The sequence below is a fragment of the Chiroxiphia lanceolata genome, chromosome 8 (genome assembly GCF_009829145.1).
Source record: "Chiroxiphia lanceolata isolate bChiLan1 chromosome 8, bChiLan1.pri, whole genome shotgun sequence".
NCBI classification, from domain to species: Eukaryota; Metazoa; Chordata; class Aves; order Passeriformes; family Pipridae; genus Chiroxiphia; species Chiroxiphia lanceolata.
Genome location: NC_045644.1, coordinates 17,647,213 through 17,935,570, shown reverse-complemented (window position 1 = coordinate 17,935,570; position 288,358 = coordinate 17,647,213). Strand labels below are relative to the sequence as shown.

Genomic DNA, 288,358 nt, shown 5'->3' with positions numbered 1-288,358 from the left:
GGAGAGGGAGCAGGTAGAAAACTCTCTTCGTTGCCTGGGCAATGCAAATGGAAAGAAACTAGAAAATTTGGGCTCATGTGATAATTTTTATGGATTCTGTTAAGGTTAGGTGTCCCTGACTGATTGATCTTCTTCCCATTGACTGCGTAGTTCAATCTAAGTCTTCAGTTTAGATATGAAAACTACTTTTATTTTTTTTTAGGTTAAGATGAGAAAGTTAAAAGAGAGCCTCTGTGAGTCATTTTAGGCTGAGAACATACAGCTGCTGCTTGAGCATACAGATCACAAAAAAGCACCTATCATCCCTGCCTGTATAAAAGCCCCTAAGTGCTTCCTTTCTGATATTGGTGTTACTGCTCAGTGACAACAAAAAAAGCAGCTAAGGTGTGTGTGTACAGGAAGCAAAATAACAATTGACTCTTTTTTTTTTTCCTATAAGAAACACGAAAATTTTTATATAGAAAGTGGATTGCCATTAAGCGGGTGAGAAAAGGAGAAGAAATGTTTGAAAAAAATTAGGGTGTTGCTTTGAAAAATATCTCCACAGTTTTATTATTATTCCTTCTACAGAACGGCGTTGTAAGATGTCTCTGCGAGCAGAACCAATGTAGGTGTTTGGTGCTGCTTAAGTGTCAGATTCTGAGAAGTGACCCCCACTTCTTGTAAGTGTACCAGGAAGTTCATCTCCGTGAGCAAGAGCGGAGGGCTTCTATCTAAAAATTTATGACACTGTAGCCCTTCACTGTACCAACATAGCTCACTTGTATAAGAGCATAAACAAGAGGCAGAGGGGTTTGTTCACGTGAGGGAAGATGTGTCTCTGCACACACCATATTTGCAGGCATTCGGTAAACACACCAAAAAGATCGCTAAGTTTTGCTGATATTAGTAATTTAGAAAGATGTTTCTTTCTTTCATTATATCCCCTTTTCTGCATGACTCTCTGGACATTTTCTTCATACTGCTTTAGGGAAAGCTAAACTAGAAAGGTTGTATATCCCTGACTACATTTTAGTAATTATTTTTTAATTGGACTTTCTTACCCAGTATTTAGTAAGACAGTTCTCCCAGGCAAAAGGAAAACAAATCACACTAATTTGACACATCCATTTGAAAGCTTCTGTTTAGGAATTACATTGACTTTAAACTTTTAAAAGCATTACACTGGGATTCAGAAAAGAGCTCTGTGAAAGCTTTGACAGCAAAGGAAGAGAGTGCATTGATCAGAGGAAGTGATGGGCTGAGCATCTATACCCACAGATACCCAAGCTTCTCCTCCAGGTGCAAAGAAAGGTCTTAATTTCAGCCTAGTAACTAATATTATATACATTTTTAAACAGATGGCTGCCAAGGAAATAAAATGCTTTCCACCTTCCCATCTCTGAATAGACTAGAGGATCAAAAGAAATGGATACTTTTAGAAGTCAGAAGACAGTGATCATATTGATTAAATCAGTTATGCAACAGATAACACTTCCTTCACTTGAGAGCCCAGTTTGATATCCAAATCCATTTTTCAGCAAGTTAACATAAAGAGTTTTCTGCATCTAACTAAAGTAATGGTCAGCATGCAAGCAGTACGTAGCTCCATTATATAGATATCTCGTATTTAGTGCATGCAGAGTATATACAGAATTCCCCAGAAACTATTGCTGAGACAAAGGCAAACTATAGCAGATTTATCCTTTTCATTTTCCCACCTCGCTCCAAAATAGACCAAAAAAGAAAAAGAAAAGAAAAAAAGGAATGGTTTGACCTCTCGTTCACAGTGCTTTATTATTATCATGGAAAATGATATGGACTATTAATAAAGCTATTAATGGACTACTAATAAAGCTCCTACTGACTAGTAACAGAAAAAAACCACAAACAAACAAAAAAGCCCAAGCACTGTGCAATTGAACTTGACGTTACATTCAAAGAAATTCAGAGAAATTGATCAGTTGTAAATTATTTTGAGAGGAGAGTGCCTGTAGAGGTAGGGTTCAGGCTTTCAGTCTAGTATGTGTTCTCATTGTCCATTAAATCTTCTAAAGTAATGAACAGTTTTAACAAGCAGGTGCATGTCAATATATTTAGCTATAGAGTAACACTTCTGATGTGACTGCTAGTATTAAAACACACCTACAGTCCTTGATAGCTTTTTGTCTAATTTGCTGTTCTTCTCTTCTAGGTGGCTGTCTTAATTATTGAAGCACAGTGCAAAAATGATACTGAAGCTCTAACGCACGTAGACTACAACAGGAGGATCATTGCCAGGAGGGAAATTAATTGTAACCAGGATGAATACGATTTAGATGGTCAGTGTTGTAAGAAATGTAAAAGTGGTGAGTATCATTGTAAGACTGTGTTTCAGAAGTCATTAACAGCAGAAACCATAGCATGGACAATTGCTTAGTGCTGGGATAAGTGGCACGAGGTGGTTTCCTAGATGCAGTACTTCATTCTAGCTGTATCTTTCTTTGTTACAGGACATCAGCCACTTCAAAAGTATTTCTTGAGCTCAGTGCACCAATAACTTCTCACTACAGATAGTAGTTGTCACATACCATGCTTGTTACAAAAGAGCCAAGAATTACGCATACTTGAAAGAGGTTAAAAAAGTGAAAACACATGCTTTTGCCTACAAGATTCCATATATTCATGGTTGTTCCAGTTTTGCTTGGTGTCTTCTCCTTCAGTCTTAAATTGAAGAAAAAGGGGGGTAATCAGATCTTACATATTCTGCATTCCTGAAGTGCATATTCATATGCATAAAGAATATAGACTCCATATTTGGAATCAAAAAGTATTAGGGAATAAAAATAAAATTCTGATGAAAGTCTTATAGCTGGTGGCTTCTGTCCATATTCTTGTTTTTCTTTCTCTACAGGTTTTGTTAAAAATATCACCTGCCCAACAGATATTAGCAAACACTGTGCTCAGTGTGAAAGTGGAAAGGAGTACACAGATCACCTCAATGATTTGAATGAGTGTAGGAGATGCTCTTCGTGCGACAGCGTGTTTGGTATGTCTGTAGAAATGGCAACTCGTAATGACTCTTCTTTGATACAGGATTTCACTGAAAAGTCTCCACAATCCCTGAATAGTGGGTAGCATGCAGATTCAAAACTTTTAGTGGTAGAACATAAATGATTTCATAAGAAAGTAATGTTTATCCTCCGGTTCCTGTTCATCAAGCACAAAGTAGGAAGAAGAATAGTTGGTCCATTATTTATCCTTATATCTGCCTTTGCTCAGCCAAAGCCAAAGTCCTTGCAAAGCAGAAGCTATACAAACTGGTTAGAGGCCAGGAAGAGAAGCTCTTCCTCTTCTTCACTCTCTATTTAAAAAAGGGGTGTAAGAAGGAATGATGGGAGAATTCCCAATGGTTTGTTTTGTAGTCTTCCATGTAATTACTTATTTAAAATTGCTAGAGCTGATAGATTGTTGTCATTTATACATTCAAGATGCTGTCTGGGACATAGGGTCAAACTATGAGACTAACAGGCATGCCCTACTGGGTCAGACCAATGGCCCACCCACTCCAGTATTCTGCATTCAGCAGTGGAGGCAAGAGGTGCTATTTAGAAATAACACAAACACTTTCCACTCTCTGTGGTCTGTTCCCTGCAAAGTCTATCAGCATCCACAACTGTGGGAAAGGACATTAGAAGATCCATTCCTACCTAGTCATTTTAGTGTCTATTTATGAGCCCTTTGTGCATGAAACTGCTGGGCAACCCCAGGTTCCAGAAATTCACGTCCTGTTGCATAAATACTCATCACCGATTATTTTTTTTTTTCAAATCCATTAAACTTATCTCCTACCAATTCTACCAGGTGTCCTGTAGATCTAGTATATTGGGATTTAGGAAATTATAATTCTTCATTCCTCATACCCAAAATCAAGTTTTAGCGAGTGGAGAGACAGCTCTTAACTCCAGTATGGTTGTACTCAGATCACCTGCTAGAATATCAACCTCCAGTGCTCTCCTCTTCTTGTAAGACCTCAATATGGACAGAAAATTTTCCTCTCATTTGCTACTATAAATTAGCATTTTTGCATGGGTGATGAAGCTGACTAGAGCTAAACAATTCGGTATTTTGTACAGTGCCACAAAGGACTGAAGGGATTTAAACTGAAGGGAGGAAAAGGGTAATGGGATAGCCAGTCACATTATTCCATGGACAATAATGTAGTTGAAGAAAAGTCAGTAGAAAACCTTAGGCAAGATGAAAATTACCACATGAAGTTCTATTCTTAGGATCATTCATGTTTGCTATTTTCATGAGTTGCTTCAGCACTGGTTTCACAATAGAGCTTCATCAAATTTTGAAACATAACGTGGTTTCCCATTATCGCAGGGCACTGAATGTAGTAATTAATTTTTTTATGTTTTTATATGCCTAAGAAAATAGCTTTCATAGAAGGTAGATACTTACATTAATTTTTAATGCAGAAATATTTTTTCATAGATGGAGATGGCATTATCATATACACTGAGGATAGGAGAAAATTAATTCATTTGTTTTGATACTTCCGCAGAATATTTCTCAAGAATATGTTAGCTAAAAAGAGAGAGAGTGGAATTCCTCATCACTGGAGGTTCTCAAGAAAAGATAAAATTTGTTGTCTGTAAGGGAGAGTAAAGAACCCATCTTCAACATTAAGTGAGGAGATGGGCTATGTGTTTTTCTGAGTTTCCTTTTGTCTTCCTTCCCATTCCTTCTGAATGGGAAAAAGAAGTTGGGATTTAGCAGTGCCGAATGAGTTCTCTTCTGGCAGGAACTTTATCGTGTGATCAGTTTTCTGAGCTCTCGGCCAGCAGAGGTCTCTCTGACAGCTCCGAATTCCCAAGGCTCCGGCAGCCCGGCTCCTCATAAAAGCTGTGTATGCGTGTTCTAAAGTTAAGGCTCGCCAGTGCCAGCAGTGGTAGAGCTAACAGCACGTAAGTCTGAGGACAAGATCTTGTGAGCAGAAGCCTGCTTTTTCAAACTAATACACTTTGAGAAATTTATTTTAGGTTTGGAGGTTGTAAAGAACTGTACCCCAGAAGAGAACACGGAATGTGCCTGTGTAAAGAACCATTTTTGCAATTCTGTAGCATGTACGGAGTGCACTGCATGTACCGTGTAAGTTTATGCCTTCATCACTACATATGAAATTGTTAATATCATATGTTATCACAGTTTTTTCCAGCTAGTTTCAAGACAGGGGCTAAGGTAATCTATAACCTAAGGGAAAGCATACTAGTTTTCCTTCTCATGTGAGATGATGTAGTTCAGTCAGCTCAATTTGCATCCATGGAGGTTTTCCAAAGGCATGCAGAAAAACTTATATGTCCACCAAGACTGTATATACTTTTCAAAACACATAATAAAATATCTGAGCTTTCCTGTTGTCCTTGTGTGCCCTACTGTTACATTCAGAAAATAATTGCACACCTTTTCTCACTCCCCCACTTTTCCGTGCTATTTTCATACCTTTCATTTTAATTTCTAAAGTCCAAGACCTTGATATATGAAATATTTAGCTGATAAAAGCTAAACACAACAGAAGATAGTGATTTGTTCTTTTGACAGTTTATAAAGAGAGAAAAAAAAAAACATAGTAATTTTTGTTCATGCTTTCTGCAGATGTGAAAGTGGCGTGATTGAAAAACAATGTACTTCAACTTCAGACACTGTGTGTGGAATAAAAGGTACCATTTTAAAACCAAGCAAGGTCTAGCATCTGCTGTATTTTGAGAGGCTATTGCAATTGTAGTTTCTACCCACTGGTCTGTAGTGAATCGTGACAGCTAAGGGCATGATACCTCCTGGGCCCTGTACTGACCTCTGGAGTATGATTTTCCCTTGCTCATGGTGCAGATGTAGGAGTTATTAATCCTTTTCAGGGGCAACTCATGATTAACTTAGTCTTTAACTAAGAGGTAGCTTTTGCCATTAGGAAACAACAGGAAGGCTTCTCAAATCTGACACAGTCTTGTTTAAAACTGTGTTGCTGTATTGCATTTCTTGAATTAACTTTCATGTAAATTTTCCAATGTTCCAACAGAAAGAGGAATGCCATTGTGGCCCATTGCTTTCCTAGCTGTGCTAGGACTACTAACAATAGCTGGAGCAATATTCTGGTGTAAGTGATTCCCTATTCCTTATTCCTATCATACTCTCAATAAGATATTAATCTGCTTACTCAGATGTAATTTTATATTCTTGGAGTCTAATGGGTAGATATATTGTCCTTGATTTTAAAAATGCCCTTTTTTTGTTTCAGGGAAGAAAAAACAGAAGAGTTTTACAACTAAAGAGAACCTAAACGAAGTAGTGTCCAAAGCAGAGCCTTCTTATGTAAGTATTGTTGTGTAGATCACAAAAAACTCAGCTTTATGCAAGGAACTCTGTTCCATTTCAGTTACATTGGGACTCCCCATGTGTGTGTGTGCCTCCCTTCTATGACATTAATGAAGTAAATTTCACCACGAGGACTCTTTTGGGAGAAGTAAGAGAAAACCTTTATAATTCCTTCAGGATTTGTTGGCATGCTTCCTAAGTTACATGACCAAGATCAAAACTTCATAAATCATCAGGCCTCCACTGACCCAGGGTATCTGTCCTCATACATAATTTTAGGCAATAGTAATTGTGAGGTGATTCCCCAGGCTTACTCAAGTCAAAAGAGGCCTGTCTGTCTGATCTGATTCCCTCACAAATAAAATAGAGGAATCATGGAGAAAACTAAAAGAAAATTAAAGTGTCATGAATTGTATTTATCCTCTTATACAAGGTTGGTGTTTTACAAAACGTGTTTCTGCTCATTTCTCTCTTCCTTCTCTTTTTAGGAGAATGTACCTCTCATAGACACAGGTAAGAGACAAGTAATTTCTCAAAATTCAGTAGGAAAAAAAGAGATACAGATATGTAAATCCTATGCTAAAAAAAAAGAGTATTTTTGTCTAGACTGCTGCTGTCCAGACCTGTCATTCTAGCACAGCAGTGAACACTTACTAGAGAAATACCAGCTCATATTGTGCTCATGAAGACATTTAGTGGTATCATAAAAGTTTTGCCTCAGGAGGAATGTCTGTTGTATAGGAAGCAATTACTCATTGTCAACAGGTGAGTTTCAGTTCTGCATGGGGACATGGACAGAAACAGTAGGAGAAAGCAAGCTGCATTTCTAGAATCATGGATAATTATGGTAAGGGAGTAGTCCCACACACAGCAGTGGGATTGCAGAATCACAAACCTACATTATCCACAGTAGTAATACACAATAGGAAAAGAACATAAGCTCCAAAACTGTATCACAGCGAGAGACCTGTCCTGTTCCAGGACCTCTCCCAACACTGTTTTGAGAAAAACAGGTACATGAGGGGTGACTAGACTTCAGTGATAAAGACAGAATAGGTTACAGAGGGAACTGATATTCTAAGTGGTATAAAGCAATGTGGATGCAACCCTAAATCTCTGCAATACATAGCGTTTGGTAGGAACATGGAAAGGCAGACCTGCTATGTATTGTAAAAAATTACATATAGAACATACTGAATCATGAATACCTGAAACTTAATCTGGTTTGGATAGGAGAAGTATCAACTCTGAGTGCAGGTGATAAAACCCAGTAAGATACAAGCGGCAAGTGCATTAATTTTGTTTTATGCTCCTAGATGCTGACCTGAGCAGCCATATTGCTGGTATTGTGGAGGAGATGACATTCCCACAAGTGCTGACATTTATTCGTCATCACCATGTACCAGAACCTGCCATAGATCAAGTCATTCGGGATTGTCCTGGTGATACATCTGAACAGAAGATTAAGCTCTTTCGAACCTGGTATCAACGTCATGGGATAAAAGGAGCCTATGGAACCCTAGTAAGCAGTCTGAGACAGTTAAAAATGTGTGCTGCAGCTGATAAAATCGAGGAAAAACTGAAGGCAGCTGTTTCCAGCTGTCAGGAAGGGAGACAGTCTTATAATGGCGACACTGAACAAAGCAAAACCTGCAGTCAGGAAGGTAGAAATTCTTACAATGATAGTGCTGAGCAATGTAAAACATATACTGGTAGTTTGGAAGAGACAGCACAGAGTATTATTTCTAATTAAATTAGTATTTTTCTAATAATATAAGTAACAAAGCTTTAAAATGGCATTTTCCTTGGCTGTTCTAATTGACTCAAGGAAGTTACTATAGGAACAAGGAAGAATTACGATTTTTGTAACAATATCTTTCCTTTAAAAAGCTTTTAGCTTTTTTTGGTTGGTAAGAACTGGAAGAAGTTTTATGACTTGTTCACTAAAAGGTACAATATAAGACTATAGCTATAGGATTCTCTACAAGAAGAAAAAAGTAGTCATTATTTGAAGAACAGTTGTTGTTTAAATGTATGGTTCTGCATTACTTAATCAATGTAATGCTTTGCTTACATTAAAACTGTGGGATGTTGTATTTCTCGAAGTGAAAACTTGGGTGTTATGAGTCTACAAAGTGTACCAGGAAGAATACTTGAAAAAAAAAAATTACCTGTTATATCCTAAATTATTTGGAATAGGTGTTGCTGTGTAGATTCTATGCTGTTGCAAATGGGATGTCTACCTTGTATAAAAGCACCTCTGTTTGTGTGTTGTATATGTGTATGTATATATGTGCAAGTTTTCTATTCAAAAGCTCCCAATTCTAAGTAAAAATTATTACTTATGTTGTTCTCTGCAATGTTTGTAAGCCTCTTCTAATGTTAAAACCCTTCAAAGAAATAGGAGCTGAAGCAGCACAACAGAACTATGACTTTTGGAAAGCAGCCTGCAGAAGGTATGAAGCTTTTCTAATGCAGAAACTAGTACAATGAAAACATCTTTGTCATGAAAAAAAAATCTGCATAATGCATGACTTCGGTCTTTCTTATAGAAAAGATAAATAGAAAATGTGACATAGAGATGTCACATTTAGGTTTTCTTTTACTCGGGTTAGTGAATCACAAAAAAGGAGATCACTCTCGTAAGAAATCCACCTCAACTTTCTTTCATCCCAAAGTGCAGAGGACTCGGCTCCTAAATTCAAAGAACCAGTATAGTGCTGGCAGCTTTGCCCTGAGGCCTTTCCCTCTCACACACCTATTTGTGCAAAGTCTCCCAAAATCTTTCAACAGAAGAGGAGACCTTGCTGGAAAGGTTTGATTTTTCCAGGTCACACAGTAGGAAAGATGACTTTCTTTGGCTCTGCCATCAGTTACCTGGAGAAAATCTCCAGCAAGTATAAAGACTCAGCCAAAGCAGGAGGACACCTGCCTGGGCTTGCTCCCACCTACCAACCAGTGCACGGGTGTGTGGGATAGGGTCCCGTGGCTGCCACCTGGTCCTAGAGCCTGGAAAGGGCAAGGCAGGACTGGCTGCAGGGTGCCAGGGGCTGAAAATCAACCCCTGGCAATGCTGGGTGCCCACAGCCACGTGGCATTCCTCCAAAAGGCCACTTTGCTGGAAGTGAGATTCCTGGGAAGGCAGTACATAGCCCTTGAGAACTCCAGGCTGCTGCAGTCAGACGGTTTAATAGCCCTGCACCAGGCCTGTGCACCCATGGACTGATGAAAACTTAGCATTGTATAAATGACTTGGGTCTGTGCACAGGTCTGGCACGCTGTGACAATGTGGTGCTCCTTGCCATGTTTTGTCCAGGCTCCACATGTAGAGGAGAATAAAATACCTGCCTTTCAAAAAAGCAGCACAGCAGTGATGTAGCCTGTGCCATCTTTCCTAGGATGCAATTGTGTAGAAGCACAGGGAGGGAGGGAAGAAGGGAGGTAAAAGAGAAAGGAAAGGAATAAAGAAGGCTCCATGCTCTCAAGCCTGGTAGACACGCTGCTCCCTGTACCATGTCCCACCCAGGAAGGCATGAATGCAGCTTAAAGGTATGTTGGCAGGTGCCTGACTTGAACTTTGGCTTCTGGCTTTACGTCTCAAGCGTGAGGCACCTGGTGAGCAGAAATGAAGGTAGTCCACCTCTCAAGGTTTCAGTGAATCAGTTAGTATAACCAATCTTAACTATGTAGATCTTAAAGTGGAGGCACTAAACCTCATAAATTTGTGACTGAAATAAAATGAGAATTTTTTCTTTCATCACACCGGAATTCCCCAACCTCAGTATAACAAGGATGGTTAAAAAAAAGTCCCTGAGCAATGAGTCACATTGTTTTTAGGAGAATGTCTGCTGAACTCAGACTGCCATTAACTCTAGTGGTTAGCATACATCATAATTTTTTTCCCTACCTGGAACACTGTGCATCTAATAAGAGGATTGATTATATTGTGCAGTTGGTTTTACAAAGGAGGGCATATGTGTCTACATTGCAGTCAGCAGTGAAGGGTAGATTTTGATCAAACTTAAAGTATCTGGACCAGGGACCGAAAGTGATTTAGTTCTGCTGACCTGCAGTAAAACACACAGCTTTCCACTGCCTCCGGTTTCTGACATAATTTTCAAACTAGGGCTGCACAGGCAAAAAACCAAAACCAAATCTCTCCTGTTTTATGGAAAGCCAGTATCAGAAAAGCAAGTGAAAACTGAAACAGAAACTTGCCCAGGGAATGACTTGTCACGTTTTGAAAAGCAGATTACAAAGGAGAAGCTCCCTCTTCAGGAAGCCAAGACTTTGTAAAACAATTGCATTTGTTATTTAAATAGGAAAACCAAAACAATTGCTATTTAAAAATAACTACAATAGAAGAACAGGAACATAGAAACAAAAGGCCAGAGAAATGATCTTACTTCAGTTCCCTGCAAATTGAAAGTGACCACACGTGGGAGGGGTCTGTTCAGAAATTCCATGGGCTGTTTTGCTGCGCACACCCACTCCAGCTGCTCCCCCATGCTGTAAACTGTAGAATAGTTCAGGCCGCCCTGCAAGCAAACCAAAACCAGCCAGATGACAGAAACAAGATCAATATTACAGTGTGGTACCAGAAGAACACAGGAATGCTTAAAAACAGCTCAAGTATAGAGGACTGCCACAACATGAAATAAATTATTTTCAAAGTTATTCTGCAGGCTGCCAGTTCTTGAAAAGATGTGTCTGAAAAATGAAGTGCTGAGACTCTATGCAAAGACTGAGGCGTTTCTGCACAGATAGCATGACAAGCATATTGAAGTGTGGGAGAGCTATAAGGCTTATTTCCTGCATGGAGGAGAGGAAAGGAAAACAATACCAACAAATTCATGAGAAGAATAAAACTGTATTGGGAAAAGTTTTCTTGTTTTGAGGGAAGATACAACCTCAAAACTCACATCCCTGTCTTACTGTTTGTCCAATACTTTGATTCTGCACTTGAAAGGGAAGCTTGCATTCCTGCTATCCCACTGCTAGGAAGAGCAAAAATACCCACCATGTGTATCTAGCCTCTAGTGCAGAGCTGTGGTTGAGAATTATGAGGGATGTGGGAACAATCACAAAACAATGTACAAGTCAGTGTTTTCTGAATAGCTTTTTGGTGGTTTTCGTTCAAGTTCCTTTCCAAACTGAAAGGAAGACTTTTAAGGCTTTTAGAGTTCTAGAGAGCCCTTTCTCATCACTTTACACAGAGGTATTTTGCTCCCCCAATAAATCAGCAACTATGACAAAGCAACTATTTTCAAACTAGTGGGGAATCAGCAAAAAATGTCTGTGATCAAAGGAATGCTGGAAGGAAGGTCCTGAACAAATACAGGAAAGGAGTTAATGATGGAAAGCAATGGCAGGAGGAAGCCAAAGGTGCAGTCCCTGGAGGGACAGTTCCACACCCCAGAGACATGCAGGACATAGAGGTCACTGACCCTGCCTCCCATACACCTTCCCACAGTGGTGTCCATACGACTGGCTGTCTACAGGAGAGGATAAAGCTACCTGTGTGTGTGGCATTGGGATATGAACAAGAACCGATGAGACAGAAGTACCCACTTTCATTTCCTGCGTATTTATCCTACAGTCAGTAACGGGATTAATACATTCTCTAGATTATGAGTATCTGAAGATTTATGTTCTCTTTCTTCAACTTTTCCTGGTCCTTCCTTCATACTACATGAAGATCTCTCCAGACATACCTCTGGGATAGCTGAAGCTGCAGGGAACACTGTGAAACTCCTCGAATTGCTGTGATGCACAGTGAGGCCCCTGGCATGCCAGTCTCCATCCCTGCTGGGGCTGGCTGTGCCCTGGTACCTCTGCTTTGCTGGGTGGGGACCACAGCTGTCACTGCAGCTCATGGGAAGGATGGCCATGATCTGGGCTATATCAAGGGGTCTTGAGGTTCAAGGTCTGTCTCTAAGATGTGAGGACAACACCTACTCCTGTACTTTGGGGGGCAGGGGGCCAACTAAATTTGTACCAGACAGTGTCCCTTCGTTTATCCAAGAAGGGATAGTGGTCACTAAATAGTTCCTTATTTTTAAACCTCTCAGTCAAATCTCTTCAGTTCTTAATTCCTTTAAACTTGTTTAAACTTTAAACAACCGCGCTGGGTGGTGGTGGTTTTGGTTTTGGGGCGCAGAGCCCGCCTCGCCGTTGGCGGAGCTCACCAAGCGCTGCAGGCTGCCTTTGCCTGTCCCCGCTGGCAGGTGGCACCCTGTCCCCGCGCAGTCCCATGTGTGTCCCCTCCTGCAGTTCCCAGGCTCCCCCCGGGCTAGCTTAGCAGGGACGGACCGCCCGCAAGAGCTCCCTCCCCATCGCTGCCTCCCCCGGCTCCTTCCCAGGCCCTCGGGCTGGCTGGCTCTCGGGGGATGAGTTATCCTCACGGGGAAACGAGCTCACACACGAAGCGAGCCGCAGACTGGCTTGACAAGGGCACAAAGGCTTGCTCTAGCAGAGCTCAGCCTGCAGTCCGGCTGAGCCAGTGCCAGCTCTAGTTTTACATGCGATCCCTCAAGCCGTATTCCAGAAGACTTAAAATGACACCTACAATGTCATAAAATGCTGTATGACAGCTTTTGTAACACAGCTCAGATTTGAGGATGAGCACAGCCTGACTCCCTTCAACCAGTCCTAGGATTAGGCAGCCCAAGAAAGTCCCAAGCTGCAATGCCAAACTCCACTGCAGCATCACTAGTTTTAAATTTAATACCGCATGGAAAAACTGTGTCATAAAAACACATCCAGGCTGCAAACTGAACTCTCTGAAATCTTGAACTGGCACTGTGACTGAAGGACGTGCAACAGTACCTGTGCCAACATGAACATGCATTGCAGTAAAGTCTTAGTAAATATTCACAAAAAAACCCAAATCAGTTGACATTCATTTTGATTATTACTTCTGCAGCTGCCAAAATACCAATCAAAGGCAGGCGTCAGCAGTGGCTATGAAAGTCTAGAAAAGACAGTATGGCTGTCCTGAAATTTGGCTCTCTGAAGGGTAGTCTTTGTGTCACCATAATCAAGTGAAAAAGCAACTGGTAAAGCTGGGGGAGGAGAAGGGGTGGGTGGTAACAGCTTAGAGACTTCCTGGAGGAACTGGCTTATGAATAATACCCTTAATTGCTACAACATGCTATTGTCTTCTTTCTCTTCCAGGCTCATAAGTTAGCCTATCATTTTAAATAACTATACATTAAATGCAGTTTTGACTTCTGTTTTAGCTACAGAAATGTTGGGAATAGCCACCTCAGGAAGTTTGTTGCCAAGATTTTTTTTAATCTTACAAAATCTATGGCTGTTGCTCCCATCAGAAAATTGGAATGAGTGCTTGAATATATATAATCCTGTACCATGAGACATCAGAGGTTGCAAAAGTACTCCATATATTGTGGGCTTTTTTGTTAGCTGTATCTTTAGCAAACAGCAAGTTGGCAACTGGCAGTGCAAGGTACACAGCTCCTTTACTGAGATGTCTCCCCTGAGAAAGTACCTTATGGTAGGAGCTTTATTCAGATCTCCCTACAGCACTCAAAAGCCTTTCTCTGGTATCAGACACATTGGTGTAAGGAACTTCCAAAGAGCAACCCATAAAGATACTATAAGAAAGCAATGAGCAATGTTACTCAGTGCAACCTAAGTAGTAATAAAGGGTTACATGGACAGGTACTCACAGGCACCCTTTAGGGATGCCGGGGTAAGCGGTTTGATAAACAGTTACACTAACATGTACTTCCAAGGATTCCTGAGCTGTGGCACCACTGCAAGGTACTTGGGGCCCAACACCTATGCACCACAGGACAGAGTTACATTTACCTGGTGACCTAGGAAATAAACACTGTAGGGAACAGCAACAAGATGCATAGAAAATTTGTGGGGTTTTATGTCCTCTTATCACTGCTTGCCTTTACAGCTGTAAAACTCTATTAACCTGCTGTCAGTGCAACCTTTTAAGTTCTTTTTATTTGTAAATGAAAACAGATGAGTAAATCCATGAGCTGGAATTTGGGGGCTAGGCACAGATAAAAGATCTGCTCTGTCCAAGGGCTGGATGAAAAGTCAAGTCTTTCAGAGACCAGCTTCCTTCTCCCTCATCCAAATGCATTCATACATACATCACAATAAAAATGCACAGATCTTCCAGGAATTGCAGTTTTTAACATCCTCTAACTCATCCAAGTATAAACCAACCACTAATAGAACATGCAAAAGCATTTCTCAAAGAGAAATACTGTTTTCCTACTTTCTTCTGTGGACCCATTTCAAAGATAGATAGTCATGTATTGACTTTTTTTCTTAAACAGAGGAAATGGTTCTTCCAAATGTAACTGAAAATATTGCTGTTCAGATTAAATCAATACATTATGTTTGGACAGTATCCAAATTCAGAAAATTTTAGCAAAGCAAGTGTTAGAAGATGTAAGTAGTTCAAAATAGGACTTCAAGTGAAATCCTGCTCTACTTGGATTCAAGTTAGCTATTAGGATTGAAGAGGCAAACTATTATCACTAGAAAGCAAGGAGAATTTTTCTTTTCTAGGTAGCATTCCACCTGAGGATCTAATCGGTCATCAGCCTATACTCTCTATTTAACAAATCTGAGCAGACTTACAGACAACCTTAGTATGCCCCATGACTTAAAATGCAGTGATGCCTGTCTTTTTGGTGTCTTGCCACACTATCAAACACAGAAATGCAAGTTCCCCTTTCTTCCACTCCAAACTCATACTCATGTGGTAGATGTTAACACTGACATGAAGCTGTGGCAGAACTTGGCTGGAATAACCCTCTCTGGTCTGGAGCAGAAAATTGCATGCAAGTCTCCCATTTACCAGAAGCACAAGTCTGGGCTATTTGAGGACATCTCTTTCCTCATCACTCTTGTTGAACCTGTTCCACTATGTGTACTTAAATATTCATTGCTCTGTTTGAGCTTGATTCTCTCTGTTCCAGGGTACTCCTAAATGATTAGGTTAGTCCCAGTAGTTATCTAGCGGACCAATGTCACTGAAAAGGCAGACAAGGAATTGTAATTTGTGAACCCAGCAAATGCACAGGGGCCCAGCACTGAGAACTCACTTGTAGGCACTGGCATCTACTGAGATATTAGGTACATAAATTCTTCTGTGGGACTAATTTGGGTTAGATTGCAGGAGTTCGCAAGAATAAAAAACATGTTGTAAAGGCAGTATTACACTATAAAGTTATTTACTTAGTCACACCACACTGTCCTTTAGGAATTTTTTTTTGTATTGTTCTTTTCTCCTAATAACATATCTGGGACTTTCTTTTTTGAAAATACAGTACTGTTTATAGTATCAAACAGGAAATTAAGTCTTCCAGCTAAGGTGAAACCCAGGAATTTTTCCAGTTGAACAATGGACTCCAGAGAGAGTTCCTATTTAGATAAGAAAGGGCTGGAAATTCCAGCCACCTTAAAATAGATGAACAAAAGTCTTTCTGCTTTAAAAGCCACTGGTTACTTTCTGAGACTCGTAGACTAGAAAGGTCATTTATGCCAGTCCTTTGTCCTGCCAGTCCTTTGCCCTAAGGCAGGATTGACTATATGTTTTTGTCCTATCTCAGAGATGGAGACTCCAAAATTCCCTAGATAATATATATTGATATTTCACAACCTCTACTCTGTAGAAGTTTGTCTTAATATCAAAATGATCTCTTGGTGTATTTCCAGACTTCTACATCTTGCCATACACACTATGACACGGAGAAGAGATTGCTCCCTTCCTTTTTAAAACAGGAGCCTTTTTCATACTTGAACATCATTATTGTGCTTTTTGCCTCTCCTTTTTTTTTTTTTTTTACTCCTTTAGGCTACACAGCACCAGTTTGTCCAGCCTTTCTTTGAGGGCCACATCTTGTGCACAATGACAAGCACACAAAAATGAAAAGAACATTTTTTTCCCTTTTTTTGCATGATCACATTAGCATGATTAAGCATGCTGATTCAGTTACCCTTGAATTTGCCTATGGTTATCTACCTCTGAAACTTATTAATTAGTCTCCAAAGTAAAAATATACTTTTAGATGTATACAGTTCTGTGTACATTGCAATCCACAGCTAAAAAAGACTCTCCCTCATGTGGCAGTATATAGGCTTAAGGGTATATAATGTCTAATCCAGGATTCTTTTTGAAAATCTTATACTAAATTATTTTAATCTAATTCTGCTAATTCTCCTGTGTTCATTACCACTTCATACAAGGAAGCCAAATTTATGCAGATAGTGCTTTAATTCCACAAATACTTGGCAAAAATGGAACACCTTAAATTAATTTCCTTGGCCCCTAACCAGGCACGTTTTGCTAGTGTGAAGGTATTTTACACATGACTGAGTTTGCTGTCACAACCAGACCTTGGCCTATTCTGGCTCTTTTTTCACATATCCTCTGAATGGTGCTCTGTAAGAAGCTCCATGGAGTTGGGCTCTGTACAAAATCGTTGGGTATTACAGTGCTTTGGATTTCATTTCCAGAGAAAATGTTGTTTTCATCAGGATGAAGTTTGTAGTCACCTAGTTTAGCTATATGATGTAAAAGAGCTCTGTGCATCTGTTTCCTTTATTCTACTTTCGTGCTAAGGGTCTGTGAAGGAATTATCTCTTTCCTGCCTCATCCTTATTGTAACAAGGCCACAAATATGCAGTTTATTTCTTTAAATGGATGCCATTTTCTGTTACTGTGTCAGGTCCTAAGTAAATTTCTTAACTTTTTATGGGATCATTAAATTACTGGAAATGTTAGGATTTATCTCTTCAAAACTACAAGAACAAGACTTTAACATTTTGTGCTAACCGGAGTCCTTTAACCCCTGCCCCTTGCTGTCAGAGTTTAGCTGCTTTACCCATTTTCTCAATATTTAGTTACAAGATACAGCCAGACCATTACCAGGAAAATTATTGTAATTGTGTCCCATCAAAAATTAGTTCTTTCCCAGAATTAGTCTTTAAAACTTAATTTCAACATAACTCTTATCCTCTTTGTGACTGTAGCGCTTTCTGAATCATTGTAGTGGCTTTCTGAATCATTATAATTGATCAACTCTTTCTCCACTGATGGGACATTGCAGGCAGTCAGAGAAGGTACTGATTCATTCTTTTAAGACATAACTCCTGGTGTGCCCTACCTTGGCTGCTGTCCCTACAGGGCAGCCAACACTCCATGCTCCACTACACATCATTACTGTGTGGGCAACAGCACAGCAATGGTAGCTGTGGACAATAACAGTATATGAGACAGAAGAACAGATGAAATCTTTAGATTCAAAATTAAATTTTCTTCTTGAACATCAATAAAACCTCCTGGAAAAGAACCCTAAGCACACAAATTCAGACATTCATTCAGAGCAGATTTTAGCATGTATGTAGATAGGAACTCCATCAGGAACACTGCTCAGTGCCAGAGGAAATTCTTTTTTAAATACCTTATTGCTAAAATAAAATCTTAAAATAAATTAGATAATTGGATATCAATAATACTAAATGCATTAAACCAAGTGAGGAAATAATTATTTCTATCCCTAATTCAAAGGCATAACTTTACGTATAAACATATAAATATATAATGGGTTATGAGAAGACGTGCAATAATTTAGTTGAACAAAATAATAAAGAATAGTGAGAAACAGGCATCATGTGCCCTAAATCTTGCATATCCATGTGTCCTGCATGCCATCCATTACTGCTGTGATTCCTTTCACATCAGGGGTTGTCAGCATCATTGGTGTATAGATTACGCAACCAAGATCCTACAGATGTGATTATTTTATAGTCCATCACTGCCCTGAAGAAGACCAGTTTTCAGATGACAGCAGTGAACCAGTTTATTACCAATATAAGTTAGGATTTCAAATAATTTTTGGACCTCGAACCTAGGCAGGGATCTAATTAGCCATTTGGATCTACATCCTTAGGGATGCCATGTGACTTACCAGCTCAGAGGGAAGCTCTATGATCCAGCCTGGGCACTGGCTCCTTTGACACCCTTCCCTACACAAGCAGTCAGACTTGCTGCATTCTAATGAAGTGAGAAGGAAAAGAAAAAGAAATACAGAAAATGTTTAGCAGAAAGCCCATTTGAATATAAATAAAGTAAATAGCATGTGCCACAGCAACAGATTAAATGTTTGGAAGAACACACTGCTAGAGGGCTGCCAGCGGTCACATAGCTAAAACACTTCCAGGGTCTGGGACATCAGTCACAGTGTTTATCATAAGCCAAAACACAGGCAGATTCAGCAAATCAGTCAAGCACTGAACATGACCAACATCTAAAAATTCATTCTGAGGCCTCACAGGTGTATTGCAGTCTGAGATATGATAGTGTCTGACAGAGGGTCATCTCAGCAGCCTCTCTGCACACCCACTAACCTGCCAAAGCTGGTTAGTGGCATCTGAACATCCATGTTAAAATACACAGAGCACTACTTGTAAATGCACTGTAATTGCAGACATATAGATATGTCATATTTTGTCCTTTACATGCAATCATTTTAGTGGCCACAGTGGTACAGATGTTCAGAATATAAGCAACAGATGTCAAAATTCACTTAATCTTCAAAAAATCTGCTTTTCTTTTTCCATCTCCGCATCTGTTAGTTTTAGTTATGCCAGATAACAAAGAACTAGGGGCACCTTCAGAATGAAAGCAACAAAGACAATGGTACAAACACCTCCACTGGTAGCACAACAGCAACCTAATTCCTTCCTTCCTCTCCCTGGGATTAGCAGCACTCATGCCAGCCATGCAGACAAACAGCATGGCTATTCAGCATGAGTATTCAAAATTGCATTAACATAGAGCAGATATAGGATAAACTGTAGGGAGACATTCCAAATAATTAGGAAGAACTGTAAATACATGATAGGAACCCAAGTAGTAATCACAACTGATTGCATATTGTTCATCAGTGTACTGGGCAAGTACCCAGAGCCTGCAGCTGCAGGTACCATCAGGCTTATTCTGCAGTAAGGTGGACTTTCCAGTATCCTAATCGTGGCAGCACTACATGCACCAGTCTCATTACACTTTAGTGTATGTAGGGAGGCTCCATGTTGCCAAGAGGGTGAAGAGGAGTAGTTACCCTGCCAGGAGAAATTAGGGACAAACAGGTCATCTGTAGAGCGAAGCAGGTCCAGGGTGACTACCTGGCAGACTTGAGATGTGGCAGAAAATTGTAGATATTTTTGAAGGCTTCATGTGCTGGTATCTGATCCATGGTAATATGAAGACTGTATGAGAAGAAAACCATAGGTGAATAGGTCACTTACTTATAATAAAAAAAATGTAACTGTAAATTAAAGGAAGATAAGGGATGCTACCAAAGCAGAAAAAAACCCCAGGTCTTATGGTTGCCTGTATATTAATTTGACACTTTTTCTGCCTTGGCCTGACCGATGTCAGTATAAAGTGTAACCCATGCCATTGCTGTAGGTAACACAGCTAAACACAGCGAATTTTGGATATGTAGCTACAATCAAAGAAAGTGCCTCCTTGTTTTTGATTGTCACTAAATCAAGTCTAAGCCTATTAGAAGAGTCCCTTTGAAATTAATAGATTGAATTTTCCTCACATTTAGATGGCTGACAAAACTCATTCATTTTCACAGAATTACTTCTAATTTCTACCAGTGTAAGTCAGAGTGGAATTGCAACAGGATGATGTGTCCTTACCGCAGGATTCAGAGTAGATCTTCCAGACAGCTGGCCTGTCACATTGTGCAATGGCTGTAGAAACTTTCAGTTCCATCCATGTGTGGAAAGAATAAAAATAGAGAACTGAAGAAGAGTCTGGTTTTGAGATGTGTAGGAAAAAGCCCAAAGCAAGGGCTGTGATGTGTTGCATGATGGTAAATCACAGTAAGAGGACTTACTATTATCTAACATAGAGGAAGAAAGGAAAAGGAACATACATAGAAGTTCAATACTTAATGAGATGTTGATTCAAAATAATTCCAGGACCTAAATTTAAATAGATAGGTATATTTGGGTTTTGCTTTTATTAACTAGATAAATGTCAATATTCAGTTTTGGCATTTTCAAGTTTAAAAAAATGAAACAACATGAAGGTTTTACTGTCTTTCAGAAAGCTAGACTGTTGCAGCAGCTGCAGCCATACCACTTCAAGTGGAATATAAAACTTTCATGTGACAAGCAATGTGACAATGGCTCCACGTAGGCTACATCTGCAAAAATTTGCTTTTCCTCCTTCACTGTTAAATCAAGGCATCAAGAATAATAGCCAAACTGCATAAATGGCCACATATCTTTCTTCCTATCCATCACCTACCTATTCTTAAACCTCAGGCCATCTCCTTTCTTGAATTGTACTAAAATTCCTGTCACGGCCTCTAGCATCACCAGTGATGAGGACAGAAATACACCAAAATATCTAAACATTTTTGGTCAGTGCCACGAAGGGGTCATCAATTCGGTTGTACCTTAAAGCCCACAAAGTTCTATGCTAGCCTTGTGCCTTTTCCCTAAGGTGCAGTTGTCTAGTCCTCAGTTTCCTTGCCATACCTTTCTTGGGGTAGTGGGATCAATGGCCCTGTACCTCACTATGTAGCACAGCAGTGCCCGGGTGGTTCCCTTGGCCCGCTACAGTAAGTCACATGTGCAGCTTTTCTTTGTCACACAACTGCACATGGAACAGCACAGCCTGTTTCTGCAAGAACAGTGGGTCTGCTGCTGTTGCAAAAAGATGGATTTGTTGTACACATACAGACTGAGTGTGCAATGCACACACTGTCAGTGTGATGGTCCTTGAAAGCACTGGAGCTACTGGGTGGTGCACCCAGCCAGTGAAGCATGTGCATGCCTGGGGAGGACACCAGCAAGGAACAGGTTGCCACTGCTGGAATATTTCCTGCAAGCTACTGCCAGCCACCTTCTTCCTCAGGAGTAACCAGAGAGCACACAGGGACTGAGCCAAACAATTGTTCTGGCAACAGAAACAACTTGAACCTGGCCACCTGGAGCTCCTAGCCCCTCCTATCTGATATATGCCCATCTTTTTCTAGCTTGGAAACCACCATGTGCAGTTCAAGATGACAGGCAAAGAGACAGTTCCCAGTTTTGTTCCCACAGCCTGCTAATATACATCTGGGGCAAACAGGAAGAAGAATGCTGGATGCTTTGCCTGGTCTTGAGGGCATCTGCTTCTCGCCTGGCAGTGTTGCATCCTTGCCAAGGATCATGTTCTGCACAGAAACTTTCCACTGATCATGTAAGACTGCCCCTGGAAGAAGAGGAATTTTATTAGTCTTTCCTTGAGGTTCTTAATTTTCTCTCCTCTGTCACAGGTATGTTCCAGGACAGTGACGGAGACGGAAAAGCTGTGAGCTTAGTAGAAGTGTATTTTCTGCTAATCCTCCAGCTTTTCTGTCCTAGTTAGCAGAAGAGATCAGAAGCCCTGCCTTTCAGGACTTGATCCTGCTTCCAGTGCTTGATTCTTCTCATAGCGTTCACCCTTACCAAGGGAAATGCACCTTTGTGGAGCATTTCAAGGTATTTGCTGTTCCACTGTGACAGCCTAGTGTGCCTCTTTGCTCTCTTCCCCCAGGGAAAGGCAGTGACTCTCTGTGCATGGTAAATTTACCATGACATATGCCACCATGCATCTCCTAAAAAACACTTCACAAAAAGAGCTTATTCTCAGTACTGTTATCAAGAGTGAAAGAAGAGTGGAGAAAAAACTATAGGCTATTTCCATAGTGTCATAACTACCTTGTTTCCTGCCTTCTCAGTGCAGACCTCCTAAGACTTCTTTACTGAGTGGGAGCAATAAGGCTAACACCAGTGAAATGAAAAAAGACATATCCAGGATATGTCTGTGAAGAAGCTGAAGTTTATGGCATCAGCTAAAATAAGAAAGCATGCTGAAAACAGGAGATGGGGAGAAAATTAGTTGAGTGAACAGCAAAAGAAGATGACTGATTGTGTCGTGTTTCTGTGTCAGTAGCTAATAGAGATGCTGTAGAAATGGATATGCCACTGCAAGAAGGAGGATCAGCTATACCCCTTAACTGGGGCAATTCTAGAGCATATAGACCTCTCTGCCATCCTGACCAAAAGCTCTGGAATGGTGTGTGTTCTCATTTTGCCAACAAGATGCAGAGTGTCCACCCATTAAGCAGCAGTACCAGATATGTTTATTCTGCTTCCATCATTATTTCATGATAGGGGAAGATATGGATCTCAGCCCAAGCTCCTCCATTGCTCATCTGACCCACCAGTTCAACTTCCTCTTCCTTAAAAAGATGCAAGAATGATCTTCCACCTCTGTCCCTTAAAAAAACAAACATCTGGTCTGTCTAACCAGAGCTAGCTCAGTGCCTCTATCTTCCCACTCCACCACTTCTCACTTCCTCTCCGGAATAGCGTTTTATCCTTGTCTCTTTGTTCCACAGAGCGGTGGTACAGGCTCCTCCACCCCCAGATATTCCACTTTATACGACCAAAAAGGAAAGAGAAGATATCTCACATGGAATCAGTGTATGAACATCTCATGTGATGTTTCTTCCTCTAAACTTGGCATGGCATACTGGCTAGAGTTTCCAGGATTGTTTACATGGAAGTGGTTTGGTTTTGTCTGCCTGCTTACTTGTCATTTGCTTGCATTGTTTATCTGTTTTTGCCACTCTAGATACTCATACTAAGCAAAATTTTTATTGCAGTGGTGTACAGATCCTTTTCTGACCACTATAAAATCATGCACATGCTACATCCCTTTCCTCTCTAGTCTGGGCTCTCCTAAGTCAGGTGCAAATCTGAACATGGCACAGTGTCATCTCAGTGTTACAGGAAGTTTGGTTTTTTTCTTTGCTTTTGGGGTTTTTGGATTTCTTTCGTGTTTTGTTTGGTTTGGTTTTTTTAAACTGGCCTTACATAAGGACATTCAAAATCAGGGAACAGTTGTTTTATTTCCTCCTACCACATGTTAAGCAAGGCTTCTTTCATTTGTTGCAGGGTGTGCCAGCTCCCTGCCCTAGATGCTGCCAGAGCCCCTGGCATGGCAAACCCTACCCAGGCTGCTCGTCATGAAGGCGCTGGCACTGCTGCACCCCCAGCTCTGGCTCAGAGACTCAGCAAGCAGCTGCCAACAGAACAGATGTCATTTCCCTCAAGGCCCTCTAGCTTTTCTTGCCCTTGGGCCTGGTGTTGTCCTCCCACCAGAAACTGGGGTACCAACACCTCCCCAAGATCACAGGCAGAAGCTGCATGTCTGAAAGCACAGCTTTTCACCACACAGACCCAGAGGGACTGTGGCTGCCAACTGGGCAGTGGATCTACATCTCTACATAGAACATAGAAGAACAAAACTATGTAGACAGCAGTGAAGAGAATAAAATTTGGCAATTACAGAAGTAATTACTGATATGCAAGTTTTAATCCCATATGCAGTTTGAGTTCATGGCAAAATCACTAAGATTTTCCCAGCAATCAAGAGCAGAAATAAGCCCCAAACCAACTGGAAGTTTTCAAGATTCAGAAAAATCTAAATTCCCGGTTGGTTAAATGGGAGAAGTTGTGCTGAATTCAATACATCCACACTGATGCATGAGAAAACTTGCTGCTCACATTGCTTAAATCTGTGGGGTGAGACCTATCTAAATCATCAGGATCTAAATGTAAATTTGTTCTCTGGCCACTGATGAGAACATTCTATTCTCAATGCCAACTCTCAACAGATTTCAACAGATCAAATCCAGTAATCCCTACAAAAGCTGCAACAAACATTCATAGGAGGTTAGACTTACACAATGTAAAGATGTTTTCTGACCTCAGAGACTCAAACCCAACTTTTGATAACACATTAAAGTCAAAAATTTTCTTTGATAATTAATTTGATAATTCATTGTATAACAGAGAACTTTCATAAGAATTAAGAACAGTCCCTGAGGGGGGTAAAATTAAGCCAGCCAAACAACAAAAAGACCAGACATAGTCCTTGTTAAAAAATTAATCCCATCTGAAATTCTGTGTCTGTTTACTGCTAATAAGAAAACTAGTAGAACATTTGTTGAAAAGTCAGGAAACAGCAGAGGCTACTCAGAAAGTTTGCCATAGCAAATTAATAGATTCAAATGGAAACATGACTCAAAAGCAAGTTTTTCATCTCAAATAAAATCACCTGACCAGGAAGTCTCATCAGAAACAAAAATCTTCTACAGCCTAAAACAGCCAGCCAGGCGAGTCTGATCCTGCACACACAGAGCTCAATGAGAGCAATTCTAGTAGGTTCCCTGGAAGTATATCAAATCTACCTTGACTAATTATAAGTAAAAATAAAACCTTTTTAGTGAAGAACCATTGTTTGAATAGGATGCATTAAATTTTAAAATTTTCACAAAACATTCAAAAGCCTGTAGAAAGGAAATTTTTATCTCCCCTCACCAAAGTGAAAGTAATTCCCAGTTTTGCACCCTTGGCACTCACTGCTTGGAGCATACCCAAAGGGTAGGGAAGTCCATTTGCACAGCAGACAATACAGTGAAATGCCCAAGTTTTCTTCTGAACCATAAATCACTCACCATTTACATAAGCACTCAATTTTACAAGTCTCCACCAGCTCCCAGAACGTGAATAGGGCTTACACAGCCCACAGTTCACTGAGCCTTAAGTTTCATACTGCACACCTGAGAGGCACAGCCCAGAACTTCACCTTTAGACCTTCCTGAAGCTATTGTGCAGCCAAGATCATTTAAGTGTCTGCGAATGCTCATGCAGGTTACAGGGTGCTCAAACTTGCCAAGGTCCTTAACTTGCATACTTTTTGTTTTAGAATTTTGTCTCAGAAAGTTACTCCGGAAATAACATTCAAATTAGAAAAAGACCCACAAATATTTTTCTTCTAAGACGCCCTTAATGCCATCTAACTTAACTGGCCACAGCATCAATGATGTTACATAAGGGTGATAAAGCCACCTATTTGCCAGCAGAAAATTCATTAGGCATAAGTTATTTTCCTGACCACCAAGTTATGAAACTTCTCAATTTCTATTCAGCCTCTTTGAAGTGATGTGCCTGTAGTGTTGGCAGGTTGTTGCTCTGTGTGCTATTCCTGGTCCATGGAGCTCTCTATTGATCTGTTGTGCATATAAATGCACATTTACAAGGAACTATAGAGAAGCAATCAGATAATACAAAGTCACTCAAAAAATTAGTGGAATGGGAAACAATTTCTACATACCACATTGCCTTTTCAATTACTGTCATCAGAAAAGTTCTAACTGGTGTTTCACTTTTACTAATCTCATGCAAATTAAGCAACACAGAGGATAGGAATGAGTTATGAAGAGAAACCAGCAGAGTCCTATGAATTCAGAGTTGTCCCAAGGCCTAGGCTAGAGTTATATAACAGGATGAACTCTGGATTTTTCCACTTTACCCAAATTAAATCCAGTCAAATACTAGAAATGTACTCTTTAATCTCAAAGAAAAACATCAAGAGCTAAGAAAGAGCAGACATTGAGAATGGTTGCCCTTATGCTGCTCATGAAGGACCCTATCCTGTGGCTGCATTCCCAAGGCAAGGGCTTCTGGGGATGAAGAAATTCCATGAAGTGACCTTTAGTTTCTTGATTTCTGGAAAGAGATAGAGGCAAAAGTCAGCAGACTCTTCCGACTCTAACTTTCCTCCTCTTTATAGCAACAAAGGTTTAAGTGTTCCTTCCCTCCTGCAGATGAGAGCTCCACAGTACTTGGAGGCCTCTCCAGAAGCAGAAAGACAGAATACCCTGTGCCATTTGGATAGCTGGGGCACCTGCTCCTGCAGCCCATAGCAGTGACTTACTCAAGAGGTTTACGACAAAGACTACTTGCCATTGTCACAGCCATTGTCACAGTCAAGTGCCACTGTCTGCTTTGGTGGAGAAAACTATGCAAAGCAGGTTTTGTACAGACTAGAGAACACTGGACCATCATTTCCTCTACTCCACTCTACCTCCCTTTCCTGCCATCACAGGGCAGTAAAACTGCCACTTTCAACCTCAATTTTTATGTGATCACTCCCACAGCATATGAAAGTCTGTCTGTCTTTCATGTTGTTGCTTCCTTTTCCCAATATTTTAACATGCTCTGGCCAGTCTCAAGCAAATCTGACAATAGGATACCAGCCACAGCAAAAGCTCTCTCCAGGTTGCAGAAAAACAGATGATGAGGAGGCAGATTTTGTATCGAAGAAAGGGCTACAGTAGGGATGCCACTGTAATTAAACACTGGGGAATCCAGGCACAAGCCATGACTCCACAATACTGGCATGCCATTAACTCTGCTGCTTGTGCAACACGTTGTCAGTCATGCCCACAGGAGCATTCAGTCCTTCGGATATTTATCTGGGGAAAATGGGTATGTCGTCAGTACAGGAAGTCAAAATCAGTTCTTTACTGCACAGTGTTTGCACACCTGGAGAAACTTGCTGTCCCTAAGACTATTAGGCCACAATCAGATTTGCTTGAAGGCAGTCAAAGGCTGGGTGGGAAGTTACTGGGAAAAGGAAGTGAGTAGATAGCTGACAACTATACTAGTCACTAAAATAATTCTGTTTAGACAAAGATTACCAAAATATAACAAAAGTAATTGGTAAAAAATATAGCTGCTTCTGGATGTGTTTACTTATGAAGCAGCTATATAAACACAGAACTTTCTCACACACGAATATAATGGAGATCATACAATTTTCAGGGTAGTACAAGTTTCTTATGCAAGCAGAAGATTATTCAAGACTTCTCTGTTTTAAACATGACAGTATTAGGGAAAGACTTAGAGAAAGGCTAATACAAGATCACAGAAATCTTGGATTGCACTCTGTAGAAAATTTCTATTTGTCAGGCTCCCATTGCATGCTACTGGAGCTTCCACTGCCAGTTGGATTATGATTACTGTTTTTGCTAAGAGGTGCAGACACGAGAGGCACAGCCCCAGCAACACCTTACTGAGCAGCAGTTTAGGACATGGTTGCAGTGTATACCAGGAGAGACAGCTTCCTCATTAGCCCTCTGGGGACACTTTTCTCTGTCCACATTTCCTGGACCCATCTGCTCTTGTCCTTGGCAAGCCCTGTCATGAATGGGTGCTGTATTAAGCAAGTCTGCAAAAAGATCGTTGTGGAAACTCCTTTCTCCATTGCATCTGACTCCCCTAGTACTTGGATCCCATCTTATCAGTCCATCCTGCTCACACAAGAGGTCCAGGCTGAGGATTGCAGTACATAGCTACAGTGAAACCAATAATGTTCCAGAAAAGCAGCATTCACTTTTGCCCAGATATATTCCTTTACTGGGCCAGCACTATTCTGGACTGTTCAGTAAGTGCCAACAACCTCAAAAAACAGCCCAGGCAGAGAACCGCAGAACTTTAAACAAATTAGTAGAATGAAGAGCCAATGGGGAGAAAATTACAGGTTTTATTTTCTCATTTCAAGAGTACTGACAACCTCAGACAAAGCTGGATGACCACTAGTGGCTAATCTCTAGCCACAGAGCCCAGGGACAGAGACTTGACTGGAAACAACTTCTCTTGGACCATGATGTGAATTGAGTATTCTGTGCCTGCTTGAATCAGAAGCACATGGCAAATGCTCTGAGGTCTTGCACATAAGCATCACACAAAAGCAGTACCAGGCAAGACAATGCTGAAGGTTGATGCAGTGCAGTGATGAGATCACCCCTAGAGCAGTGACCTCTTCACCTCTCCAAGACTTCTGCTTATCTCTGTCCCATGCACCCAGCCCCTCCAGCACACACATAACAGGACCCATGATCTGGTGGACCAAGAGTGGACTGCAAAACATACCTTGTGTCTGATCATCCATGTGTGATTTAATCCAGTATTGTCACTCTGCAATCTCTCTGTATTGCATTCTGCCTAACACTGAAGGAAGCCAAAAGATGATATTTCTCTCTGCACAGAGGCTGCAGAAGCTTAGTCAAGCCAAGATCCATGCTGCAAGGGTTGCTGCAGCATTCCTTGGTAATTCTTGGTAGGAGGCTAAAGGAGAATGCTACTTTCATAACGACAAGTTACAAATGATGACTAGCCCTGACATTGCTTAGAAAAGCTACTTCCCAAGAAAGTAAATGATCTGAGAAACAGAAGGCTAAAACACCAAGAAAACGGCTCCAAAATCCCTATAAGGGAACAGACCTTGTGTCAGAAAATCAGTGATACAACACATCCCTAACTCATGCCAGTACAAAATAATAATTTTCAAATTATCTTCATATGATCCAGCTACAACCACACCTTAAACTGTCTCAAAACTTTTCAACAGACAGATCTGCCATGCAGACATTTGAAGTGCTCCTAAGAGCACATCTCACCAATGTCTGGACTTGCACATGGTATGCAGATCCTATCACATCTTCCAGCTACCCTTTCTCAACTTTGTCAAGACAGTCAACCATTCAGTGAGTGTTCTCTCTATTCCTCCAGGAACTGAGTTGCAGATCAGATCATGGTATTTTATGATGGTTCAATTTGCATTAACAGGCAGGAATACAAAAAAAGAATGCTTGGGTTTGCCAGGAATACTACCACAGTCATCAGAACAGTCACTGTCCTGCTGTGACACTTCTGTCCTTCAAGCATAGCTTTCAAAGCCATGGAGCCTCTCTCACAGGATGTTCCTACTTGATGACCTCTCTTGGACAAGAAGGGCTTGTTCCTCTATGTCAGCCAGTTTTGGAAGGGTATTTGTATTGTCTCAGTTCTCTGAGACACAGAGAACTGAGACAACACAACACAGCAGATGGATGACCAAACCCAGGGTATTTAAGTAATGAATGGGTTAGTATTATCTCCTAAGGTTGTTACTGGAGCACTATCATAGCATATTTACCCAACTTATGCCATAGTCACATTTTATAATGCAGAGATTGGTGACTTGTGATAGTTGCACCAAATTAATCTTTTACTGTTTTTTTTCATAATTCTGGGGCAATGAGAGGATCTAGGCAGGAAGAAGAGTTAGTGAAAATGTATTTCACCTTTTATGTTTCCCTTGGCATTCAAGTGCCAAGTCCACAGACTGTTTAGCTACTAAACATGTAAGTGATTTCAGTGTAAGTGTAAGGGCTTAAGTTCCTTTGTGTGACTCAGTTGAGCTTTTTAAGACAGACCAACCTCATTATTTTACCAAACACTACAAGAATAAGGGTACAAGATTAGGTGGCAGTGGAGAACAAGAAGGAAAGGCAATGACAGAAGAGAGGGTAAAATTTATAACTAACTAGAGTCTTATCAAAGCAAAGAAAGATGGCATAGAATGTGACACATGGATTGAAAACAAATGATTGTTAAAGTAAGAACCTAAAAGTTTAGAAATTATCGATCTGGCTCATCTGCATGTTGGCAGCAGGAAGGGCTTTGCAATCCTTGCTGTCCAAGCATGCACACCAGCACTGAGCTGCACATTGATGAGTTCCCAGTATATCCCAAGCCACCCCTAATCCACAAAGGTTACAAGAGTTCACTGCTTACAGGCTGGTGAATGCATCAGAGAAAGCTGGCAGTTGTTGAGATAAGGCCATGTCTCGGCTCATCAGTTCCCTAAACAGATGGATGAGGAAAGCCTTCCTGTTGGTTAAAACCTTAAATTCTGAGTCACTTTAAACCTATACTAAAGACTAAAGATAAAATGCAGGAAAAGAGCATTTGTTCATCACAACTAAGAAAGTCAGAAATTTGTAGATTTTACAGAAATTACTTTGGAAATCAGAGAATTCTTGCCCTGATATTCAGATGATTTGGTTTTCAAACAGGTTTAAAATATATTGGACTTGACTGAGACCAGATGCAACCAGCCAGTTGAGGATGATAATTAGTTTGGGATGACTGTCCCCCACAATCTTTAAAACATGCTATACCACACTCATGGCATAAGCTCCATACCATACTTCTTACAGGTTGGTGGAAAACACCCAGGCTTTCAGAATGCAGAAAGATGTTTCAGAGACAGAGAAAGTTAAAGAATTGGGGGGAAAAAAAGAAAAGGTATGTTTTTTCTTCTTCCAACTGCAGCCTTATACTCTTCATCTCACTCCTGTGTCTTTCCCCCCCCCCACCGTCTGGTCTGGCTCTTGACTTCCAAGCACTCAAATCAAGCATAGGGAACCACCTCACAATCACTTGCTCTTATGAGTCAGAAAGGACTGAACATGCTCAGCCACAAGAGACCTGCAGAAAATTTTGATTTTCTACTTTAAGAAGCTAGTGCTTGTCATGTTTTTCATTAGAAAAGCAACATACTTGTTACAAAGGTCACCATCCTCTGTTGATATTTGAGGCTGACGCACAAAGGCAAGAGACCATCTGAAGGAAGGAATCATCAGAATAGTTTTAGCATTGCAAAAAAACTTATTATCAATCCCTAATGTAAACTTGTCCCCTTTGTTTGTCTATTATTGGACTTAATCCACTGTCATTAACTATTCTGTTTTATACTCCTAATCTTGAGGAATGATTGACACTGAAGTATTTGAAGCAGATTTTGTGCAGTGACTTTCATGGGGGACTGGCTCAGATTTTTTATTTCTGTAAGGTTTATACCAAAAACAAAGCTGTCCTTTGCAGTGTTGCACAGTTTGGCAAAAAGATCATGTAACCAATGTAAAGCTGTGTGGAAAGTTACAGGATTTTGGATGTAATTTCTGGCCAGTCTCTTACTCTCCTTTGTTAATAGTATGTCATGCTTCTTTGCACAGATATGTATGCATTTGATGGATATAATCTTGTTAAAGTACAATTTCTTTTTGTGTGTGGCCTGCAGAGACCAACTGTTGAAGTTTGGCCTCAATGCAAACTGTAAAAGCTTCCTGTCAGATAGTTGCTATCATAGTAAATGGTCAACTACACAGTCCCTTTTGGCATCAAAGGGTAGTGCCCTAATAATTTTCTTAAAAGAAATCTGAAGACATTTCCAGCTTTCAGCAGAGACTGTTTACGGTATTTGAATACGAGGAAGGTCAAACAGATTATGCCTGGCACTGCTGAGAACTGAAAAGTTTTTGAGGAAAACCAAGAAAGGTCACTTTAAAAAAGCAGCTGAAAGATTCCAATTTCTTTACTACACTGGTAATAAAATGAGGTTTCAGAAACAGTCATGAGAGAGAACAGGGAATTTCCCAAGATTTCAGGACTTTTTGTCTATGTATAACCCTGTTCATATGTAAAAGCAAATACAAATTATGTAACAGAAGGGAGACAGCTATGTTATATATCATTAGCCAGCAGTGCATTTTGAGCTGAGTAAGAGATTATAAATGCAGAGACATGGAAGAAGAAACCTGCAAAATCTAGCCAGTAGAGAAAGTAGCTTAAATTCATCAGAGACCATTGCTTCAATCTTTTCAAGTTACATAAAATCTGTTTGCTGAGATCATATTAGGACTCATGTAACACAGTTGGGCTGTTGTTCAATCCACTTGGGCTTTCCTTATCTGAAATGGAACTGCTAAGTTTCCTGGTTTACTAGTAGTTCTATTTATAGTCTATACATGCTTTCCTTTTACACAGAGACACAGAAGGAGCCGTTCACCAGGAATTGAATAGAGTGAGTGCCCAGAGGATGAAAGGAGAGACGTAAACGCATGGACAAAGTAGGGAGTGGGGGATTCTAGCACTGCTCAGGTTAACAGTGAGCTGCTGACAGGGCAGAAAGATGCTCCACACATCATTTGACAGATCTATGCCACTGGCCTTAACCAGCAATGCGCTTCTGGGTTTTCCCAGGACTGTACAGAATTGAGCAACAGGAGAACTCTGTTAATATATATCTCTTAACACTCCCTGTGTTAGGTCAGAATTCGCAATCCATATGGATCCTAAAGGGTTTCTGCTCTTTCTGATGATGATGATTGAAAACCCACCAGAGAATCATATTCCAGTCTTACACGATCCTTAATGCTAGTACATTACTCTAATATCTAAGCAAATCTTCCTTTATTGCAGTTGAAACTCATTATTTCTATCCTAGTTATGGTAGGTACAGAGAAAAAAGAAAGCTACTTCTACCTTTGAAGCAGCACTTTATCCGTTTGAGGACCAGTATGTCTCCCCTTAGTCTTCCTTTTTGATTAAGCAATTTAAGTGCCAGGTTTTTTTCCATCTTTCCTTGTAGACCATGTATCCTACAAGACTCCTTATTGCTATTCCTCTTCTCTGAACTATCTCCAATCTGTCTGCATCATTCTAAAGCCATACTGCTACAACAGTGCTGCAGCTAACATTTTGCTAATGTCAAGTGGAAAACCTTGATGTTCCCTGCAAGCTAAGCTTTGTTTATATGACCCAGCACTGTTAATGCATTTTCACCCACTCAATCCTTTTTTCTGCCACTTAACCACTGGTTCCCCACAAAAACCTGTGACAGATGAGTTGACCTGTTTTAAAAACACATCCTATTTTTATCAGAACATTTTTTCAGTTTATCAAGATCATTTTGAACTGTAGTGACCTTCAATTTACTGAAGATATTATCAGACACAAGACATGCTTATGAGGCATCTGATTCCTCCACTTCATTCATCCTGTACTAGATTTATCTACATCATGTTTCCCTGATTTGCTTATCTGAACAACATCAAAAGCTTCAGTAAAATCACAAACATCTGAAACTTACTCTTTCCTCCATGAACATAAGGCCAGTTACAGTGAGCCTTAGAAGGGAAATAGACTCATCTGCTTCGAAATCCTTTCCTAGTTCATTTTGACGTGAATTTAAACTAAGCTGATGAGTCTTAGCCTTCAGTTCTTCTTTCCCACTTCTCACTGATACTGAGAAAATACAAAGTGTCTGAACAGAAGACACAAGTGTGTATTCAGCTCAGCTCAGCAGAATTTTGCAGAAGTTGCTGAAGTCAGCAGTGTACTAGGAGATACCAGAAAAAAATTATTACAGGATTAAAAGTAACACTATGATCAGTCTACTGCAGTAACATGGGATCTTCCGGAAGGTCAGAGTCTTCTTCCCAGGCAAGCAGCAAATAGCTGGCTTTCAAAGGGAAATAGTAGAAAGCACGAAAAGTGCATGAAAATTTTTAGAAGAATATGAAAAATGGTTTTAAACTGCAGTCTAGAAGCGAGCTTTACATCCTGTCATTTCCAGGAAAAGAGAAAAACCTACTTTAACTTGTTCACATATATCTGGCAAAAAAATAAAATCAATTTTCCAAATTCGTTTTTAATTAAAATAGCCTGAAAATTCTGAGTGAATACTCAAAAAAACCCCAAAACCCCAAACTAAAACAAACAAAAAGCCCAAACCAAAAATATAAAAAAATAAAAAAAATAAAAAAAAAAAAAAGAGGAGCTAGTACCTTCCTTCCTTAAACAAGAAAATTATTGACTAATTGGGCCTGTCCAGAAAAGTGATTATAATTGGCTGAGTATGATCTCTTTCAACTATCTAAAAATGTGCTTCAGACATCACAGCTAGTATGACGATGACAGGTCTTTTTCCATACGGTAAATCCTTCTGTAGTTTCCTAGTGTTATGACATGGAACATTTTTATCCACTAGATCTCATGAAATCATTGAAGATAATCAATTGAAAGATCAGTTAACTTATTGATAGAATCAGTAAAGCTGGAGAAGACCTATGAAGATCATCTGCTCCAGCCCCCTGCTCAGGACAGGGACAGCTTCAAAGTCAGACCAAGTTGCTAAAGGCCTTGTCCAGTCAAATTCTGAAAATCTCTAGTTCATAATATATTCCAGAAGTTATCCACTATGAAAGCCTTTCTTGAGGAGTGCTGCTTCAATTTGCCATGTAGGTTGGCTTTACCACACACTTTACCACACATACTGCCTCTGGTACAGCCTTGGTCCTCTCACACTAGACACGGCCAAAGTCAATGATGCAGCATCACCACTCTGTACCACATACATGTTATATTTTATTCAAATAGGCACTCTTAAAGAAAGTGCTGCCAGCATGTATTACATGGAATGGTTAAGTAGCAACCAATTAATCTGAGGCACTTTTTTCTCCCATAATGTCTTTGTGCTTACAGAATCACCTATAAAAATCTTCCAAAACTTTTTAGAACTATAGTTCCACACATATTTATGGTATTATTTAGTGCAGAAAGAAACCTTTTGGGGCCTAATATAGAATAAGGAAGGAGGATTCGGCATCAGCAAGGTATTTGAAAAGATTCGCAATTTTTTGCAATCAGAAGGAAGAATTTGCCTGTCAAATAACTATGCTGCATGGAGCTATGCAAATTGCCCTCCAGTGCATGGATAAGTTGTGGAACACCTCACTGGTGGAATGGAAAGTATGAATGCCTCCAAATGCTGACAGACAGAACACGTAGGAGTGCAAAACAATTATAATTCACTTAATGAAAGCCCAGAGGCCTACTTTAGTTTCAACCAACTGACATCACCTAGCATAAAACAAGTCTAATACAAGTAGGTCTGCTGGCAGTGGCACAGCTGGAGGAGTGTGGGCACATAACTATTCTCATTACCAAAATTTCCATTCATCTATTCAGCTTCCATGGGAATCCCTTATAAATCAAGAGGAATGCTCCCATATTCCTTCCCATGTGTTAGGGCATGCAGGTTGGCATAATGCTCAGAGCTCTTGGATTTAATTTATTGAAACATTCTCTTCTTAGTTAATCACTTTTAAAGAGGGAGAACCTGATGCATAAGGAAAACTTACAGCTTTTCTGCATGTTTCTTGAAAAAAAAATTATGAATTGAAACATACTTTTCTAATCTCACCACTATTGTCAGCCAACTTGTTTTATGTACTAGATTCATAGCAAAAAAAGAAATACTTCAAATAAAGTTAAAATTAAAAAAGGAAGAAAATTACAAAAGAAATATCAACATTTCAAAACTATGATTTTAATTCAGACTCCTTTGAGAAACAATCCTATTCTTAATATATTTCATCCCTGCTTGATTCTGTCAGCATTTTACATGTTGAAAGACAAACTCTCTGGAAATAAAACGTGATCTATCACAAAGTAAATAATCTGGTGGATGTATTTCCTGGGAGAAAAAGGAGAGTTGCAGCTTGCTTCAGCTAGTCCAATTCCAACATGCACTCATGCTAATTTTTCTTCTTATATAAAAAAATCAAGTCATTCTCACCACTGAACATCCCTGCTATTACTGAAACCAAAAATACATCTGTGAGATGCAATGAAGCATCAGTTAAGCTTACCAAGGCCCAGCTTCCCCTAAAGAGTAAAATGAACCAGCTGATCCTGCTTCCATCATCCATGTCTACTTTTTTGCTCTCGCTGTTCCCATGAGCCTGGCTAGATGAATGCACACTGAAACCCTTGGACAGAGTTTTCTTACCTCTTTGCCAGTGCTTTCTGGCTGACAAAATATCCCCTACTTCCCCATCCATAGCATTATCCTTACCAGTGTTGCAATCAACTTACTTCTCGGTTCATATTTGCCATTTCAGTGCCATTATGTACCAAAGTAAGATTCCCTTCCTGAAAAAGCAGCACTGGCTTTTCCTGTAATATCAAAGTGCCATTTCAAGATGGTAGGTGGATGCTCCACCCCCAAAATTATCCCAAAATTCACTCTAATTTTTTTGCCAAGCACTAATTCACAGCTGCAGACAATCTCACGCAGATACAAGAACTACTAAAGCCTAGGTCAAGTGACAGTTATGGTCTCGTTATACAACTTGAGGCCAGTTCTAGGGCAATTCAATTTTCCCCAAAAGATATTTTATTATGCCAGGTGATCTTGTTTGGTCCCCATTTATCTCATCTACCATTAAAGTGATGTTACATGACTGACATAAAAGAAGAGACTTCAGGATCATTGCTTCAAATTTCCTTGCAATGCCTCTGCTTTCCCTGCCATACAAATAAATGCTTTGCAACATAAATAAGGGACTTAGAGCAAACAATCTCTACCTGGAGGGGCAGTATGGAAATGAACAATCAGTCTCAAGATCACCCAAAGCGTTTGGCTGCTCTGGGCCTGGCCAGCTTAGGTAGAATACAGACATGGGCAGAAAGTCTTTGACCTTTTGAACTTACCCATTTGAATGAAGATGCCCATAGGAACCACGTAAGGAACGAAGAAATTCTGTTTCACTGTGAAACTGCTCTGAAGAGAAAGGTCTAAGAGGAATTAAAGCAGATTCAGGGCAAAAAACCCAACCAACCAAATGAAAAAGAAAAAACCAATATGATATGATATTAGTTCCTTGGATAAAACCTGTAAGGATTGTATGTGGTTTAGCTGTAAAAATTGAGAGAAGAGGAATAAAGATCTAAGGGTTTAATGTTAGACATAAAATCTGGCACCTGAGAAGTTGTTTGAGCTCTTGAATGTGGGTATCAGATGCACTGCTGGTGAACACTCCACTAAGGAGTGCTAACACTTAACATGAGGAAACATCTCATTAATAACATGAGAATAAACACTTACCCTGACTCCAAAAGATAACTCTCTCCTGTGTACATTGCACTTACTCAGCTGTCACCAAAAAGGCAACTTTTAGTAGTTTAACAAAGGCTTGAGCACTGAAAGAGACAACTTAATGACTCACCAAACACACTGAGATCCCAAAGAAAAGAGCATGTCCCCAGAGGAAACATCTGGACAGATAAGGGGCTTTTTACCTTGTTTGGTTCTGGGAAACATAATCTTTTAAGCCTAGCTTCTTCCTTTAAGTACACAAAAGTCTTAGTGGAAGACTAGTTTTCACAAGAAGTACTGATTTAGTTATATTTGTTGAAGAAAATAAATATACATATTACAATAAGTGAGTGACATGGAGAATCTGTTAGAGATAAACATATTCAAGGGAAATTTTTCTTTATTATCAGAATTAGTTAATCTTAAAAATAAATGGTGTTGGGGTTTATACAGTGAAAATTGAAACCAAATTAATATCATTTTCTAAATCTCAATACTTGCCAAATTGCAGTGTTTCAGCTCAGACTTGGTAACATTCAATAAAAGATAGAAAAAACAGCTGGGAGCAGGCTGAATTTTTGAAGACTACAAATTAAGCAAATACACACAACTTTCTCTGACATCATAGTGTTAGTTTCTCAAATGAAACTGAATTTGGCCTTTACTTACAGCTGTCCCCAATGCTGTTTATATTAGGCTGATCACTCTGCAACTATTTTCTGGGATTAGATCCCACTTATTTTGCTATTTCTCACAAAGCAATAATTTACCATTCAGGAGGATTTTCTAATAAGTTATTCCCTGCAAAGTTGATTATTTTGAAGTAAATTGTTACTCCAGAAACAAGAGGGGGGAAAGCTTGCTGCTCTCACTACATCATGCCTTTTCTTGCAAAGGAATACATTAACAAAAACATTGTTCACCCTTTATTATTTCATAAAGTCACACAAATTGAATGGCCTTTTGAATAGCTCCCAAAATAGAAAACTTTTATGGTATTAGGGTGTTGAGAACATCTGTTATACTTCTCTCAGAGCCAAAAATAAAAACATTTAAAATGCAGGAACCGATCTGTATGATGAAGTGCCAAATGCAGTCATAGTATAAATCAATAGTACTGTCCTGTCTTTTATCCTCTGCCTAATATACCTCTAAATCAAGCTCACAGGGGTTACTTTAACATGTTCATGAAAAGCAGAAAGGCCTACTGTGACATTTAGCTCGTACTTTTTTTTCTCCCCAGAAGCAGAAGTAACTCTCATCTTCCAACCCACTCAGTTTCCACTGTGTATTTGTCAGAAGTCAAAGACCAGCATGAGGTCCCAAAGCTTTTTGTCCATTACTGTTATGTCCAAATAAGGAAAGAGACAGCCTGCAAGTCCCAGCTGAAAGGCAACAGGCACCACATCCACCCAGGTAAAACTGACACCTAGCTGCATAAGTACTTCTCCATTATTTTAGGGATAAATGATGCTGGGAAACGTAATCAATGTCTGTCTTGAACTAATGTGCTTGTTCCTGTGTGTGAACAGAGAAGAGCATATAAATACTCAGATTGCTGTACTGGAGATAATTGTTGCAGTTTCCATTGTCCATGTTGGAATGGGCTTAAAATAGTCCAAACCACTGCCTGTCCTCTCTCATGTTCCTCTCAGCTGGCTTTCAGAATGGAAAGGCCAGAGGAGGTGACAAGGAGATGGACCAGAAAGATTAACTGCTTGAATAATCCACAAAGCAGCTTAGAAGCTCTGGCCTGATAGCTCTACTTAATGTTTAAAAAACCCCAAACCCAAAACCAACCAAAACCAAGACTCAACACTTTATCTACAAAATTATTTTCTCTAGAATAGTTGCTGTGTTGAGGTGAAGCTGAAAAACAAGCTCCTATTAAAGTCAATGAGAATTTTAACACACGAGTCCTGTTGGAAAAGAGTGTTGTCCAAAGAATTTTTTGGAAGTAGCCTTCTCAACACTGTTTTAAGGGCTGTTTGTGTGGCATATCTAATGATGAACTAAATTTCAGAAGTCTCAAGAAAGGCATGAAATTACTTTTTCAGGCTAGCCATGGTCTTTCCACAAGAGCAGGCAACGTAATTCACTGATTTCACCATAAGAAGAAGCTTGGAGGCTGAGTGCTTGTGTATCTTCTGAAGAAAGACCTGAGCCCTTCTTGTAGGTGACTGAAACATTTCCAAGATATACACATTCCTCACTGTTCATGGATTCCTTGGAAATAGAGCTTTACACAAAAATCTGTTTAGTTCAAGAAATACTGTCTTCTGTGAAGGAAGTGTTTGCCTATTACTAGTGGCAAAAGTTTTGACATAGGAAATGAAATGATTTCCAGCTCCTTCTGGAAAACAAGTCAGACAGATCCATAATCAGATGGACAAATTCCTATGAAGGATATGCTCAGGCATAAGTTATACAGACCTCTGCTGAAGGCATGAAGAGGTCAGGTTTCATGCAACACACAGCAAAGTTCACATTCTTTTCTTCCAAAAGACACACTTTCAGTATCTAACAGATTGAAAGAAACTTCTTTCTCCTCATTTTTTTTTAGCTTCTAAACAGTCAGAGAATGACTTATATAGATGTAGAGATTCAGATATTTAACAAGAGAGAAAAGAAATACTTTACATAGACCAGGTGTCAAGTACAGCTGACACGCACAGGTAACTGTGTGCTCGTCATTTGGGTGAACATGGCTCTGACAATATATTCTCAAAATACACCTTCACCTTTTGTTGTGTTTCTTCTAGCTCTGCTGCCTGCACTCGACTGAATAAACTCCTGTGACAACTCTGTCTCTTCTTACGGAAGAGGCCCATGTTATTCAAAGACACAATGTTAAATAAGGGATTGAAACTATCTGTATCGAAAGAGAATTAAAGTCTGGGTTTCTTTCAATTAGAGTTGGTTGCAATAAGACCAGCAATGTGCAAGGCCAGCTTTATCAGAAACTTGTTAGCCGTCCCTATCTGGAGTCTGAAACCAACTTGGAGCTGACTATCCCATCCTCCAAAGCTAAAACCTTTCTTTCCTCTGCTTGTTTTCTTTTGACCTCAGACAAACAAAAGGTCACAACTTTTTTACTTATGAATCTCCTAGAAAGAAGATGATTCATATTCATGTCATCATGTGCTTTTCTCTATAAGGGAAGTGATCCAGGACTTGAATCCAACATTCAACCATTTTGATCCCTGACCACTTGAGATGTTTGTTCTCATTAGGGCCATTGAAATCATTAGGCCAATCCGACCTCCTATATATCACAATCCGTATATTTCCTATAGGTTGGTGCTGACCAAGACTGTCAGTCCTCTAAAACAACCCTTAAAGTAGGTGCAGAGAACAGGAGAACTCAAGTGTGGTCAGTGCTGCTTGAACTGGTGGTGGCACCAGGCAGCTGCAGGGGCCAGACAGGCTCGTGTGCGCTAATAGCAACAAGGGGATCTCAAGGAACAGGGGAGATTGCATGAAAGGAGACAAAAATAAAACAGAAAATAATAAAAGATAACACTGTCTTGATCCAAAATTAACTGCTTTTACCTCATTCTCAGAACCCTCTTACTTCCTTTTATTTCATCTCAAACTGCACTTCACCGCTCCCAGCCTTCCTTTCCTTTTCCTCTTCTGCTGAATCTCCTTTTGCTACTGCTAAAAAAATGAATTTGAAAACCTCCAACTTTCTCTGCATAGGAACACTGAAATTGGCCTACCCCACTAAAAAGAGTGTGGCTGCCTCTGTCAACCAGGAGTTTCCCAGCATATAAAGATTTGATTAATGTGAGATTTGAATGTCAAGTAACACTCATAATTACATTTTCAAAACAGAACTAAAAATAATAACAGAAGTTATTATTATGTTTCCACAGCAGAAAAATTCCCTAATTTCCCATAATTATAGCTAAGTCCCATGCAGAGAGGGTATAATCAGAATAATAAAACTGTTTGTTGAAGCATTCTCTTGGTAGAACTAAAATTGCAGTTTTAAGCAAGATACTTGTGCTTTCTGAAAATTGAAAGTATCAAATCTTTTAATAGGAATATGGCACGAAAATAAATTTGACGCAGTAACATTAAGTAAGTCTTATATTGGAAATTAACATCTTCTGGAATGCAGAAAGAAGAGACATTGTTGCTCAGCCTATTCCCTGTTAATGCCAGTAAAGACCGAACCTGACTTCAGGCAAAGCTGGTACAAGCTTTCCAATAGAGAGAAATCCAGTAATAGAAGGTGGCTGCCCTCTTGCCTGTGCAGAAATGAATTTGTGCTTTGTTGTATGAACTGGAAAAAAATGTATTTTGCAAATATGCCCTCTCATATATAATGAATTCCCCACCCATACCTTCCAAAAGAACAAATCACATATGCCAAGAATGGGTTTGAAATTAGAGATTGACCCTGACTAGATATAATGCAGTAGAATCTTTCTCACCTTCATTCAACTTACTTCAAATTATTCCTGAAAATCCTCAAAATGATTGAAAAATCCCTTGGAGCCCCACTTCAACACTGGAAATGCTATTGTCTTCCAAATGTCTTGGCTATAGAGATTACAATCATAAATCTTATCATCCCTGATGAGTTGCACAAGTTGGGAAACTTCCTTGTTATTAAGGAGTTATGTCAGCTTCCATACACTGACAACCCCTTCCTTCCCTCCCACACAGGCATATACTCACTGGATTAGTCTGCCACTTGCATAGATCCTTCTACAAGTGAAAATATATTCCTACTACCCATATTCTGCAAATATTCGGAAGGTGAATATTTGCTGGTGAAATTGTGAAGTCCGAGAAACGTCAAGGCTAACAGGAAACAAACATCATAATAAGAAAAAACTAGAGCTTAAAGTGTTCTTCTGGGAAAAAAAAAAACACCTTGCATTTTGAAAATCCATGGAAGGAGAAGTGAGTTATGGACATCAAGAAAACTCAGTCCAGCTGTACAAGCTGAGGCAACTCAGTATTCTGGAGTTAACTAAGGCCGTAGGGTCGATGTTCATGTGTGAAGCAGATTGGTTTGATCTGCATTTAGATGTTAGTCATAGTTCTCTTATACATTACCTGGACCCTTCAAAAAATCCTGGAGACCTAAGGACTTTGAAAGCTTAAATGAAACCAGAGTCAAATTAGGTGCACATTGTTAAAAAGGAATGATCAGATATCATCCCAACAAAATCCACCAGGGTGGATTCCCTTATGCCTGGTACAGCCATCTCCAAGTACCTGAAGTATGACAGGCAACACAGGCTCTCATTTGTCTCTCTGCAGACACTAAAGTTTGGGACAGGTAATATAATTTTCTGGGGTCTGCTTGCTTGAAGGCTGTTTCTAAGCCAAAATCCCACCTTAAGTCTTCCTCAGCAGACCCTGAACTCAGCAGAATCTTTACTGGCCACAGAAGCTCTCTCTTGCTGCATTACCATAAACATTTCATGATGAAACAACATGGCCCTTTCTAGGCTTTGTTCTGCAGTTGACTGAAGTACCACATGATAGCAAAGCTACCTTGAGTGTGGGAACTGGATTTAACATTTGAGAAAGCAATGAAAGCCGTTTACTTTCAGAGATCCCAGTTTTCCTTTTTTTTCCTTCACAAGCATTACAATAACAATCAATAACAAACTTCATTCTCCCAGCCCTACTTTCTCAAATGCTGTCCCTGAACTCAGTTTTATGTACAAATGGCGGATATTTCAACGTCTCCAAGAAACAAGCATAAGGTATTTGTTTCCAGGTGCTTAGGATCACACTCTATCTGACAATATCCAGCAGAAAAACATCTTTTCTGGGCCTGGATTTCTTCAGCCACTTTTCTAACCAAAACTCTAATTTACCCATCTCCATAACCAGAGATTAAGCACTTCAGTCACTACCAGATCTACAGAAAATACTTTCTGAAGCTTTTCAGTCACCTCTGTTTCTATAGTTCCCATGAGTAAATCTTCCTCACCATCTCCAGCCACCTCGAACACTAAGCCTAATCCCAAACAACAGACTATCCCTAGCTCTAACACAGGTGTCCCAGACAGCCATTGAATTTAATGTAAGCCATTCCTTCCCACTGGTACAAGTCCAAAGCCTGCCTTTCCAGGAAGTACAGGGTTTCTCCCATGTGGGCAAGACAGGTTTGAGGGGGTAAGCTATACCTGTACAAAGTGGGCAAAGCCCTCTAGGGTCACATAAGTAACAGCAGCAGATCCAACTTCCAAGAGTGCATTTTGAGAGACAAGGCATGGGACAGGAAAAGGGTTACCTCACACCCTCATACCTAATACAATGATGTCAACGTTAACTTTAGTCGAATGACATATGAATGGTGTCTTGTTCGTGGAAAACAGGAGAAAGAAATGCTATTCATAATGTTTATGACAATAATTTCACTTCCTCATTAAGGTTCACTTTGCTGATTACATTTTCCCCATTATATTTGCTGAGCCAAGCTTTTGTACTGCACATGAAAGAAAATGGTTGAATGAAGGAACATGCGTGCTAGGAAACTTCCTGTCAAGTCATTAATGAACAAAACCTAAAAAAACCTCATAATTTCTGAGAATATATTTTTTAAAGGTAATTTTTACTACTTTTGTTTCTTTGCCTCTCAAAAATGGGTCAGTATAAGAGTTTTTAAAAACTCTCCTGATGTTTTTCAGGAGTTAAACTGTAAAACATACCCTTGATACTTTCTGCTCTCACAAAGTCTAGCTGCTAGTAAATTAATCCTCAGTAAGTGAATAATTCCATCAAAGTAAATTTAAATATTAATATTATAAAGTAGAATATTAATAAATATTACTACAATGTAATATTTGTATTTATATAATTACTATTATAATTAATCTTATTGTATAGTAATACATTATTTAAGATGATACAGTAAAATTATAAGTTTAATTTTAAAAATAAAATTAACTATGAAATCCATACTATACCTCATCTAGAAATGTTGAATGTTTCTTAAGTTTTGCAATACTAACACTTTGAGCTATCTGTAGTTCCAGTTCTAAAAATAAAGTCCTAAAATACCATTTTTGCTACAACTGAAACTAATAACCAGTAAACCAAGAACAGTGTCAAGCAAAGAAGACAATCAGCCAGAATGCTTTTTAGAGGTCAAAGAAAGCTGTTAGAGTCTCAAAGCTATGAAAAAGTTAGTGAAATCTTGGGTTCTAGGTTTTCATATAATTTTAATATCAAACTGTTACTCTGAAGCAACGTTTCTTTCTGTATTTGAAGGACAAAACCTTCATTTAATATCAACTCACATTACATATTTGGGTTTTGAACGTACTATAAGAAAAAAAACATTTCAGGTAATACATTCTATTAGGCAATCCAATATTGCTGAAAAAAAGCACGGACTTATTTTCCAACAACTTTGGCTGGTTTTAGCAAAAGGTAGTACAACTTCCTACAAATGCTGTTACTCATTTTTATAATGGTTAAATTACTGTGTAGTCTTCCTAGCTTCCTTCCTTTCTTCCTTGCTAAAATTAGTTGTTCATACAACAGTCCATCACCTCCATCCTTCCTGACCCCAATAGGGAGAGAAAGTTTGGACTTCAGTTCTCCTCTAAACCAGTATTTAATGTTTATCCCTTTTGAGTACCAGCTGTTTTCCAAGCTCATAAATATACAATTCTTTCCACTTCTCCATTTATACCTTAGCTCTAGTAAATCATAAAATTTACAAACTCAGCCCCCATCTCTAATCTGACAGTTTACAGATCCACCCCTGAACACCAGGAACTTTTGTCCCAACAAAACTTACTTTCATACATCAAGTATCTTCTCAGGGATGTTAGGATTACGTCTCAAACCTAGCAAAGTCTGAAAAGAACTCATAATTCTCTTCCAAATATCTTCCTGTGTTTTTTCACAGGCACAATGGATAAGATGCACTGATGGCACTAGAACGTTCATTACACTATTTCTGACACTGACTTGTCCTTAAGTCCTCATATTGAGGCTATGCCTAAGTCTTGCCAATTCTTTTTATACAACACTACCAACACATCCTTCCTTAGCCTTTTACATATCTAAGACTTGCTCTTCAGGTACAGTCATCTCATCACTGTAATGTCTTTCTCCTGAAGAAAACATTCTTGATCTTTTCATACATAGCCAATAGGCTATTTCAAAGTTAGTTTCTTCCCTCTGTTAGAATTTCTCAGTTCTCTTTTCATCTTTCCTTTGCTGTAGTACATCAAATATAGACTATTGGTCTTCTTCTTTAAGATTTTTCATAACAAAATCTGTTTATATACATCATTTCTCATACAATATCAAAGTCAGATTACAGCTCCCACTGTCAGTGATGGTTGTTGCCTAACATTACATTCTACATTTGAAACTTCTGCCTTTGTGTTTATATCCACTTCACACTCGAAACTTGGAAGTTCTTTCCATTAATATTTGCAAAGTGAAAATTACTGTTCTTCTTCAAGTACCTGCTTAAAAATTTTCCCTTGTTGTAATACTTACAGAATACTGTAAAACAATTTGGAATACAATGACCATAATTTCTCTTCATGATCATTGCTGCCCTATTGTCTCTGCACACAAGTCCTCTGGACATTCGTGTTGTTTTACACTTAAACTGCAACCTTTGTGAAGCAGGAACCTTTTTCTGTGCTATGGTCAAAACACAATCCTCCTCTGAAAATACATTTTTCTGGCATTGCAATAATACTGGCAGGATGTTAACAAATAAAATGCAAATCAGAAGGGTTTTGAGCTGGAAAAGAATGAAGCCAGCTGAAGAATAATTCACAAGATATAGCTCTGTTTATTGAGCTTGAACTAAGTAATAGTTAGTCCCTTTGCATTGAGACAAATTGGGTTTTTTTTCCTGCCTAAATTCCTCAGAATTCCATGGCCAAGAAGTTGGATGCAAGGCAAAAGGAAGACTGAGGATGCAACCACATTTCTTTAGAAGCTATTCTGTGAGAGCATGGTAAACCCCTGTTCCAAAATTGTTCATATAAGCAATTATTGATAACAAAGCTGAAGGAACAATAGATCTGTATGGAACAGAAACAATTTTGGTACTGGAACGGGTGACAGTCTCTAAAATAAGGGGCATTCAGGAGAATTACTTCAGTTGCAAAGTTCAATACCCTTTATTGTATACACATCTGAAATCTGATATAAGAGTGCGGAGAATTTTCTCTTAAATGAAAACAGCCTTTGGGGAACAGGGCTCGTTTGGTTTACATTTTTTAGCTGTGACCTTACTTGTGAGACATTGTGGTTTTGACAACTACATTATTGCTAATCTGTTCTGGAAATTTTAAAATTTTCAGTCTGAAAGGGTTGTTTCTGCATTATTTTTATTTTTTCCAAAATCCCAAAAAAACCCAAAGATAGGGGTGATAACGAAGATCTTACTTCACAAACCAGGGGCAAATTTTCTCAAACAATAATTTCAAGATAGGAAATGAGTGCATATGACAGACACACTTGTAAAACTTCTAGTATTAAGAAGTGTTACAGTATGTCTTCAATACTAGCATGACACTTAAGGAACACAACACAAAGTGGAAAAGGCATATCTGACAAAAAACTAGAATTATTGATTGCATCATTGCAGCAAATAGCAAATGAATCTTGCTTTTCACCCCATGTAGATTTTAGAAATGAATGCTTAATGTAGGAAAAAAAAAAAGGGATTACTAAACAGAACTGTTTGTATTCATGGAGGAAAAATGTGCATTTCTTTTCTTAAAAACCCATGTTTCCAAAAGTCAGAATAATCTGATATACATCAGACCGAAATAGGAAAAACAGAATGGAAAGTGAAAAGGCAGTTTTGGCTACATTTTTTCATGCTATATATATAGCATAGACTGAAAAACAAGAGAAGACTCTGGAATTGCTAAGACCCCTTTAAGACTGGGAACTGGTACAATTACACTAGTCACGTTTGCTCTGGCATGCAACACTTGGCCTACAAGATATGAGATTTTAAACCCCAGGAGATAGATTAGGGTTGCAATTATGAGATCCATAAGCACTGTTTCCTGCAGGAATTCCTTCAGATTTCCACCCCTCAAGCTTCGCTTCCATTTCTCCAGGTGCTCTTCCCATACTTAATTACACAGTGGTAATTAATTGGTGGATGCGAGGCTGGACATGAGCTGGCACTGCACACACACAGCCCAGAAGTCTAACTGTGTCCTGGGCTGCTTCAAAAGCAGCGTGGCCAGCAGGTCAAGGGAGGTGATTCTTGCCCTCTGCTCTGCTCTCGTGAGACCCTCCTGGAATACTGTGTCCAGCTCTGGGACCCCCAACAGAGGAAGGACATGGACCTGTTGGAGCAAGTCCAAAGGAGGGCCATGAAGATGATCAGACAGGCTGAGAGAGTTGGGGTTGTTCAGCCTGGAGAAAAGAAGACTTCAGGCAGAACTTACAGCAACTTCCACTAACAAAAGGGGCTACAAGAGAGCTGGACAGGGACTTTCTATAATTCCTTGTAGTGGCAGAACAAGGGCTAATGGTTTTATATGAAAAGAGGGTGGGTTCAGGCTAGATATAAGGATAAAGGTTTTTACAGTTAGAGTGGTAAACCACTGGAACAGTTTGCACAGAGAGGTGGTAAATGCCCCATTGCTGAAAGTATTCAAGGTCCAGTTGGACAGGGTTCTAAGTAACCTGGTAGCGAAAGATGTCCCTGCTCATTGCAGGGGAGTTGGACTAGGGTTGACCTTTAAAGGTCCCTTCCAACCCAAACCATTCTTTGATTCTGTGGTGCCCCCTCTTTGACTTTCCTCAGACTTTGCTCACCTCTTACACTGACACAAACTCCTGCACTCTTTTCTTTTAGCAGGAGTTGACTTCCTGCATACTTTCTCTGTTGGCCTATTCGGGTCTGGCTTCACACTAAGCATCTCACTATCCGTGGGTAACTGAAGTGTATGCCTTATTTTCATATAAACAAAAACACAAACATCCTTCACCTACTCCTGTTTGAATTCATAAGAGGGTGCAAATAATAGAAGGAAGAAGTTTATTTTAATGAAAAGTGAGAATAAATTTGCTACCATGGGATACTTCATTCTGTCAAGGAGATCTGTAGCTATGCACACGTAGGTCATTTCCCTTTTCCTGCCAATTTGGTCTATTTTTTGGACCAAGAATTTTTAATAGATTCTTTATTATATTAAAATCCTGTGTCAATGAATTCCCTTAAATACATTCGCCTACCCAAAAGACTACATAGTGAGCTTTCTGACTGCTTGGACTGCCAAGACCCACCCCCATCCATGGCCTCACCTCTCTGTGCCATCAGTGAGGGGAAGCACAGCTGGGAAGGGCCTGGGCTCTTCCCCATCACAACCAATGCAGATGACCTGGAAGAAACCCCACACAGCCTATGTCCAGTGGTCCCAGAAAAGGAAGGGGACATTGCCTGGTGAAAGCAGGCACAGCGTGAGCTGGAGTGACGTGGGTCAAGGGAGGAACAGAGGACAGTTTGAACTTGTAATCTCCAGTGGCATCTGGAGATGGTAATATCACCTATATGTGATGTTCTACTTGACTTGTCTTATTAATAGTCCACTGCATGCCAGTGGTCTATTCAGACTAGAAAGGCACTGAGATACACCAAGTACTGGTCACTTCTCCAAGATAAACTCCTGTCTTCTGTAAGTGGAGCCTTTATTTTGAGACAAATGGGTGGTAACCTTAGACAAAACAAGGCAAAAAAAAAAAAATTAACAGCACATCAGGATTAAAGTATATGTAAAACAAGATGAAAGTTTAGGCCCTTTACAGGTGATTCATCAAACCCATGTTCCAAAGAACTGCATTGACCTGAAGATCTCAGGTTCCCTGAGCTACCAGGACCTCTCCAAGAGCTGTCAATGTTAACTGTGTACATAGGAGCCAAGGCATTTTTGGCTCCTTGCCTGAGGTTGGAACGTTCACTTCCACACAGTGAAAATCGTCACAGACCTCACACATAGCACTGTCCTCACAGCAGAGGCAATTCCAACCTCCCCTCCCAGAACCTATTAACCCTACAGTAACCTATTAAACAATAAACCCAGAACCAACTAACACAAAAAAAGATAACACTAAAATAAAGGGAAAATCGATCTTGATTACAAAACATACCTTCCACAGTGCAGGACAAGGAAGTAGGTAATGTTTATGTTACCAAAGCAGCTCATTTCATGCACTGTGCTTCCCAAGGAGCTCTGATGCCAATGCACAAACACAAACTATGCAGACTTCTGCTTACCACAGAGGGGCACCAGGTTGAGAAATTCTGCTGATGAAATAGCCATTCCTCACTGGTTTGGACTGCATACTCTATCTGCAAGTGCAGGCCAGAAGAATTTTTTGACACAAATGAACTACTGGGAATTTTTTCTTAAGAAAACCTCCTACAGGCTTGTACACTCAAGACCAAAGCAGGAAATGTGACATAAAAGCAGCACAGTCAGTAAATACTCTAGTCAGGGTAAAACCAAGAAAGAAACTGTTTAGATGTAGTCTTATGAGCTATACCTGCCAAAGTTCCCACATCAGGTTTCATGGGTTTTTGTTCATATTTTCCTATAAAAGGTATTTTCTCCTTTCACTGTAAAGAAACTACACTGTCATCAGAGGAAACCAACCAGACAGAGTACTTTCTCTGTAGTCAAGCTCACTTTGAAGTCGAACTGAAAAAAAATTACTCTGATAGTTAGGCCCAGCTAATTTCTCCCATTTAGCTTAAAATAAAAACAGGTGATGCAAAGTTACGTTGTTCCTTGTGGTTGCTGAGATGATAAAGCCTAGAGTCTCTACTGGGGGATTTGCCAATCTCTACAGAAAATGGGTTTACTTACAACCTGGTTTGTATGAATTGTTCAGGTATCAGAGTTAAACATGCCTAAATATATGCAAATATGTACTTTGATTTTAACCTTTACCATTGTGAGCTGTTTCGCATTTATATTTTTAATTTTCTAGTTTTGTGTTTCTATGCATTGTTTTGCATGAGAACTGGACCCTCTTAAATATCTGATTGGATCAAAATTCAACCCTTGTTATATGCTTTGCACTTAACAGGACTACTTCATTATCATTAAATGAAAATTATACACTCTGGGTTTAATGCTGACCAGTAAAAAATTTCCAACTGTGAAATCAGGTTCAGACTCAGAAGGTTAAATGAAACCAGATTTCCCAGCCACTGGGAGGGGATTGTCCCTCCCTACTCACCAACCACTTATAAATGGCAGCAAAAGAATCACCCATGGGACTGCTGAAGTGTGCTCATGTCATTGCTCTGATGAGCTCTGGTCTCCAGCACAGGAAAGGAGGAAATACGTTCCTTTATTTTATTCCCTCATGTCATTGTCCTTCCTTGTATTGTGACTGGACTAACCCACATGACACCCAGAGATGGGAGCCACCTCCTCTGGCAGTTGACTTCTGGGTCATGAGGGATTAATTACCTGCCTGGTATCTGTGAGCCAGGTGAGGGGAAATAAAAGTTTCAGTTCACCTGTGGGTGAGCAGATGGTTTTTGGCTCCACATCACTACAACTCATGTGCTGCTAGATCACAGGCTGATCTGTTTACAACACCAGCACATACTTCAATTCCCAGACTTTCTCACAGGCTTACAAGGGATTTTCTCATAAGGGAGAATTTACAAATAGTAGTGTAAACATCCCAGCTGCACAGGCCTCTGGTTACGTTTCCATCTGTCAGAACTCTAGAAGTTTCTGATGCATTTGGCAAACAAACCAACTAACAATCAAACTTGCAAATCCATTATAGAAGTGAACAAATTTCCACGGCTACAGGACCTACTTCTATGCTTTGACTGAACGAAATCTTCTTAGAAATATAACTTTTAGGTTCTAAACATTGAAAAAAAAATTTTTAAAAGTTTCATAAAATCACAGTAATTGCCTTTAAATGAAAACCAAGGACTGATGTATTCCCCTCTGATGTATGTGGTGGAGCTGATGCTGGATATTACAATACAGGTGGTTCAGACAATCTGATTAACTCAAGAGAATTCCCTCCAAGTTTCCTAGAGAACAGATGGCTTCCTGTAACAGTATGTTTGTCTGTGAGAAGCTATCATCCTCTCAGCAGTGTGTCTGATGCAGACAAACCCTTGCTAAAGAGAAACTGAGCCCCACTAGGAAGACGGTGAAAGAGTCATTGCACCATTCAACACTGATTCAGGCTTGACTGGTATCTGATAAACTGTAAATAGCCTACAGTATATTTTAACACCCTAATCACTTTCACTCATTATATTTGTTCAGATCAAACATAGGGTAACAAAGTGTGATAAAACTAAAAACCCACCTTCTTTAGACTTGCAAGTGGAACCTCAGTGCTGCAAACAAACACCACACATCCTTTTTCAGAATTTTGGGAGTTCACAGAAGTACATTTAATTTCGTTTTTGTTCATTACTGGGGATCAGATGTGTCAGTATAGTCCACAACTCACTCTCTTCACCTTATGACTTCCACTGCTTTTTCTGAACTCTCTTAGTGATCTCTGTGTGATCTCTGCTTAGCTCTTCCCTCTGCTTTTCACTTTATCCTCTGTGGAAACATCCTAAACACCTGTTACAAAATTAGCCTGCTTATTAGCCTACATACTAAATCCTTGACATTTTATATATTCCTATGAATTAGTATTTTAACCATAGTCTATTTTCAACATATCTGACCTCCTGTGTCCCTTTATTCCGTCCCTCATTCCTTTTCCTCTATGTACAAGGCACACCCTGATAACCAGTTTCTATCCTCTACTTCTAAGTGTTATCTGTTCTCATAAATTTTCCAGATAACATAGATAACGGAAGTTTTTTGGCAAGGTACAATCTAATGTACATAAAAACTGAAAAGGGAGTAACATATAATGGAAGAGGGAAATAAGTTCAAAGGCAAACTCCTAATAAAACCACCTAAGAATGTGCCATGGTAGTGTACAAATGAACTGTAATGTAGACCATGACTACTCAATAAAGAGCTATAAAAAACCTCCTGTAAAATAAGAGCTAAAATCCAACTACTAACTTTTATCCAGACGTGCTTAACTTTTAATCTAAATCAATCCCCTATTTTTCCCCTCATGCTTTCCAGAGCTAGCGACCACTTCCCCAATTAACCCCATGTAAACACTCCAGCTCATCAGTCACACAACATTAGATGTCACAGAAATTGTTTGCTTCCACACTACAAACTGGCAGCTTCAGTAAAGCTAACTGGAAGTACAATGTTAATTAATGGACTTCTGCTTTTGACAACAAAAAGACAACACCTTCAGTAAGTAGCTCACCAAATGGCTGATTTAGGCTCAAAAACTGTGAAGGAATAAATGAAGTTCAGGTGTCTGTTGAGAAGTGTTCCCACAAAAGCAAAAAAAAATTACTATATTAGTATCTTCAATACAGCTTTTAATTCCTCTTATTCTCCTGTCTCCTCGCTTGCAGCTATGCCTTTTGTCTACCCAAAACCAAGGGACTTGGAGACTGGTTCCTCTTTGAGTCTTCAGGTTTAGCCCACAGCTAAATCACAGCAGTTGTTTTTAAGACATTTCCTGCTCCAGCCAGCCAGCCAGCCAAAAATCCTATCCATGTTCTCATCGTGTCAAGTACTGTAACATCCTTTTCTTGAGAGTTATCAAGCACTGTCCTGTCTTGCTTAAATTCACCTCGAAAGCAGCTGAAAAGATCCAACTCTCCTCTGTTCTCCATCATATCCTTTCCTTGTTGGCCCCCACGTAAAACTGAAGCTCTTTATCCTACCTTTCAAGGCCTTCCTTATTTCTGCCTATCTGACCATCTGTCTAGCTGTCCATGTACAAAGATTAGCTCCCAGCACCATTCGGTCTATTCATCACCGCTGTTCATCTCAGGAAGGCACCTCTCGCAAAAACTCATGCTTGCAAGGAGCACCCATTAAGCAGAAGCAAGAGCATTTTACTATCCTTTGTCAAGGGTGCACAACCCTTTTTCCATGGTATACAGATAAGAAACTCCCTCCCTTACCTCCTTCCCACTGCTTGGACCTTTCTGTTATACCATGCTCTACACCCAGTGCATACAGTGTAATGGAGGGGGCGTGAGAAGGGAAAGGAAGGATGTTGTAGGCACTATATGTTTACACAGTTCCAGCCACAACAGAAGTCTTCATCCATCAGTGCAGTTCCTGGACACTGCAACAATAAACAAACAGTAACAGCACGTCCAGCAGACAGGCTTCTAGATCCAGGCTGTGTGTGTTGAGTCCCTCTCCAGCACAGCACAAATTTCACAGCTGCTCTCCTTCCAGCTTCATTCCCCTGAAGAGGATGCTCCTGGTGCTCCCAACACTCAGCTCTACTCTCATCCATCACACAGGAGCTGCCAAAGTTGTAAAAAAGCTCTCTGGGCAGCTGGGGGCTTGCAGCAGACCCCTGCACTGATGCACCCCAGTTGCTGACAGGGCCCCTCCCTGGCTGAGTGGGTGTCAGGAACTCCTGTGCTTGTGGTGAAGAAGGGAAAGCATGACAGCAGCCCCACAGTGATTCACAGCTTCCCAGGAAGCACTTTCCTATTGATATGACTGCGCTCACTGCCTTACTCACACTCTGTAATTGACTGCAGACAAGTTCAAAGGGTCAGCGATCCTGCAGCAGATGCCGAGGGAAGGCAACCAGCAGAGCCATCTCCAAACTACATCTTCAACTACATCACCAAAGAGAAGGAAGCATGGTGCCACCACACCATATTGCAATGGGAGCGGGGAGAAGGGGCTCAGGACTCCTTTCAGGGGACATCAACTGCCAGTTTTGTAACTCCATGTAGAACATTATCAAGGTTTAAAAAAAAAGTTTATCTCTCTGCTAGCTGAAAGTAACACAGAGGCCTCTGCACTTGAGAGGGAGTCCTGCTGCGGTTCATTGCTCCTCTTCCAATTGGGAAGGCTGAGCACAGGTAAGGGTGAGAAATACTGGGAGGGGATAGCAGAAAACTGGAGAAAATTCAGAAGCAAACCCTCCCCTGGGAAGCAGCAGTGCCTGGCACAGAACAACACTCAACTGGCTGCTTCAGGCCCATATGGAAACAGAGGAAACCATGTAATGCTGGAGGCTCACAGGAAAATGTAGCGATCACCTAGTCCAACAGCTCCCAGCTTTAAATAGTATTGACAGACTTCAGGGAGCTCTTGTCTCTGTGCCAACCTGAGACACCTCATGGGTTTCAGGGCCTGAGCTGAAGTCAAATGTTTGTAGTAACTGAAAGAGAAGGTGCCTTGAACCAGTCTGAACACAGCACAGGAGTGCCCACAGTGCCGTAATCAAAGGGGCTGGGGATACCTCCACCCTACACACACATTTGTTCCTCCATCCCCACTATCGGCTGAAAAGCCAAGCGGCCCCTTCATCTGTGTGCAAGAATAAAAAGACTAAGTGCCAAAAGTCATTTGCACAATGAAGACATTGTGTCCCACACTTCCTCATTATCTGTGCTGCTCGTGAAGGAACAATATCAAAAGCCTCGGCATGGGAAGCATTTGAGTTGACATTCAAGCACAAATAGCTTTGCTCTATTAGACTTTCTGTCACCAGAAGTGATTACATTAGTCAGAATTTGAATACACTCTGACCTAGATTTTCAGAAGCCCATAAAGAAGACGGTTATTCTAATCCACTTTCACAGACATGTACTGATTTACTAAGGATTTGCTGTTCTAATTTTTGAAAATTAATAAAAATCGACATATACAGACAGTGACTTGAGAGTTGGACTTTGAGTGAGGATGAAAACAATCCACATAGGGAGTGGGAGCAGTACAATTTTTTTTTTTCCACAGAAACGTCTGGGTATTTATATTTTATATCACCATTTGAATATCAGCAGGACTGTTGCCAGCAGATTGATCCAACAAAGTCAGTTAATTTCCTGGTCCTGCTGCTAGATTTGTTATTAGCCCGTGTCAACTAATGTTTCGGCAATGAGTCATCTCATACTTCGTAATATGTCATTCTTCCTTGTCATTAATTCTAAGTTTGCCCGAAAAGCAGAGTACAACGTATACGTTACAGGAGCCCTCTGCTGCTTCTTTTGGAAAGTTATCTGGCAGACCTGGGCCTCATGGCAGGTACAATCAGAGATCTACTGTTATCTTACAATGACTTATGTAACAATACATTAGTGTGGAGCCATAAAAAGCCATATTTCTCATAACATGAAGACTGAAAAGTATCAAAAGTTCTCGAATAAGCAATAAGAATTTTACGGTGGCAAAGAACGCACAATTTTTAGTGGAGAGGGCAAATGAGATGATGGTGCTGATCTATTTTATTTAACAATTTTTAGTATTCTCCTTTAAGTTTTTAAAATACAAGAGGAATGTTTCTAATTAAACTGAGTTGGTAGGGAATTCATCTCTAACCTCTAAATGAGAAAATGCACTATAAGCACTCAAAAATTACCTGCTGTTGCAGTCTACTTTCATTTTCCTTCTTGTGGGTGTCCATGTCACAACAAGAAGTTACCTTAGGCAATTTAGCAATAAGTGATCCTAAACAACTGCTACAGGCCTCCTCCCCAGCCTCACTGGGGATTCAGTAGCTCACTTTAAGCCATCTTCCTCAACCTCCGTAAATTGCATCAGATAGCCCTGCTATTCCAACCTCCTTTTCTTCTGCACCATGCTCACTTCTACTCCCTGTTCATGATTTCCTTCAGTGCCACATTCCCCACGACTCAGCTGGTTTCCCAATCAATGGAAACCACCAGGATTTTGTATCTTTCCTCCTTAAGGAAAACAGTAGCACCTAAAGCAACTCAATCTTCCTTCACAGAGGCTTGTTTATTTTTTTCTTTTCTTTCTTTCATTTCTGGTCGGTGGGTTGTTTTTTTTTTGTTTGTAAAGAAAATAAAAGACAATGATGCCAGAACACGGTGTCTTCCTTCAGTCTCACATCTAAAACATCACTAAAAGTTGTGGAGTGTCATTAGGAATCTCAGCTTTTTCTGACTGTGCTTTTTGCAGAAAGCAGTGTCTCAGGATGCTGAACTCTATGTGACTTTAAGTTCTTTGAAATACAGGCCACCCTTCACTTCAGCCCATTTCCAACATGCTGAAGCCTTACATCTCTTTAATCCAGTCCTCCCCAGCATGTTGCTGAGAGTTTCTTTGCTCAGCCTCGGTCTCGTTCGTGCGATCCACAGTTAGGGATTACAGTGGCCTTCAGAAAAGAACAGAGTTCAACAAAAGAGCTTTGTGGACCAAACTCATACAAGCTTTAGTGGCCTCTTCAGTAAAGAACCAACAATTAGCTTCAATTCTGAATTATATGTGATATTTTCTATGGGATCCAGCACCTATGGTTATGACTCCTATCAAGTTAGAAGGCATGCAATCAGAACAGATTAAGCAAGCAGGAATGAAATTGCTTTGTATGTGGTAAAATAATTCTTCGGTATAAAAAAACCCCACAGCAATTAGGGTGAAAAAACCTCGGAGTGTCTGTAAAATAAACACACAGGGATGATTCAGCTGCAAAATGCAGAATGACCAACTGCTTTTAAGAGTGGCAGTCTGCAGGGTTTTGCATGTGGGACCATCACAGCAGCAGCAGCACTCAACCCTCTTCAAAGTTAAATTTACACTTTCCTTTCCACTCATGGCCAGCCTGCACCCTGTAAAGTAGATGTAGGCAATACAAGCCACAGATCTATATATTCAACTAAGAGTTAGCATTTGTGTCGCTCGTTACTACCTAAGGGACCAGTAATTAACATTTTCAATCAAATGAAGTCTAGGCACCTTATGGCCTCAGTACAGTTTGGAATTTGCTTCAGTTGCGCAGATCTCCAAGAAAATATTTCTGTTATCCCAATTTCCAGACAAAAAGTTCCAAAATGTTATTACCTATCCAAAAATTAAAAAGTATAAATTCACAGGTGAGCCTTTTCCTTAAACCAGACTGACAGTGGTTAATAAGACTATTCCCAAAATCCTGATAGATGAAAGGCTTTGACACACATTATCATATTGCCCTCAGTGTGTGCTTAGAAGAGTTGTGAACTAGCATCACTTCTGTATGCTCTCAATTTTCATTCCCTCAAAAGGAAGCCCAATAATAAAGTTGACCAAGAACCAGAAAGCTTTTGAAGGCAAAATTAGCATTGCAGAGTGACATAGCGATGAAAAGAAGGTTGGAGGGAGAAAAACAACCAAAAGAAAGAGAACTGTAAGTACAAAAATATCAATATTCAATGTAGAGCAATTCTCCTTACTGCTAAGGCAGAGATAGTCATTCTTAGCCCATGTTTGAACGAGTTATTTCCACGATTTTGTTCTACCTCAAGTGCTGCTTGAGGTATAACCAGGATTTCACATGGACAGGAAACTCCCCCTTTGCCACAAGAAAATTCTGCTCTCTCTGTTCTTAAAGACTGTTATTCCCCTTCTGCATTACAAAGTTGAGAAAACCCCAGAAAACATTTCAGATCCTCGTATTTTTGAGCAAGCTTTTTTTCCCCACCCTTCCAGATTCAGATGGTAATTTCGGCTCATGGGAAACATTGCTGAAGTCTTCATCAGCACTTCCTTTTTCTCAAAGGGAAGGTTTAATCTTCATTTAATCTTCATCTTGACAGGCTGCAAGCCAAAACCAAGCTTCTACCTGGGGGAAAGGATTAGGGCCCACTCAGTTGTTTTTTCCACCCCATTCTTTCTATTCCATTACACCAGCCAGGATGACACAACTTAGATCAATGCAATACCTGCAGGCAAGGCAAAGTGCTCTTAGACTATTGCTCAAGCAAAGTAAGGCAGCTTGTTTCAACCAATCTCCAAAAGAGGAAGCATCTCTGGAACTGGTAACACGATGCTTTAGACAGCTGCCACTTGGTCAAGCTGACAGCAAAATGCTAAAGACAAACTAAATTAAATAAAAAAAAAAAAAAAAGAAGAAAGAAAAGGAAAAAAGCTTGAGTGTTTTCATTTTCAGATAGGCTACAGCATTTGTTCCCGCTCTGAGAATGTACTAAGGGATGTAGCAGCAGGAGAAGGGGAAGCGAAGTATGGGAAAAGAACTGGAATTACCTTGTGGAAGGGAGGCAGAACTGCAGGGAGAACTGGGCTGGATTAGGTGAGGGCTGGTTTTGTTAGAGTGTGTGATTCACAGATCCCTGAACAATCAGGTGTGGAAGGGAGAGGACAGCATGTATTGCCACAATCAAAGAGACTGGAGGCCAGACTACTCCGTTTGGGACAGATCAATGTGTTTGGATCTATAGAACAGTCTCTTATAAGGAGAAAGAGCCATATGACCTGAATCTACACATAGCTTCCTGATTAGTCTACTCAGTTTTCAAAGACAATTAAAAGAAATTTGTAACTTCTAAGAAAATTCTTTACATTGATTTCATGCCCACTTAATGTGGAGTACCTTTGTTCTCATAAAAGGTTATTTAATTTGATAACTAATGTCTCTACTCCCAGAATTTATAACGGTTTACATTAGTATAATGCAATCTTGTGTCTTAAATTAAAAGAAAAATTATTGACCTAGGAAAAGAGTATACAGTAATGATATCAGAAGCAGTTTTTGGTGAGAGATGATTAAAAACACAGAAAGTTGCATATCTCTGCAATTAAATCACAACATTTCCGTGCTGTCACTTAGAACTGTTGCCATTCTGTAGTAAAACATTCTTGTCTACAATTATCTGTCCTAAAATAATGTGGGCTCTGAAGCTAGTTACCTCCTAAGATTTACTCCATGCTTCCCACCACTCAATTTTCTCTGTGCTCAGTCTGACATCTTTCCCTCTCCCACAGCCCTGACCAAGAGCTGCTCTTCCTTTTAGCAAAAAGAGGTCACGGCTCTGGAGTTCACCTTCCTGTGAAGAAGCATGACATTGCTGAGCCATCACTAGATCTCTTCTGCAGAACTGCTCAGTTGGGATCACGAGTTGGCTCCCGGGTTTGTCACTGTTTTCAGTGAAAAACAAGGGGAGTAGTTCAAATCAAAGAAACTGCTTGAGAGCTGTAAATCCTTGTTTCCCATGTATTATTGACTTTGTGAGTTACACACTACAACCACAAAAACCACAGAACCTCTGCCAGGTCCTCCTTGATACAGTAGTATCTCCAGCTACCTCCACATTTTCTATTCTGCCCCACAAAATCCTCACTCCTCTCCCATGTCCCAGAGCTCACCCCACACATACACCTCCCAAAACATCCTGCTTGTATCTCACTTGGCCTTAAGCTAAGGAACAGCACAGGCTGCAGTTAATCCAGAGCCACACACTTGTGCAGGGCTGTCAGACCACTTCCACACAGAGTGAAACAGGATTGCTTCCTCCCTAAATGGGTAGTTAAAATGATGTAAATATCTCTTGCCTCTGCCCAGTTAGTCATTTCCATAAAATATAAGAGCACTTACTATCTTGGGACCTCTCCTGCTCTGCCCAATTCTGTTGTGTAACAAGCCCAGAAATTACTGGAAGACTGATATTTGTTCAATTGCGTAACTGTTGTTTCCTTTTGAAATGGAGCAAAAACCAACATTACCATCACCACAAAAGCTTCAGCTGTCTTGTTCCCTGTTAGCATGTCTTTACCTGGGAGAAAAACCCTTAGGTTGCTCCAGAGATTGAGCATGCATGCCCACATCCTGCATTAATGCCCATCACTGCTCCCTCACGGTCCTTTTGGGAAGTGCTTGCCTTTAACTAACTACCAGCCATGACTCTGTTTTATTGTCATCTCCAGGTTTCTTACACCATACCTTATCTACCATAGTTTTATACATAGATAGATAGTAGATACAGATATACCAAAAGAAAAAAACGATGGGGTATTTACACACACACACATATTTATATATATAATATTTATATTTCTATATTTGTATACAGAAATAAAATTGATATACATATATGCACTGTCATGAGCCACATCACATAATGCTGGACAATCACTAATAATCTCATCCTGGAATTCCCACTCAAGCAGAATGAAAATACAGTTATACCCTCAGAGCCACTGGCAAATGGAGTTAGACAAAACACCAGCTACCTTTCTGTGACTTGCATCTAAACTTTGCCTTGAATCCTGTGCTGGTTTTCTTATGCTGATATCAGGAATTTTGACATTAAAAGGCAGAAGTACCATAAGTACACAGCTGTAACAGCATGATTATTAGAGATCCAGTACGACACTGGATTTTACACCACTGTTCATGTATATTGCAACAAGAAAAATAAGCTTCTAAATCTCTGTCCTTGCCACAGCCGGCTGGAAGCTTAGTATGTGCTATGTCTACATTAAATAAATAAGATTTGTAATAACAACACTGGGAAATAAAAAAAAAAAAGCCCCATTACTTGTTTTGTTTGAATGTTAGTGCTTTGTATGTGACACACAACTCTAAGCTTTTCAGGTATCTCAAAGGGCCAGTTAATGCCAAGTCAAATTTAGATATCTGTATTGAGAAAATTTTGACTAAATCCTTCTAACGAAGAAGCTAATACAGTTTCACAAAATACACGTTATAGATTTCTTCATCTTGGTTCAAAACTTCATTGTAGCCACCGGGAATAAGTAATTTCTGCACGCAGAAAGTCCATGCTATGACTTTAGCCTCTTGGGAGACAAGTTTTTTCCTGTTAGTTTATATAGCTCCTGGCACCTAGAATTTGATCAGTGTTTCACAATAATACTGTACATAAATAAGAGTAATCAAATCAGTGCTAACTGCAAATATTAGGATCTATCAGGATTGCTGACTTGTAGAAACAGTACTGATGTTAGTACATAAGCACTAACTTATCCCATTACCATTAGATTGAGAGGTCTAAAAGAAAAGCAGCAAAGCAGTAAGCTGAAGTTCAATAGACAAAGGAAACAGAGAATCAGCTTGTTGTGCTGCTATGGCTGAGTGCATGTGCCTTTCCACATGTTACATGCTCTGCTCTTTTGTTCTCTGTCCACAGCTTTCAGAGTATAACAGTGCTTGTCTGCTAGCTGTGCCAAGTGCAGAGGGAAATGAAATTCCTTCCTCTAAAAAATGGTTCAATTAGTCAAGATACAAATCTGAGTCACAAAAAGAGAAAAGAAAATGCATACGGCGTATATGCTAAACTATGCAATTAATCTCAAGAAAGAAAAGGAAGGAGAGCAGCAGGCTTAGAGCCCAGGTTTAACAGGGGTGGAAGGGGAGTTTTAGTTAAGAACACAGCATCAGGATTTTCTAGAAAGCAGACAAAATCGTAAACTCTCAATCATGGTACCTGCAAAAGAGTGTTGCTATACAGACTAGTTATCTGCCAGCCAGCTGCAAGCTCCAAGGCAGATTTTGCTTCAGCTTTCTGGTTTAGGAAACAGGCCTGCTACATAATACAAAATGGAGATGTCATAAACTGGAAAAGCAATTCTCCACAAGCGAGTCACAAGAAACATCAGACAGTGCTGAATCCAGGATGAGCCATGGCTGTGGGAACAGAGGAAAGACACTGGAAACAATCAAACCCACAGAAGAAGCAATTACATAATCTTTTGCTTTCTTCACCACAATAGTAGCAAAGTAACTAAGCCATTATTAGCTTTGGGTTAGCCCTGATCACACTGGAATTGTGACAAGAATTGGCTGACAAGAAACTTTGACACCCTCAAGCACTGCAGCTCTATGCCAGCATGGCCCTACTGACCCAACATTCACAGCCCCACCAGAGCCCCTTCCCCTCACACACCATCAGCGTGCTCTGCTTCTTCACCAGAGGACCTGGCATTGGATTTACACCCAGAGAAGGGACTGCACACGGGAATATTTGAGCCTCCCCCTGCCACAAACCCACCTGCACAGCAGCAAAGTCCATCATGAGTTCAGGTCATTTCAGTGATCACACGGAGCCAAGCCAAGACCTCCCTGGACTAGGATTCAGGAGGGGAAAGTCTTCCTTCCTGCTCCTTTGAGCTGAGATGAGCTGGGCTTAAGTGAGCTCTAGAGTGGCAGGTGGGAAGGTAACAGGAGGCTCTCCCACCTCCAGGAGAAAGACTTTGAGAGAAAACACCTGAAATGCAAACCATCCTGCCTGGAGCTGAGTAGAAGAGGAAAATGGACAGAGGAAGTGCTTGGCTTCTCACACATAGTTTTCTAGGACAGGTTGTGAGGGTTAAGCCTCAATTTGCAACAGGACTTGTGCGTGCAATGTGTTACAGATTCTCAACTGATGCAGGCACCTGGGAGTGATACATGGGATAAAACATGGCAAACTTGGCAAAGCAGCTAGCAGGACTTGGCCAGTATCCTTAGGGGAGGTTCTCAGCAGCTGCTCAGGAGAAGTATTTTGGGGTTACCAGGAAAAGAGAATACCAGTGGAGAAGATTGCAAGGATAAAAACAGAAGGAAGTCAGTTGGTAGGCATTTGGTTTTTCTGTAAGCTCAACTGAGCAGGCCACCTCTGATCCTGCACACTTTGTAAGCTGCAAGTGTCAGAGGAGCATGCTTGTGCAGAATTAAATCATTCCAGTGCTTAGCACATACATATTTCCCATGTTTTTTTGTCTTGATAGCTTGACAAATTCCATTGTCTCAGCTATTAGGGCTAACTCCGGAAGTTTTGTAAATAAATCCCTTAAAAGGGCTGTAAACTACCCATGTTCTTACCGGTATAATTTTCCACAGCTGGTGTGAATGACTGAAGAGGTGTGTAAACAGACATAAACACAATTTCAAGCAGTGCTTTTTTATAATCTTTTGATAAAGACGGTACCTCTTGCTCATCTTAAAACCAGATTTTCTATAGTTCATCCTAGGCTTTGGACTACTTAATCCCCTGAGTTGTTTGCTGCTTTCTTCTGAGGACAAATAAAAATACCTGCCATCTAAATTCTCCCTGGAAGTATAGGTAGCACATCCTTCCACAGCCCTCTGAATCATATGTCTGTACTGTTGAACTCTCTCTCAATAGACTGAAATCTTTAAGAAGAAGAAAGTCTGAAAAGAAGGATTAAAAACTCAACATAATTTTCCACAGCTACAGGGTCCTTTGCATTGGTCCTGTTTCATTTAAAGTCTGGAATGCTTATGTTGATTGGTTTGGGGGGTTGGACGTGGGGCTTTTTTTCTGTGAACAACTTCAAATTTCCATGAATCAGAAACACATTTAAGTTTTGGAAAACAATTGTTTGGCAGTTGCTTTTACAAGAAAACCATGCTGTACACACAACTGCAGACTGTGCTACAAAGACCTTTCGGGCTGGATTGTACTGAGCAGTGCAGGCCCAGTGTAAATATTTGAGCACACAATGTCAGGGTCTTTGATGCAGTTTACATGTAAATTTGATAGTCAGTTTGCACTGATTAGTTTCTCCTCCAAGGAAATCTGTGAGTAAATCCACTGGGGGGTTCACATTTTGAGACTGTCCAAGGTGGCTGATTTTTTTCAGCTACAGAACCATAACTGGTTCAAAAAGGGTTGCATGGATGTAGGCAGGTAATGCAGAAGCTTAATACTTGTGCATGAAAGCAAGATTAAGTAAAACTGCTGAAGTGACTGCTCAGTCCACTCAGATAAAGCCACATCAGTGTTATTCACTCCTTCCAATGATATGAAGGGGTAACAGATGACAATTAAGTGTTCAGTCATTACAAATTACTTCAAAACTAATTTAGAGATAGCATAGCCCAAAGAGATGCTATTTTTTTCATTTAATGCAGATAACACACTAAATTAACCGAGTCACTAAATCCATTAATGATATAAGTTATTTTTCAAATCATAAAAAAAATCATAAGAAATCATACTTGCAGACCATCGACTATGTTGGTTTTCCCCTATAAAGTACTTGCACTTGTTCAACACGAGAGAGAATCAAGCCTTTTCCAGAGCTGAATATTGACTCTGTGGCTATAAATACCATACACTCACTCCAAAGCACCTGTGGAGCCCAGTTTCCAGAGGTGTTGAGAACACACCCACTAAGTAAAAACCTGTCCCTTTGCAGTGGTGGATACTGTTACCTCAAAATTGCCGAAGTGGGTATCATTTAAAAGACTCAGCCTAAATTTCAGAAGAATTATAGTACTAATTGTCAGTGAGAGCTTGGGAATTCCTGCAATTCATAAGTTCAGACAAAGTGTTCAGTATTTAACCATGTGCCTAAGAACTAAGACACACTTACAAAGAGAAATGCATAAAATCTTATTCCTTTAGCTTTAGTACATTTTAAGATATAAAGTTGACAATGGCAGCATCAAAAAAATCTCATTTTATAGCTTCAAGGGTCTCTGCAAACACCCTCTATTTACTTACAATGACCACTAGTTAGCTTTTGGCAGATTAGATAGGAAGTCTCTGTGGTACATCATGTCACATCATAATGAGGAAGGAAACTAGGAGAATTTTGGAACAGAAGAGAGAAAGTTGGTTTTGGTTTTCTTACATAAACCCTTACAAGCGAGTGTCATGCCTTTCCATTTGTCTGGTAAAGACTTGTGGTAAAGACCATGGGGAAATGCAAATATAGGAAGTAACATCTGTAAAATCCTATTTTCAAATCTCAGCACTATCAATACACAGAACTTGCTGTTCTCTCACACTCGGTGGCACAATATATGCTGAATTTTCAATGAAAACAGGAAAAAAACCAACCCTTATTTGATTTATCTTCAGTATATATTTTTGTCTACATTTTGCTTTTCATTGAATTGCAAAGACCTGAAGTTACATGTTTATTTGGGTCTTCTTTGGGTCATGAGTTTTTCTCATACACCCAGCTAAACTTAGATTATAGTTCTCTGTTACAGAAAGCACTTCAAAGTATACACAATATGCTAATGAATTCAATCCCTCAGAGTTTAGAACTTTAGTTACCTTCAAAAGCATTGGAGAAATAGAGACAAGGTGTGCTAGGATTATGTCATTATGATGAAGTACAGATGTTTTTAGCATGGGATGCCATTTCAGACATATATTAGTCAAATTATCATTTGACAACCTTTTTTTTTTTTTTTTTTTTTAGTATTCCAAATTGCTGCAATAATGAGCCTTTGGCTAGAGGTTAGGTACTGATGTAATCTGAGGGAAATTCCATATCTGAGGAAATGCATTCTTGGCGTGTGTCTGAAGTCACACAACTGTTGAAGATGTGAGGGAGAGAGGAGTAGGCAGGATCATCATGTAGTACGTGGCCTCCTTCCCTCGTCAGTTTGATCGTCCTCAGTGCTGTTACACTGCACAGTCAATGCCAAATGAGACTATCATTTCACTTGACTTGACAAGAGCAAGCACAGTTTTGCCTGCAGCTGACTAGAACTCTCTCCAGGAGCAAACTACTTATTATATCGACTCTTAAGCTTCATACAAAAAGTAGAATAATCCCCATGGATTCAGTTACAACCTTTCTTGTGGGTTTTGCTCATAGGCTTCCTATAGCGATGTAGCAAAGTACCAGTTAGCCTTAACCTTGCTGACTTAGAGAGTCAATAGTACATGAAACAGACTGTTACAGTGTACAGTTACAATATATGGTATAAGGTATAAGTCATTGAAACCACAGATTATCCTCATCAGATGCTCAGTATTTGCCAAGCTGAATTAAATGGGATTTCTAGAACTGAAAGGATAATTTTTGGATACCTCAAAATGGCTGAACAGCTCAAAGAAATCAGAAAATGTATTTTGCTTTGTGTTTTTGACTGAAAAGAAAGAATACTTCCCTCTCTTTGTAGAAAACACCAAAATACTTCAGGTTACAATCATCAGAAAGACTGGGAATTCCTTCTTACGGCTGAATAGATAAATGGCAAAGATTCCAGTTTTGTACTCTTTTAAGGCTCAGCTTTTGCTCTCAGTATGTGTCATGTTCTTACCAGGGAAAATAAAGGTTGCTCTTCTGTGATATCCAGAGAGCAGAGGGAGTAGTTAAGTACTGAGATTGCAGCATTTTGTACTGTTTATGAAGATGCTTATGAAAATTGTTTCCTGTTATCAAAAAGACACAGTGTCCAAAAATGACGTTCCTTTTATAAGATCACATCATTGGAAATACTAAGGGTTCTCTCTTCTCCTGGACAAACAGCCTCTGTAAGGTCACACAACCCTCTAGACATAAGGACAAAGACATTTTTGGACGATGATGTGTAAGTGTTCTTTACACGCTTTCTACATTATTTGCACTTTCTCTGTTTGCATCATTGCTCTGAAAAGTTTATTAGCAATAAAGGATAGATGACTATAAGCATTAAAATGTTATGTAGGAGACATTAGAACTCCATGTTTATCTCTCCTGAATGAGACATTGAAGCCTTGCTTATCTCTTCACACTTAATTTTTCCAGTGTGACTTCTGTGAGACAGCATTTTGATCTTCTACATGTAACTGCTCTTCTAGCAACATGTAGTCACTTTGTTCTATGGCTTAGGATTCTGAAAGGTTTGATTCTATTCCTCTGAAATCTGGTTGAAGGAATCATCTACTTTGTAGAAATCCTGTTTATATTCCTTGGTAGGTTTTTGCATGCAAGTAACAATTAATTGATGTGATTGTGAAGGACCAATGCTCCCTTTTATTTAGAGGCTGCTTAATGTTTTGTTTTCACACCATAAATTTAGTGAAAACTACACAAGCTTCTCAAAAATGTAATAATAAAATTTCACCACAGCTTTTGAAACTGCATTCTTCAATATCACGTTTCTACAAAATTAAAAACTATTTTAAAATAACATATGACTCCAGAGAAAAAGTAAATGGTTTACTTTTGAAATAATATTACAATATTTTAATAATAAAAGTCTGCAGTTCTGAAATTGAAGTAGATGTCAGTCTCTTTTCCCAGGTAACAAGGGAAAGGACAAGAGGAAATGGCTTCAAGTTGTGGTGGGGCAGGTTTAGATTGGATATTAAGAAAAACTTCTTCACCAAAAGGGTTGTCAAGCATTGGAACAGGCTGCCCAGGGAAGAGGCTCACTAACCATCCCTGGAGATATTTCGAGGGTGTGTAAATGTGGCATTCAGGGACATGGTTTAGTGGTGGACTTGGCAGAGTTAGGGTAATGGTTGGACTAGATCTTAGAGGTCTTTTCCAACTTAAACAATTCTGCAAGTCTAGAATTCAAATAAATGACACCTATACAAAAGGAATCATACATGTTCCTAATATGAATAGAGGAATGAATAAAATGAAACATAATATGATTTTAAAAGAATGACCATGTTTATTTTCTATTAAAAACAGACAGTACATCAAGGTTGAAAATATAAATATGAAAATTATTGCACAGTTAGCCAACTACCCTGGTTTGGCAGCAATATTTTACAATATTATGCTCTGGCAGATTAAACTCTACAAAAATCCATGATGTGTACCTTTTCTGTTTACATCATAAATCATCCTACAACAGTAAGATAATTGTTCTGGCATATGTATAAAACATCATACAGTAATATGATACATGCTTTATGAAAGCTGGAAAGAAGGAAAAAAGAGAGAATGTCTCTTAATGCTTCCCTTAAACCTTTGACTCAGATTTAAGCAACAGATATTCACCTCCCCATTTGCAGTCATTTAACACAGGCAGTTCCAAGTACACATACAAATACACATATATTAAGAGGCTTTGTTATAAATAGCTATTGCTTTAACAGGCAGATTCAAATATACAATCTTCTGTATGTCTTTAAAAAAATAATGTCCCAGTTCAGTCTATAAAAAATATGAGTTTGTCCATTCTTAATTAGAATGTGACTTGGTGAATGTCCCAAAGAGTTTGTCCCAGTGTGTGAAATAAGGAGCATAGTTTGATTTGAATTTCAGATGGTGGAGATCATGATGTGGTGCTCCTCCATACAAACCAAAAGGTACAAGTCGGTGAGTTGACCACGGAAGGTCATATCCTGAATGGTCCTCTACTGACAAAAAAATGTTTACAAGGAAGAAAATCATTTCTGTCAAAGGATGGCATCCAAGGAGCAGTGGGTTAATAGCAGCAAAAAATCCCAGTGAGAGTAACTCCCATACACTGGAATACTGTGTAGTAAGGGCAAACGTCGACACGTGCTTGTGATGCACCTTGTGGAAGGTCTTGTAGAGCCAAGGCACCCTGTGATGAAGCAAATGCCACAGGAAATATTCAAAATCAAATAGCAGCAGGCAAACTGTTACTTGCAGCAGGACCTCAGGCAGCGCTGGAGCTATCACTGGTAGATTCATTGGTCTCCAGTACCAGTGGAGAAATGTCACTGGGAAGATCAACATAACATGGTGATACACACTTTGAATAATGCAAGGCACCATCATTCCAAGCGTTGGATAGTTCTGCGGCTGGATTTTGTATTTTCTCAAGTTTCGTAGTCTAATGCTTAAGAAGTCCAGTGCAATATACGGAAGACAGAAAGCCATGTATGCTGTAAAAGAAAACAGCACTGGAAAAAATGGTGACTTGATCAATGGCTCCTTTGCTGCGACAAAGTCCCAAAGAGACTGTAGGCACAGCCTGTGCCGCCGTCCCTCCATCGTATAGTGGAGCAGCGCTCCGTCTGGCAGGCTGCAGTTCATGCTGATCGCAGTCTGAGAGGGCTGTTAATCCCGCAGCCTTTATCTGCTCAAGAAATAGCTCCGCCCCATCAGAAATCCTCCTTACATAGTAACGTGCCGCTTTAAAGAGGAAGTTCCTTTCCTGTATACAGAGGTGATATAATGCATTACAATCTCAGAGCAGAATTAGCTGGCCAAAGTAATCACAGAGCTCTACGAGACACTCGCAAAGTAGGAAACACAAGTAGAAGTGGAGAACTCTTAACAGTGGAATTCAAAGAAAAAGGGATGGAAAATACTCCACTTAGTGCAGACACTTGAAAAATTGCTGTTTGTTACTAATTTAAACTGCGTCATCATCCTTCGTTATCTTTTTGCCTTTATAGGTAAGGAAATACAAATCAGCTTTTTTTTTATATGTGACTGCTACCAAAGATGCATGGGCACCTAAACACCTGGTCTGACTTGTGGGTGTGTGGTCAGTAATGGATGTGTGCAAATACATGTTTTCTTAATGGTCTCTTGGTTATACAACAGGCTTAGTCAAAACCTTAAGGAGACCTACACTATGCTCCCAGTCTGAATGTGGTGGCTGTGACTTATCTCCACCTACTTTTGAGGCCATGTTCTCCTTCATGCACTTGTACTTGACATGGAAAAATTTTAGAGTAGATGCAAAACTGAGCCAACAACTTTTGAAGAACAAAGTATCTCCCTGCTTTGGAGAACAATACAAAGTAACACCTCACTATGCTTCCAGACAGATATCTAGTGACAAGTATTATTGCATTATTACAAGATTCACTCCACATCTCCACAGGTCTTTGAGCAAGATGATATGGGAATCATCCGTTACCCGAGTATCAAACTAATGTAAGCAATTAAAAGGTGCACCAGTTAGACCTATATCCTTTAAAGGATCTCCCTGTGACCACAGGCAAGCACACTGCAGACAGAAACTAGCAGGCTTGACTCCTAACATTTCTAATTTGCTAAAAATATTTTAGGGGTAAAATGATGGAGGTTTTGATTTAACCACTAAGACATCACTTCTTTTGTGCTTTTAGAAAAAGAAAAACAAAGCTTTGAACACTTAGGGAAACAAAGCTTGCCATCAGCTTCCTATGAACTCACTTCTTTTGTAGGTACAGAATTTATTCTACTGTTGGAAATGAGCTCAACTTCCTGGATGACTTTATTAGCTTGTTCAGATGATTTTAGCTCTTTGCTAATCAGAAAAGAAATCTGATGGGGGAAATGGGAGACAGATTTTCCTTGCTTCTCGATAATTAAGAATGATTAATTAGCAGTGAGCTTTTCTGAATATGCATGAACTTGTAACACCTAAGTTTGCTTTCAGTCTCAACCATTTTCTCTTCAGTAGATTCTACTCTTAAGGAAGATTTTGCTCTTTCCTTAGGCTTCAAGGGGTTTGCTGAAACAGTAACATTAGCTGTGCTATTATTCAGACAATCAGAATTTCTTTGTTGGAGACAGGTCTACCTGTCCCACATACATTTTGGAAATAAACTCAGATTCTTTGCTATTGTGAAACTGTTTTGTTGATTTCAATTAATTCAGACTTAATTGTAGTGAAATTAAAACCCATTAAGAGACACCAATCTAACAGACGAGGATCTATATCCAAGAGCTTAATTTCAATCTTATGACTGTATTTTATCCTGATCTCTATTTCACAATAAGGACATGAAAAATGCATTTGTAACATAATCATCATCTGGGTCTGAGGATATTCATGTGATTTCTATTGATTTATATAGCTACAATCAGAAATTAAATTTCCCAGATGGGATACGTCATTCTCTATTTCATTAGAATTATGAAGGGACTAAATTTATTCTATACTGTATTCCATGTCTGCCTAAAGGGAGATTGACAGTAATTGCTCAACTACCTTAAAGACACTCCCTTGACTAATCCCTACAGCCATGTCAGGTTGCAGAACCACTGCTGCCTACAAACTAAATTTTAAAGAATAGGCATTTTGCCTGCAGTTTAGGTCATAGAAAAATATTCTGAGGTCCCTTAAGGAAGAATAACGGAGTTCTGCAGTCCTGTTACTAGTATATCCTACAACACAAATCCCAAGCAAGGGGCAAGAGAGCAGCACTTACCTGGGAGGCTGGCGCCGCCCAGAGCCGGGTCCGCACCGAGCCTGGACCCGCGGCAATGGGCTTCGCCAAGGGAATGGGCTCTGCGGGGATGGGCCCCGCGGGAATGGGCTCCGCCGCACGGCTCGCCCCGCTGGGATCCCGGCCCTGCTCACCGAGCGGCTGCGCTCGGGAGAATGAATCCTCACGCATGAGAGAGGGCAAACCCTCATCCTCCACAAACCGTGTCCAAGCCGTTTGGCTCGGCCACCAAAACGCACTTATGACACATCTCCGTTCCGCTCACTTCAGTTTCTTGGTCAGCGTAAGGTACAACGCGAAGAAAAGACCGAGTACATGCAGATCCTTTCCGTACCTAATTCAGTAACACAACCCCAGCTTTTTTCACTCAGCTTACAGTGCTGCCAAACTTTCCCATGTGTTACAAGAATCTAAATGGTTCTCTCAAAAGCTCGAGACTCCTGCTACAGAGTTTAGGTTGAAGGGCACATAGTTTGGAATGAGGCCCCACAAAGGGTCTTAAATAGATTCCACATGAGCGCAAGACGCAAGCACCTTCCCCAGGCTGCACTGTTAGGTACAAGCTACAAGGTAAAGTCAAATACTACCGTGAGTAGGAAAATGAGAAGTTAGCAGAAAATTAGAAAACTAGAATCAACATACTGAAATTAATACAGTACCAGAGGGAAAAATTCTTTTTCTTTCCTCCTCTTCTCCCCCTCTGTATGGTAGGATTGTTGTTCTACCAGAAGTAAGACAACATTGCAGTGCATGCTAAGCCTTCTAGCGGGAAAAGGGTGCTGAGCCTTCTAGCGGGAAGAGGGATGGTACCTTGCTCAGGACCAGTACCAGAGAAGCAGGACAGCCACCAGAGCAGAGGAAGGCAGCGGCAGTCCCCTGCTCTCGTTTTAGAGGGAATCGTTACCATGCTGGGCACACACGGTCAGTCCGAGGTGCTCACACCGCGACTCACCTGATCCCGGGGCCGGAGCTCGGGACGCTCCGATCCCGGAGCGGCGGCGGCTCCGGGGGCGGGTCCCGCGGCCCCCCCGCGCGGCCGCTCCGCCGCAACAGCGCCCCCCAGCGGCACCGTGCGGCAGCCGCGTCCCCGCCGCTCCCCCCGGCACAGCGGGAACACTGGGAACAGCGGGCATAGTGGGAACAGCGGGCACAGTGGGCACAGCGGGAACAGCGGGCACAGCGGGAATAGTGGGAACACTGGGCACACCGGGCACAGCGGGAACAGCGGGCACAGCGGGAACAGCGGGCACACCGGGCACATCGGGCACACCGGGCAAACCGGGCACAGCGGGCACACCGGGCACAGTGGGAACAGCGGGAACAGCGGGCACACCGGGCACATCGGGCACAGCGGGCACAGCGAGCACAGTGGGCACAGTGGGCACACCGGGCACAGTGGGAACAGCGGGAACAGCGGGCACACCGGGCACAGTGGGAACAGCGGGCACACCGGGCACACCGGGCACAGTGGGAACAGCAGGAACAGCGGGGACACCGGGCACAGCGAGCACATCGGGCACACCGGGCACAGTAGGCACAGCGGGCACACCGGGCACAGCGGGAACACCGGGACGCGTCCTTCGGCCAAACGTTCGGCAGTAACAAACTGTACGCTGCTTTGCGGCAGGACAAAACGCGGTAGGCACGGCCTTATAGGCGTACGGGTTTGCAGGGAAAGAGGAGCTTGGCGTATTTACCACTTTTAAGCTTTTTCATGGGTTGGACTCAACGATCTTGGAGGTCTTTTCCAGTCTAAATGATTCTATGATTCTAACCTATAGCCCCCTTCTATTTAGTTGTTCTGTATATTCAAGTGCAGGATCTGGATACAATGAAGGGACATGAGACTCCTCACATCCCAGGCAAGCAGCTTGAAACCTGAGCCCGTGGGGATGCCAAGAATTTGAGGATGAAGAACACATATTCCCCTTCAGTTTTGATTAAAAACTTTAGCCTAAACACAAAACACTTTTCTCAACAGAACTAACCCGTTGTCTTTATCAAATTCTTAATCTCCACCTCCCCAACTAAGCTTAACTCTGTTTTACCACCTCTTCCTATACTGAGGCACTTCTATGTTGCTCGAGTTGATGCATATAAACTTTTGTTGGTGTTGTCACTAGCCATGGAATCACTAACTAGCCTAAAAATGCTCAGCCTGGAGCTAATGCATCACTCAGTACACTCCATTAACATACACACACTCCGCCATCTTAGGCCTTCTGCACGAAATGAACAGTGTGAATGTACTTGCAAATGACTACAAAAAAATTCTTTTCAAATTCTAAGCACAAACATGAGGACAAAAACATGTCTTTACATCTGTGTTAGCCCTCACAGGTCCAATTGCTGTCATCTCTAAATCAAAGCCCTGGATTGTGTATTGTCTTCAGATGCACACGTCTGTGCATCAGCTGAACAGGGACTACTTTCTTCTGGCTTTCTAGCAAAGTTTGATCATGTCACTAAATGCTGAGACCAAGTTAGATGAAGGTGTCCAGTGCCCTCTGTTAAGCTAGTGCACTTTTATATTATCCAAAGCTGATGTCCAGCCAAGCTTCAACATCATATATATACACACACCTGTAACACACAGATGTTTATAAAACAGGCACTAAGTATGTAAGATCTGCTTAGAAAAATGTACCATCCACCGCTGCTGATTCTTATTAGATCAAGCTTCTCGCTCTTCTCCTCTGTGTTCAAGGTGTCTTATTTTGCACATTTCTTTCCACTGACACTCTGCAACCTTGTGTCACACAGTGCTTGTCACTTTAGCCAGCCAGGGAGAGCACAGCAGCTCACAATTTTCATAAACATCCCTGCTCCAGTGAAGGAGAGAAGCTCTACAATGGCTTTTCTTTCCAGGCACATCAGCTGACAAAGGTGGCAACATGTAGGATTTAATACACTCCACTGTCTTGACTGCACAATTATAGTATTCAGAACGTACAAAACAGTATAGACTCAACATATTTATTATTGTAGGTGAAGGTGACAAAGGTCAAAAGTTGGTTCAGGTGTGCCATGGCAAAGATTAGTTCCCCGACTTACTGTGTGATTATATGCTATTTATGAGATTACCAGACAGCCTGTTAAGCAATCCAATTACCCACGGTTTAAGAATATGATACAAGAAGCTTTCCACCCTGTCAGTGGTTTGAAATAAGCCTCACCTGGAGGCTTAGAAAATTACTCTGTCTTGTGAGCAATTATTTACAACTAGTACCTTACTTAAAGTCTTGCAAAACAACAAGAATGGCCTTTTAGGTTTGGTTTGGGAAAAAATTCTTTCAAGGAAAAAGTAAAAGGAAGCTTACTTGGTTATTTTACTTTTTTTATTGTGCTTGTTTTACGGACAAAAAGCTGTGAAAAACAGACTTGGCTTTCTGGATTCTGTCCCAAAGATTCTCATGCATTCATGAAACAGGAAGTGAAACACGCCACACCAGTTCAAATGCCAAGCAGGTCTCATGTTTATTGAAATATCTCAAGCTTAATAAACATGATGCACATGGCTCTTGCCATATCACATACTCTCACAACGGCTAAGTTAGCCACCTTGGATTCCTTCAGAAGCTTCCTTTCAGCACAGCAAGGTGAAGCAAATCTGGCTGATACAAATATAAAGCAAACTTAGAGGTCCTGCTAGGAATTGCAACCAAAATATCCTGAACCAATGAACCACTTTTTCCTTAAACAACACCTGACAATTCCCTGAGTCTGAATTAGTAATAAAATAAATCCGAACAAATAAGCCCTAATTTATGGCTTATGAATATTTTTTCAACTTTTTTTTTTTTTTTTTTAGTAAAAAAGCGTGGCTCAGTTTAAAATGCACAATTTCCTATACCATGTAGAAAGGCTCTTTATCCTGTTGGGATTATTGACAGAAATCTGGGTTGAATCCAACCATGGCACAGAAACTATCACCTGCACTGAGGCAACTAGCTCTGGAGATTGTTCATTTGGCATGGAATTTTTAGGCATCTCAGAGGAGCAAAAGTCCTCTGCATAGTCAATAGAAGGAGCTCCAAAGTAAGAACTCTGAGGCAGATGTAAATCCTCTTCCCCATTAAATGGGGGTTTAGCCCCAGTTTGAAGTGGAAACTGAGACAAATGGAACTGCTGTTAATACTGTCAGACTTCTCCAGGCTGTTGTACAGTTCCTGAACACACTGGTGGGGAGCACCATATAAACAGTTACGAAGTAAATTGATCTTCAAAGCAGCACATGATTAAGGGAGAAAGTCCACTCAAGCTGTAGAATTAATGCTTTGGCTCTTCTCCCACCAGTAGTTTACTGGGAGAGCTTGTTTTCTAGTTAGTGGTCAGTGCAAAATGCAAGTATATATTACGTCATTCCCCTTGAAAGCCATAACCTATTGACAAAGTTAACTGAAAGTGGTTTTCTTTGAACCACTACTCTTGTTCCAGGAATCTATGAGGGCAAATAATAACCTGTATCCATAGCTGGTATGTGAAACATGAAAGGCTTCAGGGACACCATTAAATCAAGAAAATGCAGCAATGAATCAGTCCCAAAATAGGACATTTTAACAGACAGTGGTCATCTCTGGCTTCATGATTGTTCTTCTGGGCAGTATTGAAAAAGAAAGTAATCTGATGTAGCTAGCTTTTATGTGATGGCTAAAATAATAACACAGCCAAAAGTCACTAAGTGCTTTGTAAAGTGCCAGCACCAAATGGGGCACTGCAGTACACGGAGTACTTGTGAAAGGTACTCAGAAATGGCAACATACTGAGAAATGGTAGTGTTTTATGCACAGTGAAATACTTATTGGTTTAATTTTCAAGCAGCTGACGTGCTGAATGGACTAACTTGTCTTTCAGACATGTCACTAAATTTATGTGCACATGACATACTCCTTTTGTGCTAAGTCCTACTGCTGTGTTTTGAGTACCATGCCACTGTGTGCAAAATCAGCAGAATACGATGAGGAGAGAGAAATAATACTGAAAAAAACAACCAAATATGAATCTGATTCACTTGTCATTGCTGGCATTTTAAAAATGCATCATACTAAACAATGTAGCATTACTGCCAGAAGAGTGTATTTTCCAAAAAAAAAAAAAAAGACAAATTCTTAATGAAGTAATACTCTGAAATACCATGTCGGTTTAGAGATACTTCCTAATCATGTTAATTATTTCATTATACATGCGGTAAGGTGCATCAAGGCCCCAGATAAAATCCAAATGTTCCCATTCTGGAATGTTTTTGTGGTAAGTCAAATTTGTGATCTGAGTGAGCAGCATAGCAACATCCTTTGGGTCTGCCAGCCAGTCCTGTCCACCAGTCCACACCGCAGTTGGTACAGTCATCTCTTTTATTTTGTAGAAAGGGGGAGTAGACTGAGAAGGGGGAAAGTGAAAACAAAAGCATTAGAAAGAGAAAATCTTCAGTATGATTCTACTTTGCAGTGTAACACAGTAGTAACTGCAAGAATGTGTCAGATTCTCGTTTTCTCTTTCAGGCAGCTAGAGACGGAGGTGAAGTCCTGACTCAATCAAAAATGTAACTGCAAGAGTCCTGCAATATTACAGCATGCCTAGCAGTAAAGACATGGTTTGAGGAGTTGACAAGACAGTAGAATAGCAGAAGTCTCAGAGAAGGCATCCTGTTCAAGGTATTGTGTGCAGCAATTTAGAAATAAAAATGCTCGAAGGTTAAACAGGCTAAAGATAAGCAATATACATGAACTGACACTTTCTGCCTAATGATGAGAAGTGCAGGGGATCTCATGATCTAGGCTGGCAGGACTCCCACTCAAGAAGCAGCGTGCCTCCATAACTTCATATCCAAGGATGAGCTCCATACTGAACTAGGGCTACCTCAGAGCTTTTTTTTTTTTTTCTTTGAAAAAACAGATCTCCAACCTGGTTACTGGGTAGCACTAATGGTTCTTTAGCATGCAGCATAAACACAGTACTGAGAGAAGTGCCTGAGGACTATTTTCTTATGACACTCAAGAATTAATCTGTAAAAGATGTCTACCTGGTTGTAGTGAGCCATATTTGCGGCCTTGCTTCCCCAGTCATAAGCTTTGAGTTCCCCAGTTTTCACAGCCTAGAAATAAACAAATACACATACAAAGAACCGCAACACTACCACAAGAATTACAAAGTGCAGGTTGTCTGGACAACTGGCAATGTCAACCAATACAAACAACAGTGGAATACCAAGTATTAAAGTGTCACTGCTTTACCCAATGTCACAGGAATGGGAAACACTAACATTCAATACCATTAGACTTTGTTCCTTAAGATTCTCACAGCAATAATAGAAAAGATTAAGGAAAACAGTTTACTGTATCCAAAGCCAGGATGTGGCAACTCCATGCTTACTTCTCATATATTTACCTTGCTGTCTAAACATGTATTAACAGAGCATGAAAATTTCTTAGAAAGCCTGCTCTGCATGATTTACCATCTATTTTTGAGAAACAGATGTCTATATAACAGGGATCTGGAAAAAAACCCAAATCTTCACAGATTTCTTTCCGAGCCAAGAGTGGAACAGCCTTGTAGAGCAGAACACATTGCTTCTGATTAGGTGACCAAGTGCAGCTACAAGATCACAGATAGCACTGAACACTGCTTCTGTGCTGAGCAAGCTTCAGGCACAACAGTATCACAGGTATTAAACTGTGCATTGAGATGAAATTCAAAATATACTAATAAAATATATAATGAAGCCAAACAGAATAGAACAGAAAACCTCCTGTTTTTCACTGGCTAAAAATATAACTTGTAATCAAAACAGGGTTTGCTGAAAGGGAAACAAATACTTGTTACAGCATCCCTGCGAGTTAAGCTATTCTGTTGTATTTTTTGTTGGCCTGAAGTACTTAGAGTTAGCATATTTTCAAAGAAATAGGGAAGAGGGGTGAACCACCTTATCACAAAAGCAGACAACACCTGCTGTTCTGACAATTGTCTGTTCCAAATTTCACTTGGGCTACGCTGCATATATACTTTTGGCATTTTATTCCGTTTAAATATCAGAGGCATCAATATTCTACAAACAACCTAGAATCATGGACATTTCAGATTCTGCAAACTCTACCTGGCTCCAGTGGATCATGTTTTGGACAGATGTTCCCGCAGGGCAATGTGTCGAATACACATCCACTCGGCTCTGCAACAAGATAATTAACATGTTTTATTCCTCATAGTGCATCAGTTCTACTCGTTGTTGCTTCCTGAATAACAGAAACTATTCCATTCCTCTTAAAACTGTTATAAACAAAAGTTAAGTGGAACCATAAATATAAACGAGACAAAAGGTTCAGACATTTGGGGGATTAACTACAATTAAATGCAGAACACTAAAGCTGAATTTTAAACCTAATAATGATATCCCTTAAGTTTTTATATATTTAGAGAAGAGAGTGCTGGTATTGTAAGAATTGGGAGCACATAACTAATATTTAGAGGGACCTCCAGAAATGTTGCCACTCTACAGTTAAACTAGCAGTTGTCAGTCCAAAGTGGTTCAGAACTTCATACACTTTTTATTTAGAAGTACAGAGTAGCACAGGGAAACTTAAATCCTAACAGAAAAAAAATATTATAAACCATTAAAATTATGAAAACCGTATGTGTTGGGCAAGGAAGCATTAAAACTGTACTTTTTACTTTGATATAGGTTACAAAAAATGTACACTTTTGCATACAGAGTGATTAAATAAAGATAATTATCTCACTCCAGTAAAAAAATTCTCAGCTTTCATCTACCTGTGGTTAAACTGATATCAGTTTTTACTGATTTCAGGGAGCTGGAAACACTTTAAGAAGCACTATGAAAAAAATGCAGACTCATAGCACTTGTTGTTAACCAGCTTTTAGATAACAAAACAAGTTCTGTGAACAAATCCTTTGAAACTAGAGATGCAGATGAAGCCATCAGCAGAGTCAGAAACTGGTCTCAGAAAAGATAATTGCATACATTCACCAAGAGACCAGAAAACTTCAACAATACTCTTAAAAAGCTGAAAATTGTATCTTTATTCCTCAGTTCCTTGCAAAAGGAAGCAAATACTTGCCCCATCATATTAATTTCTCTGATCCTCTTCCCCAAAAGATCTGAAATAATGTATTTTAGTTTTCCAGTAACATTTTAAAAGGTTAATTCTATCCATCCCAACTGGGTAACTAACCTATACAAAGGAAAGACATTAATCCAAACTCAGTATGATGAAGGCAGCATTAGTGGTTTTCTAATTACACTAAAGGTCCATCAGTACAGTGACACACAGTCAATACTGTGTTAGAGTTCACCATAACTTAGCTATTAAAAAAAAGTCACTAGAACACACCATATTCAAGTTTCTCTCATTAAAACCACACAGAAGAAAGAATAAGTTGCCACAAAGATCATCAAGAATTCTGTGGGTGCAAACATGGGTAGCAAGCCACTTCAGCACAGAATTCTGTGGGAGGAACTGCTTCTTTCCAAACATGTCCTACAAAATAACAAAAACACAGGACAAACATGTAATTGCATAGAATGACCTTTTCAGTTTTTACACTACAACATTCTTGACGTAATTATTTCCATTTGCACTGGTGACAGGTGCGTCCTATGAAAATTATTTATCTCCTTATCAGCCTTGTTTACAGTCCCATGGGAATGTCACAGTTAATGCTTCTGCTACAAAGTGTGCAGTCCATTAACCCCATAAAAAGTAAATGGGAACTGGTAAAATCTTGCAAGAATTCCAAACCTAACCTCAAATTCAAATAAAATTTAAATTCAGTATTTTACAGGAACACTACAGCTTCTTGTCATCAGAATTGTTTAGGGCTAAAGTATATTAAGCTGTGTCTGCTAAATGGCTTTGTACTTGCAACTTCCTCTCTTCAACCCATGAGAGAAAAACAAGTTGCATGAGCTGTGGTGACCCCCTTCCTCTTGATGGATATTTTTAAAATGTTCAAGGATTTTAAAATGGCTCACTGAGAACTTCCTTGAAAGTGACAGCTCTATGAAGATATGACTGACCCATGGGTTTGTCACTTTGAGGAACTCCATGCACTCAATTTTTTTGCAAGTCATCATGAGAATCAAGTTCCTCAGCACAACATGAACATCTGCACAGGGCACTGATCAGCCATAGTCTCATTTGGCAAAGTTCATTATGCAAGGAACAGGAGATCACAATTGTTAGTGTCCCTTTTATGTTAACTGCCTTTGGAGCAGGGAACTAATAATGTAGACAACACATTAAATCAGTACAAGGTACATCAAAGGAGGGTGTATATCACAGAACAAACAGCTTTGTGTGGGAATCTCCATGGGTGGTGGCAAGAAAGTGATGGTTAAAAATGACACACAGCAGGGTGTTCACAATGTCTGACTTCAGGCACTTACTGCAGCCTGCCTACATTCCCCTTGATGTTAATGGGTAAAAGGTAAAATCCTCCAGAGGATGATTCACAGCATCTAAATAAAGCTGCTGCTCTTAATCACCCTCTGAAGGATCATCTAGATGGTTAATTGTGAAACAAATCTGTTAAAGTGCATGACAATTCAGAACTATTCTGTATAAACATATCATATGACTCTTCCAAAACAGAGCAACTATTTAATTAATCGTGATTTCAGTAGCTTGAATTCTAGAAAAATGTTAATGGAAAAACATAGTTTTATTCCATCTATTAAGTTGTAATTGTAAAATACTACTTTAAACAAATGCAAATTGTCTCACTAGACAGTAATAAAGCCAGAGAAGCCACTGCTGACTTCAAAAGCATCATTATGGTAAAACTGACTCAGAATTCTTGTTATATGTTACTCTCTAATCCACAGCTATTAACATTCTTTGCTATGCTATTTTCAACTAGAAAGGGGCATAGCTCATTCAGCTTAAAACATTTACACTCAAATACAAACCTTGAGTAGCAGGTCAGGAAACACTCCCAATTTTACCAGAGGGCTAGTGGCAAACTTGACTGTAGCTACTGGTGCCAAGGCAAAAAACATTTTGATTTTCTTAGCCAGCTGTGGCAAAGTTGAAAAAGCAGCGAAAGCTGAAAAAATGTAAGAATAATTAACCAACCTCACTGTCACAAGTTAAATGAGATTTTTTCCCCTGTAGGAATTCTACAAAAATCTATGAACAAGTATGCCAAAGTATTTTTAGATTAATAGTTTGATTGTAGTATCTAGGATCAATTTAGATAATGTAAATTAATCTAGTTACTACAAAACCCAAATTAAATGCTTCCAAAAAGCAAATTAATGCTTACTCACCCAACATGTCTAAGTCTTTCTATTAGAAGGTCTAAAGCACATGCCTTACATACAGCAAAATATTCTGGAAACAGGCATATTAATTCTATGTGTCTCATGAGTCTAATTTTGTTATGCACAGCACATCAATTTGTTTTAAGAGAAGCCATTCTGCTGGATATCCATGACTTCAATTTATCATTTCAACACCCTTCCACTTTAAAGTAAACACAAAAGGTTAAGTATTTTCATTTTAATGCTGATGAATATTCCAGGAAGCAGCTAAAACCCAGAAGCAGTAGATTTCAAAAGCCCTACTTTTTCATCATTAAACCACATATGTGGAACTTAATACCATTTCAAACACAGTATAGTCTAACAAATGCATCTCTTCACATACCCATTGTGGTGCCTTGTGAATGGCCAATGTAAAATACTTGTTCCTGGCCAGTTTTTGCCAAAATGAAGTCCACTGAGGCTGGAATGTCATACTTAGCCATTTCATCAAAGCTACAAAGCAAAGACAGAAAGTCAGTTCTGTAGGTAAAGTTAGCAGTGAGGAACAGCTGCACAGAGCTTCCCTGCTCTGTTGTCTGTACATAAAGAAACACTTCTTTTGGCTGAAGCAGAACACTGGTTTTAGTGTCTTCACACCAAGCACTGGTGAAAGCAATTAATGTTCTACTGACCGCTTGTGAATCTCAGCACACTGCACTGACCACAAAACTCCCCTTTACTGCCCCTACATATGTGACAGCACATGTAACAAGAAAATACCATTTTGTACCTTCACAATGTGATTGAAGATAGCAAGACAAGGATACCTGAAAACCCAGAATTCTTCTTGTTTCACTGTGAAGTGTGTATGCTTCCTGGACCAGGTGTTCCCTCTGCTGTTTCCCAGCCATACATCATAGCCAGCGTCTGCCAGCATAAAGCCAAGGCTGTTGTAATCCAAATTTGTGATCCAGTTGCTGGCGTCTGCAAGCAAACCATGCTGCAGAAACACAGCAGGCCTTGGACCTGAAAAATAAAGCATTTATCATAGCTTCCTGTTCATTTGGAATTGAATACCTAAGAGTAATTCAAGTGAGCCATTGCAAGTCTGTTTTAGACTTGCACTTTGAGTATTTAATTTACTTGATTTCATCGACTAAGACTAGCAATTTTTATAATAGTCATAATGCTGTGAAATCACACGCTTGTTCACAAAAGCTACTTTTTATCATTAAGCATTTTGAACTAGCAGCTTGTTGGTTTCCTAACTTGAAGCTCAAAACAGACAACGAATATGCAAGAAGCAAAAAGGAGAAAAGCAGGAGCTACAAGAAAAATACAGGCAGCCCTTACAACTGTTTCAAGCTCACCAGGACAAAGCCAAATGGCCCAAACACAGAGGCTGTTAAACTACTTTGGACCCTTCTCCTGCTCCTACACGTGGGGAAGGCATTCCCACATATGTGCTACTGAGATCTTTGTTTTCCAGTTAAGACAATGCCAAACAAGTGTGCTGAGCTATGGAAATGTCTGCAACTGGTATTGATATTATCTCTATACAACTCCCTTCCATTACCAAAGCTCTGGCAGAACCTGACGACCAGTACAGTAGCCAAAAAAATAATCTGCATTTCAAAGGACTTTCTCCTCTTGACTTTAATTATAAAAAACACAGCTAAGACGCATGTAGAAGTTAGGAAGACCCTCTTCTGACTTCCCCATCCTGAAAAGGTAAATGACACCTTCATGTGGAATACAGATCTAAAAACTGAAGGTTCCTGCTTCTAAACAAGGAAAATAAATTAACATCTAATCCTTTAGGAGAAACATGACCTTCAGAAAATACAAAGACCTGCCTCTGTTTCTCATAGTGATACAGGTGTTTTGGGTTTTATTTCTGCTTTAATAACTGAAATCAGACAACGTGATAACTTTATCTCAATGCCAGAGATTACACAGGAATTTACAACCTCCAATGACACATTGCTCTTCTACAGTACAGAATCACACAATGCTTCCTCCATTGATAATTCAGACTTGGATCTTTCAGCAGAAACAGCCAAATCAAAACGGTTTTGGTCACCTATATCCTCCATTCCAGGTCATGTCCATAAATATTTGCTGCAAGTTCCAAAAGGCAAATGAGCAATATTCCTCTTTTCTGGCAATCTTTATACTTGTGATGGGGAAACTTTTGAATGCCTGTTTTTCTCATTTTGTTAGAAAAGCCCACGATGCATACTGTGAAACAAGTGGAGCAAATCTCCAGCTGTGCCAAACTGGCTCTGGAGACAGTACCGTTCAACACAACTGTTTACTCTGCTGCAGTAATATTAATTGATATTAATAGGATTTTCAAGCCTAACACTGAATTTGTTTCCCTTTTAGCTTTGATACCTTTTTCCCTTTTACTAAACTTATATAAACCAGCTTCTGATTTTTTGAAGAATAGGCTCTCTTCAAGCTGCTATTGCATGTTTCATAACATCGGAAGGGGAAGACTGTTTAACTGCTTTAATTCTGTTCTCCTGTTAACCTCCAATTCCTGCCAGTTCCTTTTTCACTTTACTAAGTAGTCAGCAGATCTCCACGTGAATTGCACAATCATATGACAAAATGACTTGGACGATAATAATTATTTTCTATCACCTGTGATCCCAAAAACCCCTGAGGGGGAATAAAAAAGGCAGGGCCTTAAACTACCCTTTCTGCATAGAACATTTTGTTCTCTTCACTATAAACCCAAGACAGACTTATTTCCATGCCCTTCTTACCCATGATGTGCAGTTGGTTTAGGTTTTTCTTTAATATTAAACCCAAAAATCATTCATGTTTTGTTTTTAGGTTCTCTGGACATTTCTCTTTTTTTTTTTTTTTTCCTGAAGAACTGTGGGTTTTGTTCCAAAACATCATGTGATACATAATTCCAAGGGATCCTATTCACATTATGCAGGTATTGCAAAAGAAAAATACGGCATATATACGCTAAGTCAACAGTAACACATCATTGGTATCTTTCTGAGAAAAGATACCAAGTCTATAAAAACTGAAGATCAACATGAACTTTGAAATCTTCATTCTCCCAGGAGCTCATACTTCCACAAATGTGCTCAGTAATCCTTGTTTTTAAAATTAAAGTGCTCTGCAAAACGTGAACTTGGGGTCGAGGGTGCGGCAAGGGGAATGTGGAGAATTCCCAGAGGTCAGGAAACTTCTGTTTGCTTATGTCATCAATGAAGGATTCAACAAAAATCAACAGGTACAAAGGCAGCCTGTCTTTTCCCTGTGGGCTTCTCTGAATTTAAGTGCAAAGACACCTGCCAGGTTTGATGGGCCTCATCCATGCACTGATCTTTACACACCCTCTGTGAGAGAAAACAGACAATGCAAACATCCTAACCCACACCAAACCCACAGATAAGGTCAGGAAGACTGTTGGTTGGCCTTTGGCAGGGGAAAGGGGTTTTCCACAGGTCTTGTTCACATCAAGGCTCTAGGACAATCACTGATTTCTTTTTTGAGCTCCATGATTTTACCCCTAATCCTAACTTCTTTCAGTCTAAAGCATTCTAAGGCAGTGCTTAGAATACGTACAGTTTCTATTCAAATGGGCTGCTGTTGTACAAATGTCTGTATGAATGTTTATAAGGGATGCTGTCAAGACTGATACCAAACTCAGCCACTGCTTGTTCACATACTCTGTTAACACCACATGCAGCGTATGAGGATAGCAAGTCAAAGGGTACCTGTCTCTCCTCTTCCACATCCACTTGTCTCATTTTTAAAGCATTTCATCATCCAGTCCTCACTAAAATCTTTGCCCATATTGCTCCCTTATAAGTTCGAGCTTACATACCTCCTATCCTTTCTCTCCCCTGCCTCCTCACCTGTACACCTCCTGCATCTCTTCCATGATTGTACATCAGCTTTCACAGTAATCCTTACAGCTTGTAACAGCACTCTGGTAGCATGTGCCAATGCTCTCCCAAGGCCTCATCAAATCACATCCGTAAAACAACCTGGCTGGGGGTTACTGACATCAACTACCTGTTACACATCCTAATTTGCAACATATTTTTAAATGTTTTGTACTCAAGATATTCTGAAGCAATTTTATCTTTTTTTAACCTATTTAAGCAGCTGTGTGAAATATGACATCCCAGTAGTATGCAGTATTGGTCTGGCTTGTACCTTACTGAAAAGGGAGCTCCAGAGGGGTTAAATTTAAGAAATAAATTCTTATTTTATGCAAAAATCAAGCAGTAATTATTTTGTGAACATTCTAGTGAGAACTCTTGCAGTTTAGTTATACTGCACCAAAAGAGGTACATGATCTGGCCCTACTTCTGAAAACAATCATGCATTTTAAACAAACTACTTGTTAAAAGGAACCATTTTTAAAAATGGGGGTTGAAATAACCCAACAACGTTACAACCAATATCTTTTCAAGAGACTTTATCACTTTAAAACCCCAACAAATCTCAACCCTTATTTTTCACTTGCCAAAAAAAAAAAAAAAAAAAAAATCAACCAACCATGAACAGCTTTGTATTAACGACACAAACAGATAATGCCAGGAAAACATAGCTTTTTAAATCCTTTTCCCTTCCTTTATTCAAGCCACTCTACAAGTGCCTAATCTATTTTGGCCACAACATTCACCAGTAAAATCTTCTAATTGCATAGGTCATGTAGTCTTTAATCTTTTTCTTGATTATTACAGGAGCAAAAGTTTTATAAATCAATTGAGCTTTTTCACTACTTCCCATTTTCCCAAATGGACAGAAATCTTACCTTTGCCTCCCTCATAGCCCTTTCTTCCATAAGGAATTCTATTAATGGAAAGGATATACCCATCTTCTGTCGTCACTTCATACTCCTCACTAGGGTATCCCCTGAAGGTGATAATTTCACTCTGAGGAAAGAAAAGAAATCATCTTGGAGCCAGACTGTCAGGCTCCTCAGTCCAGGAACATATGCAAAGTACTCTGGGTCTCTTCTAAAGACAGCAATGCAAAATTAAAGGATGTGGTAGGAATGTGCAATACCACCTGCCCATTCAATGCAGGCAGGTTTTCTTAATGAGACTTACCCCAGTACAGAGTCAGGAACTAGCCAGCGCACAGACCTTATCCCAGGAATCTGAGAGGACTCCACAGAGATGCAGATTTGGCAGACAAAAATTTAAACTGTCTGCTCTCAAGAAAACAAGTATCTTCTGGTAATAAACAAGTGAGGGCAGATAAAACTGGCTGGCACCACTGCGGCATATGGAAGGAGAGAAGGATGTGCCATTTCTTACCTTTCTCCTCAAGCCTTATGTCTGTTGCAGAGCTTTAAGTGACTTTGTTGAGAAACCAAACAAGAAAATAACAATAAAAATCTCTACACTCATTTAACCCCATAATTTCATTATTAGGTTTATCTTCTATCTCATATCTTGGGCTTTATGTTATTTTGATGCAACTCCATTAGGGCAGTGAGCTTGCTATTTAACTGGTTTCATGACATCAACTTATCTTGAGAAAATGTAAGAAATGCAAGACATGATCAGAGTTCTACTCTTAGACTGCTGGGCAAGGAAGGGGAGGAGAATTTAATTAAGCACGTTATTTCTTTTAAATATATCTTTCGTTATCCACAGTGACATTAACATTCCAAAATTATTTCAAGGCTAGCTTCTATTCAAATGCTATTAGCCTTAGACTAAATGATTATTTTCAGTCCTTGAAAGTATATTTGCATGATTCAAGCATTTCTATTCTTAAAGACTTCGAGCATTTCTAGCTTAAAGTATCTCCTCGCATATGTGAAAAAAATCGCACAGTTTAGATGGGGCAGAGGAAAGAGCAACTAATACCAGTTACCAACAGCTACCAACAGAAAATACGTTCACGAGTTGGCTACTGCAGCAGGAGGAGAATGAAGTTAAGAGAGTAAATGCCGAACGGGGAGAAAATCAGAATACGCGACGGCGGCGCTGAGAGCGCAAGTGTGCTCCACGAACATCCGCTTCTCTAGCAGCTAAGAAAGAACGTCCGGACTCTGGCAAAAAAACCATAGATCTACGTCAGACAATATGTGAGAGAAAGATTCGCCACAGGCAACAGGGGACAAAGAAGGACCTGGAAGGAGGAGAGGAGAAGAGAAAGAGGAGATGTAAGCAGCGGGTGTGAGCAGCTGCAGCCCTGGGCTGGCCGCGCACAGGTGGCCGAAGCCTCCGGGGCTCTCTCCGCGGCTGCCGAGGTCGCCCAGCGCCCTCTGCGCCGCTCCTCGCCCCGCCACAGCCCCGGTACCGCCCGCGGCCGCGCCCGCTCACAAGGCTCGAGCACTTTCCCCCACGCCGCGCCACTCACGATGTTCATGTTGGTTTCGGGGTCCACATGCCTCCTCCGTGCGGCGAACGCGCCCGAGCCGGCGATGCTCTGCAAAAGGAGAGCGGCGACCACCAGGGCCCGCATCCTGGTCCTGCAAGAACGATGCAGGACGCCGCGGGGGAGCAGAACCCGGCACGGCTGCGAGCGGGGCCGGCCGGGGATTATGTGCCGCCCCTCCGGGACAGGGGCGGGGACAGCGGCGCGGCCGGCGGGGCGAGGGCGGGGAGGCCGCTCCAGCGGCGGGGCGAGCGCGGCGGGGCTGGGCGGGGTGTGTCCCGCACCCCGGCGGTGCCTTGGGCGGAGAGGGGCGGCTGCAGCCCCGCCGGGCCCGCCCGCCCCCGCCCGCCGCCGCCGCTGCCGCTGCCGGCGCGGGGATGTCCCGGCGGGAGGAGGCGCCGGCCCGGCCGCCGCTCGGCCCAGCGGCGCGGCCTATGGGCGGCGGGGCCCGCCCGCACCGCCCGCCCGGCCTTGAGCCGCCTGAGCCGCCGTGATTCAGCGTTTCTCCAGCAATACCATGTGGATCCCCCCGCCTCCCCCTGGGCTCCATTTTCAGGAGCCGCTCAGCCTCCGGAGCGGCGCCCGTGGACTTGCTTCCCAGCCCTCCTGGTCTTCTGCATCTGCCCGCACTCCGGAGCCTGCAGAGCCTTCACGGAGCCGCCCTGCGAGGGTCTGCTGTCTGTTCCTGACGGCCCGCAGCAGGCTCCAGGCAGAAAGCGGCAGCAGCAGCGAGGAGGGAGGGGATGAGCTGCGCCCGCCGCGGGCTCTCCCTTTGTCCGCAGGGAGCATCCTGGGGATGCCTCCCCAGCGTGCCGGGTACCTGCGCCTCGGGAGCCGCCGGTCCTTCCTAAGGACTGTACAGCGTTGCCAGCAATCACTGCCATTCTTACACAAACAGATCGCTCGTCCATCATCTGTGAGCATCGTCTAAACGTAGCAAACCTAATACAAACGGGCTTAAGTTACACGCCGGCGTGCAGTTACAGCAGGGTTATCATCACTGCTTCCTGCAAACCTGAGGCAACTAATTGGCAGGCACTGCGTTGCGTAGCTATAATTTCCCAGATAAGCGTGTCTGTGGTCAGGAAATATGTGACTGGGCTTGAAAAAACTTGGACCAAATTCAATCCTTTAATATAAATATTCATGTTATTAGGCCAGGCCCATATCCATAGAATAATACAGAAACCTGATACTAAACACACAGCAGTACAGCAGGAGGGTGTCAGGAACTAAAATGTTTCTGTTTATTTAGAAAGCACTAAGATTTTAATCGAAAAATCATTGAAATTTTCATAGCATACCCTTGTTTTGATATGTTGATATGTCAGTAGATACAAATGACACTATGTGATCCTTTGCATTCCTGGATACCATTTCGTAGGATTGTTTGGTTTTAAAGAACTTGGGTAACAAAAATATTGCTCAGCGATTCACTTGGGTTGTTTTGTCAAATTAATTACAGAGCATTCTTCCTTCCTAGGGGAAAACTCAAATTATAAAATGCCACAGCTGCCGCTTTCAAATGTAGTAATTATATACTAACTTAGGCTATATTGAAACCTGCATAATATAGGATATTTAAAGTGATCCTGTAATTTATACTATTCATACCATTTAGTAGTATCATTCATTTACATTATTTTAATAATGAAAATTTCAGGCAATTATTTGGCTGAGCTAATGATATGAGGGAGAAATTCTTTGTCAGCATGTATCCTTTTCAGCTCCAAGGAAATGTCCAGATATGAGTTTTCTCCCACAAAATGTGTAGATATTTTTGAAGCCATTTCCTATTCTTGTGTATGCACAGAACACTCAAGCAAAGTCTTTGTATAAAATACGAATGCAGTTGTTGTTCCCCGCCCATTTCTGGACACGTGTTTTCCAAGAAGCTTCTTCTGCCTTTGCTGTTATGCAATGCAGCTTTCCCTGATGGCAGTCAGCCCAGCTACAGCTTTCCCTGAACTGAAACCAGCAGGGATGTAGGAGGATTTCTGAATTTTCCCGTGCGGTGCCCACCAAGTTAAAAAGATGGCTGCAGAAAGGCATTGCATAACTGTTCTCTTACTCTATTTTAAGCACTTTCCTGCATTTATTTTATTTAATAGGCATTTGTGTCAGACCATAGCATATAGATGCAACTAAATTTATAAAAAAACAAGGAAACTGGAGCAAATTTTTGCACTCCAGCTGGAAGATTGCTGCATTTTCCCATATGTATCAAGCAATATACCAAAGACAACAGACACCTGGGTCAGAAGGAGACCAGAAATCCAGAGATACTTAGTAGCATAATGAGTCATTAGTGTCCACATTTGATTTTGGCATTGCAGAAACCTTATAAACACATTTTTCTACAACTACATGCAGCACTTATTTTCCATAAAATACATGAATATGTGTAGATACTCTAATCCATTTTGCTTCTCAATTCACTGCCTCTTTTCATCACTTATGAAATACCTGGTTGCTAGAACCTTGAAGGTTATTCAGAGTAGTAGCTGTACTAACCTTTTTCTTGAGCTCTGAAATATCAACTCCAACAACCCCTCTGCACACACACACACAGTCACTCAAATGAGACACAGAGGGGAGGGGGGTGTGTGTTACTAAGCCTCTCCAGATTCTGATACAAACCAGAAGTTCTAAGCAAGACTGATTTGTTGGGGGTTTTTTGAAAGAAGGAAAAAGAAGAAGAGGGAAAGGAGGGAAAAGAAGGAGAAGAGGGAAAGGCAAAAGATAGCCTTGTACTGGAGAGTCGTTGCCTGCCAGGAATTCACTCCATGCGACTGGAACTCATGCTGCCAGGAGCTGTCCCCAAAAGAGCAGTTCCCCAGTGGCTGCCCCAGCTTCCCCCCGAACAGCCCAGGGTCACTGGAGCCAGCTGGACAGAGCCACAACCTGGCCAACCCCAGAAGATAAGTGCAGTTTACCACCAAATCCAGAGGTTCCCTCTGCCTTACATATATGGGAAGGTGGGGATATAGACTGTTCATACCACAGAAGATAAAGTTTTATAAGCCAGAACCTACAATTCTCAATTACAAATTGACAGTCAGAGGTTATATAAATTTATAAATAAAAACATGGAATACCATTAATTCTTGTCTGTGGTTGCGGAGATTGAACATGATGGCAGCAGCAGCAGTTCTGAGGTGATAATGACGTTTGATATAAGTGATTTTTGGCTTTTTAGGACAGAGGGACAACCTGTGCGTCCTCCACTAAAAACTTCACAAAAGAAGCCAATTGAGGCAGCCTTATATGCATTTTTTTTTTGCTTATTCCTACAAAACAGGGCAGCGGGGACACCTCAAATTAAAAATTAAACATGTTTTTTAACAAGATGCTCTCATGTTTAAAAATTGAATGGATTCAAGAATGGAGAGAGGTTCTGTGATATTTATGGGTAAAGATGAAACAAATCTTATATAGATAAAGATTTTTTTTGTTACTACAATGAAAATCAGTCTACAATAAATAAGTAGCATATTACATAGTAATAAATAATCTAATGCAACAACTATCATTAGTCTGGATCTAATTATTAAAAAAAGAGGCAATAATTATGCAGTTAAGGTACTTATTGTTCCTTATAAGGAACAAATTTTACAAAACCAGTCTGCATTGTTTATTTTTTTAAACTAAGCCATCAGTGAGTTGTTCATATCTATAGATACTCCAGTCCCCAGGCTGTGCCCTTCTCTGTGTTACTGTATGTGCAGCTCTGTAACACAGCATTGCTGTTGCTCCCAACAGGCCATAAGCTTTGCACTGAGTTTGCATGGCCTCGGAACTGAGGCTTGCCAGGTCTGCTCAGTTTGACCTTGTCCTGACCCACCTGTGACTTTGTTTTGCTTGGCACAACTGTGACAGCAGTTTCTTGAACTGAACTTCATTTATGAAAGGTTAACTCTGGGTTTATGTAGGGAGAAGTGACAAATAGTTCCTGCAGGTGGGATGAGATATTTAGTACTCTTAGACAATGACACAGTCCAGAGAAACACAGGCCTGGTACAACAGCAGAGATCTTGTGATGCGGAGGCACAGGATGAAGGAGAACAGGCAGGGGCTGTGCTCACGTGCATGACCCAACACCAATAAAATAGGAGCCTAAAGCATGATGTAGGTGTGCAAAGGTGCAGAGGTAAGAGGAGGAAATGATCCTTCCTGAGCCTGTACATGATAACCAGGTCAGCCCACACTAGACTGAAATATTCCCTCTATCATAGATACCCCTGCCTTTGAACAGAGTAAATGCTGGAAGCACTAGGGAGCTGTTGCCACAACACAGAGTAATATGTGGCACAGAGCCAGGCTGAAAAAGAGCAGCTTATTGATGCAGCAGTTTCGATTCTCCAACTGCAGACTGTTCTGCTTCTTTGGCAGACTCAGAGAAAAGCTGGAGTTTCACTTTCTGTTTCCAGTGAAAGTGGTCACAGACCACATGACAGTTGGATTCTATAAAATGGGAAGCATAATAACAGTGAGCAGCACTCCTTCAGCTTTGAAGCTACCTGAAGGCAAGTGAGCAGAAAAGGAAAACCATGAGGTAAGATAGCAACCCAGGCTCTGAAAGATTCTTTTTCTCTATGCTACAGGAAAGTAATGCTTATTATTTACATAAATGTAATCAGTGAGGGACTTCGAGCACTGAAACAACAGAAAATATTTTACAGAATATTTACTAGAAGAATCAAAATAAAATAAGGATGCTTTTGAATATTGTCATGTTATTGCTTCTCCAACAAGGTTCAGTTTCTCTAAACAGAACAGAAAGTCAGAAAGATTGTGTGCATGCAGTTTGGGAATAATGTGGATAACACATTCATGTTTTGTTTGTTGCCAAGTCACGTTTATCCTAGTCAAGAACTTTTTTGTGTCTCATGTCCTGCCAGTGAGGAGGAGCACAGAAAAAGCTGGGAGGGAGCACAGGTGGGACAGGTGACTAAAACCAGCCAAAGGGATATTCTACACCATAGAATGTCATGCTCAATATATAAACTGGGAGAGTAACCTGGAAGAGGGGCTGATTGGGGTGTGGGGACGGGGTCTGGCATCAGGCAGCAGGTGGTGAGCAATTGTATTGTACATCACTCATTTTTCCTTGAGATCTATCTTTCCCTTTTATTATCATTTTTTACTATTATTATTAGATTTTACTTTGTTTCAATTATTAAACTGTTCTTATCTTGCCCTACAAGTTTCACTTTTGATTCTCCTCCCCATTCCACCAGGGTGAGGAGTGGAGATGAGTGAGCAGCAGCAAAGTGCTTAGTTCCCAGCTGGGCTTAAACCTCAAGGGGTATTAAGGACCAATTGTATGTAAACAGGGTCTGGTCAGTAAGTGTGTGTGTTTGTTTAGGGGTGAACCACCTGGAGAAAGAGAGGCTCCCTGACCAGTCACTGGATGTCCAAAGTCAGCTTCTGAGGAGCCATAGGGTTAGTGAGTGAGCATGTGGTCTGTACCAGCAAGTGGAGTGGGCCTGTACACCCAAATGCTGGCAAACAGGGAGACTGCTGTGATCTGGGATCCAGCTCCTGGGTATGACAGTATAACCATAAGATAAGAATGGTGCTATGATCTGACAAATGAGGATTTGCAAATGCAGGAAACTCAAAATTAAATTTATAACATAAACCATAAAATGTATAGAGACATAGGAAAGGCACTAAATCACTTTATATGTTAAGAGAACCTCTTTTGGATAGGCTTCAGCAATTGTTCCCAGCACAGGATATATGTTTCTGAGGCCCAGAGGTGTGCCAGCTTTACCACAGAGACCAGCCCTCCTCTTTAACATCCAGAACACCAGCTCTGTTGCAATGTAATATATGTCCTCATATACAGGCAAGGAGAATTACTAAAATAACTATTCAGCACTTTAGACCTATGGCTCCCCACAGCTTTGGCTCATTTGAAGTGTTGTGGACTAGGGGCATGAGGTGAGGTATTGTCTGCCTTTAAAGTATATCATGTGTGGTTTAAAAACAAAAATAGCAAAAGGCAAATAGAGTATAAGTATGTTTTTCTTTGATTTCTTCTAGTACCATTTCCAAGGATTCCTTGAAGACTTCCCTGCTGCACTTACAATGTCATTTTACATGGACTTTGCTGAAGCAAGATGTAGATATTGATGACCTAGAGGAAACAATAGTCAATCAGATCAAATATTTCACAGAATCTAACCTAACAGATTATAATCTACTATCCTATATATGTCACCTAAAGAATTCAAATGAGAAAGCCCTGAGAAATCTCAAGAAAGCTGAAGAAATTGTTCAAAAACATCATCCAGATGAAATTGCCAGGAGAAGTCTTGTTACCTGGGGGAACTATGCCTGGATCTATTACCACATGGAGAGATATGAAGAAGCTCAAACTTATGTAAGCAAAGTGGAAAACAGCTGCAAAAAGCTTTCAATTACTGCTGATGGGAAGATGCAGCTTCCAGAGGTCTGTGCTGAGCAAGGATGGGCATTATTACGTTTTGGGGGGAAAAACTATGAGAGAGCGAAGAATTGCTTTGAAAATGCTCTAAAGGATGAACCCGATAACCCAGATTTTAATGCCGGCTATGCAACAGCACTGTATCGTTGGGAAAATTTAGCTTCCAGATGTGGTGAAGACACAAGCCCATCCACTGAGGCCTTGAAGCGGGCAGTGGAACTGAATCCAGAGGATACTTGTGTTATGGCATTACTTGCATTAAAACTTCAGGACTTAAATCAAGTTGATGAAGGTGAGAGGTACATTGAAGAAGCTATGGAAAAAACCCCTGATCTTCCTTATTTCCTGCGATATGCTGCTAAATTTTACAGAAGGAAAGGAGAAGTGGGCAAGGCAGCGAAGATTTTGGAAAAGGCCCTAGCACTGACACCAAATTCTGGCTTTTTGCATCACCAACTAGGAATCTGCTACAGAGAAAAAGTATTTCAATTGCAAAGAACAAGAAATGCACCTCAAGATGAAGTGGAGAGACTCATCGAGCTTGCCATTTCTCATTTTAAATTTGTGGCAGACCAAAAGAAAAAATTTGTTGCTGCCCATACTGGCCTAGCAAACGTGTATGCACTAGGCAAGAGATATGAAGAAGCAGAAAAGATATTTCAGGAACTGTTTCAGAGAAATAATCTACTCTGTCATGAAAAACAAGAGCTCTACTACACTTATGGCAATTTTCAGCGTTTTCACATGAGGTCAGTATCAAAAGCCATTGAGTATTATATAGAAGGGCTGAAAATGAAAGAAGAGTCCTTTGGAAGAAATAAGTGCAGTGAAGCTGTGCAGAGATTGTTAAGACAAAAATTTGAGAGAGGTTCAAGAAATGCAACAGATTTTGGTACACTTGGACTCGTTCATAAGCTAAATGGTGAGAAACAAAAAGCAATTGAGTGCTATGAAAAAGCCATTGCTTTGGATCACAATAATGAAGAATATCAGAATGCACTATTTGAGCTACAACTCTCTATCTCAAGCTAAAGCTCACAAAAATCCTTCACACCCAAAAAACTCCAAACCCAACGACATTTCAAGAGACTCTCTAAACTTTTTTTGTTCTTTCATTGGTTGTTTTTTGTCTTAAGGTAGACTTTATGACCAGATGAAACATGGGTGGTATCACTTTCTGATTATAATGTAGAAACTGCAGACGATGATTGTTCATTTGTTCATTTGCTAACAGAGAGCACGCTTAGATATAATGTAACATATATAATAATAGCTATACAATAATAGCTCATCTAACTTAGGTCTTCAATACTAACGCGGGTCTAAATGATTATCAGTAGAACACAGAACTTCTAAGCTAAAGATGAGATATTACCTTCTACTGAGAAAAAGATAAGGGAATCATATGGTAGTATTTTGTCTAGATAGTTGAAAGGCATGCTTAAACCAAAATGGAATTTCTGATGCTTTTTCAAGTATTTAAAAAATATCTTTTGTAGAAGGAACTTTTGTTGAAGGCTTGTTCAGTTTACTAACTTGTATGCTCTTTAATTATGAAAAATATTAAAAAAGCATTGTTCACTGTAAAGCTTATAAAATGTGTATTATTGTTGTGAACTACGAAAGGGTATTAAATCCATCAACTATTGCTTCTGGTATCTCTCTGCTGACCAGTCTTCCTGTTAGTAGATTAGGTAAAAGGAAAATGGCCATTTGAAAAAGTAAAAGGGATAGAGTTTTGGCAGGATATGAAAGACTCAGTAGATAACCCCATTTATTTTCCCTGGGGTCTCAGCAAAACTGGCTTCAGAGGCATCGCACCAGAGAATCAAACTGTGCACAAAACAGCACCTGTCTCGTTTCCCCAAAACCACACTATCAGGAGCCACTACAGCAAACATCTGGAGAGGGAGGAAAGGCAGTCCCTGAGCTGCCAAAGAGATGGCTATCTGTGGCCATGGTTGTGAAACAAGCCAGGGAGAGCAAACACACACAAGAAATGAACTAAAGTGGGCACGGAGGGCAGAGCACAGCTGGATACAAGAGTTGCATGAGCACCAGAATGCAAGGGGCATGTGGAAAGTGTGGTGGGTGCCCCCAGAGTCTAGTGAATGGGATAAAGGGCTGAAATGACAGAATGGGTGGACAAGGTGATCATCTTCAGATATTTAACTAAAAGTCAATATTCTTTACAACAGCCCAGCCTAATTCCACAGTAGTGTGCCTTCGTATGATAGACCATGGTGCTCAGGGAAAACTAATGCTGTAATTCCAAATCACTTCTGAGCCCTAGCCAGTAGTGTAGCATGAAGCAAACCGGAGACAGAGCCCATGTCAGGAAGGCTGTGCACTTTAGTTCCCAGCCATCCTGCAATATTCCTGCCCTGACAACAGCACCCCTGTATGGACAGAATGAAAGCCTGAAAGTGTGCAAAGCACAGTGCCAGATCAGAAAACATGAATAAACCTCTTCCTTCTCAGCTCTCCCTCAGAGACTCTTTCATAATACAAGCAAAAGTGATCAGGAGCTTAACAGTGTACATAATACAACCACACCTGCATAAGAAAGGTCTGGGGAAAAATCTATCCTTGTTTTCCAGTGACCTGCTAGCTTCTCTCTTACAAAGGCAGCCCCACCTCGGAAAGGAACAGCGAGGAGAGAGAAGAGGAAGGACTGGGAGCAGGACTGACAGAGCACTCCTGGAAGCTGGTAGGAAGAACAGCGGGGTTGAAATCAGGAACTAGTGACTACCTATGGTGATGTGCTCAGGTATGTGGGCAAAAGGGTATGTTAGGTGATCTCACCGCCTTTCTCAATCTTGAGTGTTTCTAAGCTCAGCATCATTGCTATCCAAACCCTACTGAGGGCATAGAGGGTGGAGGACAGCAGGGAAGGATTTGAGAAAGAGGTGGTGGCACATCTATTCTCCCCTCCACATGCTGCCACCAGGACCTCTCCTGGGGAAAAAAATCTTGTAAAGAAAAAAGGATAAACTAGAAATTATTTTGAAAAAAAATGTGAGCTGAATTTTTATGAAGAGTCAGAGTGGCTCAATCTTCTGCACAGCAAATAAAATGACTGCGGGACATAGTGATGCACGAAGTGTATTTGTTGTGCCTCCCTTCCTTCAGATTCTGAAGGACTGAGCTGGACCACCGTAGTACCTGGGGATGCTCTGTACACACAGCCTTCTGCGTGTCTTGTAAATGAGGAGAAATGTTATCTCCCACAGGGTGGTGCTGCTGCGCCACCTGGCATAGCAACACGGGGAAGAGGCTGAGCTTGAGCTTTGGGAGGTGGACAAAATGACAGACAGTTTGGAGCATCCAAGTCCATTGGGCAAAACCAGAACCGCATAGAAGCTGAACCCCTCTCAATTCGCACCCAAGTATGAATTATATCGCTGGAGCCTATGCTAATGGTGCAGGGAAAAAATGACTAAAGCTAACCCTTCAGGAAGTGTTAATTTACGAATCAAAAGCACCTTCTAAATTATATAAAAATTCTACTGAAATATACCAGAATAGTCACTTAGAAGAAGCCATTGTTTATTGAGGCAATCCCAACTAGGACTTTGCTATGCTGACCATGAAGGACTGTAACAACTTAACTTAAACAAGCTCTTTCTTCTCACATAAATTTGTAACAGTTTAGAAAGCAAACAAGGAATTATTGTGGCAATATAAAATATATTCCCCATATAGTAGCACAAACAGCCTTTGTTTTTCAGAAGATAAATTATTATCCAAGCTGAAAGGAACTTTTTAAGGATGTTTCTTCTGAAAAAAAGAGCAATTCTTCAGCGGAAGGTACTTTTCCAATGTTGTCTTCACACAATTTTTCAATGTACAATTTATTAAATGTCCCAGATTATCACTAGAACATAAATAATTTCATAAATAATTTCATAAATTCTAGAACATAAACAATTTCAAAAGAATTATTACTAGCCCAATTCAAACTTCATGCAATGGAAACAGATGGCATAACTTCAGCAGCTGTAAGCAGTACTTACACTGAATTTCCATCTACTGCACAGAACAGAGCATTATTCCAGGCAGGATTCATCTGAGGTACAATCTTTCTGTTCCTGTCTCGGACAGATCTTACCCCAGTCAAGTCAAACCACGCTATCCTGGGAAGCCAGACAGGCTCAGCAGTGCAGTGCTCCATCCAAGCTCATATCCATCGATGCTCGTATCCATCAGGGCTGGCAGGAACATAGAATTACATGATCACTAAGGTTGGAAAAGACAACTAAGATCACTGAACATGCAGCGTAAGCCTGGCAAATTGCTCACAGCTAGCCCAGCTATCTCACTTTACTGCTGCACTGTGCCATGCCAGGAAATCTCCTCCTTGAAGGACAGCCTGAATATTATCCTGTCTGAAAAAATATTACAGATACAATGAATCATTCTTTAAAAATATTGTAAGCCAGAGACTTCTACAATGCGTTCCCTGAAATATATCACATGGCAGGATAAAGATGAACTGTTCAGCTTGGGTTGTGTAGACTAGGAGGTAGAAGTCTGGTGTCAAGTTTCACCAGCCTGAATTGTATTCCGATTTCTTCTGCTTGCAGGTTGTTACGCTTCCTTCTTTGTGGGGACATTCATGACAGGGCTGGTATTTCACAGTGTGTTTTATGCACAGAAAGCATCATTTCGGTATATAAGCTTTTCTCCATTGACTTAAGTCAGAGCAGAAACAGTGTTAGAAAACCTTGAAAGAATCCTACCGTTTTCTACAAAAGGTCTGTGTATAAAACCAGTTGAATGTTTGTTGCTAAATAAGATATTTAAAACAAGAAGTACTACTTTAAACACATATAGGGAAAAGCCTATGAAAAAAATATCTTGAAATAAAAAAAATTAAAAATGCTACGAATGTATTACACAGTATAGTTTACATGATAAAAATGCATGTCACATTATTCCAACAGGCTTTTACAATATGCAGCTCTGACATGAACAACTAGTGACATGTTATGATGTGGTAAACAAAGTAATTAAATTTTTGTAAAGTAAATAACAGTGGTTATAACTTGTTTAAAATTACTTATATTCTTTGTAGACCATACTATGCCCCATTTCTTTACTACTAAAATATTGCATTAAGATCTAAAAGATTATCTTCATCAGTATTAATTAATAAAACCACTTCATTTGTTCCAGATTTGCATATTTTTCCTAACTCACTAAGAAACATTCATGGAGGATTTTTGTCTTTTTTTAATGAATATATGTTAAAAACAATATTAGGGACCAGGACTCAATTTTCATGCAGAGCTGAAGAAAGGTTATGTCATTACCTTTAAGCAGTTTTTGCACTCCCATCTCTTATTCTGTGGTCTGTGCACATATATCATCCTACTGGCTCTGACTACACTTCTGAAGCAGGGCAGCGAGAAATGCTTTATTTAATCACAGACAATTGAAGTCAAATAATTTTAATATTTTATATTTGAAATATGCTTGAATAATTAAACTACTTGATACACATGCTATTCATACATATATATTAAAAAATACATTATACCCCTATGGCTGTACTCTTGATCTAAATCAGCTTCATGAACACCAGTTTATGTTGCTTTCCCTTCCGAGGCACAGCGTGGAAAAGAACACCATGAGCAGCCACTGAATACACTGCAGATGATTAACAAAACTGCTAGGTCAGTGTTAATGAAAATTATTTGGACTCTGATCAATTTGTTATTGGACAGAACACAGCTTTATACAGCATCAAAATACTGAAATTATTTGTATTGCGGAATGTGAAGTTCCTCCATTGTTGACAACATTTTCATTCTGAAAATGTAGAAACATCCCATTATTTATCAGATCAGTAATTTAACCCACGATCTACATTCAGTCCCTAGCTCCTATGAAGCAGCCAGCTGTAGTGAATTCCTCACACAAGTAGCAGGAAACCACCACCAAGTCCCAGCTGTTGTGTTCTGGCCATCAAGGACAAGTGACCTGACATCTCTTCAGATGGCACAAACAACTAAATTGCACCACCTGAAGATACAGCTCCTGGGGCCAAAAGGAGAAAGACTTGCCACTGCAATACACAGCACAATCCTCTTTACTCATAGCCTAGTCAGGGAGCAATCTCTCAGTCATCTGGTTGCATGGACTCTGAAGTTCTCCAACAGCTGCTGATTTGACAAGAGGAAGAGCCTCTGTATTTGAAAGCACATGAGCCTCTCCTCTGGTCTCCTGGGCTGCCTTTAGGATTCTTCCAACTAATGCAGCTAAAGCAGGTTTGTCTATCAGCATGCCTAGTCCTCTGGCACAAATTTACTCCTTTTCATATAGCAGAGCTGCCACAGTACCTCTTCCACCCTCCAAGACAAGGATCAGCTGGAAAATCATATCTGGGATTTCAATTTTTAGAAATTCAAGCTTTAAAGACATCCAGGAGGAAAAAATTTTTTTTTTTTTTTTTTTTCTGTAGAGGGCTTGGGAAAGTAGGTCTAAAATTATATTTGAAATTAAACTGGAATGTATGTACAAAGTTCAGGCACATTGTAAAAATTAAAGCTGCTCCAGAGATACTTTCAGCATAAATCACATGTGGAGGTTTTTTGGTGGTGTGTGTTATTAGTCCATTGAAACATACTAGACCACAACATCAAAAAGCTTGGGTCATTAATAATATTTTTTAAATAATGTAAATGTTAGTGTTCAGTTTTGGTGACTGATTACTTTATCGTTTTCTGTTGAGTACAGCCAATTGTTGATTACCTGTGGAGTGGACATTGCATTTCAAATAAATCTGTGAACATTTGCATCTACAAACTCTATTTTCATTCTAGCTTTCTTCTATTACTGCATTAACTTGGTATTACTGCTGCTGTATGTAGATTTTAGTCAACTAAAGCACGACAGAAAAATCTAATTGAAAGATGCCTCGGTTCACAGGAGTAGTATCTTCAGCAGCGTAACACTACGGAGCCACCTCTGTCTCAGTCGTGGCTGTGTCCTACTGAATCTTGATGGCACTTGTCACCTCTTGCTGCAGCTGTTTGTGTCCACAGCCAAAAATTCAATGTCCTTTTGGTCTAATTCTGCTGTGACAGAATAAGCTATTGCTCCATTTGTCCACATGTGCTGTTTCATGCCTGTATCACTAGTGAGGGACCGCAAATGTGTTCTTTTGATTTTCTTTGCTAGTCTTGCAAAGCACAATAGTGTTGAACTAAATATCATGGAAAATCCACACAGGAGGAATGATGCAGTATAGCTGCCAGTTGTGTCCACCAGCCAACCTGTAGGAAAAAAAAAAAAGGGGTTTTAAAGATCCATTAGTATTCCGATAATTTCCAAATCCTGTTATCAATGGGAGTTTTATAAACTTATCAACTTGTAAACTTACAAGTTACCACATATAAATACAATCAAACAATACAGGTTTACACCACTATCACTGTATTTTTTCCTTGTAGGGCAGGGAGGGATTTGTCCTCAGCAGGCAGATAAGATTTTTTGGGCTCTTGTTTGGAGCCTCAAATCTCAAATCCATGAGAAAAGGCACAACAGTCATCACCACAAAACTAAATAAACTGCATGGATTTAACTGGCAGTCTTTACACAGGCTTACAGAGTCCTAGGATTAAATAGTGTGTGCATCAGATCCTCATAAAGAAACAATTAGTGAGCTATGCCTTGGGCTCATGCTATTTTGCAATAATTTTTACTATGGAAAATAAAAAGCTTCAGAAGCAGTGATTAATTGGGAATTGATGTGAACAGCAGACAAAATACGCAAGACATATATATGTACTTGGCTGTTTGAAAAAGATCTCTGACCTTCCACAATATTAAAACTGTGTCAAGTTCTTTCTAAAGACTAATAGGAGTACAGTTCTCATATTTACTTCATTGTAATGGAATCTATGGGGAAAATGATGATTAGATATTACAATGATGAGCTGGTGACCAAACAGGAGTGGAGCTGACTCACCCACTTGTTCAAAGCAGTTTGGAGGTTAAAAGATAAGTCCTCCACACCAAAAAAAAAAAAAAAAATCTTGGAATTTAACTTCCTTTAGGTTACATTTTCAAAATCTGGTAATTTTACAGTGTAATATTTTGCTCCTTTTACTTGCACAATTTCTAAACTGTGTGAAGTGGTGACGTTAAGAGCTCTTAGAAGCTCATTCCATACTGGTTTTGTTTTTAAATTTCATCTCGCTCTATATGTAGAAATTATCCCATCAAGACAGGGATGGGAGATCTAAAGACTTACAAAGATCTAGGTGTGTGTTATTTCTCTACCCAGAGGCTACCTCCACATTTAGTGTGCATTTGCTGTCCTTCCTCTCCTGTTACATCACACTAACAGGCAAATCTGAAGTACTGATAAGATTATAGGAAAGTCATTTGGGAACTTACCTGCCACAGGCGGGCTCACTAGATACGGTATGGCATGCAGGAAATACACAACGCCCAGTGCTGATGATAATGAGGAAGTTCCCACTACATCTGCTGTCATGACAGGGATCAGCGTTACATAGGCTCCATCAAAGTAGCCAAAGGTAAATGAGAAAGGCACAAGCAAGGGGAAGTTTTGGAGAACTGGCAGGAAAAGACAACAGAGGCCATCCATTCCCACAGCAAAGAGGTAGCAAAAGTACCGATGCTTCTTCAGACACCTGCAAATTTCAAAACAGAAAAGAAAAATAGCACTGAACAAAGCACCTCAGTTTCTATGCCCTGGCATGCAGTGCCTCAGTCTCTTTCTTACATAGCTCAAATTTAAGTCCATTTTATTACACAGTCCTCAAGATTAAAAACTCAGTGCTGATGAGCCCAGATGGGGAAAGCTGCCCACCTACAGCTGCAGAAACATCTGGCGAGCAGCAGTCCATGCTGTCTGCAGCGTTCTTCTGAATGCTCCTACTGAGGGAAGCCACCCTGCTGCCAGGATTTTGCAGTCCTCTGAAGTCTCAATGTTTGAAGCAGTATTTCATTGGGCTTTGCATCCCAGCTCAGCAAGATGTTCCAGTATTATATATAAAATACTGCAGTATACCTCTCTTAGCTGTCACTCTTCCAATCAGCCCTTAAACATGAATTAGCGTGAGCTAAGCAAGATGGCAATTCCCTTCCTCCCTGTTCCACAAAGCCAATAATTGATTTTTCCCACAAACTGAATAAGCACAAAGAATGCATCCTTTAGAATCAAAATCCCTGTTAATTTAGCCAGAATCTACTGATTTACAGTTGCTGTACACTGATGTTTGAAGTGAGCTGAGTTCACAAAGCATGGCGAGTTCTTACATACTGGAAAATGTACAACAATTTTCAGTCAGTCCTTCCGAGTATGTGCCTGACAGTGTTGGGCCAGACTCTTGACCCTCTTCCATAACTTCTGTGCCTCCCAGCAGCACAAAAGAGATGGAAAGTCAGAGGAAGCAGGGTGAAATCCTCTAGGAAATAGATACAAAAAATCACTCTCAACATACCTGAGGCAGGGGGTTGCATTTCCACTGTCAAATGCACAAACATAATTTCTTCAGGAAAAAAGATCTTAAACCAGCAAAATTGAACAAACTCAGAAGAGATGAAAACATTAAATAGTAAGCATTTCTGATTTCTGAAAGATAAGACTGTATGTTGTTTTTTTTTTTTTAAGTTGCACATGCTACCTCACTTGCATCCAGACTCCCACCAGCTAAAGCTTACATTTGCTTAGTTATGAACCCTTACCTTCTGTCTGTTAGCCATCCAAAGGTGATATTACCAATGATGTCTACGACACCAAGTATGGACATGAGGAAGGCAGCCTGGTGATGACTCACTCCAACACTCAAAGCATAAGGCACCAGGTAGACAAAAAGAGGGCTACATCCATATGCCATAAATAAAACTGACACTGCCAGCACCATGAAGCCTGGCATCAGTAAAAAGTCATATTCCTTCCATGAACAGTAGCATAAACAGTCACGAGACCACACTTTGATTAAAGGTGAACAGATGGACATTTGCTTTAAGTCTTGTTTCTCTGTTTCGGGGACACGATCCTGTTCAAGAAACTCAGGAACAGTTTTACGATCCTCCTTAAGAGAAATGGGCCGCATCAAGGCGCCACAGACACAGAGGTTTAAAACAAAACCTCCCAGGATGAGTAAAGCTCCTCGCCAGGAAAACTGCTCAATTAAGAGCTGGACTACGGGGGCCAGGATGAAGGTACCGATTCCACTTCCTGACATGGCTATTCCATACGCCAATGCTTTTCTTTTGTTGAAGTATTTGCCCACCATCGCAATGGCTGGAGAATAACAAAGTGCAAACCCAAGTCCTAGAAGAGAAAGCACAATACAGATGGCTTAATACTAAGCATGACATATGGAACATATTAAATTAAACCACCTAACGTATTTTCATTAGCACAAATGAACAGAAAGTTTTTCCGATTCTGTATCATGCAGCCAGTCAAGAGTGCGATGAGAAACTAGGATGACTTCTTTCTTCCAGTGGCAGAGTCACTGTCTTGACAAACCTAACTGATGAGCACTAATCTACGATAATAAGGTTCAGAAATAACTGACAGGGTTCACTTAACAACAAGGATGATCACTAAACATCAGAGAAATTTTGTGTCAGCCTCTCTTGCATGCAAGATGAGGTCTCGCCCCAGGGTCTGCACCAATGCTGGCACTGGACACACTGTCCTGATGAGGCACCACTTTGTGTTTTGGTCTGTTGCAACCCTGAACATTAATTTTCAGGTCTCTGAAACATAGTACAAAGAGTCTGTCTCTGTTACTAATATTCTACAAAAAACTCTTCTTGGTCAGCTAAACAAACTCTGTGGAACAGCTGCTTGGAGCCTTGACCATTTTAAATCCCTGCCTACAAGTAAAGAGGGGAGAAAAGCCTCAGAAAACAAAGCCAGATCCAGTTGAGTAAACAAATAAGATTCATCTCTTGGGCTGAGAAAAAGATTGTGGTCTCTGCTGCAGAACCAGAGAGCAGATTTTAATCATCATGTGGTTGCTCTAACACTAAAACTGAATTTTCCCAATCAGTCATGGAAATGAGTTCCTGACTACGGTTTTGGAGCATGTCCTACATTGAGGGTAAAACAGACCCGACTGCCAAAAGCGGAGATAATCACCCTGTGCTGTAACCAGCTTGCCACGTCCTCCTCAAAGGCCACACTGTGTAGGACAGGCACTAAACCTGCCAGGATGGAATAAGTGGATTAGAGGGACTCCAGGCAGCGGGTGCCTGGTCTGGCACCCCTCAGGAGGCGAGGCAAGAAGCAGGGCACAGAGCTATGGCTGGACCTGTACAGGCACCAGAGCCAGAGGAGCAGCTCTGAGCTGCTCATCATCACTTGAGAGTTGTGAAAATTATACTCTATTTGGCATACGTGCCATTAATTTTTTTACTGAGCTGGCAGGGGGAAACATCCCAAAAAAAGCCAATCAATGTCCTGTGAAAAGTGCAAATGCAAAGTTTAGGGATGAAAACACTTTCATACCTCTTAGAAGGAACTGTTAATTATTGACACTCCCGTGTCTCACCTCTGCTTCACTCTTCACAGTTTTCAACTGCTGCAACTTTTACGGATTTAGACATTCACCCGTTATGGTCCCACCTCCTCTCTGGGTTGGGGGCATCACCTCTAGCCTTTACCAACAGTTCATGTCTCTGTCAATCAGTCCCCATATACTAGAATTTCACTGCTTTTCGAATTGGCTCTCTACAATTTCATGTACAAAGTGCAACTGCTTTTCCACCTCAGTATTCACAGCAGATCCCAGTAAGGAAGCCTCAGAGGCATTAGCATGGTATGTGGCACAGTCCCTCAAGTTACAAGAAGCCTTTTTATTTGTTATGAACACATTTGTCAAAGATTAACATTGTAATACAGGAGTGACATGCACTACAATAAGGATTTTTTTTTTAAAACAAATAAGCTGTTGGCAGCATGTGAACCTCAGTAATTCCACCAACTCATTACTAAACAGCAGGGGACCAAGTACAAGGTCTTATATCACCGTGGCTACCAGGTCAGTATTAATGAGGAAGGAATGTCAGTGTGACCACGGGCCCCTCTCAAGTTCTTCTGTGCACAACAAACACGGGCAGACAGGAAAGAGCAAAGATATTTATTATCACCGTACCTGAACACAAATGGAAGAGCTGCTACAACAATTCTACCAACCAGCAATTTTTTTGTTTTTCAGATGGAATATAATGCAGACAAAAATCAGGTGCACAGCTGAGCCAGGTATTCACCCAGTGCTCCTCTGCCTCTTACTTACTCCTATGTTTTGATTTAAAATTTTTTCCTAAATATGTAAATATTTTGGGGCAGTCTAGAACTCCTAGTTTAACAAACTCTTCTCAAATCACAGGCAAAAAAAAAGGAAATTTTTTATGTATATCACCTGCAACAGCAGTCCTTCTTGACCTCCCATTATTTCAGAACTTTATCCATAGTCCTCTCTCTAATAGAAGTTAGAGTTGCTTTTGCAGGGTGCTGCATTTGGGTTACATGAGACTCAGCGTGTGCTGAAGTTCTCACAGCGGCAGCCAAAGCCTCTCTTTTTCAATGAAGGGAACAGGTCTGAGTATCTTTATTAGACCAGTGGGGTGTCAATATGACGTGAAGAGATCACCCATCATGTGTTGTGTTCCTGGCAGCAACAAAGGGGCTGAATGCATCCTACCTGTAAGGACTCCTAATGATAAGTAGAGATGTTCCAGACTGGTGGCGAATGAGCTCAAAATTAGTCCAGAAGATGCAAGCAGCCCTCCTAGCATGATACCAACTTGGCAGGATACATGATTACTGATTAAACTCCCAAGTGGGGCTTCAAAGAAACAAACAAAGCTGATAGTTAATGGCAGGTCTTCACAATTCATTGCAACAGTCATAAAGAAAAGCACTCAGGAGGCAAGCAGGAGAAAATGGTGACAGCAGCTACACGATGTGATCTTCCAACATTCCTTCTATTGCAATAGTATGAGCACCAAAAACAATTGAAAAAAACCTTCTAAAAACAATTTTTCTGAAAGTCACAATAAAACTGAAATTTACAGTAGCTTTCTTAGAAGCCATTTTCATAGATCAAAATCATTAAAGGACACAAACTGGAGTGCTGGGGTCAAGAGAGGCCACAGCGACAGCCCACAGTGTTCATTACTCCACACTTACAACACTCCAACCTTCTCCCACCTGGAATTTGCACTTCAGCTCTCAGTAACTTCAAGTGTTTCCCAGATATAACCTGGCTGACACAGGTCAGTTGGTATGTCTCATTGCAGCTGGGTCCCCCTGCCTTTCTAGCAATTCTCATGGATTAACCCTCTTCCACAGGACATGGATTTTCACCTAGCTGTATAGCTTGAAAGCAAACCCACGAGAAATTTGGTACAACTGCTGCATTTTTAGTGACACCGAATCTTCTTTTAGGGGAGAAGAGTAGTTGTAAATATACATGTATGGTAAAAGGAAGACGACTGTGACTTGATCTGGAGGCAAGATGTACATCCTGTGCTAAGTCTCAAATATGACTCCAACCAAAGGCAAAAGAAACACGTGCTCAGTTAGTAGCTCTCAAACACGACATGACCCACAAGACCTCGACAGAAGTACATTTCTGAAAACTTAGATCATTGCATAAGAAAAAGTTCTGCTTCTTTTCTTCAGTATGAAGACACTCCCTTCCTGCACATCTATGCTGATGGAAGCAGCTTGGATATACCATACCCCAGAGAGCCCATAGTATCGCTCCCAGCTGACTCCACCAACTTGTGAACATGCTAAAACCAGATGGAACTGATGAAAAAGCAGCACATTAGGCTTAAAAGGGTAATACACACCACAGAGCATTGTAGCACAGTCGACAATGGAATGGATCCAAGCAGTTCTGGCATAATCCTGCCCAAAGTATGCCTGGAACTCCACAAAAAATATGGAGATGCACCTAGGACAAAAAATATGAACTCAAATTTGTTGAACATGGAACATTTGCTCACAGAAAACACGGGTCTCACTCTTCAGGTATAAAAAGTACCCACTTGAAGGTCCTCTCCAGCTCCCAGAAAAATCAAATCTGTGGTTTGCCGATATGCCAACGAGATGGAGAAATGTTTAAACAGTTTCTAAGGGATATTGGCAGAGAAGATCTACCTTTAATGCATGAGGGACAGGATGGAATATGAGAACAATCCTTGTTTTGCATTGGCAACAACTGAATCAAAAACTGGTGTCCAACTATTATCTCAACAGTGGGATTAGACAATTAGGCTGATGTAGAGCCTAATTCAGACATAATCTCCAGAGAGATTACAAATGTTATAATACCACATGTTTCTTACTGGGGTGCCTGCCTCTAGAGTTTTTATACCTCACAATATTTTAAACTTAAATGCAGTTGTAATTATCATCAGCAATTTATAGCCCATATTGTGATGTTGCTTCCCTGGAACATAAAGCCCTAGTTTTCCAATTCCTCACTGACCTGGTTGCTCACTACTCCACGCCTGCACAAACTGGCTAACGTAGTCCCTACAGAACAAACACTACCTACGTGTTCATGGATGGACAAGTGCAAAGCAAATCCTGACAAACAGAGAATCAAAACACCACAGGAGCCCATGGACCTTCCACATTTTAATAAAATGCTTCTAGGAGATGTTACTTTGCTCTGCTTAGCAAGTGTTACTGTTCTACCTGTCTCTGCAGGGGAGCAGATTAAAAGGCTGCATAGTTTCATCCTCATTCTGGGATCCACAAGAGATGCCTTTTCACTTTCTCTTTTTCCCTCCAGTAAATCAATGAATGACCACTTTCTTCAGCTTTTTTTCTTGCACATACTTCATTCTTCTATACAGTCTACTGTGTGTCAGCCATTAGATCACTTCTTGGATGTAACACATTCCACACATTAAAAAATAATTAAATCCACTAGGAATTATTCTCTACTGCTATTATGGAATTGGTACATTTGCATACATTAACTAACACTAATCAGTGTTTCTATGCCTCTTTTATGATGTTGAGTCCAAAACCCTAGGCTTTAGATCCCTAAATCTGGTAGCTTTATTCTAAAAGAATTATGAACTTTAGGTGGGAAACACTATACCTATGTTATACTGACTGTCCAACGAGACACTGATTCAGTGTTCCTCGCTTACCACAGTGCTTATCTATGTGCCTAATATAGCTTGAATGTCTGTGTTCACACACACCAGGCTCCTCTGTCTCCGTTCAGCATCAAAGCCACTGTGGAAGCAATCTCATCCCAGATTGCATTATGTTCATGCAAGGCAGAAATCTATTCCTGTTCTATTTTTGAGAAATATTTTCTGCATATTTTGGATACCAGAAGGGTATAAAGAGGGGCCTCTTCTCTAGGGCTCAGACCTTCTTGGGCAGAGCAGCACCTGAAGTGCTTGCAGTAGGAGAAGGAGGTATTTACGTGTTTTTCAGAGAGACTCAGGAAGCTAATTCACTGGGACTAGCAAAAATGAGCATGGCTGTGGGGTCAGAGGGACACAGTGAACCCGAAGAGACCCTACGTGATTCCTCCCTCCCCAATCAAACTACCAGAGCCTAAAATAGCGCTACCTGCTCCAGGCCTTGATTCTGTAAGAAATCAAGGAGAGGGTGCTGAAAGCTAGAGCAGCTGTCAGAGGAGGCAAGACTAAAACCAGAGGGCTCATAATCCCTCAGCCATCCCCACAGTTTTAAGGGTTTCAGGAAGCCTTTAAACAAGAGTTTGTACCTAACCAGAATAACCCCGGCAGCTGTGGAACATCAGAGGAGATCTCAAACCCTTTTCCTAAGGTAAAAAAAAGGAAAAAGATAATGCCACAAACAAGTCAGCAAGACAATCAGCAGTTGCCTTTACCTTGTCACAGCCCTGGTACAGATAGTGACAAGGAAGCAGCCAGCAACGATCATCCATCCCCAGCCTCCATCAGGAGGGCCAATGTGCCGGGCCCGCTGGGATGAGGCCATGGTGATTCCTCCCTCCTCCTGGCCTCAGTGGCAGGGGCTGACTCCAGCCAGCATGCCAGGTGTGGGCCGGGGCTGCTCGGCACATGGGTCACTGGCCATCTGAGAAGAGAGAGAGAAAAAACAGGCAGACAGGGAGTCAGGGCACGTCGCACATGCTGTAACCTGCACGGCTGAGCAGGACATACTACTTCGGCTCTAACGCACAAAAGTGGGAGTTTTCCTTCAAATGCAGTTTATGAAAATTTGTTGGAAACAAGAGGGCCATCAGAATTTGGCCCCATGTCTGGTATCATGCTTTTCATGATAATTTGCCCAGCAGTTACGTCCTAGCACATGATACCCGCTTTCCCACTACATGTCACAGCACATAACATGTAAGTCACACACTTTACCACTGCCAGTCATCCATCTACCTTCAGCAGGCTCCTCCTGCTCATGCCAGTCCCTGGCCTGAACTGTATTTTCAATTGCAGTCTCCATTCAAACTATCTCTTCTTTCTTGTAGGAAATTTAGTGCAAAATTTTTGTTTGAGAGAATACAGTTTTCACCTTTTTTTACTAAAAGGGAATATTCACTGCAAAATCAGAGCACATCTGATGATAAAATGACCTCCTTGTTTTACAAGCCAAACCCCAGATGAAGCCTGTAATCAGCAGGACACAGCAACTTCATTTTCTGAGCATGGACAATTCACCAAAGGTTAGAGCTAGCCTGTGCCTTTCTGCTATCCACTTAAATCAAAGTAGTGTCTGCATCCAGGCCACAAAGTAGTCTCTAAATGCACACTGGATGCTGCAGGACACTGCAGGAGACCAAATGACACCCACAGGACCCTAGGTGAGTAACTGAGTCATGTGCATTGGGGTACCTTTGCTAACACTTTGGGTGTCACCAGCAGCACGGGACCAACAGCCCTTAGTCCTTCTGCATCAGTGACTGTATGGCAGGGCTTGATGGAGGGGCCTGAGACACCCCAGTTTACTCAGTGCAGGAACACACAGTGCTGGCTGTCAGTGGTTGATTTCAGACCACATTTCTGCCATCATCAACAAGCCCTCAGCCCCTGGGTGGATCAAAGATTATAAGACATAAGTAAACTATCTGGGATGCCTTTCAGTTTTGCTTGGAGAGAAAGCTCAAATAGCTTCTACATCACTAACTATGACAGATACTAAATATGCAACATTTCTACTGACAAGAACCACAGGCCTCACAGGAAATGTGTCCTGTTACAGCATGTCAGAGATCTGCAGAACCACTCAAAAGGGCAATTCAAGAAAGCGTCTATATGGCTAATAATGCACATTCTTGGTCCTTGAAGCTGCTCACACAGGTGATAGCTAAGGCTTGACTTCGGAAAGCCCAGAGATCCCTGACCCAAAACAGCAAGGCACCTCAGAGCCAACCCTAAATATCAACACAACTGAACCTTTGAGAAATATTCATCAGTGGCCTTCCTGAGATATCAGAAGCTGCACCTCAAAGCCATCACAAAATTATTTTAAGAAAACATACACAGATTGCCAAATTCAAAGATGAGCAAAGTAGGAGAATACAGATATGACAAAATAAACAAAAACCACAATATGTTGAAAGTTTATCTGAATTCCTTCTAGGCTGTAAATAATACCCTGTAACAACACTGTACAAGAGAATCAGTGAACTCCTTTTTAAAAAAAAACCTAAGGTAGTGTTTTGATTGCAAATGGATAAAAAATTTTATCCTAATCTACCTGCTTGGCTTTCAAAGCCCAAGAATTGCAGCTGATCATACAGGGTATGATCAAGCCCTATGTGTTAACACAACTCAGTCCATAAATGTTAAAAACTGAAAAACCTAGTGCAACTTTCACAGGCAGGAGGTAAGTCCAAAAGTAAGGGGCTGTGCTGCCATATGAGGCATCACAACTGCCACGGGAAGTGAACAGTGAAGAAAACTGTTTGTAACCTCTCAACAAAATGTGTGCTTGTCAACGTTTTTGAGCAGTGACTTCAGCTAACCATGTTTGAAACAATATGCTTGAAAAATATCAGTGAATAAAAATATCCACAAAAGATGCCAAAACCGTATTATACTGCCATCCAGTTACACAATCTCAACAAGCTAACATTAAATATCTGTTCCAGGTCTTTGTGTACTCCTCAAGTACCATTTACTTCTCCCTCTGTGTTAGTCAGCCTGTCTCACACATTTTACATTAGGCCAAAAATGTTGTATGGTATTTGGAAATAAAAATTACTGTCCTATTTTCTCTCTTCATGTAATAGGCTTTGCTAATATTTATTTATAATTAAATATTTCTATGCAGCTTTCTAATAATTCAGAGCCCAAAGAAATGCCCATTACAAGCACTAGAACATGTACTAATGCTGTTTTAGTACTCTTTTCTCCTCCATTGTCACAAACATCTGTTTTATTTTAAGTTAAATTGTCTTATAAAGCCTTTGCAAGGTCTGTGTTGTTTTCTGTGTTTATATGGAGTCTAGCACAATAGTGATTTTCACTTCAGCATGAAGTACTACTACAATATAACCCACACTAATGAACCAGAAGAGAGTTCTGGTATGGTAAAAAGAAAAACTCTAATGACCTGCTTTGCTTCTCACTTCCATGGCTCTTTGGGGAGACATATAGTACTCTGCTCTGCCAGATTATGGGAACCATTCCCTCTTTGTATGAAGAACAGGCCACATCTCAGATGGGACATGTGAAATAGCTACAGTTTGGATTACATATCAATGGTCACACTAGCTCAAAAAGATCAAACGAATACAAGAGCTTTTGTAAGAAAAAAAAAAGTGGTATCTCATGGATAAAGGTGCCTAAGTGAGCTTAAAGGGTCCCAGCTGGATGCAGTCTTCACAAGTTCATTCCTACAGCTGATTAGAAAAATCACACAAAGCAAATTAAACCCAAATGAGTTTATGATTTCAAACCTCATCTTCAAGGTATTCAATTACTAGGACTCATTACATAAAAGATCAATGAAAGCTCTGGAATGGAGACCGGGACAGTTTGCCATTTCTGACACAACCTTCTAAGATACAGCAAAAAATGCCAATGCACCTGACAGAGCTTTCTGAGAAGACTCTACAGGTGCCCACATGACCAGCAGGACATCACCACCCACTTCACAAGCCTTGAACTTTACATTTCAAGCAAAACGTCACATTTTTTTACCTTACGTAATTTGCTTCAGGGCAAACATACAGCAGTGACAGTGTGTACCTGCACCCTGCTTTCCTCTCCATTATACTCTGAAACAAACTTCTGACACAAACACAAACAAATTGAGGAGAAAAGGGACAGCAGATTGGCCAATGCAGTAAAATGAGAAAGCATGTTTGCAGGCAAATATAGCACTATTCACAAAATCTGAGGGAGGATGAAAATGTCTGCAGTCAGAATTTAGATGCCAGGCACATGACACAAAAGACACATCTTGTGTATTTGCCTTCCAGCCCACACTGCTAATCTGTAAGCAGACCATATTTCTCATGTGCTGATTCTACCCAGGCAACAGACAATTTTGCAGGGTTTATGTTACGTTTCGAGTAAGCTGACATGAACTAATGACTGTTTTTTTATTTTTAACTGATAGAGTCAATTATACATCCCTTTCCATACCGCTTCAAGCAACAACTGCCTTATGAAATATGTGCAAACACTGGATCAACAAGTTATCTAACGGCTAAAGTAGTAGTTACATGATTCTTCATGTTGGATCAGTGAATGACCAGATCATCAAGTAGCACAGTTTGATGCAAACCACCACCACACCCCTGTCTACTTAGAAGGAAAACAAAATTCAGCGCTTTTGTGAGTGTCTGGGTCTAACCTAGCCACAAAAAAACCCCGCTGCTATCTAATCTAGCATGAAGCCAGAGTGGCACAAACACATTATACCCTGATTTGGCAGTGAACTCTGCCATTAACTTCTCCTGCCAAATTCACTTGAACAAGCAGAGCCAGTACCAGTGCTTTGCACCATGTGACTACCACATTTTGCATCTAAGACTAACAGCCTCAAAGGTGGATTTATTGCACTATTGCAAATTTAATACGTTATGTTCAAATACCTGGATGACTGAATAGCCCATAAGAATCCACGACAGCCACCTGAATTAACAGGGCACTCATAAAGTTCAAATTATTTAGCTCAAGGGTTTCCTGTCAATCACAAGTAATGTAGTTAGGTGGAGTTTGTATAAGCACATGATAACCACAGAGGGATCCTGAGCAATTCAGACATACCTCTGCAGCACTTTTGCAGGGTCTTGGCAAGGCTAAGCTTCTTATTTTGGATCTGAGCAGTATCCTTCATTGCCCCTTCTAGAGGAATGAAGGGTTTTTTTCAAGTTCTAATTATTAAGGGTGGAGGAGGAACTTCCAGGAATGCCAGAAGGGATAACAGTAACCATTCAATAAGCAGAAATATACACAAAAATTTTCAGAGGAGTCAACAATCTCCACATAAAGAGACCTAACTAATTTTAATGCACAAACAGCAGTAGCTGGGTGCCACAGCCTCAGCCTAGATCTCTGGCCCAACTTCCCAGGCAAGCTTCAGATGGGGATTGAGGCCCTAGTTTGCATTTTAGCTGTACATTAACGTGCTTGGGAAGAATTTGATGACATATCAGGCTAAACAAACATAGATTAGCTATTTGCTTACATGGTTACTTGCTGTTATTTTCCCAGAACCCTGCCTGCCAACATACATACAAACAGCAAACATTTAATGAGGCTACAAGCAACTGAAAACGATATTATAAGTGCCTGGCCAACACAGAAATCAGCCACTCAGCCTCCCTACAGCAGATCAGTGCAAATCTCAACTCCTTGACTTCCCTCTCACTTCAAGGAGTACTGTGCCTTTCACAGCCACTAAACTAACAGGCAAGTTAAATAATGATCTTTCTTCCTGCTGCACATGTCTAAAAGCACTTATTACATCAACCTGACAATTTCATTCTAAGGTTAGAAAACTTCATTTGCTTACTGTTTTCTACTTATTTTTATCGTGGATAGACCTGATTGTGGACTCTGCAAGTGAAGCTGAAGAAGCAGAAAGCACACTTTGAGCAATCATGTCCTCCGCCTTCCCAAACTTCAGTTTTCTCTCATGTTGCATCTTTTTCTTAACCTTTCTTAAGACTCTTTTTGCATATCTGCACCACTTTCAGCACTATAAGGCCCGATGCCCTCTGGCAGTGCTGACTGCTATTATAACACATCTCAGATATGCATGAAAAGTTCCTGCTGTGTGAGACAGCTAAAAAAAAAAAAAAAGCAAGGTTAAAAGACAATCCCATGAAAGAGATCTGTACTTTGCAACCTTTGCTAGATATTTTCACTGAAGCATTAAAATTGTGCTTTGTAGTGAGTTCAAAGAACATGCAAGTGGGGAGAAGATGGCAACATATTCTGCTGATCCCTAAGAAAGCCTTAGTTACCCAATGTGCCCTGACATTGTCTCTGTTTCCCCAAGATAATACACTAGGGTTAATATGGCAGGATAAATAACATATCAGTTACTTCAGCAGCTGCTGCTGAGAACCCTGAAAAGAAAACAAGTGCTCCTGAGAGTATCTCCCTTACTTGGTCTGCTAAGCGAGCAGAAAGGAGCAGGTAAGTTTAATAAAAAAGGCATGGCTATAACCTTGCACCTCATCACGAGGTCTCCTTTGCCGGGGAAAGGAGCACAAAAATCCACAGCAGCCTAGCAACTGGCCAGCACAGCGACAGGAGCCACTGACCTTTTAAACACAAACTGCAGCCAGCAAAGCGCTCCCTGCCCCCTCTGCCCACCCCTCCTTCCACTGTAAAGATTTTATTTAAAGAAATTGATTCAAAAACGATATCACAGCAGTGTGAAGCTGCAAAGCATTGTATGACAAAAGACAGAGGAACAGCAGGTACAGTCAAGCTGGCCTGCCTGGCTACCAGGGGTTGGTTTTTTCCTACCTTGTTCAGCTGCTCCATTTACACCGTTGATGTACCTGGGCAGCTCCATCATCTCAAGAAATACCACTTCACCTGTCAGACCGTTTGGATGCTTTTTGAAAATGCTCCATTTGTAGAGGGATACAGCTTCAGCCAGAGGAACAGGGAGAAGGTCAGGTTTGTATCACAGTTGCCCCACAGCAAGAGCACACAGATCCCAGAACATACTGGGGGGCGCAGCTCACTACTTTCTGCTTCTTCACACTATTCTGGCTACACAAAATCAAAATGGCTGTGTGTTAAGATGCCTTTGCAATTTCTGTCAGAACTGCATGGAAGGATTTTGTGCAGTTTATCCCAAAGGAGCTGGCCCAAATATTATACCAGCATAAATAAGCACAGAATCCAACACTTATTTTTACCTGTTTGATAATACAGAGATGCACATGACAGAAGAACGAGAAGGAGACTTACCTAGAATTTTCTTTCTGGATCAGTGACATACATACCTATACATCTACTGTATGTAACATTTGCTACCTTCACAGTGGAGATGGGTTGGGTGAGGCCTGAGAAACTCGTGACAGTCTCTGTGTCCAGAATGCCAAGACACACTCCCAGAAGAAGTTCATTGTCACCAATGAATTTAATTTGTATTTTTCTTGTGAACAACAACACACACAGCTTTCAAAGTCACTTTAAGAACATTCGTGCAGGTGAATTTTATGAAGAACAAGTATAAAGCAGTTTAAGCACAGCAGGAAAAAATTCATTAATGCTTAGAGTGAAAGGTAACAGAATTGCATATATTTACTACACTTAACCTATGCACCTAGTTCTAGGGCAGTTTTAATATCTTCCTATATTTACCCTATTCACATAGTTCTAGGAGAGATCTCTTTTTCTTAGTTTTCTTGTTCCTAAGATTGCACCAAATATTATTTGAAGGCAATTGCTACATTTATTCATGTTGACCTCTTGCTTTAATACTCTCTTGCTTTCTGTTCCCTTTACTCTGACTGCTTCATCTTTAATGAAATAAAAATAAAGAAGAAAAGAACTTTGAATAAAAGAATAAACAAAGAGGGCACAGAATGAGTAGGAAAGACAGAAGAAGGAGGAGAGAAAAAGGGAAAAGCTAGCTAGCAAAGAGATGTATGTTCTATGTGACAGTGGAGCATAAGATGTGTATAAGATTAAATATTTTACAGATTATTAAAGAGTTCATTTCTTTTGCATGTCTTGAAGGATCAAGGATGACCACATCTGACCACTGACCAGTGTCCTCCCCAGAAGCTTGCTAACCCCCTCATACAGTAGAGCACTTAAATGGGACACAGTATGTGATACAAGCACAGAAGATCCAGAAAGCTGCAAACCTTCTATCAACTGGACTGTTAAGAAAAAAAGAGGCACTTTTTTTTTTCTGTTCAGAAAAAAGGAGACACTTTTTCATCCTCCTTTTGCTTCCCCATGCTCCTACCCTAACAGTTGCATACTATGGTAGGCACTACAGTCAGCAGTCTGGCAGGCAGCTAAATCCGAAATTGTGTACAGCTCTTGGAATGCAAAGGCTATTTCTAATCTAATATATTTTCTCCAATAAACAGTTGTCCCATTCTGCACTGGAAGTTAGCTGTTTAACTCAAAAAGAATAGCTTGGTTTGATTTCAGCAGAGACTGTTTATCAAGAATTGTATGATTACGACTTTGACTTTTTTAAAAGCAACCCAAGAGGTCCTTTCCAACCCTATGTTCCTAAATAAAAACAACTCCATTCAGCATCTTAAGGCTGCTACTCTATATTCTCAGCTTTCTTCTCTGTTTAAAGATGTATCTGTTCAGTCTCTAGAGAAAATCAAAGTTTATGCTTTGAGAAGAATGGCAGATGGGTCCACAGAAATTTTCCTCGTGTGAGCAAGTAATTTATATAAGCAGGGTACACATTCAGCTTCTCAACTTCCATAAATTCCGTATCTCTCCAGCACTGTTACAAATGGTTATAAAAAAGAACTGCTTATCCGAAATTTCATTTACAGAATTTTACCAGAATCAAAGTAAACAAACAAATACAAAATAAAAACCTCAAAACAAACCCAAAACCCAACCTGACTTTTAACTGCTGCCACAGCACCAAGACAAGAAGCACATTAAGACAAATTGTAGTGCGTGCTTCACCCTCTTCCCATTTTTTAATAACGTTCCTGAATAAATCTGGATGTTTTATTTTGAAAATCTTTAACCACTTTTATACTTTTAAGGAGGGGCTTCCCTATGATACCAAATAACAGCAACATTAAAAACCTATTTGTATTGTAGTAGTACCTTGGGGCTTCTAATCAGGAAGCAGTGTCACAGTGCTGGGCACCACACAAACATCTAATTAAACTTGCCCTCCATCCAAAATGTATCAAGATAGAGAAGATTAATTGTATGACAGCCCAGCTTATTAACTCCTATCACTACACTGAACAGCAAATGTTCTTTGTTTGCTTCAGTTTATGCATATGAGGGAGGTGGCTGGTGGAGAACACAGACTGAAAAGAGCATAGATGTGGGAATGGGAAAAGCAATCTGGAAAGTGCAGGGATGTTAAACAGCTGGTAGAGAAGGGAGGTGCCAGAGAGGGGCACAAGTGTCAGGGGAGACAAAACAGGGGCAAAAGTTTAGAAGACTCCCTTTTACCCAAGAGTAGAAATGTTCAGAGCTGAAACATGAAAAAGATTGTCAACATAAGGGCTGTAGAGCAGCACAACATTATCTGCTCGCCCACTGAGCAGTGAGTCTCTGGGAAAGGATGAGCCATGCTTGCCTCCCACAACAATCGCTTTGCCACAGTGGCTACCTAAGTTGTCAAATTTGCCAGGAATTGCTAAACCAAATGGTACAACTAGAGCTACAGCAGAAGTAGCTACTGTCTGCTGGGTCGGTAGTGAGAAATGTAATATGAACTTCCCCTGTCTCTCAAACCATTGTAGAGGGCTTACAGAAAACCAACAGCCTGACAGAAGGGGTCTATAGAAAAAAGTTAAGCAAATCATAACGGAAACCTCTTGACCCTTTTACATAGTTTCTGGCTAGGTTAGTCCTTAAATAATGCAGTTTAACTACAGAGGGTAAAAAAAATGTGAAGGAATATTTTTCCAGACAAAGCTTGACTTTTACTTAACTCCATCTGAAAATGTGCATTTTTGCTTGATATTTTGAAATGTTTTTAAACTAACAAGCACAGGACTCACCATTTCGTTTTTCACTGTGATGAAAATAACAGAGAGCCCGAGAATTTCCTTTAGTACACGGCTGTTGCCAAAATTTGAGGTGGGACTGTCAGTGTGCGCTCCTCTAGCAAGGTTATGGTCATGCATGTTCCATCAAACACGTATTTTCTCCCTGGAAGGAGAACTCCACTAATTGAATAACTGATAGCCAACAGCCCTGCTGCTGGCGCAGAGGAATGGTACCATCACTATCTCCATTCTAACATCGCTTACAAAAAATATCAGGAAAACTCTTGGGGAGGAAACAATCATTCCTGCTGTCCAATAACTTCAACTACACAAGACAAGATTTTAAAATTTCAGTTGAAAAGCTGTTGATGACATTATCTTATGATGTCAACATACAGATGTATCTGATGACATATAGAGAACTTTCTAATGTTTGCTATTTTTCTAGTATCTCTCCATTTTTTAGTATTTCTACATTTTCCTAATTTTAAACAGGTGGTGGGTAGGCAATGGTTGTGGAAGGGTTTTTTGTTTGTTTATTTATAATTACATTACATTTATCTGTTACTTTTGAGTTTTATAACATACCATTAATTATGATTAAACATTTTGTCAAACACTTCTCATTTATTGTTGAGCTTAAATATGGGATAGTACAATCATTTTTCTGAGCCATTCCTATCTGTTTGAGGATCTGTGCACTTCTCTGGATCCTTAAAGAAATGTTAACATCTGATCATAATTGTTTGGAAATTCTGAAAAAGCTTTTTATTCAAAATGTCTTCAGCTGACACTTTTCCCACGCCTGGCATAATACTTTTTCTATCTTCAGGAAAATCTTGCCCTGGGAAAGTACACCACTGCAAAACTGCCATGGAACATGTGAGAATGGGACATTTTTTCTCAGACCGTTACTCAGTCAGTCTACGGAATCACTACTCTGCTTCTTTTACTGATTCTGCACTCCAGATTCCACTTTGGTGATAAGGATCCAAAAATCAAGGTCTATTAGGCCAGCTGGAGATGACCTGGTAAAGGATATACCAAGCAAATGCTCTTCTGATCCCTCCAGAGAAAATGAGAATGTTACCAGGCACACCATGAGTGCTCAAGCATCAAGATTGCACCTGTGCCTGGATAAAACTGAGGGGCTGATGACTATGGAGACATATCTCCCTGCACATACCTGGAAGTGCCAAAGGTCACCCAAAAGTTGCTGCCAGCTTCTATGTCTCATCTCTGATAAGAAATGAATGCTGATGGACACCAGTTCCAGCAAACATCCTCAGTGGGGAGTCCCAGCCCAGGGAAGCACTGGCAGCCACTCTTCAGTGTCCTGGGAGAGGTGCCACCCACTGCCCAGGCACTCGCTCAGCAGAGGAAATCCAGGCAATCAGGAGGCAAGCCAGTGGGAAACTGATACACCCTCACCTAGAAATCTCAGTGATGAACCTACAGAATATGTACCTGTACTTGGAGCTCTTTCATAGTTATCATCTTTTTAGCCCTTCTGTTTATGGAAAAGCCTTGTTCAAGCTATGCAAAACTCATTTGGTTTATAGTGTTCTTGATGTTCCTGTCTGGGTTTTAGTAAGATAAGGAACTGTACTTAAACAAAGACATCTTTTCCCCAGGTTCTTGAAGGGTTCAGAGCACAGGTGGCATTGTCAGGTTTTTAACAATTCACACAGAAAAATACTCTTCACGGTTAATTTTCAAGATGTGACTCTTACACAAGTGCTTTCTAAAGGGAAAAGGGATGACTGTTTTAGAAAACAAATTCTGTACCTACAGAACAAGCTCTCCAGAAGAGTGCCTCTATTTATCTGGTGATTTAGGGCTGCTGTTAGTGTCAATTCATCATCTTCTTCAATATGCAATATTTGTTTGCAAAAACTAATCAGGCGTGGAAAGGCAAGGCAGGCTATTTCCTTTTGTTCACACAAGCTTATGTTCTGAAATAAAGCTATTAAGATACTTAATGCCATGCATACTCTTCTAATGGACAATATGCACCATACAACAGCAAACTGTCACTGTGGCTATTATTTTTCTTGGGACACTTTCAGCTGAAACTCTGAACTCTGTAAAAATAAGAGAGCCCTACTATCAGGTCAAAGCCACAATTAATTTTCCCTTTATTCATATATAATTATTGTATATACAATGGCGCATTAATTCCCAGCAGGAATCGAAGGGAAATCTCTAAATACTGGAAAGACAACTGTTAAAGACAAAAAACAGGACATCTGCCATTTCCTGAAACAGACTTCCAAAAGCAACTACTGATGAATGTTGCTTTACAGGGTTAGGTATTTCTGAGAAGTCATTGCACAAATCACATTTACTTTATTAAAAAAGCATAACACATTATCATATAGCTTTAGGTGCATTCCAATGAACATATCTCTGCACAAATAGGCTCATATATGTGTCCCTGCACATAACCTTCAGAAAGTAACAAAAGGGAAACTACTAAGCTGGGAAGGAAATATGAAATACTAAAATGAAAGACAAGGAAACAGATGGAAGTCAAGAGGAAAAACTCGTAGCATGCCGTACAAAATAAACCTCTCACCAGGAAGAATGCATTTGACAGCATGCACATCATGAAAACATGCATCTACTCACAAGTAACAGTTTGTCTTGGTGAAATCACACGCTGAAAGTTAACAATCAACCAACGCATCTTGGGCAGATCAGCACATTCTTCATGCTCAGTCTTCCATTCAGACTCACCAAGACATCCATGTTTCAACTACATCCTGGCTTAATAGCTTATTTTAGTTTTTAGGAAAGCTTTAAAGCTTTGAGAAAAGAGCCTCAGGTTCCCTTTGCTGAGTGAATACTGGTGCAGCTGCTTGATTACATCACTTTTAGAAACGATCAGCAGGAACTTTCCATGCTACTCAAGGGTGTAGTCCTGCTAGTTAGCATTGCAGCCCAGAAATACAATTTCTCAATTTTATGTTAAAGAACATTTCTCTCTGTAGATAATGTTTCTGTTTTGGTAAGTGAAACGTGGGGGAAAAAAAAAAAATCTACCTATCCCATTAAGTATGTTTTACCTTTGCTTTCCAGATTTCTATATTAGTTCTTTAAAAGTTAATCTCCATTTTCATTTTCTCTGGTGTTCCCATATGGATCCTCAGCTTGTATCCTCTCAGATCCATAGACATATAGAACTGTCAGCAAGTAGAATATTACAGTAAGTGTTCAAACATGCCTATGATGGAAATGTAACTGGAGAGAATACTTGAAAAAATACCTGACCACAAGAAACATGGGATTAGTTTAACTCATAAAAAGCACGAGAACAAGGGCTTTGCAGCAAAGGACCCAAGGGTGCCTCTGGCAGGAAAACTAACCTGTAAGTAGCAAGGGCAGAAATTTTACTGAAGAGAAGTTTGAGTTACATTAGGAGTAATGAGGCAGCATGTAGAAAAACAGGAAACCACTTTCCCCAGATTGTATCACGTTTGTCTTTTCAGCATCTACACTGTAAAGGCGGAGAGCTATAAAAGGGAGGAAAAGAGCCCATATAGAGCAGCAAGACAAGATGTTAGAGAGTCTCATCTTGTTAAATGTTAGACAGTAATGATAACAGAGCCCATAAAAGGTGAAATTTTAAAGAACTTGAAAAGGGAAAAAAGGAAAGAGGCTGATGCTATCTAAGAAAAATAACCTAGAAATTTATGTAAGAACTAGTTATAAAAGCACTGATAAAAATGCTCCATTTCTTCTTCCTATTAAACCCAGTCCTAATTACAGCAGCTGAGCATTTACAACCACAGAACCAGCGCAGCCTGCCAAATGCCCACAAAACACCCAAACACTCCTATCAGAAAACTCTCAAATGAAAACACTTCAGAAGGAAACTACACAGGCTCTTCTTTTTCACGTGATCCTGCAGACCAACTGCTGGCCATTTATCACAGCATCTTGAACCACTGCATTAGAAAGTTTATAAAAACAAAAACCTGGCTAAGAAATTTCAGGAATAGATTGTAGAACTAAGTGTAGGCTTTCAACCTGGTACCATGCTCCCAGAGGAGTTACAAGAAAGTTCTTTTTAAAAAAAAAGTTGTCCTGGCTTTTCACTCTCAGCTTCCTTATTTACGTCACTGATCAAGGAGCCATCGTGAAGAAATGCATTTGCTGTTTAGATTGGACCATTATATGAGTCATATGGTTTGGTCAAAGTCTTACCACATGTCAACTTGGGAACAAAACACCAAGAGACTTAAAAGGAGGACTCAACAATTATCCTCTTATCCTGTTATTTCAGCCAACCTTGTAATTGTCTCTTAACTAGATCTCATTATCAATAATCCTTTTAGTGGGATCAGGTTCACTTTAAATAGCTTATTACATGGATGACAGAAGGAGAAAAAATAACTCAAAAATTATCAGACAACAAAAATTATTTCTAAAAACAATGTTCATATATCGATACACAGAGGATGATATTCCTTAAAATTCTTATCTCCGTGAAATTAAGTTTTTTCTGTAAAAGTGAACAGACCTTAGTGATTTTTTTCAAGACATCGTCTATTTACAAAGCAAATTCACCCCATCTAGGGAATTAACCTATAACAATAATGATAACATTATTTAAATTGCATCTTCTGAATTATCTGAAAGTGTAACTTGGAGTATCCCCAAGAAGAGTTGTGACAGGGAACTGTTGGTTCAGTCAGGAGTTCATCGACACCTTAATAACAAAAGGATAATCTTGATCTCACATTAAAACTGATAAAAAATCCTAAGGTCAAATTAAATTACTATGTGTTTCTCAGCTAAGAGACCTCTCACTGAACTAAGTTAATTTCCAATTAAGTATCACCTGTGTATCTTGGTACCCTGAAAAACACTGGAAAGATGTCAGTAACAATGCCTGCCTAAGAATTTACCCTAACAATCCCTGTTGCACGCTTCAAATTCTGCATCGTTAGATCATTTTTCTTCTTGAGCTGGCATTTCATATTAGGACAGGTTGTATTTGATAAATTTTAAACTACTCCAAAGTTTCAAATTCACCTGAAGCAAAAAAGAATCCCGACCAACTTTTAATCAGTCCTCAAGTGCCACCTCATTTCCTTTTCCTCGTTCACAGCCACCCTAAAACACACTTGTTTCACATATCGTTCTGTCCATCTCTCCCTTCACATCCTCTGGGCTTTTTCCAATTTTTCCCCACACAGATTTTATTTGGTGCATTGGTGCCAACTGCATTCAGAAGGCATTGATACACTGACAACATCAATTACATGCTGGCTATATTCTCTAGGAGCAATAAAAGTAATTTCTTTGTTTTGTTGTTTTCAAGGAGTAGGTTCATGTACAAAGTTTTCACAACTGTCACCCAAGATTTACTTTCTAATGTGGTTAAAAGTAAAAATTGCCTACTAAATACCTCTGCAAAATACTTCTGCTGATGTGCCCAAGACGCCCATGCAAGAGCTCTCATCTGAAATACTTTGTTATCCTATTCTTTCTGGCACACAAGCAGAAACTCTGATGAGCACCATTTTGCCATCAGTCATGTGTGGCCTGATTCTATGTAGCATGCACCATAAGCAAAAGGCAGAATTACATCATATGGGTTGCAACTCCTCAGAGATTACTCTCCACTCCATTAAGTTCATTAAAAATAGACCAGCTGGGTGGGGTAATTCTGTTTAATCTTTCCAACTTGCTACTCCATCAGGCTAAATTAAATGGACACTGATGGAAAGAACTCTGACCACAAACAAGAGGTGAAACACTGGCTTCAGGAAGAGCAGAGGATGGTGGATTAGGCAGAGGATGAGCCACAGTTCATTCAAATTTCCCATTTTCTCTTGCACTGCTTTGCTCTATCGCCCCGCATACTCTGCATCTTCATCCCTATAAGCTAACCAAGAGGTAACTATTCAAAGCTCTGGATCTGTGCTGTGCATCACTGAGCTTCTAAGGGCACAGAAATAACTTTGCTTCTACAGGAACTGGCTCTGTCCACGATTCACAGGGATGTCTCTGCTTCAATGCCTTTGTGCCCTGCATCACAGCTACATGACAACTTACAAAAATGAAAATTAAATTTGACCAATTTAATTATTCTCCAATTGCATCCTGTTTTGACTGCTGAGATTTTCACAAGTTTAAGGTGGAAAGCAGGTCCTTCAATACATAATGACAAAAACTGCAATTCTTGCTGAGAGTTTGAGGGTCCTTTGTGATCAGCTGTGATGCCGCATTCAGTACATTCTTCATCCAATACTAATTTCTCTGCTGTCATCAAATTGTATTTCATGACAGCTCCATTTCCCAAATTAAATCTCTGGGCCACTTTTAATACAAAATATCAGACACACAGAGAAATAGTCTTAACCACTTTAGATGAGGAAACAGAAAATATTAATTCTGTACTTAATAATGAAAACAGCTTTCATACAAAGTGCTTCAGCTTTGATATCACTCAAGTGAAGAAACTACCTGGTCTTTGTATTGACTCAGTCCTTTCAAGAGAGAAAGTACTGCTCCTCTCAGCTGGCTCTTCTTGCTCAGCTGATTTCCATTCTAATATTCTCTCTGTCCACAAGAGAACTTTTTCAATCCCTTCAAAAAATGCACTTTGGCTTGCTGCTGGTGGTATCACGCTGCCCCAAGGACCATTCAGATTAAGTAAATAAATGTTATTACAGAAGTTTAGAAAGAGAGAAAAAGGAAGTCAACAAACAGAGGGTACTTTATGAAGAAGCTTCCCAAATACCTCTGGTCTTCAGCTGAAACAAGTAGTTTTGGCTTGTTAGATTAAGCAGGTGAGGTAGTGTAGCTTTCAAGCTTTTACGTAAAAAAGTGTAACTTAAGGGAATGTTTGCATGAATGCAGAGTTGCCAAGATATACAATCAATAGTGAGAGAACTCTCCAGGAACATGTGGCAGCACAGGACACGATCATGGTGAGAACAGATAGGCAGTGGCTTGTTATCCAAACTGACAGGAGTGTATCTGGAAGGCTGCAATGTTTCCAAAAAAAAAAAAAGGAATGTAAACTACCAGAAATGTTGCTGCTAATGAGAAGTGCAACAACAACAGCACATTCAAATGGCAACAGCACATCAAATCAATTCTTTAAGGGCCAACTCACAGCAGTTAGCCCATATGATGAAAAGGGAAGCCTCTATTCCCACCAAGTTCAGTGCTGCAACACATTCGAAAAGCAACTGTGGATAATTACTGAACACTGACACCAAGGCACATCTTTATAGGCAAGGCTGAGTGTGATGCCCCTGGCCCAGGAAATTTCAAGCTCAATAGCTGAGAGACTGGATGCAGCATTTCAGTGACAGAAAGGTGAAGTCAGCACATGCCTTGAACATGGAACCATTTTGGTTTTGACTCTTCCTATTTTAACTCCTCCTTTCCCTGATATTTTAATGACTTTTATGGGGAAATAAAGGTGATGAGCTTGAAGGGCTGATTACAGGGGATTCTGGAGGAGAGGAATAAACACAAAGTCAAGATATTACCAAACCAAATACTCTGGTACTTTGGGGAAGGCACAGGACTAATGCAAATATGGAATTCACAGTCCATTGCAGTATCAGCAAATGAACACAGAGCAGAGAGGAGCCAGAACAGTGACCACAGACAAGCAGCACAGCCCTGTACTACCACCTTCTCAACTGTGCACCAACCAGCAGTTGCGTGAACAAGCTCTAAACACCCCTCTGTCAAAACAGTTTGATATTGAAACATGACAACTTGAAAAGACAAGCCCTAAAACAGATAGGAGGAGGAGAAGGTATTTGACTATGTCTACAGACTAAATTAATAACTTTTGTGTGGTCTTCAAGAAGCTCTCAAAGCCACCCAAGTTTAAGATGCATTTACAATGAACACTCTAAGACGTGACTCATTAAGTACTGTAACAGCCCCCAAAACTCTGTGGCCATCAGGAAAACCATCTGAGTCAGGAGAAACATGTTAATTAAGAAAACTCTACAGCAGCACAGACTCTGAGAAACCCCTAGAGAGGCAGGGGAAAGATCCCACTTCCCACATTGACATTTCACATCTGGGAAATGTGAATCATCCCACCATCACTGGGAGAAATCCAGAAATTGCAGGAAGGAAGGAATCTTTGCGTTGGGGGGGAGGGGAGGGAAGTGAAAGACGGGAGACTTCCTGTCTTGAACAAAGGGAGAGAAAGAGGTCAGCACTGTCCTGGTGAGGACTGAAGACAAGGAGCTGAGTTCCCAACTTCAAAAATACTTTTAGGTCTTATTCAGAAAAGGGGATGCAAGAGTTTGGTGGTTGCTAGCTAAAACATCATCTCTGGTTTCGTACTCAAAACTTGCCTCTAGGATTTTCTGCAATGGCTGGGAAATTACTTTGATTTTTTAAATATCCCAATAAAACGTTTTCTTTTTCTATTTGTCTCCTATCTGACTTTGTAATGAAGAACTGAAATTTCTTTTACCATATTTTCATCTGCACTCTTACCTAATCTTTTAAATTAATTTAAGAGAAGCTTCCAAACATGAGATACATTGCTATCCCAGAAGAAATGAAGTATAAATGGTGTATGTAGGCAAGTAGACTGGCAAACTGTGATAGCTGAGGAATACCAGAAGTTTGGTCATGCCTCTTGGCAAGATATGGGTACAATTTTGACAGTATTACCAAATGGCAAGACCAGAAGAGACACTTCTCCTGACAAGGACAGGTCAGCTCTCATCTAGCAGAAGAATTTGTAATTCTCAGACACTCACAGATTGCACAAAAAGCTTGGAGAGTTGGAAGGAAAAGGGTGACAAATTGGTTCTCCATAAATTACCTGCTAATAAGTTAAAAGAACGATAATGTGCATTATAAATAAATATCTACATATGGTCTAGGACTGCCCATTATCATTAATTCTGGACGCTTACGACAATCCTCTGGCAGCAACTAATGTACTTACCATTCAAAAAGCATTCAAGGACAATATTCCCTAGAAATTGAATAGATTCTAGTGACAACCAGAAAAGTTAAAAAAAAATAATATTTAATATCAAAAGAAGCCTAGATTATCTCAGATGCCTTGTTTTTACATTAATTTTTAATCCTATTCACTTAAATGCGTTAGCAACTTGCAAGTTGATGCAAAATGTAAGCCTATGTAATCCTGGTGCATATAAGTGTGAGTGTACATCCCCCACATAGATAAGACATAAAACACACATAAAAAAATACAGTTGCTTCATTCTTCTCTGTTATTTACATAATGCTCTGAGACAGCATTCACACTAAAGCCCACAAAATCATCTTACAATAAAACATCAGAAATGGAAAAAAAAGAGACCAACAGTCCTTCCACGGAAAACAGGTGATACTGTCTAAAAGCAAACACTAAAGACTGCTTAATTTACTGCCTTCTCACTCCATTATCCCATCAAATGAAACAAGGAGAAACTATTAAATATGACATCTAAACCAAATACCAACAAAAAGTGCTGTTTCATTCGTTTTAAGTCCCAAGGAAAAGCAAGAATATCCTAGTTTGTGGATAACCTGTAGTTCTCCAACACTGAACTGCAGCTGAGAAACAACTATCCAGTAGCATTTGTACTATATGCAAAGTAACCAATAGAGTTTCACTAATGAAGACTAAGATCAACCTAACTCACTAATAAAATACATTGTCACATCCCCTCAAGCCAGTTCTACAATTCCCAGCTGCTGCAGGCTCTGGGGAAGAAATATGCCACAAATTGCTGGCTAATCTTAACAACTAATAAGTCATCTTGCTGCTGAAACGCTGATCTGTTGCCTCAGGGGCCTGCACAGCTTAAAATGCTGTGGAGACAAAAGTGATGGATTTTGCTTTTACAGTGTAAGGAAAGATACTTAAGTGCCTTCTGGCTATACCTGAATTCTGTGGGCTCCTGAGCTGTGCTACCATGGTATCCATGATCATGCCAGACAGGTGTCATCTGAGCAGCTGGGCATACAGCACCACCCATTTTCCAGTACTGAAAATGGAGAATGCTTCTTCCAAAAACACAAGGCACCTGATCACAGGTGATTAGAAGAGCACAGCTTGCCCTGTATGTAGATATATCCAGAGTCCTACAAGCCTAAGAGACACAAGGAGCCAATCCAGTAAAAGACAGTCCTCACCTGTGTATGCTCATCCAGAGCAGCTGACTGGGTATACTATCCTTCCACATCCCACATCACAGCAAGTTCAGACAGCTTCCAGAGAGGAAAACAAAACTATCTTCGCAGTTCAATAAGCTGAATAGGAAACGCCTTCATTGTCAGTGAAGAAAAACTGAGTTATTACCTTGGATGTCTACAGTTTTGGTTTTTAAAAATTGTACCTTTCCAAATCTCTCCATACTGCAGGTTGGGAGCCCACCTCCTGCAGGCAAGCTGTACCTTGCAGTTTTACTGCTCATAGTCACATCAGTGTATGTCAATTAATAAAAGCAACAATATAGCTCATAAAATATGTATTTGGCTCTCATAAGGCTACTGGCAAGAAACACCTTTCCTCTCAGAAAAAAACGATAAAATGAAGATTTTAATTTTTAATCTGTTTTTTTAAATCTACATGAGACTCTACAGATAATCCAAACTGCAGTTGTAGTGACCCACCACAGGACAATCAGTAAAGGCAAGATATTTTTCTTAACTCCCATACATTTTCTTGGTTTAGGTTGGAAGAAAAAAGGCCTATGATTTTTCTCTGTTGAATAAAGACCATCATAGAAACTAATTAGTCCTTCAAGTTCTGTGAACAGGAAGGTGCAGCACCATTCTCTAAATATGCACATGTGCTACATAGACAAGGTGTTGTGAATGTTTTCTTACGCGCTACAATAGAATCATGACAGAAAGAAATTGTCTAAAGTAGGAATGAGAACGAGTCCTAAAACAATGCACAAAAGCATCAGTGCTTTCCAGACTAAAATAAATTATAGCAGATTATAGCAAGGTTACACTCCATTGACTTCTCAGTCTCACCATACCAATTAAAAGTGCTATTCGCCCAATCATTTCTGTCATTCATAATTTCACAGCAGGTCTGCACTACATTCAAAAGTATATTTAACATTTTACGTACATCTAAAAGAGAGTACAGCTGACAATTATGCTCTCTAGGACCAGAGGCACTCTTTTAGGGGTCTAGGTTTAATCTTCCTCTTTAGAATTTTAGGCATTCCCCTATCCAGGTAAATATAATCTGATTAATAAAACTCATAGCCTTATGATGCCTAGGTCTATTTTCCAGAAAAACAGTCTTTTGAAAAATGCTCATACTACAAGAGAGAATAGTATAGGGAATGTATCCTGAAGTTACACATACAGCTATACATCACAAAAGTAAAATCATTAGGTGAAAACTCAGAATTACAACAGAAATATAGAATCATATCTTCGTGTATACAGCCAACTGCATGTGCATACAACTGAGATATCTGAGCACTCAGCTATGTTTTTCAGGCAACTGTCTTAACCATATGTCATCTCCCAGTGACCACAATTTGATAAGCAATTACTTCTTTCAGCAGCAGTGATGCTGGCAGAAACAGCCCTTACCTCCTGCTCCGTGCCACATGTTCCTTCCTTCCAGGCCACCTTCTCAGCCCTGACACAGCAGCCACACAGTCAGACAATTCAGAGTTAAAAGTAATTGATAAAAAGGAAGAAAAGGTGCTTTTGAACCCACTGCAGTTCCCCCAATGCAATTTACCACCAGCCCCACAAATGGTTGTACTAGCACAGCTCAGAGGGTGGCAGGGGGCTGCTTACGCAAGCACGGTTCTCTCAGGAAACTTGCCAAATTTCTCCCTCGGGAAGCAATTGTGTTTGCACCAAAACATCTGAAAAATCTTCCCCCTCTGTGCCCGGTCTGTAGGACCTTGGCCTGGGAATACAGATCTGGAAGGGATCCCTGGGGGTGTCCTAGTCCCCTTCCTCACAGTTTCAGACAGGAATCAACTCAGCAAATCCAATTAGTCAGGAGACATCCCGTAACAAGCCACTTGTCAGGTAAACAGTGTACAGCCTGAAAGTGAACTGAATGTGCACGCTGGGGGGAAAAGAAAGTTCCTGAGGTTTCCCCTGTTTACATATCAGTTGAATCAATTCTGATAAAACTTTGTAAAATGAAATTACACACTGTCCTATACTATCTTTCATTGTCAGTTTCCAGCTTGAGGTTAAGGCAGAAGTTAACCATTGAATTTTAAAGGCATTAACATGGAAACCTCTAAGCCCAGAGAAACCTTCCATTAAAAGCTTCTGTTACACTGCTATAAAAGATGGAAAACTAAAAACTAAAAATAATACAACTAAAAAAATATAAAACAAAAAAACCACATAATGGCCCACTTATAGCTAAAAAAACAAATGTGAAAAGACATTAACAGCTAATGATTTGAGGTGAGCAATAACATGGCCCTAACTGAGGCATAATAGGATCACTCTGAGCAAAATGCAATCCTGTTTCACTTCATTAAGTTCCAAGTTATCCTCCAGTTTCCCAGCACTAACGGAAACGTTTCCTCATTGCCACTGCAGGAGCAGACTAACAACAACAAACATACTCACTGCCCCAACCAGCTTGTTAACTTAATGAAATCATTTCAGTCAGAAATCACACAAACCCAAATTCATCCGAAATACCTAATTAACGACTTACTCCTTGAGATATTAAACAGAACAGGTCAATAAATGAATGGCAAATTATCAGAAAGTTCTAAATAAGGATAATACTCGTATCTTTGGGCTTTTTTTTTTCATTGGATAGTTTCCCTGAACTTAGCCTGTGAAAACAAAATTTCCTGCAAGACATGCCAACAATACCATTTAGCCTGAGCCTATTACTGCACACCTGGCTAAGTCCTCCAAGGGACTAAGAATTCTCCTGGAAACGAACTATATTGATATCCCAGAAGAAATATCAAGGCCATTTAGGATAAGGATCACTGTAATTAACTACTTCCACAGCTGACTATTCCTGGGGAAGGCCACAGGCCAGCTCTCTAGCCTGTCACTGAGCAGTCTGTGCCTGGGTTTTTGGAGCTCTTTTGGGAACCGCTCGCACCCACGACAGCCACGGGGGTCCCGGTGACAGCCTCTAGTCCGCACGCACGGAGACGGCGACGAGGCACAGCACAGCCTCTCACACCCGCCTCTGAACAGGTACATTTATTCTGTTTGTGCACCAGAAATAAAAGATGACTGAGTTTCCTCATACCCTCTAGCAACTTCAAACGCTGTTTAGTCTTTACCTAACCAGCATCTCACCTGACCAACAGTTTATATATATATATATATATGTATCCACATATATACAGTTTCTTAATTTAACAGTGGCATTTAGAGTGATCTTTATTTATTTTCCAATGTTTCCGCAGTTCTAAGGCGGGGCGTGGGAGCGACCTGGCTGAAGCCCCACCGGAGCGCTGCCACCCGCGCTGCCCGCCCCTCTCCGCGCCCCCGGCCCGCGCTCCCCGCGGGGTCGCTCCCCGTCTCCCTCCTCGCTTTTCCCGGGACGAGACCCGTGGCCCCGCAGAGCCCCTACCTGCAGGCTGCGGCCCCGGCAGGGGCCCCGCGGCCGCCGGTGCTGCCCCGCGGGGGCGGTGGCTCCGCGGGCCCGGGGCGGGTGATGCCGGCGCGGCGGTGACCGCGGCCCCCAGCGCGGCGGGCAGGGAAGGGCTCGGGTTCGGCTCAGCCCCCACCCCAGAGCTTCCCCGGCCGCCTTGGCCGCCTACCTACCTGGTCGACCGGTTCCCCTCCCCGGTGGCCTCGGCGCGGCTCTTCCCCTCGCCCGGCTCCGTCAAGCTGCTACCGGAGTCCCTCCTTCGTGGTACCTTCACCGACAAGAAAAGCGAAAAGCGGGTCTCACCAGTGCCACGGGTGCTTTCACCGCATTAAGAGGGCTTCTCCCCCCCCCCCCCATCGAGGCAAAGTCTGTTCTGGGATTTGTGGATCAGTGCTCTCAGGCATTTCATAAGGTATTTTTAACCTATTGCAAAGTCCGGCAGCACTCGAGGGTGGAAATAACACCAAAACTTCAGCATAGGGATGGCCCGCTATCACATACACCAGCCCTGCACGCCCATACACCATTAGGAGTCCTGCTGCCACTGCCTGCTAGTCTTTAAATTTTCAAACTCAGTTCAAAACCCCAGACCAGGGGAAGGACTCACAGAGGTTTGGACCCTAGACTCTTGGAACAAGTTTCAAATTCCAGCAGCCTTCTGTTTTTCCAAGACAGATAAACTAAGTGGCTTGCTGAATACTGCATGTGTTTTCAGGCAAGATCTGGAAAACAGCAGGTCTTTCCTCAGAAAGGACATTAAACATCCTGTGACATTTTTCATGAGAACTAAGATAAAATTGGATCTTTTCTTACGGTTCCCAAACACTGTTGCTGGACAAGAGCTGCTTGGTTCTTGTCGTTCCCCCAGGACCTTGCTGGCTTTCAGTGCTGCTATAAAGAGCAAGTGCAAAGCTCCCAGGAGTGTGCAAGCAGAGCATTTGGAGAGTGACAGGGAGACATTTGCTATGCTGGTCTTCAGGATAAGTTAAAAATCCTTCAAGGTAAGGGAGCATACATGATTTCAGTAAGCGTGGCAGCTTTGGGGTGGATTATTGATTGGAAAAGGCTTCCCTTTCCAGATGACAGAGCTACTCTGTGCAGTACAGCCAGCCACACAGGACAGCCAGGAGAGACTCATACTTCACCTTTTTCTGCACACCATGGGATGAAGCTGAACACTGGGCAGCCCACATCACCTATGCACATCTTCCCTAGCAGTACACCTCTCCTACAGCATGGCAGCTCACAGCTGCTCGAGAGAAAAGGAGCTACTTTTCCCTACCATCTGTGTCAGTAACAAAAGCTTGTCCTTGAATGAGAAAAAAGTGCATCTCTTACTTTCTCGGTGAGTTTTTTATTTTTTCCTCTCTTTTTTTATATTTTGGAAAGATTTTTAATCTTACGTGGATTAAACTATACTTCACGTTGAAAGATTTTGTCAAAATACACTGCTAACATAGTTGCAATGCACTTCATTTGAACTGCATAACGCTGCAAGATAATAGCTCTGAACAACGTGTGCATTGAGCTACCGGTCAAGTGATTGGGGATCTCACCATCACAGCAAACTTCCTCTGCAAGTCTGGTTGGCAGCATCTCAGTGACAACTCATCAGCAGTGGGAATGACAGCGGTTATCTGTGTTGGGTGGTGACATCGTCTGGGTCAACAACAGGTAATGTATCTCTGTGGTGTGGAAAGGATATTGCCAGAGTGCCACAGAACCATGTGTATTTGACATATTTGGGATATGCAGAGACGCAGTAACACCACTCACACCCTGCCGACCTGCCGTTGGCACTACAACAACTTTAAAACGCTTTTGTGCTGTTTAATTTTTATATAAATTAATTTTAAGCACTGAAGTATCCTAAGCTAGATATCCAAAACAACATTCATGACTTCATTTGGTTCTTGGAGCAACACTCTTAACAGTAATAGAAATACAAGGTTTTAGGTTACATGCATGTTTTACACATTCGTGACAGGCTTCCTTTTGTCGCTGCTAGAACAGCTTTTTCTCATGCAAGTTTCAGCTGCTGACACCAGATAAATGACCCATTGCATGGCTCCATTTAGCCATTTGACAAGCAACAGAATAGGAGTCACCTGTAATGGCCTTAATCCCTCCAAAGTTGCAGGACTATGCATGTTGCTTTCTTTAGAAGTGCTGTAATCAAGATATGAAAGGAGCACATGCCCTCACCTGGAGTGCCTGACCAGGCAAAGAAAACACAGTCAGGAAAGGACTTGTTTTGGTTTGTTTCCTATGCAAACAAGAGTAATACTTTTGCACTCTTTTACACTTTGCAGAACATAAAAATAAACAAAGTACAATACTGTGGAATTTAACAGGTAAAATAAGTTTTTACAGTTTGGAGGATGGTTAGGTGCCATGGTACAGTTGATGAATGGCCTTCCTACGCTATGTATTAAGTTGAACCTTTATATACAAATATCTGTTGTAAACTGAAAACCTCATTACCCTCATTCCACTGCCCTCCTCTCCCATCTCCCTGTTACAGCCAGCCAAAGTACAGGAGTATGCTGTAATGGCATGCTCAGAGCAACATTTCCAGATCTGGCCCCTAATATTTGGATCTACAACATTTGGCATCCTATAGCCAAGGGAACAGAGGTTCCATGGCATCTCTAGAAATGAAGCCAAAGATAGGAGGAACTATAGTCCCTATGGTTCCCTCCATCACCCAAATGCAGCTACAGTCCAGATATTGCTGACTCTAAGGGAAGAAAGTAAAGTACCCACCACTTGTGAGCTCCTTTCTGGAGGTGAAGGCAAGCTCTGCTTCTTACCGACATAAAGGGCTTCAGAAAGGGATCAAGAGACTGTGATGAAATCCTTAAAATATGTGGTTGTATAAGTCATATATGTAACCTGGGATAGAAAATTATTATTCCACAGCCTCCTCACTTTTTCATGGACACTAGCAATTCCTGGAACATCAGACCATCATATGGCATCAGACCAAAAAATGCTTTTAAAATCAGCCAGTTTCTAATGACACTCAAAACTAGATGTGGGTATGTCTTTCAACCTATTGAGTGCATCATCTTCCAGAATCTTTGGAAATTTTGGCAGAAGTATCCTCTTTTTCTTGATATAAAATAAGTATAGGCAGATCAATACTTAATATTAGTTGAACAAGAGGACAATTAATCTCCTTTTAGTAATTACAAGCTTCCACATTTCAAACCTCCTGCCTTGCTGCTGTTAATCTGGGGTATCTCTTCTGGCATGCCACTGAAGTCCTTGGTCCAAGCACATCCAGTAAACTTTTTAGACACATTTAAATGCATGTATTTTACAAAGATCTGCACTCCAGCTAGCTAATGCAACAATGTTTCACTGGAAAACAAAGATTCATCACTACAATTGTCTTATGGAAACATGGTTTAACAAACTTTTGGCTGGACAGGAGCTTTAAAAAAAACTTTGTATGTCAAATGACTTGCTTTTGGCAACCTGCTAGGCTTCCTGCTAGCAGGCTTTTTTTTGGTGGAAAAAGTGAAATGAAATGTAGACATTTTGAAATTTCCCATCAGAAGAAAAACTGTAAGTAGATGTTGGAATTTTTCACAGCATGGGAATAATAAATTTGAATTAGTTGTACTTGGAAGCAAGCCTTTGCACAGCCATTCCAGTCTCTCTTCCATATTCACTTGACTGTGGACCAGAAGTTTGGGCTACTTTAGTCCAAAGAGGAATCTGACACCAAATATAGGCTATAATGTTGTTCTAGTCTGGGGAGACCTAACCATTTCCATGGTTCTACAACTTTTCACAGCATTATGTTTTTATTCTTCCTTCTGGATGATGAGGCTTACTGTGCTCTGCAGAAGGGATGGTGTTAGCAGCTTATCCTGCTCATCATCAACACCCTTGCTGGTACCACCTCTTGAGGAAATGAACAAGCTAAAGACGGCTGAATTGGGAATCAAAGCCTGAGGGCAGTGCAGGGGATCTTTATCCTCTTCTCCAAAGCAGCACATGATACCGAGTAAAAGAAGATGGTGAGCCACCACCAATTCTTCACACCTCCACAACACAGAAAACCGGTCATTTGGCAATAAGTGGCTGTACCTCAGACAAAACTCTGGCTGGTGCTTGCTGACTGCTGGGGCTTTCAGTGAGAGCTCTTCATCCAACCCAGGGTATGCTGTGCCCCTGGACATGTTTTTGTTCCAGCTCACCTGTAAAACGCACAGCTTAACACCTAAGACTACTTTCAATTCAGTTTTTACTACCTAATTGTTGTAGCTGTTGTGTTCACAGGCTAGGGGAGGAGTTTCTTTCCTTTAAACTTTAATACACTTCTTTAAATAAAATATTGCCATTGATAGTATCTACAGCAAACATTTACAGAGTTAACAAACACAGAAACTACTGTCATTCCACACAGAAACTTACAAGCATAAAAGATTTCTGTTTTATTTGGAGATGTACCAGATTATTTCCAGGGGCACTTATGCAACACAAAATCTTACAGATAATTTTTTTTCACCCTGTGCTTGTGCAAGGTGGTTTTTTTCCCCCCATTCATTTGCTTTTTTCTCTCCAAGTTAAGCATGTACAAACAGAGGCCTAAACCAGAGCAAGCTAAAAGTACATCAGAAATTTGCTCTGCATAGCAAGATATTTTGGTAAATATTACATTGATTATACGTGGCCTTGCATTTTGGTATCTGATACTGCAAGGGCTTGGTTTCCTCTTTCCATAGGGCAGTGCCTGAGCACGGTGCTTCATGGGTTTCCAGTGGCCTTTTTAGTATGGCAAGACATGTTTAGTATGACATGAGGAGTACATTTGTGAGTCAGGCTTCTGTCAGGAGCCGTGGGGTGCCCAGAGGACCATGGGTACAGGCTGGCTTGCAGCTGTGCTCACCCACACAGGCAGCACATTGTCTTCAGGAGGGGCTGGAGCTGAAATGAGGCTGATGATGCTGGTAGGTGCGAAAAACAGCATCAGAGCATAACCCCTCTTTATGCCACTGACAGCATTTGGTATGAGGATGTTTGATGCATCACCCCTTCAAGGGCAAGCAGGTCAGCACAAACCAACCAACCAACCCACCTTCTCCACAGGCTCTCCTGCTGTAAAACCACCCAAATGCTGTACAAGGTGTGGGGATTCAGCCATGGGCCTGCAAAGCATGAGAGGCCTCTTGTGCACATGCATTCACCCAAGCGTGCTTTCGGGTCTCCTGAGTAAAGGCACCCTGCACTACTCTTGGGGGATGAATACATGTCTGCACAAAGGCTTGAAGCCTCATCTTACCTTCTCAAGGCTTGAAATTTAAAACGATAAGGAAACGTAGAATGGTATTATCTACCATTTAATTGCTCTAAGAGTAATGCTGCTAACTTTATGACAGGTGACAGAAACTGGTTTCTTTATCGACAGATTCCTGATTCACATCTGAGTAATATTTTATTAAAGCTTGTTTATTTTTCAAACGTTCCTGAATGTTTTCTGCCCTACCTGTAAAAGAACAAATGTAGTGTGAAGTGGGTTATGGGTCAACCAGCAGCCATCAGCAGAAAGCAGCTTTAGTTTCCCTTGCATTGCTCTTCCCCCTTCCAAGAGGCAAGCTAGTGATGCAAAAGGAGCTGCCATGCTGCACAGGCAAATCTGCTGGAGAGAAGTCTTCAAACCTCCTACATTTGAAGAGAATAGATAACTTTTTAAGCTAAAACACTGTGACAAACATGGGGAAATTCTGGGAGTGTTTTTGGCTTATCCTGCAAATATTTCTGGATTTTTTTGTGTGCAGCCTTTTGTAGCCAAGTGCAATATGCTGAAAGCTAGCTGGTAACAGCATGCTTAGGACACAGGAACAGCATGTTTTTGTTTACTTATTCAAATAGCAATAGGGGTGAAGTTGCTCTAAAAACAAAACAATTCCACTAAAAGGAACTAAAATTTTTTATTACATTCAGAATTCTGTGATTCATTTAGCCAGCCAGCTTTAAAAATGATAAATTAATTTGTTCATTTAGGTTTTTTTAAATTAATATGCATTATTTAACAGTTCATTTTTAAAACCATAAAAAGAGTCAGAATAATTTTCAAACACAGGAGAGCATTCTCACTGACACACATTCAACCTAGCATCTCCATCAGAAACCCCTACAAGATGAGACCAGCTGTTTTATTTTTGTGCAACTTGCTAACATATGAATGCAAGACAAAACCCCTGAACAAAAAAACCCCAAACACCCACCCAAGTCACAGCATACCAGCAGCTATACCATCTTGTTGCTAGAAGCACTGATATCTCTGTTGTGACAATCTGCATTATCAAAACAGTGTCTGTGATGGACTGTCTTGCTCTAAGCCACTGTTCCTCGATTCTTTCAATGCAGCAGAGAATGTGTATTCCTTCACAAGGGAAAGCTCCTCTCACAAAAGATTTTAAACAAAAAAAAGCATGCCACTTGGAAAAAATGGCTACTTCTGATTTGTTCCAAATGCCCAGATTCGCTCAGACTTTTAAGAAAAAGAGATGGATGGGTCACCCATCCAAAAATCTGGAAAATGGTGAAGTTGTCGGCTTGGAAACCTGAGGCTGGAAGTGCCCTGATCATCACAACAAAATAAGCAAAACCACTTAAAAACAGGGAGTGACATCTTGTTTTAAGTGCAACATGATGCCATTTCAGGCTGTTTGTCCTCCTTCATTGCCTTAAATCATACCTTTAACTTGGTGCTTCATAGTTGCAACACGGTGTTTAGAAATAAACTAGACAGGACCAAAGAACTCTGCCCTGGCGTGATCAGTGGCTGCACCACCCTGAGGTTTGTGAGCAGCTTGGGGGACACTGCAGGAGGCTGCTGAACCCCCTGCCACTACCAGCCACTTTGCACAGCTCTGCACAACAGAACAAACTGCTGGAGGCCAGCAGAAAAGAGCTGTGCTTCTGCCAATGTCATAGCACTGGTTTTGATGTAAAAGAAGAAAAAAATCTCTCTCATTTGGAGGCCAGTACATCCCCTGCTGTGTGTCTCACCCTGAAACAAGCAGTGTTTTAGACCAGGCTTATTGCCCACATTAGAGAACATCTGCATCTCAGTAGAAGACTTAATGCTTCACCACAGGTCGTTGGGTACTCCAGGGGTGCTCCAGCCACGTAGTAACCATTCAATGCTCTAGCTCACGACCACCCACCCTTCCATCACCCTCTGAATTAGGGCACCTCCAGCCATTCTGTCAAATCACCTGGCCTCCCCACCTACACCACCATTCTCTCACAGGCTGCACTAACAAAGAGCTCGTTAATTACTCACCCTGCAGGGCCCTTCCCACCTCGTTCATGTCACCCCAGAACTTCCAAAGATGCTGCTGCTTTGTCGCTTTCCTGGGCTCACTACCTTCCCCTTCTGGGAGCCTCAGCTTTTCTTACTCATTTCTCTTCCATCTCTCCTGGCGCCAGTACCCCTTGTTTGAGGCAAATCTCAATTCCCAAGGCAGCTAACATGTTCTCCAAACTTTTACAGTCAGAACCACAATTTTTACTTTGCTTCTTTTTCTGCCTTTTTTGGGGGGGGGGGACGTGGGGGAGGAGGTGGAAGGGGAGGTGGTAGGGGAAGTTTGTAGAACTCTCTATGTCTTTTTTTCTCCAAACACACGAATAATCATGCAAAGTTGCAATTAGCACCAGTAAATCTTAAAGAATCAGAAACCGGATTCGGGTTTTATGTTTAAAAAGGATTTATTTTCCAGGACATCCTAGAGATCAGATGTTCTCTGTCTTTCAGGTGCCAAGAGGTAGCAAGACACAAAATGGACTGTGATCTTTTTCGTAGCCTGTATTTCATTTATTCCCAAATGCAAAGACACCTTGTACTTTAAAAAGAGATCCCAGTAGAACTCCTCATCCAAATGGAAACAATCATGCATGTTTATTTTGTCATCAGTTCAACCCCATATGGTTCTCCCCTCTCTAAAGTTGTGCTGTGTCCTGCCAAAAATCACTTGCAAGTATCTCTTGTGACAGTCTAATGGGAACAGAAGTGCTGATAACAGTGAAACACCAGGACAGCTTTGCTGAGGTTGGAATGCACTGCAAGCACCCCACTTGCCCCAGATTCTTGTACTGCCTCCATGCACCCCATGCTACCCTTCTCTAATAAATCTGATCAAGTAAATACTCTTAGTTGTTCCTCACTCTTCAGCAAGCATTAGGGACTTTCCCCCAACACTTTAGTCCAAGCACTTTACTTTGAAACAGAGACCCTTCTTCCTATTGGGACATAATTAGACTTTTTGTCAAAACCATTAAAAATCTGGGTTTTGCAGTGGCAGTGGGGAATGAGGAGAGTAGCATGTGATTCAAGAACAACAAATGGTCAAGTCCTAAAGAAGCAGATCTTAGCACAAACCATCAGAACTGAGAGGAAGTAGTCCCACTCACTCTGCTCCAACTTACCTTAATAATTACCTTACCATGTTACAGAAAGAGAAGCTGATTAACACAAAGCCTGGGTTGTTAAGAGGTCTCATCAATTTATACCAAAACAAGTATTTTCAATACATACTAAATCTGCAAACTCACTGATCTCCCTTAGGGAAGTCTGCTTCTTCACTATCACCATTCCCAAAACAAAAGAGATCTAAGGATCTGGGTATTTCTAGGTTCTCAATAATACTTGTTGATAGTGCTGCAATTGAGCTTTGCTTGCACAAATTAACAGTTTGTACCAGCTATACCAGAAGTTAATTTCTGTAGTTGAGCAAGATTGTTTTCAGACTGTTCAGATACCTCTGGAGGATGAAGAGAGTCAAACAACCCTCCTAGGAGATGACTCTACACAGTAATTGGATACCAAACACAATCAGAAAAATTCAAGACAACAGCAATGCTTTTAGAACTGCCCATAGTGCTCCCATATGGCAAAAATACTGTAACAGTGCTAGAAACCAACCTCCCTGTCTTTCCTCCATTACCTTACTTATGGAGGGGAAACACAGAGCAGGAAAACAAAACTTGGGATAAGTGGAGGAAGGCACAGTTTGAAGGTAAACAATCAAGTTACAGTACTAGCAGATTCATATGATGGTGCTGGTAAGGACAGAGAAAAAAGGAGTCAGCTGGAGATTGAAGCAACAAAGAAATAGTTTTGCAGTAGGCTTTTCTCCCTCAGGAAAGGAAGAATTGAACTAACATGTTCCTCTAGGTTCTCCTACTTCAGACTTTCCATAACTCTCTATGCTATTAATTTAGTTTGCTAATCTTTTTCCCAACCAAGTATACTCCTTTGTGTAGTATATAATTGAAAGCATTTTCCCCCGTTCTTTTAACGATAGCAATTCACATAATAAGCACTTTAAATTTTAAATCAGCATTTTGAAGTTAAAGTTTTATTTTGTGCTTTTCTTAGAACTGCTGTGATCAATTTACCTGACAGCCCCTGGAACCTTACAGCTAACTTCAGGGCTACCAGGACTGTGCTTTTCTTCTTTAACCACACAGCCTCAATTTGTGCATCTTCATAGTCCTTATATATGTTCCTGGATGGCTTGCTAGCATTTTTTTGTGTTTCTTTTTTTTTTTTTTTTTTGGGGTAGAGGGTTTTAATCCTAATAGAACTGCTATTTCACATTTGTTTACTTAACATTATATTCTTCCTTCACATAACTCTAAATGTTAAGAATGAAAGAACACCTATGTGACAGATATTCTGATATCAAATTCCCTTCAAAAATAGAGCAGGGAGAAAAAGATGGGATCCTTCTCTGAAACAAACCAACCAAACATATTTACATCGTTGATGTTATGCTTCCCTCTACCGTTTACCATAAGAAGTGCAGTTACCTCTTAACATTCTGACGTCTTCCTTAAAAAAAATAAAACAATGTCCAAATTAATCTTTATTTGCAGCCAAAATTTAGCAAATGAACTTAATGAAGGTTTTCTTTTCTTTATTAAAAAAAATAGAGGCACTGAGCAGAACTATCCTCACTTATCTCAAGCTTGATATTATAGGAAATATCAACTACAACATGCTAGTATATTGTCTGATCTTTTGGTTTACAGTCTTTTGAAGTCAACTTCAAGAAGGCAAAAGGCTTCAAAGGCTAAAGCAATATAATTAAGAGTAAAAACATGTCAAGAACCAAAAATATCATGGAAATAACGAGTCATGTGTGTCATAAAAAGAGTGTTATATATTTCACATCACTGCTTTCAAGAAATGAATTCCACAGATACATTAAAACTGTCAAAACAGTAGTGGTCTTTATTTCCATTAGACAAGTTAACACTTTAGTTAATATCACCTTTTTTTCAGCATTTGGGAGATATGGAAAAGAATGACTTAGAAAAGTGAAATAAACCCCCTTCCAAAAATATACTGGATAACACATGTGTCTGAATTTTATACTGTCCCTCTGATGATCCTTTACATTATGTGACATCATATACAGTCTTGCAAGACAAAATAATTTATGAACTTTTCTTCAGCCTCTCATTTGTGAGTCCTCAAGGTGTCTAAGAAAAGCAAGTTGATATATGCTCTGCAGCAACCTCAGTACATAGATTTCAAAGGGGTCTCAATTCAACTTGAAAAAAAAAAAATCTAGAGAGGTCCACAAATCAAAAAAGGTAGAAAATACTGCACTGGGGCGAACATTCAAATTTTCGTGCCCTGGAGGGAAAGTTCACATTAACTTAAAAGCAGAAAGTACATTAGTCTGTACTTCTCTAATTTTAGTAACTGGGCTTTGAATAATGCAGTTATTAGTTGTTTTCAATTAAGAACAAGTTAAAACTTGCAGACTACAGAAAAATAAATGAAAACAATCTCCCTTTACCATCTAATGCCAAGTATGTACCACATAAATAACATCTCTACTACGAAACTCTTCAGATCAGAGCTTTTCAACAGAAACAATTCAATTTAATTGTCAATTCAACAATTAAAATTTTAATTCACATCTTGTTTAAGATTTTTATTATAGAGAAAAATTAGTCCTGCAAAACCAGCTGGCAGTCTGTTCCTGTTGCAATTCATGACTACCAAAAAATTACGACCTTAAACCCCCTACCCCTGCCAAGCCTTCTCATAGTCCTGCCAAGAAACACATTTAGCCACAGAAGGCTTGTAAATTTATTTTTTGGGGGAGCAGGGGGGTGTTAAATAAAAAAGTGTCTCGTCTAATGAGGAAAGGAAAGGCAAAAAAATGACTAGTTTTCACAGTAAAATGCATCATCTTTGTAGTTTCATTCGAAACCAAGAAGAAATCATGAAACGTCATGAAAATAAGATTAAAAAATCTCCTAGAGTGATTACTAAATGAAGTTAAAATTACCACACTAATCAGTAAACCCCAGAAGAAAAGCAGATGCCTCATATCACAGGTCCTACATTAAACAGTATCCGTTTTTTAAAATAAATCCATAAAATCTGTATGTTTGGCCACTTCGCACATTTTTTTCCTCTAAAAAATACAGTGTACAGAAAAAAAATCCTCATAATTCCCAGTATGAATTCTGAAGTATAAGGTCAAAACCCAGAAGTTAAAGATTAGCTAAAAGGATTTTAAATTATTTACAAATCCAGCAGGTAGAACTACCATAATGGCTTTGTTTCCATCCTTGTAGTGGCTTTCACTCTTATCCAGCAGCATCTGCAGTAGGAATCTCTTCAGACAGCTTCATCACTGATCATCTGTCATTTTAAGCAATTCTAGAAGAGCACCAACAGCTCCAAAATAACCCTTTGAACAAAGGAAAAAGCAAACCAAAACCAATCAAATTCCAAAATAAGACATAAGCATGAACATGTAAAGTTTTCAGTTCTGTTAAGGCAATTAAAAGATCTTTTTTATAAGATCAGCCCTGCTGTGCCAAGTATTTGCTCCATCTGATTATGATTTAATAAGATCTTCTTTAGGTACAAGAAAGGGCCTGATACTGAAAAAAATCTTACACAGTTCTCCAAAATTGTCAAAAAGAAATTACAGAATAATGATGCTATATTGAGGCAAGGCAGTTTCCATTATGAACCCACCCATCTGGTAGTCACCTCAAAATTATGCTTACAAAAATTAATTATACTTGAGGTTTATATAGCAGCCCATGGTATGAACATTGTTGGTACCAGGGTCAGAGAGCGAAAATCAGAGACAGGCAATGTTTAATAACACACACCACAAGATTAGTGATCAAGCCAAGAAGTTAACAAGCAGTAATTTCAAATGAATTTGTAAACTAAATTGCATTTATGCAGAACTTCGCTTGTTGCATTCACTTCAAAGCAATGGCACTGAAATCCTCCCCTTTTAACAAATAAAGAACAAGATCTTTGTACTTACAAATAAAAGTTCAACATGTATTTCCTTACCTCATGTTCCAGAAACAGAGCTTTCAGCTGTCCTTTGGACCAATAATCCATAGCATATGCTAGCACCTTCATAGAAATCATATTAATTCTGAGAAAGTTGCCAACAAATACCACTTTGTCAATGTTCTGTAAAATTGAAATTGAAAAACAGACCAGAAAAATTATATTCAGCTAAATTATTTGCCTCATTCAACACGTACCTCTGGCTCTACTATAAAGTTAAATGGGAATTTTGGGTTACATTTAAACTCTCCAGACTGAAAAGTCAAAAAATAATTACAATTACTGACTGCTAAGTAGAGATGTTGCAAGAGATGTTTAATTGTATATGGCTGCACTGAAGAAATCTTTGCCCCCTGCATGTTAAATGAAGCAACTTTCCAGAGATCACTATGATCATTAAATCCAGATGGAGAACCTCTGAAAAGTATCTGAGAAGGACTGCATTAGAGATGGGAAGAAGCATCTTTCATTACCTATTGTCTGGACTGTGGTTCCATTTTCAAAAAGCAAGTGAAATGTGGCTGACATAATACTGGATACGTATAGCATTCCTTTGTTTCAAAGCTCACTTGAACTCAGTTTTCATTCAGGAAATTAAGATTTTTGAATCATCAGCACTAAGCTGCCAGCAAGAAAGCCATGGGCTATCCTTTCCTGTATGTACATCACTGCAGTAAGCAATGGTTCTGTCTGGTGTTTAAACAATGCCCATAACAACTATTTCACCAAGCCCAGTTCTGCCTGTTATGCACAAAAATGCACTTGCATTTTGCATTGGTGTACCACGATGTTCACCATACACTAGAATTGGTATAGAAGACTCAGTAGGAGGCCAAATCCTGGAGACAGACTTCAGGAATCCTGAAGTACCCTAGAAAAGGATCTTCAGGAGTCCTCTGTAGAAAATTACCAGAAAACCTTTGCACAGGGGCTAGAATTACCAAGGGTTACCTCTCTACACTGATACAGCTCTATAAAGCCCAACGCTTGGCTCTGCAGCAATTTCTTTGCTACAGACCACAGTTCTGTGCATGTGACATCCCACAGAGAACATTCTCACTGGAATAACTCAGTGTTGGAGAGCGAGGTACCCAGATGCAGTAACTCATTTATCATTTGCCAATGACCGAGTCACATATCTGATTGCCCTCAACACCAATCAAACACATCAACACCAACTTTACTGAATTTATGACTGAAAATAAGAACATCTCAAATTTCAAAAGACTGCTACTGAACATAGCCAAGAGCACCTTGCATCCTTTGATAAGGCAGTTTTGTCTCTGAAGTAATTTCTGATAAAGGAGGGGCAAACATGGAACTAATTAATTTCCTATAATGCATTACCATCAAACTGATTAGAATCTACATTTCAGTTTCACATTCATATTATTCTTTTCTGTATATAAACACAAAGCTATTGTTACTAGAAATTGAAACAAACAGTACCTAACACAGAGTATAAACATTGCTGTAAAATTTGAATCTAAAAGTACTAGTCATACCTACTAGAATAGCAGAGAGTATATTAACATGAAAATTTAATATCAATTTTATTTTCCAAACTTTCTTGACAAGATAAAAAATTGTATTAAGGATACAAAGTTTCCTGGATTTTTTGAACTGAACTAAAAACCCAGCATTTTTCAGGAGTTGGAAAATGAAGAAATGCTACTTTTATCTCTTAAGGGAGTCTCGTCAATTTACTTTTAAATTGTGTCCACTGCTGAAGCTTTCAAAGCTGAAAGACAGAAGTCTTAAACTGATGAAGAGATGGTGATGACATGCTTACTTAAGCTAATCAAATTACAACATCCTAGAAAAGACATGCACTCTTGCCCTCTGTGGGTCTCATTAAATTGTTCAAATACCCTGCAGTAGAAAGCTACAGTATAGCTTCAGTGTAGTGTATTTACATATTTGCCAATATAATTGAATAGGGAAATCTATATCAATAATGCAATAAGAAACCCCACACATACTTTTGCAAGAAGGCTTGTTCAGATGCAACTTACATGTTCTGCTAGTAAGAAAAGTATAAACTAGGGCACTGGTTTCCTTTATGCAGTTCTGCCGTGCCTAGGACAGACCACTTCAAATGATGTGTAGCCAAATGGTTCCAGACTATGGAATTTTTCTACCCCGCTGCCAACTTTGCGCAAGCAAATTTGCTTTGAAGTTCTTCAGACAGAATATTTCATTTATTCCCCAGCCTCATTTTTTCCTGCACATATGCAAGTCATTTTCAACACAATATTAAAGCTGCAATCATTGGGAAAAACTTATCAAAAGTCATGCTTCAGGGCATAAATCGATTCTGTCAACCTAAAAGTGAGCTTCACCATAACCCTAATCTAATATATACAAGCTCCATAAAAGAATGTCATATTCAAATGTTTTTAAGCTCTTATTTGGGGATTTCATTCATCAAGCTTGCTGTAAGTCAGCCACGTCTCCCAAAGGCATTTAGGTGTCTAGATTATTTAGCAGAATGATAGCATTAGGTTTTTTTCCCCAAGAGCAAACTATCTGAAGATTAGGTTACTTGCAATGATACTGCATGTCTGATTTTTCTTTTTAATAGTATGTAAAGCTACTAAAAGAAGTTTTCCTTCTCTAAAACTACAAAATAATTTAGTTCAAGTGTTGGATAAATTCTACATTGACACTGTGAAATGAAGAATACTTAACACATCAATCCACATTCCTCCACAGAATTCTATGGATCGTGTCCAGTTTTTAAGTAAGCCTGCCCACAAAACAAAGATGTTAGGAACTTTTTCATGATGATTCAGAAGCATTAGTTTCATTAGTAGCCTATTTCCTCCTCTGAAAGCATCGCATGTGGCTCCCTGCTGCAACTCTCCATGCTTTGATAGCCCTGTACAATGCTGCTTGAACTCCATGCCACAAGGCAACACTGTAAAGAAGCTGAAAGCAAAGAGAACACTGAAAGAGAATTATCTTGACTGAAAGAGTCAAATTGCCAAAAACACCCCCAAAACCACTCACACACACACACACACACATGTATATATGTCTGAAGCCACTTTTCACAATGAAAAAAGGCATTTGATAGGGGCATACACTAAACCTTGTGCTGTTCAACATATTTTAAAAGTGGTCTAAGAGAGCAATGAGCAACAAACATAATTGGCATACAAAGTTAGTCAAAAGAGAATAAAAAATTAACAGCATAGCAGTGCTGAAGAGACTTACGCCCAATGACTAAAGAAAAAGTGGTAGATGAAGTTTAAATTAAAAAAATGAAATTACACAAATGAAAGGGGGTAAAACAGAAACACTTGAGTATTCAGACAATGATAGGCTCCAAATTAGCTACTTTAAGACAAGACTGTGGAGGGACAGTGGATGGTTCCTTAAAATTGAGTTCCATGCTCACAAAAATGAAATATTAAGAGCTGTTAGTAAAGGAAGTCAGAACACAAAATTTATCAACATGCCATCACAAATTCATTGAGCAACAACACTCTGAATACCACATGACGATCTGACCATTCAGTCCTAAAATTAGAACCATAAGAAGATTAAAAACACATAATGAAACAGTGAAAGCAAGAGATAGTGTCTTCCATAAGAAAGGAGATTAAGTATTAGGACCTTCTGTCTTGGAAAGAGCACAGGGGAGATGTGGCAAAAATTTATTAAAAAATAAAATCAAAACCCATAACCACCAAAAGCACTAGTCATTTATTATTTCTTATTTCTCATAAAGCCAAAAGCTAGATGGGACCCCATAAAGTAAACAGATGGCAGTTTGGTACATTTTTTGGTTTTGTTTTATTGGGAGTTTTTTGGGCTCTGTGGATGTGTTGATGATTCAAAATACAAAAAAAAGAAGCAATTCTTCTACTGACAGAGTGCTGTCCAGCTAAAAGACCTGTGTATTAAAAAAATTATATAAATTCATTCAGAGCAGATAAAAGAGATTAGTTACCACATAATAGTAAAGGATGCAATCTGCAGATATAAACAAGGGTCTAAATGTCTGGTTTTGTGGTGGGGTTTTTGTGTGTGGGTTTGTTGGTTTTTTTTTAACTGCTAGAAGTTGGAAAAGTGTATGAATGGAACAATCCATCCATACTTAGCATGCCTAAATAAAAGAATGTAAGAAGCATCTGATAGGAGTTTGAGGCAGGATAATAATGCCTCAGGTGTATTTTTCTTCTTTCTGACCTAATGCAATGGTTCCTATAACTATCAAAGCATTTAACACAATACACAATTTGAACTTGCCACGCTATGCAAACAATCCAAGCAAAACAGTATTCAAAATAAAATTTGTCATGGTATAGTAAAACCTGTTAATAACTGCAAGGTACTTGAGAGTAATAATTTTTATTACAAAGGTGTTAATATCTATGTATTACAGCTTGAGAGCAACTGAACAGCCCTAGGCTGAAGCTCAATGCTTCAAGGAGATCTTTACAGTTAACTTTTCTCCCCTCTTGCCTACCTTTGAAGCTCAAAGTACCTTTCACTTTGCATCAAAGCATACACATAACACATTAAATATATGCATATTTAGCAAGGCCAGTTACACACCTACTATGCCAGCACTGTGTTGTTACTAAATCTCACTGTGTTGTTTCTAAAGGTTTTAAGCTCATGGTAAATAACTTACCTCATTCAGTGCACACATGCGAGCAATAGAACCTATGTTGTTGGTGATGGTGACCAAAGTAGCTCTGGCCAAGTCCTCTTTACTGATGGAATCTCTCTTTTCTTTACTCATCATATGACCAAAGCTGTGTGAGGAAGATGATATCTTTTAATATGAGATATTTAGGAGTGTTAAAAGCCCTTAAAATTTTGTAATTTAATAAGCTTGGCTTAGACTTGATATCCATTGCTTTGTGACAGATTTGAAATGTGAAAAGTGATCTCATTAGAAAGGTATAACAATGAGTAAGGACACTTCTAAAATAATTGTAATTTAAATGGAAGGAAAATATGTCAAGCATTGCTTATACCCATTTAAAAAAAAAAAAAAAAAGAGTAAGAAGTGAGAGATCTAAGGACAAACTACATGATACATCGAGTGACATAACCACATGGATTTAGTACATAGTCCAGGGATTATGCACTCAGTTTAGCATGCACAGGAAGTTTCCCAATGGACTCTTTAAAAACAGCTCAATTAACACATACCTGGATGCTACAGCAGACCCCTGAAGGCCAAACCGCTCATAGTCTCCTCCATAAATATCTTTCACCAGCTTATCCACATTGGTGCTGTCTCCTTTTGCGGCCATTTCTAGCGCTTCTTCAAACGTCTCGCAGCCAGTGAGCAGACAGCACAGGCCCAGGAACGTTCCTCCTCCAAGACTAGAAAAGCACAACCCCTTCAGACCAGCAGCTTGAACCAGCTTTTACCACAACTCTTCAGACCCCCACTTGCAACAAGGTCTATGGAGCTACCAACTGTGTCTTGTAACTCCCTTAAAGGAGTGAAGACAGTTACTCTAAATTGAGTTTCTATTTAACACAAGTGTCATGCAGTGTGGTTTTAACTGAACTACTCTTAAGTCTTTAATACTTAAATAGGAGAAATTATACTAAATAAAGGGTTAGCTAAGAATGAAGTCCAATCCAACACTACAGATACCACTTTGCTATTTGTAGCACTCTTAACAATTTTCCTTGTGCAAGAATAATTAGCCAGAAGAGCACTCAAATCAGTGATGAAAGAATAAACAGTGAACAAAGTTAAATATCTACACAGGGGCAGGCAGCCAAGACAGACCTAGCCAGTGAGAGGAAGCCACTGGTTGGTTCCTGTTCAAAGCAAGGCTAGTATCAGTCCTTAATGTTCCTTCCCTGCAAGAACTCTGAGCAAGGAGCAGTCACTTTAGTATCTTGTAAAGGCTCAAGTACAGTATTTACTGACTATATAAATTTAGCAGGGAAGATTTAGCTGTGCATAACAGGTTGCCAACCCATTAAAATTCTACTTTGGATTCTTCAGTCTTAACAGACATGAACTTCAACTTACTAACCTCTACATCCTTCCTCATTCTTTCTTAGCCCCTGAGAAAGTTAGCTTATTGCACTGACTGCAGTCACACCAACTGGAGCCACTGTAAACAAGAGGATCAGTGAGACACCACGCTTGCACTTCATGAAAAAGCACAGGAGGTCAGATAGGAACACCATTTAGTCCATGCTGTTGGACTATCGGGCTTTTTAGAACACATCTAGTAGCACTGTAATATACTCAGGGTCTGAACAATAGAAAGCTCTCCACATCAGCCACAAGACATCATTTATAACAAGTCAACAACCCACTGCAGTCACGTTTTTCCTTACACAGTGGAAAGGATCAGAAGCACATCTACAGATGCCAAAACTATTGTGCTTGAAAAACAACCAGAACTGCAAGAAGACCAATACTTCTCTCATTCAACTTGTATCCATCTGTACTGTATACAAAAAATGGCTCATGGCTACCATTGTGACAAAGATATGCCTAGATAAGGCAACAGAAGACACATGTGCAGTCATGTGCAATGTACAGGAGAAACTTTAATATGTACCATGCACTGAAGAACAGAATGCAGGTTTGGAAGGAACTATAGCGACTCCAAAAAGCTTCTTCAGTTGTTGTTTCGAAAGGTGATTTTTTTTTAGGTTTCTGTTTTGGTGGTTTGTTTGCTTTTCTTTTTACTATTACTAGATTATGAAAAATGAAGTATATCAGTTCAGTTTGCATGTATGAGAAAAAAGTTAGAGTTATTGTTATTTTTGCTACATCTCTGGATGGACACATCTGTAACTAAAAGCTTTCCTAAAAGTTAGCACTGTTTCCAAATCTTCAGAGCAAACTTAACCATGCTTCAGGCTGGTTTTTTGACCTTAAGAACAAAATTTAGCATCCACTCTACTGAACTCCTGAATTCCTAAACAGAGCAGGCACATCTGAATCCCTTACTGAACATAGGCCAGAGACCATTTCAACTCAGCTGTACCCTATAAATCAGTTCAGACAGCACTAGCTGACTGAGGCTAAAATCACACTGAGGACAAAATAACAATGAATTCAGACAATCAGATTCTAGTCTTTACACACTGGCATTCCTTAATTTACCAGTACAGTCCAAAGACTAGTGCAATCAGTAAGGAAACAAGAGATCTAGTGAGATTCCTGTGTCAAAATAAAGTCTACAAAGTTTTCCTACATCCTGGGCATATCCTAACTACTAAGCCCTAACATATTTCATTGATTAGGCTGTTCCAGGGGATCAAAGCCGGGGAGAGAAGATTCATTTCCTGGGACAGCTTGATTTCAGTAATTCACAGCAAGAGATGGGAACTAGGTAAGAACACCGACAAGAGACTAAAGCAGATCTAAAGCTGAATGGATCAATGATTTCCCTTATGTAGACCCCACTCTGAAGGAATCCTGTGATGTTTTCAGCCTTGCTACTGGCTTTTAAAAGAAATGGAAAGACAAACACAATTTAGGGCTGCACCTACTGTTCACACTGTCTAGTTCTACCTGTTCAATTACTAAAGAGAAAAGAAAAGAGAATTAAAAGAAACAAAATTAAATTTACCTGGATCCTGTAACTCTCTTATAATTGTCCTTAGAATACACAGCTAGGATGCTGACCCCTGAGCCTATGTTAACCAGCAGCATAGGATATGGATTATCAAGGCAGTAAGGCTTTTTCTGGCACTGTTCAGGATCTGTGGGATTTTCAAAGTAATAGCACTCTGGTTGGCCATTGAAACCAACAGAATCAACAAAAAGGAGGCCCTGGATCAAACAGTCCAATTCATCCAGTTTGTGGAGCTGTAGGTCAGCAATCTGGAAGAGAAAAACAAGAAATGAATAAATAAACATTTCCTAGTATAATACAACACTAAGAAGGACAAAAGGCTCTGCTGAAGCACTTTGATCACTTTAATAGTAACACATTATCCTATTTAAACAGTACAAAGATCTAAGCATGAAGTCTGAAATAAAAGTTTGCTATCTGCCTGACAGCAGATACCTCCCAGAGCAATGATGTGCTATGTAGTAATGCCATTTAGTTCCCGTGCCTTTGAGACATTCCCTGCTCTGCAAGCAGGAAATATTTCTCCCTCTCAGTATTCTAAAGCAATAAATTTCTTTCCCCTCATTGCCCAAGAGGAGCTGCAGCTTTTGGGGAGTATCTGACACATGCCTACACATCATCATTCCTCAGGATGCAAAGTACTTTAGCTCATCATCCAACCACATTTCCCAGCAATTTAGTAAAATTTTCAATAGAAGCTTTAAGATGTGCATGGTATGTTAATATGCATTAAATACACAGTGAATTATGTTTAAAAGATGTGCATTTTTTTTAGTATGTCACCAGTAATCTGAGAGTTATTTCTTTAAATTACCACGAGCACTTTAAAACGTTTAATGAAAAACAGGATATTCACTATGTTCGGTGAAAAAACATACAAAAAACCCCAAACAAAAAGATTGTCAGGCCCATGCCCCCAGCAAAATGTTCATAAACATAAAATGTTCGTAAAAATACAGTCGTAACAGAAGACGGAAAATAAAAAAAAAGCTTACAAAGGACTTTCCCTCTGAGATTTCATAGGTCACAAAAACTGTCCTTAAGCAGACATGTCTACTTGCCATAGCATTCTATTCACTAGAATTAGAAATCACATCCCTTTCTAAAGACAGAATACAGTGACAATCTGCAGAAAGTCTCCTTTCCAGTTTTAGGTAGAGGAGAGGGAGTAAAAAAAATTGTAAATTTCCCCATTTAAATCTTAAGGTCATTTGCATCCTCACACGTGCAAAGCCCATTTCACCTAACTCTACTTTCTAGCAAAAAAAAGCGACAGAGTACTACCAATGAGAGGGTTATACAGTAGAGAGCTGGTTCTGAAACATTTGCATATTGCAGGATGTTTTTATAACAGCTAATGGAGAAGACTTAAATGGGTAACTATGTCCTATTTTTAATACTGGAAGCTATATTAAATCACTGTAAAGAGGAAAGATATTTTTATGGAACAGGCATGGCCAATAGGTTACATTCTTTTGAGCTATTTAAATATCTCCTATGAAGTCTTTTCTCTACTTGTACATTGGTCCAGTTTGCCATAACTGAAAGCCAGCTCACTCTTTGGGTCTGCCTTTTTGTTCTACTTGCCAGTCCTCAAATCCTGGAACCATAGAAAAGAATTAAGACTAAAAAAACCAGCAGTCTCAAAGACTCAATATAGATCCAGTTGTTCATAGGACAAGAGAGACAGGTGGATATAATTTCTTCTTGTTTCTGTATTTCCTCTGGTAACTTTTGCAATCCCTTCATATTTTTTTCTTTGTCAGCACATGCCTACACAAATTACAATTACAGAAATACAGCATAAAAGACTTGAACTAGAAACTGTTATACAAAGACAAGTCATTAGCAGATTTATGGTCCCTACTTGTCAAAACCTCTGTTCTCCTGTAAGACAAATACCTGGCCACAAGCTGCTTTTGTATGATCCATGCTACGCTTTTACAAATAGGTAAGCACTAGTCAGAAGCCTTCCAAGACACAAACAAGCAATACAAATTCAATAGTAAAGCACTTCCGGCATCAGTGCAAAACCACTGACAAAATCCTTGATTCTACAAACTCTCCAGTTTTGTAAGAACCAGTTTTGTAAGAACAGAACAAAAGAAACTACTCAGATTCTTTCTCAAGCGCTACACATAGAGGTTTTATTAGGTCCAGGCCTCCATGTATAAAAGACATACTAGAATTTGTTTTGCTTTTTATAGCTCTGTGCTATATTTAACAGCTGATATACTGTAAGCAGAAAAGTTCTATTACTGCTCTCTTTCATGTATGATATTCATAGCAGAATGAAAAACTATTTCCCTGTGTTGTTGCAGCAGTCTGGTTTTAATTTCTGGAAAGAGCAAGACTGGCATCGCTATTCGATGTCGATTCACCTTCATTCAGAGAACCACAAGCTCTGCAGCCACCAGACACCCAAGGCTCCAAGCAGCTTAGTGAGCTACCACTGTTCTTGCTAAAGAGAAATTAGGGGAAAGTTGCAAGAAATGTAGTCACCCGATCTTGGACAATAAGCCACGATAGAGCCAGTGTCAGAATTCAGTCCCTTCCCATGCCTATAGAACTGCCTTTTTGCTATTTGTTCCTTTGCTCACAATATCTCAAAGCAGCAAAACTGCATTGCAAAATAGATGTGCCTGAAACCATCGTAATTAATTTGCAAGTAGGCAAACATTTCTTCCTGCTGCCATCACCTGACATACCACACACTACTTACCCTCAACTTTCAGCTGTTCAAACTTCTTCTCCTTGCAGGAACCAAAGTTTAGGTACAAATATGCAAAAACAAAACCAAAAGCTGCATACAGAAGCACATTTAATTGGATGTTTTTCCTACAATATTTACAAAATGCATTTGCAGATATTACCCAGCTCTTTATAATTCCTAATGTGAAGGCAGACAGCATAATGTTCAGCTTACTCTACTCTGCACTCCTGTAACTATATTCAGCACAGTGTCTCTATAGAAAAGTTATGTCAGAAAGTTGTGCTATGAGAGGAACAACTGCAGAGCAAAGTTGTATAGAGGACCCTGGAGGGAAAATTCATCATGGTTACAGGGAAATCATCTGAACATTTTTTAAAAGAATAATTTTTCTGCATTATAGCCAGACCATAATTTTTTTTTTTAAATACTGGGGAAGGGAACAAACCACTTCAGATCTCAAGAAAGTCTCCAGGACCATCAAAACGAGGGACTTAGGACTTCAGCCATGCTTACAAGCAGGTAAAAGTAGCCAACACTTCCTCCCATGACAGTTCACACTGTTACATAGTTCTGGGGAGCACAGGAAAGTCTGAGCCTGGATACAGTTACAAATCCATTTGTCTCTTGAACTTTCAATTAGAAATATGAATATTTTTCCGGTAAGAAACTGTTAGGAACATAACATCTTGCAAGTTTTTAATTATCAATTACAACAGCCTCATTTACTATATCAATCTGGCTTTTATGTCTTCTGGGCATTGCTCCAGTTTTTATTTCTTAGAATAGCTTACGATCTAGCTTTTCCTTCCATCTCCCTCCCATTACCTCTCCTCCACTTTCATAAAGACATACTTTGCTTTCTTTATATTTTGATTATTTTCACTTCAGCCCCCAACCCTGCTTCTTTATGGAGCTGGGAAACAAACCACTCACATTCAAACAAGACAAAGTCTAATGCAAGCACATATCCAGCATTCACTGAGGCAGAAAAGACTCACTCTGTAATCAGCTCTGGGCAAAAAAAGCACTTGCCTGGAATCCTTTGCAGAGGTCTGCCCTCTTGCCCAGCTAGCTGTAGGGATCTCTCCCCTCTCTTGACAGGGAAGAGATGCACATTGTTTCTCTCCACTTCCTCTGAAGAGCTTCCTAGCTTCTTGTTGTGATAGTTACAGAAGGTGTCATGGTTACTTTATGCATTCTCTGGATGCTGCATTCAACTCCAGCCCAGTCAACACACTACAGGCCAGCACCTACAGCCTGAGCACAGCCTCCTCAAGCAAGAAGACTTTTGAGTGTCTTATGTTAAGTTACACAGCTTACTCATCCTACAACACAGGACGGTGAGTTTATTTGTTTTAAGATAAATACAACCTACAAGTCATCAGGCATTCGGTTCATACCACAGTCAAGCCTTAGAATCAGCTAGTAACTGGCACAAGGAAATCACTATCCAACAGCCAAGCTCACTTTTAAAGCATTTTCGTTACAGGTTACGGGGAAGGTCAAGGCCTGAGTTTGTGTTGATAAGAGACTTCCTTCCTCTCCTGTCCCAAATGTTCTTGACTAAGTCACTGGGGTTCTTCTGGCCCACACCCTGCTCCCACTGAAATCAGCAGTAAAATTTCTTTCAAGACAAGTCAGGTACTGCAGGTGTCTATTTAGGAAAGGATTACAAAGATCCCACCTTTGAGCCACTGCAATCAACAGAATTTTTGCAATAGTGCGGGTTTTAGACAAAGGTCTGAATAGTTCTTTCTCCTCTCCCCTCCCCATATATCCTTTACATTGAGTTGCTTCACAAAACTGAGGGGCAGCTTAAGAATTTGTTCCTCATTACATTAACAGCAAACTTCTGGGCAAGTAATGTATGTGTGCTATCATGGAGGAGTCACAGAGCATGAAGAGATTCCTATCACAGATATACAAGCAAACAACTCTAAGTACTCCTTACTTCTACAAAAGTGGTCATTTGAGTATTTATAGAATATGTGAAGTGACAGAATATGTTGGGGAAAGGAGGAAGGATTATCAGAATTAGGCATCAGATCCACCCATGACTTAACACTGCTGTTACCTGAAAATAAAGACAGCCAGCCATAAAGACCAGTCATTCATAAAGGGAGCAAAAAAGAACAACCCCCCCCCCCAAAAAACTCAACACAAAATGAAAATCAAGAAAAAAACCCTTAAGCTGGAAATAGTCCTTTTGGTGAATACTTTCTGATGCTCTCTTCAATGAACATTAAGTATATTCATATGGTTGGTAAAATATTCCTGTGGCCTAGTTTAATGAATAGAGTTAGTTTTCCTACTTCTAAGGGAAGCATTCAGATGTTAAGAATGAATCACATGATTTGCCAAGCTACTGATCATTACTGCTGGCAATCACCAAGCAAACCACAGAGACTTCTTCAGGTCTCCTCCTATCCAGCGCTGCAGATCACATGAGGGAGGTCAAATAGCTAAACCTAGGTAGCTTTGTAGATTTAGTTGCCTTTTTATGGCACAGAAAACAGGCTTAAGGTAAACAGAAGATGCCTCACCATTTTATGTTATTTCTTAATACAGAAAAGCAACAGAGATGTCTAGATCAAAGCTATTCAACCCGTTTAGGGGTTCAGGATTAGACAATGGAACAGGCAAGTGACAACAGGGTGTTTACTTGTCTATTTTAAGGAGAAAAAGCTTCTGCAATCTTAGAAGGCTTCCTTCTTTGGGATTTGAATGCTGTTTTGCAAGATGTTGGAGAGTCTGTCCTAAATCTACGCAATTCTAGAAGTCACATAAGCATTGAGAAATACAGTGAAAGATAAATAACTTAAAAGCATATATATAGGGAAATAAAGGGCCAGAACAAAAGCATGTTTGTTAGATCAAACCATGAGTTTCCTAGCATTGAGCCAGATTTTTTAAATGAAAATAACAACATTCGCAAACATACCTTAGTTTTTTCACATTGCTTCTAAGTAATAAACAGGAACATTTAAAGTCACCTCCATATAAGGCATTATACAATACTGAATCCTGCAACAGCCAGATTTAGACTCGGCACATATTCTCTACTTCTACAGGTGCATTAGAGTGATCAAATATTTGAAACAGACATTTCAGTGCTTCGGCAGTCCTGAAGCTGTTGTCCAGTGTCAATTTACAGTCAGCAGAACACACTGAGATAGCCAGCTGCTGTTACAATGGCTAATGAAGTGTGACAATTCAAGTGCCAGTACCCAGAACACCCAGGCCTTTGAGAGAGATTAAGAAAGCAAACCTTCATGTAATGGATAGTATTTTTCTTCTGTAATTCTCCATGGATATTGAAGGTTGAGCCAAGAAACATTTGCTGTAAAGGAAGGTGTGGAACTGGATAGCTGGAAGAGGTGTCCAAAGCACTCACTTAAGTGTGAGAGCACTTCACTGATTGCATTATGCAACAAAACTCCCCAGCCAGCCTTTATGGGGTTTTTCTTAAACTACCTGCAAGTGTTTTAGCACACTGAATGTTAACCAACCCTGCAGAGACGTGGGATTTCACACTGAAGTCCACCAGTCATTTGCTATGTGATCTTGTATATTTGCTCAACAGATAGAAAAACAGCTTGAACTTCAACTATGGTTCCAGTGCTGGATTGACCACACTGCAGCTGAGACAAGACTGGTCCCTCAGTGTAAATTGCATATTTATGGCAGATGCAGCCAAAGCTACAGAGAGAAATGCTTAGCTGTAATAGCTACCAGGTAACTTCCAGTTCACTTCTACAGCTGTGGGAGTGAGGGACACAAAATTCCTTACAAAGTAAGCAACTGTACCTGATATTACATGATGTAGACTCCCAGAACTGAAATCAAAAGCTAGCTGGTACTGTCATGCTTCCATACATTGTTTCTCCCCCATGCTCCACCAAGACTCTTGACTTCACTCTGCTTGAATGTTAATACAAAGGGAAGTGCACCTGAATCAAATTTCCAGTCAGCATGGCTTCGTTTCTTTTCCAATAGATAATCAGTTTGCAGGTACCTGTATAGTTGTCATAACATACCCTCAGGTTGATTATGAAGCATTTGATCACCATAGCTGTACTCTAAAAAACCCCATATTTACTAAATACATCCTGCACAGTAATACTTCAGTAGAATACCCTTTCCTCCTCTCTCCATGTTCTCAGCAACGCCACCAATTAACAAATGTGAATTGATTCTGTTAATCTTAACCAGTTAGGATGGACAAAAAAAAAAATGTTATTCTCCCTGCAAATTTTAATAGAAGGGCTCCCATGATGCTTTTCCAAAGTACTTCCCCCTGATCCCATATGAACTGTTCACTTACCGTTCTAAAATCCTCCTCAAACTTGTAAGCTCCACCTCCTGTGGCACAGAGCGTAGTGTGCAAACTGGAGAAGTTCTTTTCACTCCCCATCTGTATGAACCTGTGCATGGCACAGCTGGGAAAGCGGATGAAGTGCAGGTTTCCTTTGCGTCCACACATAGTCAAATTTTTCAGTTCAAGGTGGACATCGCGAATGCCAGTTTTACCATAGGCTGTATTAGAGGTCAAGTATTTCCTAATGCTTTTCAGGTTTTCCACCTCCTCCTGTTCCTCCTCTGCAGTAATGTCCTTAGGTTCAAAGTAGACCAGTTTAACCAGTGTTCCACCGATATCCATTCCAAACCATGGGAACGCTAAGAACAAAGGGGATGGGGAGGAAGAAGGAGAAAGTCACTATAAATACACAGGCTAGCCATATCACTGAAATCATTTGCTGAATGACAATTCAGTGCAGTCACAGTACCAGCATCTGCTCCTGAAAGCTGGGGGTCACTTACATGTCCATTTCACATTTATTGAACACCTAAGTTAAAGCTTCATAAAGCCTCAGTTGAGAAAATGAATAAAGAAAATCTCAAAATATTATTCTGCAGAGAAGCAGGTTTTAATAAAATGAAAACATTTTTTTCCCAGGAAATCATTTTACTCTTCAGTCAGCACCTCTTGACAAAGCACATTTACTGCATCTCACCCAATCGGCACCAATGGGGGAAATGAAACGAAATTGCGTTTCACCCAATTGGCACCAATTCTACCAATACACTGAGGGGGAGGAGGAACAAACAACCAAACAGAAGAAAAACATTTCTCAAGTCATATTCCCACTGCGTAACATCTACAATCGCCTTTCCAAGCCCAGTCAGAATTTCCAGTCACAAAGGTCTGTCTGAAGAGCAGCAATACAGAACTCTCATTATGCTGGAAGCCTCCAGACTTCAACCCACCAGAACCAGCAGCTCTGTTGGAACTGCACCCCTGCTATATAGTAGCCAAAAGTGAGCTGGCTTATGTTCAATATTTACCACTGACAGACCCATCTTTTGACCACAGACTGATTCCCTTTGCTGGTATATGTGTTAGTCTATCATACAACCATAAGAGAAATGCCACTATTTGCTTCTCAGCATACATATATTTGCCCCAGCTGGCCTAGGTCCACCAAAGCCTTTGTTCTGTTAATAGCAAGAGAAAATGACTATGGAAAACATGCAGACAGAAGATTCTAACTGAATCAGGTTGGTCTGCATGCTCCCCTTATACATGCATGCATACATTTTAAATTGTAAGGCAGGTAACTTTATGAAGCAATAAAAAGTGAGAATACAAAATCTATACACAGGCAGTGCAGAAGGAGGCAGCTAGCAATGTTTCTTAGAAAAAATAAATTAAAAGCACTGAGTATATGGCTAACATCTAAGATACACTTCTAAAATAGCAGTTACACAGTCACCTCCCTGCTTTTAGAGAGAATCAGACAGACTTGCTAGAAACGTGATTCTACCAACTAAGGCATCCCAGCTTAGTGTTGATGCAAACTTGAAACCATGTGCATAACTGATTTTTCTGCCAGTGAACCTAAAAGCAAACAACTTGGAGCAAAGATATTAATAAGCACACTGTCCTTCCTCATGTGATCACAGATCACTATTAAATTACTCAGCATCAGACTGAAAGAAGTTTAGAGTCTTTTTTTTCTTACCACAAGGGTCTCAGCATCATTCTTGTCTGGTTGAGTAATTTGAAAGTCACAATTTTTAACACACCCTCCCTGCTCAAAGTCACAATTTTTAACACACTCTCCCTGCTCAAAGTCACAATTTTTAACACACCCTCCCTGCTCAAAGTCACAATTTTTAACACACCCTCCCTGCTCAAACCAATCCTTGAATGTCAGATGTTTAAAACAGTTATTCCACTCCATCGCTGTATGTCAGGTAATTGAATCATCAGTTTCTGCTGCACTTTCCCTAAGGACAAGCCAGGCATAATACACAAGCAATGAAGTAGCTTGCTTACAGTTCAGTTTTTCTAAGAGCACCTAAGAGCATCTGTTTTAAGGTCTAATTTTTTTTTCCACGGTGTACAAGCTGCAAGACACTGAAATTAAGTCTAATTTGCAGTTTGGGAAGACACATCATCCTATGTAGATACATTAGAGCTCCATGAAATGGGAAGAATTCAAAACAAGTGTTTTTAAAACAGGCTTTATTTTAAAGAGGAAAAATATGATACCATAGACTAACCTGTAAGTCAAACACTTTGGAAGTACAAGGTAAATATTTATAAAAAGCTCTCTGGTCCACACTGCACAACATTCTAATGCAGTGGAGCTCAGGACGCCAATCCCATTGCGATTGACACAAATCTTTATTTAAGCGACTGAGAACTTTAATTACCTGTCCCACTGGAACAGTAAGTCTCCTCCTCAGATACATCTTAACTAGGCAAGCAGGAAGCTTAATTTTAAAAGCAGCATGGTTGGACTATGGGATACAGAATCAGCCCGTAGCTAAGTGTAAGCCAAGTTCCGATATTTTTCATTAAGGGCATAAAATTTGCAACACTCTACCCTGCACCAACAGTTGCTTTAAAGCTGTAGTGTAGCTTTCATCTGTAAGAGAGGGAAAAAGCATTCCATCTTCCTATTCAAACACAAGACCAGCAATAAAAGTGTGAAGTACTAACAGCTGAGAGTTATTCACGAATGACTGCCAAGACATTTAATTTCATATCTTAAGATTTTGAGGAGTTGTAACTAAATCATTCACAAAGAATAAGTAGAAAATAACTATGAAGTTATTTCAAGTCTGTATAGTTCTTGGGATAGCAACATAAAATGCTTGCATTTAAAAAGCAAGCAGAAATACTAGGACACTTTTTTTTTTTTAGCTTATTTTCTCTAGGAATCTAAGTTCCTTTCATTGTGTTTGTTGTGAGCCAAATGGAGAGCTGCAGAAAGAAAGGAACTTTGCTTTTAGAACAGCGGCAGTTTTCTTCAGCATAAATAAAGAGCCCAAGATCAGTCAGCAAAAACAGGTATTTCAGTTATGCAGAACAGCACCTTAATTTTCTCCACAGCTTTTAGCACCAACTATCTGTTGGAATCACTTGCAATAAAAACAACAACTATCTTGATTGGTTGCCCAATTAGGAAAAAAACCAAGTCTCAAGGTTCCTGAAATTCACCCTGAAATTCACATAACTTCTGTACAACTGGAGTGACAGTAAACACACTTCTGTATTCCAGTCATTATTTTAAAAAAATATTCATTGTATCTTTCATTACTATCAATATGTTCCAAAACTGAAACACCATCAGTTCTTTTCAGTATCTTCAGATAATTCATCTCAGCTGGTACCTATACACTTCAACTTTCCTGACGCCAGTGACTGAGGTGCTCATGGGAATGTGCAGGCAGACTGGAAGGTGCTCTTGGGCTTTGCTGCCTCTCTGAATACATGGAATAAGATGATTCAGAGGCCATCAAAATTATCAGAGCTCCTAGTACTACAACCAGGGGGTATCAGAGAATGAAAAGTATAGATAAGGTCTCCACAGACTTGAAGGAAAATGGGAGAAAAATTGTGGAGGTGGTTTTTTTTGCTTGTTTGGGTTTTTTATTGGTTTGTTTTAAACTGAAAGTCCAGCATTTCATTGATAACCTGAATAAATATCCAGTTTCTTGAATTATAAAAAGCCAGGAAAGCAAGGAGGGGAAAATAAAATCCATCACACACATATCTTAGGCTGATTGCAGTTAGTCAAAATTGTGTGATTTACTATGAGCAACGAAGACACTGGATATGTTGCAGAAATGCTTTCACAATCCAAAAAATTACACTTTTTAACTAAAGTTGTCTCATGAGGCTCATGAGCTGATTTTTCTCTTTTCAGGAGTAGGTATGCAACATACCTATAGGATCAATAGAAGTTATTACTGTGGCAAAACCAGAACTATTCGACTGTATTGCTACACAGCAGTAAGTCATAAAAAATAATGCCATAAAGTCTACTTCTAGGTCCCAGCATCAACATGATCCATGTTTCCTTAAAAGACTACCATAAATCAAAGACTCTGCTTGTCTTCTTAAGGAAATGAATTCTCTTTATGTTAATAAACTGTAGGTAAGTGATAACTACTTACCGGTTTGTTACCTTGAGATAAAAATCTGTACTAGTCCAAAATATAGCTAAGAAACATGTGACAATGCAAACAGAAGGTATCTACAGCATTGCATAACTAGGTAATCTGATGCACACCAACAGCTGTGCTATCTGGGGCAAAGGTTCACTCATGAGAAATTCCATGACACATTTTACCTAGTTTCTGCATCAACTCACAAGAGTATGAACCTATCAGGCTATTTCTACAAGGCATTATTACGGTCAGATTTCAACACACTGGATTTTTAAAAATCTTACCATTAGCTTACAATATAAGGATATAAGGAGGGCACGTGGAAGGTAAATATCAAATCACAACATTCTCATCACAGACAGAGCTCAGAGGAAGCAAGAATCAAAGGGAACTCCTAGGTCATCAAGTAACATTTACCCCCATTAAGAGGATAACCAAGGGCAATCCTTTTCATACATTTAAACAACTACCACACAAGGTTAGCTGAATCTTTTTACTCCTCAACTCTTATAAAGAGGTTGTGCCTGAATCCTTCTGGTTAGAACTTTCTTCTTTCTACCTGGGCCCTAGATTTATTCATGACCAACCTGCAGCAGTTTCTTCTTTGGCCAAAACTGTTTCAGCTTGTATATCTCTCTTACAAGACCTGTATTTCCTCGAATAAGGGACAGTATCTCTATTTTTTTCATCAATAATTTGAATGGGGGTATCAATACTCTGATATCTTAGTCATAGATAGATTAGATATCTTAGGTTTAGCTGCTTTTCTTTTTGAGCACACCTATGTTGAAATCCTATTACTTAATTTACATTTAATTTGCATTGCTTGACATCGATGGTCTAAGAACTTTTTTAATTGGATCCGGAAGAGGTGAGAGAGCCAAGAACAGTAACAGGGAAAAAAAATCAAGAGACACACATAAAATGGCATAGTATTCTCACAGCTTCTGAAAGCTGATTTTTATTAAAAAGAGAAATTGATAATAGTTTACATATCTTTTTTCAATTACTTCTTCCTGTTATAAAAACACATAAAATGGAAGATTTTTTAAATTTTGAACAAAAATAGAATATGTAGTTCAAAAAATTAATTATATCTGCTTAGTAATGGAAGTTTCTTCAAACCTTACAAAGCTAGAGCTAAATAAATCATGTACATGTATCAGGTGAAGCCTTCCAGTTAATCTTCAGCAACAAGGGCTTACTGAATGTCTACCTCCTCACCAGAAGAAAAAAAAACACAGAAAACATCGCAAAAGCCCTCAAACAAAAAAACCCAAACCAATCAACCCCCAAAAAATTCAAACTCAAAAGCACAGAGCTGTTTGTTAAACAGGCACAACCATCCACACATATTGACACAAAACTTATCCACACAAAACTGACACAAGCTTAACACCGCTGACAGCCCATCTAAGTTAAACTAAAGGAAAAACAAAGACAAGATTCTCAGCAGAAGTATCACTAGGTGAGTCTTCTCTCACCGCAGGCTTGTCAGCAAAGCACACTGGTTTCACAGGAAATCTTCCCTTCTCAGAAGGGAAAAAGACTTGGGAATATAGAATTCTACCTCACTTTGTCAGAAAGTAAAAACAATCACGACAACATAAATAAGGGTTTAAAAGAATTACTGCTACAGAAAGACAGGTTTCATTTGCTGAAATATTGGGAAATGCCAATTATCTCATTATCTTCTCCACCACACAAAGCAAACCCCACAATCTATACTGAAGTCTCACATGCCATGTGGCAACTGCACTTCATTTTGCAATGTGTCCTTAAGCACAGAACAAACATCTGCAAAGGCCGGGATTAAAAAAAACGAACAAACCAGTAAAATGGTACTGTGTAGTATTCACTAGAGGAGGATGCAGTGGAAAACTATGCAGTACCAGAACAATCTGAGTAATAGTCCAAGAATTTTTAAAGCTAGTGACAATGTCCTGTCATAATTGCCTGCACAACTAATAATTTCGAATTTATTCTGGTAAAAAATAAACTATATAAATTAAAAAGTATAATTGCAAGCATTCATGCATTTTAATCAGCAAAGAAAATGCCCACAAAATATAGTTCTACAAAGCACTTCCCTCACCTGCTGTTTCCACTGTCATTTCATGAAAACCCCACAACTGAAAATTCAGTTGTCATTCATCTTAAGCAATGGAGGCAGTCACCTACAATTTTACTCTGATGGGCTCTTTTTCCCCTCAAGATGGGATGGAAAACCCCAAATCCTCATTCTTTCACAATCAAGTGATTACATGAATATCTAAAAGCTTTATTCTTTGCTTCAAAATAGGTTTTACTATTATGGAGAGTTTGATATGCAAGTGCTGACTCTTCTTAGTTACACCAAATTAAAATGTAAGCTCGTCCAAGTTCTGCAGGTTTTGTTGATGAATGAAAACGTGAAGCTGGTCAAAGACTACAAAACCACTTTGTGACAGAGAATGATCTGGTCATCGATATGTTAAATTTCATAGAGGACTAAATTAACTATCAACAGGTAATGCAAGCACTACATGATTAATCAATCAGAGAACATTCTAAGGGAAGGTGGTACGTGTAGCTGAGCAAAAACATTTAAAGAGCCAGAAAAGGCACTGGCTAATGTGCAATCCTGCATTAAGCTGCAGCTCTTCAAGGCTGTTTCTGAATATTTTGTTCTGCTTATACAGACAAGTTTTTTAAATGTTCATTTCAAAACAAAGAAAAAAAACCCCAGAGTAGCTGAATGCACACTACTTCCTACTGAGTAGAAACATCTTTAAGTCTTGGCAGCAGGCAGCTCTGATCCTGACTACCCCTGATTACCCTTTTGGAACATGCTGAATTTTAAAAAAAGAAGCAAACATTTGTTGCCTTTATTTGAAGGGCTAGCAAAGTGAGAGTGCAAAGAAATTCAGTACTTTTTACATCGGACTGTTTTACTTCTAGAGTTTACTATGGAATTATTCAATACCTCCACACTTACAAATAAGAAGTTAGCTATGATCAAGTAAAACTATTAATCAACAAGTCGTATAAAATTAAGCATATTACAAATATGGGTGTTTGAATTTCGCAGCCTTAAAACCAAGCCTGAAAATAGACAGCCAGTTCACTAACACCTCCTAAATCAACTAATCAAAAGCCACAGGAGATGTTTCTGAGGAGCGTATTACAAATTTAACGTGTTTGCAATATAGTTTTCTCCCCAGTCAGAATAGCTTGCCCTGGGTTCCCAGATCTACTTGTTTCTTAATTCTAACAACGTCTGGAAAACGAGCACCGACTAAGCGCGCAGAGCCTTCCCACGCTCCAGAGCGCCCCGGTCGCCCCCGCCGGGACGCCGGCCCAGCGTTACTTACAGTGCTCCTTGTGCACTATGAGCTTCATGAGCGCGGCGGGGAGGAGATGCCGGCAGGACCCTGGGCGCCGCAGGGCGAAGAGCGGCCGCCCGCCGTCCGTCCGCGTTTGTGCGGGGCCGCCGCTCCCCGCCCGCCGCCGCCCCATTGGCGCAGGGCGGGCCCGGCCCACGCCGGAGCGGGGCCGTGCCCGGGCGCCGCCGCCGCATTGGCCGCGCGGGGCCCTCGCTCCGCCCGCCCGACGGCCGCCGGGGGCGGAACGCCCGCGGAGCGGAGTGGAGCCGGGCGGCCGCCAGCCCCGGCCGGGCGGCGCTCCGCAGCGAAGGAGGGAGGGAAGGAGGGAGGGAGGGAGGCGGCGCAGGACCCGTCTGACACGGGGCCAGCGCCGAGCCCCGCCGGGCCGAGCTGCGGCAGCGCCGCGCCGAGGGGAGGGGTCCGGGCGGGCATCGCTCCGCAGAGCCCCGCGGTCATCACTTACGTGGCCTGTGCCGCCGGCCCGAGTCCACCCTCCGGCGCAGCCTGCATTTCTTGGCCGGGGAGCCGTGGCTGAGCGGCGGCAGCTCCGGGCGGAGCAGCAGCGGGTGCGGCGCCTCCCCGCAGCCGCCGTTGCTCAGCGGCGGGCCCGAGGGGTGGAAGCCGTTCTGCAGCAGCCCGCCGAGCAGCGAGCAGGAGGCGGCGGCGGGCGGCGGCGGCCCCGCCGGGGCGGCGGGCTGGGCGCGGAGCCGCTCGCCCATGGCGGCCGCCTGTCCCCTTTGTGTCCCGGCTCAGCCCCGGCTGGGCGCGGCGGAGGCTCCGCTCATGCCGGCGCCCGTGCCCGCAGCCCCGTGCGCTGGATGCGGCGCCCGCCCCCCCCCGGCGCACGGCGCACGCGTCCTGCCCGCAGCGCTGCAGAGGGGCGGCCGCCGCCCTCGCCGGGGACGCGGCGACCCCCCCACCGGGCAGCGTGCGCGCTCCCGGCGCCGCGCCCCGCACCTGCGGGCTCCGCCAGCAGCCGCGGGAGCGCGCCGGGGCGGGGGCGCGGGCGGGCACGGCCGCCCCCCGAGCTGTCCCCGGTACAACTGCGGGGTGGGCCGGCCCCGCGACCCTGGTCGGTCCCCTGTGACCGGCTGCGGTGTCATTTTCGCCTCGGCGTGCCCTGACGCACACTCGTGACTCAGGTATCTGTGTCTCGGAGGCCTCCGTGCACTCCTCGTACGCCCCAGGCACACCTCGTACCTCACACAAAGTTATTCGTACATCGGCATCAACGTTCAAGTTTTTGTCTACGTTATCACGTGCCACTCAACAGCTTAGAGAGACTAGTATGACCTTGAATGAGTTTGACCTCGTGCTTTTTTTTTTTAGTATCTTGGCTTTCCCTGCACTGCACTGATAATCTTGTGACTGTGATTTATTCGCTGACCGCTGAGACATCCAAGTGTAAAGACACATTTTCTGAATGAAATGTACCAAATATCAAGTGGAGATAAAACTGGGTGACCTGTGCTGCGGTGTCAACGTGTATACTTGAAAAGAAACACTAATTGAATTTTTCTGTGCTCGTGAAGGTCATTTCTTTATACAAACTGCCAGTCACTACATGCATGGTTATCCTTAAAGTAAAAATAGGTCCCATAATGGCTCCTCCTTACACCTAGAATTAGTACAGGACATAAGCCCTCCACTGTAGAAGACGTACCAAGAATGAAGAGCTGTTATAACTGCCTACAGAAGACATTGCTTCATGAGAGGTTACCCGACATTCTCTCCACTTCTTGTCTACGACCCGAACATTATGTTTAGGTAACTGGAAGCAAGCAATAGAAACGCATACGCACCAAGCTGGGAAAATGAAGAAAGAGTGTTCAAGAGCAAAGTAAAATTTTCTTCCTAAAACCCTGTAATTGATGTTCTGAAGATGATTTAAACACTTAGAATTTTCCTCATACCCTAATGCATAAGCACTTGCTGCAATTGCCAGCCCTAAAGCGATTGCACTGAAGAGGGTAGGAAGAAAGACTGGTACACACATTTATTGCTAGAAGGAGCTGTAGTGCTTCCAAAACTGTGAAATTCTTTGAGAACTCCCTAACTTAACTAATTATGCTTAAACTACAAAGCTGAAGGGTGTTGCCTGGAATGGCACAGACCTTCATGCCGTTTGTTGGCAGTGCTAGGCAGCTGGCTGGGTACGCTTTGCGACCTTTACTTATCAAGTCAGACCTCTCAGGGCATGAGGAATCCTCGCTGCCACTGTCCCCAGCTGGTAACAGTTGTCCCCTTCTCCGCCCCTGACACAGAAACTGACTGCACATACAGCCAGCCAGATGCAGAACCTGGGACCATTCCCGCAAGCCTGTTTTCCCCTGCAATTGCTGGGAGCAGACACATGAGCAGTTACTGTATCTCAGCGGAAGAATGGCAACTTTACCTTACTCCAACAAAAGCATGAACACCTTTAACTGCGTACTTAAATTTCCTTGTGGTAGGAGAGCAGTCCTTCCATTAACTCTGCAATGAAATACTGTACCTGTTTCAAGTACTGTGCCCAGTTTTAGGCTTCTAAAAAGCTTGGGGAATAACTAACAACGGATTAAATAAAAACATCGAGTTCTAGTCTATGAAATGAAAGACTTGAAGGAGTATTCGCTTCTGGAACAGGTAGCAGCAAAGGAAATACATCACAGTTGCTGAGAAACAAGAAAATTCCTAAGTTGTAAGTGCATTTAGGGAAATTCACTTTACACTGGAGGCAGACATTTCCTAGCACAAAGTTAGACAAGCATTAGACTGAACTGGAAGACTCAACTGTCCACTGCTGACAAGTATTTAGAAAAAGTTAAATATCTGTGAGGAACAGTCTAGGTAACGTTGATCCAGACTTGCAGCAAGGAGAGGACATCTTTTTGAGGTTCTTTCCAATCTTTTATTTCTAATTAAATATTTCCCTAATACTTTGCTGTAAATATTGCAGAATTATGCCCAAGGTAGAAGTGGACTGGACTGTGCTGCATGGAAGAAGTAGGTCAGGAAATACTGTTAAGATATGATCCAAATCACTGACAAGTTCAGGGGTAGTATAGATCAATGGCATATAACAACAACAAATGTCACCTCAGATAATGCTGGAGAAAATATTAAAACAGTGAAATGGTAAAGACTGTCCAAATCAAGTGACAGGCTTTATGTACAGGGATAGATTAATTTCTAAGAGTGCAAGTTTCCCTGATCACGTAAGCTCTCCAGCAGGAATGGATATAAACACTTCCCAAACCTTTCATTGTGGAAAGATTGTTTCAAACTGAGGTGCTGCTTTAACAAAACAATTTCTCTCTTGTACTTATGAATATCACATGAATGGATTTCTGCATTCTAAAATACCATCTTTTTCACATTATTTTTGTTTACACTTGTTTAATTTTAGAACAAGCCCTTAGAAAGGTTTTACATACACTCTTCAGTTTTGATTTCACAAATCTTCTGTGTTGTAAATCAAAACAAAGAAAATAAGATTAGAGTATGTTTAATGTATTATCTCTAAGGATTTAAAATGAAAGAATCTCATGTCCTCAGGTGTACATAGCATTGCTTATTTTGGGCACAGGCAAATTACAGTGTAATCCATTTGGTATTCAGGGGGAAAAGACATGAGTCTTTTGAATGAATAAAGCTGAAACTTGGAGCAAATGAACTGTTCAGCCTAATTGCACCATCTGTGAGCCACAAGTAGGACCACAGCACCCAATTTTCTGAACTCACTGCCTGATGTAGTGATGTAGACAGCCTGTGCTCTTCCAATATTCTGCACAGAGCTAGGCTGGTGATGTGAAGGCTTTAACATTATACTTAGTATTTGAAAATCTGAAACATCACAGAAAACATAATCTAGAAGAAATATGACAGAAGTAATAATGTCACATCCTCAAAACAGAACAAAAAGAAGCAATAAGCTGTCCTGAGCAGTTGGTTCAACTGTCAGAGTCTGCTGGGTTTTCATTGATATTATTTATGAGACAACACATCACAGCACAACTGGCTGCAAGCAGGTACTGTTTTTAAGAGGTACCACACTCCCTTCTCTTCATACCACATATACACATTCAGTAAGTTACTGCCTACTCTACATCCCTTTATATTACCTTCTATATACTTTATACATATTTCAATTGCTGCAAATCAAGAAGTAGGTGGAACATCTCTGTACACGAAGTTATAACATGTATTACAAATCCAGTTTCTAACGGTGCAGCCAAAGTAAATTTTTTCTCTTTCTTTAACTTTCTAAACAAACCCTATTCAACAGTTTTCAGACTAATTTGCAAGACAACAATTCAGATAGAATCTAGGTACAATACTGACAAACAAAATTAAGGATGATTCCAGTTTTTTCAAAATCAATGTTTACTCAGTATTACTGTCTTTCTGAACTGGAGTAGGTGGAAACTACTTGTTTATTTTAAAATATTTTCTCATATACTTCACTGTAAACTAGCAATCTGGTGGCGAAAGGACTACAAACACATTGTATGCAGAAGAATCCAGGACACAAATGGACTCAGAACAATGAACAAGTCTGCTGTACTGACTCACTGCATAAAACACATTTACACAACAAACACTCCATGGATTATTCCATACTTGCCTGCATTTCAGACATTCAGGTTTCTATCACCTCTTTTTATTTGTTTATAAACCCAGAGGGCAAGGCTGTAATTCTCTAACTCTCAGACTCAGTTTCAACTAACTACTGACTACCTTGCAGTTAGGATACTTGGCCCCAGGATCCAAAGTGCTGTGGTCTAGCTTTTACAGCTTCAAAACCACTGGAACAAAAAAAAAAATCAAACAAAAGAAAAACCCACAAAAAAACCCCAAAACCCAAAAAAACAACCAAAATATCCCACCCTTTCAGATATGTTATCATCAGGCAACCTGGCCTGAAATCTTTTAGGAACCTATGAAGATTAGCTACTCCTCCCTCATTCCATGGGGCTTCCATAGTCTTGGTCTAAGGCTAAGCTAAAATATCATCAAACAAGTGCAGTCCACATGTAAATCCATTACACAACAACAACAACCACAAAAAAAACTTACAGAGCACCAGTGGTGTTACTGTAATTCAAAGGCAGCTGGCTATAAAGCTTTGGGCATATTTTGGAGAGCAGTGGTAATGAGATGCATGTACATATCTTCTTAAACCACACAAATTGTATTATGCAATGCAAGGAGTGCAATGAAACAAACTTGTGGTATAGCTGCCTGCAGATTTACGTTCAAGGGGCTACTGGCACTCTGCCATTCCTGTTTATATTCTACTCACATTACTTCTGTGTTTATCCTGTTTCTACAGTGCAGGACAGTCACACTAGTTTTTATTCAATTTTTCCTCTTTGAAAATAAAGCAAATACAGTACAGCATAATACTATTAAGAACATTCCTTGCAAAAAATCAGATACCGTTGATTTGTTTTAGGTATATTCACATATCACACATATCAAATGGAAAGCACCAAGTCCAGGACTCTGTTAGTTCCTCCTTCTTTCTAGAACTGGGAAAAAACACCCAAACTGTTTTGGTGTATGCAGTACCTTTGGAAGACACATGTTTTTTAAAAGTTCTTTTTCTCATAAATTGCAGGACTAGAAGACCAACAGTCAAACATAACTATATAATGAGAAGTGATAGAGTGTAAATCAAATGGGACAAAACATCTCTACCTGTGTAAAATTCTTATCTGGAAAATGCAATGACAAAAGGGACCCAAAGGCCTCTAGTATTATTGGTGTGATCACAGGAAAGCCAAGGAAACCTTACTATGACAACAGCCAGCTAACATGAGAATTCTACTTTCCCCAGATAGTAAGGCATCTGAGAGGGGAAACTGGTTGCAGATGACAGAGGAAATAAAGGGCATAAATTGAGTCATAAACCTAAATCTTTGTCAGATTGAGGACAAGAAAGATTATTAGTATAATAATTAGTAGACCATCAGTTCCTTCCTTTCCCACCCACCTACTACTGCAGGCTCCTTTTATTTATGCCTTCTGTGACAGTTAAAGATCTGTTGATGTTATGAAGAAAAGCCCTGCAGAGTTGAAGCTCATCTCCCCCTCACTTTCACCAAGGGACAGAAACATGGAGAAAGGCACTCTGTCTAAGCAAGAACTTTGCTTTGGCAGTCTGAACAGCCCTTATGAGCAATGTTCTTTCCCTTTGTTGATGAAAAATATAGCATAGATAGATCACCTGGCCCAAGCACCAAGCTTGGTGTCCAGGCAAGCCAGTTTGAATGCTACCTGGAACCCTGAATGGACTAGGACACAGAATCATAGAATGGTTGGGTTGGTTAAAGACCATCTAGTTCCAACACCCCTGCCATGTATAGGGATGCCACTATCAGATTAGGGTGCTCAGGGCCCCAGCCAATCTGGCCTTGAACAGTCCCAGGAATAGGGCATCTGCAACTTCTCTGGGCAACCTGCTCCAGTGCCTCACCATCCTGAGAGTAGAGAATTTCTTCCTAACAATATCTAATCTGAATTTCTCCTCTCTTAGTTTAAAACTGTTCCCCTTGTCCAATCACTATCTGCCCATGTAACAGAAATGACTTACACATCTAACAGCAACAGCCAAGACTAAGGAATAATAGTCAGAAGAGTACATAGGTGTAGTCGGATCTTACCATCCTGCCCATCCCTGTGGCCAGACTTTGCAGCAGTCCAAGTGGTTTCTACAGTTATCCTCTGGCAGTTCTGAGATGAGGTTAGAGGTTGTGGTTGCCGTCTTTCATCCCAACTGAAAAAAAGCATGCAGCAGTCACAAAGCAGTGATAACCTTTTCCCTCTAAAGCCTTTTCTGCCAATATCTCTATGGCCAACTACACAATTACCTTAATTTACACTTACTCTCCACAACTTTAACTGATCCCTGGCAGAGCTGTTGGTGCTCTTCTTTTATAGGAAACAAAAAATTTATGTCCCTTAATTTAGACATTTCAAATAAAACTCCCCAAATTAGTAACATTTATAATCTAGTCCTTGATTATTTCTTAGGAGTATCAGCCTGTGAAGATAAAGTAGGTGTTGGAGGTGAATAATCTTTTTTTTTTTCCCACGCCATAGTTTCTATTCTGCAAAGAGCTTTAAAAAAATACAAACAAACCGGTAATGGATTCAAACTATTAGGTATGTAAAAAAGCTAAAAAACTCATTTCAAATACATTCTCCTTTGTCTCTATCAAATCTATCTTGTACCTAAGTATTTGGCTCAGTGTACTGCTGCTTATCTTTAACTAGCAAACCTAAATATACAAAATGTAAGTGGAAAACATGCAAGTTCACAACCCACTGATTGAGAAATACTGTTCATCATTATAAAAAAAACTATTGCAACAAGTGGCAGAGCATTTGTTGGAGAAAACAACGGCCTTTGCTCCTGACTGCTCCCCCACAGACAATTATCCTCATGTATCTATACATACTGGTTTTGTTTGCCTGAATGTCTTCACTTTCTTTTCAGTTCAGCATTTTTACGTGGTCCTTCACAATGCAATCAGGAGGGAAGCGACAGTTCTAAAACAAGCACTTTGAAAGACCGACTGGCTAACAAGTATGAAAGACTCACTCTTCCTTATTCAGCACTGCCACATCTGAAGAGGAGGAGAAACTGGTTCTACCATCAACAGTCAGCTGCACAGACATTTTTTACTTACACTGGTCTTTACTCTCAGAGCTTAAATGCTGACATGAAATTCCCATGGATATTAATGACAATGTAACAGGTAACAACAGAGAACTTCACTTCCTATGCCTGTGTGTGAAAGAGGAAAAAAAGGTATCTCTTGGAACTAGCTAGACACACTACAGACAGAACTGGCTTACTCCTCTAACTCAGGAGGAAACACACCGTGTCCACTAGAGTGTAGAAAGGACACAGAGGTTTTATTTTTTTCTTCTAAAATAGTCCAGAGATGGGAATCAGAGTAAAACAGAAACATGCCACACCTTTAGGATTTCTCCACTAGCAGGGAAGTGTATGTCTGAATGAGGATTCAAGCACATGGTTAAGTCCAAACACCACAACTCATATGGAGTTAAAACTTTAGTACAATATGACTGTGCTTTCAGACAGACAAACCTTTCTGTTTAGGTTGAAAAAACATTTAATGTGTCCTTGTGAGACGAAGCTGAAACCACAGATAATAATACTCAAATGCTAATATTTTTAAAAATACCTTTTTTATGCATGCTTGCAAAGAATGAAAGTCTTGTGTAGGAAGGGACTGTGCTATAAATGACAACTTTGGCCCTAAAGGCTCCAACTACCTAGCAACAAAGAAGGAAAGCAACCTTATGCTAACGTTGGGTAGGTTTGCCATAGTAATATCTTCTGAATATTTCTGGAATTAGTGACCTTTCAAAGTAATTATCACAGTGAAGAGCCTGTTCCATGCAATCCATTTTGTTCTGTTCAAGAGGCCAATTTAGAGCTTTCAGGTTTTCACAAGATCAATACAAACTATGTACACACAAAAAAGAAAAACAGAACTATAATCATAGACTTCTGTCTTTTCATTAGATACATGGTGAAAAAACCCCTCCAATAGAAAATAACTTTCAAGGTCTCTCCTGAATAGGAGGCAACTTGTATTCCACTGCAGGAACCTTAGGGTCACCAAAATCTTTGTTTTCTTGTAATAAAACATAACTAATACAAACATGCACTTGGTCTAATGGGAATTTAAGTCTCAAAGATACGATATGGGTCTTCAAAACGAGTTCTTTTAAACAATTATTAACCTCAAAGGCTCTAAGAAACATATATGCCATGGAGCACAAAGATTTTGTATTATCTTGTAACATATGGCAGAATACCCTGAGACACACTTTGGCACTCATATAGAAAGTCCTAATTATAAATATTTATTGTTCTTTTCGACCCAAAATGGTAAATCAGACTCTTTGATCTCATGAACACTGCTAACCAAATTTGCTGTATTTAACCTTAATTTTCTCATGGGAGTCAGATAAAGAAGCTACAGTTTCTTTTGGTGCCAGCACTGTTGCACATAGAATGAGAAAACAAAAGCACTGTGTATCCCCTGTAAAACAGGAGATAAAGATACTTGTTTTTGTTTAGAAAACCCTTGTATATCCACTGAAAACAGAACTGATACAGCTAAGACACCTATCCCTCATATTTTTTGCCTGACTGCTCTAAATGTAGTATGCACTAACTGATTTGATTTCTCTCCATTTATAAAATTTACTTAATATACCAAAGGTGATATTCCTCTTAAAAGGAAAGAGGAAAACAAAACAACAAACACACAAACAAACAAAAACCCAAGACATAAACAAAAACCTCAAATAAAAATAAACAAATGAACGAAACAAAACAACAAAAAAAGAGAAAATATAAGCAGAACAAGCACATAAATCAGAAAAGTACAGCTACCCTGTCAGATAAAGGTATGGAAGGTATGAGAAAAATACTAATGCAGGGGTTATGAGGCATCAGTGGTCATGTATTGCAAATAACAGAATACCCACAAATGATATTACATTAGTCTCCATTCACAGGCACAACTGCAATCTGATATAAGCTGAAATTGATATGTGTGACCTAAAATCCTAAACCAAAAAAAGATGTCTGATTCATTACCTCCTTATTATTGACAGTTTTCAGACCTTAGATCCTCCCAGAACAAACTAAAGAACACATACATAAACAAAGTAATTTTTAGAGATTAATTCCTATATTTTGAGGCATATGCAAAGAGCAGTGGTGATTGACACATCATAAATACTTTCATAGGAATAGCAAAGATAAACAATCAGTGAAACATTAACCAAAAAAACCCTCAAAAAAATCAAACAAAAAAAGCATATCTCCTGCAGAGAGAAATCAGTCTGGAACACTAATTTCAGTGAAATAAAAGTCTGTGATTAAAACAAAAATCCCACAGTTCTCCATCCCTAATCACCAACCAAGTTTAGGTTTGATTATAAGCAGATTGACTTCAGTCACAGCACAAAGTGATATAAGGCAAAAGGAAGTAGACATAACATAGCTCTGAATTTAAATACTTTGCAACTACATAGTGCTCTGTACCCACAGATCTTCAGACCTTTCACAAAATGTGAATAACTGTACCTCTCACCTCTCATTTAGAGAAACAAAAGCAACAATGATAAAACAAAAAGTAGTGAGAACTGAGAAGGACCTGCAGACAGGTCTCACCTTCAAACTGAAATCTACATTTGGATCAGTTTGGCCCAAAGCAGAACTTGAAATACTCATGCCCCTCAACTGGAACATTTAGCAGCAGAATTCCAGAGTCATTCTCAGATTTTTAACTCGTTTGCCTAGGCAGAGTCAGCGCTGAAATGGAAATCTGAAATTCTGATGATTTTCAAACATAAGTCTATCTTAATTTTCTTACAGAAATTGCCACTTTTCTCACTCACAGATTTAAGAAACAGCTTCGGTTCCCCAGAAGCTGTATTCTCAGCAAAACTGGCTATTAATCCAGCAGTGCTTTAGGTAGGCTGATTAGCAGCTGAACTTACATTTCATCAGACAGAGAACAAGCTGTCTTCCATTTCATATGGCAGGGCCCTGGCAAGACTCCTCCTTCATGCTGCTTATTGAAAACAGGATCCATTTAAATTTAAAAACAAACAAACAAACAAAACCCCTTGCTTGCAGCTTCAGCAAATTAATTCATCAGTATTATCTTCCTTTATTGAAGTTCCTTGAGCCTATTAGAAACACACATTTTCACTTTACTGACGTTTCTGCTTGTAAAATTCAATGAATGCCTATTTATCTTTGCATGTACATCCACACAAGTTGTGTCATCTGGCCGTTACCAGTAGGATCAAAGTTCCAAGCACACAGGTAACTGACCTCAAAGTACGGTGTTTGAAGTCCTTGTTTGACATGACTTATGTTACTCTCTACGTCAATAGTTATTTCATCTGTTGTTTGTTATATTTACAACTGAACAAAATAAGGAGAATAGAAACTACTACTCAACACAGCTTCCTTAAGACATTCTCCTGTTTCAGTACAGGAATAATTTCAGCTATACTAGCCTACTTTTTAAGAATAAGGCTGTACAGCATCTGCAATGAATATGATTAATTTCTAATGTTACTATAAATTTAAGCTCTCAATTTAAAAATCATAGTTGAGAAACATGAACATCTCACTAAAATATGCCAGGCTTTCTTCTTCATTGCTTCAGCTGAAAATCATTCAGAACTATTACAATAAGATTGTGTTTCATATTTTCATTGCATGATGAACACCCAACAGGGAGGCAACCTGTGACTTCTTTAGGGAAGAGTGTATGTATAGCCAAATGAAACTGGGTTCCCAGTAACCAGGGACACTGAACTTCGATATGAGTTAATGATACAGAGGAAGAAGAGGAACAAAGGCAACTGAGGGGGGTGAAATGGGAAGATGAGTAACAGACTTACCTAATAAGAGGCCAGAAATCCCAAGTTTATAGGCTGAGTTCTCTTCCCTTTATAGGCAGGCATTGGCATTAGTTGTGGTTTCATCAGATCAGCCCTGCACTGTGATAGTATCTTACAAACTGCAGCCAAGGCGGAGTGCGGAGGGCAGGGAAAGACAAAGAAACAAAACAGAAAGAGTGGGTTAGAGGCAACAACATAGTATCATATCCATCCCAAGTAAATATGGCATGAATCTTCCCACCATACCCATATCAATGTTCTCAATAGTATTCAAACAATTTATTAAGAATTCTGAGGTGAAAAGTTTATTCAGAAGAATGTTCATGTGATGAGGCTTTAATAAATCACCGTTCCTGGATGGAAAGAAATACATACCACACTAGATTTTCCTAGTCCAAGTACACTACTTAAGCTCTTGGTGGCCATGTCTGCTTTAGACACCCAGAAGCTAGCTACACCATCCACCTAAAACTGAAATCAAAACATCAGATTAAAGAAATTTGCATGTGTAATACATCCTTGAGCAGCACTGTGGTATAATTTGCAGGGTATAGCTACATTTGTTATACCCAAAATCAAGCCTCATGTTTAGTTGTAACAGCAACAGCCAGTAGCACCTATTTCTGAGTCACTTGTCTTGGATAATTAGTTTGCCAAGAGCATGAGTCACCGAGTCAGAAATTAGTTAGAGAATGACTCATTTCTAACTTTATACTAATATTATACTTAAAAATAAAAAGGACTCCTCTCTTACCCCAAAATTGTTACATGTTTTGGTTCTTTTCACAATCCCAAAATGTGCTTTATATAGAAAATCTGGATTAAATGTTGGAATAATTATCTTCTCTTTATAATGCCATTCACTCAGAAAGATCCTACAGTGCTTTATAAATGTGTGTGTATTTTTCAGTGCACCCACATATATGATGAAGTGTGGCAGTATGACCGTACTTGGCAACATTATACAAAAGCACCTGACTGAATCTGCAGTCAGATCCTATAATTTGTTGAAACAAGAAGGGAAAATTCAGATGCACAAAACTGAATTAGTAACAATGAAATTTTGCTGTTTACACCTTTTTGCAAAATGGGGTTTATTCTGACTACAAAGGGTCAGATCAGCCAGTTTGTGGTAACACTCTTCATTTCAGTGGGAATCTTCCAGTTTCTTCAGATTTCAGCTGTGACCAAAGTTTCAGTAAGGAAGGCTGACCTGTTTCATAACTCTGCTTATTCTTGGCTCCAGCATGTTGTGACAACATGAGGCAGGGCAGCATCAAATTGAGAACAAGATGTTAAACTGCATTTGGAAATACTCTCTAACTCTGCAAGTCTGGTTATGCCCAAAGACTGCAATCCAGGCAGCCACCTGCATATTTGAGTCCTTGCTGAAGAATTGCCAAAGATGTAATTTACAATTTAGCCAATCTAAGACTGCCTAACACAAGAGAAGCAGCCCTGCCCTTCTGTCCCACCAGCACTTCTGCTGTTCCAGTATCTGTTTGGCCACATAGATCTACTTGCTGATTTGGCTGAAAATAATGGCATAAGAACATGTTAAAAAAAATTAGCTGCTCATTAGTCCACCCTCTGAGAAGCAACTGAGACTTCATAAGTTTTCATCATCGTTCATCTGCTGGTCCCCTCTGAGTGAGGAAGGCTTTTTCTCTTCAAGGACTGCGAAGAGCACTGTTGTCCAATTGCAAGGCACAAATACAGTCTCTTTTTTTCAGAAGTATGATTTTGTTCTATGCAGGGCAGATGTCTAGCTCATATCAAGCTCTCTGCCTTCTGTTTTTCCTACAGGATGGGCAATGCTCAGCCTGTAATATAGTAAAATATAAGCTTTAAAAAAAAAAAAAAAAGACAAGCTCACAGCAAAACAGGAATGCCCTGGGCCATATGCTATTGTCAAAGAACCATTATTTTCAAGTCCTTTAAAGATAAATCACTGGTTAAGAAATTTTTTTCCTAAATGTTCATTCCTTGCCCTTTTATCGTACTGAAGGATAACCATGTTACCCAAAACTAGACATTAATTTTGATATCTAAACTAAGAGGCTAGTGAAGAAAGAAAGGTTCCTCCAGAGAGTAATTTGGATTACACTTCTATTGCTTAGCTGTGCCAAGAGTTAAACAAGAGCATTTCTCACCACTGGCTGTACAGGAAGCTCAAGTTAAAAATCTGAAGGTCAGTGGTGTGACAATACCGCTCCAATCACATCTTCACGTGAGTTAAAGCAGAAGCCCCGAGTGCCCAAAGCCATGATGGCATTCCAAAGAAGGGTACATTATGTCAGAGAACAGCACTGATTTCTGAGGTCAAGACAGCTGGCTGACACTTGGAAAGAATAAAAGAAGCTCTGTCTTGGGTGTCAGAGACAGAAAGATGAGAAATACTACACTGAAATACTGTAATGGCTACACTGTAACATGGTCTGCTCCTTGGATTTAGCCCATGTTATTTGAGCAGTAAGTTTCTTGCTCTTGATCCACATCTTTTTGAGGATATATATGTTTTATTTTTGAGACACAGAGGTGTCCAGTCTTTTGGCTTCTACACAGAACTTATATATGTATGTACACACACATCCCCTCCTTTAGTGGAAATCTTTCAGTTTCTTCAGCTATCAGCTATATATCTGATATATATTTGGATATATCTTGGTATCTTGGCCAGTTTCCCTATTTCAAAATTGCATTACTCTAGATATGTATTGACTTCATGTTCCAATTTACTTATCTTGTTAAGTTTTTAGTAAGATGACAGAGCAACAATTGAAAATGTAACTTCTAAAAATATACTTGGTAAAATCTTCTGGGGCTGTTCTGAGGGCTCTGAGACCATTAGGCAGCTATTTAGAACCTGTGTTTTTTACATAACACTACAAAAAAAAGAGAAACAATATTCTTAAAAAGTAATCCTAAGGATTAAAGCTCAAATTTCTTACACCATGAAGAATTTTAATTAGCAGCTTGGAACTGAAATAAAACTTCTGAAACCTCAATTGAAATAAAACTCAAACATATGCTTCATTTTAGGGAAACTCAACCCTGAGATTTTACTTTTAAATTATGGTTACTCATGCTGGTATTTATACAGCTCTGTGGATGATTGAGAAAGAATCAACAACACATGGAGAGAAATAAAGTTTTACTAATAAGATCTGGAATGCATCTCCAGCCCTTAACCTGGAGCTAACACACTGTCTGTGTCACGGATAGCAAAGAATGGCAACAGGCCTAGTCTCAGACATTATGCAAACATTTCGCAGAACTTAGGCACAGCTTTAGAAATAAAAAAAGAAAGAAGAAAAAAGAGGAGGCATTTCAGGGAACCAAGAAAAATTTGGATGCACAGTTCAAATACCCTTCATGAGATATAAAAACATTTCCTGAAGTAGGCAGTGTTTCTGGATGGCATTTTCTCTATCAACAATGCTATCCATTTTGATGACCCAAAAACTTGAAATCCATAGCAAAACCATAATGCAAGATCCAGACTATGTGAAAACTGTCCAAAACTCATGCTGACTTCTGTATGTATAGGATTTAGTATTCCACTTGAAGAGCCATTTCTAACAGTATGTCCTGAAACATCAGTATCATGTTGGCTAGGAGAGAAGGATTTTACACAACTATTCAATACCAACCATCAGCCTTCCTGTTCGTGGATTCTCTGTCAAGATTTCTAATTATGTGATTACCAGTAACTCAGAAATGTCTCATTCACAGGACTCAGCAGGGTCACACACCAACTGTGTCTGGTTGGGATGGGATTCATTTTCTGGGGCACAACGCAAATGTCCTACAGACTATATTTACACAGCATGCAGTTTAAGAGTAGTCATCTTTTCTTATAAAAATACAATTTCATAGAATAAAACCTTTGACTGTATATATTATTAATTATATTTTTTGTTATTATTATTAATGTATCATTATATTAACAATAGTTTTACTATTCAACACACATATCTCAAACACCTAATAACTAACTATGCTATTCATTATATGACTATTAACCAGTCAGACAAAACAGCTGATACATTTATAGGACAAATCCTTGTGTCACAACGTGAAAACAGTTCTTACCATTTTCTCCAGTGGAGGCTTCTTTTGCTGTTACATTGACTACTATGATATCATGTTGTTTTGCCTGATCAGCCGACTCATATCTAAATGTTTCAGCCCCTTTCAGCAATAAAGAAGCAAAATACTTAACCATCACTAGTGGTCTTACAGCATCGTGTTGCCAGAGTTACAGAAAGATCCCAGAAAAAGCAGGAGAAAAAACAAAGTATATTTTATTTAGTTAGTTAGTTAGTTCTCCAATTAGTAAAGCTTTAGTCTCCTTTGGTAGTAAAAAATATATAAATATATACATACATATATACACAAAATATTGCTCAATTATTATTCACCTCGATATCCTACTAAAAATTGGCAGTTCAAATGAGTGAGTCATAGAAACATTTAAGAAACATATTTTACCATTATTTATGCTGTGATGATGCTAAAAGCCCTCTCTGTGGTTAAGAATCCCACTATATTAGGAGAACCCAAGTACAACCACCCTAATGGAAGGCCCTAAGGATCCTGCCTTGAAAAGTTTCCTGTTCATAACAACAAAAGATTTAAATATGGATGGGTGGGTGGAGAAAATATACAGCACACTCATACTGAAAAAAGAACTAACTGCCTTACCAATTCCTCAGAATATCTAAGCCATTCCCTTGCTTTAGTTGCAAGATCCTGTGTAGAACACCATCACCATGAGGCACTTGGTTACACACACTTATGAAAAAGCTTTTCAAACTAAAATAGCCTGACAACCCAAGTACACTGAAATGCTTGGTAAGAATAACGATCCAAGGCACAATGATTTCAGGTATGTTGATGAGGGGTAGAAGGTTCTGATTTCAAAATGCTAGATCTGACCTTCAAGATGGTGACTACTTATATTAATGCACTACAGAGAATAATTGATTTTGAAACTTTTTGGTTCAATTACAGGATTAAAAGGTTGGTTACAGCTGAAATAATCTCTTTAGCTCATCAGAGAATTATGCAATAATTCAAAGAGGGACAGAAGGAATACCAGACGGTTGAGGGAGAAACAGGAAGAAACAGCAATAGTTTTTTTGTCTCTCAGTTGCATTCTTTCCAAAGTCTTGAATTATACAAATTGAAAGAAATGCAACTCATGTGTATTTCAGAAAATATGCTTCAAATCTTCTCCTATGTAAGACAGTAAAGCTCTTGTTGAAGGAGTAATACTACGTTTGCCATGCACAGGTTTTCATGTGAAGCTATAAAGATTTAAAAATGGTATGTTGAGCACATGTAGCATGTTTTCATTACACAAAACACTGGCATGGGACCAGGTGGCCTCACTGCATCTATGAGGAGAACAAGCCTTCTTAACACAAACATGTCTCCAGCTGTGAGCTCTCTGTCTTCTCTCTCCTCAGTGAATGACTTTTTAATCAGCTGTAATCACCGAGCCCAGGTATCCCCAGCACCTTCCCTGCTGGAGCAGCTAGCCCAGGGAAGCATCCAGAGGCCAAGCATTAAGGCCAAAGTCCAGCACCAGGTGCTACAGTTTGCCTCCTGCTACCCATCAGTGATCCCTCCTTCCTTCCAGCACCCTGGCTAGCTTTCTCATACTAGCATATGCTCCTCAAGTCCCCTCTTCGTCAGTGAATCTGTGATTCGTTTTCCAAACTGTATTTCATGTTCCTAGAGCACCTCAATGGAGCAGCCTCACAACCAGCTCCTTCCAGTGAAGGTTTCCTCCTGCCCCGCCCAAAACCCCACAATTACTCAGTTAACTAAATTAGCCATGAAACAGCAGCAGCATTTGCAGGCTGAGGACGGAAAGCTCCTGCCTCCCCCAGGGAAAGGGGGAGAGATGGGGAAAGGGAAAGTTGGCCCGATGCCCTGGCCAACTGCCCTTCTCTGCCCAGCACCACTGAGATATCCCTGTCCCAAAGCCACTACCTGTCCCTGGGGCAAAGCCTTCCAAGCCAGGGAGCACCCGTGAGACTCAAGAAGTAGCTCATTGCTTAAAAGAGATCATAAAAGAAAACATACCTACATTGCTAAAGGAAAATAAGCGAACGAACAGCCTGTGAAGTCACGAGTTCATAAAATCAGCTGTATGTGCATTAGAAATAGTGCCACCCCGAAGGCAACTGATGGCAGTGGGGCAGTGAGGGTACAGGATCAAATTAAAGGAAATGTACCCACCAGGCTGTGGAAATAAGAAGGATAAACAACATAAACTGCCCTGAAAGATAGGGATTAAAAAGGGCTGGCATGGCAGACTACCAGAAGTATTACATAAGGCACCATTTTCCTCCAAGACATCTCTGTGACAACAAACAGGAGTGCTCTTGCCAGTCGGCCCCAAACGAACCCTGCAGAAGGACTTGGCCTGCATCCACGATGGGAAGACAGTGCTGTCAGGGCACGGGGAGCCACAGCAGAACCAAGACTGATGAGGGAAAACTGAAGTACTTTGTTAATTCCCTGGGGAAGGTACGTTGAGTACAAAGAAACTGAAGCCAGTTCTGGTTTGGCTGCTGCTCAGATGTGCTGAAGGATGCTGGGCAGTGTTGACTGTGTCTCTAATTACTTCTGACAGCAATGTAAAAGCAAGCTGAGAAATGCTGTCTCATAGGATATCATCTTATCACTCGGATGAGTAGACTATACACGACTTTTGAATCCCATCCCAAATAACAGGAATATTATTCCAAGGGTAATGGTAACAAGTAATTTATAAAAATCTTTTCCCCTTGGGAGTGGCAAGTTGCTACACAAGTTATAGAGAATTTAAAAAGAAACACAATCAAATTTCAGGGGTGAATGAGTTTCTGAATGATGTTTTGGCAGCAGATATACTTTTTGCAACTGGCTGTCGTTGCACAACCCACTTTAAGGAAACTATATTGGTGGAAAGTCATAAAGCTTATATACATAGATGAAGTTGCCTCATCTCCCATTTCAAAGCAAGCTGGATTGGTTATGCTGACCTAACGTTTTCTTTATCATGGTTTGTGTGAGACTAGGAACACATGTTAGATTGTGATTTAGTTTGCTCTTTCAGTATCCTAATGGTAGTCCTTTGAGATACTAGTTCAAATTAAAATTTAAAAATGTGCAGTATTATAAAAACAGTTTTAGAAATCTAATATTCAAACACAATCAAAATATTGCCTGTACCATGAGCTTTGTTATGCCCCAACTTAGCAAGAATAATTTTCTGCAGGACATAGAACCCCATCTTTTTAGGAATATACCTTGCAAAATATTTCAACAAGATCTTCAATTTTCCTTTCCAACAAGTAGAAGAGAACAGCTGTCAGGTTTGATCCCAGGAAACTCTCCTCTCTGCAGATACAACCTCTCACTTCCAAGCTTCGCAGGCTTTGCCCGTTCCTATGGGACACAAATCAAGTTTGACACTGATCAGGTTTGATCCCTTTCTTTCAGAGTCATTCTCAGTCTCCTTCTGGTATGGAAAAGTTGGTTTGGCATTAGGAAAGTTCAGTTGTTTTAATTCTGTTTAGGAGAGAAATCAAGATACTTTTAAAAAAGTGAGCCTAAGTCAAAGAACAACTTGAAGAACTTTTCAGTTTTGCTAGCAAACAATTTCAAATTCAACATTGCATCATTTTCTGCTGTTAAAACAGACCAACTCCTGCAACATGGCCTACATCCGAACTGAAATCAGGTATACATATTTTACTGATATGACACAGCCTCTCTTTAAAGAAAGATAGAATTAATCCCAAAGACAACCTCATCAAAGCAGCTGATACAGGATCTGTGTAGGATTATTCCTTTACAGAATTGCTTGGTCCCGCTGGCATTCTTTTCTTCAAATGAAAAACAAACGTTTGGTTTTGGCAGATACTGACTACTTTCAAGTTACTTGTCCTTTTATTTCAATTTAAAACAGGCAGACATTCCTTATTAAAGTTCAAAGAATTTCTGTCTGATTCTGAGAGAAACTCATGGGGACTTTTGTTACCAAATCCTGTACATTCCCATACCCTGATGTTCTAGAAAACAATGATCTGATTGGTGTTATGACATTGGTTTGAAAATAAAGGTGAAGGATTTCTCTCATTGTTGATTAAGAAATCAAATGCCCATCATGCAAACCTGGTACCCAGCAATAATTTCAATGTGGGGAAGGTTTTAAACAAAGGTGCCTTACTAAGTGTTTAGAACAGCTGTCGTTTGTCAGGACTGGAACACTGGGGGTAAGGCTGTCACAGGTGAGGATGGAAGGCTTAGACAAAGTAAAAAGCAAAGCCTTGCTGGTGAGTTTCGAGGTACAGAAAGGATTCCCTTCCTTTCTTAACTCCTTCTGAAAGAAGGGCTTAGGTGTGGTTGATGTGAAAACAGATATATTTATATAAATGAATTATTTATTATGACAAATTAACAAACAGGTGAACAGATGAAAAATCTTAATCAGAATTATTTACTACACAATATAAACACTAAAAATCTACTAGTAGAGTATAATATAGCATAAAGTAGTATGGTGCACCATAACAAAGCAATTATTGAAACAGTTATATTAAACCTAGCAAAAAGAAATAATTATTAAGTAGACATCCGATATAAGACCCATACCAACACTAGTGGGGAGATCTCTTTCTCTCTACCTCGAGGAGTATCCCTGGAGGGCATCCCTAGCTAAGGGAGGAATCTCCACACACATACCCCAAGAAGGGTTATGTCAGAAGAACCTGACTGCATGAGAGGGGACTGGACTTTTATAGTATAAAGTGCTTGACTGCTAGTCAAACACTCACAGGCCAGCTATCAGCTTATCTGTCAAATCAGACTTCAAAAAGCAGGGTGTTTATTCAAAGTCTAGTGAACCAGGATGTTTTTAACGTAAGTAACACCAAGACAACACCCCGGCTCGAGCAGTTGATCTTGCATGATAGCTTGATTGGATTTTAGGTCTAATGAGGGTAGGTCTATCCTGCCACAAAGGCACAAGCATATCCTGGACTTACAGGAGGTGTTTCCCAACTCAGCTGATCCCTGCTCTGATACACAGCATCTGCAGCTTGCGCAGGTCACCTGGCCTCTTCCCTCTCATCACTGCAATTATCCCGTTTATAACCAGATAACCGCAAATGCCCGTGGAAACAGCGCCGCTGTGACCACCCCGAGCGCTGACAGGTTTGAACTTACACACCTCCTTCTGCCGCGCCTGAGGGAGGCGAGGTCCGGGCGCTGCAGGCCCGGCGGGGCCAGGGCGCCTTCCTGCGGCAGCCGAGATGGTGTTGCTGCTGTCGCCGCTGCGAGGCCGAGTCCTGGCGGCCCCGAGTGCCGGCGGTACCGAGATCCCCACAGCCCCCTCAGAGCGCACCGGCCCCGCCGGAGGGCGAACCGGGGCACGGCAGCCCCGCCCCTCCGGGACTACATCTCCCGTCGGGCCTTGCGCCGCCGCACTCCCAGGAGGCCGTGCGGGCGCCGAGTGCTGCCATTGGTCGGATTCGAAAAGAAGCCGCGACGGGTGCGGAGGGCGAGGGAGAGACGCGGCGGGTGAGCGGGAATGGGAGCGGGAGCTGGGATGGGCGGTCGGGGCGGCTCCTGCGGGGCGCGGGGCTTTCGCTTGCACAGAGAAGGTGATGGAGGCCCGGGGTGCGGGCAGTTTTCGGTGTTCGTGCACGGCGTGGGTAACGCCCGGGCCAGGCCGTGCTGGGGCAGAGCCCCGGCGGTTGTGTCCCGTAGGAACGGGCAAAGCCTGCGAAGCCTGGAAGTGAGAGGCTGTATTTGCAGAGAGGAGAGTTTCCTCTTCATTTTTTTTTTTTTTTTTTACAGTGTAAGGGCTGATGCTTTAGGTTTTATATACGCTCCAGCGTGGTTTGGAGCTTTTTCTACCTTGCCTTGTGCTGCCTGGCAGTGCTGCAGGCTGCACGTGTGTGCTGTGACCACGCTTTGCTGTGTGTGCCGCTGGGGATCCCCTTCTTTTAGGGTGTCTGCAGCTCTATTGCCGCGGTTAGTAGAGTTATAATAACACTGTATGCCCTTACTTTTTAGTGGCTGCAGCCAGGCAATATAGTTGTTTACACCAGAATATCTGAAGCATTTGCAGTGCTGTGTGACACCATGTGGAGGCAGATATATAGTCTGCACCTTGGGCTTTGCATTCTGTCAGGGATTGAACCTCACTACCCTGAGTGCTGGGCTGTGTAAACACTTCTAGTGCCAGCTTTGGAACACAGCTTGATGTTTGCTTTTTGCCTCTTACGTAAAAAGATACAGAACGAGAGCATAATCTTGACAAATCACACTTAAAGCTTATATTTAAAGCAATTAAAAAGGCAGTTACCTAACAAATATATTTCCTGTAAAGGGCTGATAAGAGTTTTGCAGTGTAGCTTTGTGTAGCTGATGAATAAGACTTCAAATCGTGATAGCACAGGTACGTTTCTTTCCAACTGTAGCTTATTCACAGGTCAGTCTTTGTTCAAACTGTGATGGTATTTTGGGCTACGTTTTTCCTGGTTTTCATACAGTTGCCTGACAAAACTTAAAAATGTAGATTAGAAGAAACAAAGTAAACATTGGTGCTTAGTTTATGTATATTTTTACCTCATTTGCAGCTTGGTGACATTTGTCTAGCTGCTTAGAGGTCTCTGTCTGCCTTTTGCAGCTTAGATAGATTGAGCTGTTAAGTATTTTGACACTGAAGTGTAGAGGTCTCTCAGGTTTTTTTCATGGGGGAAACGGAGATAGGATTGGTTAACAGGTAGGCAACAAATACTCTTTTTGAACAAAGGGGTTTTGAACCAGCCCTGCTCTCTCTATCCATTGTTTTAATGAACACTGCATGTTCTCCATTAGTATTTAAAGAAACAGTTTACATGCTTTGCTGTAACTTAGGCATGGGAACGTAGTACTAGGAGACCACCGAATTGTTGTGTCCAAAGCTTCAAAATGTAGATGATGTGGTAGGTGTCTATTTGCTGGATTCCTTGCTGCCATAGTATATTAGTAATTGCCCAGTGAGTTGTTTGAATCTGTAACAAAGCCTGCCATGTCACACCTGTAATATCACAGCAAAAAGGAAGAGGAGAGTAAAGTGCAAAAAAAGTATACTAATGTTTTAAAATAAAATGCACTTTTTAAAGGTTATGTTGAAATTTACCTGTCTACTATCAACACTAAATCACTTAACTTATATTTTCTATAGCAAATTTTCACTGCTCAGATTCAGAAGTGCCCAAAAATAATTAAATTATGGATTAATAAACTAATCTACTGATCTGTAAAATTACTAGAAAGCAATACTTTAATTTGTACTTTGGTATGAGGTTTTCTAGTGCCCCTTTAATAGGTGAAACTGTCTATTAGTCTTTGGAATGTTTCTGAACTCTGTATTATGCTACATTGTCTTAACTTTATAGCATCAAATATTTATAAGGTCCTGCAGAGATAACCATGACATTCTAAATGGACACTACAGTGGGATGACGAAGTTCATGTGGAACCATACGATTAGTTTTTAGATTGTATCTTCCTTGTCAGAAACAAGTTTGTGGCATATGTGTAAGGCTTTTCCCTGGTTAACAGGTGCTTTCTGTTTAAACCAGAATGGCTCTTCTTGATTCATCATATTGCAAAGCCCTCTGCAGACCCACTCCCCAGCTACCAGAAACTTGCTATCTAAATTATGAATAGGATGAAAAAAGCTTTCTTCTTAAAGAAATTGCAGTTATCAGTTTAAAATTGACTGTCTTCTAAGGGACTTCAGAAACTCTGTTATATGATCAGGGAGCACAAAATAGTTTTATTTTATCTTGCAGAATGGATCCAACTTTGGATAATGACAGACTTTACAGACCATCCTATATTTCTAGCATTGAGCTATCTCCAAGATCAGGACCAGTAAGTGTGGAAGATCTTAAAACAGATCTCTCCTCTGAATTTTCTTTGGTTTCTTCAAGCTCGGACACAAGCCAGGTACAAAAGCTTTAATGTTTGGATTGCTTTGACATTTATTTTTTACAAAATAAGCTTAGTCCTTTCATCAATAAGAATAGTCAGAATTTTACAGAGAAGATGTAAAGCGTCTTCTGTATGTTTTAAATTTGGAAGAGATGCATAGGATTAGACTAAGTTGTGTGACATTGCATAGATGTGCCCTATTGGGCACATCAGTTTTCTCTGAATGAAGCTAATTGCTAGTTCATAGAATGTTTGTCATTCTTTATCTCTAGTTGGACTGAATGCAGTGTGTATATGTATCTGCTACAAGATTAACTCATCACAACCAACTTCTGCAGGGGCCTAAGCACTTGTAAAAAATGATGTAGGGAATTACTTTTGATTCACATGTTATCAAATAAGTCTATTCAAAAGAGCCTGGTTAAATAGAATTGCCTTAACATGCTAGTTGTCAGACAAAGAATAAAGAGTCTAACTTCCTTAATTTTTTTTTTTAAGGGGAGCAGTTTGGACTCTAAGGGACACATACAAGTTTGCCTGCGTATTAGGCCATTTACATCACTGGAAAGAGAAAATGGATCACAGGTGTGATGTTTATTTAGTTTAAAAATACCTTAAATTTGTTTTGTGGGAGTTTTTTTGTTTGGTTTTTTCCTCTAAATGGGCTCTCTATATTCCCTTCATGCCCGCATTGCTTGTGTTTCCTTTAATAGGACTGTGTTTCACTTGAAGACTCAACAAACATCATACTGAAGCCCCCCCACCACTGTCTGAATCGACTAAGTGAAAAAACTGCTGGACAGATGATACAGAAGTTCACTTTTTCACGAGTAAATGAGTTATCTTTAAAAGCTTTTCATTTATTCCTGGAGCACGTTGTTTAACTTGTATTACTTAATATCAAACAAACCGTATTTTTTGTTTAACTTTGTAGTCTTTAAGATTGTAAACAAAAAGAATTTAAAAGAGCCTTTAAAAGTCACTAATGATTGCTTAAACAAAGTATAAATGTTTCTTGGTAATACTCAGGTGTTTGGACCTGAAACAACTCAAGAAGAATTCTTTGAAGGTACCATGAAGGAACCGGTGCAAGATTTCTTAGATGGATGTAATCGTCTTGTTTTTACATATGGAGTTACAAATGCTGGAAAAACTTACACTTTCCAAGGTATAAGTAAAAACAAGTTCTTGAATACACTTCCTTTTTTTTTTTTTTAATTAAGGATTACTTCTAGCAGAAATATTATAACTTTTTCCTACATTTAAACTGTGGGCCCTGTACATGGGCTTCTCTTGATTATCAATAAATAGTCTTTATTGATATGGAAATCTCTTTCCATAACAAATATAAATGCCAACAGACAGTCACTGTTTACATAAACACTCAGTCATGTTGCTTTGTAAGGCTATAGTAATTTCAACCAGGTCTGTGAGACTTTTCTTTTTTCCTCCAAGTATCTAGTATGTCAGGAATGAGGGGGAGTTGGGAAAATAATGTTCTCTATAACAAGATACAAAAAATATGAAAGTTTTTCTACACCAGACTAGTGTTTTCTCAAGTTTTCTATTATTATTATGGTTACATGCATCTTATATGCACAAATAAGAAATAATATTTGCGTCTGTTTCAGTTATTATAGACAGAGAATAAATGTTTTGAAACATGTTTGATTACTTTCGTGTATTTCTGTCTTGTCATGAGTTCCTGAGCTTAATAGTATCCTAGGAGACCTTGTCTCCCAATGCTTCTGTTCTGTTAAAGCTCCATATCCTTTCTGGTCAGAAGATGTCATTCTTCAGTTATTTTTCAAAGCATTGTAACAAATAAAGTGATTTGATTCATGTGGAAACCATTTTTTTGTATCATCAAATGTTGTTCTGAATGCTATACCACTTATTTTATATAAAGAAATAGTAGAAGGACAATAAGTTTTGTGCCTTCTGAAGCTGATCTTTATTGAAGTACTTTCAGTTACCATTTATCTGGGGCAATAATGGGATGCTCTTTTCTGTCCTTATAAATAATAGGTAAATAACAAAACCCAAAAATTCCTGAAGTGTACAGTTCTTCCATGCTTGACTAGTTTGGGGGGTATATTGTGTGGTTTTTCAAGAATTTTTGGTTGACATCTTTTTAGAGTAGAAACTTTTTATGGTATTATAGTTTTAGGACTTGGATAAAAATTGGCAGGGCAGAATGTTGTGTACTGGGTACCGTGATTTCCTCTTCTGTTATTCCACTCTAGCATTACATAGGAGCCTGTATTCAGGCAATGGCAAAAGACTTAAGTGAAGGATGAAGCAGTTTTTTTAGGATTGTTCACCAGTAACTGTTACTTTGTTTGTGTTAGGTTGAATTACAAGTGGCATTGCAATAAATAAAAAAATTTTAGAGAAGAGATGAGATGGGGAGAAATACATGCAATGAAACAGTACTTAAGCTTAATATGTTATTTGGTTAATAACTTGTGATTTGAGTGCCAACCACATTTTATATAAGTTCTGACTTAGGTGACCCAACTAGTGCTATAACTTTTAAATGTCTGAAGAACAGGAGAAATTTATCAGCCTAATAAATTCTACTCTTCCCTTTTCTCTCACTTAGAACTTAAGTGAACCCTTTTTAAAGTTGGGTTTAGAAAGATGAAGTGTACACTGAGGCTTTTATTTGACTCCTTTTTGTCATTCAGGTGCACAAGTAGTATGTTATGAGAAAAGGGTCTGGGACAGGGAAAGGAGTGAGTCTTCACAAGGCTTTTAGAAGATTTTTGTAGGGTCTGTGGAGTTAGTACAGGACTGCAGCTAAAAGATCAGCCATGAGTTTTGTTTGAAGATTGCTTCCTTGAGAGAGAGTGAAGGCAGCCTATGAAATACAGTTGAAAAACTGTGAATCTTTATTAAATGTCTGTTGGTTGTGGGGTTTTGTTTGTTTGTTTTCCCACAAGGCTAAGCTTATGCAGAATACTCCAGCAGTTTTTATTTTATGTTATGCTCGTCATTGGTGTAGAGCATGAACTGTTGCTGAAAGTTGAATACTTTTAAAAAGACTCTAATGGCATTTCTATTACCTTGAGAATACAAAAACCCCTGTATGCCTTAAGATTTCTTTTTTTTCTGTCTTCATTTATCTGTATACCTTGTTCACACTAATAATTAGAATTTTTCTTTTGTATGTTCTTTCAGGGACAGAAGATGATGTTGGTATTCTGCCAAGGGCCTTGGATCTGTTGTTTAAAAGTATTCAAGGAAAGCTATACACAGCAATGGATCTCAAACCCCATCGGTGTAGAGATTATATAAAGCTGACCGAAAACCAAGTGAGAGAAGAAACTGCTATTAAAAATTCACTACTTCGCCTAGTAAAAGAGGTAGAGGAGCACTTTCTACACTGATGAGTACATGCATCTTTAGATAGCTCTATGTTCTCCATTTTTCAGTAGGAAGAGACTAGCTGTATTTAAGCATGGATATGTCTGGTGTCAGCCAGCTATTCAGATGAGCAGTAAAGTGAGCAATAGAGCTGATGAACCCTGTTCTCCTGTGGATTTCTGTCTCATGGCTGAATACTTGATGGACAAGTCTAAAACCCACTCTAAGTGTTTTTTTTTTTTTTTTTCTGTAGCTTGGACACCTGATAATTTATCCTCTGGGCTTACTAGCGCTTAATAAGAACTGAACACAAATAGTCTCCTTTCTATCTATGGGGATACTAGTAGGTGTGATCCTTTAAATAACTTACTGTCTTTCAGGGTAGTTGAAAAAAATTAATGATTTTGAGATTATTTTCCTCTTTCAGTTTGGCAAATATCTTCAAAGGAAGCAAAAATTTATTTGAAACAGCAGAACTATAACACCAGTGGACTTACAGATTTGAATTAAAAATCAATTTCTGCTGGACTTTATTCTTATATTCGCTGTTGAGCAGTCCAGAATTGCACTCCAGTTTTAGGAGCTGCCTGGAATTCTAAAGCTGTTTAGTCCAATTACAGTTATGGGGATTTGTATTTTGTATGAGCATATGCTTTTCTTGGTGTCTTTTCATTCTGAAATGAGGGGAATAATATAAAATAAAACTTAGCATATGTTAAGATTTGGAACTAGAAAGGTACAATTTTGCTTTTATTTGTTTTTAATACCACAACTCCCTTGTGGTATGCTAGGTTATAATGGCTGTTGTGGGAAGGAATATATCTGTTACCTTGATTTTTATCCATTAGTTAGCTGGGCTCCAGGCTGGAAGGTAGATGGCAGCAAAATTCTTTGACTTCAGAAGCACAGGCACATGCTCTCTACCTCTGGCATTCTTCAGAAAAGGCTGTCACGTGTGTGTTTGAGTGCACATATATATCCCCTCTACTTTGTAAAAATGTGGTTTTAAGAAGAATACTTTAGCTTATAAATTTGCTGGCAAAGTTTGCATCTACTTCAACAGAGACAGGTTTGGGTGGGTGATTTATATGTGTAAAGCTTAAATCTAAAAATTTTGATTACGCAAGTATTCCATTATTTCAGGAGCACTTATGGAATCCCAGCTTTTTATGAAAAATACTCTTGACAGAACACTAAAAAACCCTGACCCAAACCATACCTGTTTTTTACTTCTTGTTAGTTCACTTAAGCATACTTGTTTTGGTAGACGAATTTAATTTCTTTAGACACTTTCACTGGCAAGTCTGTGCCTATAAAAAAAGCTAACTAACCAAAATTAAGACTGGGAAGGGAGTGCTAGTGTATGAAGATTATAAGCTCTAGCTATAGGGTTTTGATTGGTTTACTTTTTTTTTTTTTTTTTTTTTTAAAAATAGCTCAGCAAAAAATTTTTTCTGAAACTTTGAGTTTATTTCAACTGTATCATTTATTTCAAACATGTATCAGGAAGCAATAAGTTACTAATTTAATTTTTTTAAGTGAATGAGTGTTCTACATCTACCGCTGTTTCTGAGGGTTGGCCTAGTACGGTATAAGATATGAAATTGTGTACTAGCAGAATACCAATAACAAAAAACTTCAGGACTCTTTAGATTTACCAGTGTAAGACTAATGTGTAAACTGCAACTGGACTCCTGCAAATCATCCTGTTGAATCACCCTGTTTCTGTGTGGGCTCCCACTCCTCTATTTTTTCTATGGCTAGACTGCTTCTGATTCGGAAAGCTGAAATGCCGTATACTGGGGTAAGGGAAGTGGCAGGAAGGAATAAGAACAGCCCTTTCAACAGCAGTGTATGGGTACATTGAACTAGACATGATGTGCAGGTAGGATCTGTCTATGGGTATGTTGCACCCATGCTCTATTCCTATTTAGTAATACGATAGAACTGTTAGAAAAGTAATTTGTAGCGTATTGTACTGCCAGCAATATGTTTTAAACTTTCTGTTTTCTTTTGTAGGTAGACCATCAGATTAGCACTAACAGCAATGCACCTGTTGATTCTAAGGGTATGTTTCGTATAAAAGAATTGCAACTAAAGCTGGCAAAGAAGCTTTCTTAACATCAATAACTGATTTCTGGCCTATGTTAATAATAAAATGACTACTTGTCAATTTTTGTATGCCTGTGAATTGGATAATGAGGAAGTTATTTGGGCAGAAAACCCAAGGATAAAATGGTTAGAATACCCGAACAGGCATTATATGACCTGGAAAGGTCATAGGAAAAGTAGTACTACTTTAGCTGTGGGCCCTAGTAGTATCCTGAGACTTTTAGAATATCTATGTGTACTTTATAAATCTAATTCTAGCATTTTAAAAACTACCAAAATACTATGTTTGCTTTAAAAAGTCAAAATTAAGTATGCTTGTCAGTTTAATTCTTTGTCTTAAGAGACTTGGATAACTCTAACCAAGCTGTATGTGTTTGATAAAATTTAAAAGTGGAAAAAGAAGTGGCACAGTAAGTGTCTCTTGCAAATAGGTAGGTTAAGGATGTGACTTCCAGACATTTAAGAAAGGGGGTGGGAACTTCAATGAATTTTTGTATGAGTTAAGGGTTTTTTAGAAGGTTGCTGTAATATCAGTTTTCACTTATTAATTTTTTTAATGAAACTCACTTTGCTAGGTCTATATTGACTGGTAATATTTTGTACTTGGCAGATTTGGAAGATACCTCAAAAGACTCAGAACAGTCTGCCACAACTGTGAGAAATTACATCAAGTTTTCTGTTTGGGTTTCATTTTTTGAGATTTACAATGAATGTTTTTATGATCTACTGATTCCTATATCAAATGACAAGAAAAGAAAAACACTACGCCTTGCTCAAGACATCAAGGGATGTTCTTTTGTGAAAGGTGACTAGAATACTTTGTAAATTGCCAAATGTAGTTTGAAAAGTTTGTCTACCTGCAATAATGCTTCTTTCTGGATTGCAAAACTCCTAACTGCATTCACTGTGGCACTGGAAATGCCTCCCTTGAGTGACTGTAACTGCTGAAAGCCTCCACGCACTCCACTGCCTCCATTTCCTTGAAATGGGATAAATATTGGAAACAATTGACAAATTTGTTAGTGGCTCGCTCTTTTCCATTTTCTTAAATACTCCAGTAGTTCTTAACTGTATTTGTAATTGCCTCAACAGTTTTCGGAATTTTTGTTTGTTTTCAGTATTTTCTGTAGAGAAGCAGACTTCAGACAATATGTGAGAAAGTTCAGCCTGACTTCAAATTGGATTTTAATCTCTAATCAAACCTGTAATTCTGTTTTGGGTTGCAAGAATGTAGGGATAATAAATAGCAGTTCAATGTTCGTTTGATGTCATGGGGAAAAAGAGTTTTAAACCTATTTCATTTGTTACAGATTCTTAGAACAATCAAGGCACTAATTCTAGAGTAAGGGCTTTTTTGTAGGCATTTGGCCTGCTGCTTTTTCACATAAGTTGGTGACCCTGAAAGATGTTCAGATGACTTCCCCTTCCTCCCTTCTCCTTTCCCCCCAGCTGTAGTGTGAAATAGAGAAGCTGTCCGGGTAGAATTCTGCCTTGCTGAATATGAATATAGGGCATTCTACTTATATTAGACCTTTTTGGCTTTTCAGTGCTCAGGCTAAGGTTGCTCACTTAATTTGAATGAAACATATTTAGTGTCCTAAGAGAATGAAATAGTGTATTATACTTGTCCTTTTTTTCCTGTGAGAGGAGCCATTTTGATTTTATTTGTCATCATATAACTTCTGTCTGAAGCAGGTGTAGTAAAAGCCTCAAGTAAAAGTAGTATCCTTGCTGTGCATACATTATGCCCTTAATACTTATTTTAGTATTGTTATTTTCAAAACTGTCATATTTGTTTTTCTTAAAGGTTTGCAGTGGGTTCAGATTTCTGACTCTAAAGAAGCTTTTAGACTTCTAAAACTGGGGTTGAAACACCAGAGTATTGCAAGCACAAAACTAAATCATTGCTCCAGCAGAAGGTAAGAAACATTTTGAATAGCATTGGGCATAGAGCGGTGTGTGGGAGGAAGGAGAAACTAAAATATGGCTTGTGGCTTTCAGGAAGGGAAGAGGCTTTAACGTGGTCTAGATTTCTAGGTTTCAGTTTTTGTGTCCTTTAGCAGTATGTGACACATTGCTTTAAGCCAAAAGGATTCAATCCTTCAACAAGATGAACAGGTACTAAAGCTAACAGCATTTTATCAAATACTCTATACAAAAGCACTTAGCTTTATTCCATCTAAATGCCTGAGGAAAAAGCAAAATAAGCGCTACGTAAACATCTCTTTAAAAGTTTGTATCTGATATATATGCTTACATACCGTGATAGGTTCAACAGCATTTTGAACAAATATTGTGGAGGCTAAAAGTATTTTGAAAGTATTGGTCTACTTCATAATTTCTCTTATGATTTCAATTTCTCCTTTTAGTCACAGCATATTCACGGTTAAGGTACTAAAAATTGAAGATTTAGGAACACCACGAGTGATCCGAGTCAATGAGTAAGTTCAGAACAGTCTTTCTTATGGTGAAGTTGTCAATTATTTTCCATGTTGATATACTGGTACTGCACTATATACCCAGTGCTCCCTGTGGGACCTTCCTGCATGTATGGTGGCTTCCCCACTCCCTATGCTCCTATGGTACTTGGCCCTCTCCCTTGGCCTGTCAGGTTGCAGTTCTGTTCTCCATCTTGTCCCCTCTGTTCATCACAGGGTTCTGCCAGCCTCCTATACTCCTGAACTCATGTGAGTCCCCAGAAGGAACAGGATGAGGAGGTGGGGGTGGGTGGAATAGGAAGCATGTTGAAAAAATGTTTGACAGGAAATACGGGGAAATTGGATTGGGCAAGAAACTTTGAGAAGGATGAAGAAAAGCGATCGTTTTGAAAAGTGAATAATTTGTTCATCATGTAAGGTAAATAAAGTGAATTTTCCTGGTCTACTTTCAGATTGTCATTTTGTGATCTTGCTGGTTCAGAAAGATATACCAAGACCCGCAATGAAGGTGACAGATTGAAAGAGAGTGGAAATATAAATACCTCTCTCCTGACTCTAGGCAAGTGTATTAATGCACTCAAGAACTGTCAACAGTCAAAGTAAGTCCTTTTATGAATTGCAGACTAGTTGTGTTTTTTAGGTGTTGCCCACACATTAAAAGTTATTGTTTAAAATATACAATATTAACACTTAAATTTCTGGTAGAAAAGACGTATGAACTTAGGAAGTCTATACTGTAGTCTTGTTTATATACCAGAGTTATCTTTAAACTTGGCTGTTCTTGGCAGCATGTTTGAAGTCTCTCACACCTTAAGATGAAAAAGCTTTGCTAGTGTGTCTTCCTGATTAACCCTACATTTTGTGAATTTATGGGGTTTTTACCTTCCTGACCTTTCCAGATAGGAAGGATGCATTAAAACTAGCAGCTGTGTAGGGGGTCGTTAGTGTATTTGTAGTATAACTTTCTGATCCTAATAATGGGGAATTTTAACAATATGGAGGAAATGTTCTGAAGCATGATCTTGAAGTACTAATACAGGTCCTGTGCAAGTAAAATAAGAAACAGTAACTTTCTTATAATGGTTCTTGTTTCCATCATGTGGCAAAGGTACTTCTGAACCATGTATGTACTCTGGCAGGAGTGTCACTATCTTGCTGAGTTCTGTAGCACTATTCATGTTACTGAATAGCTGTCATGCATCCAAAATGCGTTTGGTGGCAAAGTCATGTTTTAGGAATTCCTATAAAACTTTCTATAAGTATTAAAAACTTCATCACTGGCTGTTAATTTCAAGGCAGCAACTTCTGATTCAGGACATGCCAAACTTGTGGGGGATTAGGGATAAAGTTCTAAAAAGTATCTCTGTGTGTTCGATGTATGCTAGTCTTCTTACCTAGACACTTGCTATTGTCTGTTCTCAGAGGTACGATAAGGGGTGAAAGGGATCTCTGATAGTGTTGGATACTGCATGTCTAAAACTACATAAGTACTTTTTGTGGATGTGGAAAAGAAAACAAAGAGATGGGGTATTGTTTGATGTAGCATGAGGCTCATGTGACCTACTGTAGGCTAAATGTTGAACACTCTTGGCTTAAGTGCTCCCATTGATTGCATTGCTGTAGTGTATCAGAAAAAAAATGTAAAACAGCAATCACCACAGCCACACAAGCTCTTCAAACAACTGTATCTAGTTCAAAACAGTTCTAACTGATTTAAAGACTGCTGCTTTTATAGGTATTTTCAAATCTTCAGGCTGGACAGCTCTTGCGCTGCCTGGAATTTATTAAACTTCTGATCATCTGTTCTTTTGTCTTTAAAGGTTGCAGCAGCACATACCCTTTCGGGAAAGTAAGTTAACTCATTTCCTTCAAGGATTCTTCAGTGGAAAGGGGAAGGTATACATGATAGTAAACATAAGCCGATGTGCTTCAGCATATGATGAAACCCTCAATGTGCTAAAGTTCTCGGCCATTGCGCAAAAAGTAAGTGTGTTGTTGTTTATCTTGTTGCTCCATAACTTCGATTTACTTTAAAGAGCAGGTTCTCTCGCTTTTGAGAATATGAATTTAGTTACTGGATTTTTCTGTCATGTTGCAATGATATTTCTAATTATTCCTGGTTGGGCTTTATCTCCCAGAGCTTTTAAAAAGGCCTTGTTGGGACTTTCTTTTTCCTTCTGAGTGTGGGGGTGGGAGCATCTCCTGCTGAAAATTTGCAATTCCTGTGAAATGTCCAGCCTAACCAGACATGAACTATATTTGAAAGAAATTCCCTGAGATCTAGGTAAATTTCTTCTGTAGTCATAACATGCTTTCACCTAGGAGCACTTCTAGCTGTCCGATATCCTACTGCTATCTCAATTTGGAATATTGCTCACCTGAAATACTGATAAAATAGACTGAGTACCAAAGAGTTTGCAAGGTCATCTTTGTGTTCACAGAGGGTTCAGCGGGAAGGTGGAAGCAGAGTGAGTAGAAGTAAGTGCAGTGATATAACTTTGGCAAAGATAGAAGGTGAAAGTATTGGGGGTCAGTGCTGCAGTCTTAATGAAAACTATGGAAAAGTTTTGTTGGCAGTTAGATCCATGCTTTTGGAATTTGGGCAGGCTAAGTGCATGACCAGAAGGAGCAGACTGTAAGGGTGATAGAGCTGTTCAAGAAATAGAATTTGTAGGATGGTATTCCTGTAATGTAACTAGAAACTCTAAGTAGAGGAAATGGAGAAATTTCTTGGTGCAAGTGGTGGTAACCCTCTTGTAGGTTATCCATCTAGTGAAACTTTGTGTTCTTGGGATCAAAGGAAAGGTTAGACTACAAAGTGACAACTTTGTACTCTAGCTGGAAACCCATGTTGAGTAGTGACTCTGAGTAGAGGATAGGCTGAACATGCTCCAGAGAGCTATAGGAGAGTGCAAGAGGTATGTCTTCAAAGTGCCAATGGAGGTTTTAAAAAATACCAGTAACTTTGTTCTTTGTTTTCTGGATAGGTTTTAGTTATGGATACGTCTATTCTTCCCCAAGATCAGTCATTTGACCAGAAATTGGCAGGAGAATCATCACTGCTTAATGTCACTAAAATGCCAATCTCAAGGAGAAGAGCCACTATCCTGTGGGACAGAACCTTGGAAGATGTGTTTGAAGATGATGGTGACGAGATGGAGGAACAGCACAGTGTATCAAGAGAAGAAGCAGTGCAGGAAAAGGAAGAAAGTAAAGTTGTTATTGGAAAAGAAGAATATATGGTATGTACCAGGGCTACTTTAAGACTCAGTGTAGTGTGGAGCCTTGAAGCAAGGTATTCTAATCCCGGTTTCCCTCATCTCTCACCCCTTTTTTCTGATCACCCTTATCTTACCTAAATATAGTGTTTAGAACTACAAGTGGATTACTTATGACTTAGTGCTTATTGTGGGAAAACTCTATGAAATGTGTCAAGGTACAGACTGAGCAGTAAGAATTACAGATTTGGCTTTCTCTTCTTTTGGTAACCTACGGTCAATGCACAGAAAGTATTACCTGGTTTTTAGCAATTCAGAAGATTGTTCCTTTGTTACTTTATGAACAAGAAAACTCTGGAAACTGTCCTTTAAGGAACAGTCACTTCTAGGGAAGACAAGCAGGAGGGAACAGAGGATTAGAGACAATTTTGTGCTGGTTTCATTAATACCGCCTCAAAAATGGGTATCTGGAAAAAAAGGCCAAATTCTGTGGATCTTAAGCCTGTTTTTAAAGATAACTTCAAGAGTTTTTTGTTATAAACTTAATGTTCTTTGTAAATGCCATCTCTGTGCAAACTTAAAAATTGCTGTTAGTACCAAACAGGTACTTCAACCCACTCATGAATCCTCCTGTTTATGAATAAGCTAATAAAAGACTTTTGCCAGCAGGAGAGTAAAGTGTTGTAGTGTTTAAGGAATGGGAAAAATTTCGCTTCTGGGAAACTTTCTTTACAAAAAACTCAATACTAATTGTAACTCTAGACACTGCTGAGTCTCATAGAAGAGCTGAAGAACAAACTTATTACTGAAAAGAAGAATAAGTTACTACTGGAGCTAAAAGTTCGTGAAGAAGTGATACAAGAGTTTACCCAATATTTTGCTGAGCGGGAAATAGATTTCAAGTAAGCTGGCTTTAAGTGATTTTAAAGTTACTGGTTAAGCAAATTAGAGTAAATTCACTTATTTCTTAAATCTCTCTCGGCTGTAAGAGACCACACTCTTCTACTAGATCTTATCTTCCACTATATCTGTTAATGTACCAGTTTGTTTGGACTATGAGGTCAGGAAAAATTCTGTGTACTTTGATTTTTCTGTGGGATGGGTAGGGGGGTATGTGTATAAATTGTGAGAAGTGTTCGTTCCTGTGGAGCTCTTTCTAAGAGGAGAGCTGCCTTGATAGGTTGTGTGTAGGAGTGACATTTGCAAATTCTTTGGTTGCTTTGGTCTTAGCGATACTCCAAACAGATATACTGGCTCAAGAAGCTTAGGAAAAAATGCTTTTTGTTAAGTGCTATCCATAATCTATATATTTGTCTCCCTCTTGTTCTTTAGAGGTGTGTCTGTGTGGGAAATATACCTCTGTTTTGGTGTAGCAGCACTATTTTGTGTATTGTTTTGCTGTGCCAAAATAAAGAAGAAAGCATCTTTGTTTATAAGCAACTGTATTTATAACTTTTTTGCATCTGATACTGGCTAGCTTTTAGCTGACTTATTTTTCTTGCTCTAGAGAGTGCCTTGATCATGAACGAGCACGGCTTGAAGAAAATGCTGAAAAACGCCTGGAAATCTTCAAGGAACTTGCAAATAGTTATCCTAAAAATGCAGATGAAAAAAAGAAATTAGAAGATCAGCCTGGCAGTGAGCAAACTGGACTTCTGGTATTTTTATCTGTCTTCCCTAAATGTCCCTTTTACTCACTACCTGTTATCATCATGATATTTCTTAAGAATTAGAAGAATGGTTTCAAGGAATTGCATGCAGTGCAACTGTGTCCTCAGCAAGATGTATTTATTCCACTTAATAATGGGGTTGCTGAACCTTGGGATTTAGGAATCTTTGGAGTTTTCTGCATTTCTCCAACACTAAGTGAAAATTCCTATGTACAAAGAGATTGAGGGAAAACTGCAATTATGATATAAAATCCACTGCATTAAGTGCCTGTTTACAATCCTTGAAGCTGATTTCTTAGGCCCTATATATGGATTGCACTGGAGTGATCACAGATTCCTCTCAGGGCAGTTGTAGCTACAACTGAAGCAATGAGAATTATCCATACACTTAAGTCATAACTTGGTTCTTACTTTGAGGCTGTCTCTTGTGAGTTCGAAATCCTTTGTTTTTAAAAAACAAAGAAGAAAGATGTAAAGTCAGTATTTTGAGTTCAACTTTCACATTAAGTTACCACAAAATTGCTTGACCTCACAAACTTTTACTGATACCTGAAAATTTCTGGTGTATTCCTTCTAAAACTGTTTGCTTGCTGTGTTCATTCAATATTCTCATTGAATTAAAAAATGCTAGCTTTTATAGTAAAGTTGGAGGTGATATGTTTATGGACATATAAAGTGGACTGTAATGTTGGGTCATTAAATATTATAAAAAGTAACTGTTACTTGATACTGGACACTTCTGTGTGAAGGTAGACAGAAACTGGCAATCAAAATGCATATGAACTTTCAAGATGGTTTTGAAGTCAGAATTAATGGTACTTATAAGTTTGAATTTGTAATGGTCTTCCAAATTTTCTGTAGAAATAATGGCTTTTGTGTAATTATTTGCCATTTCTAAATGGATATAAATTATCTTTCAGGATGAAGAATATAGCACAGGGCCAGGTATCTGCTTTGATTTTCAGGGCATTATTGAGTCTCTGCAGAATGATATCACTGATATAAAAAATCAGGCAGAAGCAGCACACCAATACATTGTGTCCCTAGAAGACCCACAGCAAACTATAGAATGGCTTCAAAAACAGCTAGAAAAAATCACCACTGAACTAATTGAGACCAAAGAACAGCTGGCAGAGAAAACCAAAGGTAAGCTGGGTCTAGGAGTGATGTGAAAGAGACAAAAAAAGAAATTACTATCTGCTGTGAAATAGAAATAGTAATCTAGTTGAGCAGGATTTTGGAACCAAATCTTATGTATAGCAGTGGTGATCAGTTTGGTTTTTTTATATGTTCAGGTTAAACAATTTTTCAGGCCTTGGTTATTCGATTTTTAAGACAAAACTTCAAACTATCAATTGCAGACTTTGGAATTGTGGGGTAAAACATCCAAATTATTGATTCCTGATTGTAATGCTTATACTTCTCTTATGTTTTGCTGATGCAGTGTTTTCAGGTATCCTGTGAAACATTCGTGGAGGAAAAACTAGCAGTACCTCATCATATGATTTCAGCAGAGGTCTTTTGACATGATCTGTATTTTGTATGGGTTGCAAGGCCCAATTTTCCTGTTCAAAAAACTTAAACAACTTTGAAATGTGTCTTATAAGTAGAAGTCAACTTGAAAATAAATCTATTCAAAAACTACTGAGGTACCAGAAGATCCAAAAGAATGAGTTACTGAGTAAACTATGTAAGGGCTGATTACCTGATGCAGACTTTTTTCCTGTTACAGATTTTGGAACACAGAGGATTAAATTGGATGAGTCTGCTGAGCAACTTAAAGACGCAACTGAGGTAAGTTTCTCATAAAAAAACTTTGTGCAAAATTATTTGCTTTAATACTAAGTTCCAATAACTTAAAATGCTATTACAGTGTGCTTCTAGCCTTTTTTTTTTTTTTCATATATCAAACATAATTTAACTAATCTTACTTCTAAATGCATGGTATAATTAAACAATTTATCACTACCTGAACTACTTTTTTTTTTCTTTTCCAAGAAAATGAATCTACAGAATAAAAGAATTCAAGAACTAATAGGTATTGTGGAGCAAAAAGATAAAGTTATTATGAGACTACAAGGTTTGATGACCCGTTCAGAAGAAACCAGAAAAGACAATGTAAGTCTTAGACATCTCAATTGTCTTTATACAAAAAAATCTTTCTGTATGCTTATAATGGACTTAACTACTTTGGGAAATTGAAATTTTCTGTAAATACTTGCTACTTGCTTGAAATAGTAGCAGGTCAATTGGCACTGAAACTAAAGCCACAGCAAAATGTGTGTGGGGGCGTGAAAAATGGGACTTTCAGAAGCAGTGGTCTGAACTTATTATTGGAGAATTCTTGATGAGACTCTTAAGAGCCATTAAAAAAAAAACAGCCACAGTGTGAGAACTTGAACGGTGAGAATAGCGGAAATGCGTCACTGTCTATTTTTTTGTCTGAATGAAAGAGGAAAAAAAGGAGGTTTTGTTGCAGCAAAAGGCCAATTTTAATTGAAGTTAGAAACTAATAATGTGAAAAGAACAGTCATTCTGTAAATAGACAAAAATAAAAAATCAGTACATTCCACCCACCACCACCATGCATGCACACTTGCTTTAATAGGAATAAATAGCAATAATAGGAATATACTGAGCAGAGTTTGGACTAAGCAGGTATGACATGGGTATCTGCTTTTGATGTGATTAATACTACTTAGAACTGTCTGGTCTATTGATAGATCCTGAATGCCAGAAGTCTAGCTTGACTAAATGTATACAGGCTTAAAAAAAAGATCAAAACATGCAGTTAGGGGGTTTGGGGAGATTTTTTTTTTTTTGAGCCTGATGTCCAGTAACCTGAAATAACTCTGAGAAGATTTTAAATGAAACTTAGTCAGCACTCTGATCCGTTTCTCTCTTCCACTGTAAACTTAAAGCTTTGACCATACTTAATCTTGTATTCTCTCTCTCTGCCCCACAGCACTTTAACTTTTCAATAGTATGAATGATCTAAGAGTGATGAGAGTTGTGGTGACTTCTTACTCCTTCTTCCAAGAGCAAGGCTTTAACTGTCCAGTGTTTCTATGAGACTGTGTGGCATGAAATTTTAAACGTGACCACAAATCTCAAGTCTAATAGAGTAGTCAGATAGATATCTATGTATGGCAGACCTGACTGGGCTTTCAAACTGCATCAGATATGTCATGACAGAAATGATTTGTGGCATTGCTAAAGGATTTTAAAGCTCCCAACTGCCAACGATGATAAGAAAGTGATTAACTTGTAGAACTGACTGTTTGACCTTTGAACAAGTTGGGAATTTTGTCAGCTCTTGACATTGAAAATTATTTTCAGATGGTAAACTAACTTCTCTTACATGTAAATCTTGCATTTTGTAGTTTCCCAGTTTTTTGCTCTGATTCCTGTAGAGTGCAGAATATTGAGTTTATTAGTATTATAAGTTGTACTGGCTTTTGGTTTAAGTAACTGATCTGTAACTGACTTTTTCCTCTGACAACCCCTATACACCTTACCCAGATAGTTTTGTGAAAGTATTTGTATATAAAAAACTACTAAGCCTTTGAAGTTGCACCAATTGAGCACTTAAAAGTAATTGATGCTATTTTAACACAGGACAACAGTCTGACTACCATTAAGAGAAAATTAGCAGACAAGAACTCCAATGAAGTGATTGAAAGCAGCCAATTGAAGGGCTGTGAGGAAACTGTACTGGAAGTGGGAAGAAAACGTTTCTTGGAAAATAAGTCTACTGTGGAAGAAGAGCCACCTACAAAGAAAGGTACAATTTCTAACGTCGCTCAACAGGGGGTCTTCAAAAAAAACTTGATTACTATTCCAGAACAGATGCAAAAAGCTGTGAAGCGTAAACATCGCGTTATGAGGAAGAGATCTGCTACATTAAACTGTAAACGGAAATAACTGTTCTGTAAATATAAACTATTTTACAGAAGGTCCTATATTGTTTACTCCTAAGTGCTTTAAATAAAATTTAGGTTTTTAGACTCTTTCCTTTCTGATGCCTTTTCTCATCTGTGTATGAGCTTGCAGACCCAGCTGTAGTTCTTAGGCAATTTCTTAACAGTAGTTTTTGTACTAAACTTGCTATTGTTGGACTTAATGGAAAGTGGCATCTCCTGCTCAAGTTTTTGAACATTACCTAAGCAAGCCTCAGAGGTGTCAATGACTTATTGATTGTTCTGTCATACTGTTCTGTCATACAGTATGTGCTGCAAAACTTGGTGTTTCATTCTGTATCCATGAGTGTGAACACACCAGCTCTGGTCAAGGTGAGAATGCTGGCAAAGGAGAAAAGCTTTTCACTTGAATGGAAGTCAAATTATTTTAAGTTCACAAATTATATATTTTGTACAGCTCTTATGCTTGCACCTTCAATCCTTTCGCTTTTCTTGCTTTATCTGTGAGCATATCAGGTGAATAAAGTCTATTAATAAGCAAAAGTGAGCTATATGGGACTTGTACAAAATGGTACTTACAAGGGCTGTCTGCCTCTACCCAGCTCAGCTTCACTTTCTCATAGAACTATGGAAAGCATATGTGACAGAAGGGTGAAAGGCCTTCTCTTTCTGTAAAACGAGAATTGTGAAATTCACACGATCACAGAAAACTGAGGCTGCAGACGGTGAATAAACTGAATGGTGGACTATCATTCATTACAGTGTGCAGCAAAAGAATGTGGGAACACTCATTGTAGTAGGTCAGTTTTAAGTTTATGGTGCAAAGTGTTACAGTGAATGGGTTTACCTCAGGGTGGTGACCCATCACTAGTGGGGCTTAGCAGGGCTCCATCCTAGGCCTAATTCTCTTTGACATCTTCATTGATGATGTGGATGTGGGATCCAAAGCTGTACTAAGTAAGTTTGCCGATGATAGCTGTCAACTCCTTGAAGGCAGAGAGGCCCTGCAGAGAGATCTAGACAAATTAGAGGACCAGGCAATCACCAACTCTGAGAAGTTTAACAAAGATAAGTGCTGGATTCTGCACCTGGAACAGGGCAACCCTGGGTGTACATATAGACTAGGGCATGAGAGGCTGGAGAGCAGTGCTACTTTCAGTGATCCTTGTGGCTCCCTTCAATTCAGGATATTCTATGATTCTATGAACAAAGCACTTCTTGCCTTGGGTATTGAACTTCTAATATTTACTGCCCTAGAAGGTGAGAGAGGCAGATAACTCTCATATTCCAGGCATGGTTAGACAAGCTGACAGCCACCAGGTTCATGACTGAGAGGGTTAAGGAGGGTTGCATTGTCTCAGTTCTTCAATGTCAGGGAAGTTCCATAGGAAGTGGCTGGACCTACCAATAGTAGCAAAAGGAGGTAAAAATATTAGGCTAAGTCAACTGATGGTGTGTGATCCAATAGGGCATTTCTGATGTAAAACTATTCCAAGTAAGTGTCATTTGAAGCTAAGGACTAGAGGTTTTGACAAAGCACCTCAACACCTCTCCCTTTTAGTGAAGTATGCACAATTCCAATCTAGTGTGAGGAATATGTGGTATTTTGTCTGATATGCTTTCCGTTGTCTACACAACTGAGCTTTCAGAGAACCATTTCCTAAATCCAAAGTTTTTAATCTTTTAGGATTTAAAAGTATGACTTTATATGCCACAGTAAACCTGCTGTTGTGGCTGATCTAGCAGGAGCACTTGATGTGTCTTATTAGGACATAAAAGCTACAGAAAAGCAAGAGAAAAGAAGTGTCTTGGGGACTTTAATCACTAAATACCAAAACACTGCTGCTACTGCTTCAGCATGATGTTTTTGTTAGTGACTCAAATTAGAGACTATAAAACTTGCTGGATTTGTTCAGAGGATGTTTCCATGCAGTACACATGTACCTATGTGCTTGATGCTCCCAAAGTGAGATGACGGCTGAGCTCCACCTTACTGTAGTTGCAGTAGTCACAAGAATCCATACTATCTTCCTGTAGTACATAGTTATGATGACCTAATCCTTAGTCAGGCTTGATTTAATACTAAAATGCATGTCACTAAAAGGACACAACTGGATTCTAAAACAGTTGTGTGAAATACAACCAGAATCATTTTTGAAGGTGCTGAAATACGTGTGATTTTTAGTTAGAATTGCTCATTACTTTGGGAAAAAAAGAGTCAAGCTAATAAAATACTTATGGAAGTTTGGAGTTGGGTTAATATGTTATAAATCTTTCATGGAGAACTTTATATGCAACATATTAGGTGTGGGCATTAGTAGTTATCCTTTTATCTAGTTTAGAAACCTATTGAACAAAGAAGAGGGGAAGGTTCCAAACACTAAGCAAAACAAAAAAAAATCAAACAAAAAGCATGCTGGAGTTTTAGCTTTACTTTTAAAGTAACATGATATTGGGTGTGAATGAAACTTCTCAGAAAAGAATACAAGAGCACCGATCTGCTAAATGTAGGGTGGGTAATTGCTGGTTCTATTTAAAGGGGTTGTTGAACCAGTGAAGGTGGAAACGAGATATAACTGTGAATGTTATCTAGCTCATAGATGTTATAAATACTAGTAAAACCAGCTAGATTTTTCTGCTAGTGGTATAGAGTAAAGGCTGGAGCCTTACTCTAGAGCCATAACATATTTTTTTAAGTCTTCTGCACACCTCTTTCTGCAAATTATGCCTCGAAGACCAAGAGGGATCTGTTGCAAGTAAAACAGCTCACAGGGCTTTAACTACTTCAAGACTCCAAAATGCTGTAAGGGTGTGGTTTTCAGACAGTGATTATTTTCTGTAGAGCAATTGCAGTTTGTATTGCTAGAGACTTACACTATTGATTTTAATCAATCTGAGCTCTATGGATATTTTTTATTGTTGATGTTATTTTGTTTTTGTTTTTAGGAGATAAGACAGGGAGATGGGAAAATTGCTCTCTTCATCCAAAGAGAACTAATAATTCTGAGACCTATGCAGAAATACTGGCACTGAAGGAAAGAACTGAAACCTTGGAAGGTCAGATAGCTGCACTTGAAGAACAATGCCAAAGAGAAAAAAATAAAAAAGAAGAGTTAAGTTGGCAGATAACAAGCTTGCATCTCAAGCTGTCTGCTTCTGAAGAAAGGGCTTATGGCTTAAGTGAAGAGCTTCAGCAATGTCAAGCTGACTATCAGGAGACTGTTTCCAAATTGGAAAAACAGAAAGCAGTAAATAAGGAACAAGAAGAAAAGATTATTCAGCTAAATAACCAAGTAACAGCTGCTGAACAAAATATAATTGATAAAGTGTCCCAAATTAAAACAATGCAGTCCCAAGTAGATGAGTTGTATAAATGTCACTTAGAGTCTTACACTCTAGATACAGATTTAGTTAATCTAAAGGACTCCTTAGACCCTCAAAAAGATGAACCACAGACAGCTCAAATGAGTCCTGTATCTATGCAGTTCCAAACTGCTTCTACAGCAGATCTAGGACAGGAGAGCTCCTTTCACCGCAGTATTGAAACCATTTGGGAAGAATGCAAAATTATGATTAAGGCTTCTTCACAAAAAAGTCATCGGATTCAAGAACTGCTTCAACAAGTTGCAGACTTAAAGAAGAGACTTAATGACAGTGAGAATTACAGTAATCAACTAAAAATAAAATTAAATGAGTTTACAAGTCAAGATGATCGGTCTGTAAAGGAAAAAGATATTGTGAGTCAGTTACAAGAGCAAATCCTGAAGAAAACTCAGGATTTTGAAAATCAGGCTGCAGAAGATCAGAGAGTAATTGCACAGTTTCAGGAGGAAGTTAATGGATGCGAGGGAAAAATAAGAGATCTTGAATGTGTATTGGAAGCTAAAGATGACAGCATAAAAAAGTTAGAAGAAGTACTTAAAGAAAAAGAATCTACTATTTTAAATCTACAAAGTAGTACGGTAGCTCTCCAAGAGAAATGTACCAGGTCAGACAAAAAACTGAAAGAACTGAATGATCAAGAAGCAAATCTGAAGGATGAAGTTGTGCAGTTGACAGACAGCTTGGGGAACATGAAACGTGCTCTTCAGGAAAAGGAGAAAAATGAGAATGAGCAAATACAATCTATAGAATTGTAAGTAAATAATGAGATTACTCATAACCCTTTGACAATAGACCTAAGTTAAAAATCCCATATGTCAACATCAGTTTATTTTGACATAACACATTTTCTTGTTTGTAAACTTGATTAAACAAACTGCTTCTTTGAGAAGTTTCAATACACTACTTGAATTCCCCACCTGTTTGTTTATTCTTTCAAAAATATAGATCTAAATCATGTGGAACTATTGAGTGGGGGAATAGGAGCATACAAGGAAATTAATTATTTGTGGATTTCTAATAGGTTTGTTGCATACCCTTTCTGAAAGAAATCACATACAGTTTAATGTACCAAAGCAGGCAATGTTGTCTTTGGAAAGGACTGGGTGGTAAAAGGAAAAGAAGAAAGAAAAAAAAACCTAGGGAGTAAACAACAATAAACGGTTGGGTTTGGTAATAGCTCTTCTAGGTGAACAAAATCTACCGTAAGACTTGAAGGAATAATAGTCATAGGAGGGTAGAACTTTCTTCACCTCCCTCTACTTTTTAAGTCTTTAAGAAATAAGAGATAGCATGTATCTGAGAGATTATATTTGTTATATGGTAAAACATTATAATTACGTAAAAATAGCTTTAAGATGCTGTGTAGCCCTTCTACTGACTATAGTTTCTTTAGTGCTGTATCTGAGTACCTGCACATACTCCAAAGTGCAATTTAGAATGAAGGTCTGATGATCCCCAACCCTATACTTGTAAAGCTTTGAAAGGTTTTCCTTTTGTAAGGTCTTGTATTGTATTGTCACTTATCTAAAAAACCTTCTATTAATTAGTTCAAAGGTAAAAATCCAAGATGTCTTACTGTAAACTCTTTGAAATAAATGTGACCGTTTAAAAATGAACCCATCAAACTTATTTTTTGCTTTGTAGCACTTGTGAGGGCAGCATTTGCTGCTATATTATTGGGGTTTTTTATTTGAATTTTTATTTATTTGATCCTTACAAGGACTGGGATGTGTAGTTATCAAGCTCAAACTTGTTTGTTATTAGTCTTATTCCTTTTTGTTACTTTGTATGGTCACCTAGTGATAAAAATGGTTGCTCTACTGTGCTTAAAAAAGTAATATTTAAAAAGATGTCAGTGTTCAGAAATGAGTCTGAGCAGTTTGTTACTTCAGGATCATATCATAAGAAATTGAAATCCAAAAGTACAATTATAAAACTTGTCATTGATCTGCTAGAGCCAAGATTCTATTCTTGAGTAAAACTGGGAAAGAACCTGAGTTAATGTGTAAAAACTGTTTTTTGAGATGTGTAAGACTAATGTTATTTATTTCTAACCCAAGGCTACGTAAAGATCTTTCTGAGAGCTCTGCTCTTGTACAAAGTTTGAAGAAAGATTTGCAGAGGAAAGAGGAAGAATATACAGATTTGAAAGAGAAACTATCTGATGCCAAGAAACAAATTCAGCAAGTACAAAAAGAGGTTGGTGACCATAGGCAAAATGTTTCTTCTGCAGGTTTGGGCCTGGGGTTCTGTTATTAAAACTGGTTTTCACAAATCTCAAGCTACAAATGTTAAAAGTGATTCATAATAAGGCTACTTTGAGCAATATATGTACAGTAACATTGAATTTTAAATTACATAGCCATTGAAGTTGTAAACTAAAGACCAGATGTTAGAACACAGATTAGTAAAGATATTGAAGGGTCACGTAAATTTTTATTAATACCCTTGAGAAAGAGTTGTGAAAGCTATGACTAATCTGATTATGGAGAAAGATTTTATAATCTCTGTAACAACAGTAATCTTACATTGTTATTTGTGCTGACTTCAGACTTGTGGAAAATGCTGATCTCTGAGAGAAAAAGATAGATTAATCAGAAAAGGAAAGCACTAACTTCTAGAGACTTTTAAATCTGAGCTATGTTTCCTATTAAGGTTGGGGAGAAGAAATTAATGAATGGAATAACTCAATACTGACAATTAACATTGGTAAAAGTTAGCAGGCAGTAAGTTTTTTTTTTTTTCTTAGAACCTCATGGGATATTGCAAAAGACTTGCAAGAGTTTAGCCTTGGAAGTTAAAGAGTATTAACATTTTCACCAGCAGCCTTTCCTACTCAGCATTCAGTGTATAATCCTCTGCTTGAGAAATAACAAGGAGTGGATAAGGTCCCATGTCAGAAAACTTTTTTTTAAAGGACAGCAAATTGTAGCTTAATTAGGCCATTTCCTGGTTTGTGGTTTGTTTGGGGTTTTTTTGTTGTGCTTTCAGAGTGGGTTTTTTTTCCTTTATTTGGGTTTTGTGGTGTTTTTTTAAGGGGTGGAATTTTTGTTAAGTTGGTTGGGTTTCGGTTTTTCCCCCCTCCTCTCAAATGTAATACTCTGTGGTTAAAATCCTTTCCTCAGAAGGATCTACAGTATAATGCTCTGCCAGCCCCTGGAATTTAGCTAAGATACTTGCAAAAATTTGACTCTTAATTAAAGTAATTGTTTATTTATCTGACAGAGATTGTAGAAGGCTTATAACTAAATGTTAGTTTTGCTTGCTGTCTTGTTGCAGGTGTGTACAATGCAATCGGAGGAGAAAACCCTGAGGAAAAAAGTTAATGAGCTGGAGCAAATTAAAAGCCAGTTTAGTGAAGAATTGGAGTTCAAACAACGCACAATCCTGAAACTTAAAAAGGTATTTTTTTTCCTAAAATTTTCCTTGTTCTTAATTTTTTCAGCTAATCCAATATTGAGTTTTCCAAGCAGGTGGAGAAAGCTTATACAGGTTGGGGTAAAACAGTAGCCAGCTGAAATTAGTTTTAACAGATGGATGAAAAACGTTTAAAGAAATTCTCATGCAGGGCATTGCTCTATTTAAAACAATTTGACAATCTGCCTAGCAAATACATACTTAATACCTTAAGAGTTTCTGATTAATGACACTTAGATATGTTACTTGTAATGTCTTCCTCTTTTTTTTTTTTTTTTTTTTAAGCAGCTTGAATGCTGCTTTATATTATATGAAGAACTTACTTATTTGGACTGTTTGTCTTAAATATTTGATTCATCATTTATTAAATTCACAATGAAGAGCCACTAATTTCTAGCATATATATTTGTTTCTTTCAACATGTTTTCTTTAATTTGCTTTCAATGTGATATTTAGGAGCAGTTGAATAACGAGAAGCTGGAAGAAATCTCCAAACAGTACGAGAAAACACATAACGGTCAGAAAAAGCCATTATTGTTCCTTTTTTTTGTGTGTGTATATGGAGTGTCAACATAATGGTTGGTCACGTTAAGAACAAATTTGGAGAGTCTTGTGTATTTGTATTTTAAAATACTGAGAAACTCCAACTTGAACATTTAAAATCTCACAAGAAATATTTTTATCGAATCATTATTAGAGATACAGTAAGCAAAGAAACAATCTCAGAATAAGAAATGTAAGCCTTGGAGAAAGTGTCAGTGTTAACTTATTAAATGCTGGGATTTATTTGCCATTTTAGTTGTCCGTTTTAACAAAAGCATGAACTAGCACAATATTAGTTTCTCATAGCCATACAAGCTGTACTCTGACATTTAACACTGAAACACATCTAAATCAAGTTGCTGAGAACAGAATCACTTAAAAATTTTAGATTTGTATAGTTCAGTAGAGATGCCCTATTTCTTTCTAATGGAGCTGTTAATCTCAGGAAATGGGGAAACAACTTGTAATCAAGACACTTTGGGAGACAGTGGTGGGAACTAGGAGGAGGCTTATCTGTAAATTAATTTTCAAATTTTCAGATCTGTGTGCAAAGGAAAAAATAATTGAAGATATGCGGATGACATTAGAAGAACAAGAACAGACTCAGATGGAACAAGATCAAGTGCTTGAAGCCAAATTAGAAGAGACCAACAGATTAGTTTTAGGTAATCTCTTCATGAAAAGGGATCAGGGAGGCAGAATTATTTTGAATGTGTATTGTGATAGCTGCTTTAAATTTCTGGGTTTACTTGTTAATTGTTATTTAGGCATTACTTTCATGTAACAGCAATTTTTTTGAAAAGCTTCTGTTGTCTGTGATCATAGCTGATAAACTCAAGTAACTTTAGTAGAAGGATGTGAACATGGTCAAATAAGTGTTCAAAACTATGCAAGTTCAATGTGAATTCATTTTGTATTCTGACTAGAACTGGAAGCATGGAAGCAGAAATACAGAGAGCTGAATAACCAGAGCAATACTGACTGGCAGCAAAAGATAAGCAAAAATGAGAAAACCATAAATGAAAACGAGGAATTAATGAAGCTGCAAAAAGAACTGAAGGTAAAATATAACATGTAATTCATACATAGTTTTAAAACTCTAACTTACCTTTAGGAGTCTAAATTTTTTTTGCATTGGTATCTTCAAAAGGGAGGGCATGATATGGCCAATTGTTACACGGGTGAAGGAAACCTCCTCTGAAAGCTGCAGTGCACCAGTGCAGTGAAGTCTGGATGCAGTGTCTTTGTAATATCTTATGCCCCATCACTTATGCCCCATAACGAAGTGCACCGTCCCCTGCATTATGCTACTACCATGCAAGGTGCTTCTGTAGCTGGTCTCCTCTTACAGTTATCTTGATCCAGCTCCTGATATCTGTTCCAAACATCTTTCCTGTCAGTTGCTAAGTCAAACTCTTTCAAAATCTTGTGCTTACTGCATGACCTGTGAGCCCTTTCTGTAAGGGAGAGAACTTACTTTTAATTCTCCTTGGAATAGAAAGTAGACTTTCTTTCTGAGTAACTTTACAGGTGCCTTCTGTCTTATGTGGTAGAATGTCTGAGATTTGACTGTGATAGAGGAGACAAGGTTGCTGTGGATTGAAGTGACATTCTTAGGTACGAGCTGTCTCTGCCTTCCATTCAAACTGTACTGCATTCTTTACCTTTCAGTCATGAAGCAGAAGTTAGTTTTCTAACATGTCCTTTAAGGCAGCATAAAAGATTGGGGATTTGTATGTTAAAAGAGCCTCTTTATCATTACTTTTGGTGTAAGTTTTATAGTGTTTGTAACTTACCCGGAACATTTTGAGGAAAAAAAAAACCTCTGTTCCATGAAGATTTGCCAGTCTGAATAACAAGTGCTGAAAATTGATAAATTTTTTTCAATAGGGAAGAACAAATTGGAATGTAATACTTGCATTTGGGAATATGCTGGAATAGAACTGTGCTAGTATTTCTGTTATGTTCTTGAAATTCAATGGTATTCTGAATATTAAGTCTTTTTTTTTTATTTCTACCTATGGTATTATTTCTGGTTTCATCAAAATAGGAAAATGAGGCAAAGTATCAAACTGATAGAAAGAAGTGGCTTGAGGAAAAAATGGAACTCATAAATCAAATAAAAGAAGCTGAGAATCATCTCAACAGAGAAATGAGAAAGTTTGTGGAGAATAGAGAACATCATGTAAAGCAACAAGCAGAAATTGTAAGTGACTGGATGTCTCAGCAGAGTCCTCTAGTGTAAAGCTTTAGTACAGAACAAATGTCATGTCAAGTGTTAACAGTGTGGGCACCTGAGGTAGCTGGCCTTTGTCAGACTTCCCTGACTTTCTCATGTGGCACTACATGAGATCTCTATATGAAAAGGGAAAACTAGGAGGATCATAAGATGAAAAAACTTACTACATAATGAAAGTTACCATGCCAGTTCCTCTCTGTCCTATACTACCACCTCACTATGAAGTCTTCAAATTTCATATTGTATGTAAAACACCAGTAAATAACCTATGCTAAAATGAATTGCTCCTTACTGGAGCTAAGGAAGCTCACTTCGGAAAATAAGGTTTCTTGCTTGGATTTTCTTAAAAAAAAAATAAACAAGAAAAAGCCCAAGCAAACAATTTGTGAGACTTTAGAAGGAAGAGGAAAGGTAAGAAAGAAAGGAAGAGAAGTTGTTAGAAAAAGTGTTTTCCAGATATAGAATAAAAATACTTGATGTATATGCTGGGGATTTGACTAGCATTTGAGTGACTGATGGTTAATAACTAAGATGCCTTACTTGGTCACTGGACTGTGTCAATGTTGTAATTTCTTAAGCATATGAAATTTTTGTATGAACCTCTAGAATCTAAAACTGTATTTGCATCTAGAGGTAGTTAGCAATGACCTTCTGGACCTGCAATCAGTACAGGAGGATGTTAGGAGCTAGAACTACTTTCACTTTATCTGTGACTTTTCTTACCTGAGACTTGTTACTAGCAAAATCTTTGAGCAAGCAAACGTGAGTGGTGGTTCTTAAAAAATTCTCTTCACGAAGAGTATAAATATAAATACAGATTTTCTAATTGAAAAATGGTTTGCTTTTGCATATTTGTAGTGAAACTAGTTCTGTGAGCTTTTTAAGATCTGCATAGGCTCTTAAGTTTACTAAGGCCATAAAATAGTACGAACTATGCAAAACAAAACTACCAGAACAGTTCAGATACTGTGTAGAAGTGGTCTTCTATTCTAACCTATCCTTTTTCCCTCTTTAGGAAAGACTTGCTGCACAACTGGTAGAGAAGGATAGTAATCTTCAAAAGTGGCGTGAGGAAAGAGATGAACTAGTAGAAGCTTTGGAAGTACAGCTCAAGAGTTTGGCTTCTAGCACCACACAAAAAGACAAAGAAATAGAGGAGCTGAAACAGGCTGCACTAAAGGCTTCAGAAAAGGTCAGTTCTCTTTGTCTTCTTCCTATGTGATTTTTTGTTTGTTTTTGTTATCCATTAATTCTGCAAAACAGTATCGTTGCACTTGGCATTCTGGCTCTCCTTTTTGTTCTTAAACACTGTTGTATGAAAACCTTTTGCAGATAATTTAAAGAAGAAAAGCTTTATGTTTGCTTGAAACAGAATTCGTAATAGTTACTGAAGTTTCAAAATATTAAGTAGGGCAAATAAATGCTGTGATTGCGAATTTGGGCGGGATATCTGAAATAGCTATCACATTTGTTGCCTTTTTCACAGCACCAAGAACTTCATGAACAAATAGGAAGTGAACTTGTTCTAAATAAGTATAGTAAAACAAAGAGTTTTGCATTACATTTTCCCAGACTGTTAGAAGACTTTTCTTCACTTTACACAGAGGCATTAAATTACTGGCTTTGTATTGGATACCTGACTGTTTTAGCCTGCAGTAATAGAACTGATGCTACCAAGTAAACATAATGATGCTTGTGATATATATTACTTTCTTCTGACAGCCCTGCAATTTGTGGCAATTTTTGCTTTGTTTATTAGGGTAAGGAAAGTGACATAGAAGAACTAAGAAAACAATTGGCTGAGAAAGATGATTTTATAAAGGAATTGAAACAACACATTAACCGTGAAAGCCCTCAGTCTATGTCAGAAGTACCTTTACCTGAAGAAGGACAACATAAAACTGATCAGTCTGTAAGCAAAGAGGTATGTTTGTTTAATTTATAGAAAATATGTACTAATGATATTAGTTTAGTTTTGTTGTTTTCTCAGTATATATTTCTGTATATAGTTTTGGGAATCTCCTAAAACATTTTTGTAGTTCTTTGTACTTTAGCTGTATCTTCAGTTCTTGCTCATTCTTCTTTTTCACACTCACTCTCAGAAAATGAGTACTTCAGTTAATAGAATGCTATCTCTCTGTACATTATAGAACTACATGAGGGAAAACTAGTTAACTAATCCAGGTTCTAGAGATTTGGAGACATAGTATTTGTAGTGTCACCTCAGTTTGAGTATGTCAGTATTAAGGGGATTTCAACTCAAACAACTTTTCATGATGTCACCTATGGTGTGGTAAGATGATTCTGTAATAAAAGCTACTAGCCCATATGGGGGTTCACAAGAACAAAGCAGTATCTTGCATCCCACTTAAAATGAAAACAATATAATATTTGATGTGAACACAAGGAGAAGATCTATTTTGCCTATTTCCTGAACAAAAATTAAAAGCCTTGTAACTATACAGAGACTTCTGATTCTGACTGAACCCTTGTATGCGTCATGAACACTATTTAATGAGGTCATTATCCTTCTAAATGGAATTGATGCTATGTGGCTCCATTGCTAATTAATGATGAACAGGTCTGAACATGGATTTCGTAGCAGTCCCTTCCCTGGCTGCTACAAGATATAATTCTCCTCTTACTGCAGAATTTGACTGAATGCTAAAATACATCTCTTCATCTCTTTACAGTCTATTGGCAAGTAGGACTGTATGGCTAGTTTCTTGCTGTTTCATCAATTCGGCTTGTGCTGTATAGATAAGGCTTGTGATGTATGAGCTCTTGGGAGGGTTACTGCTTAATGTAGCTTTGTAATAGCAGCTAAGAGATCACCATAAAATTAGGTTTTTGCTATAAAATCAGTTACAGAGAAGATGTGTTGTAAACAGTTAGTCCTGAAGTACTTAGCTTAAGCCAGTAGCAACAATACTTGATGTTATGGATAAGTAGAGTCTGTTACTGTGATCATTATGTGAGAAACTGTTATGATGGTCTTGAAGTGAATGGGGTAAAGTTCTGGGGGGAAGTCAAATAATTCTCAGGAAAATCATAGTGGAGAGAGAAAAAGAGGTAAAATGATCAAGGCAGTATGTGTCACCTGCCTTGTGTGGAGAGGATAATAGGCTGGCACTCTGATTAGAAGAGGTTAAGGCCACTGGAGGGTCATGGAGCTGAGGCTTAAGAAAAGTCATGGTTGGGGGTAATCAGAAGGCAGAACTGTCCTTCCTAAAATCCTGCAAGAAATGGGCAGTACTTGCTGAAACTAATAGGAGTTTATTTTAAACAGGTAAAATAGTATATTTCTATATGAAGGAGCTAGTGCTCTTCTGAAGGTGGTGAAAACCAATACCATCAGCAGGGATTAGGAAAAATTATAGTAGAAATGTATAAATGTATTTGTAGATGGATACTCTGAGGATTAGGCAAAGGTGTATCTGACATTTCTAATGCAAAAACTGAGAGTGCTGCGAGGGTATTGATGGAACAGATGAGAAGGTGACCGGGATCACACGTTATCCCTATACAGCATCTGTTTTCCATTCCTGGAGGCAGAGTATTGAAGTAGATGGACTGTTGGTGATACCCACCAGGACACGTGATCTCATTGTGAAACAGATGTTACTGTCTTAAACTCCTGTTGTCTTTCAGCCTAGGTGTTCATTAGCTATCTGCACTTGAGCTTTTATGCTGTGACTTTAGGAAACTCAAAATGGTTTGAGGTTTACAGTGTAGCATATTCTCATATTACTTACTCATTGTAAGTATTTACAGTTTGTGGGAAGCAAAGCAAGGTTAGTCCTGTAGCTGGAAAAAGTATTCCAGTAAGATATGATGAAGGTAAAGAGAATTATTCATAATCTCAGTGTCCTAGCAGTGCCTTCTCATTAATTGAGCTTGGTATAAAACTTTGAAAATTTTATGCAGTAGCACGGATTTTGCTAAATGCACAATAGGGAATAAAATGTGTCCTATTGCCTGAATGATTCTAAAGTTTTATTCTGCAAATGCCTTGATGATCAGATCACCTGATTTAGTGACTTTTGGTAGAAATAAAAGCTGTATAATATAATTATGTGAATAATTACATCTGACTTCAACTGTGTACTCTTGGAAACTTACCTCTCACTGATGCATATGAAGTGGCTGATTATTAGATATGTCAGCTGGAGAAAAAATATAAATTCTTTTAAATGGGTGAGCAATAGCAGGGCAGACTGCTTGCGAATTGGACCTTACTTACACAATTTAACTTCTCTACTATAGAAGTGAAGGGAAAGCTCTCTAAAGATAAGATAGCGAAAGATTATACTTTTCTTGCAAAAGCTGCTATTACTGCCTAGTTCCTAAGGAGCAGCAGAGTTAAGATGGAGAAAATCATGTCAATTCTGCTACCCCTAGCTGTGAAAACTGTGATTAATTGTCTCTGCCCTTGAGGAAAATGACTTGGAAACAAAGTATCAGGTTAAGTTCAGCAGGGAAAGTTCTGTGATCATAGATACAAATATTAACTTGTAAAAATTTAACAAAAAAAATTCTAAAATACTCCGCTGTGGATTTCTTTGGAACACTTCTATTGGAAGTGTTCTGGAAGCTAACAGCTGGAAAATAAAAATGCTTACTTCGCAATCCACTGCAAAAGTGGGGGGGATATGTATAATACTATTTAACTCATAGTTATTTTAAAACTTGTTTTCTTAAAATTTCCATATACTTACAGGACCATTCAGAAATTGTCCTTGACTCTTCTGAAGTGTCCACGGAAGATGGAAAAAGTAGTCGGTTCCCAAAACCAGAGATGGAAATCCAGTTCACGCCTCTGCAACCCAATAAGATGGAGGTGAAGCACCAGGGCAGCACATCACCAGTTACAGTTAAAATGCTCAAGCCAAGAAGGAAAAGGAAGAGTGTAGAGATGAACGAGGTGTGAACTAAACCAACTGATGAAATCTGTAGTGGAGCTTTTCGGTGTATTACTCTGATCATTTACTTAAACTCTATCCTTCTGATTTTTCACTGAGATCCTAAGGATATACGTAGGGTATATTTAAACCTTGTGCCCCCCCAAGTGGTGGATCTCTGGCCTGTGTTGATTAAGGTCATAGACTTCAACTGATCAGACTCTGGACTCTTGTCCCTAATTTGCACTTTACCTTTTACATTTCTCTCTCCCTGCTGGTGCCATTTCTTCCTGTTTCCAGCTCTGATCTGTGGGATCATAGACCAGTTCTGTAAAATTGCTTCTTTTGGTTATGCAATCACTGGTATCAATTATTGTTTCTTCTAATTTCCTAATTTTTTAGGATTTTGTGAAAAGTGAGAACAAGAGAAATGCAAAACCTGCAGTGGCTGATTCACCTTCTACAAGCAACAAAAAAATGGTTTGATTTTGTTCCGTTTTGGAAGTTAGTTTAGCCTTTTCTGTAAAGGTGGACTTGTTGAAGGAGCAAATATTCTTATGAGGCAGTATCTTATCCTTATCTGTGTACTTGAATAGGATCCTCAAACACTTATGTTGCCTTTCTACTAAATTCTGTAAGCCAACCAAAGAGAGTGTCTGTATTTGCCAAGAACATGTAGTGTCCTAGCTGCAGTGTGCAATGATTCAAAGGGAAGGATGTTACATACTGAATAGTTACCCAGACTAGTTTGAGCATACTATTAGAATGTGATGTTATAGACAATGCCTTTGAACTAAAACTGAGGATATTACCTATATTTATGGCAATTATTAAAAGATTATTTTAGGCCATAGTGGAAACCTGGGCAGATTCAGAGGTTGGATAGTACATCTATTTGCCTTATCAGATTCTTCTTACTTTATTTGTAATTAGACCATCTTGTCTAATGAAATACTCTATAACTTTGAATCTGCCTTTTTCAAAAAGGTAACTATTTATTTCCTATATGACTCATGTCCTTAAATGTATTCTGTGAAACTTTGATGTTTTTTTTTAATTCTGGGTATAAAATGAGGTTGTCTACATTGCTTGCTGTAGTGGTATCATTACTAAAATGAACAGAGGTGTTAGTAGCAAAGCTTAAACTGTCAGCTTGAAAATAACACTGAAGTAAAATAAAATGAAATTAAACATGAAGATAAGTCAATTTTCAGTTTAAACAATAAAATTGTATTTCTATACAGATGTCGACTGCTCAATCTCTTAGAAAAGAATACCCCTTAAGAAAGCAAGAATCTACTTTAAGTAAAAAGTCAGCTAAGAAGAAAGATGGGACACTCCAGAAACTTGGTGATTTTTTCCAAAGTTCTCCTACTATTATTCACTCCAAAGGTTTGTACAGTATAAATAAGGCTTATTCCCTGTTCTCTGGGCATTGCAGAACAGCAGAGTAGAAGAGTTTGTCTTGACTGCAAGGACACGTGGTTCTAAAGTTTAGGTTAAGTGTGAAAGGTAAACCAGGTGGAATGAAAGATGCAGTGTGGGATGTGTGCACACATATCATAAAAGCAATTATAGCTGTTTGGCTCAGAATATCAGAGTTACTTTGTACTTGCTTACAGGTAAAGGCAACATTAGAAACTTGCCCTGCTGCTCTAAAAAAATCAAGAGATTAATCCAAACTCCAAATCTTACCGTGTTTTATAAGCAATGCCTTGTTTCTGTGGAAACTTCTTAATGTTTTTTGATGTATGTGAGAGGGGAAGATTGGTTCTACAGAATCTGAAAGCCAGTGTCTCATGAAAATATTTGGAAGACTTCATTAAATTGAATATGGAGCAATTAATGGATTTTGTTAAGTTTGAGCGTAGCCTTGGTAAGGTCTAGGACTTTCCATTGAAGAATATACTTTTATTCTTTTCCACAGTAAGACATGATCTCTGGATTACTGTGTTTAAAAAAAAAGTTAGCAGAAGGCACAAGAAATTGCCGGTGTTAAATTCTAAAAGATACTATTACTTATTTGGTTAAAACAAGGTCAGTCGTTATTTAATGTGGACAGTTGAAATAAGCTCCTGTACCAGCTTGAAAACTTGTCTTGCATCTTTATTTATCTGACATAAGTCAGGTTTGTTATACTGGTTCCATGAGGACAGCATTTATTACCAATGGAAACCAAATTCAGACTACTCAAAATTTCATCCTTAAAATACTAGATGTGAGCAAATGAGTTCTGCTTTATAACCTTTATTACCATGTCCTTTATCTTTTTCCTCTTTTTGGATAAGAGTATTGTTTGGGATTTCCTGTTGCTTTCTAGTGCATACACTCCTCTCTTTATAGAGCTAGTACTAATTTGATAAAACTACACAAATATATAGAGAAAATTGACTCTACATTATGCTTGTGTCAGCACAAAGAATTTAAATCTGTTCAATTCAGAAGTCTTTAACTTGCAGTGAGATCTGAATCCTGGTTGATTTTTAATGTGCTATTTAAATGTGTCCTTTAAGCTTTTGCATCTGAAGATACAGAAAACTGCTTCCAACTATAGAAAACTGTGGTAGTCAAATACTACTTCTGAATTTTTATATTTGAACTTCAGACTACATCGGTTTCATTTTAAACTGTTTTAATAAAACTTTCTTTATTCATGAATTTGGAGGCTCACAAAACCAGTAAGACATGTATTTATGACAAAACTTGTTTTCTAGCAAAGAAGCTGATTGAGACAATAAGCTCTCCCAAGTCTGCAGAACCAGAAAAAGTCAAAGAAGATGAGCTCAAGCCAAAACGAGCTAAGAGAAAGCTGTATTCAACTGACATTTCTTCCCCCCTGCATATCCCTGTTTCTTCAGTAAGTGATTACAGGTTACTGTTTTGCCCACTGTAATGTTTTTCTGTAACCTTAGTTTAAAATAAACTAGTAGGGGAACAAAACAAATCTGAAGGTTGCAAAAGAGGTTTTAAAATAACAGCTTACTTTTTGATTCTGCCTGACCATTCCTTTTGGTCTTTTCTTTCTGCTGTTTTACTTAATTTTCTCTGTTTTCTCACTTGTCTTCTCTCTTTCACTGCTGACTTACTGTATGGGTGATACAACAATCGCAGAGATATCTTTACATTTGGATTCATAGATATCTTAGTTGTAGTATGTGGAGGATTACTTTTTCCTATGCTACAGCTGTTAAGTCTGAGTTTGTGTTTCCAGTAGCTACAGTTCATCTAAGTGTAACATAAAGGGAGAATAGAAATAGAGACCATTAAGGGATCCATAGATTTGGAATAACATGATTGAAATACTAAAGATAAAGGTCTGCATGTACAATTAATGTTACAGGGCAAGTGAGCACGTAAGGTGTTTTTGAATTCTGTTTATGCCTAGCTGATATTTGGGCATAATAGCATGTGGATACATCCATGCTTTTCAAAACACAGTTTAAATAGCCTTCTGGATGTGGTTAAATTGTGTTGCCCTATCTAAGCCAGTCTATAAAAAGCCTTATAGGCCAGGGTTTATGTATTGTTTCTGAAATCCAACTGAATGGTTTTCACAGTAACTATACTGCTGAGAATCCCTTGCTCTGTTGCTTCTGAAGTATATCCCTTCATTCTCTTCAACCCTTTCTTCCCTATGCTATAGTAAGCATTTGCCCATACTAAGATATCCTGTTGAATTTCCTGTAAATTGTATGAATGGATGTGGCAGAAACCAAAATGCTGTCCATAAGAGGAAAACGAAAATGGTAGAAATGCAGAGCAAAAAAAGCAAAGAAGCTTGGAAGTTAATGAAAAAGTGAAAGACTGAATCCTGGAAAAGTCAGAGAAAGCTGTAAAAATTTAAGCTAAAAACTGTGTTTTCTGAACACTTCCTGTATCACAAAATGAGTATTAGAAATTAGAACCGAAAGCTGCTTTCAGATCACATTTTTCTTTGGACTTTGGTATTTGTTCCAGAAAAAAAAAATGGGATTTTGTGTGTTTCTGGTATTTGTTGCTCATTATGATGCACTAAAACGGTCTCTCTATCCTGGAGACCTCTGACTAAAAGGTAATAGAATCATAGAATTGTAAAGTTTGGAAAAGACCTCCAAGACCTCCAAGATCATTGAGTCCAACTGTTAACCCAGCACCACTGTGTCCACCACTAAAGCATATCCCCCAGATGGTGATTCTACCACTGGGCATCCTATTCCAGTGACTGACCACCCTTTCAGTGAATAAGCAAATTTCATTCTGAAAACAGATTCTGGGGAAAACTATGCTGTTAGTCATACAGGTCTAGAAGTCTATGTCATTTGTCTCTGAAATGCTGAGTAACCACTGTTTAATACCATCTTTTTCAGATCTTTGTAGAACAAAAAGAAAAGGAAAGTGATCATCTAATCATCAAGCGCCGGCTACGATCAAGAATAGTAAAATAATCTTGCAAACATGTGTTTGTATTTCCTAATTGGGGCATATTTCCAGCTGATTGTATGTAGGAAGTAATAGATATTTAGTCATGCTTCAACATCTGTATATAGTTGTATAGAATTGTTCTGACTCCATTAAAGTCGAGACATTCAAGAAAGGTTGTGTGTGAAAACTTTGTTTATTTGTTGTTAGGAATGGTGTTTTTGGAAGTGTTTGTAACTTACCCATTGTGCAGTAAGAGCTATACCTGCCTATGTGGAATGGTTTTAGTTGCCTTTTTTTTTTTTTTTCAGACAGCCTGTATACCCACCATAACTTTGAGTGGAAAAAAATGAGTACACATCGATACTTGTATTTCCTTAAATTCTTTAAAAAGATTCTAAAAAAATTCTGTTGTGGGACAAAGTTAAGAAATTTATACTATCTGGAGAAATATGATGTTTTCCATTACTGGTGTTTTAAACTGTTTTGTATTTATTCTTCTAAATTAAGTAATTTAGAAGCATAATATTCTTTCCTTGGGGATTATAGTATCAATAAATAATTATAATCTGCTACTAGAAGTGACCCACACTTGGACATTTGACATTTTCTACTCAACTAGAACAGCTACTTTTGATGTAGTAATGTTTCAGCTTATAATCAGTGACTGAGTAAACATTTAAAACATTTTGGTTCCATCAGTGTAGCATTTACTGAAGTCACAGACAGTGTATTTCATAGGATTTTGCATTGTTTGAAGAATGGTGATTTTTTTTAGAAAGAGCTTGAATTACTTTGACAATTACCTGCTCCTGACACGGATGAAGCAAGACAATCTCTAAGTTGATCATTTACTCCAACTTGTTCATGCAGCTTTCATACTTTTATTTTCTGGAATTACTGCCAACCACACAGCCATGTGCACAGGGGGCAAGAAGGCCAGTGGTATCCTGGCCCGCAGGACCGGTGTGGTGATTGTCCCTCTGTACTGGGCACTGTTGAGACTGCACCTCAAGTACTGTGTTCAATTTTGGGCCCCTTGCTACAAGAAGTACCTTGAGGTGCTGGAACTTGTCTAGAGAAGGGCAATGGAGCTGGTAAAGGGTCTGGAGCACAATTCTGATGAGGAGTGGCTGAGGAAGCTGGGGGTGTTTAGCCCGGAGAAAAGGAGGCTCAGGGAGGGCCGTATTGCTCTCCACAACTACAAGGAGGTTGTAGCCGGGGGGGGTGTTGCTTTTTCTCCTAGGTAACAAGGGATATGACCAAAGGAAATGGTCTCAGGTTGCACCAGGGGAGGTTTAGATTAGATATTAAGAAACATTTCTTCACCGAAAGGGTTGCCAAGGATTGGCTGCCCAGGGAAGTGTTTGAGTCACCACTCCTGGAGGTTCTTAGGAGAGGTGTAGATGTGGCACTCGTGACATGGTTTAGTAGTGGATGTGGCAGTGCTGGGCTAATGGTTGGACTTGATGATCTTAAAGGTCTCTTCCAACCTTGATGACTTTGTGATTCTAAACAAGTGACAAAGCATTGTAACAGTTTATTTCAATCATTTCACCATTTTGCCTTTTTATTTTCCAAAATTTGAATAAATTTATTTTCTGAAACTATGAGACAGGACAACCTAGTTTAGTATCAATCTCTTCATACATTGAAAACTTTTGATATTTAACACAAAGTTTCCTTTTTCCATGAGAATAAGCTTAGATCCTTGTCAATTTAACAACCTACTTAAAAAACTTGGCTTCACTTTTTTTGGTGTTTTATTTTCCTACATGAGGAAGGAAACTCTTCTGTAGTATGGAATGGTTCTATTTCTTATTTAACACCTGAACCCTGAAGAATGTCTTGTATAGCAATGCTGTTGTCTTCTAATAGTTCCTTTTGATCATGCCATGCTGTGAGGGATAATTCCTAGAAAATACCTGATGCTACTTGTGTCAAGCTGCCCCAACTTGTGCAATGATTAAGCCTCATCTTTAAAAAATACTGTTCATTGCTCAGCTTCAGCTCCTTTGTGGTGAACACTTTTTCTTCTGCCATCCTCATGGCACTCCAATTACAGAAAAAGTGAAGGCTTCTGGAAGGAAAATATGCAGATACTGCTTCAGAGAGGTCAAGCTTTTATTTTTGGCTAAAGAAAGCAAAGAACAGTGGCACCACTTGATCAGCTGATGAAGAGGGAGTGGAGTGACTTTGAAGTTAAAGTGAGAAAAGAGAGCAGAATCTTTTTGGGATGATCTTTCAGTAATCCAGCTTTTTGTAGATATTGCAACTATTTAAACGCGGTTGAAGCCTGATTAGTGCTATGAGAGAAGAAAAATAAAAATACTTTAACAAAACATCTCCATACCGGCCATTCACTTAAGAGTTGGACTCGATGGTCCTTGTGGGTCACTTCCAACTCAGAATATTCTGTGATTCTGTGAAAACAATGCCCGCTTGGGTCTGTGTGAGGCCCGTTACCGTGCAAGCCTTGCCAGGAGGTGGCGCCGGGACATCGCCAGCCGCGACGCTGGGAATCAGCTGGGAGTGCAGGGGGCAGGAATGTTTTGCTTTGTTTTAAACTAACCCACTTTTGATGCCATTTAGCCAAGCTTCATTAAAAAAAAAAATTGTTCAGAACGGGAGCTTTCAGGACTGTATTCCCTTGGTAAAATCCTAGTCCTCCAGATCTTTTCTTTTCCTGGTACAACCTTGCCCACCCACAGAGAAAATCAACACAGAGCCCTGTCAGAGGGGTTTATTTCTCAATTCGGGATTCTGAAAGCAAGCATTGGTTTATATGCCCTGATTTCTACTGTAACCGTTCATCTACTGCTGCACACTAACGCTCCACAGGAGTTTATATACTTTTCTCTTTTAATGAAGATGAATTTTTTAGTGGAAGTATGCTTTATTAGGCAGAATTAGAGGTCCTCTGAGACTCTAGAAAAAAAAGTAAGACAAGATTTGTTAAGAAGAATTTGTTTCCAAAGTTGCTGGATTTAATATTTATAGACCTGTGTACTGATGGATAAAGTTGGAATTTTTTCTTTCCTTTTTTTTTCCCTTTATTTTTTTTTTCTTAAAGAGATGCTGGCACTTAACAACCATTATTCTGCTATAGGGACTTAGAATGCATTTTGTGTAAGTGCTATAACATTGATTTCTCTTTGAATTATCTACAAGAGTAAAGAATATTTTCAGAAGCAAGCTTTGGCTTATTTTATGACATAAAAATGCCAGATTGTACCCTTCTTGGTGTGTACTGAGGCTTCTGTGTGCTCTCAGATTGCTGCTGAAAGATAAGTTCTGAAATTCTTATCTAGGAACAAAGACTTTTTGAGTTTAACTGAAAGAAAAGGTTTTTCAGTTCATTAAATAACTAGAAGATTTGAGAGGAATGAGCTTGCACACATTTCAATTAATTTCCAACTTTTTAGTGTGTTTTAAAAAGGACTCCTTTTAATCATAGATGAATTGCTGATGTGATGCATCAGTGCTTGTTTCATGTCAGATTGGAGAGAAAAAAAATCTGGCTAAAAAAGTGGATAAAGGAGAGATAGCAAGTGTAGATAAAATACCTCAGTACAATAAAAAGCATGACTATTTTAGCCCTCCTTAAAATATTGTACCTTATGAGCAGGTATACTTCATCTTGGAGTCCTTATTTACAGTGGATGATTCTGACTGTACGTTTGGAGAAAGTCGTCCAGCTTACCTTCTGTGGCCATGACTAATCAAGGAAGATTTAGATGTTCTTTCCTTATCATCTGTGGACAATATCCCATAAATAGTATTTCTGCTCTGCCGTGTGTTAATGCCTCAAAGCAGCACCAAAATGATTGCACAGGCTCTGTGCAAAACCCCAAATACCAATCTTCCCCTCAATGACCTTTAAAACTTTTTGTGTAGCCAGTCAGTCGAAAGGTTCTTGGCTGGCAACACGCTTGCATGCAATCTCCTATGGATTCAATTTTTCAAAGAATAGAAGCATGGAATGAAGCTGACATGAGTGACTACTTGAGTGTGCTTGACAGAAGCCTTTAAAGCAGCTGGTAATAGAATGATATGGGTTTATTTCCTGAAGAAGAGAAAATCATAGTATTTTTTGCTGTACAAATTAGCTTTTTCCTTGCTTGTAGACTTGTGATATCCAGGTTTGTGTTCTGGAGAAAAAGGATTGGTGGAAAAAACCAGGGAAAATACGTGCTTATGTTTAGTTACCTCATTAAGTTTACTGCTTGGTGTTAACCAGACACTTCTGCATGTGGATGCCAATGTGGAAGTTAGTACTGATCTTGAGAGGGATCATAGAATCATGATCCCTGGAGAGACAGACAGCTACTGCATAAGTACTAAAACAAGGAATTTATAGAAGTAGGTGCATCTGAAATTGTCCTTACCAGTTTTTTTAATCTGTTCCACACGTAACAGTTATAACACTGTTTGGACTGTGTCAGAAACTGATTTGAAAAGTTTGATTTGACCTACCATAAGAGGATGCATCAGTGTTTTACTCTACAGGAAAGGGTGTGTTCTGCATCTGTTCCATACTACTTGTTTTGATTTGAGGTTTAGGATAGCATTGGAAAGGGGAAAGAAAAATTAATATTAGCAGGGGGGATAAAAGTACCTAGAAAAAAAGGAATCAGTCATATAAAAACTGTTATATCCTTTTAATATTGTGACCTGAACAAATGTTTCTAGTTGGCAGCAGAGTACCTCAGGACCAGATTACAAACTCAAACCCTGTGACTGGAAGTGATTGTGAGGCCTTTGAAACTGAGTGTGATTAACTGCAATCTGCAAATTACTTAAGCTAATGTTTCCCTTCCAGAAATTTGGAAGCTATTGACCATGTGACATTAGAGACAGAGGCATAGTAGGGGTGGCAATGAACAATCTGGAACAAGAGATGTTACCTGAGCTCTCACCTGTATCAAACATTTCATAAAACATGATTATATCACAGAAGCACTGTTTTCTTTAAAACAGCATTTTTAAATGAGAACAGCTTAATTGATAGTTTCCACTGTACAAAACCCCCCCACAGTAGTGTATTTACTGTACTGATCTTGTGCTCTGCTGCTACAAAATTGACCTTTTATAAAATGTCACAGTGTTTGGTGAATCTCAGACTTAATTGTGTGCATTTTCACAATGCATAACAGACAGGGAAAATAAGTTGCTTCATTAAAAAAAAAGGAGTAATTGAAACATTTAACATAGCTATTTTATCAGTTTGACACCCTGTGACATTTAACTGCTGTGAATTAATAATAGGGTATCATACAAAACTATCAGCAATTTTTTGAGGCACTATGTTTTCACTGAGTTCTATCTGAGCTGAGGCTTTGTGAGGTGATGAGGGCAAGAGAGATGTTATTACTATACGAATTTATTTCATCACTCCTCTTTTTCTCCCAGATTTTCCTAGCAAGCTAGAGTAGTGGCTCCTCTCTCTTTCTCTAACCCTCTGAGACGCTGGTGTTCTCATCCAGAGCCAAGCTATGGGCACTGCACTGCAGTCAGCTAAGGAACAGATAAACTGTCTGGCTTCTCATTTCTGCCAAATCTCTGAACTCCCTACTGCTCAGTGATGAGTGGAGTAAAATTACCTGCACTTACTCCCAGCTATACCAGCCTTTTAGCATTTAACATGATGTTACTTTTCAGTTTTTGATGAATTATTTAGACCATGTCACTGATTTCAGAGAAACTGACATCTAAATGCAAGAAGGGAGCCTCAGGCTTTGTTCCACACACGTGAGGTCACAACCTCGCCCTCTGAAACAGATTTTACAATCACAATCCAAGTGTTTCCTTATTGGAAGAAACGTTTGTGACCATCTGTGGGAACAGATAGGTTTCAATGACAGTTGAGGTGCTGCTGCACAGGTTGACATCCTCCCTTCTTCACACAAGAAACTCTGTTTTTATCACCATGATGATTTGGACATGTTTTATCTGTATCTTTGTATCTGAGATTTAAGATCTTGATGAGGAAGAGGTATTTGGAGAAAAGATGAAAAAGTCTGTGCCTTTACTCTCTACTGAAGGAGTGCACTGCTTCTGTAATAGGAAAGTCTTTGAAAAGTGGCTTTGAAGCAGTCTTTTGCTTTGAGCATTGCTGGGTTTTGAAGTAAAGGCAATGACTGAATTCCTGAGGAAAATGGTTTTATAGAGACACCTCTGTGTTCATGGGTATTTGAAAAAGTCAATTACTCCTCTCTTGGCAGGGAGGAACGTCACTAGTCCTGATGTGATATCTTTAAATGTGATGCTCATGTAGATATATGAATGTGTTCCTCTTAGGGAAAGAACACAACTGTTCCTGTTGAACATCCCAGGAAATGCTTAATTTTTTAAAGTGTTTCTGTTTTTCCTTAACTGTGATGAGATGCCAGGAGAAAGAGTCTACCTTATAGTCACTCATTTAAGTTCTCTTCTTATGACATGTAAATCACCCAGCACTCAGCTTTCAGAGTGCTGGACTCTCTGCAGCCACTAAGAAACAGTCTTGGACTGCTTGCTTTCCATGGTTCAAAGAATAATTTTGGAACTGGGAAAGTGATTGCTTTGTGGAAACTCTGTGCGCAAAATGTTCTAGATGTCTTTCTTTCCAAGTGGTTTAGCCAGCAAAAACATATTATTGAAATAATAAATTTGGAAAATCCTTGTTTTTCAAACAACAATTTCAACTGTTTTGAAATATAATTCTGCAGAAAATGCTTTGAGCTTATTTTATGTCATCTTTTTAAGCATATGATATCAACATGTGAAATACTATGTGGTATTAATTTCCACTAGCATCTATTAATAATGTTAAGATGATCAAATAGATTCTCTCACCACTAATATTGACTGTTAAACTTCTTCCTTATGAAAAAACACCCATTGAAATGCTGATTCCTGCAGACACTGCTTAAGCAAATTCAGAACACTGAGTTCCCAGCAGGAAATCACTTGGACAATCTCACACAAAGAAAGTTTTCTCTTCCTTGTAAATTAAACTTCATAAACACAATAGCAAGCACAGTCAATCTCTCTGATTCTCATGACAGCTTTTCAGAGAAAACCCCCAAAGTTGTATTTCACTCAAGGAGTGACTCCTGTTTGCTAACACAATAAACGTAACTGAGGAATTACTTGCTGGTGTTATCAGAGGTTCATTGACAGGCAAATGCTGACAAGGTGATTTTATTGGGGAGCTGGAGAAGCTGTTGGCAGGAGCACAAATGTTAGACTGCCTCAGGTATTTTGAATAGTTTTTCATTGATGGTTGCTTAGTCTCTGCAGTGCTTCTTTGTAGCACTCCAAACAATGAAGGAAAGAAAAACAAATTAATTAAGCGAAAGTGTCACATTTCTAGCCTCCTGCCCTTAGTGATCACCACAAACCTTTGACACAAAGCAGTTCTGCAAGTCTGTCGCCACAATTTAGCATCAACTTTCTGTTGCTCACTGTAATGGTGTCAGTGCCTTCAGGACCAGAGAAACCTCCTGGAGCTCCATCAGTGGCCAGTGCAAACAAAAACCAGCATGGTAGAAATCCGAATTCCTATTTCTCCCCAGTTTGGTCTGTGTTCTGTCAAAAACATTCCCTGAAAGTTGTGAATTTATCCATGAAGCTAAGAAAGATAAGAATGTGAGGCTATAAATCTGAGATGGTATTATCTAAGTTGCCCATCAGCAAAAAGACTTTCTACAGTCAGTGCTGTAATTTTCCTGTAATAGAGATTAGCAGTGTCTGCAGGCTGTCAGGTGTCCCCTCTGTTAGACAGGTACAACAAAAGCACAAAATAATAGCACACCTCTGGAAAGGATAAAGCTAATTCTTAACTTCAACACTGTCTGCAGTCAACTTTTGTGGGAAACAATCCTTGGAAAATGTCCTATATTGCATATCTCTGTGAGATTTATTTTTCTCTTTTAAATGACCCAAACTTCAGAAAACATCTAGGCATAAATATTTCACATTCATTTTGATCTTGCTGACTTCAAATGCCTTTCATGTATTTTTTGTATTTTGACTGTTTCAGTAAGCTTAACAACAGAAAATTAAGGGAAAAATAGGGTGGATAATCTACATGAAAATTTAGGGATTACTGAGTGGAGTCAAAATGTCCTAAAGAAAGGGGAAAAAAGGAAAAAACTGTAGAAATAAGAGACTGGAATAGGGTTGGATCAGATAATTTTGAAGAAACATGTTTCTGATCCTGTCTCTGCATCCATGACAGACAGCAGCCCCATCCAGTATCAAAGCCCTTCAGAACTGGAGTCCAGACCCTTCTGGAAATCTAGTCCAAGAACTTTTTATCCTCAGATTTCTCTGTCCTCTGGATCTCTTTGCTGCAATATAATTTCAATATTCCTTATTCTGTCCTCAAAGGATATAACCCCTTTATAAATACTTTAAAGCATTTAAAGATCATATTTCATGTTCTCTGATGTTCAGCCTTTCTTGTAAGGTCATGTTTTCTAGATGTCTGTCACATTCTCTGTGCTCTCCTTTTGTTATCCCCATTCCAGGGCGGGGCAGGGTCTCCTGGTCACCATCACAACCCAGCTCCACCTGCTTCAGGTCTTCATGGTGTGTTAAGTTCTGCTGGATCTGGAGTTTGTGCTAAAACTTGTGATATTTTGTTATAGGTATCTTGCGCTCTCTCTCAGCTTGAACTGTCAGACAGGTGACATAAACGTTTAATGGTTGTAGGTGTCAGCAGCCTGTGACTGGCTTTTGCTGGAGACTGATTTGGAGGTGACCACCAGCATCTTTCATCCCAGAGTACTGTAATCCCATGCCTGACACTGTGGTCTAGAAAGGCTGAGTAGGGTGAGGGGTCTTGGCTCTGAGAAAATGTCTTGTGCCATGGTACAACAGGGGCATTGGCCTCTTCACAGGGGACTGGGATGGGTTTAGATGTCATTTTGGCTGTGAGAGAATAGCTTCTTGCTTTAGCGGAGCTTTTGTAGTCTCAGGGGAGGTTTAAATGTGTTTTCTCCAGAGACAAATATTTACTACATAGGATGAGACCTATGTACTTATGAGGAAAAAGCTAGCAAAGTAATTTTCATCTGCTTTTAACAATGAGATTCCAGGCTCTCCAAGGATAAAACCCAGTAAATAAAATCTATAAATGAACATAAAAATTCTCTCTATCAAGAGATTTAATTTATGTGAAGAGCATAATTTTACTCTGTAGAGAGAATAAAAAAGAATTGTTGCAAGATGTGCTCCACCCTTCATTTTCCAATGTTAGAAGATAAAACTTAAGGTAAATATTTTTCACTAGAAAAAAGATCAATTCTCAGGAAATGCTGTCATCAGACTCCTCTAGGACAGAGCAAGGTTATTCTATTAATGATAGTTCCAGTCCTTTGTTTTACTGATGTCAAAGTCTTTATCCAGATGATTCCACCTCAATGAACAGCTGAAGACAAGTCATGGAGCAGCATGTTTCTGCTTTCAAATACAGAACATACAGCGAGCTATTTATGTCTCTGGGCAGTTGTAGTGTGCTCCACCAGAGTAAATCTTAGTTTTTCTCACCTGAGATTCAAGATGCTTCAGCTAACAATCTGCTGTGAGCACTGCTGTACGAGATGTGGGGTTCTGCTGATTTAGTGGGCAGGATCAGCTGGTGACAGGGCCCACAGATGATATGAGAAAACAGAGGAGCACAGCTGTGAGTGTAGGGAGGAAAGATCAGGATGTCTTCTGTCCAGTAGTACTGTATTCTGTTTTTTGGATTAAGGCTGGAGTTTCACCAAGACTATTGCAGTCAGCAGCAGAGGCACATCCAGCCAAATTTATCCAGTCTGTGGGAGGAGCAAACTGTATGAAATGTAAAGAGGATGAAAAGGCCAGAGGTGAGGAGGAGTGTGGGGAGCACTGTGTACCAGCCATGTTTTCTGTGAAAACTAACAATACCCCCTAGTGTTACCAAAATTTTCTTAGCATGCACCAGGTGTATTACAGATAGCAGAAAAAATATTATCTATTACCTTGGAAAGTTGTTATATGTTCTGCCCATTATCCCTGTCCTTTCCCCTTTTACTTCACTTAATTTCCATCTCTGAGTTTATTTTTCTGTCCATATGTCTCTTTCTAGACATCTGAATTGGCTCACACTAGAATTTCAGGTACAGTTTCACATTAAAAAGGCAATAAAATTTTTCGCTCTTAGTTTCTTGGTGATGGTTGGCTAGTTGTGCCCTTGGTGTCTCAGGTGTTATGGGAATCGGGTAGAAATTATGGAAAAGAATTCTAACAGGATGCTAAAAAGTGTACTCAATGTAGAAATAATAAGAAATAAAGTTTGTATTTCTGGAGAGCTAATGTTCTCCTGACTTACTTGAAACAGCTGATACCTTGTAATATTGTTTCTGAGATGGAGGTAGACAACAGCATCTGTACTTACAATCTTCAAATAAGCATTGATATATTGATAAGTCTATATACACCATATACATAGAAATGAAACTATGTAAAAATGAGAACTGTAGATTTTTGGTAAAGGATACCTCTGAATATGCTTCAGGCAGTATATTGTGCGAGTACAACATTTGTACTGCTGTTCATAACAGTTTTGGGGAGAAGTCTCCCTGAATTCTTGTGATTTGCTCATTCCCTGAAGCGTGCTGAAATCTCAGACTTTATATACTTTAAGCTTCTGCCCCCCTCAGACTCCCCATGGAGATAATCCAAAGAGTTCTGTGAAAACACAGCAAGCAGTCAGCAGCTGATAGTCTCAGAATATTTATCAGTGCTGAAGGCACATTCTTGTCTCCAGGGTAAGTGAGAACTGCTAATCTTCTAGGCTTTAGCAAACTCTTTTGGGGCTCTCAGATAAATTAGTTTCTGTGCAGCCCGTCAGTGGTCCCTTCTTAGGTTTACACTGCCCATAAGACAAGAGCTTTCTCTGGCACTACCCTCACCACAACCATGCAGAAGGAGGAAGAAATTGCACCAGATTCTGCAAAGAAAAGCCTTTCCTTCCAATGCAGTTTTTGCTTTGGTTAAAATATGTTGAAGTACAAACAAAGCAAGGAAACTCCTGCTGGCACTGCCTGATAACACTGAGCTGAGTGGTTGCTCTCTTACAGTGTTTGGGGATGGGATAGGTACACTCCTTTTTCGACCTGGTTATAGGTTTTCTTCTCCGTGGTTGTACCTACAATTATCTGAGAGGGGTGGAAAGGACGGTTGAAGTGCCTTGCTATGGCCTTACTCAGAGTTTAAGCCACGGACTGTCTATTTTATCCAAATACAGATGGTTGCTGGCTTACTCTACCTGAGGACTTGACAGGCACACGTATTAGTGCCTGTGGAACAGTGCTCATATAGATCTAACAACTGTCTTTAATGTGGACACCTTGGTCACTTATCTGAACTGCATGAAAAACTACTTCAGAAAAGATCATATGGCTCCACCTTCATCTCAGCCCACTTGATCTCCCTTCTAGAAGCTTGTGTTAAGTGATATACAAATAAAATTAAGATGCAAAGCCCTACATTGGTAAAAGATTTACAGGTTATGTGTGAAGCATTATTCTGGCTTGAATTCCCTTATAATCTGATGTGTGCTGAGGTGTGCACCTTGGTAAATATTTTACTCTTAGAAAACTTATAAAAAATTGTAGAAGAAAATCTGTCTGAGTAAAAAAAAAAGAGATATGAAGTGTGGTGTTTATTAGCATAATTTTTTGTATTCGGCAGTATTTGTATTTTAACTGAAACCCTTTGGAAAAAAACACATGAAACTATCTTTGAAAAATCTAGGAGCATCCCAACTCTCAGCTAAACTGTCTTCTTCATAGAGTTCAGTGTCCTGATTTCCATTAATGAGTGGAAGAAAGGATTCTTGGAAAATGTTTGTGTCCAAGGGAGTTAATCTGAGGCGGTTTACAGGTAAGATTTATTTGAATTTTTTCTAAATTCAGATTTTATCAAATTCCTTTTTATTTTTCAGGATGTTTCAGCACCAAAAAAAAAACAACAACCACACCAACAAAATACCTAAAGTGTACATGACTGTGCATTGGGGAAAGAAAAAGAATTTTAAACTCCAAATTCAATTATGGTGGTCAAATCTTTGCTCTGTCTGATTTGTTAGCATATTTTTACAGCTGTTCTCAGTTAAGCCAATTACTCACAAATCCTTTAAACCACCCAGTGTCATGGAGCACAGATCAAGTTCCCTCTCATTTAATTATAGCTGCTACACTATATGGTATAATTGGATCTTCAGGAGAATTTTCCCCTATGTCATGGAGGATAGGAAAAAGCAGCCTGACCTCAAAATCAAATGTAAAGGGCTAGAAAGGGGCTGTAATCATGTGCTAAAATTTCCTTTAAGAGTCTGAAAATTATAGATTCTTTCCAAACTTAAAGTTTTAACTGTGTTGCTTGTTTGGGGTTTTTTTGGGGCTTTGTTTGCTTGTTTGTTTGTTGTTGTGGTGGTTTTTTTTAGCATCTTGAATTCCCATTTTGTCGTATTTCATCGTTTACTACTGAATTTGAGAATCCTGGAACTGAGTTGGCCTTATGTCAACAATTTCAGGTAGAGCTGTTGGTTTTATTTTTTTTTCTGGAAAATTATTAAATTTGAATATGCCACAGAAGAAATGAGGCCCCTAGGGGAGAGAGAAGGTAAATTGATATGATATTCCCAATGCAGAATTCTGCTGGCCCTAATGTTAGAACTATGGACACCATCTCATGGAGTGTTTGGACAGAGCTGATTACAAAGGTGTCTTGAATGTCTTGTCAGTGTGACACACACAGATGTAAATGTGCAGGGAAAAGAAAAAACCCCTTATTTCATTCACTCCAAGGTGCCCTATCGTAAACTGTATTTTTCTTGTCCATGTTGTCTCTATCTCTGACAGGTCTTGCTACAGTTGGAAATGGGCTCAGAGAATTAAGTGAAATTTCCCTTGTGTTCAACTTAAATAGGTAAAGTACAATTCAAACTAAACACAAATGCAAGGAGCAGTAGACAGACTTTTTATGAAAATGAATGGCTGTTTGAAGGCACAAGCAGTGCATGATTTCTCTCCATAGTGTGAAATTGGTTTTGCTGCCTTTCCTTCAGGCAGTCCCTGGAGTGTTTTTGGACTTGCAGAAGACATATCCTATTGGTTTTGTTCTGTATTTTCCACACTGATCCCTTAAGGATTTTAGCCCATTGCTGTGTATCTTTCTCTGAAGGGCACAGAAGGTCTGCACAGTGTCTCCTGTCAATGAGGAAATTCCCAAAATGGATGTCATCCTCCATCCTGCTCACATCTTTCTGGGCAGGGAGGGGACATGTCTTCTTCCACTGTCACCCTGAGCAGGGCTAAGAGTGCAGAAGGCTGATGGACTCTGGCTCTGACCTGAACAGCAAGGAATTATCAACTCTTTTGAGGGAGTATCTGTAATGTAAAACAATTAGCATTACAGTTCTTAACACTCTAATCTATCAATGATAGGGAAACATGGCAATTTACAGAAGGGTTCAGCACTTTATACCTGACATCATTTGATCCATAAATGCAAGGCAGATTCTACCAGTAGAGGAAAAATTGCCCCTGAATTCAGTTTCTGATCAGCCTAGCAGTTTCTCTATACAGCTGAGAGACAGTCTCCCAAAATGTGTCTCAACACAGTTTGGTGCCATAGCATGTTATTGTACCAGGAGAAGCTACCATAGCTTGTTTATGAAGCAGCACGATGTCTCTGCTGTAATCAGTGCTCCAGCACTGAGTTCCCATGTTCAGTATCTCTGTGCCAAAGCCTAACCTCTCCAAGGGCAGCCTGATCTCATTACGCTTGTGTAATCCTTGCTGACAAGGGGGGGGTTAACTTCTGATTAGTGTTAGTTACACTGATCAGCGTAGTTAGGGTTGGTCACAGGAATTAAACTGTATCTTTGTGCACTGATTAGTTTTCTTTTGTCATGAAGCCAAAATCATCATCATCAGGTAAAATATCCTTTGTTCAAGTGCCTGTAGGACTCGCAGTATAATTTCAGTCCTGAGCAGCAGCTGAAGTGGTAGCAGCACTTAGAAACTGAATATTTCGGTGAGGGAATTTATAGATGCCCCTCGTTTATGCATTTTGCAACATCATAATACGCCCACACGCTTTATATGAGAGAACGCCCTGAGAAGGAGGCTTTCTCTTATGGACTGCAAACAGAGCTAGTAATGTTTCTCAAAGGCATCCCAGCAATTTCTAAGAATCCAGGGACTTCACTGTGTAACTTCACAAAAACCAAACCAAAACAACAAACCCAATCAACCACGCAAAAATAAACAACACTATAAGAGCAAAACATAGGAGAGATGATTTATGGACTGGCAGGTCCCCAAAAGTGAAAAAAAAGAAAAGTATATGAAATCTTTTGCAGTTTCAGATTTTAAGCTTTCAAAGTTTCAGGTTGTTAAGTTGTGTTGAGAGGTAAATCACAGAGCTAAACTGAGCCCATTCAGCTGAAGTGTGTGTTAAATGCAATCAAATGCAAAGTTCAGTGTCTAGCAGCAATGCATGCAAAGTCACAGTTACAGAAGGGAGGAATGCTTCTGGAATATAGTGTCTCTGAGTATCTCTGCAGGGTTGCATATCAGACACCAATATGTTGATTTTAATGACAAATGCAGGACCTGAATCAATGTTTAGGAGTGCAGATATCAAAGCAATTCAAATGGGAAACCAGGCATCATTTTTAGACTTAGAAGGCTTAAGTTTTTCTAGGATATCACTCCAGGAACAGGTAAATTCACTGCTTGATGTCCTCAGGCCTTTCTGGAAAGGATGTTTCAGCCAAAAAACAGCTTAGTGGGATCAGTTAAATGCTCTGGCCTCTTCTAAACAGTTTCAAAGAAACCTGGGACTGAGAAGGGACCGATCAGTCTGATCTCCACATGAACCTTCTGGCCTCAGTTGCCTTCAAACTCGAAGCAGGCCTTCAAAACTGAAGCAGAGAGCCTTTAAGCAGAAGCTGTTGGTAAATGTGTTCCTGTTATCTGCAATGTCACCACGGCAGCCCAATGATGAAAGTCAACATGCAGTAAATCACATGAATCCAATCACTGGAGTTCATAATACTTGAATAAAGAGAAATAAACAGTAATATAATAATAAACAGTAATAAACGGCAATAAAACGGCTCTATGGGTTGGGTTTTGGTTTTTTTTAATGCAGTAAATGGGCTTCAAACCCATTAGACTAAATGTTAACTCAAATAATGACTTACATTAGAAATAAAGACATGAAAAACAACTACAAAATCCTTCTATATATATCTATACTATAATCTTGCCATCATGAATTAAATGAATTAAAAGTTTGTGAGAACATTTAAAGATTATTTAATTCAGGAAATCAAGATATGGCATAACCACAGATGAAGGTATGATTCTCTTCCCTAGTCTCATACTAGGTGTTTTTCCTTCTTAGAGCTACTGATGTGCTGTGTTGCTTTTCTGAGTAGTTATTTGTCAGTCCTTCTCACTGAGGAGTTGATATGGTCAAAAAGTAATTTAGTGGCAATAAGACACAGATGAATCACGTTTTTTCAAGTATTGGCCTTTTGCTGAAGACTGACAAATACCTTAAATTCAAAATAACTACTTAGAATTTACAAGACTTTGCTTGATTTTAATAAAAATGTAGGAAATAAAATAAAAATCTGGTTTTTGCACTAAGGAATGAAAATTAATTGACGTGCACCAAGTATATTAGGAATAAAAGCTTTCAACAGAAATTTAGTGGGCCAGTTCCTTTAGGACCACGTGCTGAATATCTGAATGGCAAGAATTATAGCTGACTGACAACTTGCATTTAAAGAGAACCCAAGACACTGAAAGGTTCTTCTTATGCATGTACAGAGTCTATGAAACACCTGTGCATGTTATAATGCCTATCCACCAGTTCAGGCTTTGATTTTCTGTAAAGCGGGAGTTGGAATTCTTCTGAAGGATAATCTGGGAACTCTGTGCTTTAAATGAAAGTGTGAGGTGTCTCTTTTAAACCTATTGGAAAACTAGAAGTTGTAGAGCTGGAAAGGCTCTTGCTTGTTAGCATACCAGGAATGTATGGGGCAATGCTTGGAAGAGGGACAGGTGCAGATTCATGTGGGTTTTCAGCTATTTGTCTACATCTCCAGAGCAACATAGACTGTGTATGAGATTTGGTAAGGGAAAATTAACTGGTATCAGGAAAAAGCATTTCATAGCAAATCACTAGACTGAGTAATAGTATGGAATACAGAGGATGGTACTTTACAGTATCTCAGGCAAGCAGCAGTCACAAATAAAATAAGACTATTAAATCTCACGTCAGAACATAACGATTTACAAACTTCTGCAACAATGATGCCAGAAAATTTAGTAAATCTCTTAGACCAAATAGTGGCATGCAGCACTTTGACAATTCGTAAGAATAAGTGATTGGAGAGGTGTTTGCATTATATAAGTATCATTTTTTTGCTCACAGGGAAGTGGCAAACTGTGAAAGATGTTTGAAATACTAAAAAAAGTAAGTGCCACATCTCTACTAAAGACAGATTCTCCCTCCTCTGTCCCATACCTTGGAAGACACTGAATGTTTTCCTAATTTTGGGTTTGCTTTTAGCTTTTTCAGTGGAACCAGCATCACGAACTGACACCTGTTACCATTGCTTCTGGCAATTCACTAGTGGCAAGAGGAGGCACAGTACCTGTTAAGAGTTAATTGTAACCGTTCATATGTTGCTATCAATAGCAGCTATCCCAAACCTTAGATCTAAAGCTCAACCTTGGTAACAAGGTGATATGAATTTCACCAGAAATCTTATTTCCTTGTTCTCAATGCACCTTCTCTACCATGCAGACTATGCACTTGCAATCCACAGTGTAATATGGTAGCTTTGGCTAGTGTGCCAAAAAGATTAGGATGAGTTGTGGATGTAAGCGTTACAAGCTGAGACCTATGGGCTTTTTTGCTCTAGAGAGAAAACATCTTCTCGAAATGTTTAATGAAACCTAGTGGTGTCAGCTCTGTAGTGCTGGGACCTACACTGCCTTCCCTTCCAGAGTGCAGGGAACTGGCAAGATTTTCACACTCACAACCAGCTGAGGGGATAGAAAATGGATGGTAGATGAGATTTGTTCAATAGTTCTTTTGGGTGGAGGGGTTTTTTTATTTTTATTTGTTTGTTTGTTTTTAATTTAAAAATATTTTTGTTTAATATATTCAATAGAATGCTGTATCAAAACAGGAATACAACACTTTGCTTTTGATGTAAAGAACAGCTCCACTGCCTTAAAGTGCAGCTTATTTAGAGTTCAAGATGTGACACTGGAGTTCTGTTTATATGTTTGACAGTAGAAAATCATATAAAGTTGAAAAAGTCCCTTTAATTTCACAAATTTCTAGAGGAAAATATAAGAGCTAGGCTCTGTTACTACCTGTAGACCCTCAGCAGAATTATTTCTTGAGATAAATTGATTGAAGATGTGAGAGTTTACAGGGTTCTCTGTAGGGGTAATTTGATGCCCGAGGACTTGTTCAGGCATTGGTGATGATACCTAATCTGGGAGGTATTACAGACAGCTGAAGTCAATAGTTAGATAGGTCTTCCGGAGCTGGAGGGAAGGGGTGTGTGCTGTGGAGGGCAGAAAAGGAAGACTTCGAAGAGCAGGTGCTGGTGTGTGCTGCTGGACACAAATTTGGGGCTCTGCCTGCTGAAGGCATTGAATGAACCAATGCAGCTTCAGTTCTCTGCTAGGTAAGAGTTGGGTGCTTATTTTCTTCTTTCCATCTTTTATAAAATCTCAAGAGGTTAATACTTTTCTTTACCTGCGAAGTGTTTTTGCTATTTGTCTGGGAGGTTATTGAGGAAGACTTCTGATACAGGCTTTATCTTCTGTGGTGCAGAAACAGATAAAAATACCAAAGATTTTTCAGATTCTCTGATCTTTATTTAGCCTGTGTTTTGTAAAACTTCATTTCATTTCAAAGAGTGAAGTTCTTATGCTTACATAAGAACTGAAGTGAACGTTTTAAAGAATAGTTATTTCTGCAGCAGTTGAAAAGACCTGGTGCTTTTTCTGGTGAGTTGAGCTGTGTGTTCAGTGCCATGCAAGTGAATACTTGACTAAGAATTCCATTAAGTATGTGTTAATCTTTGGGCCTTCAGAAGCACAATAGGTTGGTTTTGTCTGTATTTCAGCAAGCAGATTTTTGAATAAACATGTAAGTAAATGTTGTGGTGCTGTTAAGGCATAAAATATTTGAATGTAACCAAATATTAAACAGAACTTTTTTGTTTTGCTTTTTCTCACTTAACGGTAAGCAGAAACCAGTTGTATGGTCACTCCAGATAAAATTCAGGTGTGTTGTATTTTAATATATAAAATGTGGTGTTTTGCAGCCTTATTCTCAAGTTATAGAGTCTTTCCTACCCCCTCCTCCATCCCTCAGGTAACTTTGCAGTGTTCCTATTCAGAACACTAGGCAATTTAGAATTAAAGGATTAATTCTGTATTACTCAAAATCTCCAAGCCCTTTTTGTGCAATTTGACTGTGATAGTCATAGTGCCTATTCAGTTTTTGAGTGTACTGCACAGACTTTTGCTTTCATCACTTCTAGGAGAGGGCAGGGGCTGGCAGGCTGGCCTGATGTCACACAGGTGAGCCAGGGGCAGCCAGGTAATGGGCTGCCTGCACCAAAGGTGTGACTGAGTTTTGCTGAAGCACCTCATGGTGAGTTTGCTTGTACAAAGACTGACTTAGAACAACAAAATGTAGGGACACACTTGAAACAAATGCTTTGCTCCTGGAGAAACATGTTTGAAACAATTGCATGAAATGTAAATTACTTGGGGGATTGGAGGATCTATAGGTGATTATGAGTGTGGTTTTCTGTTAAGATTTCTGTCCAACCTGTTTAATTTCACTATTCCTTTGACTCTCATTGCAAGAAGCCCAAGAGGGGAGTAGCAGTGACAGTCTTAAACACCAAGTTGTTAGCCAAAACATAGGAGGTTTGCATAAAGGGTATGACTCCTCTGCCACTTCTCTCATAAAGTGTCATAAGAACTTAATTGCAAAGGCACAAACAGCTAAGAACTCTAATTGAAAGCTTGGGCAGGTGGGAAGGAAGGGCCACTCTGCCTGTGAGTCAGGTGTGTTCAATAAGCCGTGATTGCTTTCTGCAGGTCTGAGTTCTGTCGGTATGAGCCCTGCCAATATAACACCATGTGTTGCTTCTGTTCAGGCTCTGAACTTCATTAGTTGTGTTTCAGTCATGATTTTCAGCAGATGGCCAAAGGAAATCCTGTTTGAAATATTAGGTGGTACAAAGAGAAAGAAATACAGACAAGAGCTATAGCATGTTTCCTGAAATCCTTGCCTCCCTGTGGAGGGACAGAACTGACTCTGACAGAAGGCTGGTTTTGCCTGCAAGTTGTTTCTATCTACATGGGGTTGCAAAAAGCTTTGTTGTTTGCTGATATCTGCCTTAACTCTGTCATTAAATACAGTAAAGGTTGTTTGGTTGAAGCTTATGTTTGTTGACAATACTGGTTTCAGCAAAAATCTAACATCTGAAAATGATGAGGTATACAGGGCCTCGTCCAACTTTACCTACACACTCTGCAGCTGGTGGTAGCCAAAGAGGATGCCTGAGGGTAATTCTGTTTGCATTGGGTGTAACTGTGCTATCAGATTAGTTGGGGTTGTATGACAGTGCTGTGAGATTTGGATAAAACAAGATGCTTCAGGTTCTCAACTTAATGTTTTTTGTGCTAGTGTGCTTTGCATCTGAGAAGATCCAGTTGGTTTTGTTTAAGTATCAGTTGCAAGTATTTGCTGCTGAGATGTGGAGGTGAGCCTCCTGTAGATCCTCTTCAGTGGTAAAAGTGGAGGTCAGGGGGACTTCAGATGTAATGGTAGGTAATTTGGAAGCATTACTGTAAAGTGGGCTGATGGAATTGTGGGAATCAACATGACTATGAAGTTTATTGTACAGTCTTATTTGCATAGGCAGAGGGATCTGGGAAATAGCAATACTCTTGGATGCTGCTTAAAGAGATCAGATTTGAGAGAGGGAAATGTGATTTTTCTACTTGCATCCTGGAGCAGTACTAAACATCACTTGGCAACCTTAATTTTTAGTTAATAAAGCTGTTTAGATAAACTAAACATCACCTGGCAGCCTTAATTTTTAGTTAATAAAGCTGTTTAAATAAACTCTTCAGGAGAAAAAAGTACTTTAAAAAGAAAGATCTTATAGACTTCTAAGAAAATACATCCAGTAAATCACTGCTCTCTGTGAGGTTAAAATGCAACTGTGAAAGTGTTGTGATCTTTACATCATTCTTGAATATCCCATCTTGTCATGCACATTGCCACGTCTAACAGAAGTGTCCAGCGCCATCTCTCCTCTGTTGTGGCAACAATACAGTCTTATATGATGGCTACAATGAACTGTGGTGTGAACTATGCCTGGCTGGTCCTGAGTGCTGCCTATTTATTCTCAAGGGCTGGAGAATTTTATATGTAAGAAAAAAGCATTTGAGATGCAATTTGAGAGCTGGATGTTTGGTCTGTATAGACATAACTTGTGTCTCTGAAACGTTAACCCACTGTCCAAGTTGAAGCACTGAGTTTTCTTTGGAAGTCACTGTGGAGGCTGGTGGCATGACAGAACTCTTCGAGGCTGAGGAGAAAGCAAAGTAATAGCAAGCAAGGAAGATTAGCAGAGTCACTGAGTGTCTTCAAACATTACTGTGCTTGTGATGGTAGTGGTCAGCTGTTGCAATGCACCTGCTGCTGGAGAGAAGGGGGGAAGTGCCGATGTGCACCTTCGCTCTCTGGCTCAGGTTTCTTTGTATGTAGGCTTTTGGTCACTTGGGAAACTTGCTCCTCCTTACCTCCCCTCTTGATGTGCTATGAAAACAAATGTTAAAGCCACTAGTTTCTTCTCAAACAGAACTCTTACTGCTGGGGCTAGTGGTGACACTGTTATGAGAGTTATTCTTAACAGGTTTCAAGCGAAAAAACAGACCTGAGAGAAAAGGCTGCCTAAACTCTTACTTAAAAAGCAACACCAAACCCCAAACAAACAAAAAACCACACACACAAAACCCCCCAAACAAAAAACCCCGAACCATCAGAAAACAAAATCAAGAAAAGTCATTGTTCAACAAACAGCAAGCAGGAACAATACTACTGGAAAATGATTGCAAGCCAGTTTCAAAACCATGATGTGCATTTGGATGGTAACAAACAAGGTATCTTTTCAAAGAGATAAAAAGGGCGAGTGCGTGATCACTTCATAAAGGTAAAATAAAACCAGTTCAAAGGGATTGGGTGAAGAAATTAATAGTCTTTAATTTGAATGTTCTGAATAATTAAGGTTTAGACATAGAGCCAGACAATGAAATCAATTATCTGGGATTAAGGGTATGTGCAGTGATTATCCAAATGAGTTGATATCACCAGTGTAGGTATGAGCCAAGTTTTTATCAATTTTTAATATCAATATGGAATTATCTGCTTCCATTTTCCACATAATTAAGGAGATTTTTCTATAAATTTATGTAGTCAAACCATTTATCTCACCTGGCACTGTCCAATTCGTATTCTCTTCAGGTTCACAAGGTGTTACTTAAGACCAGGCTGGAAATGAAATAGATAAAATTAACAGGTGACAGAAAAAAAAGGTCTGATTTTCATTTTTATTGCTTGTCCATGTCAAGTCAGCTGTTCTTACTGAACTCACTAACTCACCAAACTTCCTGAAGAATTATGTCCTCAGAATGTTACATGATCCAATTAGCTCAGTCACTCTCATTTCTTGAGAAAATGATAATCTGACTAATTTCTTAGTTTTTCTTGAGATTTTGACAAGTAATTTAACATCTTTTAAAGATTAATGTCTCAGAAATGTCATTTTGTTCTTTACTCCAATCTGATAACTGTTATTTTCATTTTACAGCGAGAGCAACTTAGTGAATTTCAGTTAATGCGGCAATTTGTCTTCCTGGATACAAATTTGCCTTTGAATACTTTCTTTTTAAGGTGAAAGATTTTAGCAGTAGTAAATATTAGTGTTGAAGGAAAACAAATTCAATCATATCATATTTCTCTACCTCCAGTACTCCATTACACAGGTTATGAGAGGTGGTTGATTTAACTGTTCCGTTAACTCTGAAATATTTCAGTGCATACCCCACTGGATTTTGAAGCTGAATATTCCCTGTCAATTTGACAAGCTCTTGGATGCTCTTTATGGTGTGGGGATATTATTTCTTGTTTTGGATTTTCTTTGTTTCCAGAGAAATATAAAATGTTGAGATGAGCATTCACAAACTGGCTTTAGTTATCCAAGACATAAATCATCCAAATGTTATTCAGTGTATTGAAATAATTGTGATAAGTATTTTAGCCTAGACATTAACTGCATCTTAAAGTTTTTGTCTTTCTTAATTCATGAAATAATATTTCTGAGTTTTTTAAATCACATTTTTAAGTATAAATTCTGACACTTGCTCCTTAGGACAACACTTCACCCATAGATATGTACTCACTCTTACATTATGGGTTCCATTAAAGAGACCTGAATAATTTTTGAAATCCCTCATTTACTTTTTCTGTCCCTGTACATGGATGAAATCCTAAATAGAAAAAGAAGCAGATGTTGCCTAGGTAACTGCAGTACTCACAGCTCTGATTCTAAAGGATACTTAACCTTACTATTGCTACATATTATTTATACTTGTAATTGACTCTTAGAGTTAACATTTATGGTTTGGGTTGTTCTGGGCTTTTTTTAACCTTAAAGTTAGCCTGATCTCTCTGCCTATGTTCTCTCCTCTTTACCTGGATGCCCATATGCACCTTACTGTGCATGACAGGAGTGCTGATACGACTGATGCACTAAAGAAGATATATTCAAGTGTGCTGGTGGGGTGGAAGAAGACATGTAATTTTAACTTTCTGGTTATACCATACTAATGTATGCATTTAATTTACATATGGTTTTGCTGGGGATTGTTAGTAAGAATTAAGAAGGTGCTCTTTTAAAATATTCTTACTAAACAGAAAATTAATCTAATTGAGTTTAGGAAATGGAATTATATTGATTGCATTTCCTCTTGGGATGAAGTTGCTCAGATCCATATCAATAACCCCTTTCTTAACTCTTTCTGTCTGTAAATTAGTGCTGTGTAAGAGCACTCATTTTTCCACTCAAGCACCAGCATTATTTGCAATAAATCTGGAGAAAAAGCTATAAAGTTTATCATCTGTATGAAGTACGGGGAGATAGAAGGCCAGGCAGCTGGTAGTAGCTAGGCAGTAAAGATCTGAAATGGAGCAAGCCTGAAACTTCCCAAATGAGGAAAAGCACTTAATGCAGAGTCCTTGTGGTATAGGGGATCACCTTGTTTCTCCTGCTAGTGTCTTACCATAATTTCCTGGTCCTCTACCACATCACAGAAGATGGTATATGTGCATTAGCCTATTAAAGAACTTTCAGGTGTGCAAGGCAGGAGACGTTGGTGCCCTCAGGAAGGGCTTGGTGCTGCACCGCGGTGTGCAGGTGCACCAGGCTGCTGGGTCTGGGATGAGGGGAAAAACTCTGCCGGTGCTGCTGCTAAGGATTTGTTTACTTGTGCTATTTCAGCAGAACTTTATTTCCTCAGCAAAGAAATCTCATGTTGAAATTGAGCAAGCAAGTGCATTTGGGGAGAGATTCACTGAGGTGAAAGCACACGACTGCCACTGTGCTTTATAGCATTGTAACTGCTCAAATGCAAAGAGTAGGACAGCTGCTAGTATAGAGTGTGCATGTGTATATATATTTAATACCAATCAGGCGCTCAAGTTTCATAATCTGAATATATAAATCACTCAGTAGAAGCTGTTGTATTTGTGCTGGAAATGTTGGTAATATATTTTGATAATGCATGTTACATGAATGTGGCTGATTGAAGTACACTTATTTTTCTATGTGATTCATTTGATTATATCCTATAAGTAAATTACCTATTTGGAACCATTCAGTTCTGTTTTGCCACCATCTGAAGAGCTTCCTTATCACCTGTATTATGGCCATTTGTGTCACATATAATACGGGGGGGCTGGGGAAAGATCTATCAGCTATTGCAGTTGTGAGTCTCTGAAATATAGTGAAATTTCAATAGCTTTCAATGGTAGAGAATCCACCAATGTGATATGATTCTTCTCCCTACTCCCACACCAACAGTCTGGCTTTCTGCCAAGAGGCTTGGACTTCCATCTTTTGAGGTGTGACTGCTCTAAAATGTCTCTGAAAGTTTTCTCATTGAACATCTGTCCCTCCCCTAAACTTAAACTCTCAAAATTCTGACTTTTATCATCAATGTGTGTTTCTAGTCTACAGGTCAGGCAAAAACTTCAGGTTTTTCTTGTGTTCTCTTCACCCTAAGTAATGTTACGGTGCTTAATGATGTTAAGTGTAAACAACACTTCTGAACTGTACTTCATTTACATTAATATAGCATAATATAAGGTGGAACTTACCACCTTGTACTCAATGTTCAATAATCTCAATTTAACTGATTATAAGAATAATCATGATTTGGGAGCATAGCTACAATAGTTGGCAATTTTGCACAAGACCAGCTTACTGGACAGTAACTACTCTAGTATTAAACTTAATCACCACAGAACTACAACTGGGTCTTATTGGGTAAGTTTGTTTTTTTTTTTTTGTTTGGTTGGGTTTTTTTGTTTGGTTTTTTTTTGTTAGTTGTTTGTTTTTTGTTTTTGTTTTGTTTTGTTTTTTAATTGTAAGCTAAGTGGAATTTTGGTCTTATTGAAATGAGTGAGGAAATAAGATCCTTCCTTTTTCTTTCGGGCCAGAAATAGCTTTACCTCATATCCTCAGGGACTTTTGCTTAAGATCAGGAGAAAGTAAGGAGATGGTAAAAAGAGAAGAAGCTGAAGGGCTGAGGCTGTACAGTTATGTCACCCACCAGTGTCCAGAGCTCATTTTCCTGGATGTCTCTCTCCCCAGTATTCTACACTGCTATTTCCAAGCATTCTTAAACCTAGGACTCCTATATGTATGAGGAAATGCTACTTTGCCTGCCAGTAGCAAGTGTTTTCTTAAAATTCTGTGGGCTCTAGATGTCTCATACCAAGGGACTCTGCAGTAATATGCATCTTCTCTTCCTGTGCAGGGTGCTCTGCATAACTTTGTAACATATTAGCTTGACTCCGGTGCCAATTAAGAAACTTGCTATCACAGCTCTGGATTTTAGCCCCATTGAGTAAGTGCATCTCCTTTAGCCAAGTAATTTTCTTTTGGCTTGGAATTTCTATTCTATCTTCTCCAATTTATACCCAGTCTTTGCTGCACATTATTCAAAATCCTATGCTTAATCAGTCTGAAACTAACCTTTAAATCTGTTGCTGGGGAAAGGGTAGGAATGTTAGTCCCAGTTAGGAGACTGTAAATGATGAGTTATTACTACTGTATATAAATTTTATGCTATTTAAATAGTAAATGAAACTATTTGTATTACTTGTAAGATGAAACATTGAGGTCCTGTCTTTTTTTTTTTTTTTTAGTCCTGTAATGACTTCTGCCTTTGTTATGCTAATAAAATCATTGCTGTTCACTTTCCCCTGCAAGACCCACAAGCTGGAAAGGTAACACTGTAAATGTAATTCTGACTCAGCCTGTGGCTTTCTGTCCATTTTAAGCAGGTTGATAGGTTTGTGTGTTTCTTGCTGAGCTTTGTTTTCAGTTTCTCCAAGGAAGAAATGGAGAGAACAAAAAAAAAAACCTCAAACACCACAAAAATATCCTCCTCAGATCTCCTTTACCTCAGAGTAATTCTGTCCACCACAGTGCCCCACTTGAATGGGGCATGCTGCTCCTATGCTGCTAATACCTTTTCAAGAGAGGATGGTGATGTGATACTCAGCATGCAGAATTTTCAGCATTTTACCACTTTGTCAATGTTTTCCATTCTTAACCTTACCAGAAATTTTCACCACCTCTGCTTCATCTTTGTGTAGGAGATAATAGCATGAAGAGCCAACTTGCATAATTACCATCATATGTGAATACTCATTTATTTTGTTCTTTTAGTTTGTTCTAAAGTACTTATTAAGGGGGATCTGTGACTCAATCAATAAGTCATAAAAACATCACAACACAAAAACTTCCATTTTTGTGCATATCTTTAAAAGGTAGCAATAAAAATAATTTATCTGCTACCTATTTTTAATAATTTTTAAGTATCAATTGCAATGAGATCTTCTAAGGTATTTGTCATATTGCTGTTCCAGACTCCCTTTCTTTTCAGCTCCCTCCTACACATCTCATTATTTTAAAACTTAAATCCTTGCAGTAAGAGTTAACTCTTTGATACAGCTCTAATCACTTCAAGGAAAATAGACCATAACCATGAAAACTGGAAAGTGAGTGCAAAATAACTAGGTAGAAGAATACTATCAAAGGCAAGTAAAGTACTAGTGCCAAAACTTGTGTAAGTAATCGCTCTGAGATAATAGAAAACTATTACAGAAATTTTTATGCTTTAGACAAATCCAGAGCCAACTGGCTCTCAGTCTGGTGGAATTATAATGTAAATAGGTATGAGACAGAGTGTTAATAATAATAAAAATAATAAAAAAAAATCTTTCTGGTGTGGTTGTCAGACTTCTAACTCTCTAATTCCCCTGATAAATTAAGGGTGCTTCTTGGGATGAGGGAAATAATGTCACTGTTGTGGGGAAAATGGGCATATTTTTCCAAGCATATGACACAAATATGAGGGTAAAATTTTTTGTAAGTTTTGTAGTTACAGGGACTATTAAAAAAAAGATCACCTGATGGATAGGAAAGTTAAACATGAAAAAGAAAATATTCAACCAACGTACCTCCATATACAGGCAATATTTTATGTCTCAGCACTTCTTAAAACAGAGGATTTCTAATATTCACCTGTCTCCCTTCAGCACATTTACGTAACTCCTGTAAGCTGGAAATGGTCATACAATTGCCATTTGGGAGCAGCAGTGATGCTGAGGGGAAGCAGCCATTTCACCTCTAAATTTTAAACAGCAGAGGCATGACACATGTTTTGGGGAATTGCTTGGAAGAAAAGAAAATTCTTTTGTCTATTTTTAGAAAAGTCCTAATTGGCCAGTTGTGTCTTTTTTTTTTTTTTAACCCTCAGTATCCCTCCTGTCTCATTTGCATGGTCTGTGATTAGGTCATTATGCATCTGGTAGCCGTGTTTGGGCAGAGAGCAATGAAGTTGTCTGCAAAGCTGGTGTTTCTGATGTAAGTCCCAGTTGAGAAGACCTGCATCATCCCAACAGAACACCATCTTCTAGTATCCCTTAAGTTAATGAGCCATGGCAAGTTTAGGCTAGATTGTATTAGAAATGGTGTGGAAATGAACTTAAACCAAGTCTGCATTTCTAATACCTTACTATATCACTGTTTACTAATACTGCAAACATACTCCTGGTTTCATCTGTCTGCTTTTTTGTCTGTTTGAAAGATAGTGATCTGTCTTACCGTTTCACCTCTGTGCCTCCCATCTTTTCACACTACATGGTTTCCTTTGCCTTCTCAGTTGCTGGGTTCAGTCATCTGTCCTTCCACCTATCTCATCCTGTTCTCCTTCCTCTGTCTCTTGGTAGAGCTGACCTTGCAACTCAGAATATTCTGTGGTTCTATGAAACAAGCTGCTTTGATTTTTGCCATTGCTAGCCTCTCTTGCTGCATTCTGGTAGCTCTGAGAGAGAGATTATTTACCTGGATGGTTGGTTTCATGTTTCCTTGGAAACAATAGTCAAAACCCCAGAATAATATGACAAACTTCGTAATTTTACCTTCGCAGTATTTATATTTAAAGTAGGCCTGGAAATACACCCTTTCAGGAGACAGTAAAATTAATTTTTTTCTGCTGTAATTCTTTGCTGTTTTTCTCCTGATTTTGATTGGTTGTATTAAGAGCCCAGTAACCTGAGAATTCCATGAGAGCCTACTCAGAGTATGCATCAAAACCTGAAAACTTAAGCCTTGCCTTAAAACTCTTTCTGCCTTTATTCTCTGTGACCAATACAGTGAGAGATCAAAGGTCTGTGAAGTTATTCTCCCTGAAGAAAATACTGATAGGGTTGTAGCTAATGTTGTCAGTTCCCTACAATGAACTTCTCTTTTAAGAACATAAAGGAATATTTTTTCACCTGGTTTGTGGTGGTGTGGTTTTTTTGTGGTGTTTCTTGGTTTTGCTTTGTTGTTGGCTTTCTTTTCCCTCAGTCCTTCATGAATAGAGGGTGATGCCATCTGTATTCCATGGGCCTGCTTTCTGTAGTTTCTATAGTTAGTCCTACAGGTTAGATGTCCGAGCTGTTCTGAGGTTGCTGAGTCAGTAAATGGGAAATGATGCTGTTGATGGCAGCAGTAAAGTCAAGCCATCTCTTGGAATTTCTTCCCATTCTCTTTCACAACTGAACTATTGGAGAGCAGTGGATTTCAATGCTGTAAGGGAAAAGTTTGCAGCTTTAGAAGTACATGTATAAAGATATAAGCACTGCCTACCGAAATAGTTTTCAAACTAACTGCAACGTTAGCCTGCTCTTAATAGCTATTTTGATACAGGTATCTTTTGTTGCATTTAACTCTGATGAATTTTCTAAACAATTCATGCTGAAACATAATATCACATTTACCACCTCAGATGTGGTGTCAGATTACTACAGTCATCTGGAAAGTGTCAGGCTGCACCCTCTGATTAGTCAAGCTTGATGGATAAGAATGTTTTAGCAAATGAAGTTTTTCCTTCAGAAGAGAATGAGAAATGCACTTAGGATTTTCATTATCTGTGATATCAGATGGGAACTTAATGCTCAGGAGGTGGGAGATGGAAAAAGATCATGCTAGGCTTGTCATTGTCTTGAAAAATATTCCTTGCCAAACACTTCTCTGATTCTTATCTGGGAGTATGAAGACAAAGATAGAATATTCCTGTTGCTGAAAATAACCAGTGAAATACAATAGATTTGCACAGCTGAGCTGAACAAATGGTTCAACAATTGTATCCCTTTCAAGAGTGCAGGAAAAAGTGCTTTGGAAACATGTTGGGAAAATGAGTCAAATCTATATAAAGAATTAAATAAAAAAAAAAGGGATTATAACCTATAGACTTTTTTTCTGAGTCTTGATTCACTAATGCCCTGAAAGCTTAGTTTTGTACAGTGGTGTATTTTCCACCTTAGGATGTGAAGACTAATTATGCATTTTTCCTAGGTGAAGACTATTTTTTTTTTTGGTGGGGTGTTTTGGTTTTTTGGGGTTTTTTTGATTTTTTTTTTTTTTTCATTTGTTTGATATATGGTGTTTTGCTGTGGTGGGGTTTAAAAAGCCCTCTACAATAGTGCCTGCAGATGTCAATGAAAAGATTGACTTAAATGGGGCTGAATGTGGCCTTTGCTCTTCCCCTGATTGAGAAGAAAAGCTGTCCATGTCTATAATGCTTTACAGTTCGCAAAATGAATATACCAAAAAGTAATATCAGGCTTTCCGAAAGACAAAATTTTTATAAGGAACAGCTTTGACTCAAAACTGGAGCATTTAAAAATAATCACAAGTAATACTGTTTAAAAACAAAAAACCCCACAATACTTTTTTATGTAATCTACCCTAATTTTGCACAGTTTAAATTTATAATTTTAGATGCTTTGCAAATCTTAAATGCCATCCAAGTAACTGATCCGTGGCAAAAGAAGAGCATGATAAAATTTAAAATACTGACTTACAATTGCTCATTCTATTTTTCATTTCTATAACTTTTTTAGTTATTTCTGATAATTTTATATAAGTTTAAACTTCAGAATCAACCTTTTCAGTCACACTGTCCTTGAAAAAATCTGACAATATTTTACCCTGTTGTTTTATAAGTCTTTCATTTATTCCAGTGAAAAATCATAAATGATGATGGATTATCTATTCATGGAGCAGAAGAAGGAAGGATCTTGAGGGATTAATTAGTAATTAAAGTTAACCTGTGTTGCCTAAATAAGATTAACTTATTCTAAGTGATTTTCTGCTCTGTTGGGATTGTCTCTAAGGAGATAGGATTATAATATCGGCAAATATCACTTGCTGTTATGGTTGGATGTGTGTTTGGATGTCTGGTCTGTACATACACTATTCCACACAACTCCCTGGAAAATTATTCTTCCTTTTCTGATTCAAATGTACTTTTTCTACCGAGTCTCACTGTGAAATTAATTGATAATCTGAAACTCTATTGTGTAGGGCTATTACTGAGTGACTTTTTCGATTAAGTTAGATACAGCTGAGGCGTTTGTAACACTGTTCTTCACACTTTTGATTGTGAAGAAATTGACTTCTTTTTAGTTGTGGTCTCAGAGGATTTCAACATGGATGTATACCTTTTGACATTTTAAAGATATATAAATGCATATATTAAAAACAACTGCAGAAGTAAACCCCAGACCAACCAAAAGAAAGAAACCGGTACCTAAGCAAACAGCAAAATAGTAACTCTGAAGATTTCAGCCAAGTTTGTGCACCTTAGTAAGGTAATACTGGGAGACTGTAGTTTATTTAAAATAAGAGTGGCAAACTTTAGAGCTAGCTGCTGCAAATCTTGTATTTCAGGTCATTTTTTTTGGTTCAAAAAGTAGCTTGTTACATGAGCATTTTCTGTTTTACTTACTTTATTTATATTCAAGGTTTTGTGCATGCATGAGAATGATCTGACCTTTGCCTCTTATTCAATTTGTGCATGCATGTGAAGAGCAGTGAATCCTGATTAAGTTATGAAACTTTCCTCCATTGAAAAGATGGACAGTAATTCCACGTAGAATGGTGATCCATTGAAATAGGAAGCATCAAACATAAAGAATATTTTATGTACCAAGAGGCAGAGCAAGTTTTATGTCCTCAGATGACATTTTCCTGACTTGTCTGATAACCGTTTTTTCTGAGAAGAGGTTAATGCAGGCAAGCAGATCTTGCTCACAGATATGAAACTAGTTGGATTTTTCCAGTCCCTTCACAGGGATTGGTAGAATAGCAGGTTGATTGCAGGAAGAATTTGGTACCATTCTAATTCAAGCTTTAAAATTGACATTGAAAATACTATTATAACTGTTTCCATTCTCTAGCTCTTGTGTGTGTGTATGGGTTTTAATTTTTTTATTTAATTTTATGTTTTTCTCAGCAAAGACAGTGAAACAGTGTTCTGGGTTTCAGAATTTAGGTGCAAACCATCCTTTGTCTCTTTTTAGTACCTTGGGCTATGATCTGTTTACAGTTCTACAGCTGTAACAGTGAGAGGCAACCAGTTAATTCCTGATACGAAAACAGTCTTCATGAGGCAATAATTGTTAGATTTGTCTTTAAAATGGTTTTCAAAGATTCCTAGTTTGAACAAACTTATCAAGCAATCAGGATGTTGGGAACAGACTTTATTAGTAGACTCAGTGGCAGTTGAATAGAGGTAGGTTCCCAGAGATATGGCACAAGGTTAGATTAACAGGAACTCTAGATCATGAATTTAGCTTCTGTATGCAATCACATTTTATAGGCAATAGTTTCAGTTTTACAGCCCATATTTTTATCAGCTGAAGAATTCCCAAGAGTCGAATATTTCGCTTTGGTTTCATTTTATGTTTCCCTGTCTCCCCAGTTCCACCCAGCTGTATTCATTCCCCATGACTATCACATCTCTTAGCCATATCTAGCCCCCAGCAAATGCCATTTTTGCATGTGTCATTTTTGATTGTATTTGTTACTCTGTGTTCCTTTCTTCACGTCCTATTCATCCCATACTCTTGGACTGGTAGCATTTAAATATTGTCTGCTCTTCTGTTTGTGATGACTAGCACAATATAGTCCTGTTTGTGGTTGATGCCTAGCCACTCTTAGAATAGAAATGAAGAGTAACAGTAAAGAGGTAGAAAAAATGTAGTTTGACTTGAATAGAGGTTTACCTTAAAGAGAACTACAGCGATAAAGTAGAAAATGCGTCAAAATGTGTATCTTTATTGTGCTACCTCCAATCGGACCCTCTCCCTTTAAACAGAATACACTGAACTCTTCCAAAATAATTTCACTTGTTTCTTAGATGTAAATTTTTAAACTCCTCTTCATAGTCACGCTTTATCAGACAAATGTTTACTTATGAGCTTTTTAGTTTTCTAATAATGTTTTTTTGTTATTTTTTCTAAGAACATATTTTCTATGGTAGTGTAAAAATATTTTAATTGAAATTAAAAAAATAAAATACCTCTTACTTTTGCATTTTGAACTTTGACCTGACATAACTGCAGGTTATTTCTGCTTTTGTTGGTGGGAGTTTTGTTTCTGTGCTTCTACCCCAACTGCGCAGTGCTTCGCACCTCACCAAGGCTGCACCTCTAAAGCACGTATGTTCAACCTGGAAAAAATTTTCTAAGAGCAAGAGCAGCCTTGTGAACAAAACAAATGAGCACACAAAATAGGAGATTCTTACGTGTGTATGTACACTTTGTCTGTGTTACTTTCTGTGTTGAGCAGCAGTGGCCTCAGTTACTCAGGGCACCATTTGCTGAGTGATAGTGTTGGTCTGTCCTAGCTGCACTGATCTCATTTCTTTTATAATTCACTGCTTTGGAGTGAAGAAAAGGCAAGATAGTCAATTAGACAATTAATATGCTTTTTTTTCTGGTTTTTTTTAATGCCCCTCTGTAAAGGGGAACCACAAAGGGAAGCACAACAATAGACAAGGAAGACTGCCAGCTGGCTTTCACCAGTGCCCCAGACAAATTCAGCCTGGCCTTGAAGCCTGAAATAATCTGCCTGCCTATTACTACTAGACTGGAACGTGAATATTTATATTAAAATTAGGTCAAGACCACAGTGAGGACAAAAGACAGAAGCTCTGCCTGCTCTGTAAATCTATTAAGCAAGCTTATATTTCTGCTCAAATGATTTTGAAGCTCTAAATTATCTATTAACATTCTGAGATTTGTTGATGAAATTTTGCCTTTCTCCTTTTGTTGTTTCTGCCGTCAAAACCAAAATCTCAGATAGTTGTCTGGACACTTTGCTGGGAACAGACATAGGAATTGCAGACAAGTTGTGACAGAACTAGCCTCCTCATGCAGGTGACATTCTTCAAGGACCATTTCAATATGTTTTATGTTTGACTCCTCAATGTGATAACAAGGTAAGATTTTCAGACTAGAAAGTTGAAACCCAAATTTCTTCTGCCTTGAGTCTTTACCTGTCTTTTCAAAGGTCAGATTAGTTCAGCATGGAACTTTTGCTTTCTTGGTCCACCCCTTGTTTTTTCTCTGGAGATTATGCCATAAAGAGGTTATGGTACAGAAGGGGTGAATGCTTTGACCCTGTGTTAAGCAGACTCCATGCCACAGACTATAGTGCATTTTTGGGATAGAATTAAATAGAAGTAGGCTGTGATAGAATGGGGATCTTGTACTGTGACCTGTGCAAACACTTATTGAATTAAAAAGAAAAAAACACATTTATCTCTTTTATCATACTGAACTGGCTCCAATGCCAAAGAAACTGTCTTGGGAATTATTCTGGAATAGTTATTTTTGGTTTCAACTGAAACAGTTATTCTGGGATAACTATTCTGATAAAATTCCAAGTGTTAATAAACACAAGTCTGTCATTTTGTTCACAACAAGTTGCACTTACACAATCAGTGTTCTGTTTGCCTTCTTGGCCGCTTTGTTCCCTGTTGTTACTGGTGTCATCCAAAAAGCCCTTTTTATTTAATTTGCCATGGTCTTGAGGAGACCTGTCATGCAAAGATTATGAAAACTTTCATCAATTTTTGGAAGGAGACAGACTTAAATCTTAATACTGAAACTAAAACCAAATGAAACAAACAAAAAAACCCAACCATAAATCAGTTCAGTGACTTCACTCCTGTTAGAATCCAAGTATTCTGTAATATTTAAGAAACGATCTGTAATTTAACGTCCATGTAGCAAAATTATTATGGAAGGATTTTCTCCAACTTAAGTGATCACAAAATGACAACAGATAGTTGAGATGGTTTTTAAAAGCTCTCTTGAAACCAAAAATGGTCATATTTTACATCTGTGACTAATTTGTTCATTGTCACGTGTATTATTTCAAATTGCTGAGAATCGAGCCTTTTGCTATTTTTCTGGTTTCACTTAATTGGTTTTTAGTTTGTTTGCATTATTTTTCCCCCGTTGTTTTTGATTCCATTTATCTACGTGTGATTACTGAGGTGATTGTCCCTGCTCTGATGCAGACCAGTGGTGAAGCTGTTGTCTCTGGCTTTCCACACTTCAGCTTGCTTCTTTGTTCATTATGTTTTCCATCTTCCTAGCTCTTTGTGAGATAGTTTAGGTCCTCTGTTGGGATAAGAATTGGATAGTAGTTAGGATCTGTTCTTCCCTTTTCCTTCCCCCCTTTCCCTTCTTGCACTGCTTTGCCGTTTCCTATATCAGTCTTTCCCTGTGACTTCTTTTAGTATATGTAGACATAAGCTTCACTTATAATGAAAATTAGCTAGTAAATTTTCATGTCATAAAATGACTTTCAGAAGTTGCTTGGTGTTTCCACTGTTCAAGAAGGTGTTCAAGAAGGTGCAGGTGTTACTGCCATGACTTGGTGAAAGAGCTTCTCTTCTTTATATTTTTCTTCCTTTTTTTTTTGTCTTAGAAAAATAGAAACTATAGCAGAGTTTCCTTATCTACTTTCCTTATGAACATCATGTATTAGGTTTACAGGAAAGAGAAGACCTAGCTAAATTAGCCCAACTATATCAACAGCAGAACTGCTGCAGACCATGACTGTGTTTCTTTTCAAACACAACCACATAAAAGTTTTACTTATCTTGGACAACACCTATTTTTTTAAACTTATAGAAAGAAAATCAACTCGGCAGTCATGACAATAGAAGCTCCAGAATCTTTATTAATCAAGATAAATGTATGGATTTACTAAAATAGAGGAGGTGGGCAAAGCTGAATTTCAATCAAGACAGTAATTGCAGTATATAAAGACCTCTTTCTCAGGAAGCTGATGAGTCAATCAAAATGCAAGTAATTTGCAATCTGCATAATATTTTGAAGTATTTGGTGGATACATTTAGCAAAGTTCCCCTAAAACATTCACTGTGTTTTCATTTGAAAGCATGTGGTTTGTAAAAGGATTAGTGAACCAAAGCAGTGTGACGTGATTTGTCTGGTAGAGGGCAAGCTATTTCTTTGAGCCTTTGTGTAACCTCTATGTGGATACAACTTTTTAGCTCACAGGCCTGTGCCTGTTCTTTCACATAAAATTGTATTCACTGTACTCAGAGTCCTTGGCTCACAGCTCTCCTGTGAGACCTCAGTAGACCCAACTGGGAAATCTGCTTAGGTCCTGTGAGTGAGTCTATGGGAATAAATTACTTTATATTCCTATCCTCTCACCACCCCATGTCTGCTTTGGGGTGGAGAAAAAAAAAAAAAATCAAAGGCAGTCACTCAAAACAGATTTAAATAGATCTAGTTTTGTGTCCTGAGCTAGTTTCATAACATGTGGGACAATTTATGTTGCATTTGCAAGAAAAGACAACTGAGATCTGTTTGTTGTGCTGGAGGAAGAGGCTGCTCTGTTTTATAATAATCCAGTAGTGAAGGTGACTACCTGACAAGTGGGAGTCTTGAAATCATGTTTTTCCACTGCCCGGAAGGATGCCCTACCCTCCTGTTAGACCTGTCCTATCTTGTACAAAAAAATTAAATAGCCAATGATGTGGAACAAGGGAAGAATAGGTTTTCAGCCTGACGGCAAGGATACACTCCTGAGGTAGAACACAGAGTTTTTATTCTCTGCTCCATTAATTTTATTACTTAATTCTTTTCTCTACAGACCTTGGCTTGCATGCAGAAAAAATCCCATCTCTCATAAGACTATATTGTGTATGTTTGGAGAAGGTAAGCAAGCATAAAGGCAAAGCATTGATACTGAAAGGAGATTTTCTCAGAATATCTTATTGCATTCCTGTGTTCAGGGTATTTTCAGGATAAGGAGGGTGTGGGAACAAATCTAGCCAAGCAGAGGAAGCAACTGAACCTGCACCTTTATCAATATGCATAACTGCCTCACTTGAGGGACTTCCATATACCTGGGGATAGCACTATACTAGTGTCCTTTTCAGAAAGAGCAGCTCATGTTTCTGGGAAACTTGTCACTGGCAGTGATCACTGCAGGATTATGGTGAGTGAGGGTTGTCTGCTCAAAATTGACCAAAACTTATTTGTCTGTGGAGCATATAAATTTATGAGATAAACATAGCAGTACCACTATAACCCCTTGTATGTTTTTCTCTGTTTGCTTTACCTCACTGAATCAGGTGCACTTTGTCCCTAAGTTCTCCTCACAAGGGTTGTGGTTCCATGCAATGGGCTCTTCCCTGCAACTGCAGCATTTTCTCCCTGTGCCTGATAGTCAGGGCTGTTAACAAAGCCCATTTACTTGTCTCTTGTTCTCAGAACATGGTTTGTGCATCTCTGCAACAGGCTTGTGGCAGGAGATTTGGCTTATAAAGAAATGAAGACTGGAATAAGGCTGTTATTTACCTTTATAGGTTTTATGTTGCCTTTTTTTTTTTTAAACTTTTTTTAGTGTGTCAGTGTTTGTAATACATGAGGCTAGTTACCTCATGGGCATTTTGTTGTTTGGGGCACATAAGTTGGAAGTTAATAAAGAGTATAAGTTCAGTGTTTAGCACAATGGACACTTAACAACCCAGCCAGCCTGCCTCTGAGGAGCACTATCTACTGTTGAATGCTCTCCCAAGTCCTGTGGGTAGGCAACAAATGCTCTCCTTTGTGTCTGCTCTATTACTCACTAGTCAATAATTTAAATGATACATAAGTGCATATGTATACAAAATAGAAGCAAAGTATGAAAAATAGAGTACCTTTGTTCTTCAAAAAATACTTCAACATGAGCTAACTTCAGACCTTTCAGAAGTGCCAACTTTTCTTTATTCCACCCCATTGTACAGATTGCTGCTCGAAGGCTTTTGAAAATTAACTCTCTGGTGGTTCATTCATTATGTTTTCTCCTTTCTTACTAACAATCAATTCCCATAATGCTGAGCATCACTGCCAGTAAAGTGCCTGGAACCCTTGTCTACTTCTATTGGAGAGAGTATGCGATCAAACTCCACTATACTGTGGACAATATCAATTGTTTCCTTGCTTTGAATATTATAATTCTTTATGTATGTTACTATGGTTGGGAGAGAGACTAAAAGAAGGTAAAGCTTGGGGAAAGTTGTATAATCCCACTAATGAATGTTGGCATTGTGAATCAAACACTCTATTTGCCCAAGTCACCTGGGAATTTTGCCATTAAGTTCTGTCAGGATGGAATTTCTGTCGATACTTGAAATTAGAGGAAATTTGTTGGAGCCTTTTGTTTTAGCAAAGGATCTCCAACAAAAAAATCCTATTTTAAATTCTTTTTGTGAAAATTGGCAATTATTATTCTAAATATAACTAATTGCTTAAACAGAAAACTCAGTCTAATGAGCAGATAAATGAGCATGAACAGAACAGTTTACTTGGACAGTGCCATCTAGTTGTTGTAAACTGTAGCATGTTTTTCTTGTGAAATCTAATTACCATGGCAAATCACAGTTCTATTAAAAAAAAACCCTTCAGTGTAATTTAAGGCTGTTTTCATCCATTATCCAAACAGTTATTTCTCTGAAAAGAGACTATTAATGTAAAGCAATGACTGCCTTAATTAATGAAATTTGTGGCGCTGGCTTTAATGTGATTTTCCTGTGGTACTCTGCCTGGGAAAGATTTTATTTACAATGTAAAAGGTAATCTATGAAAAGATCTAATGGTTTCTTGGTTTTACCAGAGCATCTCTCCACCCCTTCTTCCTAAATCTCTCTAATAATCTCCTTCTACCACAGTTCTCAATGATAAAAATTCACCAAAACTAATTATATTAAACAGATACTTTTAATATATCTGTACCCAGACCATCAAAGGTCAGTAAATAATTTGGATTTTTCAGTCATACAATAAGAGATATCAATAACTTCTAAGGAATTTTTAAATAATTCAAATGATATTTCATGTTTCTTTGACACTTGCCTTTTTATATACCTTATTCTTTATTTGAATATTGAGCAAATATTTAATATAATAATCACCTTCTGCCAAAGACTGCAGTCCTCTCTGTTTGTAATAACTGAATACTCTTGCTTGTCTTGAATATGATGCCTAACAAAGTTTACGAACACGAAAACTATTTGTTGGGAAAGTAAGCCCTGAGCTGGTGGAACAAATGTTACAGGAAATGTCAATATTAGTGAATATATTGGAAAACTGAGGCCTCTAAATTTTACTTCCTGTTTATTTTCTATCCCACCTATAACCGAATTCTTTCTGAACACTTAACTTATAGTCGAGACACTTTTTGTGACTTGTTAATTCACAAAGTGCTAGTCTGTAATCAAAAGATTGATATTTTGTAACATCACTAGATTGCCTAAACCCCTCTGTCCTCTCTTTTTAAAGCATGCATCTTATGCTTCTATAAACCTCTTAATCAGAAAAGCCAAGAATAATCATCTATTCACTCTGTTTCTTACAGTGGTCTTTTTTTTCCCTACATAAGAGATTGAACAATAGTTTTCTTGGAGTGAAAACTTGAGGGTAAAAAGATTCAGCTATCACCTCTAGTATTTAAGGGAGTCATTCAACAGAACGATTTCTTGGATAATAGCTACTTAACTGAAAACTTTTTGCTTTTAAACTAAGGTCTTGGGATAACACCACAGGCTCAGAGCAGAGGACCCTGTAATTCCCTGGGGCCATCTCTAAGAGCAATCAGCGGTGGATTTGTCAGGCAGAGTGTACTACGGTCATCAGCTTTCTTCCAGCAGGTTGTACAAGTTATGATACATATACATGATAGAAGGTAGACTGAAAAATGGGACGGTTGATGAGATGAATCATAGAATATCCTGAGTTGGAAGGAACCCACAGGGATCACTGAAGTCCGACTCCTGACCTGGTGCAGGACAGCCCCAAGAATCACATCATATTCCCAAGTGTTGTCCAAAATCTTTTTCAACTCAGACAAGCTTGGTGCTCCCTGGGAAGCCTCCCTCAGTGCCCTACCACCCTCTGGATGAAGAACTTATTCCTAATAGCTAACCTAAACCTTCCCTGACACAGATTTACAGCATTCCCTTGGGTCCTGTGAGCACTTGCTTTTATACCTCAGTGATGTGGGTTTGTTTGCTTGGTGGTTGTTTTTCAGTTTGGTTTTTGGGTTTTTTTAAGGAATTTGAATCACAGTTTGCATGCCAGGGAAGGAAATCCATATGCTAAGAAATTCAGTTATTATGCAAGAACTTTATTCAAACAGTTTTGTGAAGGTTGAAATACTCTTCCTTGAAAAGAGTGCAAGCTCTGTATCAGGGCAGTTATGTATAAGAGAATAGGTAACTGGTCTCATCTCTTTCTTGACCTTGTGGTCTTAGACTTCAAGGTTGAAAAAGAAGTTGTACCAAAGACACCTCACTGAGAACCAGAGGGCAGTGCGAGATGGCAGCAGGCTGCCTTACCTGAAACTGCTGTAGTGAGTTCTGCAGAAAAAGTTCTCTCTTCAGCCAGGAGAATTATTTGCATATGATGTGAATGACACTGAGGAAACAATCATACACTATTCTTTAATTTCTGGTCCTTAGGGGAAACAGTAAATAATGAGCAATATTGCTGTGTTAATAAAACTCCTAATGAAGCTCCAGGTATGCAGACAAAACTGTTATTACCTTAGCTTGGTTTTCTCTGGGTGGTTTATTTGTAAAAGTAAGCCTCTGCCACTTCATTTGTGTTCATCTTGATTTGATATTGCACTATTCCTGTCCCAGCAAAGAGCTCCCTATGTAATGTGATTCTGACCTTCCTGGTTCTGAAATCTTGTTTTCAAAAGTATTTAATTTGTAGTGATAGTATCTAATATTTGTTTGACTTGCATGTTCAAGATGTTTTGCAGGCTTTTGGAAGAGGTCAGAATTTATTGGGATGATGGAAATAATTAGTTGGTCTGCTGTAAAACAAATAGGTAGAAGTAGTTTTACTGGTAGTAATCAGTTGGAAGTAGTCTGGGGCAAAGACTAATTGTGCACAACTATTTTATGAGTACCGACAGTACATAGTCCATATAGACAGCAGCTGTTAAGACATGGGAGCAAACAGAGGTTTGAACTAAGTCATTTTGGCAACTCCAAGATCATTTATTAGTGTATTCAAGTTTCTTCAGTGGTTAGGAAGGTGATTCTTCCCATGTTGCAATGGCTTTTAGATAAGGTACAAATTCTCAGTGGCATTGTCCAAGAGTGTCACAACAGATTTCTCTGGCTTGTTCTGACGAGATGCAATCACAGCATCATTTAAAAAAATGTGAAGTATAAATTTCATTGTACACTAGGGGCAACCGAACAGTGTCCAAATGTACAAATAAACAATGCTTTCTTCACATATCACAGACCTTGCCAGTTGAAAGCTATTCACACTGGAAATTTTCTCAGTTTTAAGCAGAACTTTTATAGGAGGACAAAAAAAAGAAGCTATATTGTCAGCTGAAGCATATGCAGAGAAATGTAGTTGCTTTACCAGAACATGCATAATAACAGATGATGCTGTAGAGTGTGTGGGTTCCACAGAGGCATCAGTTGACAAATCCTGAATCTGATTTTGTATTTTTAGTTACTAATTGATTTATCCCACTGGGAAGTAGCTACAATGATAATTTTTCATGTGGTTATTAAAAAATGCAGAAATGTCAAACTGTCTTACAGCGAGATTCAAAACTTGTCAGTATATTTGCTAATTTTTGGTTATTGACATGAAGACTGCAAAGTTGGGGAGGGATTCAAGGCAGTAACTTTTTTGACATATTATTATTTCCCAGAACTGTTTTTGACAAGAAACATAATAATCCAGAATATATAATCAATCCAACCTGTGTGCCCCTGTTCCAATTTCAGAAGTGGTTTCTGTTTCTAAATTATACAGGTCCTTTTGAAAATCTTATTTTCCATCAGGAAAGAATAACTATATACAAGGCCTTCTCTCACTCAGGAAGTGAAGCTACTTCTAATTGTTCTAGACGAGAAGAGACAAAGAGTCTGGAAAAAGGACTGTTCAAAGCATGAATAATTCATTTCCTGTTTTAAATGAATGAGCATTCATACTTACATTCTAATTGACAAAATTTGTTTTCAATACAAGGCACTATGAATGGCTTGACAAAATTTGTTATTTGCTTGTACAATGTGATGTGAGCAAGACATGCAATTGGGGCTTGGCTTTCCGCTGGATCCCAGGTGACTGCACTGTCAGCTGGCCCTCCAGATGGCACGGGGCTTGAGATGACGACATGCTGGTTTATGAAGTGGAAAGTGTAATTGCTGTGTTAACAGTGCATAATGTTGGATTTACTGTTGGTACTAGAGCTAGGGAAGTTGAATAATACGTCACTAAAATCTCTCTCAGGAAAAGACAAATGCTTTAATCCATGAAGAATGGCTTCACTGGTGTCCTTAAAAATTTTCAAGTGCTTTTCAAAAGCGTATTTTCTTCTTCCTTGCTATCCATCAGCTTAAGAAATGGTGCACTATGAACAGAAACAGAGGCTCATCCATTCTCCAACCATTTTGTGACTTGTTTAACAGTGTCAGGTTTGAACCTGAATGGCCACTGAAAGAGTAAAGGTGGCTGGAGAGTGTGAAACACAGTTCCAGCTGAGACACCTCTGAAAACACTTGAAACTATTGATTCTGAGGTACTGAGAAAATGATCCAAGACTGCAAATGTGACCAGTGACTCTACAACAAGCTTAACTCATCCAAGGAATTTCTAAATATTTTTCTAATCTCCTTGTCTCTTTTTAAAGTCTTCAGGTGTTATGAAGTAATGCGTTACTGAGATAGTAATGCACAGTATGTCATTTATATATAATAAATATATAAGGTATATAACTTATTTATAACTGTAATTTTTATATCACATGTGCGTACAATACACACATATAAATATGTATGAATTTCCAAATCTCTCACTATCCTGTTTTGTAAAATAACCCAGATTTTCCTCTGAGACAATTTGCAAATTATTAGGTGTTATTAAGAGTTTCATCACTGGTAAAGTTTGGTAAGGTTGCTACAAGTAACAGCTTCCTTAAGATTGCTTGGATTCTGAAATTTTAAAAATCTTTAATTGCAGTGAGTATTGTGTGTATGTAAAAAAAAAAAATTAGGGGGAAAACCTCCTGGTTGATGGTATTCTGTCTACATATTTTGGTATTTAGGATTTAAATAGGATAGATATTGAGAATAATAATTAGCTGTCAAAGACAACTGTGACTAATAGCTTGGTAAATAGAATATTGACCAAAGCCTCAGGTGGCAACATATCTTTTCAGTGCTAATGGAACTCTGTAGACCACACTATTCTTAGTCATAAATTTACTACCAGTTTTTGTCTATTTTAAAGTAAATCCTACTGTACAGTGTACAGGATTAGAAAAACTGAATGCATTTTTGTCTTCCTCCTCTCCAGAAAAAGGCAGGCAGGTGCCTTCAAATTTACTGAAGCGGAAGGAAGGCAGGCAATAATTTAAATTTCCACCTAGGTAATGAAAACTCAGAACTAATGTGAATCTTCATATCTGTATTTGTTTGTTTTTCTGCTCATAGAAATGAGACATGGCTGCATAGATAGTAACAGAACCAGTTGTGTGCTCCAAGTGTATACAGGACTGAGGTCTAAAAGCAAGTTGCAAACCGTATTATCACTGAAGCTAAACGTACTTAAAATAACTATAAGACTATAGAAGTTGGCAATGAAATTGTCCTATTCTGAAGAACAACCTAGTATACTGAAAAATGGCATTGTGTCTCCCAAATACGGTGTATTTTCTAACTTTGTGGGCTTGTTCTTCCAAAGCATGATCCTTTTTGGACTACCTGTCCTAGAGTCCAGAAGATACAATGAGATTTTGAAAGTGACTGTTCTAATGAACCAAATAAATCACTAGAGTGAAAGTGATACTTCTTTGTTTTGTTTTCAGGCAGCTGATATTGAGTGCAGTGTTTTGTTCCTAAAATATTACTTCATGTAATTTATAAGTAATGAATCTTTGCTGTTGTTGTATTTTCAAGTACATAAATTCCTTACACCGATTTATTGGAACCATTCCTCTCACGGGAAAAGGAAGACTGTAGGCAACAGTCGAATTTCAGTGTTTTATTTTATGCTCTTTGCTTGCACTGTTTCCATCCTAGAAAAATTTGCACTGGTGTTTATAATAGCTCTCTTGCAAACCATCCAAGTGTTTTTGGTTTGATTTCCCCATTGTTAAGATTCGCAGCTGACGAGAGAATTTCAGGGAGCAGTGTATTCACTGTATGGAGCTGATCTGTTCTTTTGAAGTAACCTTTAGTCTCCCTTGAACAAATGCTGATATCATCTCAGTTTCATGATCTTATTAGTCCCTCCCTCTATTCCTACACTATTTAAAGACATATGATAGTCTGATATTGAACACCTTAGGAATTATCTGGAGTGTTGATTTTTCTAATAAATGTCACCTCTTTGCTTATGAAGAATTATGATGCATACTCAAACAGAAATGTATTTATGAGCAGTTTTTGAAAAATAAAACTATACTTGAGGCACACTATTTAGTAGTACAGAGGTCTAGATTTATATTAGCAATTAAAAAACATTATTTAAAACATGTCATTTTTAAATGTCATGCCCTGATATTTAAGAATTCCAAGAGGATGTTCCTGAAGGCTTCCTATATTCTGTTATTTTTAGTTGAAGACTTTGTTTTTAAGGATTTTAGACATGATATAATTATACAATATTTCAATGCGCATCTATGGTAACCATTACTTAGAAAAAAAAAAATTAAATGAAATCTATGGATATTAACAGATAAAACTATTTACAACATCAGAATAAATTCTCTGTCAAAAAATCCCATTGCAAAATCAAGTGGTTGTTTGGTTTTTAGTTTGTTTTTGTTTTTGTTTTTTTTTTAAAACTTTTCATTAGGAGGACAAAAGATGTTAATAGCCAATGACTCTTTTCTATTTATAGAGCACATTGTTTTTCTAGTTGTTTAGAAAACTGTCTAGATATCAGTAACTTGACAAATCCAGGTTTTCCAATTTTGATCCTCAACATAGGTACACTCATGCTTTGCATAACTTTGAATTATACTCTAATGCTCTGACAATTGGGAATTGTTCTAATGTGGGGGTTGCAATATTGTTTGTTTGTGTTTTTTAATAATAGAAACAACTGCAGAAATTTTCTGCATGGGAGTTGACTTCTGGCTGAGCTAAATAAATGTAATCATGCAATAAGCTGAAATAAATGTAGAGTTGATCTTACATTTTCTAACATTATTGTAACTGACCATGACATTTTTAAAAAGATAATGCTGAGCTCTGTTACTCAGTTTGACCTGGTTGAATATTTTCTACCATTGCAAAAATGTTTGTGACAATTATTGAAAGTGTATAGTTTTTATGGAAACGGGTAAATCATGATGGTAACTCTGGTTTGCTGTCTGCTCACTTCCCTCCCCTACTTGGCAGTCTTGTACCACGAGGAGAGAACACATGGGTTGACCATTTCTTAACAGCCCATCTGGCAAGCTGTCTGGGAGCTGTGAAAACTGCGGCCCTAAGAGTCATCTTCTCAAAATCTAGGCATCAAAAATCCTTTTGGGGCTATTAAGGGAGCCCTGGCTCTGAAAAAGGTCCTGTCCGCACAAACAGTTGTTTTGTGAGGAGACCTTGTATATCTCAGGAGAACCTGACTAAAGCAGCACTAGCAAAATTGGCAGTCATGAGCTTAAAGATCAAATAATTGTTGATGAAATCAACACTGTAAAGTGATTTTTTTTCTGGTTTTTTTTCATTATTTCTCAAACATCAGGTATTCTAATGGTTTTATTTGTTGTGTCCACTTTGAAGAACATGTCTAACCCCATCTTAGCGTCTAAACCTGTAGTGAATTCAACATTATTCCAGAATTTACTGTTGGAAGAATGTTCGTAAAATCCAGATCAATATGACAACTGAAAATATTCTTCAGATGTGTGGGTGTCCAATCCTTGTGGTTATGACCATGTGTCTATCTTCAACTAGAACTTGTTGGCCAGATGTTTTCATCTGTTTGTGTACTGTGTGTGTTTGTAGAAAAATGGAGAGAAGGAAGCTACCTGTTTTCTGAAATATCCTTAAGATTCTCTTCCTCCTACAGTACTTCAGCTTTCTTGATCTGTATTTGCTATCTGAATTTTCTTCACTGCAGCACCTTCCAAAACTGCCACTATTCAGTGTACAGGGTGAACTGAGTAGACAGATACGACATGTTGAGCAAGAAGTGATGAACACAATTGACCTTCAACTTACTGGACAATTTTACTTTACTTTACTCATTGATCCTGTTGCCTAAAAGACTCAGGAGAAAAAAAGACTCCAGGTCAATTTAGGTAGGAGATAAGATGAACAGAGCTTTAATTTGCTCTTGACCCACAGGAATAGAAACCCATGTACCTGCGCTCGGACGCAGGTTCTATGATTTTATGATGATGTCCATCCAATCCCCATTTGACCACCCCCCCACTCCCCGGTTCTACCCTGTTCCACCCCTCGGCACACCCCCTCAGGAATTGAGTCTGGGGAGTTTGGGACCCCTCTTTCATCATCTTCATCCTCCTCTCATCATGTTGAGTCCTTGGAGGCCCTCCAGTGTTCTGGGCTTGAAGGTCACTTTTGCCTATGTTTACATCTTCAGGTCCAGGCCTTAAGGTGTTTTTCTGCAATTCCATCTAGAAAAGACTAAACAGCTAACCGATTTTGAGGGAATGATATGGGACAGGGTTTGGTATGTGCAACTGTTAAGCTACTGCCACTACTTTTACTGGAAAATATTGGTAAGAGATATAGTACAGTGAGACAGTAAAAGAATGCATGTTAATTATGCTGGTAGAGACTTCAGTGTGGAAATGATACCTGAGTTATCTGCTGCTGTAGTTGCTTCTACTGGAAATACTGAGACATTAAAATCTACATCCACTACATAACTACTTCTAAAATCTATAAAAATTAAAAAATTAAAAAATCAAAAAACTCTGAGGCATCAATACGGGTTTTGGAAATGCTTTTGGAAACTATTTCCAAGTTGAAATGGCAGAATAAGAAAAACATGAAACAATGTTAATTCTAAATGTCACCTGTCTTTTGAAGTTTTATAACCTATTTTAAACAGTAGCTCCTCAGTGTCAGGAGATGTAAACCCTGGCATATTCTCCATTGACTGAACTTAGCATTGCCTGCAGAAGCATAAAAAACAGTGAGCTGTAAAGCAACTCAGTGGATATTCATGAATCAATAACGAAGTGTGTATGAAGAGGATACTTCTTAAAAACTATTATTTTGAAATACAGTATTGAGTGTGAACTTGGCACACCCAGAGTAACCTAACGGGTAACCTGATGTATCCCACTCTTGGGGAAACGCCAATCAGTTTAAACTTTGAACATGTTTGGTTTGTGAAAACGCTTCCTTCATTTGTCATTGCTCTCCTCTTCTTCCTAGTGGCCTTTCAAACAGATCATAACCTTAGATACATCCAGAAAAAACTGAATACTAAAAAGCACAGAGTTTGTATGGAAGTATCCAAGCAAGTGCCTAGAAATATATAGGCTTTGGGGTGAAAGTAAGTGATTTCAGGGCTAGTTTATGGTGCAGAAATAAAAATCAACAATCATGGAAGTGTTTAATAACCAATGTGGTTAAAATTACTTTGTAATCCTTTTTGGTTGATTGAACAGATAAATTTGCATTAATCCATATGCCTTTTTCTCCTGTCCTCTCAAAACAAAAAGTATTGAGAGGATACGTTTAGAAGGAGGATTGAAATAATGAGACATACTTATGCTTTAAGTAGTAAATTAATTGCATTTTCAAGCTGGCCTATAAATCCTAAAACCTCAATATAAATGCATTTATGGTATATCCATGGGGCAGAACAGATGTTGCATTATGAAGCACATATTGAATATATAAGGCAGTGAGGCAGTGGCAGGCATCGCTCTGTCAAATGCTGCACAACCTGAGGAGTTAATAACTACTATCAGTGTAAAGCTGAAACCCTGTGCAGAGGGGTTTTGGAGCTTCTACCTAATTTTCAGCACAGTTTATGGTACAATATGAGAATGCAAGGGATAAATTTGCAAATCCTATCTCACTGATACTTATCTCAGAGTAATTAAGTTGTTTGACTAAACAAAAGGCTACAGGCATTAGTGACTTTCTCTCAATGTGTTCTTTTCTCCTCTGGGTGACAACTGACAGGCTTGGGTAGCATTTTCAGTAAACATAATTTCTGCAGTTGACTGAAAAATGAAACAGAAATGATCCCTGTGCTGGTCGATGCAATATATTTGCACCATGCAGTGTTCCCTTTGCTCCAATACATTTGACCAAATTTCTTTGGGATGCTTGTTTGTCAAGATCTATTCTGATTATGTGCCTAAAGAAAAGGAAGAAATAAAACATAGTTGTTGTTTTCTTTGTCTAGAAAAATAATTTCTTTAGCATGTTGTTTCTCCCTTGTGCCCTTGCATTCCATATGTTAAGAGCTGCAAAAAAATTTTTTGCATTTTGCTTAATTATACCGAAATGCTTTTGTAGTCTCACCCCAATACTTCTAATTCAATATTTTCAGTATCTCCAATTTGCACAAAACTCCCGTTCAGATTGATTCAATATAAACTCCTGCTGGTCAGTTCAATACAGATCAGCATTTTCCTCACTCGTGAAAAAATTCACATTTTTGTATTTGGAATTGAATATTTGTGTGTGTGCATATGCATTTTTCTCCAGCTGCAGCTTTGCTGCTAAACCCTTTGATTTATGAGAGTCTTATAATTGCTCTGTTTTCACTACATAAAAGAGAAAATGCTGTTTACTTTCATCCTAGATGACTCTTGTTGAAATAAACATATATAGACACTCCAGGAGACAAGGGAAAATGATGTTCTACAAGCAGCAGTGACCACAATAATTGCTCTACTGACTGACAGGCAGATACAGCCTTGGTAAGCACCATATGCAGGAAAAAGAATACTTTCTTAAATGTAATAATAACATGTACTGCTACCAGACATGTTTGGAGGTTTAGTTCAGAGATCCAGCCAGTCTCCAGCTTTCTGATGGATTTTATGCTGACTAGAACAGTGCCATTAAAAATAGCACAGATGTAACAATCTTACACATTTTCTTTGCAGAAAAACTCCTGTTCTTGCTTGGGGAGTTCAATCATAGTAGAAGGTGAGTTGCAGCACTTCCATCAACTGCTGTTGCAAATTATGGAGTTTCAGAGAAAGCTAACTGTACTCTCTATTTCAAAGGCTAAAAAGTGCATCAATTATAAAAGTATGTATTTATGGCTCCAGAAAACTTTTTTTCAAGGTATGCAGAAGGTAAAACTTTTTCTCTTGAAGTAGTTAGAAGTTCTTTTTTCTCAACTAGTGAATTTTCCATTAAACTAAGTTTTCATCTGAAAACATTAAGAAAACATTGATTTCAGTAACATGATGTGAAGATAGGTTCTTACAAAGTCTTTTTCATCAGACTTAATGGAAAATATGATGCAGTGTGCTATCAGACAAGAAGTTAAGAATATTCTTTTTTTCCAGTGTATATCTTCCAAAAATGTTTGTTGGTTAAACGTATCTGCAGTTTGATTTTCTAGACACTTAATGCCTGTAAATATTATACACCATTAGAACTGAGAATGCATGCTCTTTTCCAAGCTCATTTAGCTTTTTATAGAAAAGTTGGTCCTCTTGGTTTCAGGAGATCTCATTCACTTCTAAACTAATCTGTTATTTGGTTTTGGTGTGATTGCTGTGCTGCAAGTGTAAAATGACCTTTATTAATGTGCCCCCTTTCCATGTGATCATGGTTCAGGAAATGTTTTGGGGTGAAAATTTAATTTCTGTTCACTCAGATGTCACTTCTGGCATGATCAGGCAAAAGCTATTCAGTAGGTTAAGACAGCGAGAAAATCTTCATTTCTGTTGAGTACATTTTTAGAAAGGCTTTGATAAACAATCTGTGTATGTGCAGTTGAAATTTGATGGAGAACTGATTTCACAAATTGTTCTGCTTAGTTTCTTCTGTTTCACCTCCCTGAGCTGAAGCAGGAGTAACTGGCTGCACACTTAGAGAGAACAGACTAACTGGCTGGTTGATGTGACTTGTGCAGAGAGACTGAGATTTACAGTGGTTAATGAGTTGAAGAGGTATCTATGATGTTGTGCTGTTGAGAAAGGCAAAGGCCATATAAAAGCTGCAATACTGTTTAGAAGACATCTGAATTGTTTCCCCTGTTATATTTTTATAGGGCTTTAGGTGTTGCCTCTGTGCCATAGGGGTAGGTAGTAGAAGAATCAAATAGAAGGGACCAGAACAGACTGGTGTTTTGAACCATCACTTCTGGAAAATATCTGGTGTGGAAAAAGTTGCAGGAATTTGTGCTGAATTTGTCCAGAGATGAAAAGACAATTTGGGCTGTGGCACTACAGTTTTCAGATAAGTGAAAGGTGAGAAGAGATAGAACTTTTCTCTGTGTACAAATAATAAGCATGGTGCTTAAATATCACAAAAAGTAGTTCATCGTGCACTGAGAAAAGTTCTAAGGAGCAAAAGGAAAGCACCACAATAACCTGCCAAGGGAGACTGTTAAATCCCTGCTGTTCTAACACGTTCTGAAGATCATCACCATGCATCCATCTGGAATGGCACAGTGTTATTGATTTCTGCTTTATGAAAGAGAGACAATTATCTTCTGTCTCCAAGGGAGGTGGAAAAAGACTAGGCAGGTTAAAATTTCCAAGTGAAAATAGCGCAGTATGGTCAAAGTGGAAGAAAGCACTTATGAAGAAATGGGCAAATCTGCAAATGTGTGATGTGCTAAATCAGTGATACAGTCTGTTCTCTATGAAACATGTAATATATCTGATATTGAGGTAACAAAACAGTGAACAGAGAATGTTCCTATGAACATGCACAATGAAACCAGGTCAAAGCCTCCCAGATGTTGCAGATGTGCTCAGTACCACACACTTCCTGGATTTGCATTATAGAAAAAACCCTGCAGTATTCCATCAGATGCCTGAAAACTGGAATGCTGAAAAGGTAGGAGTTTGATAGTCTGATACAGAGCAGCATTAACTAGAGAGTGTCTTAGCACCAGAGCTTGAAAAAAATCCTCAGACACATGGACTGTGGTGCAGCAGTCAGAGAAGGGTTGGCTGAAAACAGCTGCAGAGTATTAGTTGGTGACTGCTACAGGATGTTGGGGGAGGCCTTTGGCCAAACTGCCAGTGCCTTAAAAGTTTGCAAATTGCAATGTCTTGAAAAGGTTGCAAATTCAAGCTGCCGAGACAGTTGTGCCAACTACTGTATTACATTTACTGTATGATGTCATTATTGATCATCTCACTTCGCAATGTGATTCACAGTCCTACTACAATGTTCATAAAATCTGTTTCCCATGTCAAGGTTGTACTCAATTCTTCTTGTTACACAGATTGCTTTGGGGGTTGAGTTTCTGTGTCCATTCCCCCAAGAAAAAGGGGATTTTAGATAATGAAGCAGCGATGAGGAGGGAGGGGTACTGGCCCTGACACCCAATTGGCTGCAATTTGTTTTGCCTGAAATTATGTTCCTTCAGATACTGATAGGTCTTTGGGTTCCCTGGGGAAGGAAGAGGAAAGATATTCTTGCCTTTTCTGTAAGATCTGTTCTGATCCCTTTTGTTGTTATCATTAGGGGTTTTTTTCTCCTTGACAGTGTTAGAGAATTTTCTATTGCATTGGCTAATCATATAATCTGCTGAGGCACAGAACAGCTAGAAATAGACACATTAAAGAAATCCTCTATTATTCTGCTTAGCCAGTTCTCTGGCATTTGCCATTCCCACTAGCACATAGACAAGTGTTTTTTGCTTGATTAGGTAAATTGAGAATAATCATGATGGCACTAAAAACAGAGCTAATATGGTTAGTCTTTAAGTCTTAAACACTTAAAGTGTTATTATGGGAGAGGTACTACAGAATAGACACAAATGTTTGTGTAGTTGCACACACAGTGCAACTAAGCTTTACAGACCTCACAGTTTTTCTTGGAAATGAGAGTGACACTTACATTAATGACACTAATGACAGTCCTGTACTAAACTAGAGACTAAATTAGAACAGTCCTATGACAATTTACTTTAAATTTGTCTCTAGAACTTTCCAAAGCCATGACAATAGTTGCCATGTAACACTGCAGTACAGGCAGCATCCTTCTTATGAGCTTTCCAGCATAAGTTATGCATGTATACAAGTATTCTGTTGCTGAAAAGATACTGAATAGAGAGAGATTTAGAGGCACTGTTGAAAGAGATTGTCAGGTTTCTAACTTTTATTTAATCAGAGAAGTAATTATTTGTTTTTAAAAAGTTGTTTTTTCCTTTTACCAACAAAGATTCTGTGGTTTCTATATGATTGGTTGGGATTTTTTACACAGCAAATGCCAAAGAGCAATAGAATAATCTTACCTCAGGATAAATAGGCAGTTTATTTAACACAAGCTTATAATAGATAGCTTTGGCATCTGCAGTAAAACCAAGGACAATAAATTATCTGATTAAAACCTCTATTTTCTCCTCTGTGTTGGAGAACTCAGTCTATAAGCAGAGACTCAGCCAACTTGAAAATCTCTAAGAGAAAATACAGTAACAGTAAGCAGTAATTTTTTTTTTTTTTTCTGATATGGAACCCAGTTACAGATTTTAGATAGCTTCTAACAGGTTAAGAGATGCACAAAGTTTGAAGAAGATTATTGAAGTCACAACCTGCATCTAAGGAAGAATTAAATCTCAGATATTGCACATAAATTCTTACTGGATTAAAACTTTTGTGGGAAGATTATTCTATGACAGGGATATATCTGTTATTGTGAAATATGTACACACTTTACAAATGTGCAATCTAGATCAATAACCGAAGATTTCATTTTGAAATTAAACCTCTGCTAATAAAATTCTCTCTGTGCTTGTTTATCTCAGTATCACTCATTTGAAGCAAGTACTTCTAAAGAGGTTAATGGATTTTTATGATAAAAGGCAACCTACATGTGAGTTCTAGCCCAGTCTTCTGTCTTCAAAAGAAAACCCAATCAACTTTATTGAAAGAGATTTTTCAGTGACATTTTGGGAGAAACTACATGAATGGCCTAACATAAATTGAGATTTGCATGTTTTGACAGCAAATGGATATTTTTCTGAACAAGAATGTGATTTTTCCATAAAGAAAGATTTTTATAATGAAATTTTTTCAACACAGATTTTTTTTTCTGTAACTGTTACAATTCTGGACATTAATAACAGTAGCTTCTGTATGCAGGTGTTCCCTAAATAAGAAAGGAGGCCAGCTCCCATTCTCAGGATTTCACTCTGCCATTGTTCAAAACAATTTTTTTTCTCACCTTTCAATGGCTAAATTCTTCTAAGAAAGATGAACTGCTTTGTCAAAAAGGGACCTTAAAATTGCTTTGGGTTTTAGTATTCTCCACATTGACTGAATCCTGAACTTCCATAACATAACTCTTTAGCCACATATATTGGCTGCGTCCTGAGGCAAATACATAATATGTTTATCTATAAAATAATATAGTATGAATACCAAAATGGTTCTTTTTCTGAACCTTCTGCTCACAAATGCTGAACAGGTTTAAACACTCTGACAAGTATTTCATGCTGTTTGTAACAAATGCACATATTTTAGGTTTTGGATAAGGATAGTGCCTTTTGTCAATGAACCTGCTTGGCACTGGAACTGATGGGGGAGAGCTGAGCAGCACAGTTCACAGAATTTCAAATAGTAAAAGGACAAAATACATATTAGACTGGAAAGCTGTTAATGATTTTGCTTTGCTTCAGGTGAGACTCGGTCTGCGAAGATTTGCTACACAGTCGGTTCCTTGGGATTATTGTACTTTTGCACAAGTATTATTGGCCAGTTAAACATACAACTTCCACAAAACTGCAATAACAGTGTCCCAAAGAATCTTTCAGTCATTACTTAATCAGATGGTGAAAGCTGCTACAGCTCTGTAATAGCCATTATCAGTAGTTATTTCTTTTCACACCTTCACTAGTCATTTCCTATGATAAATCAGGAGGAAATGTGCACAAGTAACCTCCTGATGTTAATAATTGCAATACCAGTGACAAATTTTTATATTTGGAAAAAATTGCTGCAGGAACAAAATGGTAATTACTGCAGACAATCCAGAAACACTTGTACTTGATGGGCCCTCTGATTTGTGAGGTAACTAATTTGCTAACCACACACAATACAGCTACAGCAACTTTCTAAAATTGTTTTGTCATTGTAATTATACCTTGTGCCAGCAGTTCTAAGCAAAACTTGCTATTAACTTAATTGAGGAAAGAAATGAAGTGAAAAAATATCTAATCTAGTAATCCAAATTCTACAGCAGGTGCACAGCAAACTCGAGAAACCCTGGAGAACACAGGGGTGAAGTCCTGATCCTGGAGTACTAAAGACAAATCATAGAATCAGCCAGGTTAGGAAAGACCTCCGAGATCATCAAGTCCAACCCTTAATGCAACACCACCATGGCACTAAGTGCCACATCCAGTCTCCTCTTAAAAACCTCCAGGGACAGTGAATCCACCACTTCCCTGGGCAACCTATTCTGATGTCTGATTACTCTCACCATAAAAAATTTCTTCCTAAAAATTCTTCCTAATATCCAACCTAAACTTCCCCAGCAGAGCTTAAGATCGTGCCCTCTTGTCCTACTGCTGGTTGCCTGGGAGAAGAGACTGACACCAATGACTCCGAAGGTGCTTCATGAATAGATGTTCTCCATGCTTTTGCCTACTTTTTAAACAGGTCTTGGAATGAATTCAGCTATACTGTAGTTTTTACCAAATAGGTATTCTTGTATTGACTTGGTTGTGGGCTGTGAGGTGCATTTGCTTCTTGTCTACCAGAACAGAATAACTGAACCCTTGAGGAGCTGAATGAGAAGCCCAGGAACCACAGTATGAGAGGAATGCCAGATCATCACATCTCTATAGAGCAGACACTGGCAAGTTTCACTGCTGACCCTGCAAGTCAGGCAACTGGGTTCTGTTGGCAGAGAACAGCAGTGAGGATGATAACCTACTCTTTTCCATCCTGGAATACCTGAATTTGGTGACATTGTACCTGACAGTGTAGCTGCTATCATGCAGAATGTGACTGGACTATACCAGATTTATAGAGCACAAGGAAAGGGAAAAGGGGAAAAAGTAACAGTGAGCAGAACCTCATGATTTTATAGCAGTGCCTTTTGTATGAAATATTGCTGTTGGAGACTTTAGCTTCAGCATCTTCTAAAGTAGCACTAGTTGCAGTGCTGATTTCCCCTCTTTTGAGCAATGCTGCCTTCTCAAGAAGGTTTCTTTCATTTCCTTTAGGTAAAATAATGCCTGTGCTTTGTCTAGCAATGTTTATAAATTGGAGTGGGGAGAAAAAAGAGTTATATTTTAAACCAGTAACCTCTATTTTTTTTATTTAATTGTTTTGCTGCTTATTCCTCAATGCCTAGGATAAAGCTGATTCTCTTGGCTTCCAATCTTTCTGTTTATCAGCTCTTACTTTAATAAAATTAATGAAAAGTATCTTTGAAGCTCTGTGAAATGATCTGAGAGTCAGTAACTCAAACTTGAAAATATTTGCTTCATCTTTTTGAAAGGCATTAATTTCTCTTAGAATGCAGTCATTATTTTTAGCCTAGTGAGAGGTATTCTATTGTCCTGGTAAATAGTGTTTTGTGTATTGATGAAAGTAGAGATTTTTTTCAATTTCAGTGCTTTCATTATTAATTTACAGTGTTAATCAATTTTACTAGAAAACTAAGGAATAAAAGGCAAATGTTCTTGCAGGATGAGACCTTCTGGCAATGTTCAGATCCATTAGTTTTTGCTGCAGGAATTTATCATCAGTTATCAAAATATTAAGTATGCCAAAATTTATATATGCCTAAGGGAAAATAATTTAGTCATAAACACGTGGATTTAAGGTTAGCCCTGCTAATATCAGTGAGCAGGTTAAAATTAATGATGTAATCTGTTTTTGGGTAATCTGCATTTTAAATAGCTCACTGAGTCAAAGTATCAAAGGTCAATGCAATGCCAGCTTCACTCTCATGATTTGTTGTTACAGTGCTACTAAAGTGAGGCTTGAAATGCTTACCTGTAGTCATTATTTAATATGTTTCAAAAGTCAGCCACAAGTGTATTTACCACTTGTAGCAGTGCAGTACTAAAACAATAATATTTTCAGACAGGGACAGCTATCGTTCCCAATGGCTCTTGGAAATATTGTCCCCTATTTTAGTTGGAAGTAATAGCAAAGACCATTTCTAATAAAATACTTCTTCTTTCCAAATTTTTAGCCACTGTGACCTTAAGGGACTTGACTCCTTAAAAGAGCTTATTTAATTGAGAGAATACTGTCTCTTCTTCTTGCCCTTTATTTTGAAAGCTGATGTCAAAATAAGGCTAAAAGTAGACTTTTGGGTCAAACCATGGCACGTTCTTCATATGAAATTGTAAGGGTTTTTATCAAGAGTAGTCCTTAGAAAGTCAAAGGGAACAACTATCATAGAAGAGTGGTGCTACCTGATTCTTAAGAATTATGGTTCTTTCTGGGCCAAATAGCCTTGCCTCTTACTGGTGTGTGTCTCTTCCCAAGCAAAAGCAGATGTATAAATAACTGTGAACCTATTTAAGTGCTTCTCTTTCACTTGAAGAAATAGTCCTGTTCCATTAGACGTTAAGAATACAAAACAGAAACCTTTCTTTGTCTTGCATTTTTTTAGAAGGACAAACTTGATGAGTACATTTGCTATTTTAATAAACCTCAAACTATTATAATACATATAAAACTCTTCCTAAAACTTAGATAAATCTTTAGTCACCTTGTTTCCAAAAACTTCTACTCTGTCCTAGATATTGGGTGTTTGGCTTGCTTTAATTTTTACCCTCTACCAGATTCTTTTACAGTGCTGATATTGATCTTTGCAGAATTAATACTATTTGAATATAATTCCTTTATGGTAAGATAGTTCCTAAGACAAAAGTTTGAAGCAACATTTCAATGATTTAAAATGATTTTTAAAATCCACAGAAACTCCCTCCAAAACTCTCCCTGAAAATTCTGGCCAAAAATCTTATGTTTTCTTAAGTCTCATAGAAAAGGAGCATGTAGAAATAATGATTCAGGGACATAAGTGTTTAAAAAATATAAATATTACATAATAAATCAAAGTTCTCCTTAAAATAGCCAGTAATCTTTTATATTTGCATAAAAAAATCCAGTTGTTTAAGAATTACAAATTATACCACATCGCAAAAAAAAAAAAAGAAAAACAGACTCCAATGGATCCACATTCTCACTGGAAACAAAAGGCCTTAACAACTTCAAGAATCTGGACCAAAATGCTTTGTGTGATTGTTAAAACTAAAGTGTGTCTCTTGAAACCTCAAGAAAATAAGACAGTGCTAAGTATTCCTTATGTTAAAATAGTCTGTGCTAATGCTTGGATCATTTCTTTTTAAATACATCTGACTAGATGTTATTAACTATCAAAACTAACAAATACCAGTAAATACTAGGTCTAGAAGCAAACAATGCTTTGGTCAACAGACCATATATCTTACAGGTGGGTGTTAATTATTGTCAGGCATACGAATTCAAAGTTTGCATAACATACCACATTTACAGAGAATCTGCTTAGGAAAGTTTTTAGCACTTAATTAGAACTGAAGTGTCTCTGAGGATTGATTACCTTATATTTCTGCTTATCTGATTATTCTGGTGTTATCTTCCTCTGATTTTATTAGTCTGTGTGAATAAGCAATCTAATTGGTCACATTAGAGCAAGAATCCAAATAGTCTGAGACTGAGACTCAGTTGTATAAAGAAGCTGTAACTCCATTTCCTTGGTATCTGCAGTTTAAGTATTCTCTGTAAAATTATTTTATACAAGGTACTGTTTTACTTTGGTTTCATTTGTTTTATATGTTTAGATATCACAGTGAATTTATAACAATACTCCTTACCCCTGCCATCTTTAGCCTAGTTTTCAGGAACAGCAAATAAATGTCTGTCAGGCTGACCCAAAAATACAAGAAAAAGTCATGTAATTAAATACTTTAGGAGTTCTCGCTGAGTGGCTGCTAACCAATCATCCTTGGAAACCACAGTGTCTGCGTTCACAGACATGCATGCAGCAATATTTTTTAGTATCTCTCTGAGCAATAGTATAATTTTGTGGTTTACTTGCCTTAAAAGGACAATTTGTTGGCTGAGGTGACATAGCAACAGGAAGCTGTGTTGTTTTTTCAACCAACACATAATCTTTTAATTGCACATAGCAGTCTTGCTGATGCAGAACTAAATATGTCATCTGACCACAGTTAAAATTCTGCCTTGATTTTCTGTTGTGCTGCTGTCAGACCCACGGTGTTTCTATAACTGATTTTGGGGGTACATTGGTATAACAGCTTGTATATTCCTCTGCCTGACATGCAACTGCCAAAAGCCAGGCATGTTTGGAGCAGTTTGGTACTGAGGTCCAGACAACCCCTGCATATAGTAATAATGCTCACCTCCAAGGGAGCACAGCTACGTAGTTGTAGCTATTTGTTTGTTGGACTTTAATAGAATTTTGTTTATAAACTTCTGTGGCTAGATTGACTTGAATAATGACTTTTATGAGTTTTAACTATTCTGGCATTTTTAGCATGCAAATCATAAAATAGATTCAGAAGATGTCAAAGCTGGCTAGTTCACCTGCTTACTCAGGGTGCAATCAGCTTAACCTAAACCATTTGTTCAAGCTAGTCTTAACAAAGCTCCTAAGTAACCTCTTTCTGGATTTAGCTATAGCTAAGGAGAAAAGTTTTGTCTTAGGTCAAACATAAGCTTTGCTTCCTGCCATATACAACTGTTTCTTCTACATTTGCAACAATAGTTACTGCTTTGCAGAACATTTATTTCGCATTTTCTTTGTGGTAATATTTTGTGGAAGATAAAACTTATTCCTGCATCTACTCTGGTCTTTCTCTGATTTCACAGGCATTGTTTGTGCAATTGTCTCTCGTGGACCATGGGGTTATGCTTGTGATCATTTACTGCTTTTCCTCACTGATCTAAATCTTTTTTAGAATGTAGTGCTTGAAATTCACCCAGGTGTTTCAATTGAAACCTCACTAAGGAGAGGTAGAAAGAAAATTGACTTGACAGATTTGCATGGGGTTAATCTGATCCTCTACCCAAGGCCACTATTTCTTTCTTTGATTTCATATTCAGTTTGTGTTCTGCAGCACCATACAGTGTATTTCAAACTCTGAGTTGAAAGCAAGCAATCGCTCTTTATTGCTTCAAGTGTTTGCTATTCCTAGTTTACCATCCATAACAAGGTTACTTAAATCATACCATTGGGTTTTCCCCTTTCTTTCTTGCCTCATACAAATAGGTGGGTAACAATTTACAAGCATGAGTTCATGCATTTACAAGGTGAGTGATCTTGTATGTGTTTGTGTATTGTGGAACAATATAATGGTTTCTGTTGTTTTTCTTAAGCACCTTAGAGGTGTTTCTACATTCTTTTCTGTACTCTCATTATAGCAGATTTTCAAATGCAATTTGGATGGGCAGGATAGGCAGTTGTGCTTTGTGATGGTTGAGTACTCTGCTTTTGTTGCTTGGGTTTTTTTCCTGGCTTCAGTTTTTTCCCTGACAGATTTTAATAAAGAATGTGTAGAAGCAACTTCATGCCCTGAGGTGTTCTGTGTACTCAAAGACTTTGGTCTGATCAGTGTTAAAGGCATATTATTAAATCACTGTATTTTACTTTTTCTTATATCATTATTAATATAAACTATTATGTTCTGCTGAGTACAAGTACATATTTCAGATAGCTTATTGGTCTGGTTTCATTATTGACATGCTAGGATGGGAATTTTTGGTACCTTGTGACTCAGCAAAATAATTTACTTTCTTCTGGAGATCAAAGCTTAAAATAGCTTACATCTACAATAGTGCAGAGTTCCTTGCATCTTGAAATCCTGAGGATTTTTTTTGTTGTTTGTTTGGATTGTTTTTTTATTCTTACTAAATGCTGAAAGGAATATATGTTTGGGGTTTTTTCCTAAAATATTTCAAACTATTTTTAGGATTCAGTTGAATTAAGTAGCATCTATTAAGAGCTTTTACAACTTCTGGGAATCTGTTTTGAAGCAAAACTGTTCTCTGCGCAGCCATGACAGTTCTGAAATTTGAAAAAATATTTATAAAATGATCTTTCAGTCTCTGAATGATAAATATATTTCTAGTTGTACTTCCATTGCTAGAAAGACTTTGAATTCTTTGCTTTATTATGCATATTTATAAGGCTTGTTTAAAAAAGAAATCATAAATCATGGACAAAGCTCCCTTAAGAATAATGTTATGAGTAGATTAAATCTCCCACAGATGATCAGTATATTAATCTTTTCAACATCAGTTTCTCTGTAAAAGAAAAGTGAGACCACTAGTGATATTGTCTTCAGTTACACTGTGTTTCTGGGTCCAATACGTTATCAAGAATGTTTGTTCACATACTGTGAACATGCATAGCAGTGGTATAAAAGTCAAAGATCGCAGGAAGACAAAATCTATTTATACCAGTAAACTTACAACGGTGTATAATCACATTAAATTGGTGATTAAATGAGTATTGGTCTAGGATGGAGCATCTCAATTGATAGGGAACAATTTTTTAATGTTCATTTTAGAAAGCAGTAATTTCAAAAGCTGTTTAATGTTCCATTTAAACAAGGATGACACATTTGGATTTGGAAAGTGAAGGTGATTAAATATGCTAACAAATTGATTAAACTCAATTAACAAGTGGAACATGGTAGTTATATGGGCAGTATTTGGACTTGCAGATATGCAAGTGTTACCTTAATTATCTAATAAGGAATGTAGGGTGTTCATTGCCTTTTTTGGATGACCAATAAAAGATTTCCATGCACACAGTAATAATTACATATAGTACATAAAAGTAGGGTTGATTTAGCTCTGGGTTTTGCTTGTTTGCTTTGGTGAGAGCTGCAAAACTAAGAAGCAAATCTTGAGCAGATATTCAGTAACATGAATATCTCTTTTCCTCTCTGTACAGACAAAAGTCCTGGCAAAGCTGAAAAGGAAAATTATCTCTGCTGTACCAGTGACATTTCTAATGACTGTATTGGCTTAATGTCAAGTTAATATCTACTTAAAATCTGTTTCCAAGGTTTAGTAAATGAAAGTACAAATTGAATATTCTGTATAAGCTGTTCAATTTAGTTAAACATTTGAAGCTGTGGCATACCAGAATCAAGAAAACGTTTGCTGAAGTTTACCCCCCTTTTGCAATTGCTTTTTAGTCACTGTATTTTAGACTGTGTTAGATTTTTCCTTATATTTTCCCTGTAGTCTTCCATATGGGTGTAATACACTACAGAAAGCCTAGCATTTTGTGTGAATTCTTCTGTAGTAATAGTTTTCAGTATGTTGGTCTAGGTCTTCCTGTTTTGATGCCAGTGGTAAGAATTCCATTAATTTAGCTAAAAAAAGAATATGCCTGTTTAAAAAATAACCATTTGCTGGCTTTTGAAAGGCTTGATGCACAATTTTATTTAAAGAAAAAAGTTCAAAATCACTTCAATAACCAATAATACATTGACACAGTTCACATATTTTTATGGGCATTAAGAGCTGATTGGCCAGAAGAGCTCAACCAATTCTTTTCATTTTAGCTAATCTCCCACTTTTCATCTCGTGGGATGAGCTGGCCGTGGTGTGGGTGTTTGGATACTGTTTATTAAATCACTGTATGTTATGTTTATGTTCGTCCCAGGTTATATATTTTCATCTGGGCACATTAATGAATCTTTTTCTAAGTGTTTATAAGTGGTGATCAAAGTGCTAGCAGCATTGGCTAGCTGCATTTACAAACTGTAAAGAAGCTGTGTAACAGAGAGTTTAAATGTTGGCCAGACTTTCAGTCTTCTTCTTCTATGGGGGTTAATAGGTTTTCCAATTTTTATGATATTAGAAACACAGAGCCTTTTTACCTAGTGTGGAAGGCATCCAGTGTAACAGCAATCCACTGCTCTTTACTTGGTAACCTTCCAAATGAAAAGGTGCAACAATGATGAAATGTCTGGAGAACACTAAGAAATGAACCATATGACAATTATTAATATATCCAGCTACCTATTCTCTTCTTAATAGATTCTTTGCTATCAGGACTGGATTCAGTCATGCTGTAAATGGAGAGGCAGAGCAAAGCCTTGTTTACTGTTGGTGCCTGGCTGGGCTTCGCCAACAAAGATTTGGGAAGGGCTCTACCCACGTTTGTTGCTTGTTGGTGCAGTGCTCTGTTAAATGGGCATCCTGCTCTGCAGTTAGAAACCGAGGATAAGGTGATAAACTCTGCATGTCTGTCAAAGTGTGGTGAGGTCTGTTGGAGCCCTCTGCTTCTGGTGGCGAGGTTTATAGTCTCGAGATGGCTCTGAACATTTCTTCCTGCTACAAAGGCAACACCTCTACTTTTATTTTGACAAACATCACTGTGTTGGAAGAGGTTAGGTGGTAATCACGATATTCAACCTCGGAGCTTTCACATGTGTATGAGGTTATGTTTACTACTTAGAACAATGGTGTAAAACCTGTAAGAGATGCCAAGCTAGCAAAATAGTTTGACTTAAATTTTTTAAACTAAAAATCTACTTGTATGTAACCTCTAAGAAAGTCTAAATTATCAACTTAATTTTTTTCTATTTATTTTTTTTTACACAAGTGTGCTATAAACATTGCTGTTGCATTTCTCTTTAGTTTTGTCAAATTGTGCTGGTCAAAGTTGATAAAATCTGGTTCCTATCTCTGTCCTTTTTTGTAAAATGAACGTGAAGATGATCAGAATTTTTTTCACTTTGACGTTTCATATTAAATGCATAGAAAACTGTCTTTAGTCTGACACACTTAATATTATATACTCATATTTGACATCAACATTAACTTTAGTGGTTTTCGCACAACAGTTTCATCCAGGTTCTTCAAAACAAAGTTTTTGGAGTTCTCCCTTTCCAAATAAAAGGTGGTGTGCCCAGATTCTAGATAAAAAAATTAAAACTCAAATTGAAGTGGAATTTTTAATTTTTGGCCAGATCTATCTGACTGCTATTGAATTTAAGGAATATTTAAAAGCATATAATAAACTTCATCTTTAATATCAATAGAGGTGCTGAC

General features: G+C 39.0%; 7 protein-coding genes and 1 long non-coding RNA gene across 30 annotated transcripts in view; 4 read left to right on the top strand and 4 right to left on the bottom strand.

Moving 5' to 3' along the window:
- Window positions 1–8,693, top strand: part of FAS (Fas cell surface death receptor) — a 12,307-nt gene extending 3,614 nt beyond the window's left edge. The window contains exons 2-9 of the mRNA XM_032695679.1: window positions 2,174–2,327; window positions 2,873–3,007; window positions 5,007–5,115; window positions 5,620–5,684; window positions 6,041–6,118; window positions 6,260–6,333; window positions 6,825–6,849; window positions 7,653–8,693. Coding sequence (XP_032551570.1) covers window positions 2,174–2,327; window positions 2,873–3,007; window positions 5,007–5,115; window positions 5,620–5,684; window positions 6,041–6,118; window positions 6,260–6,333; window positions 6,825–6,849; window positions 7,653–8,089 — 1,077 coding nt within the window. The 3' untranslated portion in view covers window positions 8,090–8,693. The remainder of the gene's footprint in view (window positions 1–2,173; window positions 2,328–2,872; window positions 3,008–5,006; window positions 5,116–5,619; window positions 5,685–6,040; window positions 6,119–6,259; window positions 6,334–6,824; window positions 6,850–7,652) is intronic.
- Window positions 8,694–66,964: 58,271 nt separating this feature from the next.
- On the bottom strand, window positions 66,965–71,467 carry CH25H (cholesterol 25-hydroxylase). 4 transcript variants are annotated; one of them, XM_032695522.1, is made up of 2 exons: window positions 71,407–71,467; window positions 66,965–68,443 (listed from the first exon to the last, which is right to left on the bottom strand). In XM_032695522.1, exon 2 carries the CDS (start codon window positions 68,320–68,322, stop codon window positions 67,498–67,500), a length of 825 nt encoding a protein of 274 aa, XP_032551413.1. In that variant the 5' UTR covers window positions 68,323–68,443; window positions 71,407–71,467; the 3' UTR covers window positions 66,965–67,497. The 4 variants fall into 4 exon arrangements, with proteins under 4 accessions (XP_032551413.1, XP_032551412.1, XP_032551414.1 ...); XM_032695521.1 differs by lacking the exon at window positions 71,407–71,467 and adding an exon at window positions 71,265–71,400 and having other exon boundaries at window positions 66,965–69,736; XM_032695523.1 differs by lacking the exon at window positions 71,407–71,467 and adding an exon at window positions 71,265–71,400.
- Window positions 71,468–74,180: 2,713 nt separating this feature from the next.
- LOC116790024 (putative lysosomal acid lipase/cholesteryl ester hydrolase) lies at window positions 74,181–87,272 on the bottom strand. Its single transcript, XM_032694528.1, has 9 exons — window positions 87,067–87,272; window positions 85,505–85,625; window positions 81,537–81,735; window positions 81,113–81,222; window positions 80,374–80,510; window positions 78,797–78,943; window positions 77,545–77,616; window positions 76,474–76,545; window positions 74,181–75,830 (listed from the first exon to the last, which is right to left on the bottom strand). Exons 1-9 carry the CDS (start codon window positions 87,169–87,171, stop codon window positions 75,597–75,599), a joined length of 1,197 nt encoding a protein of 398 aa, XP_032550419.1. The 5' UTR covers window positions 87,172–87,272; the 3' UTR covers window positions 74,181–75,596.
- Window positions 87,273–89,035: 1,763 nt separating this feature from the next.
- On the top strand, window positions 89,036–95,186 carry LOC116790020 (interferon-induced protein with tetratricopeptide repeats 5-like). The gene is given in 3 exon segments (XM_032694506.1): window positions 89,036–91,603; window positions 91,605–91,639; window positions 93,136–95,186. Coding segments are annotated over 3 exon segments (1,686 nt in total). The 5' UTR covers window positions 89,036–91,387; the 3' UTR covers window positions 94,571–95,186.
- On the bottom strand, window positions 90,811–135,822 carry SLC16A12 (solute carrier family 16 member 12). 10 transcript variants are annotated; one of them, XM_032694509.1, is made up of 9 exons: window positions 132,469–135,822; window positions 109,426–109,634; window positions 107,393–107,496; window positions 106,237–106,380; window positions 103,262–103,853; window positions 101,945–102,204; window positions 97,555–100,818; window positions 93,139–93,229; window positions 90,811–91,604 (listed from the first exon to the last, which is right to left on the bottom strand). In XM_032694509.1, the coding sequence occupies exons 2-7, from the start codon at window positions 109,533–109,535 to the stop codon at window positions 100,556–100,558; spliced, it is 1,473 nt and encodes a 490-aa protein (XP_032550400.1). In that variant the 5' UTR covers window positions 109,536–109,634; window positions 132,469–135,822; the 3' UTR covers window positions 90,811–91,604; window positions 93,139–93,229; window positions 97,555–100,555. The 10 variants fall into 10 exon arrangements, with proteins under 10 accessions (XP_032550400.1, XP_032550401.1, XP_032550403.1 ...); XM_032694510.1 differs by having other exon boundaries at window positions 90,811–91,548; XM_032694512.1 differs by lacking the exon at window positions 90,811–91,604 and having other exon boundaries at window positions 93,067–93,229; window positions 97,555–97,749; window positions 98,854–100,818.
- On the top strand, window positions 132,470–137,770 carry LOC116790025. Its single transcript, XR_004358226.1, has 2 exons — window positions 132,470–133,296; window positions 133,375–137,770. It is a non-coding gene; the product is annotated as an uncharacterized LOC116790025 (long non-coding RNA).
- A 4,756-nt stretch (window positions 137,771–142,526) lies between these two features.
- PANK1 (pantothenate kinase 1) lies at window positions 142,527–178,711 on the bottom strand. 8 transcript variants are annotated; one of them, XM_032694526.1, is made up of 9 exons: window positions 178,616–178,711; window positions 178,241–178,359; window positions 173,434–173,546; window positions 159,283–159,635; window positions 152,240–152,493; window positions 149,835–150,011; window positions 149,308–149,431; window positions 144,660–144,785; window positions 142,527–144,033 (listed from the first exon to the last, which is right to left on the bottom strand). In XM_032694526.1, exons 4-9 carry the CDS (start codon window positions 159,616–159,618, stop codon window positions 143,974–143,976), a joined length of 1,077 nt encoding a protein of 358 aa, XP_032550417.1. In that variant the 5' UTR covers window positions 159,619–159,635; window positions 173,434–173,546; window positions 178,241–178,359; window positions 178,616–178,711; the 3' UTR covers window positions 142,527–143,973. The 8 variants fall into 8 exon arrangements, with proteins under 8 accessions (XP_032550417.1, XP_032550411.1, XP_032550412.1 ...); XM_032694520.1 differs by lacking the exons at window positions 178,241–178,359; window positions 178,616–178,711 and adding an exon at window positions 177,323–177,575; XM_032694521.1 differs by lacking the exons at window positions 178,241–178,359; window positions 178,616–178,711 and adding an exon at window positions 174,375–174,466.
- Window positions 178,712–187,743: 9,032 nt separating this feature from the next.
- KIF20B (kinesin family member 20B) lies at window positions 187,744–226,015 on the top strand. Of its 4 annotated transcripts, none has more exons than XM_032695269.1 (35): window positions 187,793–187,822; window positions 188,937–188,949; window positions 189,907–189,994; window positions 190,090–190,246; window positions 190,730–190,816; window positions 190,945–191,061; window positions 191,261–191,399; window positions 193,415–193,599; window positions 195,620–195,668; window positions 196,323–196,517; window positions 197,520–197,631; window positions 198,082–198,153; window positions 198,603–198,749; window positions 199,971–200,133; window positions 201,138–201,392; window positions 202,131–202,270; window positions 202,876–203,026; window positions 203,959–204,184; window positions 204,771–204,832; window positions 205,037–205,156; window positions 206,657–206,822; window positions 209,905–211,093; window positions 212,403–212,541; window positions 213,622–213,744; window positions 214,216–214,276; window positions 214,842–214,967; window positions 215,229–215,362; window positions 216,353–216,508; window positions 217,557–217,733; window positions 218,301–218,465; window positions 221,262–221,465; window positions 221,845–221,922; window positions 222,687–222,834; window positions 224,157–224,299; window positions 225,789–226,015. In XM_032695269.1, the coding sequence occupies exons 3-35, from the start codon at window positions 189,957–189,959 to the stop codon at window positions 225,864–225,866; spliced, it is 5,502 nt and encodes a 1,833-aa protein (XP_032551160.1). In that variant the 5' UTR covers window positions 187,793–187,822; window positions 188,937–188,949; window positions 189,907–189,956; the 3' UTR covers window positions 225,867–226,015. The 4 variants fall into 4 exon arrangements, with proteins under 4 accessions (XP_032551161.1, XP_032551160.1, XP_032551162.1 ...); XM_032695268.1 differs by lacking the exon at window positions 187,793–187,822 and adding an exon at window positions 187,924–188,705; XM_032695271.1 differs by lacking the exons at window positions 188,937–188,949; window positions 189,907–189,994 and adding an exon at window positions 188,637–188,705 and having other exon boundaries at window positions 187,805–187,822.
- The last annotated feature ends 62,343 nt before the right edge of the window (window positions 226,016–288,358 follow it).

Coding starts and splice junctions, on each gene's coding strand:
- KIF20B (XM_032695269.1), top strand. CDS start 189,957: ATGAATAGGATGAAAAAAGCTTTCTTCTTAAAGAAATT. Junction 193,600..195,619: donor TACTTCGCCTAGTAAAAGAG/GTAGAGGAGCAC, acceptor TTTCTTTTGTAG/GTAGACCATCAGATTAGCAC. Junction 221,466..221,844: donor AGAGTGTAGAGATGAACGAG/GTGTGAACTAAA, acceptor CTAATTTTTTAG/GATTTTGTGAAAAGTGAGAA.
- LOC116790024 (XM_032694528.1), bottom strand. CDS start 87,171: ATGCGGGCCCTGGTGGTCGCCGCTCTCCTTTTGCAGAGCATCGCCGGC. Junction 81,223..81,536: donor GAAGAATTCTGGGTTTTCAG/GTATCCTTGTCT, acceptor TTTGCTTTGTAG/CTTTGATGAAATGGCTAAGT. Junction 78,944..80,373: donor TTCCTGACCTGCTACTCAAG/GTTTGTATTTGA, acceptor GTTATTTTGTAG/GACATGTTTGGAAAGAAGCA.
- PANK1 (XM_032694518.1), bottom strand. CDS start 167,505: ATGGGCGAGCGGCTCCGCGCCCAGCCCGCCGCCCCGGCGGGGCCGCCG. Junction 149,432..149,834: donor GGGTCTGCTGTAGCATCCAG/GTATGTGTTAAT, acceptor TTCCTCACACAG/CTTTGGTCATATGATGAGTA. Junction 144,034..144,659: donor CTCTGTTTCTGGAACATGAG/GTAAGGAAATAC, acceptor CTTTGTTCAAAG/GGTTATTTTGGAGCTGTTGG.
- CH25H (XM_032695522.1), bottom strand. CDS start 68,322: ATGAACTGCAGCCTGCCAGACGGAGCGCTGCTCCACTATACGATGGAG.
- SLC16A12 (XM_032694509.1), bottom strand. CDS start 109,535: ATGGCCTCATCCCAGCGGGCCCGGCACATTGGCCCTCCTGATGGAGGC. Junction 106,381..107,392: donor CTGTGCTACAATGCTCTGTG/GTGTGTATTACC, acceptor GTTTCTTTGAAG/CCCCACTTGGGAGTTTAATC. Junction 102,205..103,261: donor GGATGGCTAACAGACAGAAG/GTAAGGGTTCAT, acceptor TGAAATTTGCAG/GTGTCTGAAGAAGCATCGGT.